The sequence below is a fragment of the Ornithorhynchus anatinus genome, chromosome 19, assembly GCF_004115215.2.
Source record: "Ornithorhynchus anatinus isolate Pmale09 chromosome 19, mOrnAna1.pri.v4, whole genome shotgun sequence".
NCBI classification, from domain to species: Eukaryota; Metazoa; Chordata; class Mammalia; order Monotremata; family Ornithorhynchidae; genus Ornithorhynchus; species Ornithorhynchus anatinus.
Genome location: NC_041746.1, coordinates 25,385,087 through 25,602,600, shown reverse-complemented (window position 1 = coordinate 25,602,600; position 217,514 = coordinate 25,385,087). Strand labels below are relative to the sequence as shown.

The window sequence follows — 217,514 nt, the reverse complement described above, 5'->3', positions numbered from 1 at the left end:
TCTGTCAGTGTTCCTGTTTACGGGAGGAGATGTAAAAGGCTCACCTTGAACAATCTGAATGTCTCTTAAGGTTGATTAAAATCTTCTCAGGCAAATAGCGCCGCTGGCACCTGACTGCAGCGGGACCGTCTTTCGGGTCGAAGGCGATGCGGCCGGGGGTAAGGCTGGATCTGTGGATGCGAATGTTGTCGACACCCACGGTGGACAGGGGAAAGGTGTGGCCCACGGTGGCAGGACGCGCCTGGGAGTTGTCTTCGCGATAGTGGTGATGGTTTGCACTTAGCCATCCCGCGCTCTCTCGCCCTGGGCGCGTTGGCGGGCGTTGTGAGCTGGCTGGAGGGGAGGACGAGGGTTGCCTCCCGTCAGAGAACAAAAGACTAATTTTGAGATCGTAGCAGCTGCAGACACCACTGTGATCTCCGCCGTTTCGTAAACCAATATTGAGTATGATCCTCAGAGTGATGGAAGCGAGGTCCAGGGCAGATCTCCCTATTGGAGAAAAGTAAAAAAAGAAGCAATAATAGCAAAAACAAACAAAAAACCAGCTGTCCTTCAAATAATTAGACTCTAGCCTGGGGCAGAGGCCCGGGCAGGAGCTTCAGATACGCACTCCCCGGCCGTTAAATCGTATGCGAGCCCTACCTTTGCCAAATTGTCCATTCCAAGCGCTTGGTTCAGTGCTCTGCACAAAGTAAGCGCTCAATAAATACTACTGAATGAATGAATTTACTGAGCGCTTAATATGTGCAGAGCACTGTACTAAGTGCTTGATTTCTGGGAAGGGACAGGGGAGACTTGGCATGTTCTAGCGGAAAGAGCTCAGGACCGAGAATCAGGAGACCTGTAAATATAAGTTAAAAGCCTTCTTTGAGCAATTGAATCCTTAACTTGAGCATTTCCTATTAATGGTCAACCATGTTGTGGAGACTTTTGTTTAAAAAAAAATTGTTAGAAATTAGAATAGAAATAGAATAAGAAATAGAATAAGAATAGAATAGAATAAGAATAGACTAAGAAATAGAATAAGAAAAGCAATAGAAGAAGAAATAAGAAATAGAAATTAGAATAGAAACAGAAATTAGAATAGAAACATTAAAAATTAGAATAATCCTTTATTCTAGAGGAACTTGTGAGAACTTTGTGAGTCTGACAACATAAATTTAGGTTTTCCAAAACCCCCTGCCATCTCAGGGCTTCCTCTTTCTCAGGATTTGCTGTCCCCTTTGGGGCGGAGAGTAAACTGCTCCCACAACTCATCCGGATCGTGAGCCCCCGGAGAGACAGGAAACCGTGACTAATTCCCACTTGTGTATCCTCTCTGTATGCTCTGCACACAGTAAGTGTTTTATAAATACTATTGCCGTTCCTACTACTGAAAAGCAGTGTGGCTTAGTGGAAAGAGCCCGGGCCTGGGAGTCAGAGGACGTGGGTTCTAATCTCGGCTCTGCCACTTGTCAGCTGTGGGACTGTGGGCAAGTCACTTCTCTGGGCCTCAGTGACCTCATCTGTAAAATGGGGATGAAGACTGAGCCCCATGTGGGACAACCTGATGACCCTGTATCTACCTCAGCGTTTAGAACAGTGCTCTGCACATAGTAAGCGCTTAACAAATACCAATATTATTATTATTATTATTGTCTATGTGACCTTGGGCAAGTCACTTAAGTTCTCTGTGCCTCAGTGATCTCATCTGAAAAATGGCAATTAAGGCTGTGAGCCCCACGTGGGACAACCTGATGACTCTGTATCTCCCCCCAGCGCTTAGAACAGCGGCTCAGTGGAAAGAGCCCGGGCTTGGGAGTCAGAGGTCATGGGTTCGAATCCCGGCTCCACCACTTGTCAGCTGGGTGACTGTGGGCAAGTCACTTCACTGTGCCTCAGTGACCTCATCTGTCAATTGGGGATGAAGACAGTGAGCCCCACGTGGGACAACCTGATCACCTTGTATCGTCCCCAGCGCTTAGAACAGTGCTCCGCACCTAGTAAGCGCTTAACAAATACCAACATTATCATTATTCTTCTCTGGGTCTCAGTGACCTCATCTGGAAAATGGGGATGAAGACTGTGAGCCCCACGTGGGACCGCCTGATGACCCCGGATCTACCCCCAGCGCTTAGAACAGTGCTCGGCACAGAGTAAGCGCTTCACAAATATCAACATTATTATTATTATCATTATTATTGTAAGCACTAGCCGGGGGGGGGGGATGGGGGGATGGGGGAGGGGCAGTGTGGTCACGTGGGTGCACGGGGGGGGGGGGAGAGGTGGCTGGGAGCACGTGGGTGCACGGGGAGGGAGGGGCGGGGATTGGCGGAGAGACGGGGGCGGGGCGGTGATTGGCGGAGAGGCGGTGGGGGCGGGGCCGGCGGGAGGGGAGGTGATTGGCGGAGAGGCGGGGGCGGGGCGGTGATTGGCGGAGAGGCGGTGGGGGCGGGGCCGGCGGGAGGGGTGGTGATTGGCGGAGAGGCGGGCGGGGGCGGGGCCGGCGGGAGGGGTGGTGATTGGCGGAGGGGCGGTGGGGGCGGGGCCGGCGGGAGGGGAGGTGATTGGCGGAGAGGCGGGGGCGGGGCGGTGATTGGCGGCGAGGGGGCGGGGCCGCGTCGGAGGGCTGCGATTGGCGGCGGGGCGGCGGGGGCGGGGCCGCGGCGCCGGGCTGCGATTGGCGGAGAGGCGGGCGGGGCGGGGGCGGGGTTTGTGGCCCCGGAAGGAGCGGGCCGGAGGTGGCCACGTCCGCGGGAGCCCGAGGTCCCTGCAGGTGGGTCCGCCGCCCGCGCCCCCCTCCCCTCCCCCCTCCCCCCTCCCCCCTCCCCGAGCAGGGACTCCCCAAACCCCCCCTCTGGACAGAGGGTCCCCAATTCCCCCTCCAAGTAGTGGCCCCCCAAATCCTCCCCTCTGGACGGAGGGTCCCTGATCCCCCTCTCTGAGCAGGGGCTCCCCAATTCCCCCCCCCCCCCGGGCAAGGGACCCCCACGATTTCCTCCTCCCCCGGACAGGGGGTCCCCAATTCCTCCTCGGGACATGGGGTCCCCAATCCTCCTCCAGGCAGAGGCTTCCCCCATCCCAGCCTCTGGGAAGGGGGGGACCCCCGATCTCCCCACGCCCCCTCCGGACAGAGGGTCCCTGATCCCCCTGTCCGGGCAGGGGCTCCCCAATTTTCCCCCCAAGTAGGGGCTCCCCAATTTCTTCCTTCAGACAGGAGCTCTCCAATTCCCCTCTCTGCACAGGGGGTCCCCAATTCCCCCTCCAGGTAGAGGCTCCCCAATTTCCTCCTCCAGGCTGATCCCCCTCTCCGGGCGGGGGCTCCCCAGTTCTCCTCTCTGGACAGAGGGTCCCCAATTCCCCCTCCAAGTAGTGGCCCCCCCAAATCCCCCCCTCTGGACGGAGGGTCCCTGATCCCCCTCTCTGAGCAGGGGCTCCCCAATTCCCCCTCCAGGTGGTGGCTTCCCACTTCCCCCCTCGGGCCCCCCTCCGGACAGGGGCTTCCCCATTCCCCCATTCCCCCATTTCTCCCTCCAGGCAGGAGTTCCCCAATTCCCCCTGGGCATAATAAATAATGTTGGTATTTGTTAAGCGCTTCCTACGTCCAGAGCCCTGTTCTAAGCGCTGGGGGAGCTACAGGGTCATCAGGTGGTCCCACTTGGGGCTCAGAGTCTTCGTCCCCATTTGACAGATGAGGGAACTGAGGCACAGAGAAGTTAAACGACTTGCCCACGGTCACACAGCTGACAAGGGGCAGAGCGGGGATTCGAACTCATGACCTCTGACTCCCAAGCCCAGGCTCTTTCCACTAAGCCACGCTGCTTCTCTGGGCACCCCAACTCCTCCCTCTAGGCAGGGGCTCCCCAATTTCCCCCCCCCCCCCCGGGGGCAGGGATTCCCCAGTCCCCTCTCCAGGCAGGGGCTCCCTTACTCCCTCCAGGTGAGGCGTCCCCAATTCCCCGTCCAGGCAAGGGCCCTCCAATCCTCCCCGGGATAATAATGTTGGTATTTAAGCGCTTACTCTGTGCCGAGCACTGTTCTAAGCGCTGGGGTAGACACAGGGGAATCAGGTGGTCCCACGTGGGGCTCACAGTCTTCATCCCCATTTTACAGATGAGATCACTGAGGCACAGAGAAGTGAAGTGACTGAGGATAGCAGCTTCCCTGTCTCTTCCCCCTCCCCCCCCCCCCGCCCTGCTCCTAGGCAGGGGTTCCCCAACTTCCCCTCCAGGCAGGGGCTCCCTACCCCCCACCCCTCGGGGAAAGGCTCCCCAACCCCCCAGCATTGCCCCTTCATCTTGAGTGCCAAAGCCACCCACCCCTTCCACCTTCAGGACAGATTCTCCCAGCCTAAGCTCCCCTTTTAATAACAATAATAATAATGTTGGTATTTGTTAAGCGCTTACTGTGTGCCGAGCACTGTTCTAAGCGCTGGGGTAGACACAGGGGAATCAGGTGGTCCCACGTGGGACTCACAGTCTTCATCCCCATTTTCCAGATGAGGGAACTGAGGCCCAGAGAAGTGAAGTGACTCGCCCAAGGTCACACAGCAGACAAGTGGCAGAGCCGGGATTCGAACTCATGACCTCTGACTCCAAAGCCTGGGCTCTTTCCACTGAGCCACGCTGCTCTACCTCCCCCAGCTTCACCTCTCCTCAACTAAACCCTCTTTTCCCCCCTTTCCCTCTGCTCCTCCTCCCCCCCCCCCCCCCGAGCGCTGTGCTCGTCCGCTCCACTGCATCTATTTTAATTACCCTATTTATTTTGTTAATGAGATGTACATCGCCTTCGTTCTATTTATTTGCTATTGTTTTAATGAGATGTCCCGTCCCCTCGATCCTCTTTGTCGCCACTGTTCTCGTCTCCCCCGATTAGACCGTGCGCCCGTCTCTGTCTGTCTCTATCTGTCGCCGATCTGCCCATTCCAAGCGCTTAGTACAGTGCTCTGCACATAGTAAGCGTTCAGTAAATACTACTGAATGAATAAATTCAGCCACTCTCCAGGCGGAGGGCGAAAGGGCTCTGAGCTGCAGGTGGGCAGAGAGGAGACGAACAGGCCGAAGTGGCCGGAGAGAGTCCAAGAGCCGCAGCGGCACATCCGAAAACTCTCCCAGCACAATAATAATAATGTTGGTATTTGCGAAGCGCTTACTACGTGCAGAGCACTGTTCTAAGCGCTGGGGGAGATACAGGGTCATCAGGTTGTCCCACGTGGGGCTCACAGTCTTCATCCCCATTTTACAGATGAGGAAACTGAGGCACAGAGAAGTTAAGCGACTCGCCCACAGTCACACAGCTGACGAGTGGCAGAGCTGGGATGCGAGCACAACCAGAGCCACCCAGGAAGAAGAGTTTAAGGACTCTCAATGAAGAATAATAATAATAGTATTAAGCGCTCACTGTGTGCCAAGCACTATTCTAAGCGCTGGGGTAGATGCCAGGTCGTCAGGTTGTCCCACATGGGGCTCACAGTCTTCGTCCCCATTTTACAGGTGAGGCGCAGAGAAGTTAAGCGACTTGTCCAAAGTCACACAGCTTTCCAAGTGGCAGAAGCGGGATTAGGATCCATGACCTCAAGCCTGTGCTCTTTCCGTGGTATTTGTTAAGTGCTTACTATGGACAACCTGATTCCCCTGTATCTGCCCCAGCGCTTAGAACAGTGCTCTGCACATAGTAAGCGCTTAACAAATACCAACATTATTATTATTATTAACAAATACCAACATTATTATTATGTGCCAATCCCTGTTCTATGTGCCGGGGTAGTTACAGGGTATTCAGGTTGTCCTACCTGGTGCTCAAAGTCTTAATCCCCATTTTACAGATGAGGTAAGTAAGGCACTGAGAAGTTAAGTTTGTTGGGTGTTTAAGCGCTTACTATGTGCCAAGCACTGTTCTAAGCGCTGGGGTCGCTACAGGGTAATCGGGTTGTCCCATGTGGGGCTCACACTTTTAATCCCCATTTTACGGATGAGGTCACTAAGGCGCCGAGAAGTTAAGTGACCTGCCCAAGGTCACACAGCAGACAAGTGGCGGAGCCGGGATTAGAACCCACGTTCTCGGACTCCCAAACCCGTGTTCTTTCCACTGAGCCACGGCTGCTTCTCGAAACACGGTGTCTTATGTCACCAGCAGTTCTGACTCATTTTTCGGGTTTGGTGTTTTTCTCTGGCCCCCCTTAAATCAGAAATGGCTTCCTAGCATTTATTTTGAGGGTGTTTCTGCACTGTCCGTGGCCTAGTGGAAAGAGCCCGGGCTTGGGAGTCAGAGGTCGTGGGTTCTAATCCCGGCTCCGCCACTGATCAGCTCTGCGACTCTGGGCAAGTCACTTCACTTCTCTGGGCCTCAGTTCCCTCATCTGTAAAATGGGGATGAAGACTGTGAGCCCCACGCGGGACAACCTGAGGACCCTGTATCTACCCCCAGCGCTTAGAACAGTGCTCGGCACCTAGTAAGCGCTTAACAGATACAATCATTATTATTATTTGATGATAACTTAGTGGTAGTGTGCTGAAATCCACGCAAGGAGAGGTGTGTGCTAGACCCCCACATTCCACACCAGGCATTTCCAGCAGCCTTTGCCACTCTCCTTGTCTCACCCTTTCCTAATCTCTCGGACATTTCTGTAACCTCTGCTCAAGAAGAGCTACTCCACCCCGTATTGCCACATGCCTGGCTGGTGTGTGGGCTTATTGCTGGGTCTCACTTTGAGACTGGGCTTCGTTATGTCTTCAGTCAATCATTTATTGAGGCCCAAACAGGGTGAGCCACTTGGGAATGTTTAACGGAACAAAGGCACACATTCTCAACCCTCAAGGACCTCAAGGTTAGGGTCCGGGGGAAGACAGACAAAAATGCCTTACCAAAGTAATCATTACGAATGCCGTGAGAGGGCAGTGCTTTTATTAGGGGACTGTGCTTCGGAGAGCCTGACGTTGAGCCGTCGACTTGTTTTTGTCTTTAAAGGGTATTCGTTAAGCACTTACTGTGTTCTTTTCTTTTTAGTATGTGTTAAGCGCTTACTATGTGCCGAGCCCCGTTCTAAGCGCTGGGGTAGATACAGGGTCATCAGGTCGTCCCACGTGAGGCTCACAGTTAATCCCCATTTTCCAGATGAGGTCACTGAGGCACAGAGAAGCGAAGTGACTCGCCCACGGTCACACAGCTGACAAGTGGCAGAGCCGGGATGCGAACCCATGACCTCTGACTCCAAAGCCCAGGTTCTTTCCACTGAGCCATGCTGCTGTGCCAGGCACTAAGTACTGGGTTAGATAGCAGCTAATCAGGTTGGACACAGTCCCTGTCCCACATGGGACTGTCAGTCTTAATCCCCACTTTACAGATGAGGGAACTGAGGCCCAGAGAAGCGCAGTGACCCGCCCCACAGCAGACAAGTAGCGGAGCTGGGATTAGAACCTACGACCTTCTGACTCCCGGCCGGGTGCTCTGTCCATTAGGCTACACTGCTTCTCTGTGATTCTTTGCAAAGCGCTACGTACCAGCTACTGTTCGAAGCGCTGGGATAGATACAAACTGATCAGCTTGGACACGGTTTGAATGGCATCTGTGGTTTGTCGGCTATTTTTGATATCACGGTTGGCGTCCACAGTGAATCAGGCAGTGATCGGTCCAGCAGCGCACCGTATCGGGTGACTTTTAATACAATATATTTTCCAAGTCGTGCTGGAGGACAGCGACTGGATGAGGACGACCACAGCGATGCAGTGGTCACCTGGTTCTCCTCCCACCTCTTTGACCGCTCCTGTCACGTTCACTGGCTTTTTTTCCATCGCTCGTCCCGCTTACTCCGCTCACGCGACACTCTCTGCTTGCGTGGCTTCAGCTTCAGCTCTGCTTCCTCCGCTCTTCCGCTCAGATCGCAAACTAGGCCTCGCCGCGCGTCCGCCACGTGACCTTGGCCAAGTCGCCCCGCTTCTCTGTGCCTCGGTTACCTCGTCTGTAAAATGGGGATTCAGTCCTCCTCCTTCCTACCTAGACTGTGAGCTCCGTGTGGGACGGGGACTGTGTCCCAGCTGATTATTGCATCTCTTCTCCAGCGCTTGGCACGTAGTAAGCACCATAACCAAAAAAATCTGGCCCTTTTTAGACTTTTGAAAGGGCGGGCTGGGTGCCGGGGAGGCAGAACAATGAGCGTATTGGTTTCAGAGGAAGGTTGGGCGTGAACTGCCACGGGTGAGGCTTTCGGCCACCCCCAGGAGGCTGCCGTCCCACTTGCCCACGGCAGGCCCGCCTCTTCCATCCGCAGGCATGGACCTGGAGGCTCTGGAGAAGTGGTCGGCCCGACATGCCAAGCCCCAGGGCGCGGCCCTCCACTACGGGACGGCGGGCTTCCGGGCCAGGGCGGAGCTCCTCGACCACGTCATGTTCCGCATGGGGCTGCTGGCGGTCCTCAGGGCCAAGAAGACCAAGTCCGCCATCGGGGTCATGGTCACGGCCTCGCACAACCCTGAGGTAAGGGGGAGCGTGGCCCCGGGCACGGGGTCTCCTCCTGCGGGCTCCCGGGATCGCCAGCCTCTCCTCTCGAGGGAGGCTGACGTCGGGTGGGGGGGCGAGCGACCCTGAAGGCTCTGCGGCCTACCGGACCGACCCCGGGCGGAGCCGCGACTCTAGGGCTCGGGCCGGCACAGGAAGCGGCGGCCGGGCTCACCCGCGTCACGGGCAAAGTGGCCGTCGCCTCCCGGCCCTGACTCAACTGGGGCGGCGGCCAGGCGGGGTCACTCCCAGTTGCCAGCGGATGTGCCTTTGCTTGGATTCGGGGCCGGGCTGAGGGAGAAGCGATCGTCAGAGGGTGGCGGGAGTGAAGAGGTCATCGTCATCTTCAGTTTCAAAATATGAGTTCAATCCTTTTCATGATGATCAACGCATGATTTTTGCATCCCAAGACTTTAGCCGGTTTCAGCGTCTTGCAGTGGGGGCATGTCTCGTGGGACGATTGTAATCGTGTCGTTCGCTTGCATCGACTGTCTTTTCAAGGAAGACAACGGCGTGAAGCTGGTTGACCCTCTGGGGGAAATGCTAGCCCCTTCCTGGGAGGAGCACGCTACCCACTTAGCCAACGCCGAAGAGCGGGAGATGGCCGGCGTGCTTGTTGACATCAGCCAGAAGGAAGCGGTGGACCTGCAGCACGACGCCCTGATAGTGATCGGTCGAGATACCAGGTGACTGGAAAAGGTACCGGGGCGGAGACAGAGCAGGGAGAATCATGGCAAGTGAGAGGCAGAGTGGCCTAGTGGCTAGAGCACGGGCCTGGGAGTCAGAAGGACCTGACTTTTAATCCCAGCTCCGCCACTTGTCTGCTGTTTGACCTCAGGCAAGTGACTTCACTTCTCTGGGTCTCAGTTACCTCATCTATAAAATAAGAGATTAAGATCGTGAGCCCCATATGGGACAGAGACTTAGATCTTGTATCTACCCCAGTACTTAGTACAGGGCAAGGCACATAGTAAGCGCTCAACAAGTACCTTAAAAAATAGAAGCCGAGAGCCCCTCTGGGCTCAAGGTGATGACCCGTCTCCTCCGTTTCTCCCCTCCTCTCTGGGCACAGAATCACTGAGTCACCCACTAGGGCACCCACAGAAATCAATTTTATTTATTGAGCGCATGCTGTGTGCAGAGCATTGTGTTCAGCGTTTGGAAGCACATACCAGACACATTCCTTGCCCACAATGAGCTTACCCTCTAGAGGGAGAACAGGCATTAATATAAACCAAGAAGGTCTCTTGGGATCTGCCCTTTCCTCCTCCTCCTCTTCTTCCTCCCACGGTCCCTGCTCCTGTTAGGGGTCGGGGGTCCAACCCTGCTGACCTCTGCTACCGAGATGGTGAGACAGGGCCAGCCAATCCTGTTTGTTAGGTCCCATGCCGGGCTTGTTTTTAGGGAAACAGGGAGGAAGCGTGGTCTGAATGCAAGAGCACGGGAGTGGGAGACTGGCACTTTGTGTCCTAATCCCAGCTCTGCCCTTTACCTGCTGTTTGACTAAATCTCCCTGGATCTGTTGCCTCATGTAAGTGGTGTTAAGACAGTCGCCCTCCCTGTCCATTATATTAGGAACCCCATGTTTCACAGAGACCTGATAATCTACCCCAGTGTTAGTGCAGTGCTTGTCACGTAGCAAGCGTTTAATAAAAAGAATTGAGGAAACATGTTTCTTTGAGAGAACGTGAGAGTGGAGCCTTGCTCTTTCCCGCACCAGTAAAAGCGAGACCCCCTGATTTGGCCTGGGCTCCGTATGACCTGTTTTCTAGGACAGAATTTTCTCTGGGCTACCCTGCTGACTTAGCACCAGCCTTTGGCTTTTGTGGAAATTGTTCTGTAAAATGCAACATCATAACTGTATCCTAAATGGGGAGCTTCAGGGGCTGAGGGGAAGACTAGTTCAAATATGCCCTCTATGCATGTGGATGGGATTCTTAAGGGCGAGTTGAAACAGTGCATGATCATCTGCAGGCTGCTGCTTAATTGGCCTCAGCCCTGACCTCAGGGGAGATGAACATTTTAGGAAAAAGTTGTCCTCACGCTCAGCATTGTCCTCTCTGATTAAAAAAAATCCAGTGAGCCTGGCACCTGGTTCCGTAGCCTTTTGTTTTTATTCTCAGCAAGAGAGCTTTTGACCCCACACATCTTTTTCCAGTGTGTTTTTGCCCACAAAGATTTGGGTGAGCCAAGCTAAACTGCATTCTTTATAGGCAGAGGAGGAGCGGTACTCTTTTTTGGGAGAGGTAGGGGAAGAGGTTTGGGGGAAGGAGGGTTCTCTGTTTCCTTCGGCACTCAAGTCTGTGCGACTGAAGTCTGTGAGTTCGAGACCCTTGCCAGGAACTCATCCTGGATTTCACAGCACAGCCTTGCTTAAAACTTTGGTTTTGCATTTTCAGAGGAAGTAATCCTATTTTCCCTCCTCTCTTCCTCCCACGCTCCCGCTATCCGGTCCCTTTCCATTCGAGGCCGAGCAGTGAGAAGCTTTTGAAGGCTGTGGTAGACGGTGTGACCATTTTAGGAGGCCAGTACCATGGTATGTAACGTAATGCTTTGGTTTGCGGTTTGGGGTAGGCCCCGAGATCGTACCTTCGGGGCGGGTAGCAGCGGCTTTGAGTGAAAGGCACTGATGGTTCGGTTCCGTTTCTGTGACCGTGAGGAAAATAGTGCAGTTACTCTGTTCCCCAGGGCAGTTACTTTCTTCTCTGGCCCTCACCCACATAAGCAAAGCCTGGTGTGCCTCCTGGCCAGCCCACAAAGGCAGTTCAGTCCAGGTATTTATGGAGCACTTACTGTGTGCTGTGCACTGTACTGAGCACTTAGGAAGGTACAGTACAACAGAGTTGGTAGATTCATTCCCTGTTCATAAGCTTACTCTCTAGAGGGCCACTAGAGCACCAGGCCGCTCCCTTCAGAAGAAAGTGTTTAACGAGAGTGTCTTTTTAATGTCTGTCCCCATTTCCTCATGGACCTAATCGGGTGGTACACGGCATAAAATTCCCTGAGCCAGTGGCAGCGGCGTTCTAGCCTGCACACTGTGTAATGCCGAGTAAAGGAGGGAGAATCTTTCCAGGGTTAAATCCTTTCATTCTTCTGCCCACCTCACTGCTGAGAAATGGAATTTCCTCGGCTGTGACTCCCTCTACTACCGCCAAAAGTGGTCACGTCAGAGAGGGGGAGTCGTTTCTGATCGCACGGGAAGCTTGTCGGTTTACCTCAGAGCCCTGTTTAGAACTGGATCTTGGGGGCTCTGGCCTCTTAAAGATTTCCCTAGTGGGTTTTCCGGCCGGCTTTTCCCGGGCGTGAATCCTCTCCCATTTGAGTAAGACTATGGTGGCCCTCTGTTCACCCGGCAGATTACAGGTTGGTAACGACACCCCAGCTGCATTACATGGTGTGCTGCCGGAACACCGGTGGGGGTTACGGGAAGGCCACGGCAGAAGGTTATTACCAGAAGCTCTCCCAGGCCTTTACGGAGCTGACGGAAGAGGTAATAAGCCTGTTTTTTATTACAAAAGTAATAGTGGTTACGGGTGATTCTGTTGGATTGGGATTAAATCAGGGGTTCTCAACTCAGAACGGTCTGATGAATTTGGAAGATCTCTCTCTCGCTCTCGTTTTTACCTCTTAGAAAAACAGAGAACCCACTTGGCTGTCAGTGAGACAGTGTGGTGACTGAGTAGTGTTCAAGGCCACCAGATTTGAGCACTGTTAAAATGTTTGTAAAATTTGTTTCGCCCTCTGGCATTAAAGCCCTGTACAATGGGTCAGATGTGTACGGTGTGAGGTAAGGCAGGTAGTGAGTGCCCTAAAATGTGCCCAGATCTTTAGCCACTGGGGAAAGAGCTGCCAGGGGGCAGGAGGACAGTGAAAAAAATTGGGAGTTATCAATCAATCATATTGACTGAGCACCTATTGTGTGCAGAGCACTGTACTAAGCTCTTGAGAGAGTACAATACAGCAGAGTTGGTAGACTAAGTCCTATAATCCTCTAGAGTTTCACCACATGGCATTACAGCACCAGGTGCCTATCTAATGGTAGAGCTGGTGGTGTTTTCCTTTGTCAGGGTGATGTGTATGTTTTTGAATGTGCATTAAGTAGACACACCTAACACACGATACGTAAACATGGGTTTTAATCTTAAATTTAAAACCATCAAAGAAACGGTCAGAGCTTCTTTCACATCTTTTCCCTTCGGTTAATTAATTATGGTATGTGTTATTGCTAAGTATCCAGCACTGCTCTAAGCGCTAGGGAGTCATACAAAGTTTACGAAATGGGCCACAGTGCCCTGTCCCCCCGGAGGCTCACAGCCTAAGTAGGGGTCTAACGGTCAGGCCCCGCCGGGCCCTCTCCTCATCCCTTGTATCCACAGGCCACCCGCGGCGTAGAAAGTCCCAGGCCCCTGAAGGTGGACTGCGCCAACGGGATCGGAGCTCTGAAGCTGGCGGAGATGCGGCGCTACCTCCCCCGAGCTGTGCCCGTGCAGCTCTGCAACGACGGCTCCACTGGGAGGCTCAACCACCTGTGTGGCGCCGACTTTGTCAAAAGCCAGCAGAAGCCTCCGCAGGGTAAGCGCTCCCGGTCTCCCCTCCCCTGGCCAGGGGCCTTGACGGGCTGGCACACCCTAGTTCCCTCTGCTCTGCTCTCCTGGGGCCTGTGCAATCCAGAGAGGACAGGCAGTCTTCCGGGGAGCAGTTAAGCTTGGCGGGGGCTTAGAAAGAGCGCGGAAGACACAAACGGCGATTCCAGGGCACATGGCGCTCTCCTGTTCCCTCAACCAAAGGGGAAAGATGGCCTAGAGGCAGCCCAGCTGCTGAATTGGCCAGGCCCAGATTTTGGCTCTTGGCTCCGGGCCGTGGTTGGTGGTGCGGCGGTGGGTAGCTGATGCCAGCCTTCTCTCTCGGGTGGGACTAGGGCTGGAAATCAAGGCCGACGAGAAGTGCTGCTCCTTCGACGGGGACGCAGACAGAATCGTCTACTACTATGTGGACGCCGAAAGCCACTTCCACCTTTTGGACGGAGACAAAATCGCCACCTTGATTAGCAGCTTTCTAAAGGAGCTGCTCCTGCAGGTGAGGCTGGAAATGCCTGTTTCATCCTCCTTAAGGTCCCCTCCTCCTGCTCTGGTCACAGGCAAACTATGCTACCTGGCAAGGAGTTTGTACTCTTTGATGGCCTCTAGCATGGTTAATGAGTTTTTACTTGAACTGACCCTCAACAGTTATGTACATATCTTTAAATTATCTATGGTAAATCATTTTATTTGTATTGTCTGCCTCCCCCTCTAGACTGGAAACCCATTATGGGTGGGGAACATGTCTGCTAATTCAGTTGTATTATTCCCTCCCAAGCGCTCAGTACAGTATTGTACACATAATGAGGCCTCAGTAAACACTATTGATTGCACAGGAGTAAGGGAAGTTCTGCCAGAAATTACTCATTTGCTTGGGGGGGCAGCATCATGGAATTTTAGAAAGAACGTTACATTGCCCCTCTAGAACATGTCTGAAAATGATGGGTGACTGTCACAAATACTGCTTTTAAACTTCAAGGTGAGCATTATGTGTTCTTCAGATGTAGAATATGTGTGTGCATCTCCCAAATGATGGTTTTGGTTTGCCCAGACAGGAGAAAATTTGCAGATAGGAGTGGTGCAAACTGCGTATGCTAATGGAAGTTCAACTCGCTATCTTGAAGAAGTCATGAAGGTAACTTTTATTTTCACTCTCTTGTAAAAGGCAAGTCGGGTCAGTGAGACTATTAGTTACAATAGCATTTTCACAAAGGAATGGCCTCTTGGCCTCAGGTGAGGCTGGGTTGGAAGTTCTGCTTCGACTTTGAGGGCAGAGATGCCGCGGCTGGAGCGAGGTGGCTGCTAAGGGTTCTGGATAGCTGGATGACAGTTCCTTTCCTTTTCACTGGGAGAAGGAAGAGAAAGTGAACGAAACTGGTGTGCCACAGGCCAGGGAGGATTGCTGCATTCTCACTGACACAGCCAGCCTCTGCTTGTGTCCCACTCCTTTCCAATTCCTGCCTGGCTGCCTTTTAGCAGGTTGGAGTTCAGTGAGGGAGGGTGGAGGGATGCCCCCCGTCCCCCACAATGTCACCTCACAGTATGCTGTCCTGAACCGAGTCCACCTGGATGACATTCAGCCTCCTATAACTGTTCACACATGCTCACTGCTTTCTCCCTTCAGAAACAATCCGGAGGGCAAGGGCCAGGGAAGCTGGAGTCTTAGACTTTGTGTAAATTTTGGTTAAAATCTGTGTTCTGCATCCTAGGTGCCTGTACACTGTACCAAAACAGGAGTAAAGCACTTGCACCACAAAGCCCAGGAGTTTGACATTGGAGTCTACTTTGAAGCGAACGGTCACGGCACGGTAAGTTCCTATTCGAGCGGGCCACCTGGAGACAAGAAAATGAAAACCGTAATAATAATAATGGGCATTTGTTAAGCACTCACTCTGATCAAAGTGTTGCAGTGGAATTAGCAACTTCCCCTCTGCATACAACACAGGTCCTGGGTGTCAGAAGGATCTGGATTCTAATCCCGATTTCACCACTTGTCTACTGTGTAACCTTGGACAAGTCACTTAACTTCTCTGTGCCTATTCATCTCACCAGTAAAATGGAGATTAGGACTGTGTCGAACCTGATTAGCTTGTATCTACCCCAGTGCTTAACAAATACCATTATTATTATTATTTCTCACCCAGAGTTCAGGAGGTTGCAGGTGTTTTGTCCTGAAAGCCAACCATGCCTGACTGGTTAATCTTGAATCTACCCTAGCACTTAAATACCACAGTACCTGAGCTCCCTACCTCTTTAGAATCGATCCTGGCCATGGTAGAATTCTCAGTTCCTTCGACTTCTGAATAGTCAGGTATTCAGAACAGGATACTCCAGCCCCAAACTTAAGAGCACCTGGAAAGCAATGAATTTGCTGTCATTTCTCCTGACTGTACTTACAGAATTTTGCTTGGAGGCGGGTCTGGGCTTATTAAGTGTGGCTTCAGTTTTACTCTGTCATCCAAAGATCCTGTTCAGTAAAGCTGCTGAGGCGAAAATAAGACAACTCGCAAAGGAGGAAACGGATGAGAAAAAAAGGAAAGCTGCAAGGATGCTTGAAAATATGATTGATTTGACAAACCAGGTAAGAGCGGAAGTGGAGGGACCTTCCAGGGTTTGTGCCAACGCAGCAGAGGGCCTGAGGCTGAGGTTCCCCTCAGCAGCTTCTAGCCGAAGCACCTAGAGAGCAAGACTGGGACTTTTGAACTTCCCTGTATATCGGCCTCTCAGCCTAATCCGTCCTATTTAAAGGTGTTTTTTTAGTGAAGAAACTACTTCACATAAAAGCTGTTTGCACCTGACCGAGGACCATTTAACATGAAATTAAGTTAGAGCAGAGGCCGCGGTGCTTCCAAAGCTTTTCAGCGCTTAGGTGACTGTGTTGTTCTTCCTACTCCGTAGACGGTGGGGGATGCCATTTCAGATATGTTACTGATTGAAGCGGTCTTGCTGCTGAAAGGCCTGACGGTACAGCAGTGGGACACCATCTACACTGACCTGCCAAACCGGCAGCTCAAAGTCAAGGTGAGGGGTGCCTGGGGCATGAGGGTTGGGTTGGGCACCCCCTCTTCTCTCTCCATCCTCTCCCTCCAGCCTTGTCGGAATTGTCAGGTGGTTTGGGAGGGTCGAGAGAGATCTCATCCTCCCATTCTACCGGGGGGACTGTCACTGTTTCTTGCTATATTGTTTCCCAAACGCTTAGTACAGTGCTCTGCACACAGTAAATGCTCAATAAATACAACTGAACGAATGACCATCCAGCAGCCAGAGAAGAGGAAAGGCCTGCCTTAGCAGCCCAATCTGATTTGAAGCCCAGGAACCTCTGAAAGACTCTTGGCTCGTGATGCTAGCTCTTCTGAACCTTGAAATAAACCTGGGGATTTAGAAGTGAGGGTGCAGGGAGCTGTCAACATGTTGCCCCCACCGTAACTGGGAGCGGTTGTTACGTACCCCTTCTAGGTCGCGGACAGGCGGGTGATTGACACGACGGATGCCGAGAGACGGGCGGTTTCGCCCCCGGGACTGCAAGAGGCGATCGATGAGCTGGTGAAGAAGTACAGGCAGGCGCGGGCGTTCGTGAGGCCCTCGGGGACGGAGGATGTGGTCCGCGTCTACGCCGAAGCCGACACCCAGGTTGGGATGCCTCCCCTACCTGGCACCAGGGAGCAGCAGGAGTTGCTCACTTTCTGAAATATTTCGCAGAAATATAAAGAAAGTTGTCTGACTTCACTAGGGTCAGGTTAAGGCCAGGGCAGTGGGGCTGTAACCAAACCAGAGCCTGAGGGCTTTGTTTCCCAGACTTCAGGCTGAAGCGTCTGAAACCCTCTGTGCCCAACGTCAGTTCCCAGGTGCCGTTAGCCCTCGTACCTGTTTGCCCAAGAGCCGCTGTTTTCTCCAGGTTGTGGTGTCGAGTCTCTTAATGCTGGGCGGTTGCTCCGGGCTCAGCTGAGCTCCTCCTAAGCAGGAATCTTAGTGCCCTTTCCTGGAGAAGGAAAACATTTCCAGCCTCTCAGGACAGTTGTTGACGTGGAAGGCCAGGTCACGGAAGAGATCAGATCACGTAATTACACTGCTCTCCTGGGAAAGGAAATTGGGTCCCCACCCACTCTGGAACTGGCAGGATCAGGGCTATTCTTTTGGCGAGTCGAACACCCAGAGTTGAAATAGCTCCTCACCCTGTCACTGCACTTTTTGGGGGGCCTTGTCGTTGCCAGGAGAATGCAGACGCTCTGGCGCAGGCTGTGAGCCTGGCCGTCTTCCGTGGGGCCGGAGGAGTAGGAGAGATGCCCGGGCCCGTCGGCTGAAGGAAGCGTCCACACAGCCGCCGACCAGATGACTTGGAAAGCTGTGACAATCTGAATGGTTACAAGGCACCACAACTGGAGTTTTCTAACAAGATCCTTCTTCTTTAACTGCTCGGGTTCCTTCCCAGTGATTGTTCAACCTGACCCTTCTCCCCCGTGGCTGCTTTGAGCTTGTATTTCTGCTGAAGGCAGTAAAATAAAGTTCTTTAGAAAGCATACTGTTATCTGCCTGATATCTGGGAGCATGGTTTGAGGGGCAAAGACTCTTTGCTCTACCGCTGGGGCATCTGGCTTATCTCCTGCCTGCGCTAGAAACAAAACAAGTTGGTGTGTTGTGGAATATTCAGGAGAGGCCTAGTGGCCCTTACCTTGGGTTCTGCAACCCTGCAGGTAGTTCAGTCTGGTGCACACATCTCCTCAGCTGCATTGGTTGTCCTGGAAAGATCTGTACAGATGGCAACAGTCCTGCTGAGAAAGTGGGGAAAATGTCCAGCAGAAAAAGCTAGAAAGAGGGGAGGCTCTACCCTTACTGCAAAACACTGGGAGTGGCTAAGAACTTGCTTGCCTGGGGCAAACCGTTGAGGCTGTGGTAGGAAATACGGCTGCCCCCTCCTTCTGGAGGAAGTTCCAACAGGGCAGTCTTCCTGCCACCTGCTCCAGGGATGGGCAGCGGCTGGTCAGAGGACCACCGCAGGTCAAGCCAGCGGGGAGGAGAGGAGTGACCCAAGCTGCCCCCAAAGTTCAGGACCTCCTTTCAGTCTGGCTGCTAGCAGGTCCCTGTTGGCTAAGCAAAGAGTGTTCGAGGTGCCCCGTTGTGTGGGATGGAGGACCACCCCCTACCAACCGCGGATTCAAATGAGACTTACCTGAGAGAACCTTTTCCTCAAGAATCAAAAACCTGGAGCTCTGCCGCTCCCAGTCCTGGTCGCCGATCGTTGAGGAGCTGGAGGGGAAGTGGGGCTGTAGCCTAGGGTGGGTCCTGGCTGGAGGAACAACTCACCTGGACATGGGCTCCCGTGGGCAGGAACAGGTCTCTCCATCCCCGCCGGGCCCAAGTGGACCAGCTTGCCCTCCCTGCCGTGGCTCAGCCGTCCGGCTGTACCTACTGAGGTGGGGAAGCGTCTCCTCAGGGGGGCCGGCGGCAGCTAATCCTAATCCTGGCTCGGAGGCAAGGCTGCGTCCGCCTGAGGGAAAGACTCTGCAGATGGCACAGTCGGTAAAGCCGGAAACGGGTAGAAAAAAAGTGCAACTTGTATTTTGCAGAGTTAAGACAGAACCCGGGACGATAAAACAAATGGACTATGTGTCTCTATACATCGCTTTCTATATATATACATATATATTCTGAGGCACCATAATCAATATGAGCCAACAATATTTAAACATGATTCAGACCACATCCAGAACGTTTGTTCCTATTTACAAATGCTTAAATTAAATACACCCCGACAGGATTTGTTACATAGAAAATAAAAAAGAAAAACCGTCCAACCGGGAAGCAGCAGGACGGAGGGGTTGGGGAGGGGGGTCCCTTTGCAACAGTTCCATGATGTCAAAGCCAAGTCTGTGCTCACGTTTTGATCACCCCTTCCAGAAAATCCTTCTCCACGGTCTCTTCGATTTTTTGCCTGGCTTTGCTGGAGAACATTTTCTGGTTTTCCGGCTTAATGTCCTTGGCGGGGAAGGCGCTGGGGTAGAGGGCGGGGCTCCCTGAGTGTCCCAGGCACCGGCTCGTGACTTTGCTGTTGAAGACCTGGCTGAGCGCGTTGAAGAAGGGCAGGAGCTGTTCGATGGAGCGTACGGTGTAGATCGTGAGCAGCAGGTGGCCCGGCTCCCAGCCCAGGGCCTTCCCCGCACTTTCTTCCTCGGGTGTTTTCTGCAGAGACAGGAGAGGAGCCGGCACCCGAAGAGTGAGAACAGCCCCTCAACCACCCCCACCCCGACACAAAGGGATCAGAAGCACCTGTTCTCAAGAGTCGAGGACGGGAGTGCCCCTCGCCCTTCCACCTGAGGGCTTAGTCCACGTGCTCCACTCACCCGGGGCCCATCATCACCGAGGGTCCCGAGTTGAGCAAGAAGGAAGAAAGGCGTCTCAGAACCCTCCCTCCTTATGGTTTTAGAAAAACCTCACCCAAGGAGGCAATCCGCAGACACTTGCAACGTTCGTTCTGCATGGTTTTAGAGGCACGTACTGGCTGAGAGACAATCATGATGTGCACTGCTGAAATAAGCTCTCAGCAGACTCCAGGCCAGCTGCATACCCTGATCCTCTAGCCTTCCCGCTCCTGTCAAGTGGCATCTCTGCAGTGGCCAATAGTCAATACCATACAATCTACTAGGTTAATATAAAGATATCTACGAAATGATCAAAAGATAAGTGTGGCCTAGTGGAAAGAAGCTATTAGTAGTCAGGGCACCTGGCTTCTAATGTCAGCCCTGCCACATGTCTGCTATGTGACCTTGGGCAAGTCACTTCACTTCTCCCTGCCTGTTTGCTCATCTGTAAAATGGGGATTCAGTACCTCCTACTTAGACTGTGAGCCCCATGTTCAACAGGGACTCTCTCTTGCCTGGTTTAACTGTGTCTATCCCAGCGCTTAGAACAGTGTTTGACAAATAGGAAACACTTAAATCCCATAATTAACTGTTATTCAGATACAGGCTACCCTACTCTCCCAATTTCACTTCTGCTTGCTAGATCTTCCTAAAATTTTTCTGATGCCTGGGTCCCTGCACAGTCATATATGTCAAAAATTGACTTGTCTTCTCATATTGCAAGACTAATTTTTCACATAATCCTGTCAAGGAAACTAGACAGAGTCCTTAACACCTCATCTTCCATTTTTCCAGAGAAGTATTTCACCAGGCCAGGGCTTACCCGAGGATTACGTAAACCAAAAGAGAAGAAGAATTACATTACCTTTGTCCTTTTCCGCAGCAATTTTGCCAGTCGTACCACATAAGGTTTAAATTCCCGCTGATGTGTACCTTGCCTTCGTACTTCTAACCCTGAATCATCGGATGCTTCGGGAATAAAGGCCCAGCGGTACCTGCCATTCAAAGAAAAAAAAAGTCACTGCTGGACTATTCTGGCTTCTCAGGGGCTTGGAGGACATACGAGTCTCAGTCGTTCATCTGGTTCTGACCCCAGAAACAAGAAATGGTGCCTTGAAAAAATTCACAATTATGGAACCAGATTCTCTCTTCCTCCCAAGGTAAAAATACTTTAGGTGAGAGAGACACCCACTTGAAAATATCAGTTTGCTCTATTTCTTCAGTTCTAAGAGCCGACCCAAGGCCAGGAGAACCATATCAAAAAAACAGGCAATTTAGGGAAATGCAGCGCCGATCCTGCCTCCCCTCTCAACCCAGAAACCCTGGCGCTACCTTGTCCTCCTGGCCTACTTCCCCGCTGACCTTTCCTGCCTCACCTGCTGCTAGCCCAGGCCAGCGGGCCTACCAAGTGGGCAGCAGCTTTCAGTCTGATGGACTCCTGGGCCAATCAGGAGGCAGTGTAGTAATCTCTTCTTTGGGTTTTCTAGCCTTAGTAACCACCCGGGGTTACTAAACTGTCTACCCAACTGGATTACAGAAGATGAAACGCAGATGAAAAGGGGATGAGCTGGGAGTGTGATGCAGGCCAAAGAAGGGGGAGAGGAGATGGCAGACGGGGCCTGAGGGAAGAATCCAAGGGTTTCTTCAGGACCTGAAGAGAGGATCCAGGAGTGGGATTCTAGAAGACCCAACTAGGACACAGCCCTACAGGCTGGAGAACCCCAGGATCCCAAGGGATCATGGATGGAACACAGCCATATTCCTGTGAAATGGAGCCTCCCTATCCCCAGCCTGATTCAGGATGAGTATATTCACTAGACCTACATGAACCCAAGGGAAAGTGAAAGGCAAACCCATAAGTAACACAAACTGGCAATTTTTGTTTTTCAGAAAGATTCCAAGGGCAAAATTAAATGGCATTTCAAAAGACCAAACCACATTGTTCCCTTTCATTTACTTACATTTGAAACTGGGGAAGGTTTTCTGAGGGCAGCGCCAGAGCCAAATCCAGAAACTTGCAGGCCGAGAGGTACAGGTTCAACCACCGCTGGCTGTTATAGGAAGTAGAGAAGCCATTACCCCCTGTGTATGTGGTCTCCAACCCAGCCACAGAGGGGCCTGCAGTCCTGGAGGCAGAAGGAAATACGGTCAGGAGAGGCAGACGGCTATCAACATGAGCTTTTGGAAAGGTCTCGCATTTCTGTTTGGTTGAATGATCCAGTTGCCCATCTTCATCCAATTCACTATTATTTATGGAGCCAGACAACACTTGCCATTTGTGGGAGCTATAGTGTGCCCAGATTGTCAGACTGGTAGACTGATGAATGGTAAATCATTAACATCAGTGAGAAAAAGGAAGGGAAGAAGGTGGCCTAGGACACAGAGAACAAGACTGACTCTTTGTGGGTTTGTGAGTTCAGGCCCTGTAGGAAGTGCCTCCCTCCAGCTCTTGGACAAGCCAAATATCAAGGCCACCTGTCAGACCGTATGAAGGGATGGGAGAGGAAATGAAACGAAAGGGAAGTGGGACATGAAGTACCCAAAATGGGAATACCCTGGAATAATAACCATTTCATCCATACATCCTGACAGACCAAGATTAGCTAAAAATCCATTGAGAAAACATTTCTGTCTCTCTAGTGCAAGATTCTCTGCATGTGGCAGATAGGAAACTACATTCAGGTGGGGTTCCGTGGGCTTTCTCTGCTGACTTTGGAGACCAACTTCAGTTACCAATCGCTCCACCCAACTGAAAATGGATTGGAAATCAGAAATGAGCCCAATTTCACCTTGAAATGTCCTCATCAGCCGTGAGCTCCTGTTCCATTAATAAAAACACTTGCACCTGTAAACCAAAGGGCAGATTCAGAATGGGTTCTTTGTGGGGGGACAACATAACATAGGCTTTGTTATCCCCCCATCTGGAATACTGACAATTCTTTTTGCAGTGGGAACAAGCCCTAACCGTTAGACTCCCTTTCCCAGACCTTTGAGGGCTTGTGCAGTTCTCTTTGAAACAATCTTAAAAGCTCTTATGAGGTTGGAAGCTCAGCCACTTTAGGGGATTTAGAACGTCTAGGCTGAAGAATTCTTGGAGATGCTCTGGAAGGTGAAATGTGTTGGGAACATAGTTACTGGAATGGAAAAACATGAGAGGAACAAAGAAATAAAATAAGGATTCTGAGTTGATTCAGGGGAGAAGGGAAAGGAGAGATGGGAGAGAGGAGAGGTTGACTCAACCTAGGAAAAAGGGAAGGAGGCAAGGGAAATACCTGAGTGTGGTGTTTGCTTCACAGGATTTAAACAACTGAGAAATGGAATCAGATTTGGCAAACCTTATCATCTTGCCCAAAAGATGATAAGAGCCAGCAGTGGGCTATATTTGGCAGAAGGCTACCACCACTGAAAAATTCATCTTCCCCCTCCTTCTGGTGCCAAGTCCAACTTACAAGCTCGGTGATCATAGTTGGCCAAAGAGAGGTGAGGTGCTGAGGAGACATCCTTAAAAGCAACACTCTGAAAAACAGGAACACCTGAGAGTGCAGGGTAGGCACCTGGGGCAGACGGAGGCTCTCTACCAGTCGTTCTGAAAGAGAAAAAAACAAGGCAAGATTTCCCCATTACCAAAATGACCGGGATTCTCTTCCCACCCACCCTACCCCTGTGGCTGAAACAGTGGGCCCTTGGGTGGTGCCTGCCCTATTTTAGGGTCTGTTGGCAGTCCAAGAGCTCTTGACGAATGAAGGGCTGGATGGGGGAAACTGGACGTGCCCCAACATAAAAACATACAGTTCAGTGGAGAGGTGGCTAGCTGATGCTCCTACTTGCCACACAAAGGCTAGCTCAGAGAACCAGACTAAATTAGGTAGGGGGGCTTGCACAACCCAAACCTGGGATGACCCGGGCTGGTCTTGGTCCCAATTTGTTTGGATAATGTAATTTAACACACCAGAGAAGGAAGCATACAAAACAGATTTCCTAAGACACCCAAAACAAGAAAATATAAATGTACCGTTTCTGGATACATAGGGGCTAAAATGGCCAAAGTGAACTGGTTGGATTAGAGGTGGTTGGGAATCAAGTGAGATTTCACAGAGGTTTCCATGCTGCATTTGAATCAATCCTATTTATTAAGCGCTTATTGTGTGGAAAGCACTGCACTAAGCACTTGGGAGAGTACATTCCCTGACCATAATGATCTTACAGTCTAGAGGAGGACACAGACATTTATATGAATAAATCACAGATAAGTACATAAACACTGTTGGGCCGGGAGTGGGGATGAATAAAGGGAGCAAGTCAGGGTGACGCAGAAGGGAGTGGAAGGAAAGGAAAAGAGTACCTAGTCAGGGAAGGTCTTTTGGAGGAGATGAGCCTTCAGTAAGGCTTTGAAGCAAGGGGGACTAACCGTCTGTCAGAGATGAAGAGGGTGGGTGTTCCAGGCCAGAGGTAGGACATGGGCTAGAGGTCAGAGGTGAGATCGAGGTACGGTGAGCAGGTTGGCATTAGAGGAGCAGAGTGTGTGGGCTGGCTTGTGGTAGGAGAGTAGTGAGGTGAGAGGAGGGGGCAAGGTGACTGAGTGCTTTAAAGCCGATGGTAAGGAGTTTGTTTGATGTGGAGGTGGATGGGAAACCACTGGAGGTTCTTAAGGAATGGGGAAACAGAGACTGAACGTTTTTGTAACAAATGTGTGTCATCCTGGCACAGGGACGGTGCTAATCTACTCAGTATCATTCCACTTTTAGTATATGTGCTGCCAAAACAAGCACAGACTTCCACGGAAGGAAGGAAGGTGATCAGGTGAACAACTTGAAGGAAGGCATTCTACTCTTCGGGTGGTCAGAATTTTTAATCTCACATCCACTAGATACTTGCCCCGGGCCACCTGAATCCACCGAGCAAGCTTATCAGAGCAATCTGCTGACCGGCTGCACAGGTTTTGTAAAGAGATCTGTAAAAGATACCGAGTCAGCTCAATACCTGTGGACAACCTAGTTCGGAGAAGTGGGGGAAGAAGGAGAAGACAGCCGGTGGGGTGGTGGCTTAAGGGAGACGAAGACGGACAGGGTTTAACAGAAAATGCATTTGCGGCCACAGGTTCTCAAAGACTTATGAACATATCTTTAACTTATATTATAAATTCCTTTTTTTATTTGTACTAATGACTGTCTCCCCCTCTAGACTGCAAGCTCATTATGGGGAGGAAACATGTCTGCTAATTCTGTTGTATGGCACCCTCCCAAGCAGTGCTCTGTACTATGTACTCTGCATATAGTAAGTGCTCAATAAATACCGCTGACTGATTGATTCACTGATTGATCACAATCTTTGCCCAAGAAACCTGTCCAGGGTTCCAACTCTTGTCAGTAGGCAGGACAGTAATGAAAGCCATATATTCCCTAGAAACTTGTGAGAAGAAATTGATTTTTCTAGCCGTTATTATTATTATACATTTGCTAATCTCCTTTAAATTTGACAAATATTGTCCTAAGTGCTGGGATAGATACAAAAAATTAATCAGGTCAGACACAGTCCCTGTTCTACATGGGGCTCAGAATTTAAGTAGTTCTAGTAATATTACTAAGCACTTACTAGGTGCATAGCATTGTACTAAATGCTGGAGAAAATAATACTCAGATGAGAGTTTGAGAGGGGTTGGAATGAGGTTTGGCTAAATACCTTGTATGTCCGGCAGGTATTTCTGATACTGGTCAATTTCACTGCTGAAAATAGCAAATGCAAGTCTTTTAAGGAGCATTGCTCTCTGTTCCAGCTCCACGTCCCGGTTAGCAAACAGGTTGAGAGAACTGCTCTGAGCTACGGCTACTCGTGCTGGAAAAGAAAGTGGATGGACCCGTTATTATACCCAGAAAGCCTAAATCTCTGTCCCCTAGTAACGCTCTCCAATCCCTGGTCTCGCATTGTTCTCTGACCTCAGGAGCTTCTTTTGTTATTATGGTATTTGTCAAACTAAGCATTGGGTAGCTATAGGTAAATCAGGTTGGACAAATTCCCTGTCCCACATGTGGCTCACAGTCTAAATAGGATAGCAAGAGTTAGGAAACATTACCCAAGACAGGGAAATCAAACGTTAATGGAGAACAAAGTCCTGGATCAAAGCAGACAGAGGATGGGGGTGGCAGGCTTCGTTGAACCCCTTCCCACTTGGAGCCTGGGATTCAAGGTTCAGGTGGCAGGTAATGGTGCCCCTTTAAAAGCTCCTTCAGCTCAAACCTAGACTAAGGTGGGCTATCTCCTGAGCTAGAACTACTTTTAATTAATAGGTTTTTACAGTACAGTAGAGCTCACTCTTAAAAAGAAAGGACGCGATGTTTTTGGTTTGTTTCACGTCCAATACTTACTCATCAAATCCCTAAAAGTTGTTTTGTCATGGGTCATCAGGTTGTCCATAATCGCTCGCCAGCTATGACGGAAAGAGTGACGGTGGTTAGTTAAGAAAAGAGACTGTCCCCTTTCATTTCTCTTTAACAAGTGGAGGGAGAGTGGGTCTATTAAAGCACAGAATCCGTGCCAAATGGACTTAGGCGAGACATAACCGTGACGGTTAAAAGCAAAAGGATGGCTTACTGGTTGACACAAGAGGCATCCATCTGGAAGAAACTGGAATCCATAAAGAGGTCAAAGGCTTCCTTTTTCCATGCTCTTCTTGTATACTGATAGCCGCTGAGGCTGCCCAGGAGCTGGGCACAAGCTCGATAACTGGGGCCGTTGTGAGCACTGGAAGGAGGAGAAAAATGAAAATCTGCCCCCACCTGTAAACTGCATTCCAATCATAACTGCTTCTACCTCTTCAGGAAAATTGAGACAAAAAATAAAAATCACACTAGTGGGGAATGACACTCAAATGAAGTTTTCTCCATAACTGGCACTGCCGATATATTTCTGACATTGCCTGTTTGCCTCGTGCGGATCAGATGCCAGTACGAGATGTGATGGTTTCTGGTAGGTAAATGGTAGAAATGACATTTTAAATGGAGAATAAAAAGATGACAAATATGCCATTGCTCTTGATAATGGAATCTCCCATCCTAAACAATGGAGACACCTCAGTTGCATAACAAAGACTTCAGGAGCAAGAACCGGAGTTAAGAGAGTGATTATAGTGCCAGGGCTTGGCACAGTTACCACTCACACTGTCAGTTCCCTGGCAGTCACATTCCCTGGTGTGGGGGAGAGGAGTGCATGGGGTGCAGTGAATGAGTAGGTGAGCTGGGATGCAGCACACTGAACTTAATGCACAAAAATTTGGCCCATCTGTGTCCAAAATGATCACAACAGAGTCCCGCAGTTTGGCCGGGTTGCCACAGACTGGCAGCCGACTGCCCGGGTGGCCGCCTCGGCTGCTTCTGTGGTTTCACCGCCCATGTCTTCCAGCTATTTGGGGGATTCTTGTGAGACCCCCCCCATGGTGGCTCTTTGGCCAGACACCTTCACCCCTGACTAGTAAAGTGACCAGGAATATTCTAACTAATTCATTAGCTTGCCACGATTTACGGTTCCCCAGAACCCGAAACACCCTCCAAATGAAACAGTGAAAGCAGGTTCTACTGTATTTATATCTATACGAATGGCAAAAATACCTGTGATTTCGGAGGTAGGGGACAACATAATGCATAATATTTACAAGTAACGGAATAACCCTCTCCTTTTCATCACTGTAGAACACCATATCCAAAAGATGAGCCAAAACCTAAGAGACAAAAGAAGAAGAAATCAGCTGCTTTCGTGGTCTTTTATTTGGTCTGAAACTGGAAGTTCCGTTTCCTTTGTCAAAAGGAACAAAATTGATCCATCATAAACATGGGACCATTATCCCTTCCAGTCTACAGGGATGAGGAAACAGAAATATAGCACTTGGAATGCTTTAGGAGAAAACTGCTATGACCCAGAAGCAAAAGAGTTATAAGCTGTGTCGGTACAAAGTGCCTCTCCCAAAAAACCTTAAAATGTTTTTCCTTCTGTTTCTATTTATCAAACCCTATGCCTGGGGGCAGAAGAAGCACGGAACATTATCCCCATTATACAGGGGTGTAAAACTGAGACCCGATAAGATTAGCTGACATCCTAATTCCTAGAGTTAAGTCAGCGGCAGGGCTGGAAAAAACACAAAAGCTCAGCATTCAAACCCAGAGCACTTGTTTCTAAAGAAAAGCGCTGGGAAATACATAAAAAAATCCTCGTAGTACCAGATAACACCTAAGCAAAATATACAATCAGACAAATGTCCTTTAGTGAAACACTGATACAAGTATAAAGAAACTTTCAACATGTGATCCCACTCCAAATTCATTATATTTGGAATATATGGTGGTTCGAATATAAGTGTCTACACTAGTGTTAATGGACTGGACTTATTTTATAATTTGAGGGAAAAACACTCTCAGGTCAACACACTGGAGAACATTTACCTCAGACAGTAGTGTTAAAGCGTGCACGCTATAGACTGAAGGAGTGATGTTTGAAGTTTCCATAGCAGGAGACAACATGTCTAAGCAAGAGAAAACAGAAGTATGATCAGTTTTGGGTTTTTTTAATATTACTGTTTTAAAACCCCTGCATGTGGTACATTAATGACTGTCAAAAGCAACAGCTTTGCAGTTTAACCAGCATGATACTGGAGCATTTTTAGTTCAAATAACCAAAGGGACCATAGAACACAAAATTAAGTTGTCTTAGGACCTTCAACATCAGATTCCAGACTGGTTCCATCAACCATGATTTTGGGGGAAGGCTTAACTTCTAGATTTCGCCGTAACCAAGTAGTCTGCTCCAAAGAAGATCCAGCAATTCCACCGATGGCATCCACTATTTTATGAGTAACATCCTGTAGGGAGTAAGCCATGAACATGAAAAAAAAAATCAATCATTCAGTGGTATTTATTGAGAGCTTACTAAGTGAAGAGCACTTTACTAAGTACTTAGGAGAATATATTTGTTATATATATATAAGTACTTAGGAGAATATATATGTTAGTAGAAACATTCTCGGCCCCAATTGAATTTTCAGTCTAGAGTAAAAGAATTAGGGCAAATACTCTATAGCTACCCACAGTTCCATGAGTTCTGAAAACTACATAGCTACAAAGCTATATTTAAAAAAAAGGTTTCGGTCTAATGATATTGTGGCTTGGGATGGGCTGTTTTAACAGGCCTAACTTTTTTTTTTTCCCCAACTGACATATTGTCTAGGAATATATCTAACCCTTCTGGAATCAAATGGTAACTTCCTCCTAGCAATGGAAAGATAATGATAGAGGCCTGAATGTGTTTCTGAAAATACAACTGGATGAGAAGAGGCAAAGCCCATTTGGGTTCTAAGGATTTGGGCTGGGTACAGTTTCACACCAATTTGAATGCTCGATCTGCACACTGCAGAAAATCCGACCAGAAACACTGGCTGAGCATCCACAGGAAGCTCAATGAGTGCTCAATAAGTACCACTGATTGATTGAACGAGGCATTACAAAGGTTTTCAGAACTAGATGAGACCCTGCTTCAAGTGATATACTCTTAATGGATGGAAAGGGCTATCCTTAGAGGGAGGGAAGGTGAAACGGGGCAACTGACTTACGACCTGCACTTTAGGGGGTTGTTCTGTGCCAGCAGTCCTGCTAAGAATCCTGCTATGGGAGCAAAGTGACCCAGAGAACCCAGTGGCCACAGCTTCGGTAAGCAGGGGACTGGGAGAAGGAAAGGGGGGAATTTCTGCACTGGGGAGTAACTCCATTCCTCAAACTGCCACCACACCCCCAACCTACAGCCTGAACCTGGAAACGACGGGCCCTACACTGGTCAAGTTTGTCTGGGCCCTTTGCTGGAGAAAGGAGGTCCTGGGTGTAGCCTTCTCTGAGCTTCCAGTCTAGATCAGTAAGGGGTATTTATTGAGGGCTTTCTATGGGCAGAGCACTGGACTACGCACTTCAGAGAATACGACAAAATTAGCAGACAGTTTCCCTGCCCATAATGAGCTTACAGTCTAGATCAGGTGGTGGGGAAGATGATGGCAGTAACCTTGGGAAAGCACCAGAAAACGCATCCTCATTTCCTCAACTGTAAAATGCAGAGTCAATACCTATTCTTCCTCTTAAGACTATGAGTCCCCAGGCAGGATAGGCACTGTGTCTGACCTAATTAACTTGTACCTACCCCAGTGCTTAGAACAGTGTTTGACAAATACTAAGCGCTTTACTATAGTACTAAAGTATAGTACTAATACTACAGTACTATAGTATATAGTACTATATACAGCAAAGGGCCCAGACAAACTTGACCAGTGTAGGGCCCGTCGTTTCCAGGTTCAGGCTGTAGGTTGGGGGTGTGGCGGCAGTTTGAGGAATGGAGTTACTTCGCAGTGCAGAAATTCCCCCCTTCCCTTCTCCCAGTCCCCTGCATACCGAGGCTGTGGCCACTGGGTATAGTATAGTACTATAGTACTATAAAATAACAAACAGCAACACACCCAGCCCAGTGATGTCAGACACTAGCTTTGGTCAACTAGAAAGAATCACCTAATTCTACTATGCAGGCCATTAAGTGTTCCTGCCCCAGTGTATGATGAGTGTAGGAGGTGACTGTTGACCTCAAAGAATAGGAACAAAGAAATATTAATCTTACCTGAAGGTCCCTTTGATCTTTTTTATTTTCCAGACTGGGGTTTTTCATAATAAACTCATTCAAAACCCTAAAGGAGGCCAAATGAAAGAGAAAATGTGACTCCACTTTTAGGAAATATTACCAAACCCAATTTCCCATTCTGATCAAGATTCTCTCAATGGTTTTGGGGTCGATATCTTTCCCAGACCTTACCCTTCAAAGTAAGACAGACTTATCTTCCCCTGTTAAAGTGTGTTTATGCTCCTTGTGGGCAGGGAACGTGTCACTTAGCTATTCTGTACCTCCCAAGGGTACTAAATGAGCACTCTATAAATGCTACTACGACTGCAACTTCGTACTGGCCTCACAGAAGTAATGTGAGAATGAATAGCTCATTACAAAGTTCTTCAAGAATAAAGATCCTTACCAGGGCAAATGGAAAATCCTACACTATTTTGATAAGATTTAAATCACTGATGTAACTTTGCTGCCTCTCAAATTCTTTTTATCTTCTAATTAACATCCTGCCAGTGTCTGATGTTAGCTTTCACCTGAAAACACAGACTCCAAAATCAGGATAATGTATAAGCAGAATCACTCACTCATGGAAATACAGGAAGTCATCTAAATATTTCAGGCATATTATTTCATAATTTTAACTAGACTGTTTATATGGTCAACTATATAATCAACTATAGAAACTAAAGTGATTAGTTTTCCAACCCAAACCATCCCCAAATTAGTAAAGATCGCTGCCCAGGGCCTAGACACAGCTGAACACAGTAGAATTTGATTTAAGGAGATAATAAAAGCCTCAAAGCTTTAAGCGGGCTAACCAAACTTTAAAATCATAACCATGACTAGATGGCTACATTTGGGCATCTAGGACCTAGGTGGCTCAAATCCAGCTCCAGGCAAAGACATCTGAATCGCAACAAATCACTTGCAAGGAGGCCGGGGATAGAAGGGATACCCATAGAAAGGACTGTATCCATCATAACCACTCCTATGGCATCTCCTTGTTGGACACCCCAGACCCCAAAGCATTAAAAAATGTAGGGCCTAGGCCCTCACTACCACTGCAGGTCACTCTTCATAGGAGCTAGGGGCATACATTTGGACAAACTTCATCTGCAGGCAGATGTTAACATCTGGCCATCCGCAAAGGTAGAGGGCACACACAACAGAGTGGGTCTGCCAGCCTACCCTTTGGGCACTTGTATTCGGTATGGCAGAAGCCATACAGGAGCCTCATTTCCAGTACAACCAGTGCCAGGGCTCTGCGGCTCTAAAGCCTATGCAAATGTCTGCACCCTCTCCTGAGGTCTGCTCTTCTGGCATTTGACTGGGCCCCTAGCGTGCCAAATCACCAAATATGGTGCCACTAAAGAACAAGTACATCAAGTACAACAAGTACATCTTTGCTCCTCTGAAAGCCCATCTGGCACCTTCCAGGAGAAATAACTTCGCTTGCTTAAAAAAACACAACTCTCCCCATCGCATGGCAAGTCAGCAATTTACAAGGCAGAACAGTGTTTACATTCAACTCTATTTTTCAAATAATTTGAATGAAATTGCTCACCCAAGTAGGAGAAACTGTCCGGGTGCTGGGAGATTCAGTTGGATGGAGTCTTTGAGAAGAACCAGCAAGGATGCCCAGCTGTCCATCAAGTTAGGTACAGGAATCCTGTAAGATGATCTGTAGTTGGTAAGTGATGTATGACTTTCATTTGGCTTTCTACCACACTCTGACTTCATGGGCACTCTGACTTCATTAACCACCCGCTTTTCTTGGTGTGTTCTCTGAATTTGTAAGGTCCTTGATTCCAATTCAATAGGCTATCTCAACGGACAATGAGAAACTATCTGGGCTTGAAAAAAATCACTAAGAGAGATACAGTCAAAATCTCTATTCTTTACATTTCAGTGCAAAACAGCTTTGCTACAAGAAACCAGCTCACAATGCCCCATTCTGAAAACCCTGAAAGAGCTTCCTCAATTTCAAAACTCAAAATCTCCCAGCCTATTTTCCTTTTTCTTTTAGACCTCAGACTGGTAAGGCTCTACTCTTTGACCTGTCTGGATTATTATTAGATTAATGAAAGGCAGATGTGAGTAGCATATCAAGTCGTCAGAAGACCCACCCTTCATTCTAGACAAGTTCCTCCAGTTTCACATTTTAAAAGCTCTAATGAGAATAAAGGCCCAGCTTCTTCCCAAAATATATTTATATACACACACACACACACACACACATGCATACAGACAGTAACTTACCTTTGAATATATGCAAAGAAAAACTGAAGCATGCAGACTTCCAATGAAAGATGCTTCTAAAAATGGAAGACAACTGTTTCACTTAAGATCCTGCTGTGCTTTTTTTTTTTACCAAAAAAAATGTTACATTTCCCATTCAAATCAAATTGCCAGCTTTTTTTTGTAAATCATAGCAAAACAATTACTAGCCTGCTAGTTTTGTAACTATAATTGGTTCTCTTCAGTTACGGAAGGATGGGTTCCAATGGTTTGAAGGTTCATAAATGTAGTACAAAGGGAAAAAAGAATCTGAGGATACCAATCATTCCCTTTTGGATCGTGATCTCCTTGAAGGCAGAAGCCATGACAGTTCTTTCACCTTTGAATCCCCAAAGCCTAGCATGAACCCATCGGCATCCAGTAAATCTGGATTGAAGGTTTTTGACCGAGCCATTCATTTGTGGGTGGCCTAATGAGAGACACATCACCAGTGAACAGTTAGTGCCTCTGCTGACATTTGATTTTTTTTTGAGGGGGTGGTTAATTTTGAATTAAAATGCACCTCGTAAAACACTACTTTATATAATTAGGCCCTTACTATGTGCTAAGAGCTGGGGTAAACTCAAGGATATTAGATTGGACACTGTCTCTCTCCCACATGGGGCTCATAATCTATCCTATCCCCATTTTACAAAAGAGGATACTGAGGCTCAGAGAGGTTGTAGTGTCTGGCCCGAGGTCACGCAGCAGGCCAGTGGCAGAACTGAGACTAACAGCCGGGGTCTTCTGACTCTTAATCTTGGGCTTTTTCTACTAGACCATAATATTCTACTAAATTAAAAGTCCACTGGGATTCCACTGTCATGCAGACCAGAAGTTGCATTGAATGGTGGGAGGGAATGGTATATCAAAGCAGTCTTCCTAATAAGGGGAAAAAACCTTTCATCACAGAAAAAAAAATCTCCCCAGATCACTAGCCTAAACAAACAAGAGGCCACAAATCCTGCTGGAATCAATCAACAAATCCATAGTATTTATTGAGTACTTACTCTACAGAAATCACTCCCAAAATAAAAAGGGAGGCAGAGATAGTTAAATTTATTTTACCACTACTGGTGTCTTTTCTGCTGCCTGATCTCCATAAGGCTCACTAATTTTCAGACCCTGGGCGTTGGCTCATTTTCATGGCTGCCTTACAGAATGAAATAGACCCGTGCAGCACCAAACGCCATTTTCCAGAACTTTCATAACTGGCTCTGCCAGCTGGACATCGGAGAAGTCCGAGAGGCACATGGGCCCTGGTCTCCCAAGCATGTAGGTGGGGAGGCGGAGCTCAGTCCTGAGGGGGAGACCGACACACTGGGCCAGATGGATCGGGGACACGTTTGGCCCAGGGGTTTCGGGGAACAGGCGGGGCTCAGTCTCTGGAGAGGAGACCCTGAACTGTGTCAAAACACCCTGCAGTGGCCATGTCACCCCCAACCATGTGCTAGCTTCCATAACCTTTCTTCTTCATGGTATTTGCTAAGCACTCACTGTGTGCCAGACACTGTACTAAGTGCTAGAACTGAATCGGGGAAGGGACGGTAAAGTGGGCACCCCTCCAGCAATCTGAGGGACAAGAGACTGGGCCCCTGGGAAAATTGGATTCAATACCTCTCCCTCCGTCCATACCTTGTCTTTGGCTATGGCTGGCGGTTGCTTTAAAACTTCTTTCACCGTCTGGATGACCGTCTCAGTTCTCATGACACTGATGGAGCGAACCAGTTCTACTAGCAAAAGCTGTTCTTCGCTGGCTGTTGGGATGACCTGGAAAACATCTGGGTGCTGAGGAAATCTTCCTCATTCATTCATTCAACTGTATTTATTCTGTGCTTACTGTGTGCAGACCACTGTACTAAGCACTTGGGAGAGTACAATACAACAATAAACAGACGCACAGTTGCGCGGACATTATCTGGGGCTGTAGCAATCCCCCAGAACCTGTCGTGGTGGTCTTTCCAATGTTTTGAGTATTGTTAGTCCTTACTGGAAATCCTGCCCAATGCCAGCCTCTGAAAATGCCCATCTCTGAAAAACAGAGGTGCTCTCCTGAACAGAAAGCTTTGGGCTTCTCCTGAACTCTGAATTGGGATATATGTATGCTTGGGTGATTTCAAGTAGTTTGCTCTTATTGTCTGCTATCAAGTCATTGCCTCAGTGCTCTAGAACTCTGACTGAAGAATCAAGGGATTAGCCAGGAGAACATGACCCTGGAGTCACAATGGGAGGGAAAAAAAAAATCAGATTCCCTGGGGAAATGATAACTCATGTTTGTGGCTAGTTTTGTGACCCTTCATAACCCTAATTCTATTCACTGCCACTGTATCACAGGAGGTTTTACATATGACGTTTTCTCTACTCTTGCATAAAAAAGGATGTGTTACGTTTGATCTGTCTCCTTTCCCTCACTGTTGTGTTGTTCTAAAGAAATTCAAAAACCTCCATCAAAGCTGAGTCACCCATAGATCAAATTGCAACGCAAGCGGGTCGGGCCCATACCTTTGTCCGATTAGCCGTTTTGCTAGGCCTCCGTTCGTTCCAAACAAAAGCAACCGCGGCCATGAAGTGCACACCGTGATTCATCGAGATCGGGCCCAACAACTCAAGGATCTGCTGCCTCAGGTTCTGAAAGAGTTTCAACAAAGTTCCAGAAATCCTACTTTATCTGAGAAATCTGAACAAAAAATACAATCCCATTTTTTTTTCAATGTCTGAATGTCTGTGCAACTGGTGTCAAAGACAGAGTAAATCCCATTCATTCCAAATGTCACAATTATGGCTAAAGTGCTAACTTGAAAATCGCCCAAGAACAAAGGAGATATCTATATATAAAGGAATCTATGGAGGCATATAAAGATAAATGTACAGTCTACTCAAACCAAAGGGAAATGCACTTTCCTTCCTTCAATTCTGTACATCTGAATATGGCCTCTCGGGAAAATCCAAGAGAAACCTCCTCCTGCCCCCCAAACTAAGTCCTCCACATTCTCACCTTCGTGGATCCAAGGTTCACAGTGGTAACGGACGCGGCTGCGGCAACCGTGGCTTTCTCCGAAGAATCTGCCTGGTGCAGGATGCTCCAAAGCAAGGTCACAGAGGACATGATCAGATGAAGGATGGACAGGATCCCACTGCGAGCTTCGAACAAGTGTTTTTGGTCTACGTTGACCAAAAGCTATTGGTAGGAAAGACAATCAAAAGTACAAACTCAAGTAAGAGCCTCTTTCTCTGGAATCCCCCAAAGTCCTTTTTATAGAGTTAATAATAAGTAGAATGGTAGTTATTTATCTGTTGAGTACTTATTCTGCAGGGACCATTCCCAAAATAAAAAAAGGAGGCAGAGATCTTGGAATTTATTTTACCTCCACTGGGGTCTTTTCTGCCACCTGAGCTCAATGATGATGAAGATGATAACAGTGGATTTTTTTACGGTAATTGTTAAGCACTACTAAGTTAACAATAACATTGTTTTAAGTGCCGGGGTAGATATATGCAAATCAGGGTGGACACAGTCCCAGTCCCACATGGGACTCACAGACTTAATCCCCACTTTCCAGATGAGGTAACTGAGGTCCAGGGAAGAGAAGTGACTTGCTCAAGGTCACATGGCAGACAGGTAGTGGAGCTGGGATCAGAACGCAGGTCCTTCTGACTCCCATGCCTGTGCTCTATCCACTAGACCATGCTGCTTCCCTACTGATAGGTGTTTACCGGGTGCCAAGCACTGGGCTCAGTGTAGGCACAAATACAATATAATCTGATCAGACACAGCTCCTTTGCCACATGGGGTTCACAGCTGGGCATTTTATCCCTATTCTACAGATGGAAAAGCTGAGGCCCAGAAGGTTAAATGACTTGCTCAAGGTCACCCAAAAGGCAAATTGTGGAACTGGGATTAGAATTCGGGTCTCCTGACTCCCAGGCATAAATTCCTCCTACTCGGTCATACCGGCTCTCTGTGTTTTGAGCGGACTTACCTGATGGTACTGCGTGGCTGGATCCAACAGACAGTAATGGATAATGGTTGTGATGCCTTCCAGGAGAGTCAGCATCATATCTGGAGGAATAATTGATGCCATCCAAAGAGGTCTGAAACACAAAAAGCAGAGAGAATCAACAGGCAGGGCATCTTAACTGAGGCATGAATTTCCCAACATAAACATAGCTGTTCTCCCAAAGTTAATTTATTTAATTATAATATTTGTTAAACCCATACTACGTGCCAAGCACTGTACTGAGCGCTGGGGTAGATACGAGATAATCAAGTTGGATAAAGTCCATGTCCCACAAGGGGCTCAGAGTATGAATAAGAAATGTGCCTACCTACGCTACTGTATTGTTTACTCCCAAGAGCTTAGTACGGTGGTCTGCACTCAGTCAGCGCTCTACCAAAACCATGGATTAACTAGAAGGGAGCAGGATTTCAGCCTTAAAAATATAAACTGGGGGTGGGCGTGAGGGGGTTACTCAAAAGAATGTCGATTAGCTCTTGCTCCTCTCACGGCTGCCTCCACCGACTGCTACCCTCTGACACCGTGCTACCCAGAAATTCAAGCCCAAAACCAAAAGCGTGACTTGCCTGTTGTCGGACAATCCCGTTTCGTATTTATACTGCTGGATTAAATTATCCAGATTCCTGCAGAGCTGAAGGGTCACAGAGACCACCACTCTCTGCAGAACTTTCCCCATGTAAGGCAGAGTGGAGGTGATCAAGCCAATCCACTGCGGATGCATTTTACAGGCACAGTGCTGATGCAGAGCTCTTATCACCGCGCAGAGAAACATGCCCTGACAAGTGATGGGCTGGGCGTGTAAGTACTGGAGGGAAGTCATCGGTTGCTGCGGATTGATGTGCTCGAGGTCGGTGATCACGAATTCAAAGCCGGGTTCGTTCTCCTCGGGTCCCGTCATGACCCGATGCTCCAGGACAATCAGCCTCTGAAGGACCTTCAAGAGCTGGGACTGAAGCGTGCTGCCGTTGTCGAACTCGTCCTCTGAGAAGTTGATGAGGCTGTCCTCCGAGAAGCCTTCCTCGAGAGCCACGAGGTTCTTCCCCGCCATCTTCTCACTGTGCCATTTCTGGGAGCTGAAGATAGACGACAGCAGGCAGTGGAGGATCACCTTCTGCACCTTGCATTTGGACAGCATGTCGGAAATGAAGCTCGGGAAGCCCTTGGCGGAGCTCTCGATGACCTTGGCCAGTTCCGAAAAGAGGAGGCTCAGGATTTCGATGCTCATCATCTGCATGTTGCGGTTGCCGATCAGGTCCTGGGGCGTCACTTTGACGTGCGTCGGGTAGTGGCTGCGCATGTAATACAGACAGAGAGAGATGAGGATTTCTATATACATGGAGCTCCGGAAATTATGGTTCGAGTCCACCGGGATGTGACTGTAGAAGTCCTTGCCCATGACCGAAATCCGGTGCCTGGCCAAGAGGTTCTGAAGCAGAGAGAGTTGAGGCGTGTACGCGTTGTTGACGCTAGTGGTGGAGATGGCGTTGACGAAAGCGATCGGATTCGTTTTCAGGATGGCCTTCACGGCAGAGAAAGCGTACAGCGTCCTCGAGGAATCGTATAACTGGAGGTACAGCAGCACGTGCTGATACAGGGGATGGATGTTAAAGTGGGGCGACTTCCGCGTCCCCGGGGACCCCACGTCGCTCTCTATCTCTGAGATTTCCCCCTCGCCGCAGCTGTACCAGTTCTCTAAATCCAGGCCGTCGCTAAAGAAGACGTTGGTGGGCTTGGGCTTTTCGTTTGGCCCTTTCTTCTTGTCTTCGTCTTTCTTCCGGGCGAGTTTGACTTTGGGCTTGGCCCCCGGCTGCTTCCCTGACTCTTTGACGATCGTCTGCTTCTCCGGGACCTTCTCGGCTGGCTTTTCCCGGCAGCCGAACTGGATGCTGCTGTGGCTCCGTTGCCGGGCCTTCGTTTCGACTGACCGAGTGCCGGGGTCCCGGACCGGGGGCTGGGGCGCTGAGATACAGGGGGAGGAACTGTTTCGGGAGATTCCGCTCGTCGGGCCCTCGAGCCCGGCCTCGGCGGAGACGGATAAGAACTGAGAGCACCCCTGGCCGAGCAGACTGCTCTGGCTGCTCCCCGTGGTTCGATCCTCGCTTGGAGCGACCTCCTCGGCGGGATCTAAAGCATTGAATTTTGAGGAGGGGGCATCCGATGGGCCTGGCTGGGTAACTGGCTCGGGTTCCTTTTCCAGGCCGCTGACGACTCGGCAGATGAGGTCGCTCACCACTTGCTGGATGATTTCATCTGGGGAGTCTTCCTTGGGCGACCGGGGGCGATCGTCCGGATCGGCATTCTCTGGGTCCGCCTCGAGGCTGAGGTTGTCGCCGCCTGAGGTCTGGGAGCACCCCGAGTCAGAGCTCTGAAGGATTTCTATCTGCTGGTCCGGGAGGTCGAAATCCGCCACGCCCATTGGGATCGTCTCGCTGCTGGTACTCAACAGGGACAGTCTGTCGCTTAACGGGTTGACGGTGAGACTGAAGTTCTCCATTTCATCCATGACCAACTGCTTTTCACTGGTCCCTTGCGGGGCGATAAGTTGTCCTTGGCCGGCTGGCATGTGGGAAAAGGCTTAAGAGACAAAGCACAAAGGATACATTAGGGATATACTTTTGCCTGGGCTTGTTTCATTTAACAAAGAGAGGGCAGGACTCTTTCATGTGAGCTGTAAAACTCTTTCGGAAGAGAGCATCGAATAGGTGCAGCAGCTTTCTGACAATGAGAAATAACCCCAAATGATTCTTCTAGAAGACAGTAAAGAAGATCGCGGTTAATGGAAAATGCAAAAGTACTTAAGGCAATTGAATAAAATTCTCTCGTTTTGGAATCTGGCCAGGCCAGAGGCTTGCCAGCCCACCCTTTTTCTGCTGTTTTAAAATCGCAAAGGTCTTTCAACATAGTGAGCTAAGGGTGTCCAGGATGCGGATTTAATTTGTTTCTTTAGCAACTCATTATTGCCCCAATAATAATAATAATAATAATGTTGGTATTTGTTAAGCGCTTACTATGTGCCGAGCACTGTTCTAAGCGCTGGGGTAGACATAGGGGAATCGGGTTGTCCCACGTGGGGCTCACAATCTTAATCCCCATTTTACAGATGAGGGAACTGAGGCACAGAGAAGTTAAGTGACTTGCCCACAGTCACACAGCCGACAAGTGGCAGAGCTGGGATTCGAACTCATGAGCCCTGACTCCAAAGCCCGTGCTCTTTCCACTGAGCCACGCTGCTTCTCCGATCCCAATCTGTCTGGGAGCTTCCATCAGAGGGATGGAAGGGAGGAATAGCAGTCTTTCCGCAGAACATCAGGGTCAGACTTTATCCTGTGGTCTTTACTGGTCACTAAAATCCCAGACAAAGCTCCTCATCAACCAGGGGTCGATCCACGGTATTTATGGAGCATTTACTGTGTGCAGAGCACTGTATTACATGCTTGGGAGAGGACAGACCCAAGCTCCTTGTGGAGCTCTACAGTCTAGATGGGGAGAAAGACATCAAAATAACTTTTAAATACATGAAATGGCAGAGTGTGCAGACATGAACATAAGTGCCAAGGGGTTGGGTAGGTTGGCATTAGAGGAGTGAACTGTGTTGGCTGGGTTGTAGTAGGAGAGTAGTGAGGAAAGGTGATGGGGTGCTTTAAACTCAATGGTGTGGAGTTTCTGTTTGATGAGGAGGTAGAAAGACAACCGCTGAAGGTTTCTGAAGAGTGGGCAGACACGGAATGGATGGTGTTTTAGAAAATGACCCAGAAGGCAGAGTGAAGTATGGACCAGAGTGGGGTGAGATAGGAGGGAGGTCGGTCAGTGAAGTTAATACAGTTGTCAAGATAGGATATAAAGTATGTGGAGCAGTTTGGTTGAAGATGAAAGGGTGAATTCTAGATATGTTGCCAAAATAGAACCTAGAGTATTTGGGAATAGACTGAATAAGAGAGACGCTTGCAGGACAATGCCTAGGTTACGGGCTTGTGAGACAGAGGACAGCGGTGCTGTCAACGGTAGTGGAAAAGCCATAATGAGGACAGGGTTTGGGTGGGAAGATGAGGAGTTCTGTTTTGGACACGTTACATCTGAGAGATCATCCTTAAAAGGAAAAAAAAAACAGTGCTTTCACAAAGACAAGTGTGATAGTAACAGGGAATTTACCATCAGGACAGGCAAAGTTTGGCACGAAGTGCTTGTCATTTTCTTCCTCGGGATAACAAGGAGATTTATTCCAATAACGCTCGGCTTGAACCCGCTGCACAGAAACCCGCTGCGTTTTTGGATGCAGCAGCAGCAACAGCAGCGGTTCCAGGACTCTTGCAATATCATGCCTCTGCAGCACTTGATTCAGCCAGGCTTGCCCCACAGAACAGGTAGAACCGTCCAAGCTGTTAAGGCTGTCTAACATGATAAACAAAGACCTAGGGGGAAATGACAACAAACACAATCAAAAAACAGAACAATCACATCTTTTAATTGTGAACGTGATACTACTAATCTTATCCAGGCGCGTGTGGCTGAAATGATCAAAATACCACTGGCAGCAGTCAGTCAATGGTATTTGAACACTTACTGCGTGCAGAGCACTGTACTAAGTGCTCAGAGTAGTTAGTGGCATGATCTTTGTTCTTAAGGAACTTACAATCTGGTGGGGATAGACATTAACAGAAATTATGGCTAGAGGGAAGCAACAGTTTATAGGTATGGATATACTAGTTAATTAACACAAACATTTCCTCTTGCTTTACCTAGCTTTTTAATTTTTCACCCTGACCTATACAGCACTAACCGGAATTGTACATATTAACTAGAAAGGTCATTTTATCAGCAACAATGAAGGGAAAAGTAACTGAAAAGCTTTGGCTAATACTCAAATAGATTCTACACAGAAAAGGATGGCCTGGTTTTTCAATTTTATCTTCAGGAAGTTTTTTTCAAAAATTATTTCAGTTTTCACTGAAAAACCTAGGATATCCTAAAAAAAACTTTTTTTGGCATGTGAACTCTCAGTATCAGTTCTAAAACTAGCTGTCTCTCACTTAAATGCCTTTCACCAGCTTCGTGCTTAAACTCTCCCCAGTGCTGACAAACTTTTTTCTTTAATTTTATGAAACAGTTAATAAGGAATGTTGCTTTATAAAATTTGCCCATGACTGTTTGGACCCAAAAATCTACCAGATGGATTTGAGAACATTAGCAGAAAACAAAGTTAAATTAAAAAAGAGACAGTACTATAAGAGACAGTTCACCTACCTGTCAAAAGAGCGTGCAAAAGATGATGATTTATTTATATGCAAGTCCCTGGTTAGATGCCAAAGTACTGCAAACTTTGCATGTGCTTCCATCCTTATTTTCTGTGGAGAAATATGCTTACTAAGATAGTCATTTCATTCTCGCTCTGAAAACCTTAAGGAAATTCCCAGTAAATTAATCTATGAGAGTGTCACAAATGCCCGCTCCTTATGTAGACATTTAACCATTCTGAAGCACTTGTTCTCAAAATTACTGTGGTATCCTCTAGAAAAAGGAATTAACTTGGAGGAGATGTTAAAAAAATACAACTTAATACTTGGAGGACCAAATCCTGCCAGGTGAGAAAACATCATCTGGTTTACTGCCAAAATGGTGGAAGGCTCAATCACAACCTCAGTCTTTCTCTCAGACGGACACATATGCCACTCTACACCCACTAAAAGATTAAAATGTTTATGGCTTAAGAAAAATGACCTTCTAAGAGTTGGCTCACTTGAACAAATACCTCAAGTGGGATTAGTGACCTAAACCTAGAAATTACAAGCTGTACATCTCATCAACGGCTTTCCAAGCCCTGTATTTCTGGTGACTGAAGTTTTGTTTTATCGATGTTAGGAAAAGCAGCAGAATATACTCATTATAAAAGACATTCAACTACTGTTTTCTCTGGAGCTCATGTGTTGTCTGCTCCAAAACTATGAGCAACCCTCATTCTTCTCTACTCTCCTTAATGCATCTTTTAGAAACATTGTCCACAAAAAGAGAGGGGGTGACTTTACCTTGTCTCTATGGGTTAGCTGCTGACTAATGACATCCTCACAGATGCTAGAAGAAGGAACCAAGTTGTGTAACTGGTAGAAAAGTTCCACGCTCTTCTGGTGATGCTGGGGTGTTCTCTCTCCCAGCTGCTCCCATAAGGTTAAAGCTACATGCTTGAGAAAAGAATGGAAAACAGCCTGCATCATAGTGGAAATAACAACAGATGCCCCAGTTCATCCGCAGAGCTACAAAGCTGCATGCCTGAAGATCCCCCAACTTGACAGACTACTTGTGTTTTCCCCTCCTCTCAAGCAAACTGTCTCTTTCCTCCAGTTCTCTCACCTCCAATTCAAGGTTCCAGCCTTTCCTCTTGGAATGCCACCCCCACAATAGCTTTTTTTTAAATGCTATCTGTGCCAGTCACTCAACTAAGTGCTGGGGTAGATAGGTAATCGGGTTGGACACAGTCTCTGTCCCACATAGGGCACGCAGGCTTAATCCCCATTTTAGAGATGAGGTAACTGAGACACAGAGAAGTGAAGAGACTTGGTGAGTGTCACACAGCAGACAAGTGGCAGAGCCGGGACTGGAACAAAGGTCCTCTGACTCCAAGGCCTGTGCTCTTTAACCTAGGCCCACTGTTTTCAGAACTTCCCAAACAGCTTTGCCAAACCAAACCTCTCCCCCTCCTTCACAGCCTGCACACGGGAGGTGATCCCTCCATACTTTGACCTTTTTTATGGCATTTTTTAAGCATTTACTATGCACCAGACACTGTACTAAGTGCAGGGGTAGATACAAGCTAATCGGCCTTTGGGTACCACTGTCTCGGAAGCAGCGTGGCCTAGTGTACAGAGCATGGGCCTAGGAGTCAGAAGGAACTGGTTTCTAATCCCAGCTCTGCCACTTGTGTGCTGTGACCTTGGGCAAGTCACTTCACTTCTCTGTGCCTCAGTTCCCTCATCTCTAAAATGGGGATTAAGACTGTGCGCCCCGTGTGGGACATAGACGGTGTCCCACCTTGTATCTACCCCCATGCTTAATATGGTACCGGGCATACAGCAAGTTTTTAACAAATACCATTAAGTAGATGCCTAGTATAGTGATGGGGATGCAATAAACAATCAATGTGGTCAACGTTGATAGAAACAATCCTTTGTTTCTTAAGGGAGAATTCAAGTATGATTTCCTTGAGTAGAAACATAATCTAGATTATGAATAGGGTGGGGATGTATTACATTTTTTACCCCATTCTAAACTGTGATTCAATTTAGGGAGTTTAAACTTAGAGAGATTAAAAGCCTTTCTATTTCTATGTGGAAAGCTTCGATAGAGATCTCTTCATCATTGAATATAGTTCAAGTGTAGTTGCTTTTAGAACAAGGGCTTCTGAATTAAAAGCATCTTTCTGAATGGTTTAACTGCCTTCTAAAACGAACAGACTCATTCAAATTGTGAAGCTTTCTAGGTTTGCTATCTTCCTTTCCCTTTCTTCTGACTAGAAAGGGCCAAGGCCCATAACTTCCAGCTAATAAGATGCATGATCTTTGTCATTTATCTACAGTTCTTCTTTCACCATTAAATCATCATTATGATGGTATTTGTTAAGTGCTTATTATGTGTCCAGCACTGTTCTCAGCACTGGGGCGGATAAAAGCTAATCAGGTTGGACACACTCCCTATCCCACTGGGGCTCACAGTCTCAGTCCCCATTTTACAGGTGAGATAACAGAGATCCTAAGAAGTGAAGTGACTTGCCCAAGGTCACACAGAAGACAAGGGGCGGATCTGAGATTAGAACCCAGGTCCTTTTGACTCCCAGGCCCGCACTCATTCTCGCTAGGCTCTGTTATGTCAAATGTTTGCCGATGCTCAGCTAATGGACTGTCAGTCAAGACCTCGTTGGTTTCTACAGAGGAAGTGAGTGCCTCACTCAACAGCAACATTCAAAGCCAAGAAGGGTACGGCACTGTTGGTGGTACTTCCTAAGTGGTTGATCTGTGCCAATCACTGTACTAAATGCTGGGGCAAATGCTGGATCGGATGCAGTCCCTGTTTCACATGGGCTCTGCTGGGGAGAGGCCACATAGACGATCTATTCCACGGCCAGAGACTGTCAGTCAGCCATCTGCATGGAGTGCTGTTAGTCCCGGGGGGTAGTAGGGAGACTAGATAAACACCATGGTCTGTTGATGTCTATTAAAAATTCTGCTCAAGTACAAGCATCTAAAGACACTGGTCTTCAACTACTGAACAACAGGACAGTTAGAGTATGTGTACCCCTACGATGAGCAAGCGTAGGTTAAACTTTCAGGAAATGATCAGGGTTTAAAGGAGGCTCCTCCTTTCTTAACATCACATCCACTGACTCTTTCATGGAGTGCAACAGTTACAAAACAGATACCAACAGGGGGAATCTAGCATCACTGAAGAAACAATTTCCAAGTTGCCAATAGTAGAGATGAGTGAATGCTCAATCCAAAGTCCAAAAAACTTCTCGATGAATCAGATTTTTCTCCTTGCAAAGGACCTGAAATACCTGGCAGGCTATGGGGCATTGACTGTCATACTTTCAGTGAGACACGACTGATTCCAAAGTAGTATGGGCAGCGAGCGTTAAGTCTATATTTCACAATTCTGACAGTCCCAAGATGAAGATTCGAGAGAGTCAGAATCATCAGATTTGAAAAACTGTAAAAGTTCTGATCTAGCAGAAGTTGCAGGAACAGAACCTACAGTAGCTACTCGGATTAGTAGTAAGGTCAGGAGAAAAACAGAAATCAAAATATGGGTCATCTATGTCTATGTTTTCTAGAATTATATGCCCTGGTAATTAACATCTTATTTACATTGTTTTAAAATATGTATCATTGTACTGTCTCAACCATTTTCCCTGACAATTCATGACACCCCAAAATCAAACGTTTTCTTTAGCTGAAATTTTTTCCAATCTTCCTGCCCTACTTTCTCTTCATTTTTAGAAACACATCCTTAAACCCTACCTATTTCTTTGAACTGGCAAATGACAAGAGTTATACTGTACTCTCCCGGGGGCTAAGTACAGTGCTCTGCACACAGTATTTCTGCACTCAAGAAATATGAGTGTTTGATCGACTGAATGAAAATATATCCCCCTTTGAAAAGCCTAGTTTCAGAGAGGCTCAGGTGACCACGGATGAAATACGCAGAAATGTTTTCAGGTTCCACCTGTGCCCAATTTGATTACACTGCAGGGACTCTGTAAACCATACCTTGAAAAATTCTGTCTTTTCAGCTGTGTACCTCAGGTTACCTTGAGTAAGGGGTGGCCTTATAACCACAGCCACCCTTCCCTGGTTTGGACTTAGAGGCTGTGCAGGCTCTAGGCTGTTTACATTTTCCCCAGTGACCACAGCAACAGATTGAGTCAATCCCACCAAGTCCATGACCAACGATATCGCCACGCTCTGAACACTGAAGTCACTGGCTTGACTGCAAGCGTTCATTAGTGTCTGGAGCCACAGGGGGGGTTGCACCTGTTCACACTCTGAAAAGAAAAAGGGACACACACGCATATACACGTTTTACGTTCATGATGATTTCATTTCAACCATAACTTTGCAAACTCCAGATTGGAAACAAAAATAAATCCAGCAACTGCTTTAGCATTTTAATACGCTGGACATTATTTCAACCTCCACTTGCTGTTCGGGATGCTTACTGAGAGCCCATGTTTCGTTTTGTTTTTCTGGGGGGGTGGGGGAGGTGGGGAGAGATAATGGCCTGAGAGTGGTGGACTGGGATTTGTCTGCAGTGACCCCAAATTCTTGCCCACTCCTAGAAAGGAAAAGCCAGAGAACTTTAGGGCCTGCAGACACTTCCGGACATCTGAGCCCTCCTACTTTGGCCAGGGAGAAGGATTGAGGAGATCTCAGTTTGTCACCTAGATGGAAGAGGAGCCAACAGAAAAACTGAGAAGGAGGGGCAAGAGAGGTTAATAGAAGAACAGTGAGAGAGCTAGATTGGTAAACCAAGGTTAACAAAATGAGCTGCCACTGGAAGTTTTGAATAGGGAAGTGATGTGCTCCACTTGGAGTGGAAGGTACATCAGGCTGAAAAAGACCTATCCAGTAGAGCCATCCCCATTACATTGCTCTTTTGTTACTGCTTTTCAATGACAATACTATTGACTTTTAATACTATTTTCTTTACCACAGAATTCCTTCATGATCCCACTCTGATTTTGTCACATACGCACTCTGAACAACATATGTATCTTCTATATTTTGGCCATGTTCAGCCATACACATCAAAACACACAATTTCTAAAGTTAACCCCTTGGGACAGATTACCAAAGTTATTGTTGCTAGTGGAGAGAAAAAAAAAACCCAAAAAATTCTATGCCGGTTCTTGATCGTATTCATGCTATGAGGTACAAGTAACTAACTTGCACCATGCCTTTTCATAAAGGCTACTAGTTTCGTGCTTTTAACATTTCAACAAAAACTAAAAAAAAAACCCCTCTTCCTTCTTATTCCTTGTCCACTTAGGGTGACCACAAGCATAAGAGGACCAGGAATTTAGGAGAGAATCAAGGTTGGTTAGTTCTGAACTTTCCTAATCAATGGAGTGTTTACTATTCATTCATTCATTCAATCTTATCTATTGAGCGCTTACTGTGCAGAGCACTGCACTAAGCGCTTGGAATGTACAATTCGGCAACAGAAAGAGACAATCCCTGCCCAACAATGGGCTCACACTGTAGAGCACTGTACTAAGCACTTGGGAGAGTACAATACTACAGAATTAGCAGACACATTCAGGAAATTCAAAAATAAACTTGCATTGTGTCCATGAACTACAATTCAATACCCACATGCTATCTTTAAATCACTTAACCAAAAGGTATAATTTTCTTGAAATTTGTTCTTAAAATATAATCACTTCAGTTAGCCATGGTTCCTTCGCTGGTGACCGTGTTATATTACAACATTTTTAATCCTGAACAGTGATAACAGACTTAAACAGTTGTTCGATTTTAGCACGAAAGAAGGCAAAGGAGGAGGAAAAGTTCTTCCCCGCTACGTTATTTCAGAAACAGCCAATCAATTGTTCTCTTTCATTCAGTTTTACAGTACTTTTCTTCTTCTAGAGGGTGCCACATGCAACTAAACTGAGTTAGCTACACTTCAGGGAAATTAGGGGATTCAGCAATAAATCAAACTTCAGTTAACCCAATCAAATCACTGTTTCTTTTCTCCCAGAGAAAATAGTGATGACTCCACAGACTGATCTGACTGGTTTTCTGCTCACATCAAAAGGATCTGTGACAATAGCTTTTAGCCCTTAACAGTTTTCTTCACCATGAAGTCCATTAAATTTTAATGAAAGGAATCTAAGTTCTTAATTCAGTTGGATCAGCACCAAAAAGGTAAGTCCAGTGAATCCAAACTCGGGGATTATCCTAACACAAAGGGCCACAGAACTTGAAGAGTTCTTTTTTTCCTTCCTTTCTGCCTCCAAACTACTCACTGCAAGAGCCAGGCACCAAAGTCTTATTCTGTAAAATACAGATGTGTTCATTTTCAAAACAGTAGCCAGATAATACAGTTGGGTCCCTACTGAAAACTTCCAAACTTTTCCAGAAAGTCTGTTGAACCACCATGCCCAAAGCACAAAGGGGATAAGGGAAAGCTGAGGGTACTTACCAATATCTGTCTTCTCTGGCTGTAACTCTGAAGAGTGGTTTCCCTCTGCAATGTAGACAGGAAAACTGGAACATTCGAGGAAGAGCTGGCAAGCAGCAATGAAGGCAGAAAGATATTCTTTCGGAGTTGGGGGTTTATTCGGGGTTCGCCCTTTAACGTCTCCTTGGGAGTTGATGTCCCATTTTGTAGTTTCCTTGTGTTCTCGGGGGAGCTCCCCGGAAAGCTCTGTTGCCAAAGGCTGAGGCGAGGAGTTACACTGGATGATGTAGAGGTTGATAAGTCTGGTTAAAAACTGTTGGAAGTATGCCAAGCAGTACTGCATTGCAGTCTTTTGGCCTGTCTTCCCACTCTGTGTCGCTGTCCCTTGTGTAACGGAGGAAGGGAGCCGGATGATGGTTTCTTCCGATCCCCCAGTGGAGGCGGTTTCGGCCTCCGAAGACGTACTACCCACCGGAACCCCAGATGGTCCTTGGTTTTCATTCACTACCCTGTCGATGTCGTCCGCCTTATCGGCCTGGTACTGTACGAATTCGGTGAATCCGCTCTCGGACGATCGACTGCTTGGGGGATTGTCGCCATCTTCGAACACATCGTTGGGATTTTCGGGAGAAACGGGGGGAGCCTAGTCGAGGGAGAAGGAAAAGGAATGGCAAGTCAGTCAAATGGTTGGACCGGAGGAGGAGAAAATGTGAAATGCTGCTCTTCTTTTGGAAAAAACCAAAACAGAGTACTTTACGCTGAAGCATGACAATCCACAACTTTGGCCGCCACATCCTATTGGCTTCCTAAAACTAGAAACAAAAGATCTTCTATGATGAAAAAGGTGTTTGCATCCTGGTTAATTCAGACATCTGAATAGGTCAAGAATTGAGGCTGAGCACTGTTGCCTAAGGAATTGAAAAGTTGACACTCTGGTTGATCATCGACTCTGTCACCAGTATAAGACTCTCTCTTACAATATTCTCAGAGTTTAGAATCTCATTTCATTCCAAGGGTGGCTACTCCATTTTTCATCAGTTACCCTAACTTCTCCTCTGTGTGATTTTATTCCAATAACCCCAGATTCCAAGCATCCCACCCTTCACAAAACACGGAGTTAATGTGCTAAAAGTTTAAATGCCAATTAATATACAACAGTTTAAAGAAATATGGCAAAGTGCTCAAAGGCATTGCTGTCATAAGGATCTATTTATTGCTATAACTTTTTCCTCTATAAAACATTTTTAAAACCACACATACTACCCCGCTGAATTTACATAAAGCCGATTTGAGGGCTGCAAATCTCACATTAGCAAAAAGCTGCAAACATTTGATAATACCGGGCTGTGTTAAAAATTATCTAAAATTCACAGGGTGTAAAACCAGTGCAGATACCTTGGCTAGTCTGAAAAATTGAGGTTATCCAGGAAGCGCTGGAGAAACGGGTAGGTTACACTTGGTCTGGAGACCAATGAGAGGGGTGCCCAGATCACAGGGTTACGCAAGGTCAAAGATCTTAGCTAGTTAACTCCGATTTCCATCCAGACCCCTTATGAAGGCCCCGCAGTCTTGATCCACAGTCTGGATAACTGAGTTTACCATTTCCCATCAGGTCTTGAAAGGCCCTGAACCACACTGGGAGCGTTGGGAGGGTGGTGATCTCTTAGATGAGGTGTGGTGGAACAGATGGTTCTTCTTTATTGTTGCTTTCATTTCATTATTAGCCTATATTTTTTTTCCTGTGGTCTGTCTTCCCCTTCTTCAGATTGGGAACACTTTATGTCTCAGTGACCCTGCCTGAATTAATCTCCATTTAATCCTCCCAACCCTTATGGCAGGATTGTATTATGCTCCTCCAAATGCTTGGTATAATGCTCTGCACACAGTAAGTGCTCAATATATACCACTGGTTGATTGAACTAAAATGCCAGTACTAAAGACTGATGAAGAAACCAATGAAATTTCTACAGTTTATCCCTCAGATAACATGATAAATCCCTTTGAAATTGTATTTGGGAAATTCATTCATTCAGTCATACTTATTGAGTGCTTACTGTGTGCAAAGCGCTGTACTAAGCGCTCAGGAGAGTACAATACAACAACAGACACATTCCCTGCCCAGAGCAAGCTTACAGTCTAGAGGTGGGGAGACAGACATTGATAGAAATAAATTACAGATATGTACACAAGTAGTTGTCAGCAAGACTAGGCCCAAGACTCAAGAAAAAGAGGTGGCTAAATGTAATAACGCTTATTTGAAATGATTTCAAATACGATCAGTTCAAACTTAATATCTGTCTTTCTCGAATGTAATTTTCCTTCATTACATGTACTTTGACATTGTTCTTTCTTTTGATTAAAAGCAATGCAAGAAAAGAGCATTAAAATTTCCTTCATTTGGCATTCATTTGGCTTAGAACTTACATACTATTTAAAGTTGTTCCTAGACCATATTTCTATAACCTGCCTGAGGGACTTTCAATCATATATATATAAATTTAAAGTGTCAGGCTATGTATATCCTGCTAAGTTAACCTGACACTTTAAATTCCCGATTGAAAATCTGCTCTTCAAAATGCAAAGAACTGCTGCTGGCCTGCTTGTTCATTGTTCAGTTCCTCTCAACTGGAGACATGAATGGAATGCCCGCTTTGGAAATGGGCATCATCAGGGCACCAGGCAGAGGAGAGTGTGGCATGGCCCTAAATGAGATAAAGCAGTAGTGACTCAAACCAGACCGCAGGAAAAAAAACAAAACACCCAACAAGAAAAAAACACAACTGCAAGGAATAGAGTTGGTACCAAATAGAGTAAATCTACTACTATTAATTATTATGGTATCTGTTGTTTACTTGTGTGAAGCACTGTTCTAAGCACTGGAGTAGATATAAGAATCAGGTCAGACACAGTTTATGTCATACATGGAGCATACAGTCTAATTAAGAGGTAAAACAGGTACTGAGTCCACATTTTACAGATGAAGAAACTGAGGCACAGAAAAGTTAAGTGACTTGCCCAAGGTCACAGAGCAGGCAAGTGGCGGAATCAGGATTAGAATCCAGTACCTCTGACTCCCAGGCCCACTGTGCTTCCCGCTAGGCCATGCTGCTTTCATAAGGCTAATGCTTTTAGTGGGAAGTGGAAAAGAATTGGTCATATCTCTGCCCGAATGGTCAAGCCTAGGTCAATCAATTAATCAACTGCTATTTATTGAGTGCTTTCTGTGTGTAGAGCACTGTATTAAGTGCTTGGGAGAGTACAATATAAAAGAATTGGAAAACAGGTCTCACAACGAGATGACAGACTAGAAGGGGAGCAGTCTGGAGGTTTAGCTCTAAAGAAACAGCCCTACTCTAGGGCACCTGAAATTTCCAGAAGACTCTGATCCTGGCTAACTTGCTAAAAGACAAGAAAACATTTCTCTTCTCAGAGTTCCTGCTATTCAAAAATGCAATAGGAACAGCGACCCGAGAGCCACAAACCCGTTACCTTTTTGTCTTCCCATTCCTTGAGAGAACTGGTCTGACCTCTTGGAAAGTGCGCTATACCATCAGGCCCTGCAGAGAGGAGTGGGGGTTGAACCTTGCTCAGTATCTTCGAACAGAGCCTGAGAGAATCTGTTAGTTCAGACAAGTGCAAAGTCTGCAGGTGGCTTGTCAGTGCAGAAATCATTCGTAGCAGCAACTGGGGCAAGTGTTCTGTTTGTATTTCGATATAAGTCTCCTAAGGAAAAGATGGTGAAATGGAAAAAAAAAAATAATTAAAATGACATCTAATAGATTCGGTCCATTTACTGAAACTTTAGTTCGTTCATTCAATCGTATTTATTAAGCGCTTACTGTGTGCAGAGTAGTTATGATTCAAGTTCTTAAATAACCTGTTCTTTTTCATTTTATAATGCTAACCCCATCAATTCATTTTAAACTACGGAATTTCTAAAGACTTTTTTGCCCCCAAATTCTTAATGTACAATTACTACCCAGTAAATAATTGTGTGAATTTTCCCCTGGTTTTATTCATGACATTCCCCAAATTTAAATATAAAAGCAAATATAATTAATAAATGTCTAAAGGAAAAACAGGCTGGATGTCATACCTGACACAGCACCCTCATACTTCTAGTAGGCTTTGAAATGAGAAAGCAAAGAATTGAAGAGAGAAAACAGGGAAAAAAGTTCCAACAGTCTTCAATGAAATGATTTAATAAAGATAATCACTAAAGAAAATCAAGAATATCAGAATAATACACAGTCAAAATTCATCAGAATGTGAATTACATGATATCCAGTTAAGAAAACAGCAAGTTACATTTCCCCATTTAAAAAAAAAAATCAGTAGGCAAGACAGAGAGAGGAAGAAATACCTTCTAAAATAAAATTTAAAAGTATTCCTAAAACAAAAACCATTAAAATTCATTCATTTCTCAAAGTACCAATTTTCTGACAACGTTGTCTCATTAAGATAAGGACTGTATTGCCTAAAAATACTTGGTTCAAGCAGGGGGAAGGGAGGGCTCTTACCAAGGAGACAATATCCAACAAAAAATCCACCAGTAGGCAGAAATTGGTCAGTGGTAACTCAGATGGTTCACTACCATCTCCAAGGCCATTTTGAAGTCTGGCATGTAGTGTCCTCCTACATAGAAAAAGTACAATCTGTTAAGCAGGATGTAATGCACCTAAAATCAAATTTCCCTGTCAGAAGCCAGGGCAAATTCTTAAAATGCGTTTATAAAGCCATGTAACTTCATTTCATGCTGAACAAATACAACACATTTATCTCGATGCTCCAGCATCCTGAAGTGGAAATGGTGATTTTGGAAACCGGTTTTAATGTGTTTCCTCCTCTACACTGTATGCTCTTTATGAATTGTACTCTCCCAACCACTTAGTACAGAGTTCTGCCCACAGTAAGTACTCAATAAAATACCACTGATTAATTGACAGATGTTGGAAGATAACAGTGGAAGGCAGACTAGTCTGGCTTCCTTCAGTTTTCAGGAGAGTGGCTCTTTCCAAGCAAAACCTTCAAGATTACAAAACTATTCACATCAGCACAACAAGGTACAGATTTGTGTGTGCACGAAGATATCAGGTCTTTTAAGCTACACCTACACATGAATAAATATAATTTTCTCTGGCCTCATCTTCAAATAAGAATGAACTGAACTAAATATTAGTCAATAAAAGGTACTGATTGGGAGATTACTGTGTGCCCACCACTGTATTAGTGCAGCTGGGAGAGTACAACACAACAGTGTTGATGTACACGATTCCTGCCACAAGGAGCTTACAGTCTAGAGGAGGAGATAGACTTTAAAATACACTACAGAGAGGTGTAATGGCAGAGAATAAGGATAGGTACATAAGGTGGGATGAATAACAAGACCTTAAGGGATACTGCTCCAAATGCATAGGAAATATAAAAGGGAGAATAAGCGGGAGAAATAGGGCATAGTTGTATAAGGCCTCTTGGAAAAGGTGTGATTTTTGGGTGGCTCTGACGGTGGAGTGTGTGAACATCTGTCGGATACCAAGGGGGAGAGAGTTCCAGGCCAGAGGGAGGTCATGGATAAGGGGTTGGCAACAAAATCAAGATACAGTGAGGAGGTTGGCATTAGAGGAGTGAAGTGTATGGGCTGGGTTGTAGCAGGAATTCAGCAAGGTAAGGGAGGAGGGGGCGATCTGATTGAGTGCCTTAAAGCCGACGGTGAGGAACTTCTGTTTGATGTGGAGATGGATGGGCAACCACTGGAGGTTCTTAAGGAGTGGGAGAGACATGAACCGAATTTCTTTTAGAAAAATAATCTGCTCAGCAGAGTGAAGTATGGACTGGAGTGGGGAGAGACAGGAGGCAGGGAGGTGAGTGAGGAGGTTGCTGTGGAATATAAGTGCCTGGGTACCAGTGTGATGTAAGCATTCGTACTGCTGTGTTATTCCTCCTTATTTCATGCTTACTTTCTATATTTTAGTTTATTACTACTGAAGTGTGGCAGAATATTTTAATGTTAAACTAAATACTTTAAAATGAACCCACATTTTCATTTAAGAACAAGCTTATTTATAGGCAGTGTATAAATTACTTTTACTTTTGCTTAGCATAGCAAATCTTCAGCGATCATCAGCAAAACTTAAAGAAAACATCTCATTATGAATTTATCCTCACTCCTTAGAAAAATAGCATACTATTCACATACCTACAACATTCTTCAAACCAACGGGCAATGTAATCCCACATATAATAAGGCTCAAAGGAATTGAAGAGAAGATTGGCAGTTTTAATCAGCTCTGCTGTTTTCTTATTTTCCCTCAATTTGCTAAAAAGGAAGAAGAAAAGCTAAAAAGCATTTATGCCAACTTTTTCCCAAAGAATGAGGCAATATAGAAAAATTGTGGAAATATGATTGATAACCTGAGTTACACAGCAAAAATAATATTCCTCCAATTACGTAAAACACACGATAATATACTTTGATGAACCACAACGTGTTTTCGCTAAGTATAGGGATTAAACATAATGACACAATTACAGACTACTCTTCCACCACTGCATATTAGTCTGGATTCAGAGCAAAGCACTGTTGGAAGAAACATTTCTGCTTGCATGCAGGATGTCAGCTATAGGGTGAATACTAGGACATCAGATTTCCTTGTCTCAGAACTCTGTGAGATGATAACCCTTGTATTTGGGGAGAAATGGGTGTAATTATTTGAGGTTTATTGTACTGAATGATAGACATCTAAAAGATTTTGTTTTAATGGTATTTACTGAGCGCTTACTAAGTGGCAGGCACTGTATTAAGCGCCGGGGTAGATGCAAACTAATCAGTTTGGACAAAGTCCATGTCTCACATGAGACTCACAGGTCTTAATTCCGATTTTACAGAGGTGGTAACTGAAGAACTGGGCAGTTGCCCAAGGTCACAAAACAGACAAGTGGTGGAGCCAGAATTAGAGCCCAGATCCTTCTGACTCTCAGGCTGATGCAGTATCCACAAGGCCAAACTGCTTCTCTTTTTTTTTAGGTTAGAATATAACTTTCATAAAATAGAATCTTTATTTTCTGTGATCAGTTTAGTACTAAGATAATACCCATCCTGTCTTCTATGGTCAGGTCTAGGGACAAAGTTGTACAGGTCATTTTGTTTTTAATTTACCTGCTAAGCTGGGCGTGATCTTTGCTGAAGGGGGGTTCCACCTGGAGATCCAATTCTGCTTTGCACTGTGTGTACAATGTTCTAAATACTTCAATCAATACATCCTCTAAGATTACAGGTCCTTAAGTGAATATGAAAAATGAAATACAGGGTAAACTTGCATTAGTTGACACTTTTTTTCTAAATTGCACCCAAATCACAAACTTGTGCAATTGAAATATTTCTAGCTCAGATAACGAAGAAAAAGGAAATGTGAACCTTTTTTGTGCATCTTGTAAAATAATAACTGAAGGACAATAATAATAACAATAATAATAATAGCATGGTATTTGTTAAGCCCTATGTGGCCTACATCGCACTAAGCAGCATGGCCTAGTGGATACAGCACAGGCCTGGGCGTCAGAAGGAGCAGGGTTCTAACCTCAGCCCTGCCACTTGTCTGCTGTGTGACCTTAGGAAGTCAGTTAACTTTTCTGTGCCTCAGTTACCTCATTTGTAAAATCGGGCTTAAGACTGTGAGCCCCATGCAGGACACGGACTATGTCCAACGTGATTAGCTTGTATCTACCCTAATGCTTAGTACAGTTCCTGGCACGTAGTAAGTGCTTTAAAAATACAAAAAAAAGATACGATATATGCAGATCAAATAGTACCTGCCCTACATGGGGCTCACAATCTAAGGTGGAGAATGTGTATTTAATCCCCATTTTCCAGATGAGATAACTGAGACCCAGAGAAGTTAAGTGACTTGCTTAAGGTCACTCAGCATGTAAGTGCTAGAGCTGGAATTTGAATGCACGTCTCCTCACTCCAAGGCTTGTGAACTTTCCACTAGGCCACCCTGCTTTTAACTGGAATACTCAGGGATTCGGTCCTAAATATTTTTGATGCATCCTCAGAAGACTATTTATACAGGGCCCCTTGGATCTTTTTCCTCTTTAAAGATCCCTCCAATAGGATTTTCCTCATGGATCCACTCAAGTTTCTCAATAGAAACAACAGGTGATGCTGTGTACAAGCATATATCATCAAAACCCAGGTCATTTTCATGATACAAAGTTATTATCCCTCCATTTAAGGATGTTGTTTCTTTGATGATGATGATGATGACGATGACGGTATTTGTTAAGTGCTTACTATGTGCCAAGCACTGTTCTAAGCCCTGGGGTAAATACAAGGTTATCAGGTTGCCCCACGTGGGGCTCACAGTCATAATCCCCATTTTACAGATGAAGTAACTGAGGCACAAGAAGTAAAGAAACTTGCCCAAAGTCACAGAGCTGACAGGTGGAGGAGCCGGCATTAGAACCCACGATCTCTGACTCCCAAGCCCATGCTCTTTCCACTAAGCCATGCTGCTTTATGATCTTATCTATTTTCTCTCTCCTCAACTACCATCACTGACCAAAACCCCCTACTGTACAGTTTGAGGCCACAGAGGTTTAGGGTAAACAGTGACGGTCACAGATTGGAAAAACCTGAAATGGAGAATAGTAACAAAAATAACAATATGTGTTAAGCCCTTAACTATGTGCCAACCCTTGTGGATAATCAGGTTGGACTCGATTCCTGCCCCACATAGGGCTCACAGGTTAAGAGGGCAGGAGAATGGTTATTTTATCCTCATTTTACAGAGGAAGAAACTGAGGTACTGAAGGGTTGAATGACTTGCCCAAGGACACACAGTAGGAAAACGGCAGAGTTGGGATTAAAATCCAGGTCTCCTGACTCCTAGTCTTCCCCGATACATGTCGTCTCAAGATGTGATGCTTTCAGACTGGGCTAGGCCTTGCAAAAGAGGAGCCAGAGGAAAGGCCTGCCACGGTGGCTTTGGGGAAAACAATGGAAATATGAAACAATGAAGGAAATGCTTTCTTGCTCGTCCTTGGGTTGCATCGGAGGGTGGTATTTATCAATATTTCATTTCACAGGGACAGTATAGCAGCTTTTGTCCCTGGAAGCAATTTACCACTCATTGGCAGGTGTCAGAACAAGAGCAAACCACCCACTAAGTAGAAAATACACAAAGATCTTTTTCCTTCTTTCTCCTTGCCCGCCCTCACCACAAATAAATTGACTAAGAAAGGGCTGGGGATTTCAGGGGAGGGCATTTTTGGCCATTTACAACTCTGTACACTATACTCTCCCAAGTGCTCAGTATAGTAAGCGTTAATAGATACCACTGATTGATTGACTGTGGCTCCAGCATCACTAGGTGGCCTTGAAGTTCAAATGATAAGAACCATCCTGATCTGACACATTCAAGAAGCCACAGAGTCATCTCCATATTTTAAACTTTCCACATTTCCCAGTGAAAGCTGCACAGGAGCAGCATGGCTTAGTGGAAAGAGCACGGGCTTGGGAGTCAGAGGTCATGGGTTCTAATTCCACTACTCGTTCCACCACACACTAGCTGTGTGACTCTGGGCAGGTCACTTCACTTCTCTGGGCCTCAATTAACTCATCTGGAAAATGAGGATTGAAACTGTGAGCCCCAAGTGGGACAGCCTGATTATCTTGTATCTACCTCAGCGCTTAGAACAGTGCTTGGCACATAGTAAGCACTTTACAAATACCATCATTATCACTAGTTAAGCTCCAGGCCAAGGTGGCTGACCTTCTAATTACCAGTTCACACGCCACCAGAAAACCCATGTTGGAAATGTAAACATTTAAAACCCTTCCATATTTTTCTTAGCTTGCTCAAGAGCTTGCACTTTACATAATGTATAAAATAGACAACTCAAGATTCTTTTATCTTGTTGCTAGAACACCAGTTAAAAAAACACCTGAAAACCATGACTTCAAGGTGACTCTAACATACAATCAGGACTTTGGCAGTGGTTCAGTCCAAAACTTCATTAAAAAGTGACATTTACACGATCGGATAGCGTATTACCTAACTCAGGTTTGTCCAGTAAACTGATTAAAATGCGAAAAGGCTTGAGGTCCTGCATTAATGTGCTTTCTTCTCCAAATCCATTCACTTGAAGGATCCCCACCATTGCCTTAGAAGACAAATGTCACAAGTCAAATACAGATAAAGACGATGTTCTGAAGATAGAATGATGAAATCATGAAAGCTCTTAGTACAGTGCTTTGCACACAGTAAGCGCTCAAGAAATACAATAGTGAATAAAAAGTGAAACCACTCATCATTGGAGTCGGGCCTATTTTCTTAATGAAGCTCATTCTGAATGCCTGGCTATTTCCCATGGAATAACTTCACGCCCTCAGGTTAGAAAAATGCTGCAGGATGTACATAATCACACAGTTTTATCCTCTATGAGAAATTACATGTGTGATGATGAAATGGAATGGGAAATAATATTAATCGTTCAAACTGTTTTGGAAGGCCGGGAAAATGACAATGCAACACCCAAGAGAAGGCTAGCCGATTGATTGTGGGTACTTAACAATATTTCTACCCCACATACCATCTAATCGCCATGAACAAATTGTTTCAGCCACACTAATCATAGCATCTCTGAGCGTTTACAAAGAGGTGCTTTGTCCAAAAGTTACCCAATTCTCAAGGCCCATAAGTGTTCCTCTACGGAGCTAATCTGACCAGATTTTCATCGGTGTTCAAGTTGCTTTGAAATTTCCTCAGTAGGAGAAATAATGGTACAAGAAGGCAGACCGGAAGGGGGGAAAGAAAATGATTTCTTACAACGAGGCCAAAGGGAATGAGGAAAGGAAAATCATTTCTTGGCAACAACAGCAAAGACAAAAGAGAAGAAAGAGTTCCATCACATCTGACAACCTGGGCGGCAGCTCTAGCGCCGAGTCAAAAGAGTAACTGGGATTAAACTTAATTTATTTCTACTTCTACTTGTGAACCCCTGGAGCAGAATGAAGTGGTTCATTGTAACCATTTCTGGAGCTGCGGGGAGAAAACACTGCCATTATCCAATAACTCCAAATTCTACACAGCCTGATCCACATCTTCCATAACTCAACAAGACAATAGCCACAAAATTTAAAGTACATCAATCCCTGAGAAAGAAGCACTGCATGGGCCAGGAATGGGACTTGAAAATATTTCCTTCTATTCTTCTTACGATGAGGAATCTTACACTCACCGTCTTTTCGGACTGAGTTAAATTCAGACAAGTCTCTTCTCTCAAATGAAAGAGCATACCAGCACAGGTTTATGGAGATGACTGTCTTTTCTAAAACATTCAGTCCAGACAACTACCACTCTGTACGTAGCCCAATTACAGTAATTATTCACATGTGAGGAGATGAAAGTGGAGACATTGTATTTTGTGGGTTCGAATAATTAACAGAAGAAGTATTTCCTTTGCAACCATAAATCTGGATAATAGGACAGTAAGTCAGTAAGAAAATAGAAGTATTGAGTACCTGGACCAACATTTCTTTAGAAAAGGTGGCAAAGTAGTACGAGGCGTGTTCCTCGGGATTACTGTGTCTCGTGCTTCTGGGTCCTATTATAGCCCCATTGTTATCAAAGCCTCCAAATAAACAAACGACAAAATACATCTCAATTTACTATTATTTGCAGTGGGGTCTAACCCTACCATGCCTCAATGCCGAGCTTTACCAGTTTAAAATAGTAAATCTCGAGAAGGGCAATGAACACTTACCAATTTGTAGTCCACATCATGTCAGCAAGAGAAACCATTTTATATAGTTTAATAAAAGGAGGTTTGGTTTTTTCTTTCTTTTTTTTTGCAATGAGTGAAACGTAGTCCCGGGGGGCAAATTCGTAATCTATGCGTCTCCTAGAGTCTTGAACAAGCATGCTAAATCACCTTTCTAAAGATAGAGTGGGCCATTGTGTGTTATCGATGTGGCAGGGCCTGGCTGAGCATTCCAATAATTCTCCTTGCTCAAGGGGAGAATCCCTTTGCATTGTCAGCGCAAAGGGGCAACGGTGGTTTTTTTCCCTTTTCCGAGCTTCCAAGGGCACACGGCCATAAGGGCTGGGCGGAAACACCACCAAAGTGTGGAAGGTGGCAATGTCTCACTCGAGTTCTTTCCACACCTTCTTTTGGGGCCCAGAGCTAATGGCATATACCTCCCTTTAAAGTCTTCATTTGCTTTGTTCCTATAAAGGTCCAGGATTCCTGAGCAGGCAGCCCAGCAACATCCTGTATTCTCCATTCGAAGCAAGCGGGTGCCTGCTTTGGAGGGAGAATCGGTACTTGGGCGGTGACACTTCGCCTGTTCCTCTTTGCCCCAGCGGTCCTCTGTAAGCCCACGTGGAGAAGCTGGCCCACGAGTAGAGCGGCAGTGACCATGCTATCGGCAGCACACACACAAACTGCTCCGACCCCACACCCAGCTCCCTTAAAGGGCTTCCGTATATCATTAAAGTACAATTTGAATGCAGAGGCTGAATTGGGTGCTTTCAAGAAATATTAGTTCAAAAATTCCAGAGAAATATACCTAGTGTTTTCCTCTCCAATAACCTCTGCATTTTCCTCATATGACTCATTTAGTCCATTGACAGGACTGATCTTTTTAATCTGTATAAGCCAGAGCAGTGTCATCACAAGCCACAGAATTGTTCACCATTTCATATAAAATATCATGCCTGAGGAAACAGCGAGCAGACACCTACCAAGAAGCCAGGCATAGAGCCTTCGGTTCAGTGACATATCTCGCCTCAGTACCACGTGAAGCGCCGCTGACAGGATCCTGATCATGTCTGGCCGAGTAGCCTGAAAACGTTCAAAGGAGACCTTCATTTAATTACCGATAAGAACATACTGAGCCTCTCTCTCGCATCCTCTAGACTGTAAGCTCACTCTGGGCGGGAAATGTGTCTACCAACTCTGTTGTATTGTACTCGCTGAAGCACTCAGTACAGTGTGCTCTGCAGAAAGTAAGTGTTCAATAAATACCCCGATTGATTAAGAACGAGACACGGTATCCCTGAGGAACATGCCTCAAAATACTTTGCCACATTTTCTAAAAAAATGTTGGCCCACGTACTTACTACTTCTACTTTATTACCGATTTACTTTCTTATTATCCAGATTTTTGGTTGCAAAGAAAATATTTCTTCTGTTCATTCATTCATTCAATAGTATTTATTGAGCGCTTACTATATGCAGAGCACTGTAGTAAGCGCTTCGAATGTGCAATTCGGCAACAGATAGAGACAATCCCTCCCCATTGACGGGCTTACAGTCTAATCGGGGGAGACGGACGGAGGAAAAACAAGACAACTTAATCACGATAAATAGTAATTGTGGTCACTGTTTTACACCTACCTACTATGTTGAGAAGCCCAATCCTGCCCCGCTGCTCTACACAGTCCTGGGGCAACTAGTCAGGGGCAATTAGTGCCCTTTCATGTTCCTTAACTCTACTGTATTATATTCTCCCAAGCACTCAGTACCGTGTCCTGCACAGTAAGCTCTCAATAAACACCACTGATGGCTTGATACGCTGAAGTCAACCAGGGTGGGGGTCACATGGGGAGGAGAAGGGGGAGGAAGTAGAAATTTGTGCTCAAGCCCTCACTGGCACCTTGACTCTCAATCCCAAATTGCAAGACAACTCCTCATCACGAGGGACTCCCCAAATCCCACTTGGGGCTGAGTTTACCTGAGGTGGCAGCTACGGTAATCGATCAATCTGTGGAATATACTGAGTGCTTATTGTGTGCTGAGCCCTGCAGTAAGCACTTGGGAGAGTACATCCCAACAGAGTTAACTGGAAAACACGATCCCTGTCCACAAGGAGGGTGACACTAAGAATGACAGTGCCTGGATTACTGCCCCTTTGCCTTTTAATATTAATTGGTAATACTCAACTAGAAGAAGATTAACTACAGGTGGATTTTTGAAACTCTTTCACAGTCTAAGCGGGCCCAACTCATCACCCATTTCTTAGCAAAACTAATCAGTTCGCTTTGGGTTCCCAAACAAGATCTGGGGAGGCAGATGGCCTAGTGGAAAGAGACTGGGATTGAATGTCAGGAGACCCAAGTTCTAGTCCTGCCGGACGACCTTGGGCAAGCCCCACATATTCAGTCAGTCAAAGTATAGAGCACTTACTGTGTGCAGAGGATTGTACTATGTGCTTTTGAGGGCACACTATAACAGACACATTCCCTGACAACAATGAGCTTACACATATGATCGCTGGGCCCCAGTTTTCTCTTCCGCAAAATGGGAATAAAATTGCCTATTCCCCCTCCCTCTTAGACAATGAAGCCTGTATATGGGATGACTCTGTCCAATCTGTCATATATTTACTCTGGCCCTTAGTACAGTGGTTTTAAGTATTTAATAAATTCCATTATCATTGGATTATAATAATGTTGGTATTTGTTAAGTGCTTACTATGTGCCGAGCACTGTTCTAAGCACTGGGGTAGACACAGGGGAATCAGGATGTCCCACGTGGGGCTCACAGTCTTAATCCCCATTTTACAGATGAGGTAACAGGCACAGAGAAGTTAAGTGATTTGCCCACAGTCACACAGCTGACAAGTGGCAGAGCTGGGATTCGAACTCATGACCTCTGACTCCAAAGCCCGTGCTCTTTCCACTGAGCTACGCTGCTTCTCTTAGCTACGCTGCTTCTCTTAACACGACTTTGATTTCCACATACTCCTTTGTTCAAACAGAAGAGACTATCTTAAACAAGCATATGCCCTCTGGCCAGTGAATTCCCATCATGACGGTTTACCTGACTCATATGGAAAGGGAAACAGAAGAGTATGAGGTCCAGTGTGCTTCTCTGTACCAGGACACTTGAATCCAGCACTGAGGTTCTCACTGCTTCTACCTGAAATGAGAGGGCCGTTTAAACGCTGGTTTAATCTGTATGTATTTTAATTTGGGGACCAGCCATGGAAGCAGAGTGAAGACAAGCATTTTAAAGCACATTTCCCAGAGTTGAAAAAATGGTGGAAAGCTTCTTTTCTGTTGAAAAGAAGAAAATCAGGAAGTTGAGCATCTGTGGCCGAGAAGCTTACAAGATAATAATGAAATGGGACATACTGAGGACTGATCTTGAGACAAAAGAAAGAGATGCTTCAATATAAAGAAATTTTAAGAACACAGCACTATCAGGTCCAGAGAGCGATGTACTGTAGAACAAAAGAAACTTTAAAAAAAAATGTACAAGTTAAACTGGGAAGAAAACATGGGAAATGGTATGGGCTAGCAATTTATGAAAAACTACAGGTCAGAGTAAATATGAAGACTGGAGGTGAATGCCATGAAGTCTTGCCCAAGAGAAGGTTGTGAGAAGCGGAAATGCAGGAACGGCTGATATCAGATGGCCAAATAGCCAAAGAGTTGGGTGAATCAAAGATCGTTAAGTGGTGAAAGACTTCTAAAAAAAAGACTATACGATCCTTTTTAAAACTAGGAATTATGAACCACAGTAAAAGCTTGCTTTTGAAATTTGTAGTTTATGGGAAAGCAAGAACTCGGAAGGTAGATAATGGAATATGAAATGGGAAGGGCAGAAAAGTAAATGAGAAATGAGGAAAAACAGATTTTTCTATTTGAAAAACCTGTCTTTGTGAACTGCTTTTATTGGGTGATTGTTTTTGATACCAATTAAAGAATGTCCTTGAGCCTTAGAAAGAGCTTTCAGCCCTCCCTCTCCAGGCGACATGATTGTGGGACCTCTCCCAACAAAGTTCTTGTCGTTGTCTAACATGTACAGGGTGCTTTATTTTAGGAGGAGGGAGCAGAGGGAAAACACACTCCTGACTTGTCTTGGTCTATGGGATTTTGATGGAACCACAGGGACATGCAGGGAAACCGCGATCGCCCCGGACACCTTTTGGCAAAAACGCTTTTGACATCACGTTACCATTAATTCGATATCGCTGCCGATGATATAAAGCTGGTCTTCCATGGAAAGCTTTCGGTTCAGATGAGACAGAACGTAGGTGATTCCAGGTAAGCGGACAGCGGGGCTGGTGAGAAGACTACCCCACAGGGCACTATAGAAGGCTGACTGATCGACTGCTGTAGCGACCTTCTCCAACAGAGTGTTCGTTCTGAGGTTGAATTAGAAAAACAAGGAAAGAGAGAGAGGGTGGTTGACTAAAAGATCTCCTTTAAAAACACACTGTTGTCAGGCTAGTGTATGTTCTGCCCGGAAAGTTCTTAAGTGTGGCCTAGTGGAAAGATCACAGGTCTGAGCCAGAGGACCTGGGGTCTAATCCCGGCTCCACCACTTAACCGGACCTTGGGCATATCACTTAACTTCTCTGTGCCTCGGTTCCCTCATCTGCAAAACAGGGATTCGATACCAGTTCTCCCTCCTACATACTGTGAGCTCCATGTGGGAACAGATTCTCTTGTATCTATCCCAGTGCTTACTAGCAGTGCTTGGCAAATAGTAAGTGCTTAACAAGGTTGTTATTGTTATTACAGATCATATATTTTTATTGATCCGGTATGTTAGCTTGAAATATTCCTCAAATATTTCGGCATTCACACCGATAGTGGTCACAGTGGTGGGAAAACCAGAGAGAGAAACAAAGACAGAAACCCAGAGACTGAGAAAGATGAGACGACAGAAAAAGACCTTGAAGTCAAAGAAGATGCAGCTGACGGTGAAATCCACCTGATACATGTGAGGCTGAAAAGGCTGATATGGACCTAAAGGCCTGACCACATACAAAACTGACCCTTGCTAAGCTATCTTATTTGTTGTTACTAGTGCTTGGCACTGTTTTTTTTTCTCTTTTGTCTCCTCTTCTCATGATTCTGACCAAGTGTCTACTCAAAAGAGAGGCTCCTTTCTGGATTACAAGAGGCCATGCTAGCGATCAACCCCCATTTGTCAGCTGTGATGCAGCACTAAGTCTTTAGCTTACCATACCCTTAAAATGTGTTCTTGGACCTCCTTACTTTCAGTTTCATCATTTCAGCTCACCATATAAGGTTTCTGGGGTGTCCTACTGATGTCAATTCTCCTCACATGTTCAACCATTTGCTGTTGTGTTGAGGTGAGCATAACTTCAATGCTAAGAGATTTTTGGCTGTCTGTTCAAGTTTCCCTGGGAAAGACTGGTACAGAAACTCCCTCCCCCTTCGTATACAGACCACTACTCTCCCCAACTTCAAAGGCTTAATAAAGTCACATCTCCTCCAAGAGGTCTTCCCCAGCTAAGCTCTCATTTCATTTCCCTTACTTCCTCTCCCTTCCGCGTTTCCTATGCAATTGGATCTGTACCCTTCTAGCACTTCACCCTCAGCCCACAGCACACTACATATCTGTACAACCAGATCTCCAACTACTTTTTGTACAATACTCATTCACAAGCCTTCATCTTACCTCTCATAGTACTCTGAGCCCTCCTCCAAACCAGGAAGAATTCCTGTTAACAACCCTTGCAGACCAGGCTTTAATGTTTTTCCCAGAGGCAAATAATAAATCTCATACAGACTAAGAAGGGTTGGTTTAACGGACATGGCGGCATTGGCAAGAAGAGGGAAAAGCCCAGAACTGTGGGAAAAAAAGAAATTAAAAAGTTAACATAACTATTACAAAAAATTAATCGATAGCCACCCAATTGAAATTAATAGTACACATAAAGCAATTTTAGAGGGGAGGATATGTCAGAGAGATGGTCTTTTTGGGCTGCATTCTAACTTAGATGGTTCAATGGAAATTAATTTTTTTATATGTATATACAGGCAGTTTAAAAACACTAAAGGGACGACCACCCTATTAAGCAGCAATGTGTTTTGGGTACTGTGATCTAGTGGAAAGGGAGTCAGGATACCTCAGCCTAGCTCTGCCACAGGCCTGCTGTGTGACCTGCAGCAAGTCACTTAGCCACTCTGAGCTTCGTTTTTCCCGGTTTCTATAAAATGGGGAGAATAGCTGTCTACATCACAGGGATGTGGTGAAAACAAAATGAGATAGGTAATATGAGTGCTTTGGAAAAAATAAAAGCAGTGAATAAATTCAAGACATTACTACCTAGTAAATATTCATTAATTCACTGCATTATCCCATATCCCACCACACAGGGCTTTCAGCAGCATCACCAATATTTATTTTGATGCATTCTGGGTAAACGGCATTGTATGTCCTGAGCTAATAGGTCTCGAGTTAACACTCGCTGTGGCTCTGTAAAATTCCGTTTCCTTTTTATAGGCCTCCCTAAAAGACAACTACAAAAAAAATTGACAAACTTTTCCAATTAGCAGTGCATCAGCTGCAGCCTACAAAAAAGCAGGATTCTTGCCTTTTTTTTTTAAATACAGCTTTGCTCCTCTCTCGGCATTCTGTTGTTGGTAATTTTTGATTACAGCTCACAATGGCTTTGACTGACTTTAACCTCTGGTTCTATTAACATATTAATGCCCAGTTTTTTGCTTTCACAGATTAAAGAGGTATTACAAACGATGTACAATGTTTATTGTACAGCAGCCAAGATATTAAAAATGGGGGTCTTCCTCTTTGCAGTTTATTATTTCAATTACTGCTCTAGAAGAAAAATGGAAGACATTTCATTTTTGTACTTAATTTCCTAAAGCATAGATCATCTCTCATTTGCATCCATTAAAAAAAAAGGATGACAGAAATCATTTCACTGGGCAGTTCTGAGGCTGAGTAACAGAGATACTGCTCTAATATTTCTTGGAGACCGACCATTACCTGTATAGAAAAAGATCCTTTGCCAGACGCTTCGGACCGATGATTTTGAAGATGATCTCATACGTTTCAAGCGCCTTCCGGTGAACTCCTCCCGGCAATGCTGGATGCAGGCATTGTGCTAGACGCTTACCTATGGTCAGCTTTTTTGGTACTACTTGGTACTTTGCATTGTTTTGCAAGACCTGGTGGAAAACAGTTCAGTGAATGAAAAACACATTGATTATCACATTTTTGTGCTGTTCTAACATTTTTTGAGATTAGTTCTCCAGGTTTAACTGGTAAGATAGTGCATTCCTCACTGATAAACCTGTCAGAAATGCTAATATCAGCAACGCGATCATTAATAATGGTAATAATTATAGTAAACAGTAAAATTTTCAGTGCAAAAATTGAACTATGAAAAAAGTTCAAGATAATTACTGGTTTCCTCTATCTCTTCATGTCTAGCTATTTTCTTCCTTTTTCCTTTCCCAAATTATTCTCTCCTCCTCCTCCATATTGACAGAATATTTCTGTACACTTTTGCCAGTTGTAAGAAAAGAGTTCATGGAGAGTAAAACAACTTCGCTTGTAGTAGTAATTTTACGTATTAAAAGTGCTGTGGGCAGAGACTCTACTAAGTGCAGGAAGAGAATATACAGGTGGAAATCAGATACGGTCCCTTGGCTGCTCGCTTATTCCACGAAGCCTCCTGTTGAATCAACTACATAAGTAAACTAAGTCATGCAGACCCTCGTAGTTCAAATAAACTTTTATTTAAAAATTCTATGTAATGATGTTAAAAGTAAGACTAGCATTTTTACTGCCCTGAAAAACCAAGGAGTCAGTGAAAATCCTTTTACCTTTCTACTGGGGAAAAAACTTTTTTCCCTTCCTATTAATGAAAGTCAGAGATTTATCTAAGGAATTAATATCCATATTGATTTCCTGAGAAAAAGTGCAACCATGGCCTAGAACACTTCTCTAGTGTGGAAAAAGGCCACATTTTAACACTCCAGTAAAAAAAAAAGGGTGGTGGTTTCATAGGAAATAAGTCAAAATACAATAATAGAGCACAGAACTGCCTTTGCAACTCAGTTCTAAGAGTAGTTATATTGGAATTTTGGGGCCTTCATGAACATTCTATATTGGTTGGAATTTTGGTGCCTTCACGAACATTCCATAAACGGTTCTTAGAGCAACAATGTACATTGTGAGTTCAGACACACAGAAGACTGTTAGTAATTCAGATAGGCTGCGTCTCTGTCTCTCTTTGTTGAAATCAATTAATATTCACATACTAGGCATACAGTAAACTGATTACTTATCTTTTTAGGCAAATGAATGTACAGCATGATTAGATTGACACTATACTTAATTCCTAAAATGTTTCATGGCATAAAGGTCATCAAAGAAATTGAGAGATGATTTTTCTAATATCCACAGAATGGGGTCATTGTAGCTCATTTTAAAGCAAAACTACCAGTGTGCTGAAATGCTTGGACGTTTTAGAAACTGAGTGGTTTTCATTCCCTAAATTGCAATTCCGACTTAAATGGGGATTGGGTCTACGTGGTTAGGGCCCAGGAAGCCTTTCTAGGGAATTGAGGGAAACCCAAGGCTGAAAGGTAGCTTTCTTTTTCAATTTCATGACAATTTCATAATGAGAACTTAGAAATGTCAATTACAAGACTGGGGACATTAGTAAAACATTAAAGGCGACTAGTTATGGTAAATGTTTAATCTAGGAATAATCTTGAAAGAGAAACTATTGTTTCATTACAAGTGGCATTCCTCTGAAGACCCATAATTGGATTTCACAGCCAAAGATGGCCTCCTGGTTGGCCAGGGGTGTTAGCCAAGGGCAAGAAATCGGGCCAAAAGAGGCGAAAGGCTGTAGGACTGGGTGGTCGATGCCCTTGATTGGCACTAACGGTAGCTAGGAGATCACAGGTAAGGGAATAAGAATTCATGGACCTCACAAAACAGTAAAGTCTCCTCTGCTTAAGCCAGCCTGTGTCTTCGGACACTGTTTTCACTGAAGTTGCCCTAAAGGGAAACTGGTTTTACACAGTGGAGACTTGGCATTTGAAAGGAAATTCCAGCTCTCCGAATGCTTAGATGGGGCTTGACACTGAGTAAGCGCTGAACACATCCCCAGATCATCACAATAACCACCAAGGGAGAAAGTTTCGGTAGGATAAGATAGCAGAGAAAAACAAAAATGGGAGTTCAATATCTCTGCCCACTCCCTACTTTTGGTCCAGACAAAAGTGACTTTGCTTGCATTTATTCATTCGATCGTATTTATTGAGCGCTTACCGTGTGCAGAGCACTCTACTAAGCGTTAGCATTAAGCACGGTAGTTGACCTCGGTGCCGTGTAAAGTGCTGTTGCCATTCTGAGGCGAATTACTCGTATTTTATTCCAAAAGGTGTACACATTGTAACTCGTTATTGAATTAAGACACTTTTATCTTTTAGAAAACCCCATCGACTCCAAAGAGCGGGCCCGGGTTTTCCCGACCTTTGCTCCCTTGTCCAGAAGGGGTTCAGCCGGGCGTACCTTGTTGAGTTTCCCAAGTGCTGAAATCAAATCCGCCCATTCGCTGGAGTACTCGAAATTCTTCAGTGCCTTGTCGACCGCGGCTACGTAGTTCCTGTACTTGGAGTCACTCAGTAACTCCAGCTCCTCCGTGTTCATTCTCCCGCTGAGTCCCGCTAGAGACCAGCTCGTTGCACGTCATGTAAAATCATCCCCTGGAAGGGCGGAACGTTCCCGAAAGTTAGGGTTTGAAAGTCATCCAGGCGGGCTGCGGTAACAGCCTGGAAAGTTCTAGAATTCTTGGAGGGGCTGGGAAGGAGAGGGAGGGGTCGGGAAGGGAGTTAGGTTTGAGAGGGCCCAGGATAACTGGTCCCTTGCCCTGACACCTCACGGCGTGGCCCTCGTGAGGGCCGTGGGAGTCGGACGATCTGGGTTCTAATCGCTGCTCTGCTGTGTGACCTTGGGCAAGTCAATTAACTTCTCTGTGCTTCAGTTACCTCGTCGGTAAAACGGGGATTTCATGTCTCCTGCTTCGACATGACTTGTAACTACCCCAGTGCTTAGAACGGTGCTTGGCACATAGGAAGCGCTTAACCAATACCGCAATTATTACTGTTATTTACTTGGAGCCAGGAAGAAAAAGACAAATACACACCACTTACTGAGCCATGCGTGCGCCCTGTTTTGTAGGTGGACGCACTCCCACAAACACATACGCTCCTGTGTGACGCCCCCAAATTTACTTGGCAAGAGAAAGAAGTGGCCTCTTGCACATGCTTTGTGCTCCAAGAGGACCCAGGGAAGAAGGGACCGCAGGCTACGCTTATATATAAAATCAACCTCTGTTATTTCGGCGCGGAGAGCACTGTAGGAAGTCCTTGGGAGAGCACGGTATAACGGAGGTGGCAGAAACGGTCCTTGACTATAGCCAGCTTGCGGTCCAGAGCTGAGCTCACAGTCTAGAGATTACAGGGCTGGGAGCGCTCAAAGATCGCATCGGATGCGGACAGCGGGCTTCCCCTGCACGTAATCAAGTGGCAAAATTCACAACGCGTTCCAGTCGGCATCCATCCCCATAGCGTATTTTGCTCAGATACCCTGCTCGTTTCCGAGGGAACCAGTCTCCCGGGTGCTCGGGTCCGTCCACTAATGTCTGGGCAGCATATGCCAGCTCCGATCATTTAGATGGGCTAGAGGATATTTGTTCTTGCTCGTTTCTACTGAATGCGACTCACTGAGCGTTTCCCCGCTTTGAATCCCCTAGTCCTGGAGAAGAGCTACAAAACCACAGTTTACCTCGAAGGGGAAATTCCATTGTTGGAACAAATTGCCACTTAATCTTGGCATCTTTTGCCAGTGCTACCAGAGACCATACGGAAGTGCTGCAGTTAGTTGAGAGGAAGCAAATAGAGGCAGGTAGGTGGCCTACCAAGGGGAAGATATGCAGAGTGAATTAAAAAAGAAAAAAAGATTAATTGTAGGAGACACCTTCAAGGAAGAGTTGAGCAGAACTGAGCAAAAATCAGTGAGGTCAAAATGACCTGCCCAAAAAAATCATTCTGGGAAAAGTGCAAATAACCCCAGTTGCATCCCTCCTCCCTTTTTTTGCCTACAACTCACCCCCACATAAGTGTATTTTACCTATCCCAATCTGTCCTAATCAGTCAAAAACATTTAAGCTCGCAGTCTAGTGGGGAATCAGGCTAACTGATCCGCTTGGCTTTAACTACCACTTTTCTGTACTTCTATCTACTCCTCATCTCATCTACAATCCTGCACTTCCTCTTGCCTCCAAGACAACTCCACTTGGCAGTCCTACAAACTTGAAACTTGATCCTTTTCCCTCCTAAACTCCCTCCTCCTAACTTTGCCTTCTCTGTTCATACCAACCATCCTCCCTCGGGGGTAGACTCTGAGCTAGACCGTAAGCTCATTGTGGGCAGGGAATGTGCCTTCAACTCTGTTGGACTGTTATGCTGCACTCTCCCGAGCGCTTAGTATAGTGCTCTGCACTCAGTAAGCTCAACTGCAACAGGAAGTACCAGTCTGGAAAGTCCCTTTCGCTCTCTGCCTAAAAGCCCAGGTCTTGTTCACGCCACTAGCAACAGGCAGATGAGGGAACTTTTTCCAAAAGCTGGCAGCTCCACCTGGAGCAGACACGTGCCCAGAGGCAAAATATGTATGAGGCCTGGAGAGAATACGTCAAACAGTTTTCCTACTTGTAAAAGTCCTGTGCTACACGCGGCTTCTTGGCATCGTACCGATCCCTGCCACGAGCCCGGAAAATCACTGTCCCGGGACCAGAGAGGCTAAAAGGCGACGCCGGTCGGTAATACGGCAGGGCGGCAACACCAAATATGAGCAGATAACAGTAACCCGCTCCTACAAAACCCAAAGAACCAATATCCGCAAGCTTCCCCAGGTCAGAGGTAGACAAATTAAGTTTACCACTCCAAACTGTCGCAAATGAATTTAAAGATCAATTCAAACTCACCCTCATAAACAATTAAAAACCTCCACCCACCTCCCCCCCCAGCTGGATTCCTGAAGGTTTCCGGATGAAACGTGCAATTTGTGTAAACGTATTGAGAATGGGAATCGTTTCGTTACGATTCGAACCAAAATGTGGCCCTGGCAGGTGAAATAGTTTTAGGGGCATTTGCTCATACTATAACATCTGAACACCTTCTCAGGGAAGATAATCAGGGAACTGAATTGCTTTCTCTCAAATGAAAGACACTAGCACAACGTCCAGCTGTCCCAAGAGATGGTTAATAGACTTCCTCAGGGTTCTGGCCAGGAAGGAAAAGAACATTCTGGTGCTAAGATGCCTCACCATCCTTTTCAGTTCACTAATTCCCTAAAACACTACTAATGGATTTAAACAAACCAATTATTTACTGGTTTGTAGCCATTGGGAAAATGCTTTGATTGTTCAGCCAGGGTTGGAAATAAAAAGGAAAACGAGTGCAGATGAGGACACGATACACTCCAAATGGATATTATTACCCTAAATGAAATCGCTTTTAAACCAAACGAGGTCAGGAAAAAAAAATAAGTTCCGACATTAAGAATGACAATTGGCACTATGTATAACTTGTTATCTTCCCTCCCCGGATAAAATCAATCCTGCCGGGGACTGTCAGTACAACTTTATCCTAAAAACGTAACTTTGAAAACTGTAACATAAATGAGGTCAGAAGAGTCCGGAGTTTTGTCTGGCTCTTTCAGCAACTCACGGATGAATTATGTGCATGAGGGACTTGGGAATCCCTAGGAAAGGGGTTACCTTCCCTTCCTTGGACCTGGCTGGCACTGAACCGGGGGAGGGGACGGGTGAAAAGGGAGACTGGTTCAACTGAGGAAGAAACAGGAAATCCACAATCACTTCTCTGGAAAAATCTCTGCGAAGAAGAGAGGGCCATCATGAGTTGCTGGGAGGCTGCTTAGGCTGCTGACAATTGTAAATCCAAACTATTCTGGGAGGCCTAGTGGAAAGACAGTGGGACTTGAAGACCTGTTTTTTTTTGTTGTTTTTAATGGTATTTGTTCAGCGCGTCCTATCTGTTGGACAATATACTAAGTTTTGGGTTGATAGAAGCTAATCTGTTGAACACAGTCCCTGCCCCACATAAGGCTCACCATTCTTAATCTCTGCTTTATAGATGAGGCAACTGAGGTACAGAGAAGTGAAGTGACTTGCCCAGGGTGACAGCGCAAACATGAGGCAGGGCTGGGATTAGAACCCAGGTCCCTCGGACTCCCACACCACGTTCTACCCACTAGGCCACGTTGCTTCTCGGCTCCTTGCCTCCCACTGTCTTCACTGTACCCAATTTCCTCAACTGGAAAATGGGGATTAAATACCTGTTCACTGTCCCCCTTATACTGCGAGCACCTTGTGGGAGAAAACTTCCAGTGGTAAACTCCCCTAGGGCAGGGACCGGTTTAATATCGTTAGTTTATCTTTCGCACCAAACACTGTGCTCTACAACTTGCAGGCCCTCGGCGTGATCGGGAAGAGGTGGCCGCCCAATCGCCCCAAGAACTCCTCTAAAGGCAAGAGGGAAAATGAATCCTCCAGTGGTGGCAGGCTGCTTGCTCCGGGAGCTGGAGCAGGAAAGAGTGAAAGGCCAGACCGCATAGGTGCGCATTAAGGAGCAGTGTGGCCTAATGGGTAGAGCACTGGCCTGGGAGTCAAAAGGATCTGGGTTCTAGTCCCAGCTCCACCACTTGCCTGCCGTATGACCTCGGACAAGTCCCTTCACTTCCCTGTGCTTCAGGCCCCTCATCTGTAAAACGGGGATTAAGACTGTGAGCCCCACGTGGGACAGGGGCTGCGTCCAACCTGATTGACATGTATCTACTCCAGCGCTTAGAACAGTGCCGGGCACATGGAAAGCACTTAACAAATACCATCATTTAGCCACCAAACACCCAGGCCTCAGGACGGGAGTGGTTTTTTGTGATGCAGAGGAAATGTCCAGCTTCTGTTGGTTTGTTTAAATACATGAGGCTTCTCCTCGTTTGTTAGGGTAGATTTTGGGAGAAGAGAAGAGAGAGCGGGGCCTTGGAGAGAGGAGGGAGATGCAAAGAGATTCGATATCGCCACCTTTCCCTACCTGGATTTCAGGTAGCAGAAATTCACCCATTTCCTGGAAATGTTAGCCCTGATCCCTGGAGCCAGTTCTCAATCAATCGTATTTATTTAGGGCTTATTATGTGGCGAGCACTGTACGACACACTTGAGAGAGTCCAATTTAATAGAGTTGGTAGGCACATCCTCTGCCCCAAGTGAGTTTATGCAGCATGGCTTAGTGGAAAGAGCACGGGTTTGGGACTCAGAGGTCATTGATTCTAATCCCAGCTCCGCCCCTTGTCAGCTGTGTGACTTTGAGCAAATCACTTCACTGTGCCTCAGTTCCTTCATTTTTAAAATGGGGATTAAGACTGTGAGCCCCACGTGGGACAACCTGATAACCTTGTATCTACCCCAGCGCTTAGAATGGTACTTGGTGCATAGTGCTTAATATCATAATTATTATTATTAGGCAGACGAGCTTCCCCACATTCGGGGGGGAATCTCAGGGGTCAGCACACCTGGAGGGCAACAGAGGAGGGTCTCACCCTGGGAAAACACCTGTGTGATTACTGTGTCTCCCCACTGCTCTAAGGAGCAGAAAAAGGGTTCTGGGCAACTGCAAAGGGAGACCAGACTGCAGAGCTTTCTTATCTGTTCCCTCCACCCATTCTGTGGGAGGTTTGCCAGACGTTGTAACTCCATTGCACAGGCCCACTCCTGCCTGCAATCATCAACTACGGCTAATCATTATTACCAGGTGGAGAAAGTTTCAAGTCTACCTTGCAACAGATTCAGTATTGGATTAACAGTGTCCAGGTAGACTTGGCTTTTATTTCAGGCATTTAATGTGTTCTGAATTAGGAGTTTCTTCTAGGAGTTGGGGTTCCAAAATCACTTTTTTTTTTGCCTTCAAGTTAGTAAGTGTTTAGTTTCATACTACTTGCCCTGGGAACTTTTTCAGGGGCTTCCCAGCCCTCAGTGAGAATGGCCATCTTTCAAAAAAACTTGGAGAACACAGTAAAATTCAATCTAGTGCTTTCAAAAATACAGGGTCCTACTTCAGGCTTCCATGCCCTGCTACCCTGCCAGCATCAAAAGGGTTTATTGAGCATCAACTGTGTGAATCGTGCTTGGGGCCCAGAAAAGAAAAGGTAGGCAGAAACAGGGACAGATCTTCCACAGCTAAGGTTACAGATGGAGATGGGAGACAGGTGAATATGCACATTTTTGGCATAATTACCCTGCTCTGGGGCAGGATTTTCGCAACACTGAAACAGAGTGGGACTATTTACACAGGCTGATAAGAATTCAATCTAGCAGAGCTGTTGTGGGCAGAGAATGCCACTGTTTACTGTTGTATTGTGCTTTCCCAAGCGCTTAATACAGTGTTCCACACATAGTAAGTGCTCAGTAAGCCTGGTGGTTTCTGGCCCTCCCCCAGGTAATCTCAGGGAATTAACTTCCACCACCTGTTGGTACATTCTGGACTGTCTGCTCCTCCTCCTCCCACCCACTCCCAACCAAGGCTAGAATTATATGGTACCCCCCAAAAAATCATCTTTTATTTCCTCCTTAGAAATCGGGGTGAGATAATTATGTGAGTAAAGATGGCAAATGGCAAATAAACAGACAGATGAACACAAAGTCTCAGGTGGTGGAAGGGATGGCTCTAGAGTTGGCAGTTGCATGGTGAGATGGTGAAATTCCAACAGCTAATTTTGCTTCTTTTTTAATGGCATTTAATCGCTTATTACGTGCCGGGCACTGTACTGAACACCGGGGCAGATACAAGCCAATCAGATGGGACACAGTTCCCGCCCCACATGGGACTCACAGTCTCAAATCCCCATTTTACCGATGAGGAAAGTGAAGCGCAGAGAAGCAAAGTGACTCACCCAAGGTCACACAACAGTCAAGCGGCAGAGCCAGCATTAGAACCCGGGTCCTTCTTGCTCCGGGGCCCGTGCTCCAGCCAGTAGACCACATTGCTTCTTTTTTGGGGCCCAGAAAAGGTAGGCAGAAACAGGGACAGATATTTCACAGCTAAGGTTACAGATGGAGATGGGAGGCGGGTGAATACACACAAGAAAGGTAGGGGTGGAATCTGAAGCTAGGAGCTAAAATATAATTCGGCCACAACTTGTGGTTGTCCCGTACCCGTATTGTACCTCTCTCCCAGAGGCTGGATAAGCGAGTGTTGTCTGGCAGGGATTTTTGTTTTCTTTTTTTTTAAATGGTAATTGTTAAGCCCTTACTCTGTGCCAGGCACTGCACCAAGTCCCGGAGTAGATCCCAGTTCCTCGGGTTGGACACAGTCCCTGTCCCGCATCAGGCTCACGCTCTTCATCCCCGTTTTACAAATGAGGTAACTGAGGCAGTGACTTGCCTAAAGTCAAACAGCAGAGAGGTGCCGGAGTCGCGATCGGAACCCGGGTCCTTCTGGCTTCCAGGCTGGACTCCGTACACTGGGCAACGCTGCTTCTCATGGGATTAATAGGAGATTCCGATATTTTCACGGCTGTTCACGTGGGCTTGAAATACCTTTTCCCTTCCTGTTCTTCACCAAGCGGTGCCCAGTAATTCTTAAAATAAAAGTAAAGGCACCTCCTCTTTGGGTGTCTCCAGGCACGAAAGGAAATGGATCATTAGACCCCCCCTGAGTTTACTGTGGTAGTTGAGGCAGTAACAGTCTACACTTTGGGTCGCTGAGGCAAACGGTCCACAAATGTTCCTAGGACTTTTTGTTTCGGGTCTTAGCCGGCGAGAAAAAAAATACATTTCATGCGCGCCTTGGGCTGTGATTCACGGAATAAAGGATAGTAACACTGGTCAATCCTGCTGGGCCAGAACAAAAAAAGTGGGGCTTTGATTTTCATTTTTTAAAAAGTATGAAGAATTCATCTAAGGACTGGAGTGGGCAGAAGAACTAGAGAACAGAACACTAGGTCTTAAAAGATCACCCACCGGATCCCCAAAACCACCTCTGTTTACAAAAGAATTCGAGAGTCCTCCCCCAACCTATAATGCTCCCGGAGAATTGTCATTATTACGAGAAGGTGAAATAGGTGAGAGGCTGTTTTCGCTTTGCAATCTGATTTGATTTTAGCTGATCGCGTTCAGCGGAGCCTACCGTCCCCACAGAGATCCACGCGCTTCCGCATGATCTGATCCCCAGAAAGTTCAAATGGGATACGCGGTTCTGTAGTCAGTGATGTGTGCTCAGAGCGGGACACTAATCACTTGGGAGATCAGAAACAACAGAATCAGGAGTGGTGATTGCTGCCCTCAACTAGTCACAATTTAAGGATGTTATTTTTGACTCCTCTGTTTGGATGGCTACAGACAACTCATTTCTATTTGTTTTGACAATGATGGTCAATTCTCTATCCCACCACGCTGGGATCACTTCCCTAAATGATATTTACCTAGGGCTTACTGTGTGCATGGCATTACACTCCAAGAGTTGGTGGAGTGCAGTAGAACAGATATGGCCCACCCAGAGTTTACAATCCAGCTGGGAAAACTGCACCATCTTGGCTTACTTTCTCCCTAAATCCGGGACTCCCTTCCCTACAAGTAAGGGATCATTCTGCCCCTCATTCTGAGCCACCCTTTCCTTCCTATATCTAGAGTGAAATAGGCAATTTGGGAGGTTGCACCACATTTTCTTGCTGCCCATGACAACACTGAATCCCCGGTCTTGAGTGCTCACCCCAACCCTGAATCCCTGGCCCCCAGGGCTCACCCCAACCCTGAATCCCTGGTCCCCAGGGTTCACCCCAACCCTGAATCCCTGGTCCCCAGGGTTCACCCCAACCCTGAATCCCTGGCCCCCAGGGCTCACCCCAACCCTGAATCCCTGGTCCCCAGGGTTCACCCCAACCCTGAATCCCTGGTCCCCAGGGTTCACCCCAACCCTGAATCCCTGGTCCCCAGGGTTCACCCCAACCCTGAATCCCTGGTCCCCAGGGTTCACCCCAACCCTGAATCCCTGGCCCCCAGGGCTCACCCCAACCCTGAATCCCTGGCCCCCAGGGTTCACCCCAACCCTGAATCCCTGGCCCCCAGGGCTCACCCCAACCCTGAATCCCTGGCCCCCAGGGTTCACCCCAACCCTGAATCCCTGGTCCCCAGGGTTCACCCCAACCCTGAATCCCTGGTCCCCAGGGTTCACCCCAACCCTGAATCCCTGGTCCCCAGGGTTCACCCCAACCCTGAATCCCTGGTCCCCAGGGTTCACCCCAACCCTGAATCCCTGGTCCCCAGGGTTCACCCCAACCCTGAATCCCTGGCCCCCAGGGCTCACCCCAACCCTGAATCCCTGGCCCCCAGGGTTCACCCCAACCCTGAATCCCTGGCCCCCAGGGCTCACCCCAACCCTGAATCCCTGGCCCCCAGGGTTCACCCCAACCCTGAATCCCTGGCCCCCAGTGCTCACCCCAACACTGAATCCCTGGCCCCCAGGGTTCACCCCAACCCTGAATCCCTGGCCCCCAGGGTTCACCCCAACCCTGAATCCCTGACCCCAGTGTTCACCCCAACCCTGAATCCCTGGCCCCCAGGGTGCACCCCAACCCTGAATCCCTGGCCCCCAGGGCGCACCCCAACCCTGAATCCCTGGCCCCCAGGGCGCACCCCAACCCTGAATCCCTGGCCCCCAGGGAGCACCCCAACCCTGAATCCCTGGCCCCCAGGGCGCACCCCAACCCTGAATCCCTGGCCCCCAGGGCGCACCCCAACCCTGAATCCCTTGCCCCCAGGGTCCACCCCAACCCTGAATCCCTGGCCCCCAGGGTTCACCCCAACCCTGAATCCCTGACCCCAGTATTCACCCCAACCCTGAATCCCTGGCCCCCAGGGTTCACCCCAACCCTGAATCCCTGGCCCCCAGGGTTCACCCCAACCCTGAATCCCTGACCCCAGTGTTCACCCCAACCCTGAATCCCTGGCCCCCAGGGTGCACCCCAACCCTGAATCCCTGGCCCCCAGGGAGCACCCCAACCCTGAATCCCTGGCCCCCAGGGCGCACCCCAACCCTGAATCCCTGGCCCCCAGGGAGCACCCCAACCCTGAATCCCTGGCCCCCAGGGCGCACCCCAACCCTGAATCCCTGGCCCCCAGGGCGCACCCCAACCCTGAATCCCTTGCCCCCAGGGTCCACCCCAACCCTGAATCCCTGGCCCCCAGGGTTCACCCCAACCCTGAATCCCTGACCCCAGTATTCACCCCAACCCTGAATCCCTGGCCCCCAGGGTTCACCCCAACCCTGAATCCCTGGCCCCCAGTGCTCACCCCAACCCTGAATCCCTGGCCCCCAGGGTTCACCCCAACCCTGAATCCCTGGCCCCCAGTGCTCACCCCAACACCGAATCCCTGGTCCCCAGGGTTCACCCCAACCCTGAATCCCTGGCCCCCAGGGCTCACCCCAACCCTGAATCCCTGGCCCCCAGGGCTCACCCCAACCCTGAATCCCTGGCCCCCAGGGCGCACCCCAACCCTGAATCCCTGGCCCCCAGGGCGCACCCCAACCCTGAATCCCTGGCCCCCAGGGCGCACCCCAATCCTGAATCCCTGGCCCCCAGGGCGCACCCCAACCCTGAATCCCTGGCCCCCAGGGTCCACCCCAACCCTGAATCCCTGGCCCCCAGGGTTCACCCCAACCCTGAATCCCTGACCCCAGTATTCACCCCAACCCTGAATCCCTGGCCCCCAGGGTTCACCCCAACCCTGAATCCCTGGCCCCCAGGGTGCACCCCAACCCTGAATCCCTGGCCCCCAGGGCGCACCCCAACCCTGAATCCCTGGCCCCCAGGGCGCACCCCAACCCTGAATCCCTGGCCCCCAGGGAGCACCCCAACCCTGAATCCCTGGCCCCCAGGGCGCACCCCAACCCTGAATCCCTGGCCCCCAGGGCGCACCCCAACCCTGAATCCCTTGCCCCCAGGGTCCACCCCAACCCTGAATCCCTGGCCCCCAGGGTTCACCCCAACCCTGAATCCCTGACCCCAGTATTCACCCCAACCCTGAATCCCTGGCCCCCAGGGTTCACCCCAACCCTGAATCCCTGGCCCCCAGTGCTCACCCCAACCCTGAATCCCTGGCCCCCAGGGTTCACCCCAACCCTGAATCCCTGGCCCCCAGTGCTCACCCCAACACCGAATCCCTGGTCCCCAGGGTTCACCCCAACCCTGAATCCCTGGCCCCCAGGGCTCACCCCAACCCTGAATCCCTGGCCCCCAGGGAGCACCCCAACCCTGAATCCCTGGCCCCCAGGGCGCACCCCAACCCTGAATCCCTGGCCCCCAGGGCGCACCCCAACCCTGAATCCCTGGCCCCCAGGGAGCACCCCAACCCTGAATCCCTGGCCCCCAGGGCGCACCCCAACCCTGAATCCCTGGCCCCCAGGGTCCACCCCAACCCTGAATCCCTGGCCCCCAGGGTTCACCCCAACCCTGAATCCCTGACCCCAGTGTTCACCCCAACCCTGAATCCCTGGCCCCCAGGGTTCACCCCAACCCTGAATCCCTGACCCCAGTGTTCACCCCAACCCTGAATCCCTGGCCCCCAGGGTTCACCCCAACCCTGAATCCCTGGCCCCCAGTGCTCCCCCCAACCCTGCCCCCAGTGCTCCCCCCGTCCCCCTGCTCCCCCCAACCCTGCCCCCTTACCCCCAGCGCTCCCCCCAGCCCTGCCCCCCTGGGCTCCCCCCCAACCCAAATGCTCCAGCTGCAGGTTGGTGTGGAGCAGCCCCGCGGGAGGGAGGGAGGGAGGGAGGGAGGGAGGGAGGGAGGGAGGGAGGGCAGCGGCATTACCCGGCCCAGGGCTGGTCCTGCGGCTGCTGCTGCTGCTGCTGCTGACAGCTCCCAGCCTGCCCCGCGCCGGGCCCCGCCCCCCCCGCTCCCGGCCTGCCCCGCGCCCGCCCAACCACCCCGCCGCTTCCCGGCGGCCCTCGCGCGCCCCTTTGCCCCCCTCCACGTGACGCCCCTTTCCCCCTCCACGTGACGCCCGCCGCCGCGCGCGCGCCCCCGCGAGCCGGGGGGCTTGGCGCGCGCGCGCGCGCGGTTGCCATGGAGCCGGGGCTGTTCCTGGAGCTGCGCCGGAGGCGGGGTGGCGCCCTGCTCATCGTCCGGTGCGCGCGCGCGCGAGGGGGGCCGGGAGCGCGCTGCGCGGGCACGAGGGGGGAGGGCTAGGGCGGGGGGGGGGGAGAGGGGAGGAGGGAGGAGCGCTCCCAGGGCTCCTGCTCCCTCCACTGCTCCCTGCTCCTCCTGCTCCCTCCAGTGCTCCTTGCTCCTCCTGCTCCCTCCAGTGCTCCTTGCTCCTCCTGCTCCCTCCAGTGCTCCTCCTCCTCCTCCCTCCAGTGCTCCTCCTCCTCCTGCTCCCTCCAGTGCTCCTCCTCCTGATCCCTCCAGTGCTCCTCCTCCTCCTGATCCCTCCAGTGCTCCTCCTCCTGCTCCCTCCAGTGCTCCTCCTCCTCCTGCTCCCTCCAGTGCTCCTTGCTCCTCCTGCTCCCTCCAGTGCTCCTTGCTCCTCCTGCTCCCTCCAGTGCTCCTCCTCCTCCTGCTCCCTCCAGTGCTCCTCCTCCTCCTGCTCCCTCCAGTGTGTCTCCTCCTGCTCCCTCCAGTGCTCCTGCTCCCTCCAGTGCTCCCTGCTCCTCCTGCTCCCTCCAGTGCTCCTCCTCCTCCTGCTCCCTCCAGTGCTCCTGCTCCCTCCAGTGCTCCTGCTCCCTCCAGTGCTCCCTGCTCCTCCTGCTCCCCCCAGTGCTCCTGCTCCCTCCAGTGCTCCCTGCTCCTCCTGCTCCCCCCAGTGCATCTCCTCCTGCTCCTTCCAGTGCTCCTGCTCCTCCTGCTCCCTTCGGTGCTCCCTGCTCCTCCTGCTCCCTCCAGTGCTCCTCCTCCTGCTCCCCCAGTGCTCCCTGCTCCTTACAATGCTCCTGCTCCCCCCAGTGCTTCTGCTCTCCACGGTGCTTGTGCTCCCCTCATTGCTCCCTCCTCCTGCTCCCTCCAGTTCTTCCCCCAGTGCTCCCTTGTCCTGCTCCCCACCCCCCACAGTGCTCCCTGCTCTCCCCCCATGCTCCTGCTCCTGCCTCCCCAGTGCTCCTGCTCCCCACAGCGCTCCTCTTCTTGCTCCTCCCAATGCTCCTCTCCCCTCCAGTGCTCCTCCTCCTCCCCACAGTGCACCTGCTGCCCCCACTTCTTCTGTTCCCCACAGTGCTCCTGCTCCCCTCCAGTGCTGTCCACCTGCTCCCCATAGTGCTCCTGCTCTTCACAGTGCTTGTGCTCCCCTCCAGTGCTCCCTGCCAAGGATGTATGTGTGTGCCAACTCGGGGGATTTGTGTACATTTGTATTTGTGTGTACATGGGTACATGTATCCTCACTGGGGTGTTCCCTTGGGTGGGGATGGGTCAGATCCCTCTCCCCTCTTGTGTGTTTTAGTGGTATCTGTTAAGCCCTTATTATGTTCCAGGCACTATACCAAGCCCAGGGGTAGATAGACGTTAATCAGGTTGGACGAAATCCCTGTCCCACGTGGGGCACACAGTCTTAATCCCCACTTTACAGATGAGGTAACTGAGGCACAGAGACGCCCAGTGAATTGCCCGACGTCACACAGCAGACAGGTGGCAGAGCCGGGACTAGAACCCAGGTCTTTTGACTCCCCGGGTCTCGGTCAGCGCTAGGATCACGGGCCTGTTCACAGCCTGCAACCCAGCAAGGCCCAGTGTCACAAAGGAGGGCGTTGGAATCTGTAGAGTCCATCACTCGTACGTATCGAGCACTTATTGGGTGCAGAGCGCTGTGTTTGCGATTTAAGCGTTTGATTTATGTATTTAAGATTTATGTATTTAAGCATTTGGGAGAGTACGGTACAAGAGAGGGTAGACCTGCTCCCTTCCCACAGGGAATTTGCAGTCTAGAGGGGGAACGTGAATATGAATAAATAAAATATGGATAGGTATTCATGTATGTCGCTGGGGCTGAGGGAGACAAGGTCTGGATCTAGGATTAGAACCCAGGTCCTCTGACTCCCAGTCCCGTGGCCACATGGCTTCACAGATCTCCCCTTCAAAGAAGGGTTAAGTATATAATACAAGTATATTCGAAATCCTCTTTGCGTGTGTGTGAAATCTGGATATCCTCATGAGGTGGTTACTCCATTGTTTTCCTAAACAGTGTAACATTACATAGTCTTGATTTTCTCATTAACATTTTGTGTAATTTGGTGATCTTCTCTAACTCCACTAGATCATAAGTTTCTCGAGGGCAAGGATTGTGTATTTCATTTCTATCGTCCTGGACTTTACCAAGCCCTTAAGTCCAGCATTCTGCACACAGGAGGTGCCCAAATACCGTCGATAAAATGATTATTCCAAATAAAGCCCAATCTCTCTCTGTTTTTTTCAACACCGGGTGGTTTCACCAGTACTTTTAAAGCTGTCTTCTCTATGGGAAGATGTTTTCTTTGATTCCTTTTCCTTTAATCTTTGCAGAGCACCAAAGGAAGAAAGCCTCCCCCTGGACATTTCAGTCACCCCGACACTGCTGCAGGTGAAAAGCCCGCAAGGTTGCAAGGAGGTCAGCCTCCCAGGAGGAGTCACGCTTGTCCCTTCCTCCTGTCGGGGACTGCAATATGTGGCTGGTGATGGGTTGCACGTAAGGCTACAGATCCTGGCAGATTCGCATTCAGGTGAGACCGGCGTATTTTAGTGTCCGTCAACCTCCGTATCAAACAAAAACTCCTCACTCTTGGCTTCAAAGCTCTCCATCACCTTGCCCCTTCCCACCTCTCCTCCCTTCTCACCTTCTTCGGCCCAGGCCGTACACTCCGCTCCTCTGCCGCCCACCTCCTCACCGTCCCCCGTTCGCGCCTTTCCCGCCGTCGTCCCCCGACTCACGTCCTAGCGCTGTCCCGGAACGCCCTCCCTCCTCAAATCCGCCAAACTAACTCTCTTCCCCTCTTCGAAGCCCTACTGAAGGCGCACCTCCCTCCAAGAGGCCTTCCCAGACTAAGCCCCGTGTTCCTCAACTCCTCCCTCCCCTCGACTCGCTCCCTTTGCTCTCCGCCCCCGCCACACGGCGCTTTCGTATATATCTATAATATCTATATTTATTTCTATACACAGCAACTTACGTATATATGCATATATCTATAATATATTTACAATATATCTCTATCTATATTTAGATGTCTGTCTCCCCCCTCTAGACTGTAAGCCCATCGTGGTCAGGGATCGTCTCTCTTTATTGCTGAATTGTACTTTCCAAGCCCTTGGTACAGTGCTCTGCACACAGTAAGTGCTCAATAAATGCAACTGAATGAGTGAATTAATGAATATCCGTCTCCCCTTCTAGCAAACAAAATCCTTGAGGGTACTGAACATGTATACTAATAACAACTATGGAATTCGTTAAGCACTTACTATGTGCCAAGCGCTATACAAAGCGCCGGGGTAGATAGAATCTAATCGGGTTGGACACAGTCCCTGTAATAATAACGTTGGTATTTGTTAAGCGCTTACTACGTGCAGAGCACTGTTCTAAGCGCTGGGGGACATACAGTAGGGCTCACAGTCTTACCATTTTACTGATGAGGGAACTGAGGCCCAGAGAAGCGAAGTGACTTGCCCAAGGTCTCACAGCAGACAAGTGGAGGAGCCGGGATTAGAATCCATGACCTCGTGACTCCCAAGCCTATGCTCTAACCACTACTCCATGCAGCTTCTAATTCTGATTTATTCTCCCCCAACTCTTAGTTGGTGTTCTGCACGCAATTGGCTTGAGAAATGCTATCTTGATTGGTTACGACATTTTGGCTTATTTGGCCATTCTTGCTCCTTAAAGGATGTAAAAAATTATGGTACTTGTTAAGCGCCAAGCACTTGTTCTGAGCGCTGAGTGCTGGGTAGAGAAGCAGCGTGGCTTAGCGGAAAGAGCCCGGGCTTGGGAGTCTGAGGTCGTGGGTTCTATTCCCGGCTCTACCACTTTGCAGCTGTGTGACTTTGGGCAGGTCACTTAACTTCTCTGTGCCTCAGTTCCCTCATCTTAAAATGAGGATTAAGATTGTGAGCCCCTCCTGGGACAACCTGATAACCTTGTATCTCCCCCAGCGCTTAGAACAGTGCTTGGCACATAGTAAGCACTTAACAAATACCATTATTATTATTATTAGATAAAAGCTAATCGGGTTGGATGCAGTCCCTCTCCCACATGGGGTTCCCTCTCTAAGTAGGAGGGAGAGCAGATGTCGAATGTCCCCTCTTTCCCTCCTTCCCCTGCCCTTTCCCCTTTCCCTTCTCTTTTCTCCTTGTCCTTCCCCTCTTTCCCCTTTCCCTTCTCTCTCCTCCTTGACACTCCAGTCTTTTCACTTTCCCTTTTTTCCCTCTATTCCATGTCCTTTCCCTTTTTTCTCCTCCCCCCTTTCCCTTCTCTCTCCTCCTTGACACTCCAGTCTTTCCCCTTTCCCTTCTCTCCATTCTGTCTCCATTCCCTTCTCTCTTCTCCTCCCCCCTTTCCCCTTTCTCTCTCTCTCTCCTCCTTGACATTCCAGTCTTTCCCCTTTCCCTTCTCTTTTCTCCTTTCCCCTCTCTTCTTTTCCCTTTCCCTTCTCTCTCCTCCTTGACACTCCAGTCTTTCCCCTCCCCTCTTTCCCCTTTCCCTTCTCTTTTCTCCTTTCCCCTCCCCTCTTTCCCCTTTCCCTTCTCTTTTCTCCTTTCCCCTCCCCTCTTTCCCCTTTCCCTTCTCTTTTCTCCTTTCCCCTCCCCTCTATCCCCTTTCCCTTCTCTCTCCTCCTTGACACTCCAGTCTTTCTTCTTCCCTTCCCCTCTTTCCCCTTTCCCTTCTTTCCTCCTTCCCCCCTCCCCTCTTTCCCCTTTCCCTTCTTCCCTCCATTACATCTTTCTTCCCTTCTCTCTTCTCCCCTACCCGGCCTTTCCCCTTCCCCTTCTCTCCTTCCCCTCCTTTCCCCTTCTCTCTTCTCCTTCTCCCCCTCTTCCCTTGTCATCTTCCTCCTCCTTCTCCTCTTTCTCCCTTTCTACTTTGGGTCCAGTTGCCAGTTCAGCAGAAACCAGTGTTCACTGCGGTTTATCCAACAGAGGGTGCCATTTTACTGGCTATCGACCTCTTCTCCGTGAGATATTTCACATTTATTTCTGTGCAAGGGAGGTCAGGGGGAAACCCCAAGACTTCCAATGGCTTGAAATTTGTTAATGCAAATTATTTCCTCCATCACAGCAAAGCAAATAACCCCCATCTTTTGGGTTGGAGAAACACAGCAGTTTCACTGTTAACAGTAATCATTTGGGAATTTAAGCGCTTACTACATGTCAAACACTACACTGAGTCGTGGGGTAGAAACAAGATAAACAGATCCGACACTGCTCTGTCCCTCAAATTCAAGTATTATTTATTTATTATGGTATTTTTAATGGATTTATTATGTGCTGAACACTGTTCTAAGTGCCGGAGTAGATAGAAGTTAATCCAGTCTGATACAGTCCCTGTCCCACACGGGGCTGCCCGTTTGAATAGGAGGGAGAACAGGTGTTTCAAAGCAGCATGGCCTAGTGGATAGAGCTCGGACCTAGGTAGTCGGAAGGTCATGGGTTCTAATGCCGGCTCCACCACTTGTCTGCTGTGACAAGTCACTTAACTTCTCGGGACTTCAGGTACCTCATCTGTAAAATGGGGATTGCAACCGTGAGCCCCAACTGTGTCCAACCTGATTAGCCTGTATCCACCCCAGCACTTAGTACGGTGCCTGGCACATAGTAAGTGCTTAACAAATACCAGAATTATTATTCTCATTTTACAGATGAGGAAACTGAGGTACAAAGAAGATAAGAAATGACTTGCCTAAAGTCACAAAGCAAGCAAGTGGCAGAGGTGGGATTAGAAACCAGGTCCTCTGACTCCCAGGCCCAGACTCTTTCCACTAGGTCATGCTGCTTTCCGTTCAGGTGTTTCCTTGCTAATGTCAACAGTAGACGCACTGAAACTATTTTTGCTGAACATGAAATATCTAATAATACCCTTTGCATAAGGAGATGCATCCTTTGGTGGCAAAATCCAAAGTCACTTGCTAGGTTCTTCAGGGCTCTGCTGCCTCTCCCCTGTTGCGAGACATTTCAAATGGACCCATATTCCCCTTTTCCTTTGCAGTTTTTGGAAAATCTAAAACTAAATTGAAGCTGTGCCTTAAGTTAGCAGGGCAAATTTGAAAAACCTTTTCCAGCCAAAACACTTTGGTCTATGCCATCATTCAAAAGCCAGAAGGCAGTGGCAGCCCTTACTTCATCATTCACGAACTGGCAGTGCGGTCCAACGGGCTGCTCAACAGAGGAAGAGCCAGAAGGATCCCGTCCAATTCTGGTCCTGTGACATGGCGCCAAATGTTTGCTCTCAGACTCTATTTCCTGCCTGTGACTGGAAAAATGAGAAGCAGTGGGGTCAAGTAGAAAGAGTCCAGGACTGGAAGAACCTGGGTTCTAATCCTGGCCCTGCCTTTCGCTGGCTGAATGACCGTGGGCGAGTCACTTCTTTGTGCTTCAGTTTCCTCATCTGTAAAATGGGGATTAAATACCTGTTCTCCCTCCCCCAAAGATTGTGGGCCTTACGTGGGATAGGAACCATATCTGATCTGATTGTATTGTATTTCCTCTAGTTTTAGGACAGTGCTTGGCATAACAAGCACTTAAATACCACACTTATTATTATCGTTATTATTCAGTGATTCTGTGTAACAGGAGGAAGTTGCGAAACACTCTATAGAAAGTGTTTATATTTTCCCTCTAACCTAAATGTAAATAGCTCTGGTCGAATCATCCAATAATACATACTAAATGTCTACCAACGTGTGGAACCAAAAAAAATTCGGCAATACTGGTTGAATATCAAGTTTCTAACTATACAGATCTAACTTAGTCCCCGAATCAAAACGATTTTTGGTTTTCTTTAATACATTTAGAAGCGGCTCCAACTTTGAGTCAAAGTGTAAAGGCTCAAGAAAGTTGCACTTTTTACTGCCAGACCTGTGGTGAGGTCATCATAAGAGAAAGGTAAGAGACGTCTTTAACACAGATTAATAGTGCTGCGTATGGCTAAATATCTATGCCAGGTGATTGCTGAGCCTGCCTCCTTAAATTGAAAACCAGCATGATGTTATTTAAAGTAAAAAATCCCTCCGGTAGTCAGGGTGGCAGGACTAGATGTTGTCATGATGATTAGTTGGCTTTTATGAAGTACCGAAAATCACATAGCGAAGGATGCGTGGTTGTCCAAGTGCCTCTTTTCCCTATAATGATTGTTTTGCATAGATGCCATGAGAAATCGAGTTGCATTAATATCCTCAAAGGCGGGGAACATGTCTCCCAACTCTGTCGTATTGTTCTTCCGAGCGCTTAGTACAGTGCTCTGCACACAGTAAGCACTCAATAAATACCACTGATTGGTAGGCGAGAAGCCGATTTCATTCATCGGTTATAATGATTTCAAGGATTACAAAATCTGACAAGCCAGAGCGAATATTTCTATGCCCGTGGGATTTCACCGGTTGACGGGTCTGTAGGGATTTTTCAAGTTTCAGTATGGAGAGGCAGGAGTTCCAGTTGTCCGGATATGATTTGTCAGGAGGTTTCTGTCAAAGCATCCTTTTTTTTAATGGGATTTGAGCGCTTAAGCACTGTTCTAAGCACTGGGTAGATATAAGTTAATCAGGCCAAATACAGTCCCAGTCCCACATGGGGCTCACAGTCTAAGTTGGAGGGAGGAGGATTTAGTCTCCGTCATTCAGATGAGAGAACTGAGGCACAGAGCACACAGTAGCACACTAGCACTTGGGGGAGTACTATATAAGAGAAGTAATTTGCCCAAGCTCACACAGCAGAGAAGTGGCAGATCCAGAATTAGCACCCAAGTCCTCTGACTCCCAGGCCTGTGCCCTTCCCCTGGGGCTACTCTTGGTCTAAGCAGTTCTGGAATGACTCCTGGAAGTCTTAGCTGTCATAAGGCACCTGATTGTTTCAGGTCAATGTGACAGGTGGAGAGATTTGTTCTTTTTCAGATCTCCTGAAATGATATACTTTTAAAAGGACTCCCCTGACAGGCTGAATTAGCTTCAAAATTGAATTGGAATAAATGAGCCTATGAGGCTGTAGCATAGAACAGAAGCTAGCACACTGTGGACACTCAATAAATGCTAAGTAACAATATCACAAGACAAATTCTTTTGTGAGATTTTACTGGAGCTAATCCAGAAGCTTGTCAAAAGGCGTTTCAGATGCCTCTCTTAGCAGTAAAAACAGAACGAGTTAAAACAAAATACCCCACGGAAGTGACTTTCAAATTGCCAATGTTTTGTGTTTGGGGGATTTAGCGTGTTTTCTCCTTTGAAATTTTAGAAACGTCATCATCAATGGTATTTATTGAGTGCTTACTGTGTGCAGAGCCTGGGAGAGTATAGTTCAGAGTTGGAAGACACATTCTCTGCCCCCAACAAGTTTACAATCAAGAGTTCTTTGGCCACTTTAACTGCCCTGGGCATCTCTACTTAGTATCTCTTTCAGAAAAATGAAGAGTCACAATTCAAGGAAGAGATATTCAGAAAGTACTTCAGCAAAACACAAAAAGAACGTCATTCTTTTTGTCTTAGAGTAGCCACCTACGCTACATTGAGACTGGAGAGAGACTTGAAATTCTCGAAGCCCATAGATGTCACATTTGTCCCAGTTGATAATCCAAACTGCATGTTGGGATTAAAATGCTCAGGCAAATTTAGTTTACAGCTGTTGTGACTTAAATTTCCTTGCATCATCTGACCTTTCTGGAATTCCAGCAGCAGTAACAGGGGTTTTTTTCATAATTGAAGTTATTCTTAGGATTCAACATCATGACTTCTATGTCATCCAGTCTAAAAAGTTTTTTTCCCTTTTTCAACTGTCATCAGGTGAATTGATTTGTGGCTGATTTTAAAGTAGTGACCATTTCGTTTCCTTGCCTACTAATTGTGTTTTGGTAGTAAATCAAACTTTATTATGCCCAGTCAATATTTATTAAAGGTACACATTAAAAATAGCTTTTTTTTTCTGAAAGTGGATATTTATTCAGGGCAGGTACTTTGAAACAAGTAATTGAAGTAGTAAAAATGGTTATGTACTTTTTTGGTTGTAATTATAGGTGTGGAAGAGTCCAAGAGGCCATAGATTTAATCCCTCTGACCCCAGGGCAGGGTAAACCAACCCAGGCAGAGGCAATCAATTCTGTTTTAAAATGGCCTACAATTTATCATGTTCTGCTTTTTGGAGTTTCAGGAACTTTTTAAAGAACAGTTGGTTGCACTGCTGTGTCTGATTTTTTCCCCAAGGTTTTGGCCTTTTCTGTCACTCTGGAATAATTATTTTCACAGCACAAAAGTGTATCTAGTAATGTGTACAGGGTGTCTAATTTCAGCTCTATTCAAAGTGTCATACAATGGCCTTGCTTTTGGTCTCCCTCCTTTGTGTAAACTCATTCAATCATTTATTGAGCGCTTACTTCGTGCAGAGCATTGTACTAAGCGCTTGGGAAGTACAGTTCAGAGCAGTCATTGTGGGATGTTTTTTCAACTTATTAAATCTGATTTTAGGGAACAGATATGTTTAAGATGTGTATTTCACACTGGTGTTCCCCCCCTCAACACACACCCACTCACACACACATTTCCAATGTCCACCTTTGTTGTACTTTTTCCTAGAATTTATGTTGGGCTACTGATAGTCCTCTCTTGGATATTAGTTATAAAAACTGTGGTTTGTGTTAAGCACTTCCTATTTGCCAAGCACTGCAGTAAACCCTGGAGCAGATACAAAAGAATCTTGTCAGACATAGTCTCTGTCCCTCCCAGCTCAGAGTAGGAGGGAGAAGAGGTATTTAATTCCCATTTTACAGATGAGGAAACTGAGGCACAAAGCGGTGAAGTGACTTGCCCAAGGTGATGTAACAGGCAAATAGCACAGCCAGGATTTGAACTTTACTAGAAACCATTTGTAAAGCTTTAATGCTGACAAATTTCTCCAGCGTCAAACTCAAGTCAGAGGAAAGGGGGACCCCATGGTCGCCTGTTCCCCTTCAGGCGTTGGCCGTTCTTGTTTAAATGTCTCCAAGATGGGGACCCTCGCCTCTCTCCATAGCCTATTCCAGTGTGCAAAAGCCCACCAATCGATCAATGGTATTTATTGTGAGCTTACTGTGTGCAGAGCACTGTTCCAAACATTTGGCAGAATACGACAGAGCTGGTAGACATGTTCTCTGCCCACAGCGAGCTTTAAGAAGTTCTTCCTTTTGCCCAGTTGAACTCTCTCTCGTTACAGTTTCCTCCCAATTCTTCTTGTCCAGTGAATTTCAAGCAGTCAACAGTACTTATTAAACTCCTAGTGTATTTACTGAGAGCACTGTTCTGAGGTCTTTGGAGAGTACAGTGGAGTTCAGAGACTTGGTTCCTGTCCTCATAGAGCTTGCAGCCTAACTGGGAAAATAGGCACAAAATAATTTACAGAACACGGGCATATCCGTAATGTATTTATTTTAATGTCTGTTTCCCCCTCCAGACTGTTCGCTGTGGGCAAGGAACATGTCTACTGACTCTATTGTATCGTACTCTCCCAAGAACTTAGTACAGGGCTCTGCAGACAGTCACTCAAAAAATACCATTTCCTAATGGTATTTATTCATTGCTTACTATGTGCCAGGCACTGTACTAAGTGCTGGGGTTGATTCAAGGTAGGCTGGACACAGTCCATGTCCCACATGAGGCTCACAGTTTGCAGGGGTAGATTCAAGATAGGTTGGACACAGTCCATGTCCCACACGGGGCTCGCAGTTTTCATCCCCATCATTATTATTGTGGTATTTGTTAAGCGCTTACTATGTTCCATGCATCGTACTAAGTGTTGGGGTAGATACAAGCTAATCAGGTTGGACACAGTCCAATCTCGCACATGGAGCTCACAGTCTTAATCCTCAATTTACAGATGAGGTAATGGAATGATGGAGAAGTTAAGTAACTTGCCCAAGGTCACCCAAAAGACCATTGGCAGAGCCAGGATTAGAACCCAACACCTACCGACTCTGAGGCCCATGCTCTATCCACTAGGCCATGCTCCTTTTCTTGGCGATTTATTTGAAGAAGAGAAAGGAAAAATAGAAATTTGTCTTGTCTCACTTTTCAGAGGAAATTCAATTCTGTAATTGATGGTGAAAAAGTAAAATGGAGAAAGGTTAACTTCCCAGAAATAAAAATCTAAACTGTTTGTGTTAAAACTGCTAGTTTGGATTCCTCAAGTAAATTTAATATTGCGCAGTGTCCGTGATGTCCTCAGAGGAACTAGGAAGTTTTCTCCACGTCAACTATAGACGTTAAGAACCCGATGAGTTATTGTCCCTTAAAGGATTTAAAGTGTTTTCTGGGGTAAAAGAGAGTGCAGGGGGATAGTCAAGGAAGAGAAACTAGGACGTCTTGGCATGGCTAGACCATGGGCCTGGGAGTTAGAAGGGCCTGGGTTCTGATCCTGGCTCTGCCGCGTGTCTGCTGTGTGACCTTGGGCAAGTCACATCACTTCTCTGGGCCTCAGTTACCTCATCGGTAAAATGGGGATTGAGACTGCGAGCCCTACATAGGACAGGGACTTTGACCAACCCAATTTGCTTGTATCCACCCCAGGACTTAGTAGAGTTGGCACAGAGCAAGCGCTTAATAAATACCATGATTATCTACTCCAGTGCATAGAAGCGCTTAATAAATACCATGATTATCTACTCCAGTGCTTAGAACTGTGCTTAGCATGTAGTAGGTGCTTAGCAAATCCCAGAATTATTAGATAAGTGGAAGAGCTGGAAACTAGGACCTAGGTCCTCTGATGCCCAGGCCTGTGCTCTTTCCACTAGGCCTTCGGGGAGGTTCAACCACAGGGTTGTTCTGCATAGAACTGGGGGGTCCTGGTGAAGGGTGGGGGCTCCAGGACTCTAGGGATTGGGGCCTCCCAAACTGTACCAGTTGAACCAGTCGTCTTGATTGCATGCTTACTGTGTGCACAGCACTGTTCTAAGCTGCGTAAGTTCAATATAACAGAGTTGGAAGACAACATTCCCTGCCCACAACGAACATACAGTCTAGAGGGGGAACTGACACACTTCTCCTAAATGCAACTTTTGGGGGGAAAAAAAAGTAGCCATTTTACCCCCTTCCAGTTTTATTTAATAGTTTAGTTGCAAAGTGACTAATAACATACGTTCCGTGAGGTGAAGAAATTTATTTTCTCTTTCAATTAGGAGGTTCCACAGGGTCCTCCCTCTTCCAAGTGAAAACTGGAGTGCCCTAGTTGATGAATGGTGTTGCCATCCTGATCCATTTGCTAATCGGGAACTTCTCCCTCAAGAAAATGACTGCTTTGTGGGAGACACTCACTTCCATCTGAACTTAGGAGACGAGCTACTTGAGCCAGGTTCCGAAGTGACCCGAAAAGAGACTCACCCTCCTGCTTCCGAGAGCCAACCTGGACAGGTATGACATCTTCTCAATCAGTCAGTGATATTTATTGAGTGCTTACTATGTGCAGCACTCTGTACTAAGCGCTTGGGAGAGTACAACACAACAGAATCGGCAGACACTTTCCCAGCCCATGTAAGGAGAGTGTTGCTTTGTCTGCCGGTCTTCAGCGCGTCGTCTATTTTCATATAAAACCTTGCCCTCCCTTTTGATATAAAAGAAACTAGTGTCCTGTTGTTCTAGGCTGTATTCAATATACAAGTCAAGTAGTTGACCCTGGGGCCAAGTTTAGACAATGGATGTGATAGTGACAGACTTCGGGCAAGTCACTTACCTTCTCTGTGCCCCTGTTTCCTCATCTGTGAAATGGGCATTCAATTCTTAGACTGTGAGCTCTGTGAGAGAAGGGAGCTCTGTCCTCTCCGGTTATTTTGTATCCACCCCAGTGCTGCCACATGATAAGCACTTAACAAACACCGCTATTATTATTATAAATACAGGTGCCATTTAAGGATATACAAAAGGAAGTCCAGAAGTTTAAGAATGGAAAACTTCAATTTAAGTATAGCGTTCCAGAATTAGTGCCAGACACAGCCAGGTTCAGTTGGTTTTTCAAGTTTGCTGTGGAAGAAAAGGAGAATTTTATTCGTCCAGAAATAACCGGTAGAGAAAAAAGCCCTGCCGTTGGCTTAACGTTGGTTAAATGGCAATCCCCGGATAATAAGTTAATAGGTGCCTGGATTATAAAAGAAAAGAAACCGATACCCATTTCAGAAAACCTAAAATGGACTTCCATGTTGTCCTGTTTTGCCCCCTTTATATAATCAGTTGTGCCATGATGTCTGTTTTCACTATGCATCTTGGCTAGAATGTTATTAAGAAATTAGTGAATGCTTGTTCGATAACTTGAGTTTGTTCGGATATGGCCTGCTGTGGTGTCAGAAGGAGCAGTCTGCATCGAGCTAGGCGTCAGAATGGGTGAGTACTACAGCACGCACTTTCCTTATTGCAGATTTTTGCAAGAAAGCAGCCATCCTTAACACCCCCACACACTACCCCGCCCCCCCCCCAGCTTTTAGGCCAACTGGGTGTATTTTTAAAATGTTATCTTACTGCTCGCAGGCAATGTACTATGTTTTTGGAAAAGTTTCCCAGAGTACGTCAGTCATTTTGTAATTAGTAAAAATGACTTCTTGAAATAGCTCATCCATCATTGTGAATCTGAAATCCTTTGTCAGGGAAGGACTGAGTTTTGGTTACAGTAATTCAGTATTCTTAAAGATAAAGAATAAGATCCAACCCAGGTGATGTATAATTACTACAAGGCGATTTTGTTTATTAACTTTACCATTTCTTCATGCCAGTAGAGGACTATCAACTTGTTCATATATTTGGCAAGAGGGTTGTTAAATGAGAGCAATTTTGACTACTTTCCTTCATCTCCTCCAGTGAAATGAGGTTTCTGACATTCTGGCTTGATATTTGTATCCTCATGTTGCCACTCACTAAGGTTTCACTCGACTGTGACTAAAGTTCTTATCAGTGCCCCTCTCAATAAAGAAGCAAATCCAAATTCAAACATCATCTCTCAGAATATCAAGAAGATTATTGAAAACTACGAGGGAGACAGACGGTTATCGGCAGTTTTCAAGTCTGCCTCGATAGGAATTTTCACTTTAATTGGCCAGGATAGCAGTGGAGTGGGCCCATGACCAAAATAGTAACATAAATTTTGGGAGGGCAGGCTAAACATTCTTCTACCGGCTCCTGGGGGAACAATGCAGCTCTCTGCGATTGAAAACCTATTTCTCGTATCATCTAGTCTAGCCACATAGCACTGTTTGGAAATGTCACATGGCAACACAGCCTCCTAATGGTATCTCTTGGGAAACATTTTCTTGGATAGGCAATATCAAGAATCCTTAGGAACTGAAGCAAAACAAAGGGAAGCGGAAAAAAAAAATGGATCCACGAGGGCAATCCACCTCTGTCTGCAGTACCTTGGCAGCAGTGTTATCTCTCAGATAAATTGATTTAATTAGTCACTCTACCATTCCTGGGTGTTTATTCTGTAGGGAAGAAGAGTTCTCAGAATGTTTAGCCACTTTGTTACACACCTTGCCTTTATTATTGCCCCTAAGCGTAGGCTCGGAAAAACATCTATTATTAGAAGAATATTTCTCTTTAATGCAGCATTAGGCAGGTGTGGATTATCCCACCCCAAAGATCCTTTAACACGATCACTGCTAAATCTCCTGTTTCACACGGTGGCTCAACTCAAGTGCTTACTGGATCCTTCTTTATCTTGTGTTTTCATGATCACGGTGGGAGCCGCAGTCTGCAGGATAAGATGGCTGGTCTTCTACAAGGGTGTAGCAATGACACCGTAGTGTGACCTTTGTACATTTCCATCATTTTGGACCCTTGGGCACATGGTTTTAGCAGCTCCTTTAACTTTTTGGAGAGCCATTAAAATGAAACCAAGAGGTCAAATTTATATTATCCTGCTGGTTGTAAGCGCTGAACAATTTTATGTTCCATTACCTTACTGGGCTTGCGGCCCATCTTTTTCAAGTTAATAATTCGGGTAAGTGTTAAGCGCTTGCTATGTGCTAAACCCTGGGGTAGATACAATATATGCTCAGCAGACCTAGTCCCTGACCCGCACAGCACTCCCAGTCTAGGTTGGAGGGAGAACAGGTTTTGAATCCTCATTTTACAGTTGAGGAAACAGGCACAGAGAGGTTAAGCGACTGGCCCAAGGTCACACAGCAGGCAGGCGGCAAAGCCAGGATTAGAATCCAGGCCCTCTTACTCCCAGGCCCGTGCTCTTTCCACAAGGCCATGCTGCTTCTATAAGCCTAATCCCCCATGTCAGAAAATAGCTTATTGTCAGTTTACACAAGGCATTTCTTGTTTTGTTGACAGGGAAGTTGGAAATGCTGCACAGTGGTGACATTCCTATCATTTTTTAAAAATCCACAAAGCTTCTAGGCTAGTTCAGATTCCGAGCTTTGAATAAACCAAGTTTTTAACTGTCTAGGCTTGATTCCCCAGGCCCCACCACACTAAATCAGATTTTGTTAGCCGTCGTCAGCTCTGAATAAGGACAGAATAAAATCTAAAGTTCCATATGCACTCTAGAGAATGTATACTATTTTTGTAAATACCTAATTTAAATCGTAATTTTAGGTTAAATTTTTATGCAGGATAATCTATGCTTAGGTCCCACCTGGGGCTTACAGTCTAAGTAGGAGGGAGGACAGGTATTGAATCCCCATTTTGCAGATGGGGGAACTGTGGCCCAAAGAAGTTAAATGACTTGCTCAAAATCATACAGCAGGTATACTGGGATTAGAACCCAGTTCTTCTGAATCTCAGGCCACTAGGCCACACTGCTTCTCATCCAATCGTGTTGGCATGTCCAGGAAAGGTTAAGTTTGAAGAAGCTGATATCGATGATCTTTCAGAACGCTCCGCTTGTCGTGAAAAGCTCATGTGTATGTACATAAATTATATACACCTATCAAATGCAATCTGTATTAGGGGGAGGGGACCGAATAAATTTTAAAGTTCAGGATACACTTGGGAGTATGTTAAAATTACACATTCCTTTTCAGAAAACCTGAATGACATTTAAATGACATTTTTCTGTCCTGCAGAAACCCAAGGCAAATACCAGAGTAATTTGTAAACGTTGCAAGACATTACTGGGAGAGAGTACAACATCAGGTATGGATTGCATAAGCTAACCCAACTTGCCTATCTCGGTTCCTAAAACCGTGGAGACGCATAAGATAGTGCTGTGACAAATGTGTTTTATGTTCTTTGGCTTTTGGAGGAGTTATACAAGAAAGGGAAATAAAATAAAAGCCAGCTGACAGATTTGGTGGAAGAGAAGTTAGGAATTGAAGTTATTTTAACCCTTCCCAGTTCTAGGCTGCTTGCCCAGGTTTGAGCTTCGAGAAGCAGGGTGAATGTACATGGCAGAGTCGCTCTCCCCCCTCGGATTCTGTAGCATTGTCTTGTTCAGTTTTGCCAGAGGATGAGCAAAACTCCCAGGAAACCCAGTTGGCTGAAGATACTGGCAAAAACCAAGCAGAAAGCAAAACTGTGTTCAAGCCTCCCTGCAGAAGTTAACTTAGTAAAAATGGGGGTTTTTTGGCATTGTTCAGTTGAGTTTAGTACCTTTTGTTTAAATCATTCCACTCGGGTACTTTGGCTTTGGATTTTAAAGCTTTTCACCAAAGCCCTCTCGAATCCTGTTCCACCCTAACTTTCAGCTTCCACTTAACTGTCTTCCATACCCGAAACTCACTTTGATGCTTTTAATACTCTCTGATCATTCCACCTGTTCTTCCTTCCCCTCTCTGCCCACCTTCAAAGTTCTACAGTAAAACCAACTACTCTGTGGAGCATTATTAGACTAATCCTATGTAACTCCAATATCTTCAAACATACTCGTACCCACATCATTTCCCAAGGGAAGAGCATCTGAGTGTGGGCCATCTTCTTCTCCATGAGAATCAATCGTATTTATTAAGCCCTTACTGAGTGCAGAACATTGTACTAAGCACTTGGGAGAGTACAATATAACAGAGTTGGTAGACCCCTTCCCTGCCCACAGTGAGCTTGCAATCTAGAGGGGGAGACAGACATTACTACAAAGAAATAAATTACAGATATGTACAAAGTGCTGGGGGATTGAGGGAGAGGTGAATAAAAGGTACAGATCCAAGAGCAAGGGTACCGCAGAAAGGAGTGGGAGAAGAGGAAATGAGGGCTTAGTCAGGGAAGGCCTCTCGGTGAAGTGCTCTTTATGAGGCTTTGAAGGCAGGGAGAGTGATCGTCTGTCGGATATGGAAAGGGAGGGTGTTCCAGGCCAGAGTCAGGGCCTGGGGCAAGTTAGATGAGAGCCAGAGTGGAGGGGAAGGGGATACTTCTGCAAGGTCAAACGACCACACCTGAAACCTCTTCTTAGGTGATGTCCATGTGGTCCCTAGATCCAGGAATCAGTCTCCAAGTCCCTCTAAAAGACTTGGGCCCTGGAACAAGCTAAACCAGCAGTGATCTGTGCCAGCATTAATCTCTGGTAAATTTGGCTCGTTTGTGCTGATTGATTGTCTTTCTCTTTGCTTCTAAATTTACATTTTGATCTGCCTCCCCTCAAGAGATGGTAAGTGCCTCCAAAGTACAGACTCCATTTTGACTTCCTTGGTCACCCCGAAAGTACCTACTTGAGCTTTGCACCCATTGGATGGTTCATCAATACTGTTAACCAACAGACTTACCAGCCTGCCTGGTGATCGAGAAGCTACTTTTGGTTCCTGGTTTTCCCAAGTGCCATTTTTCGTAGCACAAATGGGCCTAAAATGTTTTTCAATTCCCCTAGGTCAAATCCCACAGTGCCCCAAGGATGTGGCATATCGAACTCTGGTGTCTGGACCAAGAGCATGTGACCCATTAGCTGTCTTCTGGCTGCTCCGCTCCAAGGAGAGGGAGTAGGAACAGGTGGAGAGAGTCCTCCGGAGATCAGAGAGAAGTGGAACCTGGCTGAGGGAATCCGAGAGAGATAGGGTCTCCAAAGCCATCCTGCTCCCTGGCTCTCTTGCTTCTCCACCCCCTCTGAAGTTACTGAGCCATAATTCCCCAGGTTTCACCATCTTTAATCAACTGACCGCTTCATCAAAAAGCTAGACTATTTGATAGCGTAAAGGTGGCCCCCGCTGCCTCCCCATGGCTCTTCCACCTACCTTCGCTACCCCCGCCTGTCATTGCGTGCGGTCCTTAGATTACTAATGTAAATTCTCAGCATGAAATGAACACTCTATTTCAGAGTGTGTTGGAGAGCTGCAGAGAACTGGGTTAACACCAAAGGTGATGTACTGTGGCTTTTAATATCATTAATTATGGAAGATGAGTTTTTCCAATAGGGCTATTTTAGGTAATCAAGGACAAAGGAGTAATGATGATCCTTTTTTTTTTTTAATATCACCATACTGCAGATAGCCACCCACTTGCCCATGGTGAGTAATAATTTAACCCAGACAATAAATGAAGAACGCCACTTCATTATTCGCCCACCACGGTCCAACTCATATGCTTTGCTCATGCCAGGTCAAACTCCTAACTGATCTTCATCATCAGTTCTCCAACACTGACCCATTGCTTGAGCTTTTCCCTGTCCTCAGATCACCTTCCTCCCACAGCCAGAGCAGGTTCATCCTTTCTTCAAATCTCCCCTGAAAAGGCACCTCCTCCAAGAGGTATTCCCTGGCTAATCCCTCCACTTCCTGGTCTGGCCATCACCTCAACCATTTCGTGTTCTTATCTGTTGTTTGCTTCTGTTTATTTACTTCCCACTCATGATATTTATATCTAAGCTTCTGTTCTTTAAACAACTGAACATTTCGTCAGTTTGCGTCTGCTCGTCTTCCCCGTTAGATTTTCGGCTACTTAAGGACAAGGCCCACAGCTTATACTCTGGTCCATTCCCCCTAATACGTCTAGTACAGTGCACTGTACCCCGTCGGACCACACTCAGGACTGGCGATGATGGGGCTGGTCGTGAGTGTGTCGTATATACAAGAGTCTGGCTTGTATGGACTCCACTGCAGTGGTGGCGTATCAGTGGACCCTGGTGTCCTAGGCAAAGTAGCTTACCTGGAAGTGGGATCATTGACATTACTGCATTAAAAATTAAATGGAAAATGGTCCGGGTGGGTGAATGTGCTGTGTTTGAAAAGTATCATGGGATTATTGCGGAATTATCCTTGATTTCCTCCTTTCTGTTTTTAGGGACCACAAAGCTTTTTGTCACAGAGATCATTATTAAGCCATCTGGACAAGATTTTGCCATTGTTCCAAGGTACCGTATTGACAAACTTCCCTCGTTTAGGGGAATTGAAGAGGGTTATGTAGATCAGATTCTATTAAAGGGCTAAATCTCTTGCTTATTTGCATACTCCATATTCATATTCAGGTCCAACAGTGAGTTATCAGTAATTAAACACTGGCTATTTGCATGTTTTGCCTAATTAAAATTCAAGAAGGATTGAGCCAGATTCTCCCAGTGTTTAAATAGACATGTTTGGAAACCGGATTAACTCTTTCAGACTCGCGGGTGTTATTGAGTGCACTGAAGCAATAATTTACTGAATAGTATTCCCTTGGCCTGACGGAATTAACGCAGTTGCCCATAGGGTCTAATTTATCACTGCAGATCGGCGTGGGCTTGAGGAATCCTGGCTCAGCGTGACTTCCCTTTTTGTTTAGGCTTCCTAAGGCAGGATAATACTTAATAACCGACATCAGGAAAGGCTCTGTTCTTTGTGGTCTTTGTCTTGAATTAAATTTACTCTCCATCCTGGGAAGAATTCTTTAATTTCAAAGGGTCAGGACCTGAAGTTTGTAGTAATCCCCACAGACACAGTCTTAATACACGTCATGCTGGGATTATCTTGGTCTTTCATAAGATGCACAAAGACCGGTAGCCATATTGTAAACTTGAGGAAAATCCAGTCAGGCATTACCGTAGTTCTCAAGGGTGCCACCTGGTAATCTGGGGACAACAACCAACTAAATGGTCGAGTAGTAAATATCTTGTCATGGCAACTATCCAAGTATGAATTGATCGACTTAGATGCCTTCGACTTAAAGCCGTTTTTACCGCTAGCCTAATTTTCATAAGGTTAGCCACAAAAATGTTGTTATAGCCAATAGTTGCCTCGGGCCAATATTTTTTTAAGACCTCCCCTGTGCTCCAGATCGAATTGGGTAATGCTTGAGAACGTAAGATAATTTTGTAACTGGCTTATTCTTTAACGCTTTCCACCGGGAGAAATCAGATTGGCTTTTTATTATGGGATTTGTTAAGCCCTGTTCTAAGTACTGGAGTAGATACAAGGTTATCATTTTGGACACAGTCCGTGTCCTGTTCGGGGCTCATGGGTCTAAGTAGGTGGTAGTAGCATTTCATCCCCATTTTTTGTATGTGGAAACTGAGGGCCAGAGGAGTGAAATGATTTGCCCAGTCATACAGCAGACCAATAGTGGAGCTGGAATTAGAACCTAGGTCCTGTGATTCCCGGGCCTCTGCTCTTTCCACGAGGCCTCGCTGCTTCTAATGAGGTATTTCCTGAGTTGTTCCCGGTAGAGAAGCAGCGTGGCTCAGTGGAAAGAGCCCGGGCTTTGGAGTCAGAGGTCATGGGTTCGAATCCCAGCTCTGCCACTTGTCAGCTGTGTGACTGTGAGCGAGTCACTTAACTTCTCTGTGCCTCAGTTACCTCATCTGAAAAATGGGAATTAAGACTGTGAGCCCCACGTGGGACAACCTGATTCCCCGATGTCTACCCCAGCACTTAGAACAGTGCTCTGCACATAGTAAGCGCTTAACAAATACCAACATTATCATTATTATTAGAGGGTAGGTGGGAAGGAAGACAAGTTCTGGTGTAGGCGGGGAGGAGAACATATAGGAAAGGCTAGGGAATGAGGTGCAGTGACAATTCCGGGAAGGAGGAAGCAAGGATGTTGCCATATTATGTCAACATCAGCGCCAGATGAAAGAAGCTGGCATTAAGCCAAAAAGCATGGCATCCAGATGTCTCTGGTTTCGTGGGCTCTCTGTGGGTATTTTGGGCTCATTTTGCCAGTTGCAATTATTACGGAAAGCACACTGTGAAAATTGATCTCTGTTCAAACAGGTCTCAGTATGTTCAAAGTGTTTTTGCGCAGTGTCTTTTGGAGCTGTCTTCTGCAAGAAGCACATTTAGGTTCAGCATTCAAGGTCACGACGGGAAAACGTACATCTTGGTAAGGAATGATTTCTTCTAGCCTTTTGAAGTTCAGCATTCTTAAGAGGAGCCACTTTTCCTTGTTATGTACATCTTCTGCTAGACCGGGGGTTGAAGATGTACGTTGAAAGTAATGAGTTTATTCCATTTTAGTTCTCAAATTAGTAAAGAGTTCTATGCTGCCCTAACACATAATGCTTTTTTTTTTTCTTCTTCGCTTTGAACTTTGGCATTAGGAAGTCGGGTTTTGAAGTAGTGCGTTTCTGTCTTTTAAATAGATGATTGCTAAAGTTGTCCTGCCTAGACAGTTTTATATATGGGCTGTTTAAAACCAGTTGTGCCTCCCCACATCTTGCTTTTCTTGATGAATTTAATGTCTATATTTTAGTCTAAGAGCCTCATTCAATGACAGAGGGCTTTAGCATTGGCAGAAGAGTAGGTGGAAAAGACAGGAAGAAGCCAGAGCACTGACATGACAATCAGTCGGTCGAATTTATTGAGTACTTACTGTGGGCAGGGCACTTTCATTCATTCAGTCGTATTTATTGAACACTTACTGTTTGCGAACCACTGTACTAAGCACTTGGGAGAGTACAATATGACAATAAACACTCATTCCCTGCCCACCATGAGCTTACAGTCTAGACTGGGGGAGGCAGACATCAATACAAATAGATAAAATTGCAGATATGTACATAAGTGCTTTGGGGCTGGAAGTGGGGAAGTGTGGAGTACCTGAGAAGTGGCAGGACCTAGTGAAAAGTGCACTGATCTAGAGGAGACAGAGGACTTGAATTCTGATCCAATCCCTGGACTGCTATGTGTGATCTTGGGCAAGTCACTTCACTTCTCCGTGCTTCTTTTCTCATCTGTAAAATGGGGATTAAATCCTACTCTTTCCTAGTTAGACTGTGAATCTCATGTGGGAAAGGGGGACTCCCTAATTATCTCATATCAACCCTATCGCTTAGTGCCGTGCTTGTTATGTAGTAAGCACTTAAAAGTATCATAGTAATTATTACTACTATAAGCTATTCAGCAAGGCCGACTCACAGTTCTCCCTCTCTAGAATAGAAGCTTGTTGTGGACAGAGAATCTGTCTTATTGTTATATTGTACTCTCCAAAGTGCTTAGTACAGTGCTCTGCACACAGTAAGTGCTCCATAGATACAATTAATTGATTCAGTGTTGGTCTTGTCCTTAAAGACAGTGACATCTCCTTTGCATATAGGCTTTGGGCATTCATTCTAATGGACCTTCCCATTTCTTTTTTTTAATGGGATTTGTTAAGCATTTACTATGTGCCAGGCACTGTTCTAAGCCCTGGGGTAGATACAAGCTAATCATATTGGACACAGTCCAGGTCCCACACAGGGCTCACAGTCATAATCCCCATTTTAAAGATGAGGTAACTGAGGCACAGAGAAGCAAAGTGACTTGCCCAAGGTCACACAGCAGACCAGTGGCAGAGTGGGAACTAGAACCCAGGTCTTCTGACTCCCAGGCCTGCGTTCTATCCACTAGGCCACACTGTTTCACTTCATGACCTCTCCCTGGGTAGACAACAGGTCGACTCAGTTCCCAGGGAAACACCTTTAAGTTGGAAGGAGCTGGACCATCATCCCTAACTCCTCCCCTGACTTAAACCTTCCTCCACTTATATATCAGAAGGAGGACTAGATCCTCTAGCCTCTGTCTCATTATAGCTGCCGCACTTGGAAAGTTCATTTTCTATAAGTTCCTTGTGGGCGGGGAATGTGCCTAAGAACTCTGTTTTGTTGTACTCTCTACACACAGTAAGTGATCAATAAACAGGATTGATTGTTTTATAGGTAAAAGGAGACAACCTCCCCCAATAGGTGGGGGTGTTTAAAACCACTGGAATGAAAGGACTCCGAGCTGTTACCCTTTATTTTCCTTCCCATTCATTTGCAGATGTGGCTTTTAAACTCTGACACTATGCTGGTGGAATCTCTTGGAAATTCGGAGGGAAGCAATGTGTTCACAGTCTTTGAAGACCTGTTGAGTCCTGATTCTAACTCCTTGGAAGCCAGGGATGCGATCAAGGTTCTTTACCATCCGTGCATCAAAAATAGAAATAAAGAGTAAGTCCAAGTTCTTTGGGCATTGTATTCTCTAATTTCACATTATGCTTATTCTCCCTTCCCACAGCCGTAGTTCAGGAAATATGTTTCAGGAAATTAATGTTAGATGGGCCCTTAAATAATGAAATAATGGAACTGAGCACATAACCAGGTTAGAGTGTGGAATGGGCTTGTCATCCCCAACCTCTACTTAAAATCCCTAGGAGTCATTCCGCTGTTTTCTGAACTTGTCCAATCTAGGGAAATAGTTATCAAGCACCTGAATTATTCAGGTGTATCAGGAAAGCAATTTGCTTACCTTGGGGGTGAGTCTGAGATTTTTTTTGTGTGGTGGGGCATTTGGGATGAAGATGGGGAGACGTGGCTACTGTGAAATAGCTCCATAAACACACATCCTAGGCATAAAATTCAATTTTAAAAAAGTTGTCCTTACCAGGGCAATGTTGTTAAAATACAAGTATGTTTCAAGTACTTTGCTTTATCCTAAAAAGAGTGCTGCTGGTGGTGATTTTTATTTTGCTTTTTTGATAATAGATCATTGTCCTCTGTTTTTGACGTCAATGGTGTCGTATTATGGGGATCTCTGTCCGTGGGAATGGGTGAGACCAGAAGGTTAATTAACGCCCGATGAATAGATCTTCCCACTCTGTGAACATGTAAAGACCATTCTTGGGATTTATAGAATGCCTCTCTTCCGAAGTACTTCAGATGCTCATTAACGCATTGATTCTCCTATTTTCCTAATAGTCTTAATGCTAACTTGGTGTCCAAGAAGTGAGGTTTATTTACAGCAAGTTGCTCTGCCTCCTTATTTGCCCAATTATCCCAATGGTGCCCATATACCCTAACCCTTTACGCTTCCGCTGAAAGCAGCAAGTTTCCCAGGCTGAAGAAATCTACTGGAAAATACTCATTATAAATAATAACAGAGGCCTTCCCTTAACTAAGCTCTCATTTCTTCATCTCCCACTCCCTTCTGCGTCACCCTCGTATTAGGATTTGCACCCTTTGTTCACCCCTCCCTCAGCCCCTTAATCACTTAGGTACATATCCATTATCTAATTTATTAATATCTGTCTCTCCCTCTAGACCATAAGTTTGTTGTGGACAAGGAACGTGTCTGTTACATTAGGTCACTGGGGCTAGGATTAATTCTTTCACACAGACTGCAAACTCCTTAAGGGCAGGGGCTCTGTCTTTTGCTTATGTTGTTCTTGCCTAAGAGCTTAGTACAGTATTCTACTCAGAGTAGGCGTTCAGTATATTCCAGGATCTATTGCAGCCTCTTTGTTTCTGGGATTATCTCAAACCACTGGACTTTGACTTTTCTTCATTCTAAGTTGTGTTTGCTTTGCCCTTGAGCCCTTTCAGATGGCTCTTCAACTCTGTGATTAGGTGGATTAGGTGTGATTAGGTCCCCCGATTAGACTGTAAGCCCGTCAAACGGCAGGGACTGTCTCTATCTGTTGCCGACTTGTTCATCCCAAGCGCTTAGTACAGTGCTCTGCACATAGTAAGCGCTCAATAAATACTATTGAATGAATGAATGGACTTCGTAAATATGTAGTCTATATTTTTCTCAAGATTTGATATCTCGTTAGAGCTCCTTCTTCCCAGTCTTTTTTTAATCTCCTTCTTAATGAAGCCAACTTTCACCGTATGTGTATTTTTCATTGTTCCCAACATACTCGAGAGTGATTTGCCATAAAACGTTGTCCTTGCTCATACTCTTTTCCCCCCTGTCTACTTTAGTGTGTATGCATTGATTTTTCTAAAGGATTTTAAGGTTGTTGAGGTTGGATCCACATGCCCTGCCTGGAACGCTCTCCCACTTTAAATTTGACAAACCACTGCCATCCTCAAAGCCCTTTTGGAATCATATCTCCTCCAAGAGCCCTCCCCTGATTAACCTGGAGCTCCCACCCTGGCAACTGCCACTTCAGCTCATCTGCACTGCCCAATTACTGATGTTCTCATAATTGCTTGAAACACTGCAAATCTTAGGCACCCATTAAGTAGCTCTAAATCTTGACCCTTTTCCTTCTTCCTCCTCTAGGCAAATGATTTTAGGGTTTGTCTTCCTTTGTCTTTCCACTACACTGTAAGCCCCTTGAGGGCATGGATCATGTCTCTACTACACTGTGCTGTCCCGACCATCAGTTCAATGTTCTGCACACAGTAGGTGTTTGATAAATACTATTGATTGATTGATAAGAAAAAGCTGCTTGGTAATCTTGCATTTAAGCAGCATTTTTCTTGCAAAACCTGACAAGAAAAGACAATGGGATAGTATATTCTCTAACAATATCTGTGTAGCACTCAGAAAGAAAATTTATGAGTTAATTAGATTTCCATCCGTTGGCTTTATTGAAGTTGCCCATAAAAGTTGCTTTGTTTCTGTTTGGAACCTGAAATATAAAGTTTAACAGTAATGGATATTTCCTGGAAGAGAATAACATTTTGGAACAGTATGCCTATGCAGTTGCTTCATAGACCCTGCAGTGGAGCTGGAATGGCATTTCTTACGAAATTTCTTTAGTATTCTCTTTTGTGGCATCATTTGTGTTGATTTTCACACTGATTTTGGCAAAGGCAGCAAACAAAAATGGCTTTGGAAATGGAAATCCATAGAATAATCTTTCTGGGGTATACTTGGTTGACAGCTTCTTTATTGGTAAGATATTTGTTTATTATTTGGGTTGGATTGAGACTGCAAGTCTCCTCTCCTTGCCCACTTAAACACTGGGAGACTCATGATCATAGACCTCTTAGAGAAATCAACCAATCCGTGATCTTCGCCGAGCACTTACTGAATACGAGGCACTGTATACTTAGCACCTGGCCAAGTATAGCAGAAGCAAGATGCACGACAGAGAAACAGCATAGCCTAGAGGATAGGGAGCCTGGAAGCCAGAAGGACCCGAGTTCTAATACCGGCTTAGCAACTTGCCCGCTTTGTGACCTAGGGCAAGTTACTTCACTTTTTTGGGTCTCATTTACCTCATCTGTAAAATGGGGATTAGGACTGTGAACCCTAAGTGGGACAGGGACTATGTCCAACCTGATTAACTTGTATCTACCCCAGGACTCAGTACAGTGCCTGGCACATAGTAAGTGCTTAACAATACCATTTAAAAAAGAGGATTAAAGGAGGAGATGGACACAAATGATTTATAAATGGTGTGAAAAAGATATTAGAGGAAGTAGTTCAATGATAGTGTAGAATGGCAGGATGAAAAATATTTCCAGAGAATCAAAGCTAAGGATATGACTGAAAACTTAGACCTGGCCCTTATGTCTTATTCCTTAATACCCCATTGTCTCTCTAAATTTGTGGCATACTAAAGCACACCCAATAATGGCTAGAAAGTTGCTGATGGAAGAAATTTTGATTTAGTAATGACCACATTATCCATGAGCCCAAATGGGCCACTTGGGATGGATCATTTCAGCTCAGCATGAATAGCTAAGCAATCTGGGCCACTGGTTCTAAATCTGTTGTTATTTGGGAAAAGGGCAGTGTGATTTTTCATTATTATTGTTCTATTCATTAGATGGCCGGGCCTTCTGTTACTGAATGAATCCCCACCCAGGAGTCAGGGACTACTGAGTTTGTACCAGTGCTTGGCACATTGTAAGTGCTCAACTAATACCACAATTATTATTACCCATCTAGCAGAATTTGGTGGTTCCCATCTACCGTATGTATAGATAAAGTTGGAGTTCGAATATAAAAATTCTCATTGTAATGTTATATAATCCTTAGTGTGATTGGGACTTATCTCCTTATATCTTCTGGAAAGATGTGAGAATGTGAGACAGTCAAATGGGAATATGAAAGTAAAGGAAGCTTCCTTTGGATAGATTCCAGTAGAATACAGCCTTGTGTTGTGCTAAATTATAAATCCTTGAGTCCAGGAATCATGTCTACTTAATTTATCATACTCTCTACTTACTTTATCGTACTCTTAATGCAACACTCTGCACAGGATAAATGTACAATACATATTATTGATTAAGTGATTAATAATATTCCTTTAACCAATGTTTGTTTGAAGAAGGTACCTACTTCAGCAAATAGTTGACTTCAACTCTCTTTGAAAAGTAGTGTGAAGAGAATTTATGTCTCTCTTCCTGATTCTTCTTGGTAACATTTTTAGAGTGAAGACTGATGAAGGAACATGTAATTTATTGCTTGGGGAGTATAAACCCATTCCACAGTCTCAGGCTTATTTCTGCTAAATTAAACATTTGTGGTTTCTTAGTTTTACTCATTTCCTTTAAAATCTCAAATCCAAAGATGATTCTTTTAGAATACTGAATGAATAAAGGCCTTCACAGAATCAGAACAAATGGGCTTAACAAGTGTTAATTTTGATTTGTGAAGCATCATTTCCCTGTATCCTCTTTTGCTTTCTTTTGTTTAGGCTTGCGGAATTAAAACTCTATTTGTTTCTGAAGATTGGTACCTGAAGTGGCAAGTAAAAACTTCAGATAAAACTAGAAGAAGGCATAGCATTAGTAAATTGTCTTCGAAAGGAGATTTGAAGTTTTTCTTTTGAGTTAGAAACTTTGAGCAAGCCAAATACTTATGAATCAATCAATTAATCGATGGTATTTATTGAGCACTTACTGTGTGTGGAACACTGAACTTAGTGAGAAGTTATTACTGAGCCATGATTTTCTCTTTCCCTCTAGACTGAAAAATGAGGCTCAGAGAGGTTGCCCAAAGAGCCCTCCCCGCCCCCCCAACAATTAACAAAGGGCAGAGCTGGGATTAGAATGTCAATCAGTCAGTGGTATTTATTGAGCACTTATTATTTGTAGAGCACTGTTCTAATCACTTAGGATCACACAATACAACTGAATTAGCAGAAATATTCCCTCCCCAAAATGAGCTTACAGTCTTGGGCTTTTTCCATGCTGCTTCTCTGGGTTCCCATGAGCGATTTTATTTTTATGGTATTAAGCGCTTACTATGTGCCAGATCCTGTACCAAGTGCTGGGCTAGGTACAAGATAATTAAGTTGGGCATAGTACATGTCCCAAATGGAGTTCACAGTCTTGATCCCCATTTTACAGATGAGGTAACTGGGGCACAGAGAAGTTAAGTGACTTTCCCAAGGTCACACAGCAGGTAAGTTCCCTCCTTGAGCATTTCTAAAGTCTGGTTGTCATACCCATTCAGATTCATGTTTGGGAAGAGAGTGACCCAGCAGAAGAGGCTCAAGCCTGAGAGTCTGGAGCCCTGGGTTCTAATCTGGCACTGGCACTTGCCTACTGTGTGACCTTGCACAAGTCCCTTGTCTACTCTAAACCTCAGTTTCCTCATCTGTAAAATGGGGATTCAACACCTGTTCTCCCTCCTGCTTAGACTGTTTAGCAGATTAATTCATTGCTAACATGTTAAAAACTAGGGCTTGGATAGCAGAAAGCTCCTGAACTATGACTCTATCCAACCTACTCACTCTGCCTTGATGTTGTTTACTCACTGCCAACCCCTTGCTTAAGTCCTGTGTCTGACCTTGGTACTCACTCCCTCTTCATAACCAGCAGACCACCACTCTCTCTGCCTTCAAAGCATTATTAAAATCATATCTCCACCAAAAGGCCTTCCCCAACTAAGCCCTCATTTCACCTACTCCCTCTCCCTCCTGCATCACCCTCGCACTTGGATTCATACCCTTGATTCACCCCGCCTCAGCCCCACAGCACTGAAGTACATATCTGTAATTTATTTGAATATCTGTTTCAACATGGTAGACTGTAAACTCCTTGTGGGCAGGGAACATATCTATCGGGTTGTACTCTCCCAAATTGTTAGTACAGTGCTCTTTACACAGTAAGCACTCAGCAGCGTGGCTCAGTGGAAAGAGCCCGGGCTTGAGAGTCAGAAGTCATGGGTTCAAATCCCGGCCCTGCCATTTGTCAGCTGTGTGACTGTGGGCAAGTCACTTAACTTCTCTGTGCCTCAGTTACCTCATCTGTAAAATGGGATTAACTGTGAGCCTCATGTGGGACAACCTGATTACCCTGTATCTCCCCCAGCGCTTAGAACAGTGCTCTGCACATAGTAAGCACTTAACAAATACAAATACCAACATTATTAATAAATACTCCTGACTCATCATCTACAATCTCTTTCTCCGCTCCTCTCCCTTACCCTGTACTCCAGAGATTCAGTTGCCTTAAAGGTTTTCAAATTATGATTTCCCAAATGAAAATTGCTCTGAAGACTCAGGGGATTGTCTAGACATTTATGGGAAGTGAAATGCATCTTTGACTGACTCTACGCCTATTCGTCTCTGAACATGTTGCTGTGAGCAGGATCCTTCCATCCAAACCTTAGGTACAATTTTCAGGGATCATTCTTCATTATTAAGTGACCCTAGCATGTAACTCCTTGCATTTAATTGGGGGAGTCAACTCCTCTGAGTTGACTGCGGTCCAGTGACCCAAACGCACATCTATTTTAATTGGAAATTCTCTCCCATCCACAGTTGACCAAATCCATAATGGGCAAAGGAGATGCAGAAAGCAAGCACTGCCGGGTTTGATATAGATTTGTTTCTTTTCTCAGGGGCTCCAATAAAAACCGCCACCATCTGAAGAGCAATAAATCTCCTGGGGCTGCTTACTTGAGAAAGCTCCATTTTTTTTTCCTCCCCCAAGTACAGCCGGGACCTATGGCTAAAAGAAGGGAAAAGAGACAGCGAGAATGATGGGGGAAAAAAGGAAAGTACTTGTTTCCTTTTAAGCCTCCTCACCAATCTAGTTTCAGGAATTTTTAATGGCGAATCCTCTTCAGCAGGCTTCTCCCTCTTTGTCGGATCCTACTGGGTCAGTGGCAAATGACCCTCTATAAACAGCCTCCTTCCTGAAGAGAATACCCATAAACAGTCCTGAAAGCCAAAGCTATTAAAAAATGCAGAAAGCCACTGACAAAATCTAGCAGCGGTGTTTTCCCCATGAGAGGAACGTAGAGAAATAATCTATCAAAAGATGCAAATTGATCCTTCGATGCATTGTCGTGATCTACTTTCCTAAGACCTCTGTAACCTTGTCTTTGAGGGAGTAGCACTGTTCCTCGGTAGGAAAATTAATGAGTAAAAAGGTATGTAATTGGCAGGACCTGAGGGGGTGTTCATTTGACAGCTATGATAGAGAGCAGTCCATATCGCCGGCAGTTAATTTCAGTGTCATTCTAGGGACTGGGGTCTGAAAAATGGGATTTGGATTCTAATCTGAATTAACACCATAAGAGAGGGGACGCCAATCGAAAATACTTGTTGGGGGAGGGAATTCCAGGCCAGAGGGAGGACGTGAACAAGGGGTCGGCAGAGAGATCGATGAGGTCTGGTGAGTAGGTTGGTGTTAGAGGAGCGGGATTGTAGTAGGAAATCACCAAGGTAAGCGAGCTGACTGAATGCTTTAAAACAATGGTAAAGGGTTTCTGTTATATGTGGAGATGGATGGGCAACCACTGGAGGTTCTTTAGGAGTGGGGACATATGAGCTGAATTTTATTTTTTTTTTAGGAAAATGATCCGGGCAGCAGAGTGAATGTCACTGGGGAAGGGAGGTCAGAGAGGAGGCAGGGGCAGTGGTCAAGGTGAGATATGATAAATGGTTGGATCAGCACATTATGGAGAGGAAAGGGCAGAGTTTAGCAATGTTGTGAAGGTAGAACTGACAGGAGTTGGTGACAGATTGAATATGAGGGTTGAATAAGAGAGATGAGTTAGGGATAATGTCAAGGTTATGGGTTTGTGAGACAGGGAGAATAGTGGTGTTGTCTACAGGCCTATTCCTCTCCTACCACTCCCTCTTTTCCAGGACTTAAATTACCCGGTATGCATAGAATTTATGCTCTCATCTCAAGGGCTGCCTTCAGTACTTAGTATTTGCCCTGACTTTGTTAAAGAAATCATCCATTTCCATTCCTGAACCCACCGTACATGGCAGAGAACTCCTCCCACCCCAGACACTTCTCCTACATCCTGCATGACACTTAAGAAATTCTATTTTCTTCTCCCCACTTAATTTCTAGTAAATTACACAATAATTTTCCCCATCCCTCATCTCAATGAATTCTATTTCTTGAATGCCTAACTAGGTTGTCAGCTTCTTGAGGGCAGGGATCATTGTACTGTACTCTCCCAACTGTTTAAAAGAGTGCCTTGCATGCAGTTAGCGCTCAAGAGATATCATTAATTGATTGATAATTGTATGTGAAGCACTGAACTAAACAATTGAGAAGGTTCAAACGTACAAAATTCAAAGGTTGTACTTTTCCAGGGGCTTAGTACAGTCCTCTGCACTCAGTAAGCCCTCAAATATGATTGATACAATCTCTGCCGTCAAGGACCTTACAATCCCATCGGTCTCCCTCAACACGCCCCATATATTCATGAGAAGCAGCCTGGTGTCGTGGATAGAGCACAGGCCTGGGAGTCAGAAGGTCATGGATTCTCCTCCTGGCTCCGCCACTTGTCTGCTGTGTAACCGTGGGCAAGTCGCTTCATTTCTCTGTGCCTCAGTTACCTCGATGGTAAAAAAATGGGGATTAAGAGTGTGAGCCCATTGTGGGAAGTGCTCAATAAATACTGTTGAATGAATGAATGACAGGGACTGCGTCCAACTCAATTTGCTTGTATCCACCCTAGTGCCTGGCACGTAGTAAGTGCTTAACAAATACCATCATTATTGTATAGAATTATCTGACTAGAGGCTGCCACAACATTTCTTGACTCTCCCAGCTAAGATATACTTTATGGCTGGTTGGAACTGCCATCTCAAGATCTAGATGGTAAAATCAACCCAAACTCCCCACAGATGACACTCCTCATCAGTATGGTAGCAACTGTCCAAGAAGGAGTAGTATAAAACAACAAGCACTGCTATTGTTCTGATTTTTATTGCGTGCTATAAAGTCTCTTTGCAGAAGGTTGCTGATCAAGTTATTTAACTCTCCTTCCACGTGAAATGTTGCACTGTTCTAATTTAATCTCTACTTATTCCACCGGCTTCTCCCTTCCAGCAGCCTAGACTAATGATACCTCTTCCAGTGAAGTGTCTTCCATTGCTAATTTTAACTTGCATTTTGTTTCTAAATCAATAAGGCCAAGAGGGGAATCAGAAGAGATGCTGCTGACATTTCAGCAGATTGGGTCGGGGTGATCAAGTTATCTTTTTAAAAGGAATCCAGGGGTAATTCGGCTTTTTAAATAAAAAGTAAAGCAAGTTGCTACTGCAGTGACTTGACGCTAAGAACTCCCACTTGGCTTGTCGTCTTTGACCCTGAGCAATATTGCCTCAACTTTCTGGAGCTCCATTTACTTGTCTGAAGAAGCAGCATGGCCTAGTAGAGAGAGTATGGGCCTGAGAGTCGAAAGAACCCAGCTCCACCACTTGTCTGCTCTGTGACCTTGGTCAAGTCACTTCATTTCTAAGGGCCTCGGTTTCCTCATCTGTGAAATGGGAGCCCTATGTGAAATAGGAACTGTGTCCCACCTGATTAGCTCATATCCTCCCCAGCAGTGCCTGGCACATAGTAAGTGCCGAGCAAAAACCAAAAAAAGAAGGTCTGTTAGCTACTAACTTTTTTTATTTCTACATTATTGGAGGCAAGAGAGGAGAGGGAAGCTGTTCGTCTTAATATTGTTTTCCGCTTTATCGGTCCTGCCGAACCCAAGTGATCATTTGGTTTGCTACTGCTGGAGGAATAGCAATCCTCGTCACAGTTGCTCTCTATGTACATTCCAACTGAGCTGATTGCTTCAAACCCATAACCCCAGTTGAAGTGGATCTGGCCATCCAGAACTGCCATTTCAGGAGTTTGTGTCTGCCCACTGCACTCTGCCTGACAGGGTCCTTTCCCACCACGGAAAGCAGCGTGGCCTAGTGCGAAGAGCACAATTCCGGGAGTCAGAAGAACTGGGTTCTAATCCCGGCTCCGGCACTTGTCCGCCTCGTAACTTTGGGCAAGTCACTGAGGTTCTCTGTGCCTCAATTACCTCATCTGCAAAATGGGGATTCAATGCTTTATTCTCCCTCCTACGTAGACTGTGAGCCCCATGTGAGAGCTGATTTTCTTGTATCTACCCCAAACGCTTAGTGTAGTGCTTGGCACATAGTAATAATAATAATAGTATTTGTTAAGCGCTTATTATATTATATGCCAAGCACTGTTCTAAGCACTGGGATAGATACAAATTAATCAGATTGTCCCACGTGGGGCTCACAGTCTTAATCTCCATTTTACAGATAAGGTAACTGAGGCACAGATAAGTTAAGTGGCTTGCTCAGGGGCACATCGCAGACAAGTGGCAGAGCCGGGATTAGAACCCACATCCTCTGACTCCCAAGCCAAAGCTCAAGCGCTTAAATGTCACAATTACTACCTGCCAGTGATGGGAGGCTGCCATCATGGCTGGTGTCCCCCAAAGCCCCATCCAGACAGATACAAATTCCACCTCCCTGCCAAGCCCCTCCCCCAGAGGCTATTAAATCGGCGGAGGGTCGTCTTATTTCCACCCCTTCCTCATTGAGAATACAAAGCCTTATTAGAGACAAGCCATTTGGCTGGGATCGGTGACACAGATTTTGAGTCTGATCGTTTCAGTTGATGACTTGAGAGTTGGGGGTGGGCCTTTTATATAGGCCGTTTAAATCTTTGTGACATTAGAAGGAAACATTAAAATTACACAGTCAAAGAATTTTTCATTTTCAGAATGGGAGCTTAATGTCCCGGTGATGCACATGGTATTTTAGCAGGTGGCACTAATTAATGGTACCTCTCCTGAGTCATATCGATTATGCCCTGCAGGGGCATCTCTTGAGGTATGTGCTTGGCAGGGTTCTAAGTTGGGGCTTGAATGAAAACTGTGGAGAAATTCTGAAATAGCTGGGTGAAAGTTGGGATTTTGGAAGGCGCTTAAGGGGAAAAAACTGCGTATCGAACCTATTCCCCACCCTCCGGTTAGGAGGCTCTTTCTGAAAACACCGGTCGCTTTAAATTAATATCCGTGCATTGACCTCATAGAATTGTTCTAGGCACTTGGAAATGAATTAGCTATCGTCCTCCCTTCAAAGATCATACAATAAAAGCAGGAAGACAAAGAAGTAGACATTATGGATGAGTGAGACGATGCCATCAATCAATCATATTTATTGAGTGATCACTCTGTGCAAAGCACTGTACTAAGCACTTGGGAGAGTTCTTGTGAAGCAGCATGGTCTAGTGGAAAGAGCACGGGCTTGGGAGTCAGAGGACCTGGGTTCTAATCCCAGCTCTGCTGCTTACCTGGTGCGTCACCTTGGGCGAGTTTTTTAACTTCTTTGTGTCTCTGTTCTCTCATGTGCCAAATGGGGATCCAATACATGTTCTCCTTCCTACTTAGACTGTGAGCCCCATGTGGGACTTGATTAGCTTGTATCTACCTTAGTGCTTAGTACAGTGCTTGGCACATAGTAAGCACTTAACAAATACCACAGTTATCATTACAACACAACAGAGTTGGTAGATATGTTCCCTGTCCACAGTGAGCTTACAGTCTAGATGGGGAGACAGACATTAATACAAATAGATTATGGATATGTACATCAGGGAAGATGCCGTGAGAGATACATCCAGAAACTATTTGTCTGAGGCCAATGTCAATTTGGGGAGAGATATCGAGTGACTTAGTCTGGGGGTCGTTCTGGAAGACATTTCTGCTCAGTCTCTCCTTTGATGACCTAGACAAGGGAATCAAGAAGAGGTTCATCAAAAGTGCAGGTGATTCTAAATTGGGTGGGGTTAGTAATGGTTTGAAAGACTGGAATAAAATCCAATGTGACCTAGAATCCAGATGAAATTCAATAGGGATAAATTTAAAGGAAGACAGATAGGCCAAGCATATAGCCTCTGGAGATAAAGCTGCAAGCACTTGGAGTTGTGAAAGGCAAAAGAGTTATAAACCAGACAATGATTTCTGTGTGTTTATGACAACTTTGCCCTATGCAATCTCAGAGTTCTAACCTTTTTCCCCCTTCAGAGTCAAGGAGGATTGAGATCAGTAATAGTTCCCTGGATTTCGGCAGCACCTCATTTTATTTTCTCATTTTCCTTGCAAGGTTGTGAGAAACATTTGGCTGTTTTACATAGGCAGCGGGCGACTAGGTGACTGGCCCAAGGTCACAGAGTTCGTGGCATAGTCAAGACAAGAACCCAGGTCTCCTGGTCCCCAGTTCACAGCTCTTTTGTCTCCAGCCAAGTAATTGCGGATCAGTATAAGAATTCCCCAGCTCATGAACAAGTGGTTTGTTCCTCAGTAGGTGAGATTTTGCATCAAAGGGTCAGAGTGCTAATGATATTTATTAAGCATCTACTGGATGCAATGGACTATGGTAAGAATCACAAATGACCTTCCCTGCCCTCAGGAAGATGGATAATAATATTTTCAAATAACAATAGCAATACTAATGATGGCACTTACTAAGCATTTACTTCGTGCTAAATGCTGAAGTAAATACAAAATAACCAGAATACAAATAGAGTCAATAATTGAATGTACAGTTGATGCAAAGATGCCCAAGTGCTGAGCATGGGAGTAAATCAGTGCATAAGTACTTTAAGCAGTGTGGCCTAGAGAAAAGAGCAAAGGTCTGGGAGTTAGTGGATCTGGATTTTAATCCTGGACCCGACACTCAACTGCTGTGTGACTTTGGGCAAGTCACTTAATTTCTCTGGGCTTCAGATAGGGATAGATAGGGATTAGTTAGGGATATCTGTAGATAGGGTTTAAATTCTACTCCCTCCTGCTTTGACTACAAGCCCCATTGAGACAAGGATGATATCCAACCTGATCACCTTGTACCTACCCCAGTGCTTTGCACTTAACAAGTGCATAATCATAATAATAGACTAATAATAATAATGTAAGTGCTACAGGTGACCTATGAGTTGATACGGCTTGGAGGTGCTGGTAGTTAAGTCGGGGAAGACTTGTTGGAGGAGATGGGCTTTTTGGAGGGCTTTGAACCTGGGGAGGGCTTTGATGGAAGGAGCAAGGTCTAAATCAGAAAGCATGAATAGGGTGTTGGAGGCTGGAAAGTCAAACAGTTTTAGGGGAAAAGCTTGTCTGCCCTGTGACCTTGGACAAGTCACTTCACTTCTCTGTGCCTCAGTTACCTCATCTGTAAAATGGGGATTGAGACTGTGAGCTCTAGGGGACAGGGACTGTCCCAACACGATTTGCTTGTACCTACCCCAGCGCTAAGCACTAAATACCAGAATTATTATTATTTTACAATTACTGTAAAACAGGATTTATCTGGTTTGAGGTAGTAGGTTACCACATTACTAAATTATTAAATACAATATGGATGTTCCTTATCGGCCTAAAAATAATCTGGACCGAGCCAAAGTGAACATACTTCCTACTGGGAGGAAAGATCTACTGAGTGGGTGGAAGTTTAACAGATTAAAACTGGAAGTTAAATTGAAGGTTAAAAGGCCCCAAAGAATATTATCCTCTCACTTCTCAATAATAGGGTTGCAATAGTCAACATGATGAAAAAAAAGGTAAAAACAATGAAGATCTGCATTTATTTAACATCTCCTTTGACTCTTAAATCACAGCATTCTGTAGTTTTCCAGCTCAAAGGTAATGCGTGCAATTATGAAGGTAAATATTTCTAGTTCATATAAGTTGGAAGGGCAGGACATTATCCTCTACTTCCTTTGTGACCTCATCAGCATTGCGTACAGCTCATGTTGAACCATATAAAATGCTTATTTGGGCAATGGGATTATCATAACACTTCCTTCCTTCCCAATAATCCATTGGCTGTTGTGTCAGGTGCCTAAGCAGTGTTCTCCTTCCAGCCCCCAAGGGTCAGTCCACCAATTCTGAGAACAAGCATACCTTTCCCCCTCTTGAAGAGCCCAAACTTGAAGCTTCTGAGCCTCCCGTTTTGGGTCTGGAGAAGTTGTGAAGCCACAGTTGATAGCTCAAGATAGTGGGAGGCTGCTAAAAAAGGTTTTTTTAACCCACCAGCCAGTGCCGTAATGGCAATCTTGTTGTCCTTGTCCTCTTTAGGAGGGAATGGGCGCACAGGGGTTTTGCAGGTCTAGGAGCCGAGGACCCAGGTTCCAAGCCGAGCTGAGCCGCTGACTGTGGGGGAGTCACTTCACTGCTTTGTACCTCAGCTTCCCCATCTGTAAAATGGAGACCTCCCTTCTTTCCCTACTCACGGGGTTGTTGTGAGGGCTGAAATGAACTAATTAATGTGAGAGCACTTTAGCAATAAAAGCGCTATAGAAAACCAAGATGGTATTAGTGCTGGAAAATCCTTACACTTAGTAAGTGTAATAATAGTAATTGTAATGTTTGTTAGCTCTTAGGGTAGGTAGAAGATGATCAGGTGGAAGAGAGTCCCTTCCCACATGGGGCTCACAGTCTAAGTAGGCGGGAGAACCAGTATGGAATTACCAGTTTACAGATGAAGAAATTGAGGCACAGAGAATTGACTAGCCCCAAATCCCACAGCAGGTAGGGGGTGGGGGCAGGATTAGAACCCAGGTCCTCTGATTCCCAGACTCAGGTTCTTTCCACTAAGCCATGCTACATGAAGGAACATGTAGCGATATGGACAAAGAGTAAATCAGAGAGGAGGGAGGAGAAAGTGAGAGGGGGCGAGAGGGGGTCGAAGGAGATGGGCAGATGGGAAGAGGAAAAGCCAGAAAGAAAGCCCAAGGGAGACGCAACATGTAAGATGAGAGAGGAACAAAACAGTGAGGACTTGAAGGAAAAGAGCAGAAGAGGAAAGAGGAAAGATTCAGGACTGAGGAAAGCCAGGAAGATCTAAAAGTGGATTAAAAAGAATGAGAAGGAGAAATGAGGCAAGGTCCCGAGAGAGACAAGAGAGAGACAAGGGATGGTAGTTGAGGGACAGAGAAAGTGACAGATGAGTAGAAACAGATAAAAGAGAGGAAGAGCCAGGCAGCCCAGTAGAAGAGCTGAGGGTCAGAGGGGAGCAGAGGAGATTGGCAAGTGAAGATGAACAGAGCGACAAGGAGAGAATTATGGGGCAAGAGAAGAAAAAGAGAGGGGAAGATTACAGATCTATATAAACTGTACAAAGATCAGGCATTTCAGGTAATACCCAATAAATGTTTTAACTAATTCTAGGAGGTTGAGGCAGTTATCTAAATTCATTAAAGGACGTGTTTCTGTGATCAAACCTTTAATACACCTTCCTTGCTTGATTCGGCTTCCTGAGGTATTGCTTGTTATCTGGGTCACCGTTCAGAAGTTTGCACTCTCTGGTTTAAAAACTAAAAGTGGCGTGAGTGAAAACTGGCACAGTGAGCTCAAGGTAGTCTAGGGCATGGGATTAATATGGTGTGGAGAAGCCAGTGACATTTGTGATTCATGGTATGTGGAATTTCCCGTACCCCACTGACCAGTAGCGGTATACTTGACTGTAGCGGTCACTGAGGCAGAAAAGAAATCAGGGGAAAGGATTGAGCCCCTGTAAAGACAGGAGCAAGAGCATGCCGGTGGCACGATGTAAACACCTAGCACGGTAATCAATTCCTTGGTACAGACTCCCAATTCCAAAGTCTTTGTTCTGGAATTATGCTTGTCTGTCAGTTACAAGACCCCATCATCATCAGTCTTCATAAAATATGATTGCTGTAGCACTTAATACACATAGTAATAGCTCTCTCTGGCTTGTAGGTGACTGTACCCTTGTGAACTTGGAATGAACAATGCTCTCTGTTCACTTTGTTGCCCGTTTTAAGAGAAAAGGTATTTGGAACATAGGTGAACATTGGGAAAATAATTCTCATTCCCTCCCTAGAGGATATTAATCAGTTTTAATTTAAAGAAGTTTTGAGCAGTTTGGCCTTTATTTGGTGAATCCAGTAAAGAAAATGTAAACTCAGGTAGGCTTTTTATTCGCTACACACCAGGTTGATAACCAAGTGATTTTTCAAAGATCGGGAGATAGATCTGTGGGTCATCGCCCACTGTCGTACCACAGGCTTGACAGGATCACTCTTTGGAACCATCCAAGGTGGATAAAGGATTTAGAAAAATGGAGCCCATAGAGAAGGATCCTTAACTGATGAGGGGGGATAATCTGTTGCAAAGTAGTTAAGACTACCGAAAAGATAGGCCTGGATGTGACAGGTGTCCATAAATATTGGAGATTCTAACAGAGAGAGGCTGCTTCCTTCCCCAGGAGTATTTGCCAGCCAGTGCTCCTTTCTGTGCTTTGTTCTAAGAAAAAGTAATATGAGAAGCAGCACAACCTAGTAGGTAGCGAACGGGCCGGGGAGTCGGTAGGACCGGGGTTCTAATCGCGGCTCTGCACTTGTCTGCTCTGTGACCTTGGGGAAGTCACTTCACTTCTCTGTGCCTCAGATACCTCACCTGAAAATGAGAATTAAGACTATCAGCCCCATCTGGGATATGGACAGTGTCCAACTTGATTATTTTGTATCTACCCCAGCGCTTAGAGTAATGCCTGGATTATAGTAAGCGCTTAACAAATGCCATAAAAAAGTAGGAACTGAATTCATTCTTTTTAACTTTTTTTGTAGTGTTTTCCTGCACACTTACCAGAATTTATCTCCTCACTTGTATCATCTAAACTAATCAAGACTGTGACAGTGCTAAAGTTGTTTCATATGAGGTAGCGATCAGCTAATCTTCAGGTGTTTGTACATCTACTGAATGTTTTCCCTCTCATTTGCTTTGCAATCACCGAGTGGCATTTTTTGAGTGCTTACTGGGGGCTGAACACTCAGTTAAGTGCTCAGGAGAGTCCAATTCATTCATTCAATAGTATTTATTGAGTGCTTACTGTGCACAGAGCATTGTACTAAGCACTTGGGAAGTACAATATAAGAGAGTTGGTAGACACTTTCCCATCCCACACAGTTCTTAAAGATTAGAGAAGCATCGTGGGCTAGTGGAAAGAGCACAGGTTGTGGGTTCTAATCCCGGATCCGCCACTTGTCGGCTGTGTCACTTTGGGCAAGTCAGTACTTAGAACGGTGCTTGGCATATAGTAAGCGCTTAAAAATACTATTATTATTATTAAGTCACTTCACTTCTCTGTGCCTCACTTACTTCATCTGTAAAATGGGGATTGAAACCGTGAGCCCCACCTGGGACAACCTGATCACCTTGTGTCTACCCCAGAGCTTAGAACAGTGCTTGGCATATAGTAAGCGCTTAACAAATACTGTAATTCTCACTCCTTACATCTCCAGACACAGTCTTTGATTACAAATCACTGCAGCCTTAGAGCTGAAGGTTCCTGTAGGGGCAGTAAGCTTATAATAACTGATGATAATTATATGATAATTATGATATTTACTAAGCACTTACTATATGCCAAGAACTATAGTAAGCACCATGGTAGGTACAAAATAATCAGGGGGGACACAGTCCCTGCTCCATGTGGGACTCATAGTCTAAGTAGGAGCTGGGCTTTGATACCACATTGGTCTGGTAGGTTTCAAAAATTCTAGATGGAAGACGACCAGGGTCTGGATAAGATTTATGGTGATGGCGGGAAGGAAGAGTGGATATAAAAGTTGGTGTATAGATGATGACAAGAGTTAGAAATTTATTGGGCGCCAAGGGAGAAGGTCAGCAAGGAGCCCAAGATGAATGAGGTTTCTTGCTTGGGCCGTGGTGAAATGGCAGCTCTGCTCACTGGCAGTAGATTTGAGTATCCTTTTCTAGACTGTACATAATAAATATTTATGATTGCAACTAACTTCTTTTCCAATAGCATGATTTTAATTGTCCACATTTGGAACTTTAATTGTCCACATTTGGAAATCTTCTCTCCTTTGGAAGGAATATGACCGTGATATAAATCCTCTAGGATGGTTAGGGTTAAAGAGACACTGTCAAAATGACTGAATTAAAGAGGCAAAGAAAAGGGGAGAAAAAAAGATAAAGACAGACAACTATTTCTAAATGCATATTTCTCTGATTAGTTGAAATAGCTCCACAGGTATAAAATATTGTGTTTACAAAAGCCATCTAGTGGAATCTTAATGATAATTACCATGGGTGGGGCTTTTTTGAATTTTGTGTGTTTAAAAGAGTTTTTTGTTTGAAAAGAGTCTTTCATTTGGCCTACTTCACCATGATTCATCGTAATGGGCTGCTTTAAATCATTTCAAATTGCTAGACGCATGAATTTCAACTATAACTTCCCCAAGGCTAGAGAAGTCAGCAGGAGCTCAAATTGTTAGGTAGACTTTTTTTTTTTAAACTCATATGCAAGTGTAAAACTTTTATGAGGTTGCTTTAACGAGGTCCTTTGGGATTTAGGATTATTTATCTAAACCCTTATTAAAAACGAAAACTTTTCTATCTTTAGCCTTGTAAAGCTCATCCTGCCAGTACAGTAAGGTGGAGGAATGAAGAGTTCTGGAGAGAAAGAAAGTTGGCAGACTTTGGGGCGGATATTCTCAGCCTCTGGAAGCACCTGTCATTACGATAAAAACAGATACCATTGAAAACAGATCCAGTATTCCATAGTTCTCTTTAATCAAGAGAATTTATGCTTGTGAACTTGCGATTCTGGATTCCCTGGTTTTACAAATACTGAATTTAAAATGATTCCCATCTCCAGTTGGTACCTCCAGCCAGCTCGAAATATCTGATCTGCCTTTAGGTCTGCGAACATTGAAGAGATGTTGTTCCCTAGATGAATGTGCTGGCTTTCTCTCTGTATATCATCTAGCCCTACAGTGGAATGGGTTTGTAATCTCTGAAAATCAGGCTCTTCTTCTCCATAGGCTTGTACTGATTTGATGGGTCTTGTGTCCGGTGCTAAATATATTCTTGGACTTGCCCTTCCTAATAAAGTGTCAAAAGTGTGGTACAGTTACCAGGGAACTATCTGTTATATGGATGTATTGTACTCTCCCAAATGCATAGTACAGTCCTTTGCACAAAATAAGTGCTTAATAAATACAATTGATTGATAGAAAGAAAGCCTAAAGGGGGCAAAAGGCAAATGTTACGAAATAAATGTCCAAAACCTTAAAAGATAGACTTTGGAAGCACGGGATACTTTGTGTGGGCAGAACTTTATCTACAAGCGTTTACGTGAGCTCACTACAAGAAGGTGTAGAGGACGGAACAAGGGCACATACATGTGACTACAATTCTATTGTAAAATGTACCTCTTTGGGATTGGGGGAAATCAGTCAGTCAGTGGTATTTAGTGAGTGCTTACAGTGTGCAGAGCACTATACTAAGCACTTGGGAGAGTATAATACCAGAGTTAGTAGGCATCTTCCCTTCCCACAGCAAGCTAACAGTCTAGAGGAAGAATTGAAAGAACAAGAGAGCAAATTGATATGGAGCCTCAAATACCAAAGGAGAGGGGGATTTAACCAAGGTGGAAGGGTAAGGTGAGAAACGTATCCATTTGAGGGGAAGTTAGTTGATATTTTACTGAAGTTAACTTGCCCCTGACAACATGTTTTCCTCAATTCCTTTATTTTCCTAAATAGAGGAATCAGTATGGCCAAATGAATAGAGCACAGACCTGGGAGTCAGAAGGATCTGGGTTCTATTTCCAGCACTGCCTCTTATCTGCTGTGTGACTTTGGCCACTTCATTTCACTTCTCTATGCCTATTACCTCATCTGTAAAATGGAGACTGTCAGCCCCTTTTGGGACAGGGATTGTGTCTAACTTGATTAGCTTGTATCTACCCCAGCACTTAGAACAGTGTTTGACACATAGTAAGCACTCAACAGATACCATTATCATTATTATTATTAGGATGTGGCTAGGGGAATGGCAAACGTAAGGTCACATTGAGAAGCCAGAGTGGATGGCTAAAATAGAATTTGACATGGGCTAAACTGAACTAGGCTGGTTCAATTCGCACAGAGTGGGATGTTGCAGTAGTTGTCGAACTGCAACAGATGCACAAAAGAACTCAGTGCGCCTACACTAAGGCTATCGAGGCAACCGTTCGTCCACCCCACTGCATAAACATGGCCCTCCCCCTAACCGGAAATAAGGCTAGGCCACATTAAGCCAGGCTGGAGTTTTGTCCTGAGAAAGAACCGACATTCTTGAGACCTGGTATCGGCTGGGGGCCAGGACGCCATAGCAGGGAGACATTTAAGAATAAAAAATTATAAGGATTCCAGAGCCTTAGGTGTCCAAAAATGTTTGGGCAGAAAACATTAAGGAACCTTTGATCTGAAGGAATCTCAAAGCCGTCACAAGTGGATGCATAATGTACCGGAGTTTGTTTTTAACTTCTAGAGTTAACAGCTGTTTAGCAGTTGAGCTGCTAAGTACAGTCAAGAGCAGAATTTTGAAATTTCATAGAACACAACTGTTGAAACAGCTGTAAGATAGTCTGATTAAAATTAAACTGCCTTTGCTTAGGTTTCACAATCTAATTGGGATCAGAGCTGAATGTGTGGTTTGTTGTGGGAGGAATGAAATGTCTGGGCAGGGGGCTGGAGCAGAGGTTTTCTTGGACTTTTCTGGTTTTAGGATTTTAAGATTATGTATAGGGCTTTCCTGTTGTTGGAGAAACTATATTATGTCATCATTCAACCTTCAAAGGGCTATAATTTAATAACTCTTTACATCAAATAACTTGGAGTCTTAGGAGAGATACTCGTGTAGAACTGAAATGAAACTTTTTACCTCCTCCCTTTTTTACCAAAGCCATCTGAAACAATTTGCCTTTGCCTGCCCACCCTATGAAGTGAGCTGGAATCCATCTTGTCTTTTCTTTCCTGGTATTTGTTAAGCGCTTACTCTGTGTGTCAAGCACTCTTCTAAGCTCTGAGGTAGATTCAAGTTAATCAGGTTGGACACAGCCCCTGTCCCACATGAGGTACGCAGTCTAAGTGAGTGGGAGACCAGGTTTTGAATCTCCGTTTTACAGTGGAGGAAAGTGAGGCACTTAAAGTTAAGTGATTGCCCTAGGTCACACATGCAAGCAAGTGGTGGAAACAGGATTAGAACCCAGGTCCTCTGACTCTCAGGCCTGTGCTTTTTCCTCTAAGCCACACTGCCTTCCAAGTACCGTCTGCTCCGATACCTTGGAACATTCATTAATTTGATTCTGCCATGCATTGAGGAGTATATAAATCCAACTGTGTGGAATGATATGGGGCTCAGATGTTGTAAACACACTGATATAGCCAATGTCGTCTGTTTTTTTAATACTGTTGCCCCACAGGGTTTTGGGAGTTTGAATTTACATGCTTTCAAAATACAGGAAAATCAATCTAATAAATCTGATCCATTGTATTTACACCTATAACCTCTCCAGTAGAAATACCCCAGACATCATTATCGCTGCTAACCACACACATCTCAGATGGAGAGTGATTTGTATTCTTGTCGAGCAAGAAGGGAACCTAGGGGGAAAAATGACCACTAATTACCAAGTTCCCCTCCTTGAGGGAAAACACATTTTAGTATCAGAAGTCACTCCTGATGGATGGAGGTAACAGTCAAAGTATTGAATTTCAAAGTTTAGTTTAAAATAATGCCTCCAGATAACAACACTCCTTCATAATTAATCCCTGTTGTTCAAGGCTTGTCAGTGAGGCTACCAGTGTAAACACAGTGGTCTGAAGAGTTTTTCTGGTCTGATCATCAGTTGGTAGTCATAGAGCAGGAAAGGAATTTGAGAGGTCCATCTAAACCCATCCACCAGACTCTAGGCAAACAATATTTTAACCATCCTAACCAGGCAAGAATCTGACATTTTTCTAAGAGTCTCCCTTGGCAACTTATTTCAAGGTCTAAGCAGCTTATTCCCGATTCTGTCTCATACTCAACTTTTAAGCTTCCTTCTACTTGCTCTGTCCCAGCCTCAGCAGGGATGGCAAACAACTGACTACGATTTTTTTTAAAAGTATTTGTTAAGCGCTTACTATGTGCCAGGCATTGATCTAAATGCTGGGGTAGATCCGAGGTGATGAGGTTGGACACAGTCCATGTTCTGCAAGGGGCTCCCTGTCTTAATCCCATCTTTACAGATGAGATAACTGAGGCACTGAGAAGTTAAGTGATTTGCCGAAGGTCATGCAGCAGAGACAAGTGGCAGAGCAGGGATTAGAACTCAGGTCCTTCTGACTCCCAGACTCTCATTCTAACCAATAGGCCACGCTACCATCCTCTTATAACTCCCTGACTTAAAGGCAATCCGAGTTAAGACAGATGGTATATACCGCTTATGTTTTCTTTTATCTTTGCATCACATCTGTTTTGCCATCAAATTTCTGAGCAGGGAACGTGGCTACCAACCGTTGGTATTGTACCCTCGCAAGCGCTTAATACGATGCTCTGCACACTCTAAGTGCTCATTAAATACCACTGATTGATGGATTTACACCACCAGTCTCTCCTTGAAGGCACTAGCTCTAGAGCATGAAGTAGTGGGCGGAGGGTTCAGGAGGTAATGGAGAAACAATTTTAAAACCCACAATCAGGGAGAAATTCTAAAGAGTTTGAGAATGCAGCAAGAGAGCCCTGGGGTGGAGGAGGAGAGGAGGGTTATAAGATTGCCAGATGGAGTCAGCAGGAAGAATCAACACATCTGGTAAACTGTGAGCCTGCTGTGGGCAGGGAATGTGTCTGTTTATTGTTATGTTGTACTTTCCAAGTGCTTAGTACAGTGCTCTGCACACAGTAAGCACTCAATAAATACGATTGAATGAAAGAATCTGATTAAATAAAACTCGACTTCTCTATTTTTTAACATCTAAGACTCAAGGTAAGTGCATGAATTCTGAGGTAGATTTTTCATCTACAATCCTGGGTGATTTGGGGACCAATAGGATATCCGTCCTTAGTTAAGGAACCAAGCCCCCATTAATTACATGGGTTTTACAGTAAACTTGCCTCCAGCTTAAAACGTTTTGGTTTAAGGTGCGATCACTGTTCCTCACTCTCATCTCTTGCTCACCCCCTCCCTCCTCCCTGGAACTCCCTCCCCCTTTACATCCTGCAGGCCACTACTCTCCTCATCTTCAAAGCCCTACTAAAATCACATCTCCAACAGGAAGCCTTTCCTGACTAATCTCTCACCTCCCCTCTGCAGGCTATTTGCTATTTGCCTTTCTACTGCATCACTTATGCACTTGAGTTCTCACCTCTTAAGCACATAGATACTCACCCCATCATCTGCCCTCCACCATCTAGTCCTTATGTACATAAAAGTGGTCGCTTGCTGTAATTTATTTTAATGTCTGTCTCCCCTGCTAGATTGTAATAAGGTTGTAATTGCTTTGAGTAAGGCTTTGAAGGTGGGGAGAGCTGGTGGTACTTCCTGAACAGAACAATTTTTTTCTCAATGGAGCATATTGTCTCAGTACTTTGAAAAGCAACAGACTAATTATAAAATGCAAAAATCATAAGTGATTCAGGATCATTCTTTTCAGACTCTCCGGCTCAGTGAAGTTGTCGGTGTTTAGGTGCTGTCTTGAAGTACTTTACTGAAATGTTCCAAATTCCACATATGTTTTAATTTACCAAATGGTTTAATAAATTGTTTTTGTGGGATAGATGCACTTGGATTTCCAAGGAGCCGATGACTTCCCTAGGTCACGTTATTCATCAGGGTGGCCAATATAGATTATAGCTGTTTCTCTATTTAATCTTTACCATAGGCCCTTTTATTTGAGGATTAACACCTTTCAGTATTTCAGTACTCTGAATATAGCTTGATTGTATAGCTATTGCCATCATGTGGGATTATTTTTAGAGTGTCACATAGTACTCTTGATATTGGTTCTGAAGAGCTTTTCGTTTAGGCTCCTCTTGGGCAAATTCTCTGCACCAAATCGTTTCTACATTTTTTTTAAATAGAGGTGCTGAGTGAAACCCTTTTTGGGATTTTGAAAATAAAGGCATTGATTCTAATTTTCAGATTTTAATCTATATTAGGTTTGGAATTAAAATTGCTTTAGGAAATGCCTGGTCTGAGTCTGGCTCCAGAAGAGGCCCCCCAGGACTCTTTGTAGCCTGGCCCAGCTGATTAAAGCTCATCCCTTGCCCCTCAGTTGGGAACCAGACAGGGGATCTGGCTAAACAGTCGACATTACAAAATGGTCTCCTTCATCTGAACTCCTTTGGAGCATCCAGTGATTCAGACCCTCACAGCTCCGGGCAGGTGGAAAGTAGAGAGGGAGGGAAAGTAGAAAGGGAGGGGAATTTGGGAGGTAGAGAGGGAGCAGGAGTCAGGAGCAGGAAAGAAAAAAGTGCATATAGAAGAGAAAGGAAACAATGGCAGTAGATTCTTGGCTGTGGCATCAGACAATTTTCCTTTATTTGATCACTTTAGCAGAAGTTGGAACTGAGGATATGAAAAGAGCCTTCATCTCATGGGGAATTTGCCTGGGTAGTTACCTAAAGATGAACAGTGGCTTTGAATGTCTTTTTTTCCTACATAAACATTTTGAACGATCATTTTCCGTGTTTCAGACTGGCAAGTTCCTGGGAAACTGACATTGGGGTTCATGCTCTAACCTTGCCCTCAAAAACCTGCTTGGAGCTGCTCGTGATTCTCTCCTGGAGCAATAGAGTATTGCCATCTTCCCTTCGCTACATGAACTCCTTCCAGGTAAGATAGAGAGCTTTTCTTAGGGGTGAAAGACACATCACTTTTCAAAAAACATCCAGATAGAAAGTTGACATCCGATTTTAACAGAGAGAATTAAATTGCTTGACAAGCAGCTTTTATCCACCAACAGAACACTGGACACACCCACATCATGTCTAAACATGGATTGTGGAAATAGCAACATCGGTTATGCACTTACTATCAATTAGTGGTATTTATTGAGCACTTACTAGGTGCAGAACACTGTCCTAAGTGCTTGGGAGAGTACACATGATCCCTGCCTTCAGAGAGCTGACAGTCTAGTGAATTTTATTCAGGAGTTTCCTCTCCTTCCACCTCTTCTCCCCTCCCTCACCCCACCCCTTCACTCCACCTCAGAGTGTTACACTGCATCATAATAATCGTTACTATCAGCAGTAAACATTTATTGCATACCTGAAGATGTAAAACAGCTTAATGTCCCAGACTGTGACTCCATGGCAAAAAAATGGAATGTCTGGTCTGAACTGCTACTTTGAGATCATGCTTTCTCACTCACAACTTTGTCCAGAAAGTGGAATGAATACCTAAGAAGCCCTTGGGGCAAATGACTTCACAGTTGAGATGAGATTAAACATTTTTTTCTTTCCTTAAAATATGAATAGTTAAGTTTTGTAATTCTCCAGAATTTTGAAAGGGCTTACTGGGAAGTCCAATTCAAAAAGCATTCTGAAGTAATCTTATTGTGTAGTTTTAAATCGTGAGACTTTCGATACATTGCAGCATTTGCTTCTAGAATTTTTCATATCCTCCATTTAAAACTGTTAGGTGAAATTTGTTTAACTTCACTATTCTGCTTTCTGTCATTTGGGCACCATTTCAAGTGTTTTTGCTCCACAGGATCTTTTTGATGTTAGTAGCCTTGCTGCGTGATTTTTAAAAACAAAGCTCTTTGTTTTTAATTGATTCTGGAGCAATTTTTCAATTCCATTTAAAATATTAGTAATAAGCCAAAGCATTTTTGGACTCCAGACTGAAAAGTTCTGGTTCTAGTAAAGCTGTAACAAAAGATTCCCCTGCAGAATCTAATTCTTTGGGTTGTTTTATTTTAATGTAATGCCTTACATGTTATGTCTTACCAAATATTGTGGGTAATAATAACCTCTCTAAATTTGCATGCCACCATTTGGGCATAGCAGGCAAAGACTTTAGGGTTGACAAGCATACAAACTTGGTACTGAATTTCTACCACGATGTCAACCAGGATCTCCCTCCCCTCCCCATCACCCAGACTCGCCCCCTTTGCTCTACCCACCCTCCCCGCCCCGCAGCACTTGTGTATTCATTCAATCATATTTATTGAGTGCTTACTATGTGCAGAGCACTGTACTAAGCACTTGGAAAGTACAATTCGATAACAGAGACAATCCCTACAGTCTCTAATCCTGGCTCCACCACTTGCCCGCTGTGTGACCTTGGGCAAGTCACTTCACAACTCTGTGCCTCAGTTTCCTCAACTGCAAAATGGGGGTTCAATACCTGTCCTCCCTCCTACTTAGATTGTGAGCCCCATGTGGGACAGGGTCTGTGTCCGACCTGATTAACTTGTATCCATTCCGGTGCTTAAAACAATGCTTGACACATAGAAAGTGCTGAACAAAGTCATTAAAAAAACCCCAGTGTGACAACTAGGTTGGGACAAGCCACTAATAATAAGTGGAACTCTGGTGACCAGCGTAAAGTTGCTTGACAACTGACATGAGCATGTAGGCCTGAAGAGAAAAAACGAAAATTAAAAAGGTGACAGAGGCAACAAGTTAACCACAGAATCAGGGACTCCAGAACCTTCCCCAACCAATCTACCTGTGCATTCACCTGACCTTCCTTGTGTTTCTGGGATGCAGGGTATCCTGACGATAGCTTTGGCAGTGCCTGGATCAATGCCAGGGAAGACTCTTGGGAGAATTGTGCTGAGATTTCTACCTGGCTCCCTAATTCTCCAAAGAGTAGATAACCTTCCTCTTCTTAAGGGAAAGACATAGTTTTGAAAGATGTTTGAGTGTATCGATCACTAGTCATTATGTCATAGATGCCCTGCTTATTTATTACTCTGATATAGTAATAATATAATATCTCTCACTTTTAGCATCTTAGTACCTTCCAGATATAATTACACAAATGTCACTTTTCAATCAAACGTGAGTTTTGAGTGTGGGGGGGTGAGGAATAGCATGCTTTTGGGTGCTCACATGCACAAACCACCTACACGATTTCTAAACATAGTGAGAGTCCTTAAAGAGGCTGCCTGACATTATCATCCTTGGCTTCCTATTACATCCCTGAAGGAAATTAGTGAGAAAAGCCAGAAAATTATAGGGCACTTTTAATTGAGAAAAATAAGTGAAGTTAGGAGAAGTCTATTCGAGATGCCTCGTTCATTCTTTTATAATACTCGTTTGATCATTTATTGCAAACTAGAGGTAATAATAATGATGGTATTTGTTAAGTGCTTACTATGTGTCAAGCACTGTTCTAAGCACTGGGATAGATACAAGCTAATCAGATTGGACACAGTCCCTGTCCCACATGGGGCTCACAGTAGTAGTAATCCCCATTTTACAGGTGAGATAACTGAGGCACAGAGAAGTAAAGCGATTTGCCCAAGGTCACACAGCAGCCAAGAGGCAGAGGCGGGATTAGTATTTTTTCATATACAGGGTACTCACTTTATTTTGTCAGGTATGCAAGAAAAGTAGGCAAAGTATTAATGAAGATGTGTTTTGCACTCATAACGATTTCAAGTCTTCAGGTCACCTACTGTCTGTTCAGGCCAAACCCCTAAAGGAAGTGGTTATCTAACAGCATAAGTCATGTGAGGGTGCCAGCATCTCTCCCTCCTACTTAGACTGTGAGCCCCATGTGGGACAGGGACTGTGCCCAACCTAATTAACTTTTATCTATGCCGGTGCTTAGAATGGTGCTTGACACATAGTAAGCACTTAATAAATGCCATTATTAGTAGTAGTAGGTCCTTAACTATTCAGCTTTAAAATTTCCCAAGAATTTTGAAGAAATTGAAACGTGTTTTGATGGCTTAATTATCATTTATATCAGAAGTGCTGTCTCTAATTTTCCAAGGTGACTTGATTTTTAGAGCAGAAGAAGAACAATGCTCTGCTCTCACCACTTAGGTTCAGTAAATGAATTGGTTTTGCCACTCTTCCTTCTTGGCAGATAAACTGAACTTCTCTTTCTCATTGAGCAGCAAAGGAAGCAAGGATGCAGTACTAGTCATCTCTTGGATTAAAGGTTTCTCATCAGCAGTCACAATCTGATAATCTTCTCTTTCCCCAACCTTTAGAGAAGCCAAATGTTGTTCTCACTATGCAGTTTACAGCAGCTTGTATTCGGCATTTCTTTATTAGTAAAGATTATAAGGAATTGGATGTAGATGTTTATTTTTTGTTCCTTTTAAGAGCATGTTTCGGGTGTTTTTTAAACAGAAAAATGCAGCGGCACATTGTATAATTTGGTGTTGGCATGGCAAATCGGTCCATGAGCGGATTACATCATCAATATAATATTCATTCATCCCAACTTTTGATTTAATTTCCACTGGGAATGCCCAAGCTTTTTAGATATGTGTACTTTATTTTTGATCCTTCTAGTTGTATTTTTATGATTGTCCCCTCTGTTGGAATGTAAACTCCTTGTGGGCAGGGAGCATGTGATATTGTTTCTCTGAACAATCAACCACACCAAGTACATTGTCAATGAATGGTGCTGCTACATAGGAGGCTGCAGAGAGTAGAATCTTGTTCATTGTTTTAATAATAATACCATTATATAAGTGCTTACTATGTCCCAAGCACTGTACTAAACTCTGGGGTGTGTACAAGCTAATCTGCCACTTGCCAGCTGTGTGACTTTGGGCAAGTCACTTAACTTCTCGGTGCCTCAGTTCCCTCATCTGTAAAATGGGGATTAAGACTGTGAGCCCCACGTGGGACAACCTGATTCCCCTATGTCTACCCCAGCGCTTAGAACAGTGCTCGGCACATAGTAAGCGCTTAACAAATACCAACATTATTAATCAGATCCCACATGGGACTCGCAGTCTAAGTAGGAGGGAGAACAGGTATTGAATCCCCATTTTGGAGATGAGGGAACTAAGACACAGAGATGTTCAGGGATTTTTCCAGTGTCACACAGAAGACAGGTGGCAGAGTTGAAATTAGAACCCGGGACCTCTGACTCCCGGGCCCATGCTCTTTCCACTAGCCCATGCTGCTTCCAACTCTGACTGTGATAATAGTTTTCAAACTTTAGTGAAAAATGTGTCCAATTTAGGTGTAAGGCAGCCTTCTTGTCTTCCTCTTAAATTGAGGTCATCTGTAAGTGCTTACTATGTGCCAAGCATGTAAACGCAAGATAATCAGGTCGGACACAGTCTAAGGGGGAGGGAGAATGGGTACTGAATCCCCATTTCACTGATGAGGAAACTGAGGCACAGAGAAGTTAAGTAACTTAGGTCACACAGCAGGCAAGTGGCAGAACTGAGATTGAAGCCCAGGCCTATGCTTTTTCCACTGGGCCAAGATTTTAGCTGGTGGTGGAGAAACCATAATTTGTTCTTCATCTTTTTTGGCATCGTGCAGAGAAGCGGTAGCTTGTCAGAGTTTGATGAGGTCCTTGTTGGACAATCACTCCTCTGAATGAGCTGCAATTATCCATTATCCATGCCCCCTCCATTTCTAAATTGAATCGCCTCTCTAGTTCAGCAACTTCAATGCCTTAAAAATTGGACATACACTGTGGGCAGAGCTCCTTCCAAAACCCATTCTTTGCTGATTGCTTAATCTCAACCCAGGGATTTAATGCTGGGATACCAGGGCCTGTCGAACATGTCCGTGGTTTAAGGTGGCAAACCATACAGGTTGTATTCCCAAGGTGGGTATAACTTGGTACATGTCTGTATTCCAGGTGTGAACTCACCATATTTTTTGTGTTATTGCAAAAACTAGTAATAGTAATAAAAAATGTATGTTTAAGTGCTTTCTATATTTCAAGCACTGTGCTAAGAGTTTACATACGCAGGTAGACACAGTTCCTGTCCACATGGGACTCACAGGGTAAGAGGGAGAACAATTACCTTATCCCTATTTAGCAGATGAGGAAACCGAGGCATGGAGAAGTTAAGTGGCTTGCCAAAGATCACCCAACAGCATCTGAATTTAAACCCATATCTTTACATGGGTCTCTGAAAAATACTAAACTTTTTCCAAGCTGGAATGTTTGATTTCTTTCCCAGAGATGTTGACGACCAAGCTTTTTTCTCCCATCAGACTCAAATTTGAATGTGTGGCCTCCTGCATTTAAGTCTTCTATTCAGGAAATGTTGCTCTGGGCTCTGAGATTCCAGCTGGAGGGCAAGAATGAATGAAGACAACTAAGGTCTCCTCCCTTTGAGTCAGGAGAGAAACTTCACTGAAGGATCTCTTTGCTTATTAGGTGCCTAGCACTGTACTGAGCCCTGTAGTAAATTCAAGGGAATCAGGTCAGGCACAGTGCCTGTCCCAATTGGGACTCGCAGTCGAAGGTGGAGGGAGAATGGGTATCAAACCCCCCATTTTACGGATGAGGAAATTGAGGCACAGAAAAGTTAAGTTCCAGATCACACGGCAGGCAAGTGGCGGGGCCGGGATTAGAACCCAGCTCCCTGATTCCCAGGTCTTTACTCTTTCCAGTAAGCCATGCTGCTCCTCAATTGCTCCTGAATTAGAGGGATGTGATTATTGAGGGGAAGTGGGGAAAAGGGAACAGAACTAGGGGGAAGTCATTTTCTCACTTTATCAACCTTTAATGATGTTGAAAGATGTTCTAGGCACAACCCAGCTCTGGTATTTCACAAAATAAAGATGATTTCAGTGAGCTGTCAGGGGATTCTGGATTCACCCATAAGAGGGACAGTGTGCCTTCTGGCATGCATCAGAAATCACCCCCAGGAGCGTAAGTGCCCCGGATTGTCACTTCAAGAAGATTCAGAGTGGGTTCGAATAGAATCCTGGGTGAGAAGTCAATAATCGGTTTTTTAAAAGTCAAGCTAGTAAGATATTAAAAGGGGAAAGTTAGGAATGTGAAAGGGCAAGAAGGGTTGAATGGCTTCTTGAATGATAGGGCCATGAAGAGTTATTTGAGGGCAAAGTTAAGGATGTTGGATGATTTGTCTACATTAGGATGGATGACAAGAAGGGCCACTATTACCCAGTTCTCCCAAGCGCCTCTGGCACTGATGTTGGAGATTGAAAATGGTCCCTGCTCCTTTATCTGCCCCTGTGAAATTCCCAACGGGTAGAGGGGTGGAGAATGTGTACCCTACTTTGTGCCAGTTATTTTTTCCACATGATCCCCCCTCCCCTCTAGGCTGTAAGCTCCTTGTGGGCAGGAAATGTCTACCAACTGTATTGTTCTCTCCTAAGCACTTAGTATAGTGCTGTACACAAACTAAGTGCTCAGTAAGTATGATGGATTGATTCAGTACCCTCCTAGGTGGAGTCCTTACACATTCAGAGCCCGTGAGCAGGTGACCATTTAAAGGGTGACTATAATTAGTTAATGACCTTATGTATTTACCTCTTACTAGGTGCCAAGCACTGAGCTAAATGCATGCTAGGTAATCAGATAATCAGATCAGAAACAGTCCCTGTTCCACACCAGGGCTCACATTGTAAACAATTGAAATCATTTGAATTTGACATCCTGCAAATATGTGAGATAGATCAGAGCTAATATTCCTGGGACCAGATGGTCTGAGCTGGTTTGGTGTTCTAGTATCTTTCATATGAAATAATTTGGTTTCTGGACCTGTCCAATCAAAGGGGGAAACTCTTGGTGCTCTGCATGGCATTGGCATGATTTAAAAGTCCAATTTTGCATTCAGATGTTTAAGAACTTTGGATTGAAGTAGAGTGTATCTATTCATAACGTCAAAAGGATGTGCCCTGAAGTGCCATTTGAAGAGTTGGAAACCCAATTTCAGAATAGTTCTTACTAATTTATTAGGCAAACGACCAATTTTATGGTCCCACAGTTTCATGTATTCGACATTGCCCTTGTTGTTGAACTCATTTAAATAACAGAAAGCTTTTTTAATGCTTATTTTTGATGTTTCTGCTCTCTTCCTGGCAGTTCTATGCTTTACTAGCTGGTGGAACTAGCCCTTATATATCATTTGTGAAAGTGACAAGTCTTGAGAGTTGGCATCCATTTGAGTTATCCGATGTCTACCGAACCGTTCGGCTGCTGCTTCACAACCTAGGATGGTCAAACGTGCTGCTACTTGATGCTTTTAGCATAAAGGAGAGCCGCTTTAAGGTGACAAGTAATGTGCTATGTTTTGCCAACCGTATCTTTCTTTTCTTTGGCTCTGAGAGGCAGGGAAGAAAACGTCTTAGATATTGAATTTTTATGATGATCTACGGGCCACTTAACACATTCTGCAACAACAGCATGGTGGAAGTAGCGGCATTTTAACTTGGATATCAAATATTAGCTGTTCAGTTCATCAACTAAAATCATAACTGATAGAACTGCATGGATTATGGGTTCTTGTCCTTTTTTAGAGTTGTATAAAATTGAAGGGAAATTGTATTTGATGTCACAGCCCATCCAACATTTAATTTTGAAATATTCGCAGTGTCTCATTGTTTTTTAACCTGGGTTCATCTTTAGACTATTTTATCTCTTATTGGGGGAATTTAGGTATATTCATTATCAGCAGCAAGAGCAGAGAGCCTGCAGGACAAAGGGTTTTTTTTTTTTTGGTAGTTTTTTTTGGAGGGAGTGTTTTAGTTTAGGCCTTTGAGGAATCAATCAAGTGACTCTGTGGAAAAAGCAGTTTTCACTGTGAGCATGATGTTGTTTCTTGGGCTGAGTACTATGCCTTGTGCATGCAGTACAGTGCTCTTTATTGGCAGGGAATGTGTCCACTAATTCTGTTGTATTGTAGTTTCCCAAGCACTTAGTACAGTGCTCTGCACATAGTAAGCACTCAATAAATGCCAATTGATTGATTCACTCATCTTCCCCATTAGTTAGTAAATTTCTTAAATACCGGGGCCTTAACTTCTATTGAATTCCTCTCACATGGACCGGGCCCTCTAAATGCTGTTGATGCTGCTGTTGATAAGCGGTAGGGTTAATTACATATGCTAAAATGTATTTATTAGAAACACAAATGGAATGTGTGTTTTTGCACAATCAGAAGCATAACAAACTGAATTAAGCTTTTACATTTAGGAGTTTTCAATTGCTTGTTTCTGCTGTGTTTCCTGATTACCAAATATATTTCCGTTTTAACATTTTAAAGAGATACAGCAAATGAATCCATTATTTCCTAACTCTGCTAAGGGCTTAATAAGGTTGCTGAGTGTGCCCTGAAGCAGGTGTTTAAAAGATCTTTTCTAATTTATCAGTGCAAAGTTACCACGAAACAGCAATTGGAAATTCAGGACCGATTGCACAAATCAGGATCTACTAAGAGAACTGCATTAATCTTCAGATTCATGCTAGCTTCTGTGCACTCTGTTTTGAGGGTGCTTAAACAGATTATTAGCATCCTCTAGTAGCTTACTTTAGCATTCCTCCCACTCCCACCCACTCATACTTGCTTTCTCTTGTCTCCTTCCAATTTTGTTTCACTGCTCAACCCACCCACTCTTAGCTACTCAACCCTACTCTCCCCTGGGTTAGCCACATTTTGGCTGTGTTGCCAGGGTGGAAGGACAGGCTTAATTCAATTGGCTAGATACCCCCCACCCCCTGACTGTAAATTCATTGTGTACAGGTAACAGGTCTTCTGCCATATTGGATTAGGTTTCCAATTTATGGATTGGGCTGTTCTCTTAGGGAACTTCAACAGGGAATGTGCCTCGTTTCTGGTTGTCCTCTTCAGGAAACTTGTGGGACCTTCTTAATAGTCACCTCTGAATCTAGGGCAGAGAGAAACCCTTTTCATGTTCCATCATCAACCCTGTTCATCTTACACTTGAAACCAGAATCTGTGTAGACTTTTCTCTTGAAATGAAAAATCATATAATTTTAGAAAATTTACAAAATTTATAAATACAATTGGCATTCCCATCTGTAGTGCCATCTAAGGAAGGGCTGGAATCTTGGACGACACTTTACAGTTTCACGGTTATCTCTTTCGAAGGAGATAATAGAATGAATTTTTCAAGTTCAGATGTATATTTTTGATATTTAAATGCTAGAAATGATTAATGGTCCTTGTGGAAGTCCTCATTCTGGCTGCCATCATAAAGGATTTATAGGAGCTGACTTTGTTCTAAAGGAAAATTTACAAATTGGGCTGGAGTTCCATTGACCTTTCCAACCTGTGTCATTTCTTACAGTGTTTACTCCAATGAGAGTTGGTTACTTTTCAGGAAATTTTCTTTTTAATTACTGCTGTAAATCATTTCTGCTTAAGTTTCTATAAAGACATTCAGAATATAGTGATTCTCCTAGAATAATACAGTAATCTAATGGGGGACACCTTATACTCCTTTCATCAACAGACAACTGATAGGCCCCTATTAATTCGTAAAGTCCTCAAGGATAGGAATTACATCTTTTAAGGACAGATTCTGCAAGCATTTAGGCCTGTACTCTGCACAGAGTTGTCACTCACTATATATTGTTGATGGTAATGGAGTGAAAACTTTTCTTGTTTCTTTTGTTTCATCTTAATAATTTCATCCTTGGAATGTTTAAATGGGTTGGGAGATTGAAACAGCAGGGCCTAATGGAAAGAACACGGATTTGGGAGTCCGAGGAACTGCATTCTAATTCTGGCCCTGCCACTTGCCTGCTGTATGACCTTGAACGAGTCACTTATCAATCAACTTGATCGATTAACTTCTCTGTGCCTCCAGTTCATCTGTAAAATGGGGAATCAATGTCTGTTTGCCCTCTCCTGCTTAAAATGGGAGCCCTACATGGGCCTGGGACTGTGTCAGATCTGATCATACTTACCACAGTACTTAGAGTAGGGCTTGATGCATAGTAAATGCTTAACAAATATCACAGTCATTATTATTATTAGAGAGAATATCCTTCTCAGGTTTCCCAAGATACTTTCTAGAACTTTAAAAGTAAATGTAAAATTTGCAAGTAATTTAAGTTTTAAGCAAGGGATTTTAATGGTCTGTGTGTGTGTAAATGGAATTTTAACGGACTTCCCATTCACCCTATAGCAGAACAGTTTCCATTACTATAGAATTACTATACTATTGAACTGGAATATACAGTATAAACCACCATGTTTAGTGTCTGCTTTATTTTGTGTGTGTGTTTTTTTAATGGTATTATTTGCCAGACACTGTACTAAGTACTGAGGTAGATACAAGTTAATCAGATTGGATGCAGACCATGTCCCACGTGAGGCCCACTGTCTTAATCCCCATTTTTTTATAGATGAGGTAACTGAGGCACAGAGAAGTGAAGTGATTTGCCCAGGGTCACACAGCAGACAAGTGGCAGGCCAGTATTAGAACCCAGGTCCTTGTGACTTCCAGGCCTGATTTGTATCCACTAAGCCATGATGTTTTGGCCACGTCATTTAAGAACTGCCAGTGGTCAGGAAAATACAATTGCAGGCTTTCTTAATGGAGATTCCCAACTAATTCTGATAATAAATTGATAGGGATTATGAGAGAATTAGAGAAGAGGTTGCTTGCTATGTACAGGATCTGGTCCCTCCCAAGAAACTAACTGTATTCTACCATAAAGTTTTGGGGAGATGGAGAAATTTTGCACAACCTTCCAGTAGTTTTGTTTATTCCATATTTTTCTTGCTACTTGCGCCTAAGGAATTATACATTTTTATCTCCTTGCTCCTGGTTTCACCCATCTTGAGGTACCAGGTAGATTCAAGTTGGCGAATTTTACTAGATCAGGTGGGGGTGTGGTCACGCAATGTAGAATGCTATAAAGCTGAAGTTTAATATGGTACATTTGGCCTCGGGGTTTTTTGAGTCGTAAATATTTAATGAGCCCATTTGGAATTGAGTTAACTCAAGGACTTTTTAGAAGACTATTTCATTGCCATAATTTTGATAATAGAATTCTCCATTTCAGGGATCCCAAGTACTAGACAAGTGACAATTCTTTTTCATACTTGTAATAACGAGTGCAGAACCAATGATAGATTTTTGTCAGTTCCTTATCTGTAGATGTGTTTGAATCTGTCCAGAACAGAACTGCTGTTGTTAATAATGATGCTCCAGGAAGAACATTCCTTTTGTGCAAATGAGGAGTCGGAATTTTAAGAGTGGCACATTCATAAATCATGCCAGTAAAGAAATAGCAGGAGCTGGTTTAACCAGATTTCACAACATTGTTCCTCTTTCCCCCAGGAAGAATTACTTCAGGAACGCTCAGTTCTGCCAGAACATTGGTGTTTGCTTCCTGTTTTGGCTAGAAAGCTGACAGTTCAGTGCTCTGCACACAGTAAGCTCTCAATAAATTTGACTGATTGACAGGGAATTATGAGAGGGTTGCCAACAATACAATGAGACACAGTATCAGAAGAAAGGGTTGTGAGCATGTGTATGGCAGTAGAGTGAGTCAATACTATGACACAGGTTTTCCTGACTATGGATTTTGCAAGGACGCAAGTCATGTGTTTTTGTAAAAATGATGGTGTTTGTAAAGTGCTTACTATATGCCAAATCTTGAGGTAGATACAAGATAATATGGTTCTACAATGGGAAGGAGAACAGGTGCTTATTTAATCCCCATTTTACAGATGAAGAAACTGAGACAGAGAGAAGTTAAGTGACTTACCCAAGGTCAAATTATAGGACAACTGGGTATCCAGTTCACTGTCCATTATGCAGTCTAACCTCTGGCTTGGGCCTGTCAGACAATCCACCCCCGATGTGCAGCACCTGGTTAATCAAGTATACTGTAAGTACATTTTCTCCCAAAGATGCCTAAAAACGCAAACCTGGGAGTCCGAGGACTTGGGTTCTAATTCCATTTCTGCCACTTAACTGCTGTGTGATTTTGAACGCATCACAATTTCTCTGGGCCTCATTTTCCTTATCTGTAAAATGGAATTGAATACCTTTTCTCCCTCCTATTTAGACTGTGGATTCACGCGTACTAAGTACTTGACAAATACCATAAAAAAAAAGACTCCAGGAATTGTTACCCTGGCAACAAGGAAAGTCAGTAACCCCGTTGGGAGAAGAGGTTTGGACCCTGGATTTTGTGAGCGAAATCCTCAGCTACGCTGTCTTTATCCAAGTCGTTTCCGTCAGCCTCACGCTAGTCTCTCTGTTCCCTTCCCGAAGAAGCTAATGGGTTGGATTAATATGGTCACAGATCGGATGCACTTTCAGAGCCAATGCTCAGTTCACTGATCTGTGTCAGCCAAGGAGATACATTTTTGCTTGGCATTACAGGGATGCCGTAGATCTTGATATTGATGAGACTGATTTTTTGCTGCCTTCGTGGGACCCATTAGCTTTAATGGTGATGACCAAAATGCCATTCTCTATGTGCAGAATTTGCAATGGCTCCTTTTTTCTTGGGTAGATTAGACCACCTGCTCACCGGGTTCTTGGTCGTTTCAAAATCCAGTTCTTATTTTCTCAGGCTTTTGTGCCAAAAATGCAGTGACAAGTAAGAGGGAAGCAAGGCAAGCAAACTGCTCTATTTCAGACAGACAAAATTTCTCTTGCTTTCTCCAGTAGCTTCCTTATTTGAAAACCTGAGAGCATGTCTTAGAGCCAGCATCCTGGAGGGGGGAGAATGGTCATTTAACGGCCCCATCCTGAAGACATATCGATTTGTATGTCTGATGGCTGCCACCAGGAAGAACAGAATCGTCGGAGGACAAATGTAAAATGAGGAAAAAAAAATGGCAGGGTCTCTTTCCCTCAGCCTGGGGGGCAGGGCAAGCGTCCCAGGCAGACATTTCTCCCCTGGAAGGAGAGGGGTCAGGGCCTCCATTGAAACACAGCATATAGTCCTTCTTTAAAAAGGGTCAAAAAAATCTTTAAAAATACTACTCAGTGGGAGCCGGATTGATCCTTCTAACTGTGATATTTGTACATTTGATTTTTCCTAAATTTTTTTAGCACTTAAAAACAGCCACTAATTGTCCACTTGTCCTGAAATTCTGCCTCTGTCTGGGTCAGCAAAGATGCCTGCGGGAATAGTATATGGAGATTGCTCTTCCTACATGCATTCTCATGATTAGGGCTTGCACCCTCTAAGATGGCTGACTTTTCCTCTCGAATAATGAATTTTATGGACCAAATTTTTCAATCAGTCAATAATTGGTCGTATTTATTGAGCACTTACTGTGGGCAGAGAACGCTGTACTAAGCACTTGGGAAAATACAATAACAGAGAGTTGGTAAATGCAGTCCCAGCCCCAAAGAGCTTCAAGTCTACAGGAATTAGCAGCTGAATTCCAAGCAGCTCTCCACATATGCCTGTCAGTCAGTTGCTTTCCTGCTGGAGGTGACACACAGTGATTATCCAGATAATTGAGCCTAGAAATGCACTTAGTGGCCTCAATTATATCTTCCTATTTCAGGCCAAATTGCTTTTTGAGCCCGATTTATCTAGATACCATTAAAAAATAATAAGTATCTAGCCCCAGCACCACTCCACTTGACAACAAATAGCCTTAGGACCTTTAAGTGTGCCATTTCAGTTAGAAAAGTAAACTTAACCTTGTATTTATAGTTGTAAGCATAGAACATTCATATATTACTGTCAGGTGCTTTTTTTTGTATAAACATGTCTGGCAGCAGTATTATAACCACTATTGTCATCGATATATATGACAGTAATTCCACTTCACAATGAAAACCATTATAAATGTAAAGTTTAAAAAAAGTACTTTTTTAAAAAAATGGTATTTGTTAAGTACCTATTATGTGCCAGGAACTGTTCTAAGCTCTGGGGTAGAAAAAGCTAATCAGGTTGGACACAGTCTATGTCCCACATGGGGCTCCCAATCCAAATCCCCATTTTTCAGATGAGGTAATTGAGGCCCAGAGAAGTGAAGTGACTTGCTCAAGGCCAAACAGCAAGCAAGTAGTGGAGCCGGGATTAGAACCCAGGATTATCCTGCTCCCAGGCCTGTGCTCTGACCATTAGGCAACACTGCTTCTCTAGACACAGTTCCAGTCCCTGTCCCACACGGAGCTCACAATCTCTTTCTCAAATTCAGTTCCATTGATCTTCTTACCTGCCCTCCCATCCTCCTTAATCGTTGACAGGGGCGGCGGGGGGGGCTTTGTTTTTCTGATTCCAAGAGTAAGGGTTGACTTTAAATATTTGCATTGCCTTTTAGAGTTTTCTTCATACCTGCTAAAGGTGAGGCAGAAAAGGTGAGGAGATTTAAAAAACAGAATGAATCATTCCTGGACTATAACAGTTAGAATCAACATTACTTCTTAAAATAAATGAATGAAGCTGGTATCAAAGACCCACTGAATACACACAACTGTCTCATTCAGACTTCCCACTAAAAGCTGCCATTTCTACTGCCATAGCTAACAGCAACTGCACTTCCAGTTTTGTTTTGTTTTTCACAGTAGCTAATGCCTACTTAAATTAATTACAAGTATCCATCCCATATGGGTATCCTGGGGATCTATTCCATTAGGTTAGGCTGGAGAAGTGACTAGATGTTATCTTTAGGAATTTCTGCTCCATAGTTCTACTAAATCGGTAGCCGACTCTAATAAATTCATTTCTCTGCAAGCTGAACATTTTTACTTAGTTTATCCACCAAATCTAGCCCAATTCAGTGACAATGTAATACAGTGAGGCTAGGAAGACCGTGATTCCATTTCTTTAGTTTTGTGCTTGATTTATGCTAAACTTGAACATAAACAAATAAAAACTAAACATTGCCTTGAGTAACTGTTCTAGATGGCAATTCAATTCCATAATGCCGTATTATGAATATAATGCAACTGATGTTTATATATTATTGTGAAAACTATCAAATTTTGCTGCACCCAGAGAGATAACAAAGTTTTCTATGGGAACATTAATTCTGAATTTGCTGACTTTGAAATAAATGAAATTTTAGCCTAAGAATTATATTAATATAGTGTTCTTTGTAAAGGAGTATGTTTTTAGTTTAAGAACTATGCAGAGAAATTATTGAAAAACTGATAGCACAAAAACCAGAAACATAAAACTATGCCATAGTATAGGAGGTGCCAATTTCACATTTTGGGTGCTGAGGTGAACTGGGAATGGAGCCTCAGTAGGGTGGAGCAGCAAGGGAGGAGGGAAGAAAAAAAGGGGACAAGGAGGAGGCAGTTCAGGGAAAGGGATGGTGGAGGGGAAAAGCATGAGAGAAGTAGGCATTCCATTTAGCGTTTCTTATTCTTTTACCATTTGCAGATACCTCAGCACTTACATCGACTCATTGGTTTTTTCATTTTGTTCAAATGGTTTGGTTCATTCATGCCATATTAATTTGGGGAGCTCAGATAGTTGCGCAGTTATTTTTTCCTTCTCACTTGAAGTAGCATTTACGTTTTACTAAGGTGCCGCCATTTCCTAAGCTGAACCAAAGCAGTGACTATAAAGGGTCAAATGTAGAGAATCATTGAAAGCTCAGGAGACAAGAGCAAATGAACCTCTCCACCAGACAGCTGGTGGGTGAGTCATCGTGGTTTTTAACCTATTTCGGTTCTGCTTACTTTGAGTTTGACTTGTTGATCCAGGCTCTAGAATAGACCACTTCATTTCCTGCATATGGACCCGGCCTATCCTGAAGAATTTGTCTTTTAAAAATGCTCAAGGGGTGGATTGTAATTCAGCGGGCACAAAGATTGTGGATTTTTTTAAATGGTATTTTAAGTACTACTATGTGTCAGACACTGTTCTACAGTCCATGTTCTACTGTCCTAATCCCCATCTGATAGGTAAGGTAACTGAGGCAAAGAGAAATGACTTGCCCAAGGTCACACAGCAGGCAAGTGGTGGAGGTGGGATTAGAACCTAGGTCTTTCTGACTCCTGGCCCGTGCTCTATCCACTAGGCCATGCTGCTTCCTATTGAAAGAGGATAAATGTATGGGGAGGAATCCCTTTTAGTGAGGAATAACAGTTGGAAGAACATTTGTTTCAGGAAAGAAGGGTTAATATAATCAGTTAAAAAAAAGCTGCCAGCATCGAGGCTGCCTCAAGGGACTGAGGTGTACAGTGAAATGGGAGTCAAGGGAAACCCAGCAAAAGACTCGATCTTATTAAAGCAGCACCACAAAGACAGAACAATTTTTCAGTCATATCAAGTACCAACTCTGCCCAGGGCTGCTACCTTTCTAAGGACTATAATCAGAGAGCAGAGGTATTTATTCTTCATATTTGTTAAATTGCAGTCATCAGCGAGAGAGCCTCCGGGTATGAATTGGTGAGAGTAGTTTTTATCATTTTTAGTCACTGGGCAAAAGCCCACTAAAATATAGCCTGCTGTGTCTCCCGAAGCGAACTTTCTTCCTTATATAGAGAGCAGATAGTTGGAGTATATCCTTATATAGAGTATAGATATGTAGTAAAACTGCGTGGCATAGTGGAAAGAATACTGACCTGGGAGTCCGAGATTCTGGACTTAGTTTCCCTCATCTGTAAAATGGAGATTCAATCCTCGTTCTCTCTCCTACTTGGATTATGAGCCCCATATGGGACGGGGACTGTCTCTGACCTGATAAACTCGTGTCTCCCCCAGGACTTAGAATAGTGCTGGACCCATAGTAAGTGCTCAACAAATACCACTATTATATCTTTAGACTCTACTATTTCCCCTATCTGTGATTTATTTTAATGTCAGTCTTCCCCTATAGACTGTAAGTTCCTTGTGGGCAGGGATCATGGGTACCAACTCTGTTGTACTGGACTCTCCCAAACAGGGCTCTGCACACAGTAAGCACTCAGTAAATACATTGATTAAGTGATTTTCTTTCAGATAAAAAGGGCCACCAGCTGCAGTGTTACTTTGTTACAGGCTTTCCTATTTTATTAACTGCAGACAATGAAAGGCTGAGAATTCCAACTGGAAGCAGACTAAGGTGAATTTGGGATTTATAGGATGCCAGGACTTCAGGCTCTGCAAATCTGCGTGGCTGGATTACTTCTTCCCTGACTCAGTTTTTTGTCATCATTGTTGTTGTTTTATTGATATTTAAGTGCTTACTACATGCCAGGCACCCTAATAAACTCTGGAGTAGAAAGAAGCTAATCAGGTTGGGCACAGTCCCTGTTCCATATGGGACTCATAGTCTTAATCCCCATTTTATGGTTGAGGTAACTGAGGTCCAGAGAAGGTAAGTGCCTTACCCAAGGTCACACAGCAGACATGTGGCAGAATTGAGCTTAGAACCCAGGACCTCTGACTTCCAGGCCCATGCTCTATCCACTAGATAACATTGCTTTAAAATGGCAGGATGTGAAACTGATTCATGAGGTGCATTTATTGAACAGCGAAGTAAATTTGCATAAGAGAAGCAGCGTGGCTTAGTGGAAAGAGCACAGGCTTGGGAGTCAAGGGACACGAGTTCTAATCCCGGCTCCTCCACTTTTCTGCCGTGTGACCTTGGGGAAGCCACTTAACTTCTCTGTGCCTCAGTTAGCTCATCTGTAAAATGGAGATTAAGACTGTGAGCCCCACGTGGGACAACCTGATTACCTGGTATCTACCCCAGCACTTAGAACAGTGTTCGGCACATAGAAAGCACTTAAATGCCATAATTATTATTATTATTATTAGGAGCACACCTTCTATCAGAGACATACTTCTCTGGGACCCAGTTGGGAGCAACAAAGTCTCAACATTGCTCAGGAGCTTCCTTCACAGAGGCAGCAGGGGAAGGTCCATCTAACATTGCTCTGATGCTCTCTGTCGGGGTCTCCCTCTCAATTATTCAGCCAGTGCACTCTCCTGAGGAACTAGTGTGAAATCACTTCAATCAATCATATTTATTGAGCACTTACTGTGTGCAGAGCACTGTACTAAGCGCTTGGAGGAGTATAACACAACAATATAACAGACACATTCCCTGACCACGATGAGCTTACCGTCTAGAGGACAAGCCCACAGGGATTCAATACCACTTCTCCTACCTATTTAGATTGTGAGCCCCACAAGGGACATGGACTGTGTGTCCAACCTGATTATCTCATACCTTCCCAATCCCCTCTTACAGTGCTTGACACGTAGTAAGCACTAACACATACAACAATTATGACTAGTACTTATGTCTTATGCTGTCGAGTTGTCTCCGACCCATAGCGACGCCATGGATTCCTCTCTCCCAGAACGCCCCACCTCCATCTGCAATCATTCTGGTGGTGGATCCATAGAGTTTTCTCGGTAAAAATATGGAAGCAGTTTACCATTGGTTTTTTGGTGCAGTAAACTTGAATCTTTGCCCTTGATTCTCTCCTCTGCCGCTGCTGCCCAGCACAGGTGAGTTTTGACTTGTAGCAGATGGCTTTCCACTCTCTAGCCACTGGCCAAGCTAGGATTGGAATGGGTAGGCCTCTGCCTGACTCTCCCTTCTGTAGTCGAGACTGGTAGAGTACTGGGAACTCTCCAGGTTTCACCCTGAGAGGGGATGATTAGTACTAGTATTAATAATAGTAGTAATAGTAATAACATACGTTACAAATGAAAAACTCGACTTTAGGCTCCCTGAGGACAGGAATCGTGTCTTTCATTCAATTGTATTTATTGAGCACTTCCTGTGTGCAGAGCACTGTACTAAGAGCTTACAATTCAGCAACAAAGGGAGACAATCCCTGCCCACAACGGGCTCACAACCTAGAAGATGTCTACCAACTCTATTGTATCATAGTCTCTCAAGTGCTTAATACAGTGCTCTGCTCCTTGTAAATATCATTGATTGATTGAATAAATACTATTGATTGATCAAAAGGTGCTCAACAAATATCATGGGGCGAGATTGGAAAAAGGACTAAATTCAGGTTTGGCTTGTATTTTCCCATTACTAGAATGCTGCATATTTTCTGTTGGAGAGTCAGACAGGGTTTGAAGAGAAATGCTAACTTTATAGGAGAGATTCTTCTCACTTCATGAATTCTCAAAGTTTCTAGTGTTTAAGTTCTTTTATTTCATTCTTGATGGCTTTGTCTTTAGCAGTTCTTCTATTCAGGAAATGACAGTTCAGCAAGCGCCCAATACATACCTTTGATAATTGCTGCATAGAAATAGTAGTTGTCTGTACTCTGAGTTAGGGTACTGAATGTGCATGTGGGCTGTATTCCTTTGTATTCTTTTTTAAAAGCCAGAAGCTCCAAGTTGCACGAAATGTAATTATCTGCCTTGGAATGTGGAGATTATTAAAAATGAGAAAGTGAACTAGCCAGACTGAGATAATAAAGCTTTGAAAGCGATCCATTTGGCCATTTTCACAGTGACTCTAGGCAGTTCAAGAAATGATGTTTGTGTGGCATTAACTTAGGGCTTTAATATGGCTAAAGTGGATTATAAGGGATCATGAAGAACAGTTAGTACAAGAATAGCAACCACTAGCAGAGGTATCTTAGGGAGGAATCAATCTTAGGGATGCGGTTCTATCTGGAACAGATACCGGCAAGCAGGCGGCAGGGTGAGGGAGTTGGTCTGATGAGAGTCGATAACTGAGATAGCCGAGGCTCAGGATGAGAAAGTCCTCCTTCTCCACCCACCTCCTGCACTCCTGCTAACCAAGCCAGTCATGGGGACGGAGAGATTTGGGTCAACTGTCTGCCTCCTAAGCAGAAAATATGCAGAGTATTAAAAACAGGGCAATAGTCAATCAATCGTATTGATTGAGCGCTTACTGTGTGCAGAGCACTGTACTTAGCTCTCGGAAGAGTACGATACAACAATATAACAGACACATTCCCTGCCCACATCGAGCTTACAGTCTACAATCTAACCCTGAATTTAGCCCTTTTCCCAATGTCACCCCATGATATTTGTTGAGCCCCTTTCGATCAATCAACGGTAGTTATTCAGTCAGTCGAGATGATGCAAAACACTGAACTGAATCCGATTGAGGGTCGGGAGCTGAAATCAATCAATCAGTAAGTGGAATTTACTGAACATTTCTTGTTTTCAGAACATCGTACTATGTGCTTGGAAGAGTACCATCAACCATTCAGTTGTATGTATTGTGGGCCTACTCTGCGCAGAGCAGAGTCCTTGGGGGAGTTCATTCAATGGTATTTATTGAGCACTTACTATATGCAGAGCACTGTACTAAGCACTTGGAAGAGTACAGTGCAACAGAGTTGGCAGACATGTTCCTTGCCCACAAGAGGTTTACGGTCTAGAGGGGAAGATGATAGAGCTAATAGATATGATGACCCCTACCCTTACGGAGCATGACGTTGGTGTTTGGAATGAAGTTTAACTGAAATATCTAACTCTGAGTCTGCCACTTGTCGGCAATATGACCTTGGGCAAGTCACTTTACTTCTCTGTGTCTCAGTGACCTCATGTGTAAAATGACTGTGTCCAATCTAACTTGTATATACTCCAGTGCCCAGTACGGTATCTGGCACATAATAAACACTGAACAAATATCATTAAAAATAATGCCTAATTACCACCCTAAAATTTTAATTAAGAGACCATGACTATTGGGAAATACATAGGAAAATAAACCTATGCAATTGAAGAGTAGATTGGGAAGCAGCATGTGGAAAGAGCCCGGGCCTGAAAGTCAAGGTCCCTTTGTTCTAATCCCAGCCCTGCTACTTGCCGGTTGTGTGGCCTCGGGTATGTCACTTAACACGTCTGTACCTCGGTTTCCTCATCTATAAAGTGAGGAAGGAATGCCAGTTTTCCCTTCCCCTTACACTGTAAGCCCCATGTGGGACAGAGGCTGTTTTTACTCCACCTCTACTGTATCTACCCCAGCACATTGTTCAGTGCTTAACAAATACCACTTACTATGTTTGCATTCTGCTTTCTGGAAAAACAGAACCATCTTCTGTGAACTTTACACATAACTCGTTCCTTGAAATCCTTGATGAGATGCTTAATTTCTATTTGTCAAATCCCTTTTTGCACTTTCAGGTAGAACATAACTCTGCTTTCATGAGGAGCGAAGCTAATTTTACGTTGTAGTAATCGTACCTACTCTAGGACAAAACCCCCCCCTGCTTTTCACTGTTTTCCAGTTTCATAGCTCGAGGGAAGAGGATTATCCCCGGGGAACTGTGACACAGCTTTATTCATTGTACAATTGTCCTTCAGGGTTAGAGTCGAAGAGAAAAATGACCCACAAGAATGAGTGGAAGGAAAGGGCTTAGAAGAGTTGACTAAGCGCGAAGGTCGTTAATGATACCTGAAAGGAATAAAGATGATCAAGTGGACGTGGAAAATCTCATTTTGCCAAATAAAACCCGATTGGGTTTCTTCCGAGCAATACATTTTGCAGCCACTAAATGCACCAACTAAGCTGGTGGTTACAAGAAACGGCCTCCCCACTCATGAGACGAAAACTTTGTATTTGAGGCTGAGGAGACAGGAATGGTGGCAAGAATAGAGACAGAAAAGGGGGCAGGCATTTCTGAAAAGCACAGTCGGGGGGAGGAGGGTATTAGCTTAGAGTGGGAGCTGAAAAAATGAATTTCAGCCTTTATGTGAATGTCAGAGCAAAGCCCTAAAAAAATGTAGGGCAATAAGAATCGGTAGTTAGGATAAAGCATGTCTTCATAAAGACATTTCATTTGTGTCTCTGAGAGAAAGCAGTGTCAGTCTAATGGATCCAAGCACCTGCTCCAAAAGCACTAGACTGCTAATTGGAGAAAGGGACGGGAATTTGAAAAGCTTCGGGACATCTTGAGAAAGAAGAAAATGGAAAAACTGGTGAGGCGATTTGGTTCTGGTGTCACCTTTGCAACTTCAAATTTTAAGCAACCTTTAGACTGTATTTAAGTGAAATCATGCCCCAAATAAGCGTTATGGGGATCGCTCCCTTCCTCTTCCCCCTCCTCGCCACCCCCTCCGAGACTTACACACACACCCACACACACACAAACTCTGTTATTTTTTAGACTGTGATTGTGGATGGAGGTGCAGCTACTCTAAGCAGTATTCCTGAGATAAGTGCTCTCCCCAGATTGCATTTCTTTAGTCTCCACTCAATACTCTGAAGGCATCTGGCCATGAAGGTGCACATGGGCTCTTAAATTAGGTTTCTGACTTCCATAAAGATCGTGACCCTATTTGTGTGCCTCAAGTCTGGACCTCGAAGGGCTTCCTGGGGGAGCCAGCTTTTGGCTTGCTTTCCCTGGGTGCCCACAAATCTTTGTGTGCCTACCCACAAAGATGCCAGTTCCAATGGTACTTTGCCTAACACTGTAGGAGACAGAAATGAGGATGCTCTTATTGTACCCTCAACAACTCGGATTGTTAGTCACCGATTTGAATACAGACTTTGTAAACAAAAGGGTTTTTTTAATGTCCTCTGAGTTAAATGGGCCCCACACATTGCATTTTCATAAGGCCAGAGAGTTTTGCTTTCCTTACGGTCATCTCCTCCTCTCTCTCCCCCTCCCCGATACCTTGCCAGATACATTATTATGCAGGAATAGAGGTGATTAGAGAGAAATATAGAAGCCACGGATCGGGTCTTGCACTGGGGTGATAAATTAGTAGAAGGTGTCGCAGTTGCATTTGTGTTTCTTTGTATTTTTTACCCAAGGTTTTTGCTGTGACCTACTTCTGTGGCTATGAAAAATGGTTTTGCCAAGCTTCTTTGACATTATCCCCAAGGGCTAGGAGAGGGCAGGTGGCTCTTCAGTAGCTGAGGAGTGCACCTTTACTCCAAGTGCTGGTTGAGGTCTGCCCGCAGTGGCTTTGTGTACAGTGACTTGGCAGCAGAGAGAGAACAGTTTTGGTGATGATCAAGAATTCTGCAGATCTGAATGCTGAGAGATTTAGCTGGTAATCTCAGTTCTGCTCATTCTTTTTTAATGGCATTTGGGAGCTTGCGAGTTTGGGGGGGGGGATTCTTTTGCTTTTTGGGGTTTTTTTTTGTATTTAAGTGCTTTCTATCTGCCAGGCACTGTTCAAAATGCAGGAGTAGGTCCAAGGTAATCAGGTTGGACACAATCCATGTCCCGCATGAGGCTCCCAGTCATAATCCCCATTTTACTGATGAGGGAACTGAGGCACAGAGAAAGTCACAGCAGACAAGTGGCAGAGCTGTGACTAGAACCCAGGTCCTTCTGACTCCCAGGTCGGGGCTCTATCCACTTTGATTGTAAGCCCCTTGTGGGCTGTGTCGGATGTGATTTATTTCTACCTACTTCAGTGCTTAGAACATAGAAGGTGCATTATTACCCCTTTGCTCCTCAAAACCACTGGGTTGTTTGTTGTTTTTTCTTTTTTTTTTGCCTACGCTGGGCAGAGCACATCCTTGGGGGATGCCCACAAGAAAGATACTGTGATTTCTGTCCTCCAATTTTAGTCTTAGTGGGCCAAGAGGCTGGTAAAGAGCAGATATAATTTTGGCAGCCACTTTCTAGGATGGTGAGTGTGTTTGCTCTGGGTGACCTGGAAAATCTGTAGATCTTCCCAACAGGGATGATGCAAACTTTCAATCAATGTCAATCAGTGGTATTTACTGATAGTTTGCCTTGGGCAGAGCACTTAACTAAGGACTATGTTTGAGGATTGGCCCGAGTCAGGGAGAAGTGTCTGTTGCTGAGAGAGGGAGACTGAGTCGCTCTGTTCCATAGCTTCAGGCTACCCTTAACTTGTGAAGCAGAGTGGTCTAGTGTATAGAACAGGGGCATGGGAGTCATAAGGAGCTGGATTCTAATATCAACTCTATCACTTGTCTGCTATGTGATCCTGGGCAGGACGCTTCATTTCTCTGTGCCTCAGTTACCTCATCTATAAAATGGGGATTAAGACTGGTGGCCCATGTGGGACAGGGACTCTGTCTAACATGATTTGCTTGTATCTGCCTAGTGCTTAGTATAGAGCCTGGCACAGAGTAAGCGCTTAACAAATACTACAATTATTATTATTATTATTGTTATTATTGTGCCAGTGACCCTGGGGAGAGAGTTGGGATGGCTCAGTACAGTCCATCACTTCTCCAGAAAAAAAAATTGTGGGGTGTCCTGCTTGGCAGTAGGATAACTCCCATTCTACCTTACACATCACTTGGATAGAATCTCTTAGGCAGGAGCAACATCCTCCAGGATGAAGCCCGGAAGTGAATATATGCCCAGAGATAAGTTGTATAGATGGTATAAACTTGTGGGGGGGATGGGAGGAGTACTGGTTATCCCTGAAATGGACCCATTTGAAAGATTTAGGTGATGCAGTGTCACCTAAGAGGCCTCTCAGCGTTGCGCTCCTGTCCCTTCTGTGCTCCCTACCTTCTGCACTGCAGAGCACTTCGAAATGCAGAAGAGCTTCCAGTCAACAACTGGTTTTCATCTCCTTACCCACCATGATTATTTCTTTCTAAAGACTACAGCCCATGGATTTCACCCCAAATTCATTTAAGAAAAATGGCTTGGATCTCGAAAGATGGAGGGTGAATGGGTAGTGTTTTGCCATGAGAGGCCTCATATTTTTCACCAATGAATTAGAATAATACCATCCAACCCCTGCCTTGCCCTAGATGAGAGAAGGTGGATGGCTAACTTTTCTATCATTCTTACAAGCAATTCCTATTAGCCAAAGAGGAATTGAGGGAAGATCAAGCAGAATGGCCTGGTTGGAAGAGCAAGGACCTGGGAGTCAGAAAACCTGGGTTCTAACCTCAGCTCCACCACTTGCCTGCTGTGTGACCTTGGGCAAGTTCTCTGTGCCTCAGTTTCCTCTTATGTAAAATGGGGATTCAATACCTGCTCTCCCTCCCCTTTAGACTGTGAGCCTCATATAAGACTGGGACTGTTTCTAACTTGATTGATTATCTCGTAGCTACCCTGGTACTTAGCAAAGTAAGCACTTAAATACCACTACTATTATTATTAATATTTTTGTTATTATTATTAAATGTGTATGGTGGTGGTATGGGTAGGAAGTGATGTTCTTCTTAAGCCCGGCTCATATCAGCTTTGCTCTTAACATACTGCTCCTTAGGGAAAAGTATCTTCATCAGGTGAAGAAATTTCACCCTGAAGTGCAAGTGTGTCCATTTGTCTCCTTTGTGTTTCCAAATGAACTCTGAGGCCTCCTGAATATGGTTTCTGTGGAGAGTCCAGAAATATCACCTAATTAACTGAGCATGTTTACCAAACTACTTTTCTTCATTTTCAAGTGGCCTTTCAGCCCCCAACGCCTCCAGCTAACAAGCACTTGCAGGACTTGGCTCATTCTTCCTCCACATTTAGGTGAGCATATTCGAGGCAGGAATTGTGGTCACCTCAGAAGGCACTGAGTCACCTAGATAATTTGGTGCCTGAGGGAGTTTCTCGAACCTTTATATTGAAGTTATGTCTCCTGCCCACTTCCTTTTTGCCTTTTCCCAAAGGAATGTTCTCGCCTGATTACAAAATCAGTCTTCCAGCTAGAAAGCTCCATTTTCCTTCTTTCTCTGGAGGCAAACTTGGGCCTTTTCCTTTGAATCTAACAGAACGGAGAGGTCGGTCCTAAGCTTCCTCTGTCTTTCTGCCAAAAGCAGTGATCTCTCCTGGAGGGGATGAATTGACAGGTAGTTTTCTTTGGCCCTGCACTCCACATGCCTTTATTTCCCTTCAAAGACAAAGGAAGGACTCAGCTCCCATTTTGGAGGAAGGCTCCACAGTTTTCACATCCTTTTTCATAATCCATGATCCCGTGAAGCATTTTATCTGTGTGTGTCGGTTTCCCTTTGGACTACTTTCCAATAAGGCCATCTAAACCGAAGGAAACCAGTAGAATCACCAGGGAGATGATTAAGCGGCTCCCTCTAGACAGTAAACTCGTGGGCAGGGAATGCGTGTGTTACATTGTACTCTCCCAAATGCTTAGTACAGTGCTGTGCACACAGTAAGTGTTCAGTAAACACTATTGATTGAAATGGTGGGCATTTGTCATGTGGCTCAGAAAGGTGCTTTGATCCCTTGCCTGCAATATAAACCAATCAGTGGATTTATTGAGCACTTACTGGGTGAAGAACACTGTACTAAGCTCTTGGGAGAACATAATGCAAGAGAATTAGTAGACACGATCCCTACCATCAAGGAGCTTACAGCCTGTCCATCTAATAACAGAATTATTAATCACTTACTATGATTTTAATAGAGTAAAATCTAGTAATAGATTTTACTAGAGGGGAGTAAAATACAGTAGAGTTGGTACACAATTCCTGACTTCAAGGAGCTTACAATCTGCCTTGGAACTTACAACATTATGCTAAGATCTTGGCCAAATATGTCCTGCCTTGCCACTTTGCTTCAGTCATTGTTAATGTTCAGAAGCAGAAGTAAAGGTGAGAGAAGCCGAGAAAAAGGAGCAGAAGGTTGTACAAACTCACTTTAAAGGCAGAGACTGCATTCGTAATGAACCCACTTTAAGGAAAGCTGACGTTATCATATAAGCACCTTGACTGTCTCCGTGAGCATGCCCTGTCTCCGTGAGCATGCCCACAGTTGGGTTTTCCAACACTTCACTGCGTTCTATCCAGATAGATGTGTACTGTCAGAAGAGGGTTTTGTGATTTCCTGATGGGGTTATATGCACAAAAAAATCCCAGCGAACACGCACCCTGTGGAACAGTGGAATGTACAAGAAAACTTTGTTTCCCAAACTCTTAAACCAAGAGCTAAAAAGACCCATGTATCTTCCCTGGAACCTGTAAGTTGTTATTGATTAAAAATATTTCTCAGCAAAAGCTTCCCTTTCCAAATAATTGAAAAGATTTCAATCTCCTTGGCAATGTACGAAATCAGCCCCAAGACATTTCTCCTTGTATTCATTCTATTTTGGCTGCTCTATTTCCTGCAAAAACTTGGATGAGCTGAGGCAGATTACCACGATGTTATCAAAAAGGCAGTGTTAAAGTTTAGGACATCAGAAGCATCATCTTTTTGTTTTATAGTTCTGTATTATCTCAAGGCAGAACACCCTACTGGAGTGAAGGCATCTCTTAAATTAGGAGTGATGAAATTAGGAAATAATGGAAATTAAGGTTGTGTCCCTTAGAGGAACTTTTTTTAGGGACCCTTGGGAACCTCCCACAATAGTTGTTCTTTTGGGTGAGTTGGTCTTAATTGAGGCATAGAGTTGCAGAACTGAAAACTCAAGCAGTTTAAGAGTTCTGTCATCACCCTGTTACCATAGCAGCGACTGTGACAAACGGCTGACAATCTGCTTAGGGCGAAAAGAAGCTATGCTGATCAGCAGTTCTTTATGTCAGTGCATGGATATAAGGGTACAGGCTGAGAAATGCCAAGGAAAATAGTTTATGCTGGTTGAGGGGAAGCAAAGTTGATTTCCTCATCCCTCTTAGAGGGAAGGAAGACATTGCTACAAGCTTTTTAGGAGTCGGTATTTTATTTTGATATCCATTTGCAAGGATAAGGGTGGTTTTTATTCCAGTCCTAAGATTCTGTTTGGAAATGTCCTGATGGTTCGATATCCTAAAATATGTATTTATACTAATGTCTGTGCTCTCCTTTAGACTGTAAGCTCATTGTGGGTGGGAAAATGATTGACTACCATCTCTGTACTCTCTTGTACTCTCCCAAGTACTTAGTACAGTGCTCTGCACACAGTAAGTGCTCAATAAATACAATTGAATGAATGAATTCAAGGTTGTTTATTGACATTTGACAGTGATTTGCTGGCTTGCAGTGATTTCTTATCCATATTGCTACAGCCTCATCAATGCAGATTCAATCACCTTCTCTTTTGTATAACCTGATTCGGTTGAAAGCGTGAGTACCAGGTTGGGACATCGAGGTCTTATGAATCCTCTACATCCAAGGTCTGGACTGATGGAATGTCTAGAAAAGGCGATTTTAACACTTTTATCCCATAAATGAGGGTATTGTGGTTCTTTTAGTAGTCTGTAAAAGTATGTATATAAATATCTGAAAGGCAAAATGATCACCAAGTAATATTTCTGCATTTCTCAGAGTTGCTGAACATACACAAGGCCTCAAAACACCTACTTGATGTTCTTGTATGTTTCAAAGGCTTGCAGCCACCTTGAACTTATAAGTTCCAGTTCAGTGAATGTGGAGAAAACAAAGGTAGTTTTTATCACCTCCTAAAAAGTAAGATGTGTCTAAGGTCTAAAGATAACAAGGAGGTTTGCCTAAAGAAATTCTCTAAACTCCATCCCTTCTTCCATATTTTTCTTAGATTTTCATGGAATTGGAATCTGTGGAGAAAGCCTTTAGCCAGAAGCAAATTATCGATGATATTTATTTGAATGCTTACCAGGTGCTTGGCAAACAAGTTCCTTCTGGACTGTAAGCTCATTATGGATAGGGAATATGTCTGTTCTCTGGTATATTATGTACTCACAAGTGCTTAGTACAGTGGTCTGCACTTAATTAAGTGCTCATTAAATACGATGGACTAACTGCCCATAACGAGCTTCAGGTCTAGAGGACATGATTGACTTCCCCCCGCCCCCCCCAGCCAGCATGTTCAAGGTGGTCTAGGCTTCCAAAATAATATGTATGTATAACAGCTGCTTTGAGATGTTGGGCCTCAAATTTTGCTTGACTGTCATGTTGGATTGCAGAACATACTTTCATGTATTCAGGGGAGACCTAAAACAGTCATTTCCAAAATGGCAGTGACAGTGAGAATGGAGCTTAAGCAGATGTAGTGAGTGGTCAAGTCCTCTAGACTATAAGCTCGCTATGGACAGGAAATGTGTCTGTTATACTGTTATATTTTATTCTCCTAAGCACTTACTAGAGTGCTCTGCATAATAATGTTGGTATTTGTTAAGCACTTACTATGTGCCGAGCACTGTTCTAAGTGCTGGTGCAGTAAGTGCTCAATAAATACGATTGAACTGACTGGTAACCCATCCTCAAAGCTCTTTTAGATTATCAACCCCTACCCCCACCCCAGGCAAAGATGGGAACCATATCTAATTCCCTTCTATAAATTCTCTCTCAGCCTCCCAGCACTTAGAACAGTGCTCAGCACACATATGTTCGTAAGAAGTACCGTTATTGCTAATACTATTTCAGTCATGTGATAGCTGGTGTATACTGACTGATAATTGGCATGATAAGGGAATAGGTTTTTCAGGTTTTGGGGTTTTTTTTAAATGGCATTTGTTAAGTGCTCACTATGTGCCTGGCACCATTCTAAGCACTGGGGTAGATACAAAATAATCAGATTAGACACTCATGGGGCTCATAGTCTTAATCCCCATTTTATAGATGTGGGAATTGAGTAAAGTGATTTGCCCAAGGTCACGTGATAGACAAGTGTTGGAGTTGGGATTAGAACCCAGGTTCTTCTGATTCGCAGGTCCATGCTCTATCCATTAGGCCACACTTCTTGCAGGGAGACTCCGTGGGTTTTTAATTCAGGTAAGAATCAGGTTTAAAGTTTAATTTATGTTTACAGTGGAGGTATAACAATATCTGTAAGGCAAGTATTTCTTCCTTTATATTACTTTCTGGCATTTGCCAATGATGCAGATGACTAAACAAAGTTCAGTTTATGGGGCAACATGAAGCCAAGCTTGCTTCATGTAAAATAGTGGCCTCCAGGGTCAATCCAAAGTTTAATAATATGCAAATCTTGGTTGCGAGAAGAGGGCTGCATTCAGGAGAAAGAAGAATGATGCTACACAAAAGATGAGTAAATGCTGGCAATGGTGAGAGTTATCCAAGGAAATTCCAAACCCTTCAGATTGGGTGGGGAAAACATGACACATTTTGGGATCATTTATGTCCTTCCAGATAACATGAGAAATCTACAAGTCTATTTTGATAAAGTGTTATAGAAAAGTTAAGTAAAATTGTCAATTTTTTTCCTCACAACCTTAATTTTAAGAATAATTATTTGGAGATAAAATGTGGGTAAACCTTTAAAATCCATACCCAATGCCTGTTGGAATTTAGAATCTAAAATGGTTGGAGGTTGGGGAGGGAGAAAGAGAAAACATGCCAACAAATGAGCAGTGTTTTGGAGAAGAAATTCAGAATTTTTGGAGAAGAAATTCAGATTTTAAAACCCATCAATACCATCAGTATTTTATGTGTGTGTGTGTGTATTGTATATTTATACTTACGTAAGACCAATTTAATAGTGAATCTATATACATTACACAGAATAGATTCTTTTTCTCTCACGTACACTCCATTTTTAGGAGAATTTATAGATGATAGTTTTGCCTATCTCCGCAGTAGGGCTTTCTTCACACATTTATTGTGAAAGTCACATTTTTCAATGCATTCTAATTTTCTCCAATTCTTACAGTACATGCAAAATGTCTGCTTTTGTCAAAAATGCTAATGTTATTTTGTGCTGTCATGCTTGAAGATATTATTCAATTTTGTTTACAAGTAATGATTATTATATAGGTTTACAAATTCCAGTATTTTCAAGCCCAATTTAAAATGTTAATTATATGCACTGAAAGTTTATACATCAGTCCGGCATTGTCAGCTGCGATTGAGGAAAAACTGTTTTTAGTTAGTAACGTAAAGTAGGTCTTTTGTTTGCTTACTCGATTCCTCCCTGGCCCCCACAGTGTCTACATTTCAGGCTCTTTAAGCCTGAAATAATCAAACTTTGAAGCCGAAATAGAGAGGGAAGATTCCTCTCCTATTTCATTTTAGTCGTCTGCTTGGGAGACTTTGTCCAAACAAGAGCTCAACCGTTGGCAATATTTGGTATGAATACTTTTATCACAAGTTGGCACAGCGGAACTCAAGTCATTAGTTGAGCGGATGCCAAAAGGGATCATTCTTCCACAAGATTGCGTCTTTCCTCATCTTCTTGATTGGTCTGCGAGAGTGCCTGATTGACAGCTGCTGCCCCATGGCTCTGGGCTTCTCCCTTAGCCTCATCAGCAGTCTCTCTGGGCTCAGGACTTTGCCCTGCAGTCCTATGGTGGGGGGACGGGTGTGGACCGGGAGACAGGAAGGGTGCGGGGACAACAAGGCTGTGGTAGTGGAAAAACATAAAACAGTATTTAATGTGCTGACATCAGAGTCCCCGAAACAAAGCGGAGGCTCTCGGGGAGCTGGCTAAACCCCTGCTAATTTGGGTGTCTACTGTTAGGGAGTGAGGGGATCCTCTATTTTCTCAAGGAACATAGCTCTCTCATGCAGGTTCATCTCAAATGTAATATTTGGGATTTCCTCTATCAATCAAGCAATTGTATCAATAGTATTTATGGAGCACTTACTGTGTGCAGAGCGTTGTACTACGTGCTTGGGAGAATACAGTATAATAGACACATTCCCTAACCCCAACAAGCTTACACTTTGGAAGGGGAGACAGACATTGATATAAAAGAATAAATTAAAGATATGGACATAAGAAGTTTGTGGCTGAGGGGCAGGGTGGGGTAAATAAAGGGAGCAAATCAGGGCAACGCAGAAGGGAGAAAAGGAAATGAGGGCTTAGTCAGGGAAGACCTCATGGAGGAGATGTGCCTTCAGTAAGGCTTTGAAAGTGGGGAGAGTCACTGTCAGATATGAAGAGGGAGGGCATTCCAGCCCAGAAGCAGGATGTGGGCGAGAGGTCGACAGCAAAGTACAGTGAATAGGTTGGCATTAGAGGAGCCAAGTGTGCAGGCTGGGTTGTAGTAGGAGAATAGCTAGGAGAGCTAGGTGGGAGCAAGGTGATTGACTGCTTTTAAAGCTCATAGTAAGGAGTTTCTTTATAATGTGGAGTTGAATGGGCAGCCACTGGAACTTCTCAAGGAGTGGGAAAACATAGACTGGATTTTTTTTTTTGTAGAAAAATGTTGGAAAATGGAGAAGAATCTCCACAGTGACGGTATCCATCCCAAGCCCTCTAACTTCATCCGTGACTCCTCCAGCACTGCAGCAACAGAACCTGCAAAACTGCAGCTCTAATCTTACACTACCCTGGTTTGAGCTGTTTGCCTTTGAGGGCAAAGCCTGCTGGGTAGAATGCAGAGATTCTTATTTTCACTTCAAACAAATGGCTGCTGTGAAAAGAGCTAAGGAGGACGGAGTCAGCATTTAAAGATGTGTTAATTCACTGGGTTTTGACTCGGAGAAGCCAGAGGCACTATACAGCTGTTACCTGTTTTAAAAGATGACTGCAGTTCCTAGTATTAGATGCCCAAATGCTCATAATGTTCTTGGGTTGCTGAATCATAGAAATTAGACCTAGTTTTTAAAAGGTACTTTATCACGGCTTTTGTTTTTCCTCCTTCTTTTATTTTTTCGCATTTATTCTCCAACCCAGTCACAGTGAGAGCTGTGTAACTTTATCCTGTATTGTCTGGCTGATTTCACCTGCAGTTTGAATGCTTGTATCACTGTGAGAACTCAAAGAAAAGCCCTGAGGGGCAAAAGCAGGCTAAACCCTCTTCACTCTTGCTTCACTTTTAGTGTTAGAAAAGTACATAGCTTGACTTGGAAAATGATGGAGGTGGGGGTGTCTCGAAGCCATGATTTATTGCTAACCAATTTGCTTCTTTCTGAATTCTATTATTTATCTCTGATCCCTCTAAGAACTTTGCTTAAATAATCCCTTCCCCACTGTGGTGAGTGGGATCCACGAATCTTTATTTCCCTCTCAATTGAGCCCCTTCCCCAGCTAGGGAAGACTTTCTTAACCTTTTCTTTTTAATGGTACCTGTTAAGCGCTTACTATATACCAACCACTGTACTAAGCACTGGGGTAGATTCAAACTAATCAGGTCAGACACAGTCCATGTCCCACATGGGGCTCACAGTGTTAATCCCCATTTTACAGATGAGGAGATAACTGAGGCATAGAGAAGTGAAGTGACTTGCCTCAAGTCACACAATAGACAAGTGGAGGATCTGGGATTAGAACCCAGGCCCTTCTGACTCCCAGGCCCATGATCTATCCGCTAGCCCACGTGCTTCTCTGCAGTTTTCTCATTGCTGCCCTCTCCATGAACGATGAACTGCACAGCAAGGAGGTGTGGGTGTAATGTCTCCCCAGGTGAATGGAGAGGGCTCTCCCTCCTGCCCCGCCAAACTACATCCCATCCCTCCCCGTCCTGCGCAACTATACTTGCGTGTATTTGTCGTTCGTAAATTTTACCCCAGGATGGATGAGCTCTTCTGCCATCCTGATCCATGTGACTCCAGGGTTGTTTTCAGTACCAAGAGTTTTCCAGAATTCTCCTCTCCGATTTTTCTGGTTAGCTGCTCCAAAACCCCAAATAAATGTCCGTTGGCATTTTCCCATGCTGAACCTCCTTCTTTTCATTCTACAATTCTGCGCCTGTCTCCTCGGTTTTCCCTTCACTTCCCTGACTGGTATCGTCTTTGAATTTACAACCCAATTCATGTTTTGCACCAAACTGAAGGGACTCATTAGGTTTCTGTCCGTTTCTCTCCTAAGACATAGAGAACCATTAGAGAGTTGGAAACTGGTCTCTAATCCTCTCTGAGAAGTTCGAAAACTTCATTGTTTTCTAGGCACCTACATTGTGTAATGAGACAAATGAATAAACACATAGGGTAAAAAGAGTTACTGTTGTGACACAATTAACACAATCACATTTGTAATTAAAAGTCTTCCTCTGCCCAAGGCCAGAACTGTTTTAATTCCCATGGCGGGGGTGGGGGACTGGGGAGAGGCGTGGGAGAAAGGTGATGTATTAACACAAGTACTCTTAACTGCACCTTTCTTTCTTCTGGGTCTAGAAAATTAGCTGAAACTACTCCCAGTAGAAAAATGCAGAGTGCTTGATGACAACCCTATTTTAGCGCTAATGAAAAGTCACTCATTTTTTTCTCCTTAACATGCATGTGGGTGATTTTAATTACTATCAAATGGTTCATTAAAAAAAGGCTAATTGGACACATCCCGTAAAGTGTGAGTGTAGATGTTGTTAGAAAATGATTGAAAGTGTAATTGTGGCAAAAAGAAAAAGTCAGGGTGCACCTTTACCGTGTCCTTGATTGACTCTGATTGAAGCCACGGGTTTGAATCCCTAACCACAAGGGTAGGTGTCAACATCACGTAACTCTTACCAACATCTTTTGGTGCCACAGTGGGCTCATCGGGACATGAAAGGGCATTATTTCTGTATGGTGGGTTCATTCATTTAATAGTATTTATTGAGTGCTTACTATGTGCAGAGCACTGTACTAAGCACTTGGGTTCTTAGTCTAGCCCAGAAGAAGCAGTGTGACCTAATGGATAGAGCACGGGACTGGGAGTCAGAAAGTCATGGGTTCTAATCCCGGCTCTGCCACTTGTCTGCTGTGTGACTTTTGGCAAGTCACTTCACTTCTCTGTGGCTCAGTTCCCTCATCTGTAAATGGGGATTAAGACTGTGAGCCCCATATGGGATAGGGACTGTGTACAACTCGATTAGCTTGTATCTACCCCAGTGCTTAGTACAGTACCTGGTACATAGTAAGTGCTTAACAGATACCATAAACAACAAGAACAGAAGGGCTGTATGCTACAGTAACACATTGTGCTTTGGTTGCAGGTGGCTTTTCTGAAACTATGAGCATTGGGACGCGGGCATTCTCTGCTCCGCCAAGGAACATTCCTGTCCATCGTACACCAAGGAGGCTGCCGTGAGAGAAGATGGTACTAGAAGTCCAGATCGGAACCGCTGTGGTGTTCAACATAATGCCTTGGAACTCTGTGTGGCTTTATGTACCCCAGGGAGTATTGACTCAACCCCTTTCTGAGTCTGCAGCTTCAGAGAGCCTTACAGCTGCCTGCTGAGAAGAGACCTAAGAGAAGGGCGGCCCCACACAGAAAAATTAACTCCTCGGCTGGGCCATCCCCACTCGGAAAACAAATGGCCGATCGATACCACGGTCACTACCACAGGCCCTTTTGGTTCTGGGTAGGCCTGAGGAAGAAGCCCTTTGGGGCCCAGATGAGTTCGGTCAGGCTGCAGATCTTGATAGAAGGAGTCCCGGGGAGACTTTGAAGAACTTTCATGATTGTTCAAATGGAGCGGGAAATAAGACTTGTCCAAACATTGTTCCCAAAATCAAATAACAAATGCATTTTTAAAAATAAACCATCTTCCACAGTGCTTAGCCTGCATGTTTTCTTGAATGGGTGTCCACTGCAGTCAGTAAAACCTGGGAAGCAGGTGGCTCAGTGGAAAGAGCCCGGGCTTGGGAGTCAGAGGTCATGGCTTCGAATACCGGCTCCGCCACTTGTCAGCTGTGTGACTGTGGGCAAGTCACTTAACTTCTCTGGGCCTCAGTTCCCTCATCTGTAAAATGGGAATTAACTGTGAGCCTCAGGTGGGACAACTTGATTACCCGGTATCTACCTCAGCGCTTAGAACAGTGCCCTGCACATAGTAAGCGCTTAACAAATACCAGCATTATTAAAACCTGCCCTAGAAATGTTTTTCCAAGGGCAATAATGGATTGCATTGAGCCATACACACCCTCTATCCCATGCCCTGGTCTATCTCGCGCCAACCCCTCACCCACATCCTGCCTCTGGCCTGGAACGCCCTCCCTCCTCAAATCCTACAGACAGTTACTCTCCTCTCCTTCAAAGCCTTACTGAAGACCCATCTCCTCCAAGAGGCTTTCCCTGACTAAGCCCCTCTTTCCTCTTCTCCCACTCCCTCTGCACCACCCTGACTCACTCCCTTTGTTCTTCCCCTCTCCCAGAACCACTTATTTATATGCATTTGTTTCCCCCCCCCCCCCCCCCCCCCCCCCCCCCGCCCAGACTGTAAACTCGTTCTGGACAGGGAATATGTCTGTTTACTTTTCTACTGCACTCTCCCAAATGCTTAGTACAGTGTTCTGTATACAGTAAGCGCTTAATAAATACCATTGTTTGATTTCAAAAGCCCATTTTTCAAGCTAAATTCTCCATATACATTTGAGCATATTTGGAAAAATAATTTCCCCAAGAAATCTCCATTATACCAATTGGTGTTTTTCAAGTGCGTTTTTATAGCAGCAAGAAAGCTGTTAACTGGTGAGAGCAAGAAGATACTATTTTCTGAGGCTGAATAAATGGTCGGCTTCAATATTTTGGGTGAGTATGCTTTCAAAAGCACCTTGGAAAAACAATTAAATTGTCCTTAGGATCAATTTGGTCATGTTTACTAATGATTTGATTAATGTGCCAGAATCCTGAGATGGATGGTTTCAAGAATGAACATTTCATCACCAAATGAACCACAGTCTCTTTACTTAAAATTATTTGTACCTTTGGGGTTTCTATACAGGGTTGCCCCTCACCTGCTTTACGTTACATCTATTACTTCCATTTCTTTTTCTAAGAAAGGGACTTTAAGATTAGTTCAATGTTTACGGATTCTGGGGGGAAGAAAAAAATCTACTGACATATTGGTTAATTGAAGCAGTTTAGCTGCTTCCATTATTGCAGTATTTAACCCTCCTGTGGTTTTGAATGGGTAAAAAATCCACTTAAAAGAATATTTGTGATTTTCTTTCTCGTTGTGGTGTTATTTTTTTTGCTAAGTATGATTTCATCACCGCAGAACCCTCTTTGATATCAAAATGAAAAATTCTTGGAAGCCTTTACCTCACAGGAAAAACTCAGCTGCATGACAAAGTTCACAAGGAAATTAACATATAAATGAACAGACACACCAGGCGTTTGGGAGTAGAACACAGAAAAGAATTAGTTGACAGTATAAGGGTTATTTCCCTTCATTGATTTCTGTGGGGTTGCAATAGGGTGATACTTTAAAGAAGCGCAAAGTACAGTAAACGCATTAATTCAGATAACCCGAATTATGAAACATTTTTAATGGTATTTAATCAATCATTCAATTGTATTTATTGAACATTTACTATGTGTAGAGCGCTTAACTAATCATTTAGGAGAATACCAATATTATAGACATACTCCCTGCCCACAGTGAGCATGTTGAGCGCTTACTAAGTGGCAAGCACTATACTAAGCGCTGGAGTAGCCCCTCCCCCTCCAATCACAAATTATAGAAAGCATAGTGTGGTTTGGGGTGGGGGTGGGGGGAATCGTGGTGAGCAAGCGAAGCTCCTTGCAAATGAAGGGGTGAAGACAAACTAAGGCCTAGTGCTCAGAACAGGGCATGTTTCTGCATTCCATCTCTGAGCAATTATTTTCCAAATGCTGAGAATTCACTAGAAGATATTGAGAGCGACCTTTTGAATACTGATTCTCCATGAGGTCAGTGAGCAATCGATGAGGCTGATAAAGTGTACCTGCTCCTCTCTGCTGTATTTTATCAAGTCATAAAAATCTTTCGGGTTAACAAAGACTACCATCTGTGTTGAATTTGGCATTATCCAGTGTAAGGTGGTAACATTTTTGCGGAAAGATAAAGATGAGGCTTTTTAAAAATTCCATTTATGAGGCAACCAAAATTCTGCAGCCATTCCGTAAATCAACATGGAGTCAGTAGTTCTCTTGGGGAGAACCATTCTCCCATTCATTTTCCCTGAGAAGACCTTTGGTTAGAACCTATAGGCTTCTTTTTCTACCTCCCAGCCATCTTTAATTCACCCAGATGCAGGATAGCCCATCAGAATTCTTGCCTGGAAGGCCTCTCTGAATGATATATCCTTTTTTCCTGCAACTTTTTTAAGGGAGGAAAGCCCAGTTATTACTGAATCCTATACACGAGCAAAATAATTTAAGCCTGAAAGTTTCTCATTAAACATCTTTACCAGAGTGGAGTCGATCAAATCCATTTCATCCTGGAAATCCTTGTCCTTTGTCAGGGTTACTGAAGATTGGAATTGCCTGCCAGAGGAAAGTTGCCTTTTGCTTTACTTCCTTTATTCAAAGTGCAAATTGAGGGGTATATCTCTCTCTTCCCCTGTATCTATAAGGTCGTTATGGGGAGGAAACATATCCATGAATCCTGTTGTGCTCTCTCCAGTGTGTAGTACAGTGCTCTGCACATAGTAAGCAGTCAATAAAGGTCATTGATCTATTGACTGTATCGCTTCATATCATTCTCTTCTTCTCTCCTTCTGTGTGTATGTCTCTAGCACTTCAGAACTTGTTTACCCCCTCCTTATGTCTGCTCAGTCCTTTTATTTTGACCACTCTATAGATATTTTTATATTTATCATCCCCATTAGAGTGTAAACCACTCCTATATGCGACACTTCCCAAATGCCTAGTACAATGCACTGCACCAAGTTGGTAGCTCTGAAAATGCTACTACTAATCAGTCAGCCAGTGGATCACATTTATTGAGCACTTACTGTGTGCAGAGCTCTGTACTAAGTGCTTGGGAGAGTACAATATAACAGAAACATTTCCTGTCCATAACAAGCTTACAGTGTCAAGTACAGTGCTAAGCACTGACAGCATAATCAGATCACAGCATTGCCTATCCCATGTGGGACAACTTCTAAGGAGAAGGTAGAATGGGTATTTAATCACCATTTTACAGATGAGAAAACTGAGGCACAAAGGCAAGTGACTTATCCAAGGTCACACAGCAGACAATAGAGTAAAAGGAGTTAGATATGTGCCCTTTCAGAAACCTAGGAACACAGGTCATTTTTCCTGAAGAATGCTAGCTTTTCCAGTAAGAGTTTAAATCAGGCTAAAGCATTTGGCTACTTTTTCTTCCAAGAGACAAATAGATAAGCTCCTTATGGGCAGGGAATGTGTCTACCAACTCTGTCATATTGTATTCTTCTAAGCGCTTAGTACAGTGCTTGTCACACAGTAAATGCTTAATAAATATGATTGATTATCTCTCTTCATTTCTCAGGAAATTGGATCTATAGCTTGTTAACTGTTAAAACTGTGGCAAAATACTTTGTAATTTGAGTTCTGCACAAGTGCTAAATAGTAAATTTGAAGTGTTAGGGGGTCTATGTGTGTGAAAAGTGCCTTACTTCCACATGAAGGAAGGTGCTTCTCCCATTGAACTATATGTTCCATAAGGACAAGAGACTGTCTTTTACTTCATACATGCTGAATGCCATCCTGGGCATTTGGGGAAAATGCAACAGATGGGAAAGGCACATTTTTCTGCCATCAGCATTGATTTGAAAATAATAAAAAAATCCATTGTTTTATAACTTTTGAAAAGCATTCTCCAACTTGTGGTTCAGAAGTGACTGAGAAGTCATGTGTGTGTTAGAGCCAATTTTCTCCATCACGGAGAAGGTTCTGACACTTCTGGACTCTGGGGAATCTTGGGTCTGATATGAAGCTTGTTGCCCAGTTGCTGTCTCACTGTCAGCGTCCCTAAATGCCTATAGAGGAAAAACAGAGAGAGTAAACTGGAAGTAACAGGTGAATCAAACAGTCAGTGGTATTTATTGAGTGTTTAGTGTGTACAGAACACTGTATTAACCGCTTGGGAAAGTACAGCATAATACAGTTAGTACAGTGCCTGGCACATAGTAAGCACTTAACAAATACCATATTTATTATTATTGCAGTTATTAGACGTGATCCCTGCCTTTGAATCAATCAGTAAGTGATATTCATTGAGTGCTTATTATGTACAGAGCACTGTACTGAGTGCTTGGGAGAGTGCAATACAACAGAGTTGGTAGACACTTCCCTGCTCGAAAGAAGTTTCAGGTCTAGAGGGGAGAGGTGGGGAATTGGTGGAGAGGCTCAAAGTTGTGAGGAATTGCCATTTTGATGCAGAGGGAAATAAGTCATTGGAGGGTTTTGTGAAGATGAAAGCTGTGAGATGAGCAGAGCTTCAAGGAGATGTTCCGTGCACGGCTATGTAGTTTAGATTGGAAGTGTGAAAGACTGAAGGCAGGGAGACCAAAGAGGAGGCTAGCCCAAAAGTCTAGTCCTCAAGCTTCGATAAACCAAGAACTCCTCCTCTACCACTCCAACTTTTCCCCTGCACTCTCCCCATCCCCACCACCACCCAACCCCAAGGACACCCTGTGCTCAAAATGAAAATTCGCTACACTGAATTTCTAGCAAACGTGACGTGGGAAGCAGTAGCAATGAAAACATGTCCTGGGCATGTAATTGGGAGGTGGCTCTCCAGGAATAAAGGGGTTTATGGACTATAAGTCTAGATTTCTAGCTCAGTCTTAGGAAAATAGCAAATTGATTAAATACACAAAGGATTCTGTAATTGTAAAACTATCGCTGTGCTAATTGCCCTTAGGAGAGAAACGAGAAGCAGGGGAAGATAAGTAGGATGCAGTGAAACCAAACAAAATTCGTTATTCATCTTTGCCACTGCAGAGCTAAGTATTCTGTCTTTGGTATGTATTGATTCCAGTAAGACTATGCTCCACTTTGCTCCATATCTGTCGCGCTTTGCATCACACTAATGCAACTTCCTTGGGGTTCAATTCACCACTTGTTGAACAACTCAGAAGACACAAGAGTAATGTTATTACTGCGTCTGGCCACCGGTGCGTGTCCTTGACAATGGTGGTAGCGTGCTTGGGACCTTGGGTAAGTCACTTAGCTTCTCTGTGCCTCAGTTACTTCATATGTAAAATGGGGATCAAGACTGTGACCCCCACATGGAACAGGGACTGTGTCCAACCTGATTACCTTGCATCTACCCCAGCACTTAGAACAGCGATTGGCACATAGCGCTTAACAAATAAAAGTATTATTATTATTATTATCATCATTATCTGTACCCTCCTAGATAAACATCTTAGTGCCATCATCCCTGACTTTCCCTGAAGCAATCCACGGTAGGCGATTCTTCCATGAATTTATCCAGACCCTTCTTGAACCTGCTGAAAAGAAGCAACACTGATGATTCTTGTAAATCTGACTAGAAGCATCGTAGCCTAGTGGAAAGAGCACGGGTCTGGGAGTCAGAGGACATGGGTTCTAAACCAGACTCTGCCACTTGCCTGCTCTGTGACCTTGGGGAAGTCACTTCACTTCCCTTTGGCTAAGTTTCCTTATCTGTAAAATTGGTAATTAAGTACTTGTTCTTCTTCCCACTGTGAGCCCCATGTGGGACAGGTACTGTTTCCAGCCTGATTATCTTGTAGCTAACTCAGCGCTTAGTACAGTGCTTGGCATACAGCAAGCTCTTAACAAATACCATCGTTGGAAGCGAAAACTGCTTAGAGAGTGACGATCAGTAGAATTCAATTACCAGAGGCAGGGTTTAGCCAAGAGACTGAGTTGAGTGCTCTCATTACAGGGATGAGGCTATTTCAATGTTCGGTCACGACTCTTACTATGTGTTGAAAAGTAATTATCTTCCAACTAGCCTGATGTCTCAGTAACAGGTCAAAATCCTCTTGAGACAGTTCTCTTTCCATGGTCTCATAGCTTCGACGGAGTCTACCAGCCCTTTTTATGAGCTTTCTTTCTAGTCAACTTTTGAGACAACCCTAGTGAGTTTGGTAGACATTTGACTATTACTTCTCTGAATCCTTTTCAATCCCTTACTGCTCTGAATCCTTTTCAATCTCTCTTTTCCTGAGGCCATCCTCTGGGGCAGGTGAAAAAACTCGGCCTTATCTAGTCTTTCCAAAGTTATCTCTTGGTCCTAATTTTGTTATCCAGAGGTGCTAGTTGAAAGGGTGGCAGTGCAAATTGAGGAGGGACTTTTAGGAGCAACGAGAAACAGTCATACAAAAGTGGGTAGCTGCTTAAAAAAGAAAGGCTGCTTAGTTCAGGAAACTCACTGGTAACTTCATTTTACTGCCGCTCATAAAGCAATCCATTGGCAAACACATCACACTGGGGTGTTTTGTTAGAAAAATAAGGGCCATCTGCTCTAGATTCTCTAGGTGGCCTCACTCTCTCTTCCTCCCTTTGTTCTGCAGAATTGCATTGCTTTGTGCTGACGAACTTGGGCAAAAAGCAATTTAGTCAACAGGGTTCTCACAGGCATTGACGAAGGTATAGCCATTTGGCAGGGGCTCCGAGACTGAGATCCGGCAGTGAAAAATAGGGCACGTCAACGAAATCTGATTTGGTCTCCCAAAATGCAGATGAGGTGGTGGGGCCTGCTGGTTGTCCATTTTCAGGTGGATTCCTGGCTCGAGGGGGCTGCTCTCTTGTCAGAATTGTTCATAGACTCCAATCTGTCCACGCTTGTTCAGTGTCAAATTAGGTCTGAGCTCTTTTTTCAGACTCGCCAGGGGCAAGTTTGTCTTTCAGCCAAAAGAACTTCACTTTGACTCCCCCTGGGCCAAATTCTCCCCCAACATTCTTCCCCCTCCAGTCAGCATAGGAAGCCCATGAATGTGACTTCCTTTCCTTTCTCAGTCTCTGGCTGCAGGACCCCTCACTGGACTGAATTTCACCAACTGCAGCTCTCTCTCTGTCTGCCACAGAACTTGAAATGTCCACACAATTCTTTCCAACAATGTCTATCCATAGTGCTCAGATGCAGCAGGTAATTGCCCAGGATGGGCTTTAAGTAAGGCTTAATTATTCTCTAAAAGGTATCAATCGTGCTTTAGGAGAAAGGAAAATGGTCCAGGTCCAGTTACCAGAACCCCTTAAGTTGTACTGGCTCACCTCACAGTCTCGCACAGACAGGATGTTACCCATCGATCAATCACTCGTATTTATTGAGTTCTTACTGTGTGCGGAGCACTGTACTAAGCGATCGGGAGAGTCCAATATGACAGTTGGTCGACATGTTTCCTACTCACAAAGAACTTACAGTCTAGAGGGGAGAGATGGATGTTAATATAAATAAATACGGATATGTATAATTAACATTATCCAATCAATTACATTTAGACTCTAAGCTCCTTAAGGGCAGGAATTGTGTCTACCAACTCTACTGTATTGTACTCTCCCAAGTGCTCAGTACAGTGTTCTGCACCCAGTAAGCACTTAGTTGTATACCGCTCTTTAACTGAGGGGTTGGGAGAGTACATAAAGTTAAAAGATCCAGTCAACCTGACTCTTGCTCAAGATTTCTGAGAGCAAGGATGGCATCTACTAGCACTACTGTATTGTGTTCTCCCAAGAGCTTAGTACAAGGTTCCGCACACATTAAGCGCTCAGTAAATATCATTGCTGATTGATTGATTGATTACCAACACCCTGTGTCTGGGACAGAAGTTGAAAAATCCCCAGGAATCACACCAGATAGGAATGTGTCTACCAACTCTGTACTGCGCTCTCCCAAGCACTTAGTACAGTGTTCTGCCCACCGAAAGGGCTCATTAAATATCACTGATTGATTTTGTCATTCAGATCTTACTGCTTCACCATCATCATCTTGATCATTGACATTGATTGAGCACCTACTGTTTGCACAGCACTGTAAGAGGGTTTTAGGAAAGTTCAGTAAAAGTGAGAGAATGGATTGCAACTCTGGAAGAGTTTACGACCTCACTCTGGACCTTTCTCCTCATGCTATTGTTTCTCAATCTTTGACTTGCTCACTGCTGTCCCACCCCAGCCAAAGCCACAGGACAAAGACAGAGACAAATTGGGGTGGGATAAAGGAGAACTGAATAGTGGCAATTTAGGAGAGGACCACTTTTCCCCATCCAACTCTAATTCATCACTGAAAATATTGGCTGAAAAAAAACCTTATTTTCACAGACCAACGTTTAGAGCATTTTGCATATTGAACTATAAGCATACAGATGAGTTAACCAATTGTAATAAATGATAACGATGATACAAGGGATACATTTTGCTAACCAATATGTGAACCTGTTAACTTTTTTTTCTAGCAGAAGCTTTCAAGAAGCAGCATGACCTAATGAAAAGAGACCGGATCTGGGTGTCAGAGGACATGGGTACTAATCCCGGCGCTGACACATGTCTGCAGTGTGGCCTTGGGCAAGTCATTTCATGTCTCTGTGCCTCAGATATCTCATCTGTAACATGGGGATTAAGAATGTGAGCCCCACGTGGGACATGGAGATTATTTTGTATCTATCCCAGTGCTTAGTACAGTGCCTGGCACATAGTAAGTGCTTAACAAGTACCGTTAAACAACAAATAAGACAATTTAAACAGAGGGTTCTCTGTGGAGTCATAGAGATTTTGAAACTGATGTGCACAAAATTAAGGTATTTTATGCACTCTTTTAATTTAGGAGGGTCAAAAGGAATGATCTAAATTATGTCATTCAGGTTCTGGTTTTAAAGGGTAGCCAAAGTATATGAAATTTTTTAAAATTAGTTCTAGAATAGTAATGGTGATGAATTTATGAAGTCCGTATTCTGCACTGAGCACCTCTTAAGCACTGAGAAAAATAAAAGATAATCAAGATTAGACACAAGACTTGTTCCACATGGGGCCTGCAGTCAAAAAGAGAGAAAGGGAGGGTAAGTATTTAATCCCCATTTCACAGATGGAGAAGTTGGGGTACAGAGAGGTAAATGAATTGCTCTCAGTCACACACAGCAGGAAAGTCAGGGAAGCAGCATAGCCTAGAGGATAAAGCATGGGCCTGGGAGCCAGAGGACCTGGATGCTAATCCTGGCTCTGCCACTTGCCTGTTGCGAACCTTGGGCAAGTCACTTAACTTCTCTGTGCCTCAGTTTTCTCAACTGCAAAATAGGGAATTAATACATGTTCTCCCTTCTATTTGACTGTGAGGCCCATGTGGGACAGGGGCTGTGTCTGGCCTGATTAACCCCAGTGCTTAGAACAACCATGTGGGCAGGGAATGCATGTGTTTATTGTTGTATTTTACTCTTCCTAGCATTTAGAACAATGCTCTGCACACGGTAAATGCTCAATAAATAAGATTGAATGAATTGACATTAAAAAAAAGAGAAAGGACTAGTGCACAAGTAAGTCTCCCTACTCACAGGTCTCTGGGCCCTGTTGCCTTTCCTCCATCTAACCTGTTATAATAATAACAATAATAATGATGATATTTGTTAAGCGCTTACTATGTGCCAAGCACTGTTCTAAATGCTGGGGTAAATACAAGGTAGTCAGGTTGTGCCACGTGGGGCTCACAGTCTTAATCCCCATTTTACAGATGAGGTAACTGAGGCACATAGAAGTGGAGTGAATTGCCCGAAGTCACACAGCTGACAAGTGGCGGAGCTGGGATTAGAACCCACGACCTCTGACTCCCAAGACTGTGGTTTTTCCACTAAGCCACACTGCTGTTATTTTTAACCATTTGTGCCATATACCTATAGGAAAAAAGAAGCAGATATCTAAATGCCAGTTAAAGAAACATCATTATGTGTTCAGAAAAAAAAAAGATTGTGGGAAATTTTAGCAGTATTGGCTACGGGCCAAATCCAATTATGCGTGGTTAGTCAAACTTTTGATTATCTGAAGCAGTCCTGGGCCTATCCAGTTGAGATAATTGGCCTGCAATCCTTTAGTTCTTACGGAAGGCACACGGAGTTTGTCTTTTAGAGGAATTATAAAACTCGGGACTGGTTTGCTGACCGTCAAAGATTCTCTATTCCTTTTTGTAAGAGCTGGATGTTAGTCATGCATCTTGACCTGATTCCAAGCTCACTAACTAGATTCTGCCCCATTGAGATGTTGTCTGGGAGCCCGCCGGGATCAAATATCTTTCACTTCTCTCCTAACCTCTCACAAGTTTTAGTCCTGAAAACATTCTGTCTTCTGGATAGTAGAAAACTGGGTAGTTTCACTTGAAAATGATATAGTCTCGGGGAAGACTTGGTGAACTTGAGAAGCAGCATAACCTACTGGATGGAGCACAGGCATGAGAGCATTGGGTTTCTAATCCCAGCTCTTCCACTTGTCTGCTGTGCAACTTGGGCAAGTCACTTCACTTCTCTGTGCCTCATTTAACTCATCTGGTAAATGGGGATTAAGACTGTGAGCACCATGTGGGATACGGACTGTGTCCAACTTGATTAGCTTGTATCTACCCCAGCGCTTAGTACAATGCCTGGCACATAGTGAGCACTTAACAAGAACCATAAAAATAACAACAACAACAAAGAAAACAATCAAAAAGGCCAATCATAGATCAATATGTCTTAAACCAGTGCAGTTCTGTCACATCATCAACTGAGCGTAGGAGGGAAGGGGAAGGGAAAAGAGCAGAACATTATTTAAGCATGGATGGCCTGAAGCCAGGGAGTCGAGCAGTGTAGGAGCTGCTGAGGTGGAGGAGAGCAGAGGGTTGTTGGAACTAGCAAGAAAACAAGCTGAAAGGAAACAGGAGCTGAAAAAGGGCAAAGGAGCGAGTAGAGATGAGAGAAAGTCAAGATCTTAACTTCCTCACCAAGTCTCTGTGGGTTTCGGCTGGTTTGCTCCTTTTCCCATTATTTTTAATAGATTCCAGTATAAAAAGGCTGGAAAGGAATTCAGAATGGCCTAGTGGATAGAGCACAGACCTGGGAGTTAGAAGGATCTGGTTTCTAATCCTGGCTCCACCTCATGTCTGCGGTGTGACCAAGGGCAATCACTTCACTTCTCTGCTTTTCAATTACCTCATCTGTAAAATGGAGATTAAGACTGTGAGCCCTATGTGGGACAGGGACTCTGTCTAACCTAATTTGCTTGTATCCACCCTGTGCTTAGAACAGTGGTTGGCACATAGAAAGCACTTCACAAATACCACAATCATTACTATTATTATTATTGTTATTAGATGCCCCGTGATCTACAGCTTGGTGTAGTTGATAGAGCACAGGCCTTGGAATCAGAAGGTCATGGGTTTTAATCCGGGCTCACACACTTAGTCTGCTGTGTGACCTTGGGCCAATCACTTCACTTCTCGGTGCCTGAGTTACCTCATCGTAAAACGGAGATGAGACTGTGAGCCCCATGTGGGACAGGAACTGCGTCCAACCCAATTTGCATATAACCACTCCAGCGGTTAGTTTGGTGCCTGGCACGTAGTATGTGCTTAACAAATACCACAGTTATTATTGTTATTATTCACCCTCATCTCCCAGCTGGACTGTGTGCCACTATCCCAGGGCAAGTGAGATTCTGTCTTTTCCAGATCCCTGGATCTTTGACCCATAGCCTGGCTATCTTCATAGATAGTGGGGAAGTCTCACTGCTCCCTTTTATCTACAATCAAAATCACTGGGTAACTGGAGCTCTCTACCCACTCTGCCCCATCCTTGGGCTATGCCAGAATGTTCTCACCTCTTTCACCTGGACCATCGCTCTCCTCAGCCCTTTCCCCTTCCCTGCCACTGCCTTCTCCAAATCAGTAAAGTGTTATAGAGTGACAGATTCCCTCTTGCGGTAGTCTAGACTGTAAGCGTGGCATGGGAAGGGAACATGCCTACCAATTCTGTTATATTGTACTCTACCAAGTGCGTAGTACTGAGTTTTGCACACAGGAAGTACTCAATAAATACCATTGACTGATTTGTAAAGACCATGGAATCGAGGAATATTCCAGTATAAGAATAACAGAATGATCCCAGGTTCTTGAGAAATCTGCAGCTTGGTTATGTTGTTCTAGGGGAGAAATTAATCTCACTTTAATAATTTTAATTTTTTCTAAAGAGAGAATTTACAGATGAAGCAAGCAAATGTACATGGAAATAGAGATAATTAGATATCTGTATAGAGCTCAGCATTGATATAGACTCACTCCATAATTCATGTCCAAAAAAGAAACTCATTTGTTTCCAATGGGACTAATTAGATAAATAATCTAATTAGTTCCTATAAACTGCCTGAAGTCCAGAAATAGAAGATTTTCACACTGGTAATGGCGTAGCCCTGATACAATTGCCTAAGTACCTAGCTGGCTAAATCCAGCCACTTTGTAACTTGAAAAAAAGACACATTTATGGTTAGAACCTTATTGAAAAACAGACTACATGTTTTTTTTTTTCCAGTAGCAGAGAGATTTGCAGTCAAATTGGAAACAGCTGGCCCAAAGGGACAGGTTTCTATCCCATCTTACTGTAATAATGATTTTTGATTTTCTTGTCAGTCTTTCTATTTTGGAAGACCTTACAGAAGCTAGATATTACCCACATTCAATGACTTCAAAATAACCTCATTTTCCCTAGGTGTTTTTAACATTCTCATCTCACTCTGTTTCCTCATCTTCATCACCATCCACCTTCTTTTCTCCTATTTATCATTTCTCTTGTATCCACGAAGCACTTTGATACTCTCCCACAGCACTAAAGCACAAATCCATCTACTGGACTGCTTCTATTTACAATCTGTTTTAATGCCCGTTTCCCCAGACTGATAGTATGTTTCCTGAGGGCAGAGATCATGTCTTTCAACCCTACTGGATTTCACTCTCCCAATTGTACAGTGCTCTACACACAGTAAGTACTCAGTAAATACAACTGATCGATTGATTCTCTTGTCTGCCCCTTCTCCCTCCTTGCCGCATTGCTGCTCTTTGCCCACTCCATTAAGGTCCGGGAAACGACCCAAGCTTCCAGTGGGAGATGGGGATGGTGGGAAATATCCTAGCCAAAGAATCTATCTTTATTTTCAAAATGAACTAATCCAGCAAATTTCAAATTTACATCTTTGTGGCAGATGACAAGGTACATCTAAGCCTTTGTTATGTATTGCTGACATTTACCACTGCTGTGCAGTGTACAAGATGAAATCCAGAAACTGCAGGTTGCTAACGATAAGTGTGCAGATCTTTATACAGAGTTCATTTTTTTGATGAAGTCTCAGAACATGAACTCCCCCAAATGGGATCTTTAAAAGTTGGAAAAAAAAAACCCTGGTTTTTTGGACTGGCTTGTGAAAAAATGATCCACTTCTGGGCAACTGGTCTTCTTCTGGAGGTTTAACAGATATGTTCCATGTGACCTTTAAGTCTCAATTCTTAAGAGAATGCCTTGCTTGGAACAATTAGCATGATCTCTAGACTATAAACTCATTATGGGCAGGGAATGTGTCTGCTAATTCCGCTGTATCATACTCTCCCAAGGGCTTAGCGCAGTGCTTTGCACATAGTAAGTGCTTAAAAAATGCCACTGATTGATTGATCAGTGATCTTTGAGCTAGTAAGTCAATTCATCTCCCTTACATGCCATTTCTGAATTTCTTTTGACTTTGTTGTTCAGGCTGTGCTGCTGCTTCTAGTAGTAGTGATAATTGTAGCAGCGTGGCTCAGTGGAAAGAGCACGGGCTTTGGAGTCAGAGGTCATGAGTTCAAATCCCAGCTCTGCCACTTGTCTGCTGTGTGACCTTGGGCAAGTCACTTCACTTCTCTGTGCCTCAGTTACCTCATCTGTAAAATGGGGATGAAGACTGTGAGCCCCACGTGGGACAACCAGATTCCCTTGTGTCTACCCCAGCGCTTAGAACAGTGCTCTGCACATAGTAAGCGCTTAACAAATACCAACATTATTAAATAGTTTCTAGGTCCATAACCCTGAAGTAAGCACAGGGAGAGCATTAAAAAGATGGGAATTAGGCACACTGTCCCTTACGATCTAAAAACGTTCTTAGTTTTTAAGCTGAATTTCAAGGTACTCCTTCTTATCTATTTCAGTATCATCCTGGTTGTGAAAATACTGACTGCTCCTTCTCAGAGTTTTTCATGGCTTCCTCCTCCTTGATTTGGGTTTATCATTTTCCTTGTTTTTTCTGGAAGATTATTCTAACCTAAGGGCTCTTTACACACCCTTGCTTCTTAACACTGACTACCTGAAGAGAACTATATAACAGATGCATTCCTGCCCACAGCAAGCTTACAGTCTGGAGGAAATGGGAATTCAATACCTGTTCTCCCTCCTACTTAGGCTGTGAGCCTCATGCAGGACAGGGACGTATATCTGACCTGATTAACTTGTACCTACACCAGCACTTAGAACAGTGTTTGACACATAGGAAGTGCTTCACAAATATCATTTAAAGAAAAAAAATTAGATTCCATCGACCTCCTCATGCTAAAATAAGAGGAACCTTCTGTTTGGACAATTTTCCCCAGGTGTTCTCTCTCTGGGGGGTTGCTACAGTAGTCAAGACCAGGCTCCAGCTGAAGGGCAACACGAGGGTCTATTAATTGTTCATCTTTGCACTGTGCAGTGTCCTGGAGGGGACCAGGGTCATCCTGAGTTTTACCACTGCCTCACGCTTGTGAGTTTCCCATTTCAAGGATGCTCGAGCTGTATCAGCAATGGATGGCAGCCTTCTCTCCGGATGAACTGTCAGGTTGAACCAGAATCCACCCAGTTTGTTATCTGGAGATGTGAGAACCCTTGATTGACCGGTCCTGCTTCTCCAGCTAATGGAACTGTCAGCTCTGCCGTCACTCAGCCGTCCCTGAGCCTGGAGAGAGAGAATTGAAGCCCTTCTCAGGGCACAGGAAGTGAGACATTCCAAGGATACTGCCTGCGGCCAATCCCAGTGCTCCTTGGAGCCAAGGACTGAGCTTCAAATGATAATACTAATAATAATAATAGTATTTCTTTACTGGGGCTCAGATTCTAATGGTGAAGGGGGACCAGATTGATCTGTACCTCAATCTCATCTGTCTTGCCACTGACCTCAGCCCTGAATGCTGCCTCTGTCCTGGGACGCCCTCCCTCTACATAACTCTCCCCGCCTTCAAGGCCTTATTGAAGGCACATCTTCTCCAAGAAGTCTTCCCCGACGAGGCTTTAATTCCCTTCTGCATCATCCTTATATTTGCATTTTCCCCCTTTATTCACCAGGCCCTCAGCCTCACAGCACTTATGTACATATCTGTAATTTATTTATATTGATGTTGGTCTCCCCCTCTAGACTGTAAGCTCTTTGTGAGCAGGGAACATATCTAACAACTCTGTTATATTGTATTCTTCCAAGGGCTTAGTACAGTGCTCTTCACACAGTAAGTGCTCAATAAATAGGTTTGATCGTTTGATTGAGAACAGATATTTAATCACCCCTTTACAACTGAGAAAAGCACGGCACAGAGAAGTTGAGTGGCGAGGCCACTCAACTGGCAAGTGTTAGAGGCAGGATTATAACTCAGGTCTCCTGACTCCCACTCATGTGGTCTTTCTTCTAGGACATGTCAAACACATTCATAACACCCCTTCTTCCATGGTGGTAAGCTCGCGGTAGGCAGGGAACATGTCTACCCATTCTGTTGTATTGTAGTCTCCCAAGTACTTAGTACAGTGCTCGGCATATAGTAGCACTGAGTAAATCCCATTGATTGATAAATAGTCTAGTATGTTGCACACATTTCCTGCCAACTCCTTAAAACTCTGACTCACACATTTCTGCTGTTTCCAGGCCTGTCTTTGTGTCCCAGTAAACTAATTCTGAATCAGGGTTACAGCTGTCTGACTGGCCGCCTCTCAGACAGATCCTAAAAGTTCGACGTTCCTCTAAAGAAGATTTGGGGATCCCAAAGCCCAGAGTTTAGTACAAGCAAGGGATTTTCTGAAAAAGGCAGCCGGTCTCTGAGGAGCAGTGTATTTTTTGTCAGGACCACAGGGCTGCCTCCGTCCGCCATTTTGAAGGAGCTGATGTTCACTGAATTAGTATTTATCGGAAAGCCTCCTTGGTTAATCACCAAACATTGTAAGGCTGAATTAGTTTCCCAAGCCTCCTTACTTCTGAGATTTAGTGTATTCCTGAAGAATTGGCTGTGAGTGGAAAACCTTAGGCCTCAGGCATGGTCAGAAACAGAACTGTTGCTTGTGGTCCCAAAAGGGTAGGAGAGCTTCTTCATCTCTTGTCCTTTCGATCTGGCTTTAGTACAGGAGGTGAGCAGGGTGATGTGTTTTGCTTTCTGGGGCTGCTACTTGGCTAATGACTAGCCCTTAGGGCCAAGCAAGTGAAAACAAACAAGCTCAAGTCATTCCTAAGGAGAGCTATCTGTATCCAGGTGTGGTTGTAGCATCATTTCCTAAAGAAATCTGATAGAGGATTGGGAGCGAGGATGGGGTGTTTTTCTCTTTGGCACATCTGTAAAATGAACAAGACTTTAGACTGGATCAAATGGATCAACTAAGCTTTAGAATGGATCAAATGGATATATTCATGGCAGAAAGGAGCTGGATTAATACACTGGCTGAAAACCCCAAATTTAGACATGTTCATTCCGGTCTCCCGTGTAGTAGTGAAGTTTAATGGATTTACCAGAGCCAAACAGAAACTAGGCTCAACACCTGTGTGCTCTAAGGTTTTGTTTGTACTTTCATTGTTTGAGTTCTGTTTTAGTTGGTTTGTTTAAAGAATAGCAGGATTCTGGCATACTGTACTGATGCTTCATGAAAATATTCTCAGCTCCCAAGCAGGCTCTAAGTTTGATGGTATCATCAACATTTGGAAGCAGAATTTTGTTTAAAAAAAAGTACTGAGATACCACCTGTGGATAGACAATTTCCAAATCTCTATCTCCAGCCTCAATGATTCACCTATTCTACAAATTCTTATTTTCTCTTGCCTCCGGAAAAACTTGATCTGAAAAGCCTACCTCACTCCCTATGTCAAAAGCTGAACTACTCACCCTCCTTTCTAAGTCCTTTCCTCTCCCAACTCGCCCACTATTGTTGAGCAAACCACCACTGTCCCTATCCAGAAACTCACAACATGAGTGTCGTCTGACTCCTCTCAGGGTCTTACCTCCTATGCAGTTTGTCTTAAATCTTGTCAGTTCTTTGTCTGCAACATTTCATGGCTCCTGCCTTTTGTCTTCCACCTTTCTGGTTCAAATCTTCAGCAGCCCTAGCTGTATCACTCTAGTGACCTATTTACTCCTCTTCCTACCCCTAGCCCGCCTCTCTTACCTACTAGGAGAGTCTCTCTCTCTCCAAAAGGAGCTGAGTGAAGTTGACAGTGACAGCGGCAGCCGTAGTAGTATGGCCAAATGGATAGAGCATGGGCCTGAGAGTTAGCAGGACCTGGGTTCTAATCCAGGCTCCTCAAGTCACTTAACATCTCTGTGCCTGCTACCTCTTCTGTAAAATGGGGCTTAAGACTGTGAGTCCCACGTAAGACAGGGACTGTGCCCAACCTGATTAGCTTGTATCTACCTTAGTGCGTAATATAATGTCTGGCATATAGTAAGTTCTTAACAAATACCAAAGGAAAAAAAAAATAACTCATCCCCCAGCCTCTAGGCAGGTCACACTTGACTTCCCTTGAAGATGTCAAGAAGGTAATCTCAAAGCCTTTCCCCATAACTCATTCCCATGGCTTTGGACCCTTTCTGCCTGGAAGTCATCAGAGCAAACCACATTTTGTGAATGATTCAGCATTTCAAACAGTTTGAAGTTGGTGTAACTAACTAGCAGATACACTATGATTTCCCTGATGCTCTGGAACCACAAGTTTTTTTTTCTGAGCAATTGGAAAGTTGTCAGCAATTTAAAATGAGGGGAAATACTATATTCTTTATTTGAAACAATTTGTTTTGAGATTCTTTAGCATTCTGAAGGGGAGGATTGAGGTCAGGTGAGAAAGGGAAAGAGGGGAGGGGGAAAAGGGAATCGATTAGATTGCACAAACTTTCTCCTTCTGCTGCCCACACCCATGCTCTAGCCACTGGGCCGTGCTGCTTCTCTACTGAATGTAGTCCATAATCACTCTGGGGGCCTGCGATAGAATCAGAATTATTTGAGTAAAACAAAATAAAGTCATGTAGACATTTGCAACAGGAGATTACAATTTTAAATGAGAATTTCAGCAAATGCTTGTTCTGCCCGAAAGAAGTCTGCGAAGAGTCCCGATTACCACAAATTGATTTAAACCACAGAGCACTGTAGGAAACCACAGATGTTAACTGCTCACTGATGCACTAAAACATCCTTAAGTTTCTCACAAAAAGTTCAGAGTAATCACAAAACATCTCCTCGAAGCCAGAGGATTATATAAAGCTGATATTTAGAAAGATGTCACAGGGTATACTGATGTCAGGTTTCATTGTTTTTGCTTGTTTGGGACCTATAGGTTAGTCTGAGGTAAAAATGGCAATGTAGCATTATCACAGAGAAAGTGTTAATCAATCCTTCAATCATTAATATTTATTGAACACTTGGGGAAGTGCAATATAGTTTTTGGTTTTTTTTATGTTTTTTGTTAAATGTTTACTATGTGTTAAGCTCTGTTCTGAGTGCTGGGGTTGATACAAGTTAATCAGGTTGGACACGGTCCCCATCCCACATGGGGCTCACAGTCTAAGTAGGAGAAAGAACAGCAATTTACTTAATCCCCATTTTACCATTGAGGAAACTGAGGCACAGAGAAATGAAGTGACTTGCCCAAGGTCCTACAGCAGGCAAGTGGCAGAGCCAGGATTAGAAACCAGGTCCTTTGACTCCCAGGCCCGTGCTCTCTCCAATAGACCACACTGCTTCCCAACCTGATAAGTGACAGACCTGGTTTCTAGACCTAGCTCTTCTCTTATCTGCTGTGTGACCTAGGGCAAGTGACCAAACTTCTCTGTGCCTCATACCTCTCATCTGCAAAATGGAGATTCAATCCCTGTTCTCTCTCCTATTTAGACTGTGAGTTCCATATGGTGCCTGATTACCTTGTATCTAACCCAGCACTTAGAACAGTGCCTGGCACACAGTAAGCACTGAGCAAATACCATAAAAAAGAATCCGTCTTAGGATAGCAACCTCTATTTAAGAGATTTCACTATTGTCAGTGTTGACTTCCAAATATTTAGAGAGATCCGTATCCCTCTAGTCCTGAAGCCTCATGGAAATCTTCTCAACCTCAGCTTCTTGTGACCTGAATTTTGATTTGGTGTAATATTTTCATCTTGGACAGGACTAGAGTTGAATTGGAGTTTTGCCAATGAACTAAAAATGCCTTGGGGGAATCCTTTGCTACTGGGTAACTAGATTTGGGTGCTGCAGAGGAGAAAACGATTCTCTGTAGTGAACTTTCTATTTTTTTTTTTTTTTTACAATTGGGTCACTCAAAATATCTTATTGGGAAAGAAGCTGTGGCGGTAATAGAAGTTTCCAGAATGCTTTTTACTAGGTTCATCATCACCATCATCACCGTCGATGATATTTATTGATCACTTACTACATGCAGAGCACTAGACTAAGCGCTTGGGAGGGTACAATACAATAGAGTTGGTAGGCATATTCCCTGCCCATAATGAGTTTTCAGAAACTTTTTTGCTCTGTGTGAACCAGTTATGAAAAATTCAGCTAGGGTGCCAGTCCTAAGACAGAGAAAATCCAATCTCTGAGTAGGATATGGAGTTTGGGGGTTTTGATTGTCATTGACTAACCTCTCAGGTCGCACCAGGAGAGTTTCCACTACTGTACCATTCTCAGCTATGGGAGAGGGAGTCAAGTAGAGGCCTATCCATTCCATTCCTAGCTTGGGCAGTGGCTAGTGAGTGGAAGGCAATCTGCTACAAGTCAAAACTCCCCTGTGCTGGGCAGCAGCGGCTTGGGAGAGAGTCAAGGGCAGAGACTGGGGTTTACTTTGCAGAAGGAGGCAATGGTAAAGCACTTCCAGATTTTTACCAAGAAAACTCTATGGATACATTACCACAACGACTGCAGATGGAGGTTGGGTGAGATGTGTCCATGGCGTCGCTATGGGTCAGACATGACTCAACAGCATACGACAACAACAACAACTAGTGTATGAGAAGCAACAAGGACTAGTGATTAGAGACTGGGAGTCAGAAGGACCTGGGTTCTAATCCTAGCTCCTCCACTTGCCTATTGTATAGCTGGGCAGGTCACTTAAGTTCTCTTTGCCTCAGTTCCTTTATCTGCAAAATGGGGATTAATGCTGTGAGCCCTTTGCAGGACAGGGAGTGTGTCTGACCCAATTTTTTTATGGTATTTGTTAAGTTTTTACTGTGTGTCAGACACTGTACTGAATGCTCAGATAGATTCAAGCTAATCAGGTTGGACATAGTCTTGAATCCCCATTTCACAGAAGAGGTAATTGAGGCACAGAGAAATTAGTGACTTGCTCAAAGTCAAAAAGCAGACAAGTGGCAGAGCCAGGATTAGAACCCAGGTCCTCTGACTCTCAGGCTTGTGCTCTTGCCACTAGGCCACGCTGTTTCTATAACTTAATAATAATGATAACAGTGGTATTTGGTACTTGCCTGGCACTGTACTAAGTGCTGGGGAGATAAAAACAAATTGGGTTGAACAGAGTCCTGGTCCCATCTAGGGATCACAGTTTCAATCCCCATTTTACAGATGAGATAACTGAGGCACAGAGATGTGGACTAACTTGCCCAAGGTCACACAACAGACAAGTGGTGGAGCCAGGTTTGGAACCCATGACCTTCTGACTCCCAAGCCTCTGCTCTATCCACTACATCTTGCTGCTTCTCAGCCATCCTCAGCTTTGACCACAGTGCTTGGCACATAGTAAGCACTTGATAAACACCATCATTATCATTAAGACTGTGCACCAGACTTCATGTGTTTTCTCTTTAATTATAAATTAAATTATATGTTATAAATTATGTATTTATATTAATGTCTGTCTCCCCATCTAGACCATAAGCTTATTAGGGACAGGGAATGTATCAGCGAATTCTGTTTTATTGTACTCTCCCTGGCGCTTAAAACAGTGCTCTGCACACAGTAAATGCTCAATTAATACCAATGATTGATTCTCTGAGGCCAAATCAGCAGATCCCAGGGACTGGATAATCATTAAAGAGAGAAATTCAAGGAGCAACCTTTTTGCTCTACCAAAAACAATTACCCTTAAATAATAGCTCTGGTTGCCCAGGTGAACAGTCCTGTAACTGGTTCCAAGACTTTGGGCTATTTCCGTTTACATGATGATAAGGCACAGATAGCATTTGTGAAGAAAAACCATCTAAACATCGATCCTTTTGGAGATATCGCTTTCTCTGGATCACCCAGATATTAAGTTGAACATTAAGGAGCTCAGGAAGTATTTGGGTTGACATCTCGTACTTTCCGCTCCTTTGACAGCTGTTCTAATTGGAAGGGGGATTTATCTGTGACACTGGGTGGCTTAGCATAGAAACATTCAGGAAAGCTTACAGATCTGAAAAGAAAATCTAGAGAATTCACCCATGGAAAAAAAAAAGGGGGTTAGAAAGAATTAGGGTACACTATTTACCTTGACTCCCTCATAATGTTCCACAGAATGCACTGGCCTTGACACGTCTAAGTCTCTTTGAACCCAAGTATGAGCTAATACAACCCAAGCATCTCCTGTGGTACTCACAGATGAAAAAAAACAAAACAAAACCAAAAAAAAAACAGAAATACAGTAACAATTTGTTCCTTTTTGTACTGTTCCTCCCAAGGGCCTCCAACAGGACCAAAGGAAAATTTTATCAAGCTAGAAAATGTATTTTTGCCATTTTTTCCTCCAAAGGAACTCAGATTTTTACAGTATTCCAGACAGAGAAACTGAGGCAGTAGTGGCTGCCCCCACTGGTCTCAAGAGGCTGAGTTGACATCAAGCCAACCCCATTTTCTGAAAACAATTGTCCATTAAGAAAATTCCTCCTTTAGCCTATACCCGAATAATTAGTTATGGTTTTCATCAGGCTTAGGCTATGTGCTAGGCCCTGACGTAAAAATAAAACAAGCAATTCACAGTCGCTGTCCCAAGAAGAGCTCACAATCTGAGCAGGGGAAGACGAGCACTTTGAAAAGAGTAATACATTATAGGCCCCGACTTACAACCCAATTTGCCCACTTTATTCACCCCTCCCTCAACTCCACAGCACGTATGTTCATATCTATAATGTATTTATTTTAATGTTTGCATTCTCCATTTCTGCACGTATGCATTCACAACTACCTGGAGCACTTCTGTGTAAATTGATTTGTGTAATCTACTATTTAGGAGCTTACTCATCTTCATATCCCTCTTTCCCATCTCTTCTTCCTCCTGTTTTAGGTCTGTCTCCCCTCCATGATTGCATGATCCTGCCCAGGTCTGGTAGTCAGAAGTCGATGATTCTAGTCTTGGTTCTGCCACATGCCTACTGTGTGTTACTTAACTTCTCTATGCCTCAATTTCCTCACCTGCAAAGAGGGGATTAAATATCTCCCTCTTAGACTATGAGGCCCTTGAGAGGAAGGAACTGTGTTTGATGTGATTTTATTTGCCACAGCTCCTAACTAACACCTCAGTTATCACTATTATTATTATTATTATTATGAGGGATCATGCCTTCTATCTCTACTGTGCTTTCCCGATAGTATCGTGCATACAAGTAGCCACTCAGTAAGTAGTAATGATAGAGAAGCAGAGTGGTCTAATGGAGAGAGCCCCGGCCTGGTAGTCAGAAGGACCCGGCTCTAATCCCGGCTCCACTACCTGTCTGCTGTGTGACCTCGGGCAAATCGTTTCACTTCTCTGTGCACAGTTACATCTTCTGTAAAATGGGGATTAAGACTATGAGTCCCATGTGAGGTAGGGACTGTGCCTAATCTGATTAATTTGTATCTACCCCAGTGTTTAGAGCAGTGGCTGACACATAGTAAGCACTTCATAAATAACATTTTTTTTAAAAAAAAGATTAATTAGATGAAAAAAGAGAGTTTCAAAGCAGGCCACCATTTTCCCAAATGAGAACGAGCTGATCAATTTTTTTTGTTGTCGTTCAGGGCTAGGTCAGCCTTGTTACCTTAATGAGCTCTCCCACTGAGTGACGAACACCCAGTTTACTGGAATGAATTGTGTTTTTAAATCTTAAAGACCACAAATAAGATGTTTATCAGTGTGGATTCCTTGGAGAGATGATAAATGTGCTTCATAACAATGAGGTTTCCAGGGAAAGGTTCCTGTCACAAGCTGTTTGTGGCTAATTGTCTCTCCTGCACAATTCACGTTGAAGGTTTCTGCTGCATTTTTGCCGGCCTTCCCCATCCGGAGGGCAAGGGCCCTTTAGAGCTGTCGGTAGAGCCAGTGACAGGTAGCACCTACCTTGTGATTCCTGCACTTACCCGCTACTTTAGAAGTCTTCTTAATTAGGATCCAGAGGAAAACCGACAGAGTTGCCGTTAATTAACCGGCAATAACCTCCCCCTTTCTGAAAGGGGAGTTTTCATGATGTCGACTACTGTATTACTCATTATTCGTGCGTCCACCGACAGAGGTGTGTTCGAGTCAGCCTGTTGTACGCTCTTTACGTTTGAGCCGTGCCATGTGTGAAAATGAAGTCATTCTATGCAATGGGAATCAGTAAGGTTCTGTCATTTGGTCCCCAATGAGGAATGCATATGAATCACTCGATCGATCATATTTGTTGAGTGCTTAATATGTGCTGAGCACTGTATTAAGCACTTGGGAGAGTATGGAATAACAGAGTTGGTAGCCACGTTCCCTGCCTTCAGTGAGCTTACAATCCAGAAGCTCACTGGACCGTAGACCTAGGTCTACGAGAGAAGAGCTGCTCTGGTTCATTATTATTAATAATAATAATGATAATAGTGTTTGTTAAGTGCAAGCATTGTGGCAGGCAATCAGGGTGACCTAGTGGAAAGAGGAGGGGCTTGGGAGTCAGAAGACCTGGGTTCCAATCCCAATTCTTCCAGTTGTTTGCTGTGTGACCTTGGGCAAGTCACTTCACCTCTCTCTGCCTCAGTTTCCTCAACTGTAAAATGGGGATTCAATAGCTGTTCTTCCTCCTGCTCACTCTGCGAACCCCCATGTGGGACAGGGACTGTGTCCAACCTGATTAACTTGAATCTACCCAGTGCTTAGAACAGTGCTTGACACAGAGTCAGGGCTTAATAAATACCATAAAAAATAAATACCTAAATATAAAACATTCACATCCTTCCCAGTCCCCATCCCACCCAGGGCTCACGACCTAAAAGGGAAGGAGAACAGATATTGAATCCCCATTTTACAGTTGTGGAAACTGAGGTAAAAAGATGTTAAAGAACTTGCCCAAGGTCACCCAGAAGGCAATTAGTAGAGGTAGGATTGTCTAGTATCAAATTCTTTACTGAATATCCATTGATTTATATCTGTCTTCTCTTGCAACCGAGCCCCACCACTTTCACTTACTTTGGCAGGATGAATCACGTTTATAATAGTACTGTCCTGGGAAACCCCCACAGACTTAAATCTATCAATGGTATTTATGGAGCACTTACTTTGTGCCAAGCATATGGCCCTTGGGCGAGTACAGTGCAACAGAATTGGTAGGCACATTCCCTGGGCCCAACAACACTTAAATATCTCTGCTTTTCAAAAGAGGGGAGAATTGAGCTCTATATTAAAATACTTGCTTCTCCATATCACAGTTTATACATCATTCCGCTGCTTCCTGAGCTTGGACCCCCTCAGAACGTTGCTGAAGAGAACCCGCACACACAATCCCCCCACACATGTTTTTTAATGGTATTAGTTAAGCGCTTACACTGACACTGCACTAGGCACTGGGGTAAATACAAGTAATCAAGGTGGACCCAGTCCATGTCCCCCATGGGGCTCACAGTCTTAATCCTCATTTTACAGGTGAGGGAACTGAGACAAAGAGAAGTGAAGTAACTTGCCCAAGGACACACAGAGGACAAGTGCAGGAGCCAGGATTAGAACCCAGGCCCTTGGGACTCCCAGGCCTGGACTTTATCCACTTTATCCGCTGCTTCTCACCCCTGGACCTGGAGCCTGACTAGAGAAGGGAACACTTCTTTCACTTTCATTTGAGACTATGTGTCATCGTTGAACTCCCGCACTGCCACTGTAGAGTTCTAAAAATAATAGGACCTCTGTGGAATACATGACAAATGAATTATCACCGAGCTCTCAGTCACTAAACTAAGTCATCCATTGGGTTCAATTTAGATCCAGAATATGCATTCTTGAGCACCGTACAAAGCCTCTCTAGGCTGTATCCACATCGTCATGTAAACCCCAAGTGGTTCCTTGATAGATATGGATCCCGTGCTTAAAGAACATGATTGGGGTTTTTTTTAGTAGTTATTTTGGAACTGGAAGATGACAAAACAGACTAGATATTTAGGGCAACTTTTGGCCCCTAGAATTGAAAAATGTGTCGTTGCCAAGTTTGCCGGGGAAAACGCATTTTGCAGGCCTATCAGGATGTGGTTGAATTGTTCTTTGAGAGACACTGAAAACAGCTGAAATGTTACATGTTGCCAACAGCTGCTGAGAAATAGAACTGGAAGATGTGTTGGAAAAGAGATTCAGTCTTTTACTGCATCTCAGTTCTAGAATCCTCCAGCCGGAGGGCACTTGAGCAATCATTTACTTCAACCCTTCACCTCCAGATAGAACTAAACCTCAAACAATCTAGTAATATGCGGCATGGAATGCGTTCTACTCCTAAGTGTGTATGTAAGGACTTCATTCATACTGGTGAGGGGTCCACATCCTTTGTGCCTTGTTGAACATCAATTAATCAACCAATAATAACTTATTGGGAATCTGCTTTGTGCAGAACACTGAATTAAAAACATTTGCTCTTCTAACCACAGTACCCTATTACTTCTTTTTGTTCTGTTTTTACTTGGTGTGTAAAAACAAACATCCTTGTCTTATGATGTTTTATTGCTTTTATTGCTTCCTCTCTCCTTATGTGTCTGTCACCAGCACCCCCTCCCCACTTTTATACTTACATCATCAGACCCCCAAGGGCCATGGGCTGTGTCCAATTTGCACTCATGTGCTCTTTTCCAGCATTTAGTACAGTGCTTTGCATTCAGTAAGGACTTAAGAAATACTACTGAGAATACTGAGAAGCAGCACAGCCTATTAGCTAGAGCATGGGCTTGGGAGTCATAAGGAACTGGGTTCTCATCCCGGCTCCGCCATTTGTCTGCTGTGTAATCTTGGGCAAGTCCCCTCACTCTCCGTGCCTCAGCTACTTCATCTGTTAAATGGGAGTGAAGACTGTGGGTCCCCGTGTTGGACAGTGACTGTGTCCAACCTTCTTAGCTTGTATTTACCCCATTGCTTGGTTCAGAATCTGACAATGAGTGTTCAATAACTACCATTGATTGATTGATTGATTGACAAATACCATGAAAAACTACCACTACTAGCACTTGCTGGGAAAGTACAATAAAGGTAAAGGACATAATCCCTGTCTTTGAGAGCAGGCTTGTAAATCGATTTGTACATCATTTTTAACAGTAACTGTGAGAACATGGGAGAATCGGGGAATTCTCCCTGGAGGTCAGGAGGTCAGAAGGGCCTGGTGGGTCCAATGTCACATTTCAAGATGTTTAGAATCAAAAGGCTCAGCCTAGCCTGATAAAGGGCCCAGAGATGGGATGTGGCTTTGCCAGGGTTCAAAGTTTTTATTTTTATAGTATTTGATAAGCGCCTACTACCTGCCAGGGACTGTACTAAGCGCCGGGGTAGGTACAAGCCAATCAGATTGGACCGAGTCCCTATCCTACATGGGACTCACAGTCTTAATCCCCATTTTACAGATGATGGAAATGAGGCACAAAGAAGTTAAGTGACTGGTCCAAGGTCACACAGCGGGCAAGCGGTGGAGCTGGGATTAGAACCCAGGTCCTTCTGAATCACAGGCTCGTGCTCTATCCATTAGGCCACGCTGCTTCCCTAGAAGTTGCAGTAGACCAACTGCATCCCTAATTTTGGTGCACTTTAGATCGGGTGGGTCAAGGTTTTGGTGACACTTATTTTAACCAAGCTCAGAAGCGGCAGACGAATCTGCCAGGGAGTTGTTTATGAACCGGGCAGTAAAAATGCTGAGCTATGTGTTTTTGGATCAGCGGGATGCTCTCGAATTCTAGACCGCTTCTGAGCTGAAGCCCAGTCCGCTGTGGCCATACGAATGAAAACACAAAATCCACTCAGCTCTGAGCAACCGCAGAGATGCAAGAGCCTGTTCTTGAGGTGTGGAACATTGTCCCGATCCCCTAAGGTGAAGGAAATTGGAGGAATTGCCTTTGATTCCAGGACTATTTATGCCCCTTGGTAATTACAGACATGAAAGAGATGTCTTTCTAAAGAAAATTCTGGCTAAACGCACAGTTTTAGAAGTGCAGAGAGCAGATGGTTTCTCAGTAAACTATTTTTATTTCTCTTCAGTTTCCCTATCAGCAGTCTCCTTATTTACAGCAGTGTGTTCGCACACATTAAAGGAAATTTAAGGCTATTTCACTTCAGAAAACCAAAGTATATTCTGGAACCTTGCAGAAGGTTATATATACTAATAACCTAGTGTTTTAAGTAATTTTCTCCAAGAACACACATCACAGTTAAAACTCCTTAACAACTGATTAAAAGCACTGTAAAGTGCTTTGTGAACATAATGGGCTACTTAATAATAACGGCAATATAACATTCCCCACTTAGGACTATTTTTTCCATCCCGCATATGTATTCTGAGTCAGTTGGAATGCCTGTGTTTGTAGTTTGTCTCTTATATTGATGGCGTTTTTATTTTTTCCTTCCTTCGGAAAATACATCTTTCGCCGAAATCAGCGAGTGACTTTCAGATAGTAAATCCTGTCACATCTGACTTACTGTTCTCCACTTTTTCTTAGCCCATCCTCTGATATATTTTTGTACTTATCAATTTACATACTCCATTATTCCAGCACATCTTTTTATCTGGGTGTCTATCTCCTTCATTAGTTTGTAATCTCCTTGTTGTTAGGGACAGTGTCCTCAATCTCCATTGCAGTGCTCTGCACACAGTAGGTGCTGTATTATAGTTGTCATTCATTTTGGAAGACACAGCTGGTGGTGAAGTTCACCTATGGATTTGGGTGCATGCGACTGAAAAGGCCAATGAGGTGTCCACAGTCCTGGACAAATTGGATACACAAAAAGGTTGCCTCTGTGATGTTATACTTAATGTTTATAGCACCTGGTGTTGTTTTCTCTTAAGTCTTTTTCTTTTTTTTTAATGTATTTGTTAATCACTTACTATGTGCCAGGCACTGTATTAACTTCTGGGGGAGATGCAAGTTAATTGGGTAGAACAGAGTCCATGTCCCACACGGGGCTCACAGTCTTAATTCCCATTTTCCAGATGAGGTAACTGAGGCACAGAGAAGTGAAGTGATTTGCCCAAAGTCACAGACTAGACAAGGGATGGAACAAGTGGTCTCCTTCTTTCTCTTTCCATAGGATGTTTTTGCGCAAAAAGAGCCACTTTCTTATAATAATAATAATTATGGTATCCGTTAAGCGCTTACTATGTGCCAAGCACAGTTCTAGGCGCTGGGGTAGATACAAGGTAATCAGGTTGTCCCATGTGGGGCTCACAGTTTTAATGCCCATTTTACAGATGAGGTAACTGAGGCACAGAGAAGTGAAGAGGCTTGTCCAAGGTCACACATCCGGCAAGTGGTGGAGCCGGGATTAGAACCCACCACCTCTGACTCCCAAACCCAGGCTCTTGCCACTGAGCCACACTGCAGCGTGCCATGCAAGTCTACTCCCAATACATGTGATTGATTGACTGATTGATCATACCCTAAGGCTGATTGCTAAAGCATGGATGCTTTTAAAATACACTGCCACCACTTCTGCAAGAATAATTTAAAATGAGGCCGCCGTCTCACACCAGACTTCAGTTTAGGCACAGCTCATCACCAGAACAATCAATTGATCTGTTTTTACAGTGGGGATGATGTAGACTGTAGATTATAAATTCCTTGCGGGCAGGGATCGTGTCTACCAACTCTGTTGTATTGTACTTTCTCGAGCCCCAAGTTTAGTTCTCTGCACGCAATAAATACCATCGATTGATTAAGTGTATCTAATAACAGTACAGTACAATGCCTGCATTTCAAAAAGCCTTGCCTTGAAAGAACTATCCTTCTCCCGGCAAAAGGCTAACTCTAACAAAGGGTTAGAATCTTTCTGAATCTTTATATTGAGCTATGGACGGGTTCATGTTCACAAAGCATGACTGGCTTTGCTAGGTTTTGAGCACATTGTAGGGATTTGGATGCATTTTCCGATCTTCCACGTACCAGAAAATTTCATTCTGTTTAGTATATCCCACACTGGCAACCCAATTTTACATTTTAAAGCCCAATTCAACACTCAATTTCTTTTCTTCTCTTACATTCACACGAAGTGTCCTATACATCTACCTCTCCAATAATCCTGGAGGAAAGGGAAATAGCATTATTTCAGAACCCTGTTGTAATATTCTTTTTTTTAACGGTATTTGTTAAGCACTTACTAAGGCAGTCGGTCAGTTGTATTTACTGAGTGCTCACTGTGTGCAGAGCACTGTACTAAGCACTTGGGAGAATGCAGTACATCAAAAAATAAACACATTCCTACCCACAAGGAACTTACAGTCTAGAGGGGGAGACAGACATTAATATCAATAAAAGATATGTACTTAAGTGCTGCGGGGCTGGGAGGGGGGATGAATAAAGGGAGCAAGTCAGAATGACACAGAAGGGGGTGGGAGAAGGGGAAAGCAGGGCTTAGTTAGGCAAGGCTTCTTGGAGGGGATGTGCCTTCAGTAAGGCTTTCAAGGATATGGATATGAGGAGGGCCAATATTCCAAGCCAGGGGCAGGACATGGGAGAGAGATTGGTGGAGAGATAGATGAGATCTAGGTACAAGGTTAACATTAGAGGAGTTATTGGCTGGGTTGCAGTAGGAGAGTACTGAAGTAAGTTAGGAGGGGGCAAGGTGATTGAGTGCTTTAAAGCCAATGGTGAGGAATTTGTGTTTGAATCGGAGGAGGGGCAACCACTGGATTTTCTTGAGGCGTGGGGAAACCTGACTTGAATGCTTTTGTAGAAAGAGTGAAATATGTGTTTTGCAGTAGAGTGAAGTATGGACTAGACTTGGGAGAGACAGAAGGCTAGGCGGTTGGCAAGGAGGTCTATATAGTAAGCAAGATGGGCTAGGATGTGGCTACGACATCCCTGTCCCCAACTAAGCTGGTAAGCAGGCAGGCCACAGAAGTGAGTGGGGTTGATCCAAGTTGGAGTTTCTCTGGGGTAAACTGTAGGTTGTGGTTTTATTCTTGGACCTCAATCTTTGCATTCTTTCCAATATGAACTATTTGCCTGTTAGGTGACATGGGTAATTGGAGTTTCTGAGTCCTCCAAAGAGAAACATCATGGACTAGTGGAGAGAACATGGTCCTGGGCATTAGAGAACCTGGGTTCTAATCCCAGCTCCACTATTTGTCTGCCTTGTGACCTTGGGAAGGTCACTTTACTTCTTGTGCCTCAGTTACCTCATCTGTAAAATGGGGATGAAGACCAAGAGCCCTATATGGGCCAGGGACTTTTTCTACCTGATTATCTTGTATCTACCCCGTCACTTAGTACAGTGCTTGGCACATAGTGAACACTTAACAAATTACGATTAAAAAAAGTAATCAGGCAGAATTTGTTTTTGGGTTGCTGCCAGATTGGAAATCAGAGTTTCAGAGTCCTCTAAATTTAGTCAGGCAGAATTCCCTTTTGGATTCCTGACAGATTCCACGTCTCTTTGATTCCTCTGGGATGCCTGGCTTGGGGATGAGCTTGCCTGAGGTATTTTATCGAGGTGGGGGCCTCTCTAAAAGGCACATTGTAGAACTCAGTGTGCCAGGGACAGGTGTCCCACACAATCCTCCCATCCCCCTGAGCGGCTTTCCATCCACACAGAACCTTGCGAAGATGCATTTCTGGCTCCTTGAAGGCTGCCATAATAATAATAATGATGGTATTTGTTAAGCGCTTACTGTGTGGCAAGCACTGTCCTAAGCACTGGGGTAGATACAAACTAATCAGGTTGGTCACAGTATCTGACCCGCCTGGGGCTCACTGTCTTAATCCCCAACAAATACTATGGATGGATGGATTGATTAGGCCTCCCCGAATGGGAGGAAAGAGCCCATCGGCTCCAGGGGACCCACTCAATCAATCTATCAATCAATCAATCAGTGGAATCTGTTGATCGTTTTCTGTGGGCAGAACACTGTACTAAGCACTTGGGAGACTACAATGCAATGAAGTTGACAGACACATTCCCCGTCCACAACAAGCTTATAGTTTATCAATCAATCGGTGGTATATATTGAGCACTTACCCTGTGCAGAGCGCTGAACTCAGCTCTTGGGAAAGTACGATAAACAGAGTTGATAGATATGTTCCTAACCACAATGAGCAGGGAATCAATCAGTGGTATTTTCCGAGTGCTTACTATGTGCAGGGAATGTGTCTGTTATATTGTACTCTCCTAAGCACTTACTGTGTGCAGAGCACTGCACTAAGAACTTGGTAGATATGTTTCCTGTCCTGTCCATGATGAGCTTACAGTCTAGAGTCTACTGAAATCAATCAGTGGTATTTATTGAGCACTTACTGTTTGTAGAGCACTGTTCTTAGCTCTTGGGAGAGTACCTCTCTAGACTGTAAGCTCTCCATGGGCAGGAAACATAACTACCAACTCTGTCATGTCATACTCTCCCAAGTGCTTGGTACAGTGTTCTGCACCCAGGAAACTTTCAATAAATGCCATTGATTGATTGATTACCATACAATAGTGTTGCAGATGTTTTCTGCCCACAAGGAGCCCATAGTCTAGACCTTACACTGTGTGTGGTGCCCTTTCATATCCATTTCAGAAAGCAGGGGACTAACTTTTCTACAATTTCTGTTCTCCAGAATGATAATAATCATAAAAACTGTTGTATTTGTTAAGCACTGACTCTGTGCCCAGCACTGTGCTAAACTCTGGGGTAGATTCAATATAGCCTACTACAACCCAGCCAGCACACTTCATTAATGTTAACCTTCTCATTGTATCGCAATCTCATGTATCTCACAATAGACCTCTTGCCCACATCCTACCTCTGGCTTGGAATGCCCTCCCTCCTCATATCAGACAGATAATTTCTCTCCTCCACTTCAAAATCTTATTGAAGGTACTTCTCCCCCAAGAAGCCTTCCCTGACTAAGTCCTTCTCTCCTCTTTTCCCACTCCCTCTGTGCAACTCTTACTTGCTCCTTTATTCATCCTCCTTCTCATCCCTACAGCACATATTTATATATCTGTAGTTTATTTATTCATTTATTTACTTATTTATACTAATGTCTGTCCCTCCATCTAGACCGTGAGCTAGTCGTGGGCAGGATTGTTCTGTTTGTTGTTATATTGTACTCTCCCAAGCACTTAGTACTGTGCTTTGCACACAGTAAGCACTCAATAAATACAATCGAATGAATGAAACAGATCAGGCTCAGTCCCTGTCCCACATGGTGTTTATAGTGTGCAAGAGAGGACAAGGTATTTAGTCCCTATTTTACAGATGAGGAAACTGAGGCACAGTTCTATCTACAAATCAATTTCCTAAGGGCTATGATTGCTTTAATGCTGCTAAGGGAAAAACCAAAAATGCAATTTTAAAATGAAGATCAGTCAGTCAAGCATATTTATGGAGCGCTTACTGTGTGCACAGCACTGTACTAACTGCTTGGGAGAGTACAATATAACAATAAACAGATACATTCCCTGCCCAGAATGAGTTTACAGACTAGAGGGGAAGACAGACATTACTAGAAATAAATAAATGACAGACCTGTATATAAGTGCCGTGGGGCTGGGAGGGAGGATGAATAAAGGGAGCAAGTCAGGGCAATGCAGAAGGGAGTTGAAGAAAAGGAAAAGAGGGCAGACAGGGAGAATCTCAAAAAGCCAAATACTTGAAAGACTAACTAGTAGGTTAGGGAGTTTGAAATTCCACCCCCACTTTTCATCTGCTATTGACTTAGCAGCACAATCCACCAGAGGTTCTCTATTTATATTTCAGGGCTGAACCAATTTCCTTGCCAAAATTATGCACTTTTTTCTCCTTTGATGATCGTTGCCTTCTAGACAGTTTAGTTTCTGCTTTTGTTTTTGATTTTTACTTTCAGTTAGCATCTGCCGAGGAAGAAAACCTCCCATAGAATCCATTGCCCTTGAAGTTGTCACCTAACATTTGCTAAGTGAAAGAATTTCAGTTCTCTTCTTCCGGAGAATGCCTGTGCTTCTTTTCTGCCACACGTTGCCAAATGGAAGGGCTTTTTGCTAAAGCGGAAGTGTGAGCCAAGGTGCTATGGGCTGGATTTTCACCTTGTATGGAGGAAGGAAATAGGGGTGGAATAATAACTGTGGTATTTGTTCAGCGCTTACTATATGCCAGGTTCTGTACTAAGCACCGGGGTGGATATAAGCAAATGCGGTTGGAGGCAGTCCCTGTCCGCATGGGGCTCACAGTCTTAATTCCCATTTTACAGATGAGGTAAATGAGCACAGAGAAGTGAAGTGACTAGCCCAAGGTCGCACAGTAGATGAGTGGTGGAGCCAGGATTAAAGTACATGATCTTCTGACTCCCAGGCCCGTGTTCTATCCACTACACCATGCTGCTTCCCATACTGCTAACCAAAGAGCCAAAATGCACAAAAGTCAGATTCTGAACCTGATCTTCTCTACTGCCTGAGTTGCAATAGAAAAGCAGTCTGGCCAAGCAGAAAGAGCATGGGCCTTTAAGTCAGAAGGATCTGGGTTCCTATCCAAGTTCTTCCACTCCTCGGCTGTGTGACCTTGGACAAGTCACTTAACTCCCCTGTGCCTCAGTTCCCTCATCTGTAAAATTGGGATTAAGACTGTGAGCCCCATGTGGGACAGGGCCTGTGTCCAACCTATCTTGTATCTACTGCAGTGCAGTGCCTGGCACATGGCTAGCACTTAACAAATACCATTTAAAAAAATCGAATAATAATTGTGGTCTTTGTTAAGTGTTTTCTATGTACTAAGCACTGTACTAAGCCTTGTGATAGGTACCATATAGGCAGTCATTCACAGATCTGCTCCACATGGGATTCACAGTCTGAGAGAATAGGAACCTTATCCCTGTTTTTACAGATGAAGAAATTAAGGCACAGAGATGCTAAGTGAACTGCCCAAGGTCACACAGTGAGCAAGTGGAGGAGCTGGGATTAGAATCCGTCTCCCAACTTTCAGACCCATGCTCCTTCCAGTAAGATGTTTCTATACTCATCCTTTAATACAATTAGGATCAAAATCTCTTACCTTTGGTTAAAATTCCCCAGGTGGAATATTGAAAAAATTAAGGAAGGAAGCCAGACTGTTTCATTCAACCAAAAAAACAGCCAGAATAGTCTGAAAGTCAATTTGCTGTGAAGTCTTGATAATGGATAGGTTTGGTGATGATTATGATGATAATCATAATAATTATGGTATTTGTTAAGTGCTTACTATGTGCCAGGCACTGTTCTAAGCACTGGGGTGGTTACACAGCAAATTGGATTGGACACAGTTCCTGTTCCACATGAGGCTTACAGTCTCAAGATAATGATAATTGGTGATGATATACACAGGATGCAACAATTAGAAATTTTTATTTCTCTGAAAGTAAGTCACCAAATGAAACTCTGGTCAAGTTAAAGAAGAAAAATAGTTGTTTCATGTGTTTATGGAAGACTGCACATAAATTGATTTATCAAGCAATTTGAATTTTGAAAACATCTCAAAGACCCCTGGGAAATGGCTAATCATTAGTAGAGTTGGAGTCAAACATCATTTTACACCCATTCAATCAGTGGTATTTATTGAGTGCTTACTCTCCGCAAAGCACCATATTAAGTGCTTGGGAGACTGCAATATGAGTGAGGCCTTTGGAAAAAATAACCAACATGAATTTAGGAGCCTGGAGTCCTGGGTTCTATTCTCAGATCTGCTACTTGCTGGCTATGTGACCTTTGAAAAGCCCTTTAAGCCTCTCTTTGCCTCTGTTTTCTCATCTGCAAACTGGGGACACAATACATCCCAATTTTTTAGGCTGGGAGTCCGGTATAAAACAAGACTGTGCCCAATCTGAGCATCTTTTTTTTTTAATGGTATTTTTAAATGCTTACTACGTGCCAGGCACTATACTAAACTCTGGGGTAGATACAACTTAATCAGTTTGGACACAGTCCCTGTCCCAAACATATTATTTCTCTTATTTCTGCACCGTGTTTTGGCATATAGCAGCAACCTAATAAATGTTACAATTTGTACTTTTACAAAGGGGACAGATTTGTGTTGTGATTTTCTCCTTCAAGATTCAGGAGCTAAGAAAGGAACATGAAAACACGCTTTTAAAAGTTTGTCCACTTATTAGTCAGTAGCATTTGTGTTTGGTAGATTTTTTAAAAAACCACAAAGCAAAATATTTGCATGTGGTATTGCCTATGTTTTGAATGAAAAGGGAGTTGTTATTTTGAGTCTGCCATGCTAATAGCGCTGTTTGGGCTTTTGTGGAATGACTGTTTTGAATCTTGCTGTCCTTACTTCAGCTGTTAAAATATATTTTATTTTGATCAGGTAAGTTATTCTTGATTTTAAAATACTATCTTTTCTTCTGTTTTAAAATGTCATAAATCTTTTTTTACATCGCAAAGAGTTATGTTAAACCAGGATACTGCAGCACAATCTTGCAATTCAAAATTAAGGGCATATCCCGACATGTTTTGTAGAGAGAACAGGATGTATTTCAAGCAGGCTTGCCACATGAATTCTCAAATGGAAATCAGCCAGAGACAACTTAAACCAGGAATCTGAGGAGTTGCATGTGCAACTTGGGTTAAGAAAAAGCAGAGGCTCTAATGCGAATGGTAAAACGGTAAAGGCAATAGGAATCATCCTGATAAGAAAAAGCAATATTGAATGAGCATATTTAGACGATAGAGAGAATATCTGGTCCTGATGAGATCCTACAGATATTCTGTGCCAAGATGTGAGGGAGCACTTGGCTCTAACAGTGCCTGTCACTGGGCACATACGGAATTGGTGAGAAACCATGCCCCTCTCAGAATCGCACCTGGAGAGTTTTCAATACTCTACTGGTCTCGGCTATGGGAGGAAGCGTCAAGCAGAGGCATAGCTTGGCTAGCTTGGGCAGTGGCTAGTGAGTGGAAGGTAATCTGCTACAAGTCAAAACTCACCTGTGCTGGGCAGCAGTGGCATGGGAGAGAGTCGAGGGTGGAGATTCAAGTCTACGGCAAGGAAGAAGGCAATGGTCAACCACTTCTGTATTTTTACTAAGAAAACTCTGATTGATTCAAGGACTACAGACCCATGATGGATTATTAGCAGGACAAGTAAGGGATGTTAGGAGTCGCAAGAAGTCGTTAAAAGGTCCATGAACAAAAGATTTACCACAAGTTATTAAAAGGAAAAATCATGTGGGGGGTTTTAGTAAATGCTGAGTGAAATGGTATTTTGCGAGCACTTACTGTGTGCAGAGCAATGTTCTAAGCACTTGGGAAAGTATAGTTGAGTAGGTAGGTAGAGACAATCCCTGCCCTCAAGCAACCTTCAGGCTTGCGGCAAAAGGTAGAGATAGTCCATCCCTAACCATGGGGCTCCTCCAAGAATCCAGCTTTCACAGTGGGCTATAGCTCTTCCTCTCGCCTGCTGTGTGACCTTATACAAGTCGCTTAACTTCTCCTTGCCTTAGTTACCTCATCTGTAAAGTGGGGATTAAAACCTGGAGCCCCATGTGGGACAAGAACTGTGTCCAACCTGATTTGTTTTCATTCACCCCCGGCTTTGTACAGTGCTTGACATATAGTAAGTACTTAACAAATACCACAGTTATTATTATTATTAATAATAATAATAGTTACAATAAAAGGGCTTACCTGTAGGGATGGGGTGAAAGGTTGATGAGGAGACCTGCAGGATGTCTCCATGGCATCAGTGACCTTGATTCTAGACTAGCTCCTTGTGGTTAGAGAATGTAGCCTACTAAGTCTAATAAAATGTTCCCTCCCAAGAATTTAGCACTGTGCTCTGCACCCAGTAAGCCTTCAATAAATACACCTGATTGATTGATTCTAACGTACTGGATGTAGGAACATATCTCAGTGGCTCCACATCTCTGGCAGTGGTGACAGTAGAGTATATAAAATCAGAATTCAAAAAAACCCCCATCCAGATATACTAAATCCCAAAAATAGGCGAGCTCTAATTCTTCAATCACCTGAGTAGTCATACATCATTTTTGATTAAATAGTTGAAATGCTTTATTGTTATTTATAATAGAACCATAACTTTTCATTTCAAACCACCTCATCCCACACCATTAAAAATGGTGCCTAATTCAGCAAGCAATGCATCATTTAAATTACTCCCAAGGCAAAGAAATCACTCCCTGAGCTTTGAGATTTAATTGGACTGTAGGTCCGTTTCCTTTTCAGGGGGGTGTTTTCCAAGAGGCATCAAATGTGCCCAGGGTAGCACCCTTTCTCTGACAGCGGGATCTAAATGATGCAGTCGGAAATCATTTTTCACTCTGTCCTCTTTGGTAAAAAATTCACTGGAGTTCTGGGCTTTTGCAAGCTCTCCTCCACACACACCCAGCTGAATTCATTCAAGTAACAGCACGATAGCTCCACGGACAATGCCACCGTAGTCGAAATAGAATTGTCAAAGAGAAATTCACATCCCGAACTGATATGAATCAAGAACATGTAAGCTTGCTGTGGGCAGGGAACGTTTCTACCCAGTCTGTTGCAGTGTACTCTCTCAAGCACTTAGTACAGTGCCCTGCACAAAGTAAGTGCTCAGTACACACCACAGATTGGTTAATTGAAATTTGCTTTATATTGACTGATTTTATCACGTAGATCTCCCTGTCAAAACAATCTGCCAAATTTTTAAAGAAGAGTAGCCTTCCTTGCCCTCGCCCTTGCTATCCTACTTTATCGGCCTTTTCACAAGGCTTCAGTGGCATTGTAGGGCTTTCCTATCAATCAATCGTATTTATTGAGTGCTTACTGTGTGCAGAGCATTGTACTAAGTGCTTGGGAGAGTACAGTATAACAAGTTGGTACCCATGTTCCCTCCCCACAACGAGTTTACAGTCTATACCAATTTAATCATTTTTTGTAGTATTTGTTGAGTGCTTACTATGTGCCAGGCACTGTGCTAAGTGCTGATATAGACACGAGGTAACCAGGTTGGACATGGTCCCTTTCTCACATGGGGCTCAACGGCTTAAGCCCCATTTTGCAGATAAGGTAAATGAGGACCAGAGAAGTGAAGTGATTTTCCCAAAGTCACAGAGCAGACAAGTGGCGGAACTGGGATTAGAACCCAGGTCCTTCTGACTCCCAGGCCTGTGCTCTATACACCAGGACACACTGCTTCTCTAATCATGGGATCAATAGTATTTGTTGATTGCTTGCTTACTCTGTGCAGAGGACTGGAATAAGTACATGGGAGGGTACAATAGGTTGGAGAAGCAGCATTGGCTCAGTGGAAAGAGCATGGGCTTTGGAGTCAGGGCTCATGAGTTCGAATCCCAGCTCTGCCACTTGTCGGCTGTGTGACTGTGGGCAAGTCACTTAACTTCTCTGTGCCTCAGTTCCCTCATCTGTAAAATGGGGATTAAGACTGTGAGCCCCACGTGGGACAACCTGATTCCCCTATGTCTACCCCAGCGCTGAGAACAGTGCTCGGCACATAGTAAGCGCTTAACAAATACCAACATTAATAGGTTTAATAAATATAATCCCTGCCCTCAAAGAACTGGCAAAATAGCCGAAAGATCTAAAATAAATTACAAGTAGGATGAAGCAATGGAGTGCAAAGGTAGGACAAAGTACAATGGGTGGATGGGAGTACTTAAATGCTTAGATGTTGCTTAAGTGGCAGTTGTAGGGAAAGTAAAGTGAAGAGCTATGAGATTAATCATGGAAGGCTTCCTGGAGGAGATGGGTCACGTCTACATACTCCCATGCTTGGCCGGGTCCCCAGTACTGCCCCAGTAACGGTGATGCTGATGTTCATGTGAGAAGCAGTGTGGCTTTGTGGAGAGAGCATAAGCCTGGACATCAGATGAGTTGGGTTTTAATTCCGTCTCTGTCACTTGCCTGCTGTGTGACCTTGGACAAAGTCAGGGGACTTCTCTATGCCTCAGTATCCTTGTCTGTAAAAGGGGAATTAAATAACTGTTCTTCTTCCCTCTTAGAGTGTGAGCTCCATGTTGGGCAGGGACTGTGCCAGGACCTGATGATCTTGTTTCTACCCCAGCGCTTAATATAGTGCTTGGCACAGAGTTCTTAAATACCACAATTATGCTTCTTAATGTGTTCTGAAATGGAGCTCATGCTCTCTGTCTGTGCCCCTTCTGTAGTTGTAATAAAGAAAGTTGGACCTCACAGCATCCTTCATCTATGGTTTTACCAGCTAGCACCCCTAACTTTCCCCTCTCACAACCCAATCAATCATATTTATTGAATCTTACTGTGTGCAGAGCACTGTACTAAGTTCTTGGGACAGTACAATGTAGCAGATAGGGTAGAGTAGACACATTTTCTGCCCACAACCAGCTCACATTTTAGAGGGAGAAGATAATTGAGGTACAGAGAAATGAAGTGACTTGTCCAAGGTCACACACAAGTGGTGGAGTCAGATTTAGAACTCACGTCCTCTCATTCCCAGGCCCGTTTTCTTGTGTTCTTTCCACTAGGCCACATGTCCGTTTATTGTCCCTGTCTCTATTTAATCCTCAAGTCTCCTTACTTTCACCCTTCCTCTCTAGTAACCCCATTATAGAACTCTCGTCAGAGAATTTCTCCACAGGACTCTTAGACCCGCAGATAATTTGGGCTGTACAAATTCCTGTGGGAACGGATTCCATCTGCTCACCACCCACTGGGTGAAGAAGTATTTTCCTTTTGTTTGTTTGGAACCAGCCCTGTCCAAGGAGGAGGGTGTGACCTGCTTGATTGGTCTCCCCGGTTGCCTCCGCTCAGACTTAGAAGATCTAAACAAGATCTCCACCACCACACCATCTCCAGCCTGGCCCACCGGGTGTGGCCAGGGCAACTTTCTCCTCCTCCTGACATAAGTCTGAGGGAAGCACTTGTCTTATCCTGCCTTGATTACTGTATCGGCCTCCTTGCTGACTTTCCTGCCTCCCGCCTCTCCCCGCATGGGTCCATACTTCACTCTGCTGCCTGGATCATTTTTCTACAAAAACACATTTCCCCACTCCTCAAGGACCTCCAGTAGCTGCCCGTCGACCCCCGCATCAAACAGAAACTCCTCACCATTGGTTTTAAAGCAAACACTTTGCCCCCTTCTACCTCACCTGGCTACTCTCCTACTAAAACCCAACCCGCAAACTTCACTCTAATGCCACTCTACTCTCTTCACCCTGATCTCATCTCTCTCGCCACTGGCCTCTCATCAATGCCCTGCCTCTGGCCCAAAACACTCTCCCTCTTCATATACGGATGACAATTTCTCTCCACTCCTTCAGAGCCTTACTGAAGACACATCTTCTCCAAAAGGCCTTCCCTGACTAAGCCCAAATTTCTTCTTCTCCCACTCCCTTCTGTGTCACCCCGATTTGTTCCCTTTATTCAGTTCCCCCCACCTCAGTCTCACAGAACTTACGTACATGTCTGTAATTTATTCATCGATATTAACGTCTCTCTCCCCCTCTGTAAACTCACTGTGGGAAGGGAATGTTTCTGTTATGTATTTATATTGTATTCTCCCAAGCACATAGTAAGTGCTCTATACAGAGTAAGTGTTCAATAAATATGATTGATTGATTGATTGAAGGGGAAACTGCAGGAGGGGGTTTGGGAGGCTCTGGCCTCAAGGATAATGGAGTTCACTGATCCAAGACACATTCATTCATTCAATTCAATCATATTTATTGAGTGCTTACTGTGTGCAAAGCACTGTACTAAGTACTTGAGAAGCAGCATGGCCTAGTGGAAAAAGCACAGGCCTGGGAGTCAGAAGGACCTGGGTTCTAAATTTGACTCTACTGGGTGACTTTGGGCAAGTCACTTTGCTTCTCTGTGCCTCAGTTACCACATCTGTAAAATGGGGGTTAAGTCTGTTAGCCCCATGTGGGAAATGGACTGTGTCCAACCTGATTACCTTGTATCTACCCTAGCGCTTAGTACAGTGCCTGGCACATAGTGCTTAACAAATACCAATAAAAAAAAAAACGAAAAGGGTGACAGAGTCCAAGCTCGAGTCACTAATGAATTACCACTAACACCTTCGATTGGAAAAACTGGGAGTTCATGCTGACCTACTGCAACTTTAGTTATCCTCATTTATATTTAATGATCACCTCCCCCTCTTGGAAAATGTCCTCCCAGTGAGGGAGATTGTGTGAAGCTTGAAAGACAGAGCAAGCCAGGAATGGTGGGAAAGGGCCCGGGAGGGGGGTGGAGGGGAGGCGGGGCAAATAGGAACAGAAAGGAAGAATAAAAACACATCCAAACCAGATCCCAAAGGCATTTTCTCTAAATGCACTTGGCCTGACTGTTTAAAGACCTGCAGATTTAGGCAAATAGGAATGCAGATATTATAAAAAGGGAAGCAAAGATGTGTAATAGCAAAGAGCAGTTCTTCTAAACTATCCTTTCAGGCAGTTTAGGGCCCTTTCCTGGGACAGGTTGAGAATTCCAGAAGCGGCGTGACCTAGTAGAGAGAGTATGGGTCTCAGAGTCAGAGGATCTGGGTTCTAATGCTGGATCTGCCACTTACCTGCAGGCAGAGGAACTGGGTTCTAATCCCGGATCTGCCACTTACCTGCTGTGTGACTTTGGGCAAGTCACTTAGCTTCTCTGTGACTTAATTCCCCCTTCTGCAAAACAGGGATCTAATATTTATGCCTTATGTGGGAACTGATTATCTTGTATCTACCACAGTGTTTGTCACATAATAAGTGCTAAATGAGTGCTTAATATGTGCTTATTATAATCAGGATTATTAAATCTGGCCTTTTAGATCACCATACTGCCTCCCTCTCTTCTCTCTGATCCTGGCTTTGTGATATGGATCTGAGATTTGCAGTGGTGCCCTGAGAGACAGTATTGTGATGTGAGAGGTGTGAATGAAATTAGTGTTTCCATTTTTTAAAGCAAGTGGAGAGAATCTCTTACCTCTGATACCAAAATAGCTCTACGGTATCGGAGTTCTTGCTGCTAATATAATCCAAAAACTGGAATGGGTGCATAAATTGTGGCCTTTACCCTTTACCTGTCAGCTCCGAAGAGAATCGGTTTGATGCTCTGAATATAGGCCGCAGGTGGCAGGACCCCCCGGATCTTGCCAGTTTATCGTAGTAGAAATTTGAACCCCTCTCTTTGGAAAGCTGAAGAGCTAAGGGGAGAGAGAGCCTAGCTCAAATCTCTTCTCTTCCCTCCACCCTTCTCTGCACCTGCCTCTGCCTGTCAGTGAGGAAAACCAAGGCTCAGACTTCTATCTTGTGCTGGATGCCACTTGCTGCCTATAAGTAAGGATTTCTGGGCATTTGGGGGCACTTGAACCTCAGTTACAACCCTCCCAGGTGGAGTTTATATCAGTGTATATCAGTTCTACCTGTCTTAACTTTTGAATCCTATCTCTATCTACCTGCCTCCCCTACTACTTTTACTTTCTTTTCCTTACTTTCTTTTCCTTACTTTTTCTTTCTGGTCTTTTAAGGAGCAGCATATCTAGTGGAAAGAGCATAGTTCTGGGAGTCAGAGGACCTGGATGCTAATTTCAGCTCTGCCAATTGCTTGCTGAATGACCTTGGCCAAGTCTCTTCACTTCTCTGTGACTCAGTTCTCCTGTTTTCTCTCCTAATTAGACTGTGAGCCACATGTGGGACAGGGACCGTGTCCAACCTAATTAACTTGTATCTATCCCAGTGCTTAGAACAATGTTTGACACTTAGTAAGCACTTAACAAATACCATTAAAAAAAAGGTAGCGCATCAGTGTTTGGCCAGAATTTGCTCAGTAAAGGGTTGAAGGTCAAATATAACTCTTGTTTGCCAAGTTGCTGGAAAATGGAGGGGGTAAATCAGGAGAAATTAATCGTTCGTACAGACATGGGTTTTCAGTACTTAAAGCCCACCTGAAAGCAGATCAGAAACTAAGACGACCAGGAGAGAAATGCTCTGAAAATTCATGCTCCTTTGTATTTCCCTCCAGTTAGACGGAGAGGTCAGGGGATGAGATTTTGAATGTGTTTTTTCGGAAAGGGTAGGAGGATCTGTGTTGAGATGCCACGCAGTCTCCCAGGGATGGAGTGAGGGAAAAAAAGGACCAAAATGGTTTTAAAATGAACAAAGAACGTGTTTCCTGGAACCTATCTCCCTTTCGAGGAGGCAAAATTCATTCCATGCTAATTAGCCTCAGAAAAGCAGCCCTGATGTCATAAAGCCAATCCAAGTGTCCCTCAGAAAAGTGACAAAGGATGATTAATGACACTAGGTTAAACCTAGTTTGCCATAGATGATATTAACACCCTCCAGCCAGCATTGTCCTCACTTTGCTAGTAGGAATGGTTTTTTTTCCTTAAAGGTACAGTATCCTATTTTCTTCCCCTTGTATCTGTGGGTTCATCTTCCTAACCAAGATCGACATTTGATAAGATCCCTTACTCTGTGCAGAGCAATGTACTTAGCTCCTGGAAGAATACAATGGAATTAATAGGCATGATTTCTGTCTTCAAGGACCTTGCAATCTAGCAGGGGAGTCAGAAACCAAAATTAATTATAGATAGGAAGAAAAAAAGAGAAAATAAGATATGTACTTCTGCGCAAAGGGAGGCTATTAAGCACTTAAGTGGTGTGAATATGTGAGGCAGTTGGGGAATTTAAACTGTTTTTGCTTTTGTTTTTTACAGTATTTGTTAAGTGCTTACTATGTGCCAGGCACAGTATTAAACTCAGGGATAGATACAAGCTAATCAGGTTGGACACAGTCCCTGTCCCACATGGGGCTCACAGTCTTAATCCCCATTTTACAGGTGAGGTAATTGAGGCCCAGAGACTTTAAGTGATTGGCCCATGGTCACACTGCAGATAAGTGGAAGAGTCAGATTTAGAACACAGGTCCTCTGACTCCCAGGACCTTGTTCTTTCCAGTAGGCTGTTTCCCAACTGGATTTAGAAATTATCAGGGGAAAGGCCTCTTGGTGGAAAATTAATTTCAGAAGGGCTTTGAAGATGGGGTGAGCTGTGCTCTGTTGGCTGTGAATGGGGAAACAGCTCCGGGCTGGGGTAGTGAGTGAGCAAGAGGTCAGTGGTGGGAAAGATGAGAATGCAATACAGTGAGTTACTGGGCTTGAAAGGAACAAAGAGTGCAAGCTGGAGTTTAGTTGAAGGATGCTGCTGCTTCTGGAAACCCTGAGATGACCCAAATCACGCTTTGATAGTACAGCCTAACCTCGCTCTCTTTTCACCGTGGCTCCACTTAAGAGGCTAATTACAACCCCATAGCAATTCAATCCCATCAATTAATTCAAGCAAAGAGAACTATTCTCTTGCACTGGACTGTTGCCCCATTGATTATCAGGAAATGTTCAGCCTCTGGGAAGGTAAGTTAAAAAAATGAAAGCGGATAAAGTAGCTTTGTGGTTGGTTTGAAAAATCTATCAGCCTGAAATTCTTTTCCCTGAGGGAAAATTTTCGGCAGGGCATCGGTCCATCATTTGGTAGGGAGCAGCAGTAGCTCTGAAATCAAAGTGTACCCTTAAAATCCGATGCTTCAGCATGGAAAAATAATTTCTTTTTCCACTCACCTTTGTCTATTGTGAGGATTCTCTTACTTGTCTGCTGCCTCTGAGAATCACTCACTTTACTCACCTCTATTTCTACCTTTGCTTTTTTTTTTATTCCTTGAATTTACATGCTATGTCCTTTCTTTCCGTTTTAAATCGCAGTGGTTTATAACCTGGAGGGCCGGAGGCTATTTAGCGAAGCGTAAGTGTGGTCAGAGTCCTCAAAGAGTTGTTCAGTGCCAACACTGGAGACAGACTATCGGTCTAGGAGGGTGGTTCGTCTGACCCAATGTGATGCTGCTGAGATTCTGGCAATCTCATTCGGGCAAAACAAATACCTCAATATCTTTGTTTTGAACCACTGAAATAGGCTAGAAGAGTAGGCATTAGCGGGCTGCATAATTGGGTATCTAACTACGGAACTGTAAATGCTAATTAGGTAATATCCTGTCTGGAGGATCTACACGAGTAAATGGCTGAAAATGCAAATGTCCATTCTGCTCAGTACAGCAGGTATACAAATTGGTTCTTGAAAGAAACGGAAGCCTTTGGGGAAATTTAGCACTACTTATGACATGGTGGCTAAATGATATTTTTATGATATTTTGAGTCGTTGCGCAAATGAGATTTTATCCTTTAGGAGAGTATCAAGAGCTAAGGTGAGAGGTATTTTGGGAAACAAATTATAAAGTGAGGTAACAGTCTGGGGCATATTAATACCAACACACTAAGAGTTTCTGAGTGCAGAAAAGTCGCCTGCCCTGAGGCAAAGAAATCCCAGGATTCTAGGGAGAGTGCAAATGTGAACACATGATAAAGTGTCATTCTAAAAAAGATTTTGGGAATTGTTGGCACCGAAGCAAAGGAAAGGGGATTGAGAAATGTAATGGATGTTTAGAGGGAGAAGTTAGGGATGTTAGGAGCTGCAGCAGCAGCGTGACTCAGTGGAAAGAGCACACGATGGGGGTATCAGAGGACCTGGGTTCTAATGCCGGCTGTGCCACCTGCCTGTTGGGTGACCTTGGGCAAGTCACATTACTTCTCTGTGATTCAGAGTCCTCACCTTTAAAATGGGGATTCAGTGCCCTTGTTCCTCCTTATACTATGGGAGACGGACTGTCTGGTCTGATTGTTGTATTGTCTCTGTCCGGTGTTTGGCATATAAGTGCTTAACAAATACCACTATTATTCAGTTTCTCCCTCCTATGATTGTTTATTATTTATTGCTGTTACCATTTTTATCGTCCTGTGGTCAGTCCAATGGAAAGAGCCCTGCTCTGTGAATCAAGAGACCTGGATTCTAGGCCAAGTTCTTGAAAGTTCTTCAGTAAGTGCTCGATCAATATGATTGATTGAGGTTCTATCTGTAGTGGCTAGACCATCAGTGTTGATGGCTTCTGATCCCCCCCTTAAAAAAAAAAAAACCCAACCCAAGCCCTAGGGCATGTGTCAAAATGGGGAGGGCCAGCAGGAATCCTAAAAAATCAGAGACCACAGCATATGCCAAGGCAGCTGCCTGCTGGGTAAAGGCACCACAGGCCAGAATTGGCAGTGGGAGACTGTCCCTCTGACTGGAATTGGGTCCTGCATGTAAATAAAACCCAAAACATCTTTGCAGGGCCTTCACTAACTAGACACTGACAACTCTATTTTGATGCTAATGCTGCCGGTCTACTTGTTTTGTTGTCTGTCTCCTCCTTCTAGATGGTGAGCCCACTGTTGGGCAGGGATTGTCTCTATCTGTTGCTTAACTGTACTTTCCAAGAACTTAGTACAGTGCTCCACACACAGTAAGCGCTCAATAAAAACGATTGAATGAATGAACTCTCCTTTTGCTCTCTGGGCCCCAGTGAATGGAGCTGCTCAAGCTCATAGTCAGTCAGTCAGTGGGTCAGTTGTATTTTTTGAGCGTTTACTGTGTGCAGAACACAGTACTAAGTGCTTGGGACACTACAATGTAACAATATAATAGACACATTCCCTGCCCACAAGGAGCTTACACATGGCTTAGTGGAACGAGCACAGGCTTGGGAGTCAGAGGTCATGGGTTCTAATCCCGGCTCTGCCACTTGACTGCTGTGTGACCTTGGGCAAGTCACTTAACTTCTCTGGGCCTCAATCACCTCATCTGTAATAATGGGGATTAAAAAATGTGAGCCCCAAATGGGACAATCTGATTACCCTGCGTCTATCCCAGCACTTAGAACAGTGCTCTGCACATAGTAAGCACTTAGCAAATACCATAATTATTATTAGAGAGGGAAACATTCATATAAGTAAATAAATTACAGATATGTACACAGGTACTGTGCGGCTGGGAGGGGAGATAACTAAAGGAAGCAAATCAGGGTGATGCAAAAGGGAGTTGAAAAATGGAAAAGACAAACAGATTGACAGCTTCCAGGATGAAATCAAAACTCAAGATAAGTTAGTCTAAGGGAATTTCTCTCTCGATTGAGCTGCTCTTTCATTGATTACATTGCACCATTCCGGTCAATCTCTGGCAATTGACTCTCAGATTTTAGCTGAGGTATAGGATTTTCTGAGGTTTTCTTTCACTAAATTCTTAAAATGATTCCTTGGGCTTTCTCCTTTTCAGTTTCCCTATTTCAGCTCACCAGTAAGCAGCTGTTTGGCTGTCCTACTGTCATTCATCCATCCTCTAGATTTTAAACTCATTAAAGGCAGGGAAAGTGTCTGCTGACTCTGTTGTATTGTACTCTTCCAAGCGCTTAGTACAGTGCTCTGCACATAGTAGGCACTCAATAAATACCACTGGTGATGAGAGACAATTCTTTTGCGTGTAGGAGTTTTCTTCCCTTCTGGGAGTGCATTCTAGCAGTTACCTGGCCATCCAGAGCCATTTGCAGGGTTCCATGTGGGTGACTTCGGGGATAAAAATTGTTGTCCATGGTTTCTTCTAAGCCATGACCTAAAAGGAAATTTTTTAAAATATGTGCCTCATCCTCACAGGTTGTGTGCTTGAATGGCATGCTGAGGTGGTCATATTCTCCTAAAATAGAATCCATCCATTACCTCATGTCTTGGGCATTTGGGATGAACTGTAGGCTCTTAAGTGAAGATGGGGGTAAAGCTGAGGGGTAAGGGAAGGAAAGATGATTTTTAAATACTTTATTCCTGGCAAGTCTTTAGCAATCCAGTGTTTCCTAATTAAGAATTTATCTTGCTTTGTGGTTCATTTCCAGTCATCCATCAGAGACCTACCCATGTCTGAGGAAGCCAGCTGGCATGTCAGAAGCCAAAAACTATGAGATAAAGTTTTGACTAAACAAATCAAAAATTGGAAATACAGTCTTTGTACAAAGATGCCCTTCGCAATGTGGAAAGGCGAATAAAACCATGAAAACTCATGACTCAAAGAGTTGATTCAAGTTTGGTTTTGATAGAATGAACTCATGGGTTATCTTCCCAAGCAGAACAGTGAATCACTATTTTGTTATTAATTAATCATCCCATTGTTCTTTGTTGACAGATATTGTGCTTGGATGATCGGTCTCACTTGTTCAGAGTGGTGGTAGTGAAGGAAGGGGATGGAGGAAAGGCAGTGGCTAAATCCAGGTCAGAATTTTGGTTTCTATTTTCACCTGGTATTAGTGTCTATCTTCCCCCCTAGACTGAAAGTGCATTTTGGGCAGGGAACATGTCTATATTGTACTCTTCCAAATGCTTACTATAGTGCTCCTTGTACAGTAAGCGCTCAATAAATATCACTGATTGATTCATCCTGCCTGCTTTGCAATGGCAGTCCCAAGTTAGGGAAAACCACACTCTGAACTCTGGATCGTAAGCTCCTTGAGGATGGGGATCATGTCTACTACTCTCTTGTATTCTCCCAGGAGCTTGGAACAGTGCTGTGCACACAATAATCACTCAAAAAATACCACTGATTGTTTTATTTAAAGACAGGACTACTTTATCTGCCCAAGGATACTGAGACTGGGTTATCGGTGACTGCCTCGTGGCTCTGTTAGAGCCAGGTGGACGACATTCAGGGCTATGCTCCTAAGCAGGTGATCCACTTGGGCTTCGATGCCAAAGGTCACCCAGGCCACAAAACCAACTTCACCTGGGAGGCCTCTTGTCGCCTCCTTGTCTGAGCCGATTTCAGCCCCACTGGAATGTTAATAATGACAATAATAATAAGAATAATATTTGTTAAGTGCTTACTATGTGCTAAGCCCCATACTAAAAGTTGGGGTAGTTATAAGCTAATCAGATCACTCGCAATTCTGTCCCACGTGGGACTGACGGCCTACATATTAGGAAGAACAGGAAGTGAGTCCCACACGGGATTCACTAAGTGGAAGCGAGCACAGGAATTGCATCCCCACTTTACAGATGAGGAAATAGAACTGCAGAGAAGTTAAGTCACTTGTCCAAAGTCACACAGCAGGCAAACAGCAGAGCCAGGATTAGAACACAGATCTTTTCACTTGGCCGTGGGCTTTTCCCAGTGTTTGGATCCCTTTCATCTCTTCATGCTGCCATGGGTTTTGTGTGAAGAGCTAGGATCCCCAAGTAGCTCAGCACTAAGAACTACCATATATTACTTTTTTTTAGGGCTATCCATCTTTGAGAATGAAGCAGTTAACGGGAGTTAATGGGCAAGTGGAAGCTTCTAGAATAGAGTTGCAAATGCACAAACAGGTGTCTGTTGCAACCTAATAAAAGAGGCAATTTTCTAACCATATTACTCCTATTTTAATTTTAATTACAGTGAGCAGCAAGGTTAATTTTGCTCTTTGGGTGCACTTTAATTCTCCCTCAGTGTTGACTTTCTGTATTATGATCCCTTTAACACACAGGAGGAAATAGACATTTAATTAACCAGATGTCACTCAATAAATCTTAAGTGTTATTCTCCAAATCAGAAAAGCAAATGTTACCCAGCACAAAAGGACCTGCGTTTTTTAATTATTAACTTTCCATTGCCACGGGTTTTTGAGGTGGATGGATTCTTGAAAGAAAAGGGAAATGCTTCTTCAAAGCATAGAGGAAAAAAGGGCTCAATAAATACGAGTGAATGAATGAATGGATCTACTGCATTTACTTAAGAAGTGTGATTTGCCAGGCTCCATTCTAGGCACTGAGGAAGATTACACAAGAAATTCAAAGGCATCTCAGTCGATCAATTAATCAATGTTACTTATAGAGCCTTGCACCTGCTGCTGCTGGTATTTTTTAAGTGTTTACTATGTGACCAGCTCTCTTTTAAGCGCTGGGGTAGATACAAGGAAATCAGGTTGGATGTAGTCCCTGTCACACATGGGGCTCACACCCTTAATCCCTATTTTACAGATGAGGTAACTGAAGAACAGAAAAGTTAAGTGATTTGCCCAAGGTCACACAGCAGACAAGTGGCGGAGCCGGGATTAGAACCAGAACACTGCACTAAGGGCTTGGGATAGTACAGTTGGTTGACCCAATCCCTGCCCTCAGGGAGTTTACAGTCTAGGGGGGGAGCTGCAGGTTATGATCTACTCGTTAAACAGAGTAGACAAACAATTCCCAATGTGCCCCTACTCTGTGCACATTCAACCATATGAAGGGGCAATCCTACAAGCCCATGTAAACCCATCAGCCATATCTAACACTTACGTACCTATTTATACTCTTATGCTTATTCAGTTGTGCATTCAATTATTTATTTTGATTACTCTGTTTTTAAATTATTTTATGCCTGTCTCCCCTAATTGATTACTAATTGTGTATTCGTGAAGAGCTTACTATGTGTCAAGCATTTAATTGCTCTCTGCCTCACTTTTCCAAGTGTAAAATAGGGCTGCTCATCCACTCACCTTACCTCTTAATTTACGAACTCCGCCGGGGGGCAGGGACTGTTTTCATTCATTCAGTTCACTCAGTCATATTTATTGACTGTGTGCTGTGTGCAGAACACTGTACTAAGCACTTGGGAAAGTACAATACAACAGTAAACAGTCACATTCTCTGCCCACAACGAGCTTACAGTCTGATCTGATTAGTACCTACCCCAGCACTTTGGCTCATAGCAGGCATTTAACAATTAACATTCTCATTAGCGTTTTTTGCTAGGCAGAGAGTGTTGTTAAGTCTTTCCTTCCTGCAGGAGGTGGCCATTAACTCATGAGCTAAGGAAAAGAAGGTAAGTGGACCAATTCCTGACCTTTTAATATAGTTTATCTCTGATCTGATTGGGCTGGGAAAGCAGGAAGGCCTTTGTCTGCTGGGTCCCCTTAAGGAAAGGCAGGAGAAGTACTCTCGATCATGAGAGGAAATCAAAATGTTCCAAGGACCAGGTCTTCAGGAAATGGGTACGGCTGGATGAATTTTGGCTAGGAGTCCTTGTAGACAGAGAAGCAGCATTATTTCCTAGTGAAAAAAGCTCGTCCTCGGAAGCAGAAGGACGTGGGTTCTAATCCCGGCACCGCCACCTCTGCCGTGTGATTCAGGGCAAGTCGTTTCACTTCTTTGTGCCTCAGTTACCTCATTTGTAAAATGGGGATTAAGACCGTGAGCCCCATGTGAGACCTGGACTGGGTCCAACCCAATTGATTTGTATCCACCCGAGCACTTAGTACAGTGCCTGGGCACATAAGTGCTTAAAAATACCTCTATTATTATTATTATTATTATGTTAGTTATTCTGTAATTCTCAAGGGTCTAGCATAGTGCTCTGCACCAAGTGGGGGCTCAATAAATGCCGCTGCTGCTACCATCCTGATGACTATGGTTGAAGAACTCTCAATAAATGCTACTAATTCTACTAGTACTGACTTCTATCGCTAGTACTCTTTCTTGATGACCACGGTTGAAGAATCCTCGATAAATGCTACTCACACAACTGCTCCTCTACACTACCACCATTACGCATAGTATTGCCACTACTACTATTATTATTTCCAGGTAACTGTAGTTGAAGGATGGTATCAAACTGCATTTTTGAAAAGTTCTGGATCCTGCTTGTTTTTTTAAAAAATTAAAACAACAGCAAAAAACAAACAAACCAGGAAACAACAACAACAGAAAATATCGTTTCTCATTCCCGACGAGATTTTCCAGTGAATGAGCCGAAACGTCCTTGGTCTCCATTTTGTTGGCAGCGCTCATCAGCGCCTTCTGGATTTCATGCTGCAGACTCTTTGGTAGGACAGTGTCTAAGGACGAAATCCCACAGGAACTCGGGGCAGGAAGTCACGATCACTAAAATGAGAGGGAAGGTGGGGGGTGGACCTCCGTGGTGAATTTACCTCAAAGTCAGATTATGCAATTTTTTTCGGTGATACTTTCAGTCTAGATTGTCTATTTCCAGTACCCTTAATGAACTGTCTTTACTGCAGACTTCCCTGAGGTCTGGGACATCAGAAATGCTTCTCTTATTCTCCTTCTTGTTTTAGCTGTCCAAAACAATCTTGCAGCAACAGAATTAACCTCGCTGACTCTGATATTTGAAAAACCTTCAAGAGTTTCCAACAGAGTTCATTGCAGATCACTCCCTAGCCAAAAATGTCATTAGGCGTCTGATAAAGACTAGAGTTCTGATCCATTACACAATATGGGATTTTAAGCTGGGATAAATAGGAGAACATTCGTTGAAAGAATAGAGTTCAGCCCCGAGACAAAGGAAATTCACAGTCCAGGGTACGTTTCTGAGACCACGAAAGAAGAGGAGAGAATCTCATAGAATCTTTCCAACCGGGGTTTCCTGATTCCAATATGTCGCCCATTTGTAAGGGGGTAATAGCAATACTAGTACTATACTACTAATATACTACTAATTATACTACTATAATACTAATACTAAATGGTATTTATTAAGTGCTTACTGTGTACAGGATACTGAACTAAGCACTGGGAAAGAATGCACAGGTGGTAGCAGTACTACTAGTAGTAATATTTATTCAGTTCACAATCTCTATCCTTCTCCCCAGTGCTTTCCATCCACCTCGCTGTCTTCCTGATGGTCATAGCCGCCTCCAGGAGGAACAGAATGACAGGCTAAACCGATGGATGGAGGAGCAAATTGCCTTTTCCATCCTTCCCATCACAGTTTGCCACAATCTTAACCTCCCCATCTTGACAGGTAAGGGTGGTGGGACAAAACCCAGGGTGCATGGGCTTCTCTCCCG

General features: G+C 44.4%; 3 protein-coding genes and 2 non-coding genes across 17 annotated transcripts; 2 read left to right on the top strand and 3 right to left on the bottom strand.

Annotated features, from left to right (window-relative positions):
- Positions 1-2,696: 2,696 nt before the first annotated feature.
- On the top strand, positions 2,697-17,566 carry PGM3 (phosphoglucomutase 3). Its single transcript, XM_029047658.1, has 13 exons — positions 2,697-2,755; positions 8,246-8,451; positions 8,974-9,158; positions 10,941-11,008; positions 11,829-11,962; positions 12,849-13,044; positions 13,391-13,548; positions 14,101-14,184; positions 14,759-14,857; positions 15,514-15,630; positions 15,948-16,070; positions 16,506-16,679; positions 17,261-17,566. Exons 2-13 carry the CDS (start codon positions 8,248-8,250, stop codon positions 17,348-17,350), a joined length of 1,632 nt encoding a protein of 543 aa, XP_028903491.1. The 5' UTR covers positions 2,697-2,755; positions 8,246-8,247; the 3' UTR covers positions 17,351-17,566.
- On the bottom strand, positions 14,168-80,731 carry DOP1A (DOP1 leucine zipper like protein A). 11 transcript variants are annotated; one of them, XR_003753765.1, is made up of 46 exons: positions 80,689-80,731; positions 69,316-69,509; positions 66,772-66,953; positions 65,440-65,610; positions 63,964-64,153; positions 62,824-62,922; positions 60,744-60,843; positions 59,522-59,631; positions 58,053-58,161; positions 55,154-55,274; positions 54,194-54,313; positions 52,518-52,632; positions 52,094-52,123; positions 51,487-51,720; positions 48,019-48,640; positions 45,582-45,856; positions 42,351-42,503; positions 41,572-41,672; positions 40,480-40,739; positions 36,897-38,904; positions 36,295-36,406; positions 35,310-35,492; positions 34,817-34,942; positions 33,950-34,084; positions 32,297-32,352; positions 31,602-31,706; positions 30,041-30,107; positions 28,106-28,250; positions 27,835-27,914; positions 27,007-27,116; positions 25,994-26,143; positions 25,768-25,829; positions 25,085-25,237; positions 22,855-22,991; positions 22,195-22,250; positions 21,367-21,531; positions 20,271-20,400; positions 18,925-19,226; positions 18,457-18,548; positions 18,217-18,333; positions 17,719-17,818; positions 17,222-17,532; positions 16,914-17,028; positions 16,497-16,732; positions 15,299-15,401; positions 14,168-14,882 (listed from the first exon to the last, which is right to left on the bottom strand). XR_003753765.1 is itself a non-coding variant. In XM_029047651.1 (41 exons), exons 2-40 carry the CDS (start codon positions 69,451-69,453, stop codon positions 17,746-17,748), a joined length of 7,680 nt encoding a protein of 2,559 aa, XP_028903484.1. In that variant the 5' UTR covers positions 69,454-69,509; positions 80,689-80,731; the 3' UTR covers positions 17,444-17,532; positions 17,719-17,745. The 11 variants fall into 11 exon arrangements, 5 of the variants coding, with proteins under 5 accessions (XP_028903484.1, XP_039770757.1, XP_028903489.1 ...); XR_003753766.1 differs by having other exon boundaries at positions 14,168-14,394; XR_003753768.1 differs by having other exon boundaries at positions 17,222-17,529.
- LOC114805782 lies at positions 24,068-24,174 on the bottom strand. The gene has a single exon (XR_003753805.1). It is a non-coding gene; the product is annotated as a U6 spliceosomal RNA (small nuclear RNA).
- Positions 80,732-80,904: 173 nt separating the features above from the next.
- UBE3D (ubiquitin protein ligase E3D) lies at positions 80,905-164,136 on the top strand. Of its 3 annotated transcripts, XM_029047694.2 has the most exons (12): positions 80,905-81,005; positions 83,365-83,561; positions 87,837-87,927; positions 93,173-93,404; positions 97,052-97,121; positions 99,395-99,415; positions 100,188-100,257; positions 102,095-102,203; positions 104,120-104,289; positions 128,789-128,927; positions 136,095-136,280; positions 163,573-164,136. In XM_029047694.2, the coding sequence occupies exons 1-12, from the start codon at positions 80,944-80,946 to the stop codon at positions 163,591-163,593; spliced, it is 1,368 nt and encodes a 455-aa protein (XP_028903527.1). In that variant the 5' UTR covers positions 80,905-80,943; the 3' UTR covers positions 163,594-164,136. The 3 variants fall into 3 exon arrangements, with proteins under 3 accessions (XP_028903527.1, XP_028903528.1, XP_028903529.1); XM_029047695.1 differs by lacking the exon at positions 99,395-99,415; XM_029047696.2 differs by lacking the exon at positions 136,095-136,280 and having other exon boundaries at positions 80,906-81,005.
- Positions 147,427-147,564, bottom strand: LOC114805786. Its single transcript, XR_003753809.1, has one exon. It is a non-coding gene; the product is annotated as a small nucleolar RNA SNORA7 (small nucleolar RNA).
- Positions 164,137-217,514: the final 53,378 nt, after the last annotated feature.

Coding starts and splice junctions, on each gene's coding strand:
- PGM3 (XM_029047658.1), top strand. CDS start 8,248: ATGGACCTGGAGGCTCTGGAGAAGTGGTCGGCCCGACATGCCAAGCCC. Junction 8,452..8,973: donor CGGCCTCGCACAACCCTGAG/GTAAGGGGGAGC, acceptor TGTCTTTTCAAG/GAAGACAACGGCGTGAAGCT. Junction 11,963..12,848: donor TTACGGAGCTGACGGAAGAG/GTAATAAGCCTG, acceptor TTGTATCCACAG/GCCACCCGCGGCGTAGAAAG.
- DOP1A (XM_029047651.1), bottom strand. CDS start 69,453: ATGAACACGGAGGAGCTGGAGTTACTGAGTGACTCCAAGTACAGGAAC. Junction 35,493..36,294: donor CAGCCACGCAGTACCATCAG/GTAAGTCCGCTC, acceptor TCCTACCAATAG/CTTTTGGTCAACGTAGACCA. Junction 28,251..30,040: donor AAGATCAAAGGGACCTTCAG/GTAAGATTAATA, acceptor TACTCCCTACAG/GATGTTACTCATAAAATAGT.
- UBE3D (XM_029047694.2), top strand. CDS start 80,944: ATGGAGCCGGGGCTGTTCCTGGAGCTGCGCCGGAGGCGGGGTGGCGCC. Junction 87,928..93,172: donor GAGGTCATCATAAGAGAAAG/GTAAGAGACGTC, acceptor TCTTTCAATTAG/GAGGTTCCACAGGGTCCTCC. Junction 104,290..128,788: donor ATCAAAAATAGAAATAAAGA/GTAAGTCCAAGT, acceptor TCCGTGTTTCAG/ACTGGCAAGTTCCTGGGAAA.